This window comes from Dama dama, chromosome 15 (genome assembly GCF_033118175.1).
Source record: "Dama dama isolate Ldn47 chromosome 15, ASM3311817v1, whole genome shotgun sequence".
Classification (NCBI taxonomy): Eukaryota; Metazoa; Chordata; class Mammalia; order Artiodactyla; family Cervidae; genus Dama; species Dama dama.
In genome coordinates this window covers 29151505-29413107 of record NC_083695.1, presented here as the reverse complement: position 1 = coordinate 29413107, position 261603 = coordinate 29151505, and the positions used below count along the sequence as shown (strand labels likewise).

At 49.7% G+C, this 261603-nt stretch overlaps 1 protein-coding gene and 1 long non-coding RNA gene across 5 annotated transcripts; both read right to left on the bottom strand.

The window, feature by feature from the left end:
* Nucleotides 1-43195: 43195 nt before the first annotated feature.
* COL13A1 (collagen type XIII alpha 1 chain) lies at nt 43196-193690 on the bottom strand. Of its 3 annotated transcripts, none has more exons than XM_061161702.1 (37): nt 192856-193690; nt 174036-174105; nt 126280-126306; nt 123633-123668; nt 118073-118194; nt 110737-110772; nt 109916-109942; nt 109287-109313; nt 105784-105810; nt 104975-105001; nt 103074-103130; nt 98098-98205; nt 95479-95505; nt 94719-94754; nt 85697-85741; nt 84759-84791; nt 84127-84153; nt 80977-81030; nt 79907-79993; nt 79080-79133; nt 77909-77953; nt 77465-77533; nt 76599-76622; nt 75065-75127; nt 73925-73969; nt 73453-73605; nt 72817-72915; nt 71420-71464; nt 67163-67204; nt 66163-66189; nt 65158-65238; nt 59041-59094; nt 57676-57729; nt 55701-55736; nt 50018-50104; nt 45976-46014; nt 43196-44301 (listed from the first exon to the last, which is right to left on the bottom strand). In XM_061161702.1, the coding sequence occupies exons 1-37, from the start codon at nt 193147-193149 to the stop codon at nt 44299-44301; spliced, it is 2187 nt and encodes a 728-aa protein (XP_061017685.1). In that variant the 5' UTR covers nt 193150-193690; the 3' UTR covers nt 43196-44298. The 3 variants fall into 3 exon arrangements, with proteins under 3 accessions (XP_061017685.1, XP_061017686.1, XP_061017687.1); XM_061161703.1 differs by lacking the exons at nt 50018-50104; nt 103074-103130 and adding exons at nt 49004-49081; nt 101906-101971; XM_061161704.1 differs by lacking the exon at nt 103074-103130.
* Nucleotides 193691-227126: 33436 nt separating this feature from the next.
* On the bottom strand, nt 227127-231632 carry LOC133070624 (uncharacterized). 2 transcript variants are annotated; one of them, XR_009696190.1, is made up of 4 exons: nt 231586-231632; nt 231046-231123; nt 230671-230933; nt 227127-230482 (listed from the first exon to the last, which is right to left on the bottom strand). It is a non-coding gene; the product is annotated as an uncharacterized LOC133070624 (long non-coding RNA). The 2 variants fall into 2 exon arrangements; XR_009696191.1 differs by having other exon boundaries at nt 227127-230933.
* Nucleotides 231633-261603: the final 29971 nt, after the last annotated feature.

Sequence of the window (261603 nt, the reverse complement as noted above, 5' to 3'; positions counted from 1 at the left end):
TAGCTGGCGGATCCGCTGGATGCGCTGAGGGCCACTTGATAAGATGAGGCTTCCCCCAGAGCTGGGGACTGAGGCGCTATGGTCTCGATCCAGAGTCTCCTGTTAGCGGGATCCACCTTTGGTGGAAGAAGGTGGCGTGGGCGTTCATCTGGTAGTCCTGGGGAGAGCCTTAGAACGTGAAAGGGAAAAATGCCATTTTCCAATGTCTCATGTCCTTAAAGAATAATAAATACATTAACGATTGTGTCCATCACTGGGACGATAGCATTGGGTGGCCGCTGCCACGAGAACTAAGACTTTATATCCATGCCTGCCTTTTAGCTTTTTATAAATTAAGACAGAATCCAGTGTTGCATATTCTTTGGAGTAGCAGATGTATGTTTTCATGGGTAAGACTGTGTTCATGGATATAATTTTTAGTTCAGTTGCTTTTACTGGCTGTTAATTTGTATTCTTGGTAGGTATTAAGACTAGCAGGAGGCTGTAGTCTTAAAGACCAATTTCTATTAGTTTCTGGAAAAAAATATATTTATGGGGGTGTGGTGGACAATATCAGGTGTGAAATGGAATTTATTGTAGTTCTGTTCTACTGGAAGCTGGTTCTGTCCTTTGTATTATGTTAGCTAGGGCTCTGTGGCTAGGGGGGTTGAGTCAAAGGAATTTGTTTATTTCAAGTGGGAAAAGCTAACTTGCTATGGGCCATCCTTGTTTCCTCTGATCTCCCGCTCTTGGTAAGTCAAAGGATTGACAAAAGGAGTGGCAAATTTTTGATGTCTTCACAAAAGAGAAACCCACAGGAAAACACAATTTTCCAACACTGGCCAAATGGATGCATTTCAAAGCCTCTTCCATTTGGCAATGTTATATGTATTTGATCCTATAAATGTATAAATGTTTAGGCAATCTTTCGGTGTAAAAGCCTCCAATAGACTTAAGTGGGAAGACCCCAAAAGTCCATTACCCTCTGAATTTATACTAATTAATCCGGGCTGTTGATGGATTAGCACATTAGACCAAATGTGCTTCACAGAGTTTTTTGAGCAATTGGTTTATTTCCCAAAAGATTATGATTATAAAGGTATAAATAAACCTCTCTGTTTAAATCTCACATGGCTTCTCAAAGTCTCCTGGACCCAAATGGTCTCTTTTCATTGGAACTTCCTTCCTTCACCTTCGTACTCTTTTACACTCCCTGTATACGACCTCACTGTTCTTTGTCTTTGAAGGCACTTTCCAGGTTAGAAATCTAGTGAGGACAAAGTTCTCTTTTCCCAAGACATATGTTTAAAGAGTTTAAAAATGATCCCCTGGGGCATCTCATAATGGTTTCGATCTCCTCTTCCTACAGGAAGCCCCTACCTCCCTTACTTTATAGATTTCTGATGCCTATACTTGATCAGAAATAACCTCCAGGCCAACATTCAAGACAGCTCAAGAGCCTTCTGGGAGTGCTTGAAAAATCCTCCTATCCTGTGACGCAGGCAGCCAGGCTGACTGAGATAGAGCTGAATAATTCATCAATATATATTAGATTCACATTCTCCCCATAACTTTCCAATAAAAATGTACTCATGGTCATTTTTATGTGTAGTTTATATAATTCGTTTCATCGTAGCATTTTGTTATATGCTCTTCTGATAAAGGCTGAGTCTAAGAAATTTACTAGACAGGACTTTCCCCTTTCATACTAGTTGGTTCCTTCAAATAGATGATGTAGTTGAAATTCAGAGAATCAAGGGAATGTCAGTTTCATAATAGTCTGGTTCTCAGAAGAGATCCCAGAGTTCACTTGGTCAAACCCTTTATGTGATAGGAAAAATCTAGTATTCAGAATGTAGAGGGGACAAAAATGTAACCTAATGTGCAGATCTAGTTAAATTGTCTGTATTTATTATTGAGCATTTAGAACATGAACAGGAATTTAGCACTGAGATAATATTGTATAGTTAAAATACATTTGAAATAGTCAACAGGATTATGAGTTCATCAATAATCTTGAGTTCTGCAATGGCCTCCCACACAGGGAGCCTCTGACAAGGTGAATAATAAATAATGATAGTAAGACCTTACACTTATTGAATGCTTATTGTGTGCACTGAGCTTTTCCATTACTAACTCATGTAATCTTGACAACAACTCTATGGGGTGGGTGTTGTTTTCTCCTTTTTTACAGGTTTTGAAACTGAGGCAGTGAATGGGAGAGAAACTTGCCCGCAATTACAATTGGGAAGTGGCAGCCTCATACTCTTTGTTGTGTTTTTGTTGTTTAGTTGCTAAGTAGCCCGCCAGGCTTATCTCTCCATGGGATTTCCCAGGCAAGAATCGTGGAGTGGGTTGCCATTTCCTTATAAAGAGAGTCTTCCCGACCCAGGGACTGAACCCAGGTCTCCTGCACTGCAGGCATATTCTTTACCTCTGAGCCACCAGGGAAGCATTTGCTTTAAGCAGAGCAATTTTGTGATTGGTCACAAGGTCGAAAGTCTCTTGGACCATTCCCAATCCATATCCTCAAGGAGTCAGTGAAAAGCATGATTATAGTACATTTGGTTGATTACTGTTGCAATGAAAATATTTTCTTAACCCTTGACCTGTATGTGTGCATGATTTTATGAATAAATGTATTGATTGTGAGTTGACTCCATTAGCGACGAGGGTCTCTCGTAAACATTTTATTGAGATGCAGGATGAACTGTTTCTTCACTTAGAGACAGGCATGTCACATGATTTAGAGATGAAAGAAATGAATTATCCATGCTACCAGATTCATATTCTGTTGGGTCTGTTAGTTATTCATCCACAAAATCATCAATTTTAAAAATAACTTCAATTTGCCCACCCTTCAAGCCATTTTACTTTTTCCGTGATCCAAATGTTTGATGTTGTGTGAATTTAGTGGGTTTTTATTTTCCACAATTAGTTCTAATCTGGTTTATGACAGCTATTATAATTTGTGATTGTCTTATCCTTCCAAGATCTTGGGATGCAATTACCTTATTAATTTCCTGATCCTCACCTCTTCTAGAAGACTATATCATGTAGGTGTATGTTTTTATCTGACATATCTAAGTACATGAGTATGAAATTTCTATGTCCAGATTAATTTCATTTGAGAATTCTGATCTCCTTTGAAGTAACCTGAGATTCCCTGGGAGTGTCATAAAAACAGATGGAAATAATTGGTTTAAGCTCTTCTTTGAATGTAAGTTAGGCAGTTCTAGATGGTATATTAATTCTATCAAGGCACCAACTGGCCTAACTCTAAATAGCAACTTGGAAGCCTGAGGTTATGAATGCCCACAAAACATCAAGCTAAACAGTTCCCCACTATGCTAAGAAGCAAACACAGCTTCTAAATGTACCTTATAGCCTGGAAAATATTAGGCAATCTGATGTTAAAGTTTTTTATTAGAGAAATGCAGAGTCTTTCCTATTGTTATATTTTGAATTGTAAACATGATTAATGTTAAACATTTATTTCCTTCATCAGAACTGGTGGCTTTAAAATCTTAATCATTTTGGGTAGTGAATAATATCCTTAAAGAGAGAACACATAGGCAATTATTGTGCCAGCAAAGTGCATTCTTGGTGTCTCTGGCTAAAATGAACATTGTCCCCTAACAAAAGAAACATTTTACTGGTGCTGGTTCTTAAGAACAACAATAGACTATGTCCTTTTAGATACTATGTCCTGACCTTTTGGGCTTCCCAGATGGCGCTAGTGGTAAAGAACTTGCCTGCCAAAGCAGGAGATGCAAGAGATGCGGCTTCCATCCCTGGGTGGGAAAGATTCCCTGGAGGTGGTAACCCACTCTGGTATTCTTGCCTGGCGAATCCCATGGACAGAGGAGCTTGGCAGGCTATGGTCCATAGGGTCGCAAAGAGTCAGACACAACTGAAGCGAGTTAGACAACTCTGAGGCCAGTTAGAATGCACGCAGGACATTTTGGTTTGGAAGGGGGATTTACATGAGTGGGTGTGATGCATATCTATGTCTATACATCCACATATGAACAAATAAATATTTGGTGTGTATGTTACATACGTGGACGTTATAAGATGGGTAGTGACTGAGACTGCTGTGGGTTCAGAGTTAAGCCCAATTTGGGACTTGTCTGGTGGTGCAGTGGATAGAAGTCCGCCTGCCGATGCAGGGGACACGAGTTCAATCCCTGGTCTGGGAAGATTCCACATGCTGCGGAGCAATGCTGTGTGCCAGAGTTACTGAGCCAGTGCTTTAGGGCCTCTGAGCCACAACTACTGAGCCTGTGAGCCCACAGATACTGAAGCCCACACGCCTAGAGCCTGTGCTCCATAGGAGAAGCCACCACAGTGAGGAGCCCACACGTGGCAAAGAAGAGTGTGCCCCTGCTCACCAAAGCGAGAGAAAGCCAAGGCAAAAAAAAAAAAAAAAAAAAGGCCTGATTTGGATTTTAAAGAAATCTACCAAATGTTTAGCATTTAACCAATGAGCTATGTTGTAAAGGAAAATGAAACGTTTCATGTTTCTAAGGGAAATACATTGTCAGCCCCAATTATGCAGAGTTGTAGTTAGGGAAATAAGGCACGTGATGTCATTAAATTGAAAGGAAACAGAACCTGGAGCTTACGGGAGTGTGCCAGTTGGTATCTTGCTCGGTTTGGTGCCGGAGCTCCCTGGGAGATCATCCCAGTACCCCCAGGCAGAACTCTTTGTGACAGTTGTGATGGGAAGTGGCAGCGTGCATCTAGAGACTTCGGACTTTCGCATCTGTGTTGGGAGATTGTGTGATGTGGCCTCACACCTCAATGAAATGGCTCTTTACAGTTCAGACCCATTCTAGAGAATGGGGGCATTGATTTTCCAAATGCACACAAGCAGAATCCCATAGTAAAACTATAATTTATTTATACAAATGGTGTGTTTTTACAAAGGCCATCTGTCAGTTGACTCTCTGATCTAAAACAAATCTGTTTGTTCCCCAGAAGAAATAACATGTCTGTTGAAAAAGGATTTATGGACGACAGGCTGCCCAATCCACCAGCCATTGGTATAACAGTAACTATTTATGATATATTTACTTCTAAGGGAGTGCTGTGAGTAGAAACTATTACTTGTAAAGTATGGTAATTAATTTTTCATTACCTCAAAGCCAAGAAATGGAGCCCAATCGCATTTGTTAAGATTGCTGCATGAGAAACGTGTTTTTTTCTAGAAAAGTAAAAGCATTCAGAGAGCTATGGCCTCATGCTAGTGCACTGCTCTGATGGATGGGGTAGGACTATGGGCTTGAACTCAAGCCCTGGATTTGGTTTTGGAGGCCAAGAAGGCAAATCACTATTGAATGATCCTGGCCTCTTGATTTTTAGGCACCAACTGGTAGCCCTTATTGAAAATTAGTACTGAAAGAAAAGAGGACTCTAGGTGAGGGAAACAAATGGAAGAGAAGGGAAGACCCCCTGTCCCCATCCCTCTACGCAAAACAGATACTCCACCAACTATTCATATTTTAACAATTATTTTGGAATGGAATCTAATATTTCTTAACATGTGCCCTTTTAAAGAAACTGGATTAGGTCACAGGAGAGGTACAAAAAGGTATGTTTTCTTCTCTTAGGAAGCTTGCCATCTACCTGATAACTCAGAACATGGTGATAGATACAGAGATCACCTTGACGTTATCAATAAAAAATGGTTTACCAGAGTCAGTGGTTATCTTATTTCTGAACCCTTTCCTTAAGTCAACACCAGTTCTTATAGTTTGGTTTTCCAAAGTATTCTTAAAATTAGCCCTACCAAGTTTTTCCCCCAAATATTTAATTTTATTTTTATTTTTCAGACATTAAGATACATATGACACCTGAATATGACACACAGATCGAAAAGTGCGAAGGTAGATGGTCCAGGGGTCCTTCCCCTGTGTTCCCCAGGCAGCCGGGTGCATTCCCCAAAGTTAAGTTACTTCTCTGTCCTTCCAAGCCCCACTTTCTCCCTGGGTTTCTCTTTGTGGACAAAAGTGTTATTTGTCTTCTCCAAGGGACTCTGGAAGAGTCTTTATAGTCACACCTCAAAGGGGACAGATTCTATGACAGCACATTAACTCCTCTTGGTTAAGATCTCAGGCAGAAGTATGGACACAGAGACTTGGAGGTGAGATGTTGGTGACTGTAACCATGAGGCTCTCCTGCTGGTGCAGCCAAATGAAAATTCCTACTCCCCCCATCCCCCACCACTCTGGATCTAGAAAAATCCTCACGTGATGTATGTCAAACCCCAGAGACAAGGCTGGCACTGAAATACATTATGTCTATCAGGCTGACAGTCCAGAGTCCCAGCTCTGAAGGTAGGAGGACCCTCCCTCACCTCTTGATGACTCCTTGATGATGCCTGGATGCCATTCCATTTTATTTCCCATAAATACCTCCCAGGAGTGGGGCTAGAGATGAAATGGGCACTGCTGCAGACCCCCATTATGTAGATAAGTCTCCCAGGGCAGTGGGACTGAACCCATTTACCCCCAAGCTCCCCACTTCAAAGGGCATCAGAATCGATGAAATGTCTGTTGACCCAGATCACATCCAAGGTCATGTCTGCTTGGGATCTCTGCAGCCTGGGGCCCCTGAGCAGGTTCACCTTCAGCTGGCCCTGCTGCTCCCTGGTTTGGGCTGCCAACCTTCCCGCCTGGAGGCTGGTTCCAGCTCAGCCTTTCGGGGAACTGAAGGCAGTGGACCAGGGCGCAGTGTATCCCTGGAGCCTCCATGAGCAGGAGGCTGATTTAGCAAAGGCACTAGAGAAATGAGCTCTGGAAACTGTGGGAATGGGGCAGCTCATGGCTTCCTCCAACCTTTCAGCTGTGGCCTCCTTAGGTCTGGTTCTCAACAGCCCTTGTGTTGCTCCCTCCCGTATTCTTACAGAGGAATATATATATATATATATATATATATATATATATAGAGAGAGAGAGAGAGAGAGAGAGAGAGAGAGAGAGAGAGAAGAATTTCTGTTGAAGCTTGGGCTTCAACAGAAGACTTCCTGCCTCACCTAAGTATTCCTTCTATTTGATTTGAGTTGGAGAAGAGTATCAGAGTGAATGGGAAGAGAGTTTATGTCAAAGGAGACTCAGTCACTCACACCTTCGCTGTCCATAGAGGTTTCAACCTGTTTCTTCTTTTTTCCCCTCCCTCCCTGTCTCCACCACCCTCGCCCCCCCGACCTTTTCCCTTCCTCCTTCCCTTCCTTCCCTCTTTCCCTCCTTCCTTTTTCCTCCTTGAAAATTCTTAGCTTGGGTCTTTGGGCACAGAAAGGTCCACTGAGAGCTGTTGAGCTCCTGGGAGATCTAAGGCTCTGGGACAATGTGTGCGTGTGCGTTTCTGTTGCGCTCCCATCTTACGTTGTTGGCAGCTTCTCACAGGGTTTCCCCCACAAGAGAGAGCTGCCCACTCGGTCTTCTCATCTCACCCCAGGCTCCTCGCCTCACCAGCTAGCTCTGCGTACTCTGTTACGTACTCCCAGGAACCCTCCTTCATAGCAGATTGAAGACATTTTTCTGGAAAGGGACAGATAGTCAATATTTTGGACTTGTGGAGGATATTATGTAGGTATTTATATAGCAAGGGAAAAAACAAATTTCCCTAATTTTTTGTTAATACAATTCTAAATATAGTAATAATAGTGGAATATGATTTTTGTTTTTATTTATTTAAAAAATTAGTTCATTTTAACTGGAGGATAATTACTTTACAGTATTGTGATGGCTTTTGCCATGCATCAGCGTGAATCGGCCACAGGTATACATGTGTCCCCCCCTCATCTTGAACCCGCCTCCCAACTCCCTCCCCACCCTACCCCTTTGGGTTGTCCCAGAGCACAGGCTTTGTGTGCCCTGCTTCATGCATTGAACTTGCACTGGCCATCTCTTTTGCATATGGTAATGTATGTGTTTCAATGTTATTCTCTCAAATCATCCCACCCTCCCCTTCTCCCACTGAGTCCCAAAGTGTGTTATTTACGTCTGTGTCTCCTTTGCTGCCCTGCATGTAGGATCATTGGTACCATCTTTTTAAATTCCATATATATGCATTAATATACAGTGTTTGTCTTTCTCTTTCTGGCTTACTTCACTCTGTACATTAGGTTCCAGGTTCCTCCACCTCATTAGAACTGACTCAGATGTGTTAAATATTCATTAGAAGGACTGATGCTGAAGCTGAAGCTCCAATACTTTGGCCATCTGATGCGAAGAGCCAGCGCATAAGAAAAGACCCTGATGCTGGAAAAGATTGAAGGCAGAAGGAGAAGGGGACGACAGAGGATGGGATAGTTGGATGACATCGTTGACTCAATGGACATGAGTTTGAGCAAGTTCTGGGAGATCGTGAAGGACAGGGAAGGCTGCAGTCCATGGGGTTGCAAAGAGTTGGACATGATTGAGCGACTGAACAACATCTGTATTTCATTGTGTATATGTACCACAACTTCCTCATCCATTCATCTGTCAAAGGACATCTAGGTTGCTCCCACGTCCTAGCTATTGTAAACAGTGCTGCTGTGAACATTGGGGTACACGTGTCTCTTTCAATTCTGGTTTCTCTGGGTTATATGCCCAGTCGTGGGATTGATGGGTTATATGGCAGTTCTATTCCCAGTTTTTTTTAAGGAATCTCCACACTGTTCTCCTTAACGGCTGTACCACTTTGCATTCCCATCAACAGTGGAAATGTTGAGGGTTCCCTTTTCTCCACACCCTCTCCAGCATTTATTGTTTGTAGACTTTTTGATAATAGCCATTCTGACTGGTGTGAGATGATACTTCATTGTGGTTTTAATTTGCATTTCTCTAATAGTGAGTGATGTTGAACATCTTTTCATGTGTTTATTAGCCATCTTCATGTCTTTGGAGAAATGTCTGTTTAGGTCTTAGGCCACTTTTTGATTGGGTTTTGTTTTTCTGGTATTGAACTGCATGAGCTGCTTGTATATTTTGGAGATTAATTCTTTGAAATACAGGTCTACTAATGAGAAGAATGGGATTCTATTTTAGGGGTGATAACATTTCTCCTCCTCCTTTCTCTCCTTCTTCTCCTTCCCTTCCATCTCCTTTCTCTTCCCCCTCTCTTCTTCCTCTTCTCTTAGACATTCCTGTTGGATCTCTCCTTTGCATACTCCAGGCTGTGCTGCTTGCTTTCTAAGACTGCTGTCTAATTATTTGAGGGACTTATCTCTCCCACCCCTTTAACAATTTCCTTCTCCCCTTTTGTGTGTTGGATCTACTGTCTTTCTTATTTTTGGTTGACTTCCTTGTTTTGGTGGGGAACATTTTCCAGGTCCTTCCTGAGAAAGGGTGCATAGAGGTAAAACTATTTGCATATCTGAAAGCAGCTTTATTCTGTTAATACTCTCACATTTGATACTTTCATCTGTGGTCATTTCTCTTACACTTTTTCTCCCTAAGGGTTTATGTCTGTGACTTCCTTTATTAATATTTTAGTGGAGTTTCAGAAGGAACTGAAAATAAACATAGGTAACAGAGTTAAAATTCCACATGCTAGTCAATGTATTTTTCCTTTTTTAAAAGAACCCCCTCCCCTAAATTTTAGTGAGATAGCCAGAATAACGACTGTTTTTCCTTGTTTCCCTTGGAGCTAGATGTGGCTGTTATTAAGTTCTGGCTAGTTCTGCATATGATATGTGTGTAGCTTCCAGGTCAAACTCTAAAGGGAAGAGGCTGGTCTTTTCCTTCTCTACCCTTTTGCCTGGAACATGGTTATGGTGGTGAACCATCCTCAGCCTTGCAAAAGAAGGTAACACTTGGGGAAGGCTGAGCAACAAGAGAGAAGGAATCTGGGTCCCCAACATAGTGGGGCACCTTATCAGCTCTGGGCTTCTAATGATCCCTGGCATGTGGGAGAGAATTACACCTCTGTCTTGTTTAAGTCATTGTGAGTAGACTAATTCACTGCATGTTCAATCTGTCACTCTCAACTGGAGGAGGTTCTTCATTACATGTCAAATAAATTTCTCACCTTTTTCACATGAGGGAATTAAAAAGCTCAGAGGTGGTAAGTAGTGGAGGAGATAACACATCTCTCAGTTGGGTGATAAGTGAACTATTGTCACATGACCACACTCCTAACTTATTTTATTTTTCTTCATATGGGTTCATGAAGCTCAGAAATGAAAGATTTGGTTCTAGTCCTAGTTCCTCCACTGTGTGACTTTGGAGGTGATAGAATCTCTTTGAACCTTAATTTCTTCATCTATAAAATGATAAAAATGGTTAAGAATGGGGTGGGGGGTATACCATATTCTGCTTTTGTAATTAAGTCTTTAAATGTTTGCTCTAAAATGAATCTTTAAAATGAATTTTATTTAACATGTAAACTTACTGTACTTCTCTGTCCATGGACTTCTCCAGGCAAGAATACTGGAGTGTGTAGCTGTTCCCTTCTCCAGGGGTTCTTCCCAACCCAGGGATCAAACCCGGTTCTCCTGCATTACAGGCAGATTCTTTACTTCTGAGTTGCCAGAGAAGCCCCCATAATATCAATAGCTATTATTTGTTGAACATTTTCCATGTGCCTGGGACTGCAAAGCACTTTTAGAACAGTATTGATGTTAATAATAATAATAAACTCTATTGCATGCTTATGATGCGCTGTGTATTCTGTTTGTATGTATTGTCTCATATACTCCTTACAATAATTGCGTGTGACCCAGCAATCCCACTACTGGGCATATACCCTGAGAAAACCATAATTGAAAAAGACACACGTACCCCAGTGTTCATTGCAGCACTATTTACAATAGCTTGGACATGGAAGCACCTAGATGTCCATTGACAGATGAATGGATAAAATAGTTGTGGTATGTATATATATATACAATGGAATACTACTCAGCAATAAAAAGGGATGTATTTGAGTCAGTTCTAGTGAGGTGGATGAACCTAGAGCCTGTTATACAGAGTGAAGTGAGTCAGAAAGAGAAAAACAAATATTGTATGTTAAGGCATATATATGGAATCTAGAAAAATGGTACTGATAAATCTATTTGCAGGGCAGAAATGGACTGGCAGACATAGAGAACAGACTTTGTACACAGTGAGGGAAAGAGAGGGTGGGACAATTGAGAGGGTAGCACTGAAACGTATACATTACCATATGTAAAATAGATAGCTAATGGGAAGCTGCTGAGTAGCACAGGGTGTTCAGTGTGGTACTGTGACAGCCTAGAGGGGGTGGGGGGTGGGGGGTGGTGGTTCAAGAGGGAGGGGACATATGTATACTTAAGACTGATTCATGGGTTTGATCCGTGGTCAGGGATATTAAGATCCTGCATGCTGCTTGGCATGGCCAAAACCATCCCCTCCCCCCAAAAATAAAGATGTATATTAAAACAAGCATTTTGGATAAGATGAAAAACAGTCTTTTGCAACAAATCATTGAGATGTACCTAGGGCACGTTTTCCTTTCCTCTTCTAGGCTTCTCTGGCAAGAGGCACAGTTACATCACAGTCTCAGAGAGAAGTTGTCTTCTAACTTTGTCTTATGGGCCCAAAGTCACACAGCTAGTGGCCCAACAGGCATCAGAACTGGGACCTTCTGATGGAGATTCCAAGGTTCTCTCCATTCCACCTAACTGCCTCTGTTAATCTCACTACCCATCATTGTGTGTGTCTCATATCAAAGGTTAGAAGAGACTCCAAAATAATTCAACACAGGAAGATTTTGCAGTTGGATTTTATGTGGACAAATGAAAACAACCCCATTTCTTTATTGACACACATTCATTTTCATAAAAAGATACTTTTCATGGAAGCAAATTAAGTAGATGTACCCAGAATCTTCTGGTGTATTCATAGATTTATGACCAAAGGACTGTGTAGTCACCATTTACTGATGAAATCATTTTCTTATCTGAACAAGGTCACAGCTGCCTTGTCCTTTGAGTCTGCTGTCAAGAGGCCCAGTTCTCTTTCTAGTGCCCTGGGCTACCTCTATCTCTGGTTGCCACATTCATCTAGCTCGTTAGGTGAAGGTAGTCACCACTTGGTTCTGTGTCAATGATCATGAAATTGAGTGCTTCCAAACAGTGTAATAAGTGAGCAAGAAGAACCTTACTGAGAGCCAGAGGTGGAGGTGGTTTAGTTGCTAAGTGGTGTCCGACTCTTGCGACCCCATGGACTGTAGCCCACCAGGCTCCTCTGCCCATAGGATATTCCAGGCAAGAATATTGGAGTGGGTTGCCATTTCCTTCTCCAGGGGATCTTCCTGACCCAGGGATCAAACCCGGGTCTCCTGAACTGCAGGCAGATTCTTTACCTACTGAGCTACCAGGGAAGCCTGTCAGAGCCAGAGGGGATGGTCACAATTAAGATCTTTAAGAACTTTCAAAACGACATTCCTGCAGAGTGGCTGTGACTGCTGCTCGTTGAGATGAGAAACCATTGGCTCAGAAGCAGCCAGTTCTCAACAGCAGGGCTTCATGCGCTACTCCAAAGTGTTTCTTTCCATGGTGGTTGCTGAAATGCAGGCTCTAGGAATCCTGCTTTAAATGTGCCGCTGGAGACTCTGGGCTATTAAGGGTTATTGCTAGTGGTCCTCCGTCTAGGAAATGATTCCAGTTCTGTATTATCCATCTTTGACTTGGCTTTAAGGACTGCCTGTATTACTGCAGAATGTTGTGGTGATTTTTGTGTTTGCTTTGGTAACCCATATAGTCATTTGTAATGAAAATTATGTTGAGGATATTATGGTACATAACCCAAAGAAGCACATGCTCACCCATCAGATACTCTCAATTCTTTTTAGAATAAATTCTGTAAACTAAGCTTCACATGAACATGTTTTTATTTTCCAAGCAGAATGTGTGTTCAGATTACCTTTAGCTCACATTTGTATATCCTTAAAATGGTTATGTGTATGAATGATTCAGTTGAGTTAATAGCCCCAGTTAAATAGTTCTCTTGGAACTATTTAAAATTTTCTTATATTGCTTCAAGGTTAGATAAAATCCCTAATTTTGAATCTCTTTGTCATGAAAAAAACCTACATTATCCTTAGTGAGAGCTCATGACATCCCATGTGCCACCACACTCCTTTTCACATTTAAAAAAAAATCAGTAATCAAACTGGACATTCCTTTTTTTTTTTTTTTTTAAGTACGTTGTAGTCCCTTTGCTAATCTTTTGAGTGTATAAAGTGTTTTCTTACAAATGCTATAGGGCTGACATTCTTTTGTGGCTAATCTTACTTGACCCAGCCCTAGTCATTCACAAACAACAGATGTTCATGGGCTATTTTTCACTTTCCTGCTTGCTCTGTGAGCAATTAAGTTGGTAGTAGGCTGTGTCTTTGTCAGGTCCTCAGATTTCCAGTCAAACCTGGTATTTTCCTTGAGCTGATTTTTCCTCCCTTGGGACATGGACTTTTGGTGCGGCTGGAGGTTTGTGGCAGGCTTCATTTACGTTTGTTCTGGTTTGGGGTATGGCTAATTCAGGCATAAGGTTTCTGTGAGAGGATATTTAGAGGCGCTCTGTATTTCTGTTTGGAATACTGAACTATGGCTCTTTCTACAGAATTCGAGAGTGCAATACCTTAGTCTCCTTGTTTACAAAACAATCACAAGACCTTCTAGACAAGGCCAGAGCCTCCCAGGGTCTCTGACTATTAACTCTAGCTTTGGGATAACTGTTCCTGATTCCCTGTCTCTCAGTGAAATATTATTAAGCTAGAGCAACAGATTGACAAAAATGGGCTTTTAGTTGCCTTTAATTCAGTTCTGTACAAAAAACTTTTGGATTATCTATTGTTTACTAGATATTGGCTGTTAGCACACACTCCAAACCAATTTGGAGAGAATTGGGCAGGACTGATGTAATCAAAGACGCAAAGATAGTGAAATGAATATGAATTTTTTTCCCTAAAAGACCACATATCCACTTTGTGGATTAAGTGTTTCTGTTTAAAGTATTTATTGGTTCTATTTATTTTTTTCCTGATTGCAAAAGTAAATAATATCCATAGTAGGCATTTTGGGAAAAAATAAGAAAAGTAGTCTTCATCCATACTCTCAACATCCATGAACTAACCACTAACACGTTAATCTCCTTCCTTTTTTATAAGCATGTCTATATGATTCACAAAACTCTTCATATTGTTTTTAAGGACTCTGTCTTGTAAGATAAAACCTCTATCTAGAAAATGACTCAAATGTATAGCTTAATATAAGTTATCACAAGGTGAGCACTCATAATTAATATCTAAATAAAGAAGTGGAACTTTACCAACACCAGAAACCCCTCATTCTGCCCCATCACCATTTCAACCCCCTCACCTTCCATGAAAGTAACCACTATTTTGACTTTTATCATGTATAACATTTTATCATTTATAACTTCTATGTATGCTACAAGCCTCATAATATGTTATTATTATTTTCATTAAACTGCCAATGATCTTTCAAAGATATTTTAACAAATAAGAAAAACACTTTATATTTATGCAAATATTTCTATTTCTGGTGCTCTTATTCTATTGTATAGATTCAGATTTCCATCTAAGTTTCCTTCCATCTGCAGGACTTCCTTTAACATTTCCTAAAGTGCAAGTCTGCTGCTAATAAATTCTTTTAGCTCTTTTATGCTTGAAAAAGTATTTTACTTTTGTTTTTGAAAGGTATTTTTTTCTGAGTATAAAATTATAGGATTATAAGTTTTTGTAGTCATTTAGTTCTTAAAATGTTGCTCTGTGGTCTTCTGACTGGCTCTGTTTCCATTCACTAGTTTTTTTTTTTTTTAATTTTTTTTTCATGTGGATCATTTTTTTTCAAAGTCTTTATTGAATTTGTTACAATATTGTCTATGTTTTGGTTTCTTGGTCATGAGGCATGTGGGATCCTAGCTCCCCAACCAGGGATCAAACCCTCAACCTCTGCATTGGAAGGCAAAAGTCTTAACCACAGGAGTGTCAGGAAAGTCCCTAGTTAGTTGTATTCTTATCAGTTGGCTGCTTATGAGATTTTTATCTTTGCACTGACCTAAGCAGTTTGGCTAAAATCTTGTTGTTGCTCAGTCGCTAAGTCATGTCTGACTCTGCAACCCCATGGTCTATAGTGCGCCAGGCTCCTCTGTCCTTCACTATCTCCCGGAGTTTGCTCAAATTGGTGTCCGTTGAGTCAGTGATGCTCTCTAACCATCTTATCCTCCACCGCCCCTTTCTCTTTTGCTTTCGATCTTTCCCAGCATCTGTGTCTTTTCCAATGAGTTGGCTTTTCGCATCAGATGGCTAAAGTATTGGAGTATGCCTCGGTAAAGTTTTCTTCTTGTATCCTGTGCTTCGGGTTCATTGAACTTCTTGGATATATACATTTGATAATTTTGATAAATTTTGGAAAATTTTCATCCATTATTTATTTCTTCAATTTTGTCCCCACCTCCCTCCTCTTTCCTCTTCTTTGGGGACTCTAACTGTTCTTTTTCAGGCTGCTGGAAGTTACCCCACTGCTCCTGGGTGCTTTGGGGTTTTTCTTTCCCAGACTTTTTTTCTCTGTATGTTTTGTTTTGGATAGTTTCTATTGCTCGGCCTTCAAGTTCAATACTTTTTCTTCTGCAATAATTAATATGCTGGTCCTCCTGCCCAGTGTTTTTTTAAAATCACAGATACTGTAGTTTTCATCTCTGTTCGTTTGGGTCTTTTAAAAATATTTTGTTCAAATTGCTGCATGCTCAACCTTTCTTTTACTTTATTAACTATATGTACTGCAATTACAATTGTTTTATGTCTTTATCTACTATTTGCGTCATTTCTGCCTCTCCTTTTTATGGGTCGCATTTTCCTGTCCCTTTTTATACCAGGTAATTTTTTGCTGGCTCCAGATCTTATAAATTTTAACATGTGGGATACTGGATATTTTATATTTCTGCAAATATTCTTTAGTTCATGTGTGGGATTCAGTGAAGTTACTTGGGAACAGTTTGATCACTTTGAGGTTTGCTTTTAAGCTTTGTTAGGTGCGGTGCAGGTCCTCTGGAGAAGGAAATGACAACCCACTCAAGTATTCTTGCCTGGAAAACCCCACAGACGAGGAGCCTGGGGGTCTGTGAGGTTGCAAAGAATCGGATACAACTTGGTGACCAAAAAACAGCTATAGGTGAAGTCAGAACAATTTTTGTTTTAGGGCTGATTTTGCCCCATTACTTAATGCCTCATGAATTATAAGGTTTTTCCAGGTAATGGGCTTTTCCTGGATTTACGTGAGCTCCGGAAATTGTTCACCTTTCTCTGTTTGATGGTTCTTTCCCCAGATTTGGGTGGTTTTGTTATAGCCACGTGCTGATCAGTTCGCAGAGGTGGTTCTCTGCGGACCTCTGTTGCTCTTGTCATGCATTCCTCTCCTCACCTGTAATTTGCCCCCATGGACTTCAGCCACCTGGCCTCCTGGACTCTCAACTTTGTTTCTTCAGCTCAGGAAGACTGCTGGGTTTCTCCTGTCTGCATTTTGGCTTGGATCTTTTCTCTAGGCAATAAGCTGTGGCAGTTTTAGAGTTTACCTCTGTTGTTTCCCATGTCTTAGGGATCACTGTTCTGTGAAGCCAGAGAGCCGATATCTAAAAATGCCCCCCCCATATATTTTGTCTATATCTTAGTTATTTCAGGTGGGAAGCTCAATCTGGTCCGTGTTACTCCATCTTGATCGGAAACAGAAGTCCATATCTTGACTTCTATAGTGATTGATCCTTTGTTCTGCTTAGTAGTTTTATCACCCAGGGGCACATCTTTAGGAACTTTAGTTTAATCTTGCCCATAAAAAAGTTATTATGCACCTTTTAAATCTCTTAATATATCGACTTCTTCTTCATCCTTTTCTTTTTCTTTCATCTGATCTGTGGAAGAACTGAACTGTTTGACTATGCTTTCACATGCTCTGGCTTTTGCTGATGCATATTTTTGGTGTAAGTTTAACATATTGCCCAAGTCTTTTATATTTCCTGCAAATGGGCAACCAGATCCAGAGGTCTGGTCAGTTTTGGGTTCAATTCCTTTGGCAAGATTTCACCAGGAGGTACCTAATGTCTGGTTGTTTCTCTTTTTGTAATGATAGCATTAATGTTTCATGCCTAAATGTATTCATTCACTGAGGATTGCAAAATAGAGATATTCTAATTCTTTAATTTCTTTTTCATTTATTAGGTGGAGAGCTTTATAAAGAGACACATGTCCTCATTACTATTTGATTATTCATGGTACAGCTTATATGGGAAGGCAGAGTAAATGATTCATTTAAGATAACAAATTGGTTTCATATCATTCTCTCAAGATGACTCATTAGTTTAAAAATTCATTTTCAATGTCATTATTAACTCATTGATTGATCGGTTTTAATCAATTGCAATTATACTTTTTGAAGCTCAAATTGCCCTGTCTCTGGTTGGGGGGAGTCTCTTCAAGTTGGCTCTGAGTTTTTTTTAACTTTTTATTTTGTATTGGGGTATAGCTGATTAGCAAACGATGTGACAGTTTCAGGTGAAAGCAAAGGAAGAACTCTGAGTTTTTTTAGCACCTTAATAGCTTAATAAATTCTTCTGTATTATGTAATATATTCCAGGCTCATCTTGTACATTTCTTGCCCCAAACCAGGAACGGCAACTTGCCCAAGAAGTCTTTTCATAGAAAATGGCATTTTAAACACTCTGCTAGGGATGATCATTGCTCTTAGGTTGGTCAGTGTTAGATCATTGCTGTCGGTCATTGTTTTCAGGCTTCTTTAGTGCACAGAGCTAAGATTTTATGTGTATATGTTTATGTGTGTGTACTTTTTCTTTTAAGAAAGAGACTATCTCATGCATTCATATTGATACTTCTAATTTATAAATGACAGAGTTGTAAAATTCAACTTCTTCTGTATTACATTTATATTTCCTCTCTTCTACACCAAGAATATTGATTCTTAAGGACAGAGAGATGATAGAAATATAATATCCCATAATTACTCATGTACTCTATCCCTCACACAAAACACCCTTAGAATAATAACTGTAATATTACAACCCCCAGTGTTATTACTAAGGGCAGTTAAAATAATTGTTTTTGCATATTGTGCCCCACTTAAACTGTATCTACTTGTTTGTACTTCAGTCATTTCATTCTATAAATCTCTCTCTCTTTTAGACCTCATTTAGTGTTAGTTCTATAAATAGCTACTTGTTTATTACTTATCACCAATTCATATGTTAAATGTTCCTTTAATCATTTTGCTCGACTGAAGCTCATTCGTTGGTATATTTCTCAAGAAGTCCTCATGGGAACAATATTTCGCAAGTTTTTGTGTGTTGGTAACACTTTATACCTTTGTACTTGAATGCTACTTTTACTGTCTATAATCTTAGGCTTGTATTTTCTCTCTTTGAATATCTTAAAAATATTCTCCATTTGCTTCTGGAGAAATGCTAGTGTAGAAATGTTTCATGATAATCTAATTTTCTTTCTTTTATAACTCAACCACTGTTTCTACTAGATATGCAAAGTATTTTTTTTTAAGTTTAGCAATTTCATTAGAATATTTTGTGATATTGGTAATTCTGGGTTGATAATCTTAGATATATATGATATATTCTTTTAAAATGTAGTTTCAAAATCTTTTAATTTAAAGAAAGGTTTTTTTTTTTTTTTAAAGAAAGCTTTTAAAATTATGTGTTTTGATATTTATCCTATTCCTTTGTTTTAATTTTCTTCTTTGGAGACTCCTAGTATTCACACATTGAATTTTCTTATAGACTTTATTCTTAAAAGCACTTTTAAATTCACAGAACAATTATCTGAGATCACTTACTTTTGTCTTGAAGATTCATACTGGATCTTATTTAAAATATTTAATTATTGATTAAAAAAAAGGCACCTTAATTTTTGAAAGATAGTTTTGCTGGCTCCAATATTCTTGGTGGACAGTTCTTTCTTTCAACAATTTGAATATATCATCTCACTGCCTTCTGGCCTCTCATTGCTGAGGAGAAGTCAGCATTTAATCTTATTGGGGTTCCCTCATATGTGATGAATCATTTTTCCCTTGCTGCTGTCAAGATTTTAGTTTTGGGTTTGGGCTTCAGTATTTTTACTATGATGCATCTGGTTGTGGATTTTGTGGTTGTATATTAATATTTATTCTACTTAGAATTTACTTATTGTTGTAGTGAGCCCAGGCTGCTTTAACATAACACATAGTCTGGGAGGCTTAAGCAAAAGAAATTTATATTCTCAGTTATAGAGGCTACAAGCCCAAGATCAAGGTGCCATCATAGTTTCTTTCTGATGAAAGTTACCTTCCTGGCTTGTAGGTGTTTGCCTTCTTGCTGTGCCCTCTCATGGTGGGGAGAGAGACAGAGAAAGAAAAGAGAGAGAGAGAGAAGGAAAGGGAAGGAAAGATGAGAGGAGAGAATTATGATCTTTCTTTCTTTTCTTATAAAGGCACTAATCCCATCATAGGGGTGAAACCTCCCAAAGTCCTTCCTTCCAAATACCATCACTTTGGAGGATAGGGCTTCAACATATGAATTTTGAGTGAAAACAAACATTTAGTCCATCTCATGCCTCCAAATTTAATTGCAAGAAAATGACTCCCAACTTCACATTTCTAACAGAAAAAAAATTATTTACTGCCATCATATTTATTTATTTACTTATGGTACCTACAGATGTGAGAGTTGATCCATAAAGAAGGCTGAGCACCGAAGAACTGATACTTTTGAACTGTGGTGACTCTTCAGGGTCCCTTGGACTGCAAGGAGATCAAACCAGTCAATCCTAAAGGGGATTAACCCTGAATCAACCTCTTAATTTCCCTCTGCACTGTCCTCATTTCTGGCAATCAACTGTTTGTTCTCTGTATGCTTGATTCAGTTTCTGTTTTATTATATTTGTTCATTTACTCTGTTTTTTAGACTCCACAATAAGTGAAATCATACAGTATTTGTCTTTCTCTGCCTGACTTATTTCACTTAACATAATACCCATAAAGTCATCATCTTCTTTTTTTTAAATTGAATTACAGTTGATTTACAATGTTGTGTTGGTTTCTGGTGTACAACAAAGTGATTCAGTTATGCATATATCTATTATTTTTCATATTTTCCACTATGGCTTATCAAAAGGTATTAAATATAGTTCCCTGTGCTATACAGTAGAACCTTGTTGTTCCTCTATTTTATATATAGTAGTTTGTATCTGCTAATCCCAAACTCCTAATTTATCCCTCCTCTACTCCCTTTCCCTTTTGATAACCATAAGTTTGTTTTCTATGTCTGAGTCTATTTCTGTTTCATAAATAAGTTCATTTGTTTCATTTTGTTTTTTATTTTTAAAATTCATTTATTTTTGGCTGTGCTGGATCTTTGTTGCTGTGCGGGCTTTTTCTCTAGTTGTGACGAGCAGGGGTTATTCTCTGCATGGGCTTCTCGTTGTGGTGGCTTTTTTATTGCAGAACATGGGCTCTAGGGCACGTAGGATTCCAGAGCTGGGGCCCGTGGGCTCAGTAGTTGCAGCCCCTGGGCTCTAGAGCACAGGCTCAGTAGTTGTGGCTCACAGGCTAAGTTGCTCCTCAGCATGTAGGATCTTCCTGGACCAGGGATGGAACCTGTGTCCAGGCAGATTCTTTACCACTGAGCCACCAAGGAACTTCCAATGTAAGTGATACCATATGGTTATTTGTCTTTCTCTTTCTGACTTCACTTAGTATGATATTCTGCAGGTTCATACATGTTGCTGCAAATGGCATTAGTTCATTCTTTCTCTATGGCTGAGCAGTATTCCATTGTGCACATACACCACATCTTCTCTAACCGTTCATCTGTCAGTGGACCTTCAGGTTGCTTCCACGTCTTGACTATTGTAAATAGTCTATGAACATCAACTCTTAATACTCATCGGAAGGACTGATGCTGAAGCTGAAGCTCCAATACTCTGGCCACCTGATGCGAAGAGTCGATTCACTGGAAGAGACCCTGAGGCTGGGAAAAATTGAAGGCAGATGGAGAAGAGGGCGACAGAGGATGAGATGGTTGGATTCAATGGACGTGAACTTGGGCAAACTCTGGAAGAGAGTGAGGGACAGGGAGGCCTGGCATGCTGCCGTCCATGGGGCAGCGAAGAGTTGGACACGACTTAGTGACTGAACAGCAACGACAACATGAACATTGGGATGTATATATCTTTTCAAGTTAGAATTATCTCTGCATATATGCCCATGAGTGGGATTGCAGGATCATATGGCAACTCTATTTTTAGTTTTTTAAGGAATCTCCATACTATTTTCCATAGTGGCTGCACCAAATGACATTCCCACCTCCAGTGCCTGAGGGTTCGCTTTTCTCCCTATCCTCAACAACACTGGCTATTTGCTATCTTTTTGAATAGTCATTCTGATAGATGGGCTTCCCTGGTGGCTCAGCTGGTAAAGAATCCACCTGCAATGTGGGAGACCTGGGCTTGATATCCCGGCTGGGAAGATCCCCTGGGGAAGGGAACAGCTACCCACCCCACTATTCTGGCCTGGAGAATTCCATGGACTACATACCGTCCATGGGGTCAAAAAGAGTTGGACACGACTGAGCGACTTTCACTTTCACATTTCTATAGACATGAGGTATCTCTCATTGTGGTTTTAATTTGCATTTCTCTGATGATTAGCAATGTTGAGCATCTTTTCATGTGCCTGTTAGCCATCTGTATGTCTTCTTTGGAAAAGTGTCTATTCAGGTCTTCTGCCCATTTTTAAATTGGGCTGTTTGCTTTTTTTTTTTTATGTTGAGTTGTATGGGTTCTTTAAATCTTTTGGATATTAACTCCTTGTCAGATTACATTGTTTGCAAATAAAAAGAAATTAAAATGTTCCCTCTACTGATGGACACATAGGTTTGTTCCTATTTTTTAAATAACAAACAATGTTACATTGAGTATTCTTGTGCATTTTCTCTCTATATATGTATAATTATATATGTAATACATTGGCATGTATTTTTATCTATATAATATTGATAGATGATATATAAAGTATATTGAAAAATATTTTGAAGTTGTACACAGGGCAGTTTCTAGAACTATTGATCAGAATGTTTCTGTTTTCACTTTTAATAGACAATACTCATGTTGCAATGAAATAATTTCCCATTTATTTTCCACTCATTTTTCTTTTCTTCCCAGTTGTTTTCATCTACTATTAGGACAATTTTAAGAGAATCATTGGGAAAAAATCAACCATAATCCTGTCACTTTACATCAGGAACTTTTTTTGTGTGAGTTACATTTGTTCATTTTGTCCATGTATTATTAGAATCTAACATCTTGTTTCCTGGAAAGGGAAGCCTGGTGTGCTGCAGTCCATGGGGTTGCAAAGAGTCAGACATGACTAAGCGACTGAACTAACTAACTGATCTTGTTTCCTGCTTATTTTCATTCCACTTAAAACTGTCAAAAACGTTTCCCTGTGTAATTACATAGTCTTTCATCATCATCATTATCATTATCATATGGTTTTATGATGGCATGATAAACTGAACAGATAAGATAGTAAATTTATTTAACTGTTTTGATGGAAACCATTCTAAACTGCAATTAAGAAAGATGTTCCTATCCCTTTTGCCCCAAAGATGAATGGATTTTTAGGTCTCAATTTGGAAGGGCTAGGCTACTTTTCGGAAGCTAGTCAGAGAAATACAAGGTGCTCAGGGAGTTTCCTGTCCAGTCCAGAGACACATTTTTAATAAAAGTTTTCATTCCAAAAGCAAGTTTGGAGTTTTGTTGTGGAAATTTTGGAGGGAGAGTGAGAACATTAGCCATTGATACTACCACTGTAGTAGTAATATCTCCTTTCACTTAAAAAGTAATTTACTAATTAATTAATTTTTGGTTGCATTGGCTCTTCATTGCCACACATGGGCTTTCTCTAGTTGCGGTGTGCGGGCTTCTCCCTGCGGTGGCCTCTCTTGTTGCGGGGCACGGACGCTAAAGCAAGTGGGCTTCGGTAGCTGTGGTGCACAGGCTCAGCTGTTGCTCGGCGTGTTGAATCTTCCGCAATCAGTGCTCAAACTCGTGTCCCCTGCATTGGTAGATGGATTCTCAACCATTGGACCACCAGGGAAGTCCCATTTTGTTTTTTGTGTTAATGCATTTCCCCCTCCATTTGGTTTCTTTCCTTTCCTTGTCTTCCGTCTTAAAAAGTACAGAATACACGAATACATTCTTACTGTGTAAAAGATGAAAATAATTATTAAATGGAGAAGAAACAATATACGCTCCTCATTCTAGCACAGGAGCCTGCCTTCCCTCTAGAGGTTCATTACTGTTAAACATTTGGTGAGCACAATTCCAGTTTTATTTCTTTGTAGCTACAAATATATAAGTACATAAACAGTTATTTTCTTTTTACAAGTAACATCTTTTCTCTATTGTTCTGTGACTTGCTTTTTCAATTCGCAACATAATCTCAGAGCTAGTCAAGTTAGCACTACATTGTTATCTTTAACATCCATTTAATATTCTACAGAAGGGATTATGGCAGAATTTTAAAATATTTCCTCTATTGGTAGACATTTAGATTGTTTCTACTTTTTTCTATAAAAATGTTACAGAAACTACTCTTGTGCATATTTTTTTGAAACATATGAAAAGTTCTGTGTGGTAGGTTCAAGTTGAATTTCAAGTTCACTTAGTAGATATGTTCAAAAGTTTGAGAGATGTAGTCAAACTGTCTTGAATTTATGTCCTTTCTAACAGTATATTGGAGTGTCTGTTTCCTTTTACTCTTGTCAAATTTAATGTTGTTGTTCAGTTGCTCAATCATGTCCGACTCTGCTATCCCATGGGCTGCAGCATGCTGGGCTTCCCTGTCCATCACCATCGCCTAGAGTTTGCTCAGACTCATGTCCATTAAGTTGGTGATGCCATCCAACCATCGTGTCTTCTGTTGCCCCTTCTCCTTTTGCCTTCATTCTTTCCCAGCATCAGGGTCCCTTCCAATGAGTTGACTCTTCACATCAGGTGGCCAAAGTATTGGAGTTTCAGCTTCAGCATCAGTCCTTCCAATGAATATTCAGGGTTGATTTCATTTAGGATTGACTAGTTGGATCTCCTTCCTGTCCAAGGGACTCCCATGAGTCTCTCCAACACCACAGTTCAAAAGCATCAATTCGTCAGCTCTCAGCCTTCTTTATGGTTCAATTCTCACATCCGTACATGACTACTGATAAAACCATAGCTTTGATTATATGGACCTTTGACGGCAAAGTAATGTCTCTGCCTTTTAATATGCTGTCTGAGTTTGTCATAGCTTTTCTTCCAAGGAGTAATCGTCTTTTAATTTTGTGGCTGCAATCACCATCTGCAGTGATTTTGGAATCCAGGAAAATAAAATCTGTCACTGTTTCCATTGTTTCCCCAACTATTTGCCATAAAGTGATGAGACTGGATGCAATGATCTTAGTTTTTTGAATATTGAGGTTTTTGCCAGTTTTTTCGTTCTCCTCTTTCACCTTCATCAAGAAGCTCTTTAGTTCCTCCTTGCTTTCTGCCTTAAGGGTGGTGTCATCTGCATATCTGAGATTGTCGATATTTCTCCCAGCAATCTTGATTCCAGCTTTTGCTTCTTGCTGCCCAGCATTTTGGATGATGTACTCTGCATATAAGTTAAATAAGCAGGGTGACAATATACAGCCTTGAGGTACTCCTTTCCCAATTTTGGACCAGTCCATTGTTCCATGTCTGGTTCTAACTGTTGCTTCTTGGCCTGCATACAGGTTTCTTAGGAGGTAGGTAAGGTTGTCTGGTATTCCCATCTCTTTAAGAATTTTTCAATTTGTTGTGATCCACACAGTCAAAAGCTTTAGCATAGTAAATGAAGCAGAAGTAGATGTTTTTCTGGAATTCTCTTACTTTTTTGATGATCCAACAGATATTGGCAATTTGATCTCTGGTTCCTCTGCCTTTTCTAAATTCAGCTTGTACATCTGGAAGTTCTTGGTTCACATACTGTTGAGGTCTAGCTTGAAGAATTTTATTAATATTAAATATTAATATTTTAATATTTAATTAATTCTTAATTAATATTAAGAATTAATATTATAAAACAAAAATGTTTAGTAATTTTGGGGAATGCCTTATTATTTTTTCAACTTTATATTTTTAAAAAAGCATTTGTTTTTAATTGAAGGATAATTCAGTTCAGTTCAGTCGCTCAGTCGTGTCTGACTCTTTTCAACTCCATGAACTACAGCACACCAGGCTTCCCTGTCCATCACCAACTCCTGGAACCTACTCAAACTCATGTCCATCGTGTTGGTGATGTCATCCAATTATCTCATCCTCTATCATCCTCTTCTCCTCCTGCCTTCAACCTTTCCCAGCATCAGAGTCTTTTCTAATGCACCAGTTCATCACATCAGGTGGCCAAAGTATTGGAAGATAATTACTTTACAATAATTGTGTTGGCTTCTGCCATACGCCGACATGAATCAGTCACAGGTATACGTATGTCCCCTCCCTTTTCCTCCCTCCCAGTTCCCACCCCATCCCCCTCCTCTAGGTTGTCACAGAGCACCAAGTTGCGTTCCCTGTGTCACACAGCTTCCCATTAGTTATTTATTTTACATATGGTAATGTATATATTTCTATGCTACTCTCTCAATTTTTATTTTTGTTTTAATTCATATATTTTTTTTTTTTTTTGCATTTTGGTACCTCTGTCTTCTTTCACACAGCACAATGTTTTCAATATTCACTGATGTTGCAGCATGCACCAGTGCTTCATTTGTTTCTTTTTTTCTGACAGAATACTATTCCGTTATGTAGATCCATCACATTCAGTTTATCCATTCATCAGCTGATGGACATTTGGGTTGTTTATACTTTTTTTTGCTTTTATGAGTAATGCTGCTATGAAATTAGTGTACAAGTTTTTGTGTGAACATATGTTTTCAGTTCTTTTAGGTATATTCCTGGGAATGAAAATGCTGGGTCATTTGGTAGCTCTGTGCTTAACTTTTTGAGCAACTGCCAAACTGTTTTCAAAGGGGTTGCACCAATTTGCATTCCCATTAGCAGTTTATTAGGGTTCCACTTTTCCTACAACTTGTTAACACTTACAGTTATCCATCTTTTTTTATTATTGCTGTCTTAGTGGGTGTGAAGTGGTCTCTCATTGAGTGATTTGCATTTCTACACAGGTACCAGAAATGTCTTTTTTCCTTTCTTTTTTTGGTTGAAGTACACTTTCTAGTATTGGGTAAGGTTGGCCATCTTGATTATAATTGCAATGAGAGTTCATGGTCTAAGAAGTATTCTGAGTCTTGCACATCTGAATATGTCTTTATTTTTTCTGATACTAGAATAATAGCTTGATTGGATATAGAATTTAGGTTCAAAATTATTCCGTCTCAGCACAGAAATTATTCCTACATTGTCTTCTTTTTAAATCTATTTTTTGAAACAATTTCAAAGAAAAATTAAAGTAGTATAAAGAGCTCCTGTATACCCTTCACCCAGATTTACCATTTTTGTATTTTCCCACATTTGTTTTATTATTTTATTTTTGTCTTTATCCATTTCTATTTTTTTCTGAACTATTTGAGAATTGTAGTTATCCTTCCCCTTTATTTTTATTTATTTACTCAATGTGCATTTTCTCAAGGCAAGAATATTCACTCATATAACTATAATACCATTGTAGAAACAGAAAATTTACCATAGATACAATACTATTTAAACTTCAGACCAAATTCAAGTGTTTCCAGTTGCCCTATAATAAATTTTATAGCTTTCCTTTTTTCTCATCCAGGATCCACTTCATTCTCATGTCTGTTTAATCTTTATTCTTCATTATTCTGGGTCAGTTCCTTGGTCCGTCTTTGTTTTTCATGACATTAATATTTTTGAAGAGTACAGGCCCGTGTTTTTGTTGAATCCCTCTCCATTTACACTGTATTCTTACACCCGATGTTGCTAGTAAGAATTTGGAGGTAGAAGGACTGAAGGAGAGTGTGTTCAACTCAGCTTGACCCCTTCTCACTCCTGAAGAGCCAGAGAGGTAACAATCTACTTCTGCAATATTTGGTTCCCAAGCCCTTCAAGGCCTGTTCAAGCTCAGAATCCCCAGAGCTGCCCTTTGACAGCTCATTTGGGAGAATTTACTGTTCTCTCGAACGGAGCCTGAGCTGGGAAAGAGATCTCTATGTATTGGTGCTATCCAAGCCGATCTTCCCTCAATTCCCACCTTACAAATCTTGTCTCAGAGGTAATATGCTGACTTTCTTCAGCTACACTTACAGCTGTCAACAACAACTCTAGTCACATCATATAAAAGTACCAATGATCACAATTGATCTTTGGCTATCGCTGGAGGCCATCATAGTATCAGAAGAGATGTTCAAAGATTTCACTTTTTTTGCAAAGTAGAGGCCTCAGGAGATGAAGAGCTAGGGAAGGTCTCATCCCTCGCTAGTGCCACAACCCTGTCTTGAATGAATATTATGATTTATTATCTAACTCGAAATCCAGAAATCCTAAGGAAACCACTGTTCAGCAGTGGCAAGACTAATACAGTGGCCACCTTAGTTAAATTAACACTGGAAAAAAGTGGAGGGATGGGGTGCATAGTTCATGTCTCTAGGACTAAGATGCTGTGAATTTGCCAGCCTGATTAAAAAGGCCAGGTGGGTGATATGCATGAGGCATCATTGGAGGGTGGGGGGCACTTTATGAGTTCGAAAAAGAGAGACCGCAATTCATTATGCTAAGAGCATCTTAACTGTCAGCACATTGAATTAAGGGGCCAGTAGCAAAGAGGGCCTTCTTAGTTAACAGTCAGAAACGTGAAGGGTCAGGGGTCTTTAATTCAGAGGAAAGACTCTGGCTGTATAAACGTAGAGATTTATTGCTTACCCAGTGATGAGTGCTATGAGATCCAGGGTCAACACCCTTCACCACATCTGCTTTTGATAAGCTCTGCTGAGTTAGTTATTTATGTCATGAGTTCTTAGCCCCAAGCGAGGTGGGGGTGGGGGCAGGGAGACAGTGGGAGAGACAGTGAAGAGAGAGAGGGGAAGGGCCCAGAGCTCACAAAGGTCAGAAGGTTAACGCTCAAATACGGGGTTCCATCAATAGCTGTTCAAGGGTTTTCCTGATTATACTTTTACCAGCATAACATACGAGTTGAAAAAGATGATGGGTTTTAATATTGGTGAAATAGGTCTGGGTATTAAATAAAGCAGAGCATGGCTTTACAATTGTGAAATATATTTTTGTGTTTTAATGGAAAACTATGTTCCATCTACAGCAGGGGTCCCCAACCTCCGGGATCTAATGTCTGATGATCTGAGGTGGCACTGATGTAATAATAATAGAAATAAAGCACACAATAAATGCAGTATGCTTGAATCATCCTGAAACCAGCCCCCGCAGCCATGGTCTGCGGAAAAATTGTCTTCCACAAAACCAGCCCCTGGTGCCAAAAAGGTTGGGGATTGCTACTCTACAGCCTATTCTTCTGGGTTACCACTATTCTCCAACCCTTTGTAAGTTGTAAGTAACAGTCAGATATGTAAATTCTATCCCAATGGTAATAATTGGCTTTGTTCCCTTTGCTATTCCTCTCAACATTCCTTTCATCCACACGCACATGTACATTTTAAGCTTTTCCTCTGGACAGGTTAAGACAGTTGTCTGGTTCTCTCATCATACGAGTCAAATAAAATCTTTACCGTGTGTTCATTTTTATATCTGTGAGAGCGTCGTGATTTTACCTTTTTCTGAATGTTATCTTTTAACAGAAAAATACTTCCGTCGCCTGATTGCTTGTGAAAAAGTTAAGCCCCTCTCCTCTTCCATGTCTTTCTGAGATTTTGTTACGCAGATCAGCTTCCTGGAAACTTCTTCACGGGTACTTTTAAATATCAGTCATATAAAAACAAAAACAAACAGTTGAAACCTTCCCCCTCCTCCTTTTCAATGCTATTTTCTGCATTGTGGGGTTTAATCATTCGAAACTACAGGTCTATGTATCTAAAGTACTTGTCTGTTTTACCAATTTTACATTAAGGAGCTGATAGAAGTTTGGGGATTGGGATGGGGGAGGACAGTGGGAAAGAAAATGTCAAGAAACAGAAAACAGAAGAGGTGTTTTATGTGCCTCATGCCAGTGGGAGCATTTCAGATCAGGAAGGGCTCCTGGTCATATTTAATAGCAGAGTCAGATTGGGAACTCATATCTCCTGTTGAGTTCTTGGTCTGCTCTGCTTCAGAAGAGGAGGGGCTAGGGAGAAGTTTTTTCTTTTAGAAGCCCCTCATCAGACCCCTAACTTGTTCGATGCAATGACTGTATTTCTGAAGCTCTATTTTGAAGAGAGAGGGTCACAGGTGACAAGGTGAATGCCCCAAGTTCCCTCCCACCTGCCTCCCACAAGCATCATCTAAATGTGACTTATTTATTTATCTTGGCTGTGTTGGGTCTTCATTCCTTCGTGCGGGCTTTCTCTAGTTGCAGTGAGTAGGGGCGACTCTCTATATGCGGTGTGCAGGCTTCTCATTGCGGTGTCTTCTCTCGTGGAGCATGGACTCTAAGGTGCCTGGGATTCTGTGGTTGGGGTGCACAGGCTTAGTTGCTCTGTGGCATGTGGAATTCTCCTGGACCAGGGATGAAACATGTGTTCCCTGCATTGGCAGGAAGATTCTTAACCACTGGACCACCACGGAAGTCCACAAGTATCACCTAGAACAGTAGGTAGAGAAGGAGAGGCCAGAGCCCCAGAGAAGGGCCTGGGTGGTCCCTTCTTTATCCCTAGCTGTTTTTCTCATGAACTGGAGAGACCATGATGTTGAATCACAAAAATTCTGTTTCTCATATACATGAGGAGGGGACTGGAGATGATCTCAAAGGCTTGTTTCTACTCTGACATGGTAGGTAGCCAAGATCAAGCCTTTTGGTCAATTGAAGTGGGAAGCAACCTGCTATTCATCATGACTTTCTTTTGAATTGTATGGCTTCAGTTTGGTCATCCACAAAGGATAAAATGGCACTTCTCAGCTTTGATGGAGTTACATGCAGGATTTCCTTGGCTCCATCACAGAGTTTGCCTGGGACATTCCTTGGGAATTCCTACCCACTTTCAATGGATCATCAATTCCAGGTTATTTGACTATTATTTCTGCCTTGGTAAAGGTTTTTTTCATGTGATGTTAGACATCTATGAAACAATTTTGGTCAAACCAAGAACATATTCAAAGTTTGAATATTTCATTAAAAATTGTTGAAATTTATTTTTTCCCTAAATGCTCTTAAAGCTAATAAGATAATTCTGGTTATTAATCATGGGTCTTATACATAAGACCCTATTAATCATGTGTCTTATACAATGGAAAAAGTTCATTTCACATTCAATTTCTTTTTGGTTTTGTCCCAAAATAGAATTGAAGCAAAATAAAATACTAAACAGAATCTCCCTTATATAAAATATTCATACTCCAACCAGTTGGCCTAATGAAAATTAAGACTTAGTAATTCCAAGTGCATCTGCTACCTTTCAAATTTTAAGAACAACTGTGGCAGCTGTTTTCATTTTTAGATGGAGCTCCAAGAGGTTAAGTGACTTAGGCAGTCTCATATCCGTTAATGAAAGAGTCAGAACTAAAACCCACTCTCCTGAACCCTAATCCTTTCCTCTTTATATGGTACCATCTTACTTCCATTAGTTAGGAATGAATGCTCCCTTTAATCATGAAGCTCTTTTTCCTTTCTGAAAGATGTTAAAGTAAAGGTATATAATTTCTGCGGAAAAAAAAGAACAAGATGTAGATGATTTGTAATTTATTACTTAGATCAACTTCCATTTTAGAAAAGACAAAAAGAAAATATATAATTCATATTTACAACTTTTGCCATGGAAAGTATTTACACCATAGATATTAAGTACAAAATAGCATATTAAACTCTAAGACGACACAGACAGGAAGGACCACAATTTTGGCAGGGAGTTTTCTCTTTTTCTCCTTACGGGTTTAAGTGCATTAGGCTAACCGTTAGCCTAACATTTTGCTGATTTAGGCAGTTACTGTTTCATCTTTTTAGCTTGATGGGCTCTCCAAAAGAGCCTTTGTTCAGAATAATTAGTAATTGATCTTGCCACATCACTTGCGTGGGTTCACCTTTGAGCCTTAGGATACTGTGGTTCAGGCCACTGGCCTTTGTGGGTTTCCAGTGGGTATGGGTTTCTACTTAAAAGATTAGTTGGACTTATTTGCTGCAATGTTACTCATCTGGGAGCCACAAGGCTACATTTCAAGGAATAGGCTCATTTGCTCAGCCATGTTTTTCAGGAGAGAGAATTCCAATTGCAAAGACTATTCAGCCTTGAACTTTACGGGGCCAGGGACCAGACTAGACTGGTCACTAACTAGACTGTCAGTGCACCCCTGGCAGAACTGGGATTGAAACTGACCCCATCTCAGTGCCCTAACCCTGGTGTCACAGCAGCTGGGCTGGAGTTGCTCAGAATGCCCGCTTGTGGGAGGCAAAAAGTTTTAAACAGATGTGGGTATGGGTCAGCTGGGGGCTCTGCCCTCTGTGTCAAAAACACTGAAGAAGCCACTTGTGAAGGCATCTAGAAACAGGTCCTTAGGCAAGTACCGATCACCTGGGATGTTTTCCCTGTGGTTCACCCGTAGCCTGGAAGTTACTGAAATTGAGCAAAGATCCCACTCCCATGTTGTCTTTGACCTGGTATGATCAGGTTGGCAAACTGAATCACAGGCAATTAAAATCAAAGTTAAAAACGGGAAGGACAGAACAATCCAGCAGAGGAATCAGTTTTGTTGAAATAGCACCTGATAAGAAGAAGAAAACCATATAGGAAACATGTTAAAGGACTGATCTTTTAACGTCAATATCTGTCTATCAAAGAGCTTGCTCACTCCTTAAAAAAAGTGCTTTCCTATGTCTACTATCCCAAATAACTAACATAATTCCAAAATATCAAAGGTCATTAGAAAAATAAATTGACTGCACCAGAAAAAAAATTCAAAATTAAGAATGATAAAAGAATAATAGTGATAGTGATCACAATTAAAAAAAGAGGCAACGCTTAAAATACCAAGATATAACAGAAGATATTTACATGTATGACTGTTAGCAGCAGCACAAAATGTATCAATGGGTGTGTACAATGAAACACAAACTGAAGATTGTGAGAAGCAAAAGAAACTTCCATTATCAAGCTCATCATGAAAATAAAATACTGTGCATTTAAACACTGTACTCCAAATGCACCAAATAACAAGAAAAAAAGCTTAAATGAAAATGTAAAATTAACAAATGCATAAAACCCAACTGCTTCAATAAACAGGCTGGAAAGATCAGCCTGGGATTGCAGTGGAAGTTTGCAAAGTCCAGCTGGGCAGAAAGCAAATGCTGGGAATAAGGGAATCAGGCATTTTTGCACTTTGTGCTTTTTTTCCCTGGTAAAATGGCATTTTTTTTTCCCTGAATCGCTAGAATATAATATGAGATTCTATACCATTTCTTTCAAAGAAAATTCTCAAACTTAAAATAGATTAATTAAAATTCTTTGAAGGCCTTTTTAGAATATGATTTGAAGAGGTCATGGTGCTTAGTGGAGTCTGGCTATTGAAGCAAAGTAGGGTCTGAGGCACAGGGATTCTGCCCTGAAGCGGTCACTGTGGTCAGTAGAGAGAAGCTGAGGTTGAAGTTAGGGCCTTGCTCCGACATGCTCTGGGGTTCCCACCATCTGGTGAATGTCTCCGTGTGGCTGGTAGCAGAATCCACGAGGCCCCAGGTCTCCAGGGCCCCAGGAAGGCATCCTGTTCCGTGGTCAGCAGTCTGGGGTAGACCGGCTGGGAAATGTGGGCACTGACATTCAGAACTGGACTTGCTCTGAAAAGCCCAGTGTGAATGCCTCGGGACTAGATGAGGGACGCCCTCACCAATGGCTACTTCAGAAATGAAAACTTTAACTGGAGAAACCAGGCTTCTTTCAGGGTCTCCTTCCGAGTGGGAACCTGCTTGGTTGATGATTAGGTTAACATTTGGACTGGAGGACTGTGTCCCAGTGAAGAACCAGTCAGTTCCTCCAAGTCTGGGTGCCCGGGAAGAGTGTATTTCTTGGCCAGTTGGTACAGTTAAATGTTGCTCTCTTCTGCCCCTACTCCTGCTGGGCAGGGGCTTGGAAGGTGTTTTTACACTGGCCATGTACAAGCCTTTTCCCAGGGACATCACTTCGTCCTGCATGAACTTGCAGTAATGCCTTCTGATAGCACATAAAACACTGTTAATTTTCTCTTACACACAGTTATACATCCTTTTGGCCACAGGACAGCAACAGAGCTACTTAGAGATTGACTTTCTCACATTGATCGTTCAGGAGCACACGTTGAACTTTAATAGCTGTGGTGGCAGGGATCCTGCAGACCCTTGCTCATTCATGGGAAATCCTGAGGGTCTTTTGAGAGGGTCTTGGATGGCCACGGAGTTGGCTTGTTTCATTTTGGCTAAGCTATAAACCAAAGATTCAGTTTTAAAGAAAATGATCAGCTATGTTTTTAGCCACAAGTACTTGGCACTGGGTTTCTCTGAATGTCTTATCGTGTGTTAGAGACTTTATTCCAGATTCCAGCAATTCATGCATGGAAGGAAACCAAGTGAGTTCCCAAAGAAAAAAGAAAGAACCAGCACGGGGAGTTGTCACCCCTCCTTGTCCAAAACAACTTTCTACCCAGGTTCGGTGGAGAGGGGGTGTTTTTCTCAACCCAGGCTTGAGCCAGACCCCCTCTTTAAACTAGAAAACATAGACACCTGGTTAAAACCAAACCAAACCAATCCCTGATAGGCATAAGGAAAAATGCATTTGATCCATTGAAATCAGCAAAAAAGCTACAGATTATAGAAGCACAAAATATTAAATCTAGTCTCAACCTTTTACTTTAAGGATGAGGAAAAGAAAACTCTCTGCCTCTGGGCTTCCTCTGGAGACAGAGCAAGTCACAGGTCTAGACTAAGAAATTTGCTGTGACTTATTGAACTTAAAACCAGTGAAAAAAAAAAAAAAAAAAAAAAACCCTAGAGACTTTACTTATGACCCTGAAGCCAGAAAACAAAGTATTTCTTCACTGGTAGGTCCTAATAACAACGTTTTATCAGATTCAGAATAGTAACCCAAAATAAAATCAAAGAAAACAAAGGCGTGGATTTCTCTTCTTATGAGGGCCATAATAGGATAAATGATACATCTGTCAACAACTCTATGTAATTGAAAGGCACCAGGAGTGTTTGGTAGGAAAACAAAGCTGTCACACATGTTGACCAGATTGCAGATCTTTCTCCCCAGGGGTCTTGTTTTGCAGAGGTGAGCTAAAATGATGCTCAGTGGATTGAGCTGAGAGAAGTGTGGGGGAACTGGGGGTGGGCGGGTGGGGGCTGAGGATGGGGAGAGAGGCAAAAGGAGATGAGGAGAGACAGATGAGGGAGCCAAGTGGTCTGAGGGTGAGAGAGGGGAGGTGGTGGGTGGTCTGAGGGCTGTCTGAATGGCGAGAGAACTGAAAAAATGAAGAAAACAGGTCGTGGGTGGAGGCAAGATAAGGAGGTGAGATCTTCAGGGGGAACCAAAAGGAAAGGCTGAGAAGACCATTCAGGCTGAAGGGCTGGGGTCTTATCTTACCCCTTGGAGGGTCAGAGATTGATAAGAGGCTTTGGGAACCACTTGTGAAAGTGGCAAAGGCAGTAAGAAGGTAGAAAGCGTCCAAGCTCTCATCATCTGCTTGACAGTGGGAGGAGATGCAAGCCCAGGACACTGAGGGACGTAGAAGGGGCGCCATGGAGACCAGTGACTGACCTGGAGCTAGGAGGGGTCCTGCTCACTGAAAATTGATCTTCTTTTGGAAAAAGGCACTAGGATGTGACAGGGGTTCCTGCAGTGGTCAGGATAAGAGAGCCTGTTGTTGTTCAGTAGCTCCATCGTGTCCACTCTTTGTGACCCCATGGACTGCAGCATGCCAGACTCCCACGTCCTTCATCATCTCTCGGAGCTTGTTCAAACCCACGTCCATTGAGTTGATGATGCCATCCAACCATCTTGTCCTCTGTCATCCCCTTCTCCTCCTGCCTTCAATCTTTCCCACTGTCAGGGTTTTTTTTTTGTTTTTGTTTTTCCAATGAGTTGGCTCTTCGCATCAGGTGGCCAAAGCATTGGAGCTTCAGCTTGAGCATCAGTCCTTCCAATGAATATTCAGGGTTGATTTCCTTTAGGATGGACTGGTTCGATCTCCTTGCAGCCCAAGGGACTCTCAAGAGTCTTCTCCAACACCACAGTTTGAAAGCATCAATTCTTTGGTGCTCAGCCTTCTTTAAGGTCCAAATCTCACATCTGTACATGACTACTGGAAAAACCATAGCTTTGACTGACTAGGTGGACCTTTGTTGGCAAAGTAATGTCTCTGCTTTTTAACACACTGTCTAGGTTTGTCATAGTTATTCTTCCAAGGAGCAAGTGTATTTTAATTTCATGGCTGCAGTCACCAACTGTAGTGATTTTGGAGCCCAGAAAAATAAAGCCTGTTGTTGGGGGCACCTAAGGTGGGGAATCCAGTATAGGATGCCTCACTCCAGGAACTTAGCACCAGGTTGCCTTCATGGGAGGCGCTTTTGACCCAAAGGAGAGCTTGGAGGAAATAACTTTTTAAAAGTCATAGGAAAAATACAGTTATTAAAAATAAAAAGAAGACATCTCACCTTAACATCAAAACAGAAATGCTAGAGAAACTTAAAGCCTCAGCAAACTATATGCAGGTAAAATTTTTTTCTTCCATACAAGTGACCCACTGCCTGCAGTATGGATAGGTCCTTACTAAAAATAATTACACAAGGAAAAAAATGTAATTCACCAGTGCTTTTATCATTGAGGAATTACTCTTGAAAATCTTTTATTTTTCCTTACTCTCTAATCTATATAATCAGTCAGATAAGCTGTTGATCTTCATTATGCAATACAGAAAATTAGGTTCTGACTTACTTAAAAAATACACCAAATCTTCAATTAACTGCAGTGAAGTTTCCTGCAAGACGCAGTGCAAGAGAAGTTTTTCTATTGAAATACCGAGGAAATGATTGTTAAACTTAAGACAACAGATTGGCTGCATGGGGAATGTTGGCCTCAATGTCTAAGAGGTCATAGGCGGGGAGCAGAAGTGGGTAGCTGCTGCTAGGGAGACGGTAATAGGCCCAGAATAAATAACACATCGTATTTTTGTTGTTGTTGTTTTGTCTTTAGGACACACCATGAGGCTTATGGGATCTTGGTTCCCTGACCAGGGATTGAACCCACGCCCTCAGCAGTGAAAGTGTAGAGTCCTAACCACTGGACCGCCAGGGAATTCACGATAACACATTTTATATTGGAGCCAAAAGGGAAAAATGTCCTCATTCAACCAGGAATATGGGTAACTGGAATTTTAAAGAAAGATTTAAAAAATTTGCTGATCTTTCTCTTTTTAGAGAAAAAAAAAGTATGAACATTTATGACATTTAGTTTTAAAAAGCAACTTCCCTGGGGTGGGGAAGCCAGTTCACATCTATCCTGAGCCACATCAGGTTGGCCACCATTTCCACATCTCCATTTTTCAGTGTCCATGATGTCTGTCAAGCAGGTCCTCTGTGTGGACACAAGGGGGCCTGCTCTGAACCGAATTTCTCCAGAAATCTTAATAAACAATTTCTCAAGTGACTCCAGTTAATGGAGGTTTGATTACAAAAAGCAAGGTTTTTCCCTGAACTGAATACTAACCATCTCCTTGTCCAACTTTAGACAGCTGTCTCCCATGTTCCAAGTCCTCTCATGGAGATAGTCCTCCCATGGCCTGTGAGGCAAGCAGAACCTTCCCCAGGTCTCAGAGGAGGCAGTGGAGGCTCACAGCATGGCAGGCATTTGCCCAAGGTGGCCCAGCCGGCGCTGCGCAGTCAGGGCCAGCTCACAGACCTCCTTCCTCCCGGGCCAGAGTGCCTCCCACTGGCGGGGGGAGTTGCAGCTGGCTTATTTTGGCAGACTTTTGCAATAAAACACTTTGTCTTTGGAATGAGCAGAGTGCAAGAAAAATGTCTCTTAGCAGGCAATTTCCCTGCTTTTTTTTTTTTAAACAGTAAAATGAACCCGGGCGCTGGCAATTTCCTCTTTAAAAGGTGGCTGTGATGGATCCGTCTTCCTCCAGTGTTGTAAGTTCAGAGCTGGTGGTTTGCCAGCGCATGACACAGACCATTTTATTACTGATATATGCACATGTCCAGGATCCTGTGAGTCAGTGAAAGTCCTCAAACCCCTTCACTCATGTATTAATACCATGTTCTAGAGGGTTGTTTTCTATTTCTCCCGTGGGCCCAGGGATGGAAGGAGCATTGGATGGCTGGTTAATTTGGCTGTAAAAACCCAGGGGCACCCACTGAGCCTCTGCGTATGGTGACCAAGGAAGAAGAAAGGCAGTGGTGGGTACATCCCAGGCACTGTCCCTTCAACCTAAAGGAAGAAGGTTTATTCCAGATCCTCTTGGAAGCAGGTAGCTTGCTGCCTATCTCCATCATCCCAGGACTGCACATGAGATACGTGAGGCCCTTGACTGTGAGGGCCAGGCCAGATGTCCAAGCTTATCACCCAGTCGTGCTCATGGGCTTCTCTCCTCTACGACACTGTTGTGCCCTTCGCTTGAAGACACATGCTCTTTGATTTTGCAGCTTGGTATGTTGATCAGCTTACAACATTTGAAAGAGCCCAGGAAAAAAGGTTAATGGTGGCAGCACCAAAGGAAGTTAAAGGGAATCTGTTGACAAGGAGCTGGGAAAGGTGACCAGTCTCTGGCCACAGCCTCCTGAGGAGGCTTTCAAGGTCAGAGTGTGACCATGCCGGCAGCCACTTGGCAGAGATGGTCGCTCAGAGACCCACAGCTCTCCACTGCCTAAAAGGCATCCCAGCGCCCTTGCAGCGCGGCAACGGCAGAGGGCGCTCGCTGCAAGGCCGCGGCAGAAACCCCAGCAAAGCGCTGTGTGAGGGCGGGTGTCACGGTCTCCTGCGGTCACCCTCCGATCACCCTCAAGCCAGGCCCCCTGGAAGGGTTCGGCCCGCGACCCTCCGTCCAGAGGCAGCTCCCGTCTTCTCCCTCCTCCAGGGTAAAACGCGTTTCCCAAGACTTGGGCTGCCTGGCTTCACTTCTTGGCGACTAACCACGGACTCTGGCCCTTGAGGAGGCAGAGAGAGGCGCGTGTTTGAGGAGGCCCGCTGGTGATGGGCGATGCCTCCGTGAGCCAGGGGTCCCACTGACCTGCGAGCTCGGAAAGGGCCCTCCCAGCTTGGACCCACCCTCTTTATATTCCCTTGCTTCCACCACAATTTCGGTTTGCCCTTCTGTAATTCCAGAAGCTAGCGTGACCCAGGATCCTGCTCACTGGAAGATTCTATGAGGAGGACGAGAGGAAGGGGCCCCCTGTCTGCAGTGGCCAGCTCCTTCTTCTCTGCTGTTAATTCCTTCCTGGCCCCCTGGGTCTTCTCTTCATTCTGACCCCTTGGCGGCCACAGCATCCTCAGACGTACCCTCACTTAGCACTCAGCACAGTCCTTGAGCTGCTGGGCACACTGTTACCTCCCTGAGGGCAGGCTTACGGTCCTTAGTGGCCCCTCTTCCCTCCCACTGCCTGCACACAGTAGGTGCTTAATAAACCATATTGAAAAGTCAGCAGGTCAGAGATGTTTATGAGTCTCAGCCATGGCAGAGAGACCTGAGCTAGGTCCCTGAGGGGCCCAGTGAAAGAGAAAGTCCTTTTCTAAGAGTTCACTGTCTAGTATAGGAGACCAAATTTCCTCCTCTAATAGAAGGTGGAAGGAAAAAAGAACAAGACAGGGTTCTTGGTCATTTCGGAGAGAGAGACTCATCCAACAGAAGAACCCAGAAAGGCCTTCCTAGGGCCCTGGAGTCTGAGCTGGGCCTTAGAAGGAGGTAGGACTTTGACAGGTGAGAAAGCAGGCATTCCAGCCGAGGGCTCCGCACAGGCCAGGGGTGTGTGTGTGTGTGTGTGTGTGTGTGTGTGTGTGTGTGTGTGTGTGTGTGTGTGTGTGTGTGTGGAGGGGGAAGCAAAGGGTGTGTGTGCAGGAGCCGGTGAGTAGACCTGGAAAGGGAGGCCCCACGGTGTGAGGCTTGCATCCCTGGCTCAGCTCTGCCTCCATCTACGTTTTCCTTCAACAGACACCCAGCTGCTTCTCGGAAGCAGGGCTGTTCCAGGAACTGAGGGTCTCTGAGTGTGGAATTCTGCCTAGGCCTGTCAAATCCAGCTCCCTTCCCTGCGTCCTCCTCCCTGGCCCTCCTCCACTACTGCTTCAGGGAAACTTCCCCCTTGAAAACTCCCCTCCTTGGAGCAATGAGCTGCTGGTTTTTCCCTGTCCCTTCCTTCCTTCTCTGCCTTCCGTCTCCGTGTGGATCTCCTCCTCTTTTCTGGGCCCTCTTTTCGGTGGTGCGGATGGGGTCTTAGGTGCTTGACATCTCAAGTTGCCCGAGAGTGTGTCCAGGTGCGGGGCTGGGGCTGGGGCCAGGCTGTAGGTGTGTGGGTGGGGCCCCGGGAAGGGCACAAGAGCCTGGAGTTAGGGAGGCAGCCGTGTCCCTGTACATCCAGGGGGCTTTGGGACTCCAGCTGCATGCCAAGTGGCTAAAGTTGTGATGTTGAGTCCCTGAAGAATGTGGCAGCTTGGACACCACTGGGAGGGACCAGGTCTGCAGCCACCGCTGCCCCAGGAAAGCCGGTCCCGCTCGCCCACTCCCCGGGGCATGTCCAGGAGTCTGGTCACTCAGGGTTACGAAGCACATGCATGCGGCACATGGATTTGCAATGCCAGCTCATGCACAAAACTGTCACAGCTGAAAACGACTCTAAGCTGAGGGGCACAGCATGCTCCAGTGTCCCAGTCCTCCCAGGAGCTGACCAGTCAGTGGAATCAGTGGGTTTCAAGATGTCAGAGGTCACCTGTCATTGATACCTGGGGAAACTGAGCGGTGGAGGAAGGGCTGGGAGCTGAGGCTCCGGACTCCTGGCCAGTGCCGGCCCCCGTCTCGGCTGACGCTGACCCTCCCCACGTCTGTGGCTTTTCATTCTGCCAGGTGAAGCTGGGATCCCGGGAAGGGAGACCAGGTGGGGAGGAAGCACCAAGGGAGGCGGTGATGGGGCCCTGGGGCGTGTGGGAGGTGGTGATGGGGCCATGGGGTGTGTGGGAGGCTGTGATGGGGCCATGGGGCGTGTGGGAGGTGGTGATGGGGCCATGGGGCATGTGGAAGGTGGTGATGGGGCCATGGGGTGTGTGGGAGGCTGTGATGGGGCCATAGGGTGTGTGGGAGGCGCGGATGAAGCCATGGGGTGTGTGGAAGGGGCTGTCTCCTGAGCGAGATGGGGCTTCCTTTGGCCCCGTGACTGCACAGGTACAGTGGCTGACCTTGGTGAGAATTCTTACTTGGACCTAGAGGACCTGTTACCCTGTCGCTCAGGAGGGGGCTGACTCAGTCTTTTGTCTAGCTGGGTGTTTGCAACTCTCCAGGCAGACAGTGCTTGCCAACAGGTGCATTTGGTGCCAGAGCACGGGGAAGGGAGCAAACTAGACAAGGTGCTTCTCCAGAGCAGCTCCCTGCAGGTCACAGAGAAGGTCACCAACAGTACTGCGATCTGCCCCGTTGGTCAGGGCTGGTGCCCCAGTCACTCCTTGAGCAGATGGCTCTCACAAGGGGGGCTGCAAGGCCCCAGGACCAGCGTGAGCGTCTCTAACCTCCCTGAGTCCACCAGCCCCTTGCGTGGCCCTCCCTGGTCCATCTCTCCTGTAACACACCTGTCTCGTTCCTAGAGCTCCTGCCTCATTCCTAGAGCTCCTGCTTGCCAGCGTGAGTGTGGAGGCCCTGCTACTGCTTTTATTTATCTATTTGTGACTGTGCTGGGTCTTCATTGCTGCGAGGGCTTTTTTTCTAGTTGCGGAAGGCAGGGACTACTCTCCAGGAGTTGCGACTCACAGGCTCTCGAGCACAGGATCGGTAGTTGTGGCCGCACGGGCTCAGTTGCTCCGTGGCTTGGGAGGTCTTTCCGGATCAGGGATAGAACCCTTGTCTCCTGCACTGGCTGGTGGATTCTTTTACTACGGATTCACCAGGGAGGCCACCCCCCATCCCCCACCCCACTGCCGCAGCTACTCCTCAACTATTTGCTTCCATGCTTCTGACATGGAGTTGAGTTGGGTTAAGGTCCAAGTAAAGAGGCCCGGTGGAGAAGGCAATGGCACCCCACTCCAGTACTCTTGCCTGGAAAATTCCATGGACGGAGGAGCCTGGTAGGCAACAGTCCATGGGGTCGCAAAGAGTCAGACACGACTGAGCGACTTCACTTCACTTCACAAAGTAAATGAGGGCTTCCCTGGTGGCTCAGTCAGTAAAGAATTTGCCTGCAATGCGGGAGACCTGGGTTTGATCCCTGGGTCGGGAAGATCCCCTGGAGAAGGGCATGGCAACCCACTCCAGACTTCTTGTCTGGAGAATCCCATGGACGGAGGGGCCTGGCAGGCTACAGTCTGCTGCTGCTGCTAAGTCTCTTCAGTCGTGTCTGACTCTGTGCGACCCCACAGATGGCAGCCCACCAGGCTCCTCCGTCCCTAGGATTCTCCTGGCAACACTGGAGTGGGTTGCCATTTCCTTCTCCAAGGCTACAGTCTATGGGGTTGCAAAGATCGCACATGACTGAGCAACTCAGCACAGGAAGAAGTAAATGAACAGAGATGAGGATGGAAGCAAAGTAAGGTTTGGGTTTGCCCAGAGCTTTTCAGGGTGTTCAGCTAACACAGTATTTCAACTTCTGGAACTTTCCAGGGCATGTTTGGCCCTATTTCCAAATCATTAGTGGGTTCTGATTGCTCCAGTGAGACCCTGAAATAGAATGAAGCAGTGAGCCTAGAAAAGCCAGGGTACACTCTGATTCCTTAGGACCTCGGGTGAGGGGGTGAGGAAGCCAAAGAAACGGTGAGGAGGGTGGCATTGCAGGAAGCCCAAGTCAGTAGAGTCAGGGCAAGAGCATGTCTCCAGGAGCAGAGGATGGACAAACCTATGCTGTGGCCTACAGGGACCCTGGGTCCTTTTGACTGTGCAGACGCTTTCCTCCAGAAAAATACAAAAAATGGTCAAGGTGCTACTGCAGAGCCCGGGGACCTGTGTTCAGTGCTCTGTGGCAGCCGGATGGGAGGGGTTTGGGGGAGAGTGGATGTGTGTGTATGTGCGGCTGGGTCCCCTAGCTGTCCACCTGAGACCATCACAGCACTGTTAATCGGCTGTACTCCAATACAAAACAAAATTTTTAAAAAAATATATTTTATGACTGCTCTGGTAGAAAGATAAATATAATCCTGGCTGGATTCATGATTATATACTCAATTTTTTTCTTTTGGATTTAAAAGAAATGAAAATATTAAAATATTGTCTTACCCCCTGAAAGCCCCGCAAAGGCCCAGGCTTGTGTTCACTGTGCCTGGTGGAGCAGCTGGCTCTGGGTGGGGTCTGGGGAGTGGGCTTAGGCATTATCAGGGAAGTGCGGCATCCTGGGACCCCCTCGGTAGGAAAAGTAACTTGTGCCAGCTAGCAGCTGGGGCCTGGGTCCCTCATGCTCTGCCGCCTGGTGAGGGGACAGATGACCACAGAGAGCAGCTCTCATTCAACTGCTTCACTTTTCAAACAAGGAAGCCAAGACCCAGGGGAGGAAGGTGTCTGACTTCCACATTATCTGAGTGGACATTTGCTAAGAACACCAGCGAGGTCCCTGGGGTTTGGGCAGCATGTGGTCCTATGAAGACAAGCGTCTGTGAGTGCAACCTCACCCCACAGTGCGGCAGGGGCCCCGCGAATGTGAAGCTCACCAACTTAGACTTCATGTGACTACATGTGGACAGCGTCTCTGCTTCAGTGTGCTTTTGTACTGTCTGTGATGAAAGGATATGTATTTATATAAAGACAAAGTGTAAACAAAATGGGGAGGGGTATTTAAATTACTCAAGTACTTTGGTATTTTCAAGCCCTTTAGAAGCACCAGTTATGTTGTAATACCTAACAGTACACCTGTGTGCTACCCCATAGGTAATATTCGCCTGGTCATTAAAATAGCTTTGTTTTATTTATAAGCAGTGAGACCTTTATAAATAGTGCACTAAAAACAGTACAGAAAGCAGTAAAATTCTATTTCTTAAAACAAACAAACAAACAAAAAAACAGAATGCCAATATCTTAACCAGATTTGTTTGAGTGTCCTTTGTTGGAACAAAAAGACTATTGGGGCAAACTTTTCAGCTGCTAGTTGTGAGTGGACCTTGCAAATCTATAGCAAATGAATGGCCGTCATCAACAATAGCTGGTATTAATGACTGCAGCTCAAAAGGAAGGAAAACAAACCAAAAATCAAAAGTCCTAGGACTTAGCCCTTTGTAACCCTGGGGGTTTGAAGGGTTTCAGCGAAACTGAACCTTACACTTGTACATGGAGCTGCCATGAACGTGGGGTACATTACAAAAGATGTCGCTTAATACAGTCCTGGCCCTTCCTCTGTTGGACTTAAAATGGCTCAAACCATTATATTTCTTCCCTTTTTTTGGCCACACTGCAAGACATGTAGAACTTTTTGGACCAGGGATCAAACCCTCGTGCCCTGAAGTGGAACTGCAGAGTCTTAACCCCTGGGCCACCAGGGAAGTCCTCAAACCATTATATTTTTGAGGACCCCTGCTTCTGGGACTTGCTGATTTAACAAGAAAAGAATGTAATTAATTTAGTGATGAATCAAGATCAAGAATTTCCATGTTTCACTTTTTTAATAGTGAAAATCCGTAAGAGTTTAAAATATTCTGAGACACACCTAGCTTAGCAAACACCATGGACCTTCTTGTATCTGTGAAGTCACACACAAACCAGCCAGCACCTAAGTGCTGGTTGGCCCCCTTTGGCACTGGAACACAATAATTTATTAAGCTTCAATACTTAATAAGTGTGCACAAATATCATGCAAACATACAGCCGTACTCACAAATGAAAAGTGTATTAGAGTCTTAGACGTATGCAAAACATCTTGTAAACAAAAGGGAAGAGGTTGGTATTTTCTGTACAAAATATGCAGGTTTTCCTTTTTTAAAAAATAATCTGTAAGATGCATCATACTTCGGGCATTTTCAAAAAGTGAAAACTGTATAAAAATAAATATTCTATGTACAAACACACACACAGGCCAATCCCAGGTTAGAGGCATCACTGCAAAACAAAAACAAACACAAAACGACATGGTGTTAGTGTCTGTGAGTGTTTATTTCCCTTGTGGGAAATGAGGTAGGTCTTGTTCTGGGTTGGAGGGGAGGGCTTTGGGTAGGGGACCTGGGGGAGCCAGGAACCCCCTCCTCCAAGACCCTGGTGCTGACTGTCAGCACCCTGAGGGTGGGAAACTACCTTTTCTTTCTAGTCATTCCCCTTATTGGTCACTAGAGGGCACTTTCTCTCTATGCAGCCTTTGGAGGCCAGGCTGTTGAATTACCGAATCTTCCCAGAATAAATTTATGATGTGAATCAACAGACATCAGGCTCTCTAGCAGCTTCTTGCTTCTCCCAGACATTGTACCCCTCGAGAGTGGCTCTTCTTCCCCTGCTAAGCTCAATTATTTCTATCTCCTAACCATCCACAGCAACCCTGAAGAAAAAAGTCTTTTTCTTAGGGGACACACCTCTTTCCTGTTTCTTGGAGCTTTTAACTAGTTCCAGGGGAATTAACCAAGAGGATGAAGTGACAGATAGATTCCTGGGGAGGCATCTCCCTTGAAAGCAGAGCTTTCCCTCTCTCTGGCTAGTGGGTGTTTTAGGTACCTGGGTGAGTAGATGCTCAGCCTACAGCCTAGTGTCTTGGTGATTTCACTGCTTTTACCGAATCTTGTAAGCTAATGAGATGGTGGACACCTAGCCAGAGGAATGATTCATCTCGCTGTAAGTGTGAATCCTTCACTGGGCAGGACTGGATTAGTTAAGCGCAAACTCTTGGACAGGTAAGGATCTCCAGCTCTTTAATGAGAATGAACCAAAATCTTAAGACAGTGGTGGTGGAGAGCTGGTGAAAAGTCTCTGAACAGGAGGAAGGTGAAGGGAGGCCATAGGTGGGACCGCATGGCAGGTGCTGCCTTTTCCAAGACCAAGTTGGGTTTCTGGATTAGGAAACCAATGGCGCTGGTCATGCAAGGGAGCCTTGCACAATGGGGGCCCTGGATGAGTCAGGTGGCTATGTTGAGGGCACAGCCCTGTGGTGTCAGGTGGCTTTAATGATGGCAAATGCCAAAGGCAAGTGTGAACAAAGGAAACCTCCCTGTTGGTAGGAACTATGGGACTCCAAGAGAGGGTGGGCAGGTCTCAATGTGCAGAAGCATGAAACTCTGACTATTTAAGTTCAAGGGGAAGGATTGAGTGATGAGCTGGCAGGTCTCTATGAGGAGGTATAGAATCCATATGACTTTATACTTAAAGTATAGAGATTTCCTACATCTGGATAAACATCATCATATGGCTTAAATGGCCTCTTATGAACACTATGAGACTAGCTAATGATAACTGATTTTCAAACATGGTTTAGAACTCCTTGCAGAAGAAGTATGGTATAAATTAACCTCATGAAGCATAAAGATGTCATCTGTCTGGCTACATGGAAATTCCATACACTGGGTTTGCTGATGCCTTAAAAACTATTTTTAAATGTTCTCAAGTGCATGCAGTGAGTGGAATTGTTTAATGGGCACCCTGCTTTTGGGATTGTTCCTTTTTGGACCCCTGTCCTGCTGCCTCATCTGCAGGAAGGCCTGGAATGGAAATCATGCATGCTTTATCCCACGGCAGAAAATGGAGCCCATGTACAACTCTGCCCTGAGGCCCTGGAACCCTGGGAAAGCTTACCTTGTTCCAGCAGCCCTGGACTGGCAAGCCATCTTCACCCTGCAGTGAGGAAGAAAGGCAGACGGCTCAGACTCACGGGGATGGCCCAACAAAAGCAGCAGGACAAGGGGAACAAGGGCCGCAAACACCGTATCAGCTGATCAGGGTGCAGCCCACCTGATATGCTCTGTCTCTGTTCTCTACCCCAGGGCCTAGCCTCGGAAGGAGGCAGGAAGCAAGCCCGCCTGTCTGCCTGCAGGCCAAGCTCACATGTAGTTACAGTTCAAAGCCGAGATGGGCTGTCCTATTGCCTGTGGGCCCGGTGAGCTGAGGCGACCTGAGCATGGTGGAGAGGACAGCCGGAGGCCTGCTGGTCTCCAGTCTGGCTGTACTGGGTGTGGGGTGCCCGTGGGCGAGTCACTCAGCACCTAGAGGCTTCAGTTTCCTCCTCCATAAAACCCGGGGAAGGTGCGGCTCTATGGAACGAACACCCCCCACTCTCTCATTCTTTGATTTCTCTCTCTTCCTTAGCAGCTGGGGGCGGACATCCAGGCAGCTCCCATCTGGTGATCAATAAGGAGGAGGACGGTTGATTTCGCAGGCTTTCAACGTGGGGCCGAGGTGCCTTAAGCAAGGAGGCGGGGCTCCCGGCACAGCCTTAGTGTCGCTGGGGGCTTGGGGGGATGAGCAGTGGTAGGATAAGAATCCACCAGGTGCCACTTGTCCCCCTGCTGGCGCACTCACTGAGTACCTGAAGCCCCAGGACATCCTGAGTCTCCTCGGCCGGCTGTCCTGGCTGCTCTGGTGCGCCCTGGGGGGAACTAGATACCCCTGACGAGCAGGCAGGGAGGGTGAGGCTGAACCAGGGCAACGATCTGGTTCTCAGTCTGAGTCTGTTAGAACTGCAGCTCAGATTCTAGAACTTCAGGTTCCAGGGCAGAGAAGGAGATGCACACAGGGTTTCAGGAGACCCGAGCAGGTGGTCAGCCCCCGAGGGGCTGGAATGGGAGCCCTCTACGCCTGAACCTACTCATCCACCCACGACAGGCGTGGAAACCGCTCACCTGGAGCCCAGCAGACAGCCGGCCCTGCACGGGGGCTGAAGAAGTCTAATTACTTTGTACTGAAAATCCTGATCAATAGGGCAGCTTCCCCGCCGTGCCCCCCCCACCCCCACCGCCCACTGCCCCACACCCACAGTAACACAATGCAGGAGACGGCAAACAATGCAAAACAAGAAAGGGAAGGTATGTAAACTTCTACAGCAAAATTAATAGACAAATGACACATTATTGGAGATAATGCCAGTTTGCATTAAAGGTCAAATCAAGGTGACTTTCACCGTCCCTTCTGGGTTGGGGAGGTTCTGCAGGGGGGGGCGGTGGTGACCCAGGGTTCAGTGAAGACCTGGGTCCCGTTTCCCAGCCCACCACAGTGCGACACTTCATATGGACTCTGGGAGGGACAGGAGCCTCCGCGGGCCACAGCGGCTTCCCATTGGCACGTGGACAGTGGCAGGGGGAAGAGAGGAGGGCTGGGCAGGCAGGGAGGGGTTGCAGTGGCAGTGTGTGGGTGAAGAGCAGGGTGAGGAGCCAGGGCTGCGGCCGGCAGAACTCAGATTTCGGGATTCTGGAAAGGGCTGTGGCAGAGGGGATGACTGGCTGTTGATCAATGGAGGTGCCGTGGAGGGCATGGGAGATTCCATGGCTGAGAAAGGTGCCTGTGCGATGCATGCTGCATGCTGAGGATTTAGGAGGCTGGGTGGGGGACAGGAAGCAGCCACTCTGTCAGCTTAATCTGCCTCTCCTGGTCCCCGAAAGTCCCTTCAAGGGGCTCTGTGGTCACCGGTCAGGGTCACACAGCATCTTTTCTTACAGCGTTTTCTCCTCTGTCCCAAGATAATTCATCTGTGACCCTGGCGTGGGGATGTGAGGCTGGGAATTCTCATCTGACAATTACTGGTGTGAAAATAGCTCCATGAGCTTCAAACCTCATCGGGAAATTTAGGGAGGCAGGAAGCTTGTAAGCAAACTGCCGTGGAGTGAAGGGCCATCTTCTGCTTCCCCCCATAGTGTGCTGAAAGGATCGCTGTGGAAGCCTAGAAGGTCCCTGCCTGGAGAGGGACTGGGACCTGGGGAACCAGAACTGTAGCCACTTAGGCAGGTCTTATGCTTGGGAGTGTCCTCAATGTCTCCCCTTCCTCCCTGTCTCCTCCCTTCCTTCCTTAAACAACCTTTCCATGTTCTTCTAGACTTCTTGGTGGCAAACCACTGAAAAATGAAAAAAAAAAAAAGAAAAAAGAGAAAACCAAGGGATGGTCTTGCAGCATCCTCTGGGATTCAAGCAAAAAAGGATGAACCCTCTAGGATCTAGAATCCTGATTTTGGACCATCCCTTGGTACTGGGGTGTCACCTGGACAGTGATCCCAGTGTCACCTGGACAGGATCTGTGCTGGAAGGTCAGTCAGAGTACCCCCTCCTCTGCTTTGGTTCTAGAACTCCTCATTCTGCCCTGTGTTTATAAGGGCGTCCATCTGTCCTCTGCTAAATCATGAGATGCTGGAGTGGAGAGGGATGTGGTGCCAACTTGGGCATCTCATTCAAATGTTCATCCAACTAACTGCAGTGTGTGAAGGCAGAGAAGTCACAGTCCTGAGAGCTAATGCAGAGACTCCACTTCCCTGGCTTCCTTTCTGGTGGCAGGTTTGTCTAGAAGCAGTTCTGAAAGGAGGGTCCGATGCAGCTAAAGCTGGCATTGGATGGGCAGGACCAGCTCACATTAAGGTGATGGGCTTTTGAAGCTGCTGCAAGAGGAAGAAAAAAAAAAGCCTCCTGGCAGACTTTGCATGCAAGAGGGGGATGTGCGGGAGCCCCCGAGGGCCAGCCAAGGCAGGGTGACCCTTGGTGCCTACAGAGTGAAGAGGTGGGAAGCAGAGGCCAGATGGATGGAGCAGGAGTGTGGAGGGCAGTTGGAGAGGCACACAGGCACAGACCGCACACGTGGGGAAGCCCATACTGGCCATGCAGGCAAGGGAGGGTGATGCCATACCAATGGGCACGGGGCATCCAGTCCGTCCAGCCCTGGTAACCCCGGCTCCCCTTTCTCTCCTTTAAAACCTCGGTGTCCCTGTTCACAAAACCAACCACGATGGTTATTTCGGTCAAGGCTGGCCAGCTCCGACTGTGGCGTGGAGAGACCCAGTCCTACCCCGGCCAGGATGCAGGACCCTTAGGGCATCTACAAGTAAACCTCAAACCCCAGTTGATTCCTGCCTTCCCAATTCAGCCTTTGTGCGCTCTCTGGCTCCAGAAATGTTGAGCTTGGCGACGTGTCCATCCAGCCCCCTCTCTATTTAGAGATGCACTTGGCTTCAACACACATGAGCTTCAACTTAATGCATCATAATGTTAGGACCCTCCAATGGGTTGAGGGACACTTGAGAAGCCCAGCAGATGTGCCATGAATCGTTCCTCATTGGCTGGTTTGGGAAGGCTTCCTGGGGGTGTCTGTCTACTGACCTTGATCTGTAGTTTTGCAGGTTTTGGCTGGATGGCTGGTGCGCATTGAGAGGCTGTATATAAAAGCCCCTCTCTGGCCTCATTCTGCCCCATTTGGGACAATGACAACCCTCAGGAGATGCTAGCCCTGGTGTCCTGCATCCTGACCAAGTGGGGATTCAGATGACTTGAACTGCTGGCCACAGAGGTGGCCCCAAAACAAAGAAGGCAAATGGGGGTGGTTCACAAATGCTACCCTGGCTACCAAAGCCACCCCGGAGCTAAGAGCCAAGGTCTGCTCCCAAATCCCTTTCCTTGTGGTGTCTCCATTTCCACACATCAATTGTTCAGCATCTTCAAAGGGAAGGGATTTAGTGGGAATTGCTTGCAGCTGTGGTTTCAGGGCAACACCAGCAGCAGGCAGAATTTCATCCACATGAACAGACGGGTTTGGGTAGTCTGTTTGAGTCATTCGGTTTTCATCTTAGTTTATTTGCCTTCTTTGTTTCCAGCTTGCAAACCTCCAGGAAAAATGAGAACAACCAAGTGATAGATGGAAACATACCAATGGACAGGGGGCATCTAATCCAGGCGCTCCTTGGTCTCCCTTATCCCCCTTAGGCCCTCTAGAGCCTTTCTTCCCCCTCTCCCCCTGTAAATAATGGTTTAGTCCAAGAAAAAAAAAAACATCATCAAAACTTTAGGATCATTCATGTGTTAAGGTTAGAGACAGAAAAAAAAAAAAAAAGAGGGGAAAATAGATTCTCTCAATTAGGATAGTCTCTTTAACAGGATTAGGGGTGAGTGTCCACCCCACCCCACAAAGAACCTGAGTATTTGGCTAAGGCAGGTGTGTGTGGGGGTCAGTAGGGCTGAGAGCCAGAGGTGGGAGGAAGTGCAGATGGATGATACTAATTCTGAGCCCAGAATGCATCTATATAATGGACAGGGGAACCCATTTCCTTCTCTTTGAGGGTTCATTTTTTTAAGGGGTCTGGGACTTCCCTGGAGGTCAAGTGGTTAAGACTCCCATCTTTATGCAAGGGGTGTGGGTTTGATTCCTGGTCGGGGAACTGAGATCCAATGTGCCACACAGCCAAAAATAAATAAATGAAAGATCATCATAGATCACTCATATTAGAAAAAAAGGTTCTGTCCTGATGGCTTTTGTCCCAGTTGGGTCCATCCCTTTGATGTCCTCTTAGGAGGCAGGGTGATTTTGTTCAGAGCCCTTATGTGTGTGTGTGCACCGTGTGTGCATGCATGAGTGTGTGTTCTCACGTGTATGTACAAGTGCATGTGTGTATGTTCTGTATCTAGGTTCTCAGCTGAGTCCTCCCATTCTCTGGTCCATCCTGGTCTGAGGTCATGGGCACCTACTTGTATATGGATATGTTGACTCAAGGAATTCATTTGTTTCTGAAAAGCTTCAGCAAACATCATCTTTCTAAATTGAACCCTATTTTACATGTGCCAAGGTCACTCTCCATTTAAAGAAGGGCTGTGGGAAACTCTGTGTAATGAATTTGAGTTGGGGTCTTATATGTTGGATTTCCTTATAAGGGACCAAGCATGCCCCTGGGAAATCTCCCTGGAACTCTCCTCTATTGAAGGCCAGTTGTCTCAGGCTTGGGGGCTTCCACTGTGTGTCTCTGGGTGGGTAGCCTAATGGTCAGAGAGAAGGCTTGCAGCTGAACGGGATTTGCCTCTTACCAGCCACGAGACTCTGGGAGCTTACTTAACCTCTCTGAGCCTCAGTTTCTTCATCTGTAAAGTGTGGATAATAACACCTCCCTCAACGTTGTTGCGAGGTCTTTGTGCACATTTAGTGCTTAATACTGGCATATAGGGATAAAGGGCTTCCCTCATAGCTCAGCTGGTAAAGAATCTGCCTGCAATGCAGGTGACCCAGGTTCGATCCCTGGGTCAGGAAGATTCCCCTGGAGAAGGAAATGGCAACCCACTCCAGTAGTCTAGAGAATCCTATAGACAGAGAAGCCTGGTAGGCTACAGTCCATGGGGTCGCAAGAATCCAAGAGTTGGACACGACTTAGCGACTAAACCACCATAGTGATAAAGAACTCGCCTGCCAATGCAGGAGACGTAAGAGACACAGGTTCAATCCCTGGGTCGGGAAGTTCCCCTGGAGGAGGAAATGGTAACCCGCTCCAGTATTCTTGCCTGGAGAATCCCATGGACAGAGGAGCCTGGCAGACTACAGTCCATGGGGTTGCAAAGAGTTGGACACGACTGAGTGTGTATGACTTAGCACACACACATGCACTGGCCTATAGTATGTGCTCAGTCATGACAGCAGCTTCATAACAAGAGCAGCAGCAATCATCACTTCTCGTCAGCCAGTGTAGGAGCAAAGGCTGCCGTCAGAGGCTGGACCTCCTGTCTACTGCGTTCCAGCAGTGGAAGGCTACAGGGTTCCTTAGAGGGAGGCAGTGGATAAGAATATTTAAGATGTTTCTCCAGGCCTTTGGAAATTACCCACATTTCTTGATTCCAGAGGTTACCTGCAATTGCCAACACATCCTTCTAAGTGAGTTTTCTAAAATGCAAATGCCTACTTAGAAAATAAAGATGTGTTTAAGAGGAAATGTGTCTATGCATCTTAAGTGTCATGGCATTGGCTCTAAGATAGGCCCACCAATGAGGAAATCATGGAACAGTTAACCTGCAGACAGTGGACAAGCGAAACCACTTGCTATTTGGATGAAGAAGCCCCGTGGGAAACTTTCTCAGGAAGGTGTCGTTTATACTCTGGGTGAGGCCAGCACAAAAGTGAGCACAGTTCCTTAAGTTCAGAGGGTGAGCACAGCTCCTGGGAGTGGGGGTCTGCAGGTCTTGATGATGGGCCTGGCGGGGCAGAGGGTTAGCCAAGGTCCCTTCTGGATGGGAAACTTGCACTCTGGGCTGTCAGAGGGCACAGGAAGTGGCCTTATTGGGTGCCCCTTGAAGACATCAGAGTCATAACTTCACCTGCATCCTCTCTGCTCCCGTTCCCCAAAGAGGACACGAAAAGGGCCCTAGTGCAGAGGGGTGTCAAGTTGGTATGGGAGGGGGGCAGGCAGAATCAAGTAGCAGGGCTTTCTTAAAAATGAACAAAACTGCTTTTAGAGGAAATAAACTGAAGCTGGAGGAGTGGAAGGGAAAGGATGAGGCTGTGGGATCATTATAATGGGTGAACCTATCTAGAGGGAGCAAGATTCAGGGAGTAAAGGGGAGAAGCAGGCCCAGGCTGAGAGAGAGCAGATGGGGGAGAGGAAGGAGGCCAGGGGGCCTGGGGAAGCAAGATGCAAAAACGCATGTGCACACACATGCATGCAAGCAAGCATGTACACACACGTACACGCGTGCACTCTCCTCCCCCCCACACACACCTGCACACACACACATTGCAGACGGCACCTCTTGGAGAGTGACAGAAGCTGCACGAATGCTTCCAGACCTTTCAGTTGGCTGGTTTGCAGGAAGCTCCACAGTGAAACCCAGTTTTCCTGATGCCCCGATTGCCAAATTCACACCACCCTTTACCCTGTGATGGATTTTTTCATCCTAAAAGTGGCTCTCAGGCTAAATTCACAGAGCTGTTAAGGGACAAGGAGAATGCTCCTAGTGACAAGGACAGACTCTTTCCCCTAGCATGTGTGGCCCCTTAGAAAACTGCCTGTCTTGGCCTCTGGGCCTTGCCCACCACTATGAGGACCATCCTCCTTCCAGGAGCAGGAAGGAGGCCCCAAGACCATCCTCTGGTGGGACTCGGAGTAGCATGGTCTTAAGGCTGTGTCTTGGGTCACTCGGAGATAGGATAACAGACCTGGGGCACCCATCCGAGCCTCTCTGATGGAGTGCCCCAGGTGTGATGTGAGGCAAAGTTTGGGAGCCCCTTCCATAGCCAGTGGGCATGAAGGGCTTTGAACATCTCCAGCTTCACCTCCACAAGCAACAATGAAACTTCCAACCTGAACATCATCTAAGCACTTCTGGCCTTTTCCCTGGACCAAAGTGCCAGAAAAAACTGTCATGACACAGAGCTGACTCTGCTTGGACCTTTCTTCATTTTGGAGGCTTTTATCACCAAGCCCTCATCTCTCCCCTCAAAAGTTCCATTAGGGCCAGTGGTATAAAGAGGTCTGAAAGAGGGGTGAGCTGTAAGGGGTACTCTTCTAGGACATTTTGGCATCCTGAGAGTTAGATCTCTTGGATGGAAGAATAAGCTGGTCCTTGATTTGGAAACCTGCTCTTTGGAAGAAGTCTACTGGTTTTTTGTGAGGCACTCCAAGGAAGGTTCATGTAACTTGTCTGTTTTCTGGACTTGATTTTTACTAAGTGACATATTGCTAATTTATATGTGGGACAGGGGAGAAGTGTATAAAATCTTAGAATAGGAACTGGAGAAGAAATATTTTCCCACTGATTTATGGGGCCTCAGTGGCTCATTCAATGAGCTCGGTTCTTTAAGCATCAGAGCCACCAGCCTCCCACCTTCTCTCCATCTGTGGCAAGGGCATTGAAAATTTTTATTTATTTATTGGCTGCACTGTGCAGTGTGTGGAATCTTAGCTCCCCGACTCTTGCTCCCTGCCTTGGAAGGGCAGAGTTTTGACCAGTGGACTGCCAGGGAAGTCCTGACAAGGGCATTTTCTTGCCTTGCTTCTGCCTCTAGGGCAACACAGTCACCACCACTGGAAGGATTGGTTTTGTAGCCTTCAAATGGCCCAGTGCTTCAAGCCAACTGAAAAAGTCTTAAGAAAGAGGCTTAACAAGTATTGATTGAACATAACAAAGAAAACCAGAACACTGCAGAAATAAGTTAGAAAGGAGGTTAGTATGCCAACTGAGAGGTGGAATGATCAATTATTTTAGTGGCCTGAACTCTTGGATGCCAGTGTCAGAGGTGGGCTTTCCAGGCCGCCTTAACTGGCTGGCGCATTTCTGGAAGTGGGTCTGTTTATTCCAGTGGTTTATTCCGAGCCTCTCTGATGGGGTGCTCCAGGTGTGATGTGAGGCAAAGTTTAGGAGCCCCCTTCCATAGCCAGTGGGTGTGAGGGGCTTTGAACATCTCCAGCTTCACCTCCACAAGCAACAATGAAGCAACAATGGGCTTTTCATAGGGGTAGCTTTGCCTTTCCTTTCCTGTTCATAGAATATATGGGACAAATGGATTGTTTCTGACCAGCTGACCAGCTGCCAGAAAGGAAATTTTAGGAATATGGAACTGTTCAGTAAATCCATCTTAAATGGAAGGGACTGGCGCTGATGCCAGATACAAATGTACAGATTCTGGCGTGTTCTATTCATGAATGCTCTGTTATCAGTGTTCAAAGATCAGCCAGAAGACCGCGCTTCTGCAAGTCCCCTGCTCTGTCTAACTCTCGTGGGGACTCAGAACATGTTATCATGGTTTGGAGCATTGTTTCTCCTTCTGTTCTTCCCACTCTTCTACCTCTAAGATCCTTGAATATTATTCCCACTAGAAGGTGCTCTTGGCCTTCTTGGGGATGTCCACACCACTGAGAACCTCCATGATGAGGAAGGCAACAAGACGTTCTAGAAAGGAAGCCAAAGGCCAGCCCTTGGTCAGATGTCGTGAATGACTGCTGCTGGGCACCAATGTGCCATGTGGCTATCAGGTGGCCGTGGGTGCCGTGGACACTCAGAACTGTGTCCTGGTGAAGATGGCAGAAACCAAAGGAGGAGCAGGGTCCTCGAAAGCCATGACACATTTCATAGTCCTGCTGACTCTTTCCAAGAGAAACAATGGCTGGGATCCTTTTTAAAGGCTTGGCTGTGTACAACAGTTGTCTGCTTGTTCTTGGAGCTGGGATTTATTTTCTCTCTCACCAGTGACCTGGGATGCCTGGTAAAACTAAGTGTCAGAAGACTAGGACTCGGCAATGATGGATGTAAAAATCTCGTTTAGGGGCCCATTATCAGGGCAACCTAGAGAGAGCTGGGCTCGTGACTCCTGTCACTGGATGGCAATGCTAATCTGATGGCCGCCCTGGGACTCAGCCTCCCCTTTCCTCGTGGAAAAATACGTGCTTCAATTTCAGGATTAGGTCCCTAGGCTCCCTGAGTGCCACGGATTAAGCCCCTCACTAGAAAGTCTTTTAATTTAGAATGATTTATCAGGAAAAACTATATTTCCACGTTGAGTCAGGAATCCCCAGTTGATCATTCCACCTCGCCATGAAGACATTAGTAATCAGAGCCAAAGTGTGAGGACTCAGACTCACCCGGTTTCCTTTGTCCCCGGGTGGTCCGTGTAAACCCTGCAATAAATTCAAGAAACAAAGACACATTAAGGAGAAAACATGGGATGGCCATACAGTCCTTCCTTCCAGGCTCATAAAGCTCTTTACTGGTGCCTAATTCATCAGAGACAGGTTTCATGAGCCCCATTTTACAGAAGGGGGACAAAGGAGAACACCTGCTCAAGGAACTTGACCTAGAGACAGATAATGAGTTATGGGTAAAGTCAAACACAATTTCTGGTTTTCTCACTCTGTAGCCAACACCCTGGCCTGGGGTCAGGTTCTTCTAGATGGCGCATGCCAGGTACATGATCTGGGAGCAAAGACCGCTCCTGGATAGGCAGGTGTTTACATGGCTTTCCCGCCTGCCTCTTTTTTTTTTTTTTTTAATTCGAGGATAATTACTTTACTATAATTGTGTTGGTTCCTGCCATCCATCAGTATGAATCAGCCATGGGTATACATATGTCCCCTCCCTCTTAAACCTCCCTCCCACTTCCCACCCCATCCCATCCCTCTGGGTTGTTAGAGTACCGACCCGATTTGAGTTCCTAGATCCCACCTGCCTCTTGCTAGAAAAATGACTCCAAAGCTCCTGAGCCCCTCTTTTCAAGGTGCAAGCTGCTCTCTTTATTATTTTTTCCTTCAATTTTTTTAATTGTGGTAAACTATGGCGCTACTGTTAAAGAACCTAGGTTTCAATGCAGGAGACAGAAGAGATGTGGGTTCGATCCCTGGGTCGGGAAGATCCCCTGGAGGACGGCATGGCAGCCCACTCCAGTGTTCATGCCTGGAGAATCCCGTGGACAGAGGAGCCTGGCGCACTACAGTCCATGGGGTTGCACAGAATTGGCCGTGACTGAAGTGACTTAGCACACAGCACAATATACACAAAATTTACCTTCTCAACCATTTTTCAGCATTCAGTTCAGTGGTATTAAGTACACTCATATTTTTGTGTAACTATCACTACTTTACATCTTCAAAACTCTTTTTACTTTGCAAAACTAAAGCTCTATTATTAGATAGTAACTACTCATTCCACCTTTCACTTAGTGTTCTACTTTCTGTCACTATGGTTTTGACTACTATAAATACCTCATATAAGGGAAGTCATACAGTATTTGTCTTTCTGTGACCGGCTTATCTCACTTAAATGTCCCCAAGGTTCACTGTAGTGTAGCATGTCAGAGTTTCCTTCCTAAGACTGGAAAACATGCCATTGCACATATATACCACATTTTGATTATTCATTCATGTATCTACAGACACTTTGGTTGCTTCACATTTTTAGTTATTGCAAATGATGCTGCTGTGACTAAGCCTCTCTACAAGACTCTGCTTTCAATTCTTTTCCCCCTTGCCTTCCGCTGGAGAGGGATGTAAAGCAAAGATTGGCTGGAGGTGCTGAAGCACTGCCGAGCATGGAACCCAATCAGTGTACAACCTTCAAGTGGGTGGGAAACCAAAGTCCTGCCTGTCGCAGGCAGCCGACTTTTATAAACCAGCAAAGAGAAGTCCGTTGCAAATGGGAAGCCAGCCCCCTGGGAAGCTGCCTGTCTTGGGAGACATCTCCCTGCCGTCTAGTGATCTGGACATGGCTCTGTCCCTCCGTGAGGGCAGGGGCCACGGCACAGTCACCTGTGAGACCCTCACTGCATCGAACACAGAGGCCTCCAGGGAAGGGGATCAGCCATGTGAGTCAGATGGTCCACACTGCTGAGGACCTGGTTCCCTATTAGGGGCCGTGTGCTCCAGGGTTTGCCTGGAGCAGAGCCCAGCAGGGGAGTTCTAGAGACTGGGTTGGTGGCAGCTGGCTGCTTCGTCTGTCACAGAGATGAGAATTCTCCTCGCTTGGCCCTAGAATTTTTGCTCCTGGCCCTGGATATTCTGTTTTGACAGTGCTTCTGTGGTGGGGGACCCGGGTGGGTGGAGCCTCTGATCCCATGAGACTTACAGGAAGCCCAGCTGCTCCCGTTGGTCCTGTCATCCCAGGGTCGCCTTTGCTGCCCTGAAACCAGAGAAAGAACACATGAACCTTCCCTGACGGGGTAACAACCTTCCAAAAGCCATTTTCTATTTTCATACGAAACCTGGGCAACCTCTCCAGTCTCTTCAAAGAGGCTCCCAGGAAGTAAGGGCTGGGTAGAGGGTGGGATGACTGCATGGACTACGTGCCCTGAGGAGGGGGCTTGGGAGCTCCTCTCAGCCTTCTTCCACAGATCCTGGCCTCCGTGGACAGTGTGTGTTTGTTGGGGTGGGGGTACCGGCTGGCCAGGGGGAGCCACAGGGGAGGAGAACAAGGAGCAGGACATGGGCATGGAACGGGAGACAGGGAGAGAGAAGGAGGGGGGCAACAGGGAGAGAAAGAGAGCTCTGCTTTCTCTCTGAAGCTGCAGGTGTCACCCTCAGAGCAGCCACCCTGGCTCCCCAAATGGCTGCAGAGCCCACATCTCTCTCCTGAAGCTCCCTCCCCGCCGCCCCCCAGTTGTGTGGTCTGAGAGCTAAAGAGACAAAAGCCTCTCCGGTGGGCAGAGTCAGCAGGGTGGGCTAACAGCTCTTACAGGCGGAGAGCCCCGCAGATGCCCACTCAGGGCTCCAGTGCCCATGCCAGCCCTGCAGTGATGCCAGGCCCCGAGAATGTGGAAACCAGGCCTGGCTGGGAGGAGCTGGAATGGGGAGCTTTCCTCCTCCAACCCCTGCACAAGCCCACCACACTGGATGGGGGAGAGTGACCCATGAGAGCCAGTCTGATGCACAGGTCTCCTGGCTTCTTGACGCCTCCAGGATTTCTAACACCATCTGGTACTATGTTCTGTGCTGTTTCCCTAAATCACTGCAGAGGTCAGGTGTGTCCAGTGACAGCAGGGTCTGGGGCCTTGCCAGTTACCTGTGACTGAAGCCAAGTGACCAGAAACTGAAGGGAGGAGGCTCTCCAAGTCTCTGTCCACTTGTAGTTACAAAATGAGCACCCACGGGAATTCCCTGGCAGGGACAGTAGTTAGGACTCAGAGTTTCTACTGTAGAGGGCATGGGTTTGATCCCTGGTTGGGAAACTAAGATGCCACAAGCTGAGTGGCACGGCCAGAAAAAAAATGAGCACCCCAGGCTTGCTGCACCCCCACAGGCTGGGAGGATCATCAAGAGAAGATGTGCATCAGGCGCTGGCAGGGTCTAGGAGGAACAGATGGGGGCTGAGATGGCTGGGCTGACACGGTGGCCCTGTGGGTCGCAGGAACCAGGACTGAGGACCTGAGGCAGAGGAGGGGCAGAGGGGCCCCTGGTCCTGGTGGTCCGGGCTCCCGGCTCGCTTTGCACTCACCCTCTCTCCCTTTGGTCCTGCTGGGCCTGGAACTCCGATTGGTCCTGGAGTACCCTGGGGAGGTGAGAGAACGTGGAGGTGAGGGCCCTGACGCCGAGGGGAGCCCGGGATCCCCGCCCGATGCCTGGAGATGAGCAAGGTCCAGAGGCCCAGTTTTCAGGGTTGGCGAGGCCCGGCTCGTGCAGAGCGGTCACTGGACTGGGCTGCGTTCCTGTTTGGTTTTGGGGGCCTCGGGGAGAAAGCTCTCCCCCCTGCCTCAGAGCCAGATTTGAGGAAGGAAACCCTTTCGCTTCACAACCAAGCTTGCCAAGGCTGAAAACGGCAGGAGAACGGTTGCTTAGTTTGCTCCCAGAAGCACTCGGGAGGGAGTTGACGCCATCCCAGGGGTGAGGAGGCTGGGGCTGGAACCCCTTTGCTGACGCAGCTCCACATGCAGCGGGAGGGTCTTCATGCCACAGAGACCGATGCAGACGCACACACAGAGGCAGGCGTGGGAGGGTCATTCAGCCATCGTCCACCCCCACCCCGCCCCCACTGCAGGCCCTGGCCTTCAGCCTCAGGCTGGGCCTTCTGTCCCCATCCCAGGCCCTGAGGGACAGGCTGGATTGGAGAGATTAGTGGATGTCTGCTGACGCTGGCCTGCCGTGGAGGTGTGCCCTACGTACCCCTGACTCAGGGCTGCAGCCCCACGGGGCAGCTGGAGGGATCAGCGCTGTGTTGCTTAGAAACAGAGTGGGGTTTGCTAGGGCATAATTAGACATCTTCTCTAGGTTCCTAATTTACAGCCCTGCTAGGTGAAACCTATAATTCAGAGCTTCCTATTGCTCAGCCTCAGTGATTGTATTTCTTGCTCAGGACATGAGGACTGGGCCTGGGCCTATGGGCGGTTCCCGGTGGTGCTGGGATGTAGCTGTGACAGGTGGCGGGGGTGGGGGGGAGCAAGTGAGGAAGGGCTGATTTACTTTATGTGGAAAAAAAAGAAAAGAGCCATAAGATGTTCGTGGTGGCCCCTTTGAGGGAGGAGCAGAAGCTGTGGACATTTGTGACGGAGTGTCAGAATAGCACTCTGAAGTCACTGGTCAGCTTCAACTCCTTCCTCGAAGGCCTATAAACTGATATTGGAGAAATTTCTTGGTTTCCCTAAGGATCTGTTTTCCCACCTGTAAAATGGGAATGAGAACAGGAGTGTCTGCCTCCCAGACTGCTGCCAGGTTAGAATGGATGAAAACATGGCATGCATTTGATTCTGGGCCTGACACCTAGGAAGTGCCCAATAAATGTTAGTATTGGCAAGTAAACATTTTCCTTTAACTTTCTGTTATTGATTTGATGAGAAAAAACCTTCAGGTTCAAAGGGGACAGAAAATATAAATGTATACATATGCACTGCTCCCCTCTGTCCAATGTGAATGGAATAAGTAGTTGAGAGGAAATCATGGTTTCTCTGATTTCAGCCACAGATAATCCCTCTAGCTCAGACTGGCCACCTGGGAAAGGTGTGCTAGGTGCAAGGAGGATAAAGAGAAAGGGACTGTGGTGTAAGGCAGATGTGGTGAAAGGTGTGGATGTAAAATGCTCTCCGAACACTAAGCTGGGACTTGCCTATGTGCTCCTCTATGCCACACCCACCCTCACCCATCAGTGCTGGCCTCACCCACATACATACCAGACTGGTGGCTGCACAGGACGAGAAAGCCCTTGTGGGCAGACAGGAGATGGACAGAGCTCACAGTATGAAGACAGCACAGCATGACGGGCACACACAGACACCGTTGTGTTTGGTGGGGGTGAGTCATGGCCCAAACCCCCAGAGCTTGAGTCCCAGGCTGAACTCAGCATTCCTTTAGGAATAGATTCTTAGCTACTGGAGCAGCCTCCCACCCCACATCCAGTGGTCTTGAAACTCAGATTTGAGGACCCTGTGTGCATACTATGAACAGGGAAATGGAGATGAAGGCCTATTGTCTTTGGTCAAGAGGCCTGAATAAGCACTTCTGAAACGAGCACAGATTGCACTTTCTGGTGTCGGTGGTGGGATAAGCCATGATTTACGGAAAAAAACGAGGCCACAGCAGGACAGATGAAAGGGCTTATAGGCCAGGAGTGGGGTGGGGTGGGGTGGGGTGGGTGGAGGGGTAATGGAGAAGTGACACTCACCGGTGGCCCAGGCCTGCCGTCCAAACCTGAAGCTCCCTGGACAAAGGGAACAGTTTGACCAGAAGAAGGGGAAGGGAGGAACGGGAGGGAGAAAAAGGGGCCAGGGAGGGGAGAGGTGAGTGAAGCAGTGACTCTGGACAGACATAAATGCTGGTCATCAAACAAAATGGGAGAAATAAGCTTGGGAGGACAGGTAATGTATTCACATGAAAACCAACAAAAACATGGAGACACTGAGTGCAGTGTGGCCAACTGCTGAGCAAGCTGGATGGAGATAAGTGCCGATGGCCATCCCCATCCTATGTGCCCGCTGCTTCCCTCTCTCCTTTCATCCTCTCTCAGAAACCTCTCTCCAAGGAGGTTGCAGTGCTCCAGGGAAAGAGATACAGAAGGTAAACTCATGGAGAGGTGTCTGAACCAGAGCTAGTGCATCCTTTACGACCAGTCTTACTTGGGGGAAGACGTGGCAGGTGGGGCCCAGGTAAGGATGGTCTTCCCAGCCTCCTCTGCATACCTGTTGATGTGAGTCCACACTGGGGGACCCCAGGAGGCTCAACATTGAATTACAACATCCAGTAGATGCTGGCCTACTTCAGCTTCAGCTAGGTGGGAGGAGTTGGGCCTTGAATGATAATATTCATGTTGCCTGACATTTCTCTGGCACTTTACAGTTGGCAAAGCTTAACACAAACTCAGCCCATTCATGTTATCCCAGACAGGGCCTCTTCTATAGAAAAAGGCTTTAGGAGCAGCTGACTGCTCCTAGGACAGAGGGCTAAGGCCATTTTCTCCTTGGAATAAACTGGCTGGCAGTCAGGATGCTATTAAGACCCACTCACTAGGCAGCATCCAGTGATAGTAGAGTGGGAATTAGAGCTCTTGCTCCTGTGCTGGGCTACGATGCTGCTCCTTCAGCCCACCTAGGAGAGCTGATGATGCTGACACGACAACCAGGGAGAGAGTAGCTAGGACACTCTAGGCTAGTGAAGACTGAGTTCTGGAAAGTGGCTTCCAACTGAGCCTCAGAAATGAGCCTAGGCCTCAGGATTTTAAAGGTGGGGGAATACCCCCAGGAAAGAGGGGGGAAGGGAGCCGTTTCATCCTGGGGAAAGGATATCAGGTAGTAGGATCCTTCAGGGTGTTGCTTCTTAGTCAGGGGGCTTCCCTAGTGGCTCAGATGGTAAAGAATCTGCCTGCAGAGCGGGATACCAGGTTCAATCCCTGGGTCGGGAAGATCCCCTGGAGAAGGGAATGGCTACCCACTCCAGCATTCTTGCCTCAAGTATTCCATGGACAGAGGAGCCTGGTGGGCTACAGTCCATGGGGTCACAAAGAGTCAGACATGACTGAGCAACTAACACTTTCACTTTTTCACAGGGCCTTGCTTCTCAGTCCTAGGACCACATAATCCTGGGACTGATCTTGCTTATGGCCTAGAAAGTTGTGGTTCTCAACCCCAGCTACCATGTCAGAATCTCCTGGGGGTGATGTTAAATAATACAGATGCCTGGGCCCACCCCAGCCCAATTCAAACAGAGTCTCCAAGAGGGAGTCCTGGGAAATAGCACACTTGAAAACTCCAAGTGATTCCAGTGTACAGCCTGCATAGAGAATCTCTTCTTCAGGGTAAATAGGAAGAACTCAATAGGATGTGCCTGGAAACACAGGTTGCTGCTATATGAACTAAAACACTGGGGTGAAGCCTAAAAATAGAACTTGAGCTAAACATCCATATACTTTGTCTATGCAGTATTTTAATATGTGTATATATATATACATAATTTATTTATTTATTATTTTTTGCTGCATGTGGGCTTCCTCTAGGTCTGGTGAGCAGGGGCTATTCTTCATTATGTAGAATGAAGAGTATGGTGCATGGGCTTCTCATTGTGGTGGCTTCTTGTTGAAGAGCCTGGGGTCTAGGCTCACAGGCTTCAGTAGTTGAGGCATGTGGGCTCAGCAGTTGCAGTTCCCAAGCTCCAGAGCACAGGCTCAATAGTTGTGGTGCATGCTCTGAGGCATGTGGAAGCTTCTGAGACCAGGGATTGAACCTGTGTCCCCTGCACTGACTGGCAGGCGGATTCTTATCCACTGTAAGACCAGGGAAATCTGTCTATGGAGTATTAATGCCGAGTTATTTTGAGCGGTCTGGACCAGAGGGCATGAACTGGAGGTTTTGGGACCGTATGTGGACCACTAACATATTTTATATGGATTGTAGTATTGCAAATAATTTTGACTTAATATTAGAAAATGAGATATTCCATCAAATGCCAGATGTCTAGCTTCCTTAGAAAAGTTAGAGTATGCAGAAATACTGGACCCTCACTCCCCTAAGGCAAGTCAGCTGAATTGAGCAGGGAGTGGGCTCTTTAAGAAGAGACACACGGTCTCCAGTGAACCATAGTCCCCACTACTCCTTACTGTCCCTCTGAAGTCCATGTTAGTTGTCTTTTATGAATATTGTTTGCTCTGTTGTTTTCCTAAGCCAGCAAAAGTACTTCTCTGTTCCCTTGTCTCTATCAAAAGCTGAAAAATTAAAGACAGTTGGATATTTTGTCTTTTGTCTGGCGCTTTCTTTGTTTACATTACCTGTTTGGTCTTCATGTCAACCTCTGACTGAATTCCCCAATGTTTACTAGGGTCATGGGGGCCATGAAGGTGAACAAGGAGAGGTTTGTGGTTGAGTGGGGGACTGGAAGGCTCTCTAATGGTAAAAAACACTTAATCATTCTGATACAGCTTAAGACACAGGAAAAGTGTCTGCTAAAGTCATCAGTTACTATAGTCTGTCAGGCAAAATCAGCTCCTTAACTATTCCCACATTTGATGCAGTAATGAGGTGTAATCATACCTTTTGCTCTTGCTGCTTGGTCGCTGTGATTACATTAACCAGACCTTCTAGCCCTGCCAAGCTGGGGCAACTGGGCTTCCTATTGTTCCCCTGCTTTTCTATGGTTTCCTAGAGTGGGAGCTGGCCTTGTGCTCGGGACAGAGGAAGCCCCAGTAGCTGGGAAAAGCTCTCTTTGCAAGGCTGTGGCCTCAGTGGAGGCTCAGCTTCTGGCCCAGCTGGGCCATTGACTTCACCTGTGAATTCAAGTGACTCACTTTTTTCTCCTGACCCGTTAATAAAATGTTTACAGGGAATCCTAAAGTTTCCTTCCATATCTTGAAAAAACAAACAAAGCGAGTCAACCTCACTGGGGTGTGAGGGAGAGTGGAGCCCAGGGCTCTGGGGAGGGTGGTGACATGCGTTTCCCTGGAGACAGGTGAGGCAGTGACCAGCCCAGCGGGGTTCCCACTGGAGCTTGGGGCATAGGAATTCACGAGCCCAGGCCCCACATCTGGAGATGCAGAGGCCTGCCAAGCAGCCCCCACCCTGACCTGGGGCCTTTAGCTGAGATCAGAGATCCAGGGAACCGAGACGTGAGTGGCCTTAGCCTGCTGGGACAGGAAGATCTGACTTTTTGCAAGCTTTTTGCTATGGCCAGTGCTTAAGAGCAGAGAGCAGGGGCTCTCCTGGAGTCTGCCTGGGAAAGTAGGAGAGAGAGAGAGAACACTCCACTGTCCCAGTGCTCTCAAGTCCTCTAAGCTCGGCCCCAGTAAAGGGAGATTTTTATTGCCTCAAATGAGCACAATTAGGACTGAGCACAATAAGGCTGTTCTTGGGCCTCCTCTGGTTCTCCAGCTGGGTACTCCTTGGGGTGGGGGTGGGGACTTATTCAAATCCACATTCCTCCAGAACCTAGGCCAGGGCCAGCCCAGAGGAGGCCCTCAGCAAGAGAGTTCGAGACCACGGTCTAATCCAGGTGGGAAAGCAAAACCCCACGGAGTTCTGGGGTGCTCACAACTTTTGAACCTTGAGTTTTCCAGTGGTCCTTCCTGGGGCCCTGCTCAGCACCTCCTCAGGACCACTAGGCTGGGCTCCTCACACCAGTGTGCAGGGTCCATGATACTTACGGGTAATCCCAGAGGACCTCGGTCTCCTTTTTCTCCCTGGACGCCCTTTTCTCCTTTTGCTCCGTCTAGTCCTGCTTCCCCCTGTAGGGAAGGGAGATGGGTGAGATCACAGAAGAGCATGGCCCAGACAACTCACCCTTGCACTCTTGGGGTCCTGGAGACAGGGGTGGGTGGTGGGGAGGGGGGCAGACAGAGGAGGGAGGAGGAAGAGGTGGCTCATCCAGGGGTGGCTGGCTGGGGACTCCAGGAATCACTGAATTCTTAGCCTGGCTCCGCTCATGTTAGAGTCCCTTGTGTCTCTGTAGTAACTTTGAGGTCCCCAAAGGGAAAGGAGATGGCAAGAGAGGAGACAAACCCCCATGAGTTCCAGGTCAGGCATTGGCATAGACGACTATTTGCATAGCAGAAAAACTGGGACGCTGGGGATCCTGGCTGGCAAATGCTTGAAATGCCGCCACTGGATCTCTGAGTCTCCCAAACTAATCAGGGAAAGAAACTGTCCCCCGGAGAATGTCAGTGCAGGAGACACAGGCTTTCCCATGCCAGTGGCTTGCAGCCTCTTGTATCCATTTGAGATGTTGAGGGAGGGAGTTGGGAGAATCCTAGGCCAGAGTCCAGTGGGCTTGGTCCCCGGAAGGGGTCCCATGCTCGGCCACCCTCTGTCTCCCACCTATACTTCAGGGTGAGTGAAGGGTCTGGGGTAGGTTACATGGAAAAAGGATCTCATCATTTGCTAAGAATCTAACCTGTCACTCTGTAGGGTCAATTGATGGATGGGAAAATTCTAAATCCAAAGCCTGTCCAGCATCAGTGATGGATATTAATGGGACCACAGGACTTTATTCTGTCCTAATTCTACCCCACTGGCTAAAGTGTCACATAATTCCATCTAGGGAAGGGGTCAGCTGGTCTGCCTCTGAAGCACTTTCTCTCTTTTCTGTCCTCACTGACAGGGGTCCTTCCTCCACTCCCTCACCCAGCACCTGCCACGTGACCTCCTCTTACCTTTGGTCCAGGAACGCCTTGGAGCCCCTGCATTTGGAATCAAAACAAGGCACCTCAGAACTGCGTTTCTGGTTAAGTCACTCTCATTGTCCACAAGTTGGACCACAAAAGGGCAAGGGCTTAGGGTGTAGAGCCTGGCCTGGGATCCCCGCCTGGGGTAGATAGAAGGGAATGCTAAAGGTGGTCTGCTGGGGATTTCTGGAGTGAGGCCTGAGCCAGGCTTCCCCAGTCAGGTACTAACTGAGAATCTCTCCGTGGCCCCCACAGTTGACTCATGAGAGAATACTAAGTGTCATGAAAGGAAGATTCAGAGAGAACCCAGCAAAAGTGAAATAAATTGATATGTGCAATGTGCTTAGCATAGTATCAGGCACATAGGAAGTTTAAATAAATGTTGGCGACTGCCATTATTGCTACTGCTACTACTTGTTCCAGTGGCAATGGGGTGACCCATCCTCATGGGGACTGTGAACCCCACAGAGGCAGGGACCAGCATCTATTGGTCCAGGGGGGAGGCTTAGGGATCCTCTAGGTATAATGCAGAGGGGTCCCTTTAAAGGTGCCTTATCACATGTAAATATGGAAGGGCCAACCTAGTGGAGTCAGTTTTAAACGGGTCACTTTCTATTTTAATCCTGCTGGCTGGTTAGTCAGAACAGAAGAAGGAGAAGAACAGAAGTCTGATAGCAAAGGAACAGAGTGACTCTGACTTTTGTGAGGAAGGACCAGACCCCATGACCAGACCTAGGGGCTGTCAAGCTTGTCAACTCTTTCCAGGAAACCAGGCAATGCCCACGCTCCTTGGTGTCACAGAGATGATGCCTGTTTAAGGTGGGAGGGAAGAGGAGCATGGAGGGCGCATGTGGATGTGAAAATCCCTCCGTGGAAATAGATGATAGTTGACCTAAGGCTGAGGCTAAGCCCAGTGACTGCCATGGAGAGGGCACGTTAGGGGCCTAGTCACAGTGGACTGAAACACAGACAAGCCCTCTAAACTTACCGGAGGTCCAGGAGGCCCCTCTGGCCCTGGTGGCCCAGGAACCTAGAAGCCAAAGGGAAATGATTAGCCCACCCCCTGTTATACTCTCAGTGGCCCTGCCTTTTGCCATAGTCTGGGGTCCGGCTGGAGTTGCAAGGGGGAAGACAGAACCGCCAGTATACGGTCTCCCAAACGAAGGCTTAGAACAGGTCAGAAACTCATAAAAACTCATTTCCCTACACAATGTTGAGAAAAAGCCTAATGCCTCAAAATGTCTATTCTTCTAGATGTTTTTGAAAACCCAGAAAATCTGGCAGCCCCAGGCTCTTGTTCTTCAGTTCAGTTCAGTTCAGTCGCTCAGTCATGTCCAATTCTTTGCTACCCCATGACAGCAGCGCACCAGGCCTCCCTGTCTATCACCAACTCCCGAAGTTTACTCAAACTCATTTCCATTGAGTCAGTGATGCCATCCAACCATCTCATCCTCTGCCATCCCTTTCTCCTCCCGCCTTCAATCTTTCCCAGCATCAGGGTCTTTTCAAATGAGTCAGCTCTTTGCATCAGGTGGCCAAAGTATTGGAGTTTCAGCTTCAACATCAGTCCTTCCAATGAACATTCAGGACTGATTTCCTTTAGGATGGACTGGTTGGATCTCCTTGCAATCCAAGGGACTCTCAAGAGTCTTCTCCAACACCACAGTTCAAAAGCACCAATTCTTCAGTGCTCAGCTTTCTTTATAGTCCAACTCTCACATCCATACATGGCTACTGGAAAAACCATAGCCTTGACTAGACGGACCTTTGTTGGCAAAGTAATATCTTTGCTTGTTAATATGCTAGGTTGACCATAACTTTTCTTCCAAGAAGTAAGCGTCTTTTAATTTCATGGCTGCAGTCACCATCTGCAGTTATTTTGGAGCCCAAGAAAATAAAGTCTGCCACTGTTTCCACTGTTTCCCCATCTATTTGCCATGAAGTGATGGGACTGGATGCCATGATCTTAGTTTTCTGAATGTTGAGCTTTAAGCCAACTTTTTCACTCTCCTCTTTCATTTTCATCAAGAGGATCTTTAGTCCTTCATTTTCTGCCATAAGGGTGGCGTCATCTGCATATCTGAGGTTATTGATATTTCTCCCGGCAATCTTGATTCCAGCTTGTGCTTCCTTCAGCCCAGCGTTTCTCATGATGTACTCTGCATATAAGTTTAAGCAGGGTGACAACATATAGCCTTGACGTACTCCTTTCCCTATTTGGAACCAATCTGTTGTTTCATGTCCAGTTCTAACTGTTGCTTCCTGCCCTACATACAGATTTCTCAAGAGGCAGGTCAGGTGGTCTGGTATGCCCATCTCTTTCAGAATTTTCCACAGTTTGTGGTGATCCACACAGTCAAAGGCTTTGGCATAGTCAATAAAGCAGAAATAGATGTTTTTCTGGAACTCTCTTGCTTTTTCAATAATCTAACGGATGTTGGCAATTTGATCTCTGGTTTCTCTGCCTTTTCTAAAACGAGCTTGAACATTTGGAAGTTCACGGTTCACGTACTGTTGAACCTGTTCTTGTTCTTGCCTGGCAACAATTACCTGAAGCTCGAGGAGAGCTTTCCCCGCTTGGTGGGGCTTCAGTTCTTTGGTTTACCCTAGTCCTCACCACTCCCTATTGTTTTTTGCTGTTATTTATTTTTTTTTTGGCTGTGCCACGCAGCATGTGGGATCTTAGCTCCCTGACTAGGAAGTACACCTGTGTCCCCCCAAACTGCAAGTGCAGAGTCTTAACCACTGCAACCCCACAGAAGTCCCTCTCTATTGTTTTGAACCCAGACCTTTTGCATTCATTTGTTGCATGCTTGGTCCTGGCTGGCATTTGGGTTTGAGACCTTTAGCTTAAAGAAACAGATTGGTTATCTGGAATGGAAGGAGACTGAGATGCATCTCAAGACTATTCCTCAAGCTCCCCAGGGTGGTAACAGGAGGGGGAATATGGGTCTCCATTTCCTTTGAAGGTAGGTTAAAGTAGAAGAGATTTGGACTGGACAGTGAAGATGAAGGAACCCTGGGAGGTCTTCCTCTCAGAGGAGGATGCTGTGAAGGGTAGATTCTGTCTCCGGTGAAGATGGACATCCATTTGTCCACAGTCAGTTACCCAAGAGCTGGGAGGAGACCTGTCTGCTCTTTTCTGAGTGGGCCCCCCTACTTCAGCTTCTGGACTCTCCTTGGGCTCTTCACCTTTCTAGGGACAGAATCCCCTGGAGTGAGGCCAACATGGGGACCCTCTGCCAGGTGACCACAAAGGCAGCCGTTGCACTCGGCAGACAGGGAACTCCTATTGTCCTTGGCCACGTGGAGTTTTTAGCTCTGCAATACTGTAGTCACCTTGTAGGGAATGCAATCTTTGCAAACTCTACCTTCTTAAAAAAAATGTTTACTACTTTTTTTCTTAGTATAAACAAGTAAATCATATATCCTGATGGGGGTAGAGGTTATAAAAATCATGAATATATTAAAATTCAGAGACCCTTACACACATCCCTGAAAAGTCACTTTTACTATGTGAGAATTTAAAATATTAAAAATTTTAAAGGAATACAAATTCATTAACATAGCAACTAAAGAGAATGTCTCCCTATGGCTGATTCATGTTGAGGTTTGACAGAAAACAACAAAATTCTGTAAAGCAATTATCCTTCAGTTAAAAAATAAATAAATTTTAAAAATTAATTAATTAAAAAAAGAGAGAATTGAAAGAAGGAAAAAGCCTAAATATCTCTGAGTAATGCTAATATTTTGTTTTATTTCCTTCTATACTTTCTTGATACATAAAATGTATTTGAATGTGTATCTATACTTATGATGATATTATATATATATATGTATATGTATATGTATAAAATTTGGTTCTTTTTTTCACTTAAAACCCATTTTTTCATTTTTGCATGTTCCCCAAAAACCTCCTTTCCATGTTGATGTGCTCTTCACCGAATGGAATAAAAATGAGTTCCTACTAGCCAGGGCTTGGAGCAGGGCTTGGCATAAGAAAAACTCTCCAACATGGGGACTATTATTACCATTAGTATTGTTGCGGTAAGTTATTTAATCATTTCCTCCTTGTTAGAAATGCAGGCTGTTTCCAATTTGTACTTTAAATACATCTGGAAGGAACATTTTTGCATATTATGCGTTTCCTGAATTTCAGAGCATTTCCTTAGGAGGCTATCCAAATAAATAACACACGTGTTCTATAATCAAGTCTGGGTTACTAAATGCTGACGGGGCTTGGGGACACTGAAGGGTGACTGAGGAGACTTCTCCGGGGACTGAGATTCTTTGGGGATCTCTCCCTGCAGTGGTGTTGGGGTGAGATTCTTTGGGGGTCTCTCCCTGCGGTGGTGTTGGGGTGAGATTCTTTGGGGGTCTCTCCCTGCGGTGGTGTTGGGGTGAGATTCTTTGGGGGTCTCTCCCTGCAGTGGTGTTGGGGTGAGATTCTTTGGGGGTCTCTCCCTGCGGTGGTGTTGGGGTGAGATTCTTTGGGGGTCTCTCCCTGCAGTGGTGTTGGGGTGAGATTCTTTGGGGGTCTCTCCCTGCAGTGGTGTTGGGGTGAGATTCTTTGGGGGTCTCTCCCTGCGGTGGTGTTGGGGTGAGATTCTTTGGGGGTCTCTCCCTGCGGTGGTGTTGGGGTGGCGCAGGCTCTCCCAACAAATAGCGTCTCCCTCACGCATCCTTGATTTCTCTTGCTTTCCTGGCTCTTTCCTTGAGCCTGATCCCCTCCTGTCTTATGAGAAGGTGGCTTCCATCCTGACTACCTCTCACTCCACTGTTCTCTCCTTTCCCCTTCACCACCACACCTCTCATAAGAATACTGTCTCTCTCTGGAAACCCTACCTCTGGAGCTTCTGGGCAAACTCCTACAGACCCTGCTCCAATGACCCATCCTCTGGGGTGCTCACCCGACTCCCTGAGCTGTTGCCATTCTAGTGCCCACAAGTGGAGATTGTTTGCTGCCCAGGAGTGGTCTGTTTTTTCCTGTCTGCAGGCTCTAGCACTGGGAATGGAACATGACTGGTGCCATGTGAATGCCACCGAGGGACTTGATCAGTGGAGCGAACTTCACAACAACGGTCCTGAAGTGCTCAGGAAATGTTGTTTCCTGCCCTCTTCCTGTGCGAGGCAGTTGTGAATTTCATTCTGGAGCACGGCAATGCTGTGCCCACTGGCGGCTGTGGTGTGATGAGGTCCCTGTCACAATCCCCATGACACAAGCCGCAGAGCAGGCACAACCTACCTCCATTCCTGGGTCACCCTTCTCCCCTGGTTCTCCTTTCTCTCCCTGTGGACACAAAACAACACGGCGTGGATGCCAACACTCCGGGGAGTCCGGGATAGACACCCTCAAATCTGTGACAAACCAGACCGGGACTAGGCTATGTCTAGATGTCTGCAAGGATCGCCTGGGAAGCTACGGGGGCGTAACTGGCCTGAAGATGAAGACCAGGGCAGGGAGCCTGTGATCACTGGCTTCCTGTATCTGAGGTTCTATTAATAGCACATGGGAGGAGAGGCTGATATTCTGCATGGATCCTGTAGGGTAGAGACCCTAGCATAGACCTGGGACTTGTTTCTAACTAACAGAATATGGCCTGTGGCAAAGGTGATGGTCTGTCTCTCTTGTAATTATGTTATAAGCTTAGGTACAAATTATACAGATGTTATACAACTGATAGGTTAAGACTGTGTTACAAGTATGTCTCTCTCTCTCTCTCACACACACACACACACACACACACACATGCACACACACACCTCTGTCTTTCTTGCGTGCACTGAGATGCTCCTCTTGGCCTTGGCCTTGAAGAAGCAAGCTACTGTAATGTGCTCTGCCTACTATGAGAAAGGCTGTGTGGTCGCGAACTATAGGTGGCCTGTAGGAGCTGAGGGACTCAGTCCTACTATAGAAAGGACTGGATTATGCCAACAGCAGCAAGCTTGGAAGAGGACCCCAGCGCTAAATGGGAATGCAGCTGATGGCAACCTGACTGCAGCCTCGAGAGGCGCTGGGCGGAGGCCCCATGCCGGGACTCCTGACCCATGGAACTGCCATAACACATGTGTGTTGTTTTAAGCCGCTGAATTTGTGATGACTTGCTATGCAGCTACCGAAAGCAGATATGGCTCCAGAAGCAGAGCCAGGCCCACGGGGTGTTGATAGAGGACCCTCACGCCACATAGGGAGCACTCCCTCCAGTTTGGAGGGGACACGGCAGGAGGCCACCAGCTGCCCGTCTGTCCCAGCTGAGTGGGCAGTCAGTGGCCTCCGAGGGCCCCTGCACTGGGTCACAGGTAGGACTGGTTGACCTCTGAGGTTCTTTCTACCTCTAAGAGGGGAATTTCTCCAAGTCCAAGGTTCTGGCACCTGTGAACTCTGTAGGCCCCTGGAGAGGGAGGCCACCATGTTGTGAGCGGAGGGAGCTGGAGCCCCTGTTGACACCCATCTGCCCCTCAGGGAGCAGCTGCTCATCCAGAGGACCCTCCCACCCCCAGGCTGGGACGGCAGATGAGGTCAGGGCAGCCTCATCGCACCAGGCGCCTGCTAGGCAGGTGACCGCAGTCAGGGCACCCGACTTGCTTGCCCTCGTCAGCAGAGGCCCGCTGACTACTGTGATGCTTGTCCTCTCGCCTTACTATAAATCCTGGGAGCCCGATTGGGCCAGGAAGTCCAGTCGCGCCGGGTCTCCCTGGGTCACCTGGTTCTCCTTTCTCCCCAGTTGGGCCGTCTAGACCCTACGGATTGACAAAGATCTCTGTTAACCAAGGGCTCGGTCATCACACTGAGGTCTGCGGACCAGCTGCGGCCTGCATGTGGGACCCCCTTCCCCAAGAGCAGATGTCTAGGGTGCCGTCCATTTCTCAGATGGAAGCCGTGAGGCCCAAAGAAGGTTCCTAGGTCAAACCCAGCTGGCCTGGGCAAGGTCCCTTGTTAGTACCTCTCCTGGGTCTAGGGCTTCTGTATGCTGTCCCAAGAGACAGTTTTACACCCACAACTTTATCTTCCCAACAACCCAGTGAGGTATCCAGGGACGGCATTATCATCCCCATTTTACAGACGAGGAAACTGAGGCTCTGCCAGGCTCAGGGACTTTCCTGTGAATGGGAGATGACAGAGCAGGACCCAGGTCTCTTGAGGCAGGAAACTAGCTTTCATAGAGTAAGGCTGGAGGAGGAAGCAGGTGAGCCCCTGTCCCTGGCTCCCGACCCTGGTTTCCAGCTGCACCGGGCACAGCACACAGCTGTATCACGCTAGGTGGGCCTGGCACTCACCGGTGGTCCTGGCTGCCCCGTCTCCCCTTTCTCCCCCTTCTCTCCTGGGCTCCCCGGGAGGCCATCTTCTCCCTTCATTCCTGCAGGCCCAGGCTTTCCTGGGGGGCCTTGGGGACCAGGAGGGCCCACATCTCCTGGTTTGCCTCGAGGTCCCTTGAGAAAAGATCAGCAACACGTATTAGATACACCCATGGAGGATCGAGGGGAAGAACATGAAAGAATGGGGTGCGGGGGGCCCTAAGGACTTGGCCCTTTGGTGCTTTATTGGACCGGGCAGAGAGCCTGTGCAGCGTGGGTCTGCCTGGCTCCTCCTGGGGCCAGCACTGGGGCTCGGGAGGCTTCTGCAGGTGGGCCCCCCTCCCCTCTTCTCGCTTCCGCACAAGGTATGCACCCGGGCTCCCTCCAGAGCCTTCTGCACCCTCACCCCCGGGGCAAAGACTATCTTTAGAGGTTTGTCTGGGCGTGTGCTTACCTTTTCCCCGTCAAGTCCGGGAGGGCCTGGCAGTCCAATCTCCCCCTGCAGCCAGAACAAGCCAAGGTCACTCTCGGACCAGAGGAGAACGGTAACCATTATTTATATGGCACTTGGTGTGGCAGGTGTCCTCAGCACTCACGCAGAAGGTAGGTACTTTCACTGACTCTGTTTTAGAGGTGAGTGAGAGTCCCCCAGTGCAGAGTTGTGAGCCCAAGGCCTGTGGTTAATGAACGGTGGATCCCGGTTTGATTCCTAGGCAGGGAAGATCCCCTGGAGAAGGGAGAGGCTACCCACTCCAGTATTCTTGGGCTTCCCTCGTGGCTCAGATGGTAAAGAATCCGCCTGCTATGTGGGAGACCTGGGTTCAATCCCTGGGTTGGAAAGATGCCCTGGAAGAGGGCATGGCAACCCACTCCAGGATTCTTGCCTGGAGAATCCCTATGGACAGAGGAGCCTGGAGGGCTACAGTCCGTGGGGTCACAAAGAGTCAGACATGACTGAGTGACTAAACACAGCACAGCAAATAACCAGCTGTACCACCAAAGCAAGCTGAGAGGAAAGAGCAGTGAATTCCTCCTGGTAGATCAGGTAAGGCTTCAGGGAGGAGGTGGCAGCCTTCAAGGTGGGATTGAAACATGAGGACTTTGAAAGGTAGGGGAGACAAGAAGGGACTTTAGGGCAGAAGGTCTCATGAGTGGAGGACAGAAGGACAATGAGCGTGGCTTTCTGAGAAAATCCACAGGGATGAAGGCAGAGGATAAAAGGAAGCAGGAATGGAGGGAGGGGTGAGACTGGGGAGGGGCTTAAGTGCTACTTGCTGTGATGGCGGGTTGAGTCCCTGCTGTGGGTCCAGCTAGGGTGGGAGCTCGTCTAGACCCAGGCCTCACTGTAACAGAGGGGCCTGTGAGTTACAGGAGCCTGAGACCAGACAGTGAGGGAAGAACGGCAGAGTTGAGGGTGTGGGAGGGATGGTGGGCAGGTGGTGCCTTGGAGCTTGGGGAGAATTACAGGCTGGAGTGGGGTGGTGGCCCTGGGAACATGAGAAGGATACAGATGGGGGCAGCCAAGGGTCCCGTGCTCAGAGACACATGCAGGGCTTCTGCAGGGTCTGCATCTGCCTTGTCAAGACAGTGTTACCTTCTCGCCTGGGATCCCTGGAGCTCCGGGTGGGCCGATCTGCCCAGGAAGACCAGGGGGCCCCTAGGAAAGGAAAGAGAGACCTGAGGGAGAACTTTATGACTGAGGACGGATGGCCTGTCTCCAGGGAGGTGTATGTGGAGGCTGATTATTTCCAAACATTTCATCAGCGTTAGGAACACTTTTTGTTTTTTTTTCAAAGAAAATAACAAGAAGACTCCACAGTGTAAGGCAGGTAAGCTCTGAGTGTGTTTAGGCTAAAGACAGGGTTGGGGATCCTAGAGTCACACCTATCAGCCTTTTCCTCCCCTTCCCTCTACACCCTGGGGGCTCCTTGGTTCCTAGAAGTTCCTAGAAGATAAATCTGACCTTCCCTGACAGTGATTTAGAAATGTCTCTGGGAAACAACCCAAATGTCCATCAACAGGTGAATGTCTGGTACATTCACACAGTGGAATACTATACAGCAGTGAAAAAGAGCCAAGCACTGCACAGGACATGCCATAAAAGAAAGAGACTCTGACACGTGATGCAGAGCAAAAGAAGCCAGATGCAGATGCTGACATACTGACTGACTCCATTCTTAAGGAACTCCAGAACTGAAGACAGACCTAAGCTAGGGTGATAGAAAGCAGATCAGTGGGGGTGAGTGTGGGATTGACTCTTGAGTCTCAGGAAGGAATTTTCTGGAGTGATTGAGGTGGTGGATACAAGACTATATACATTTGTCAAAACTCAACAAATTCTACACCTAAAGTGGGAACATTTTGTTGTATGTACAGTTAATTCAAGGTTGATTTTAAAAATTAAGAAATTTTTCCATGAAAGTTTTGTTTCAAATAGCTATTTCAAATAATACATTTTAATGTTTCCAAATGAAGCCCACTGATTTCAGAACCATGTGGTTAATACTAATCTCTGGGATTGAGGCATCATGACTGGTGCTTAATTCTGGATTTGCATCATCTCTAAGTGTGTTCTCTAGCATATGGCCACTAAAAAATATTGAATGACATAAAATGTGAGTAGTTTGAGAACATCTTGATCTCTCCTCTTTTCTCTGACTTGGAAGTTAAAGCAGGTGGTGATCATTTTAACTGCAGATACTCACTGAGGACCTATCACTGCTGGGCACCCATGCAGGATCCAGGCTTAGAATACACTGGTTTTCCAGATGCAAATAATGAAGTTGATTTCCAGGAAAAGTGGAGGATTGCTACTGATTTCTTAGGATTACACTTTATTAGTCAAAGTTTGGGTAAAAGGAGAAACAGAAATATCTTCCTCCATACCACTACTTTCTCGATGCCGTTGCAGAGAGAACCCAGCGTTTATTCTTTGACAGGAGTGCCCTGCTGAGTTGAAGAACCACTCCAGATGACAGCTGTGATCCTGCTCAGGCTCAGGCCAGTTCCTGCCCCAGCACAGCAGGGTCTACCCTAACCTTCTGGTTTGGCTTTCAGCTTGCCCACCCCCAGCCCTCAGTCCAGCACCTGGGGCAGGCCGGGGAGGGAATCAAGGGACGAGGACTCACCATCAAGGCCAGTGTCCGGATCTCCTAAAAATCAACACCACGTGATCAGTTGAAGAGCAAATCAAGAGCCACCTGGAGGGTACCTCAAAACAGTCCTGGAAGTGTGGGCGCTGAGCCCCTTGAAGGAGCACCACAGAGGTAGACCCTCTCGGGGACTCTGTGCCTCCCAGACTCACCCCACCCTCACCTCTCCCAGAGGTTTATAATCACTGGACAGAGAACACCCCACGAGCACCAAATGCTGTCTACAACAGACTCAGACATGCTTAAAGGGACCGCAAACTGTCCCTTTACCAGAGAGGGAAGAAAGAACCATGTCTTCTAATCACTGACCGGGACCCTCCCTTCATCTTCCCCCTCTTCTAAGACTCAGATTTAAGGCTCTGATGTACCTCCCTTTAAACACAGCAGAACAAAACACGGATCTACTTGAAAATAAATTAGAGGGACAATTGTTGGCATTAAAAAAAAAATGTACACCTTGAACATGGATTCACACAGGTACAAGGATTCCCTTAAAGGAGCAGTTCTCAGTCTGGGGTGACTTTGTCCCCCTGGGGACATCCAGCAGTGTGCAGAGACATACTTTGTTTTTTATAGCTGGGAGGCAATGACATAGGTGCCATCTACTGGGATCTAGTGGGTAGAGACCAGGAACGCTGCTGGACATCCTCCGGCACACGGGTCAGTCTTCTCACAACCAAGATGAACCAGCCCCAGATGTCAGTAACACCCCGCTTTTTAAAAAAAAAATTTATAGCATGAGGGATCTTAGTTCCCCAACCAAGAATTGAACCCAGGCTCCCTGCAGTAGAAGCATGGAGTCTTAATCACTGGTCCAACTGTCTCTGGGCGGTCTCACTCACCTGGAGAGCCTCGTTGATGTTCCCGTTGTAGTCCACCATCTCTCCTTTCCCAGGTTCTCCCTTGGAGCCCTAGGAGACAAACGATAGCTGTACCCAGGGCCTGGGTGAGCGGGGACCTCAGGACAGGCACCTCCTGCTCCTACAAATGGGATCAGAGCCAACGCTGGCTCCACAGGTGGGTCCAGTGCAGCTGGCGGTGGCTACCGGGGCTCCAGACACGCTCAGGGGATGCTCAGGGAATCCAGAACCAACGGAGAGCCCTGGACTAGACAGACCTGGGGGACGCTGAGTCTGATTGCGGCTGCAATGTCAGACATCCTAGCCAGACAACCTGTCTGGGGCCAGACTGCTCTTCCTGGAGAGCCCCAGATGAGCCACTTCACGCCGTGACCCCAGGGAGCTGAGATGTGCTGCCCTGATTCTCTGGATGAGAGATGCACGTACCTTGGGGCCAGTAGGTCCCTGATCTCCAGGTGCTCCAGGCTCCCCCTGTTGCAGGACAAAATTAGAGTGAAATAGGCATAAGGCAGGTACAAAGAATCTGATGTCCCCAGATGGTCTGTGTGTTGGGGCCCTGGAGGGGCCAGGAGGCTCAGCTCAGGGCAGGCCAGGAGGGCGCAGGGCTCCATCTCATGCAGGATCCACCCCTCGGGAAGCGCCTCTGCCAGCCCGCATGCCCCTCTCCCTCTGAGCTCCCTCCAGCTTCACACTGGAAGGTCTTCTTTCTGTCCCGCGTGAGCTGTTGGTGATTCTATCCTTGTTTGTCTGTCCACATCTCCTCAGTCCCCTAAGTCAGCCACCTCCTTGGGAGCAGAGATCAGACCCTCTGCCCCTCTGTTCTCATCCTGCTCAAGGAGCAAAGGTTCAGAAACTTTGTGCCAACTGCCTGGGTGGTCGCCAATCACCTTGGAGAGCCCCGGGGGTTCCTATCTGCTGGTGGAAGACCCAAACTGTGGGAGGGAACACGGGGGGCCAGGGTGAGGGATTAGAAACACCCTGCCTCCTGCAGCAGGTTGGGTGAGGGAGGATTTGTACTTGTTGGAAACAGGACAGAACCGTGGGGAATAAACGAAAGGTGGTATAAATTGTGAAAAGCAAAGCAGAGTTCCACACTTGATCTGGGAAAATGTGAACCCTGAACACAGCTTTAAAAATGAAGCCAGAAAGTAAAAATAAAGGGAAAACAAACCCTTTAATATAACTCAACTTCTGCTGACCCTCCCGTGGGTCAGGGACGCTCAGGGAGCGTCACCTCCAGGTAGCAGCCGGCCCCTCCCCGCACCCACAGGCTTGCAGTGCCCACAGCAGCACCAGGCTGACCTGTCCACAGGAGCCGGAGAGAATGGAGCCCCACCTTTACCAGCGGTTGGAAAATAGTAGATGCAGGGCCTCTGGGGCACTGCATTCCCCAGGCGCAGCGTTTCATCCCTGGCCCGTGCCTGGCCACCATCTCAGAGGGAGTTCCCCAAAGCCCAAGGTGACCACGAGAGACGGAGTCGTGACAGTCAGCCCTGTGCCTGGGGGCCCAGTGGCAGGGAACGGCCAAGACTCTCTCTCCCTCTGAGCTCCCAAGCTGACCCTCATCCTGCAGCTCTTAGATCGGGGCCCTCTGTACCTTGTCTCCTTGCTCTCCTGCGGGGCCTGGCGGGCCATCTGCTCCAGCCTCCCCCTAGGCAACAGCAGAGAGATGGGATGAGGATACGCAGGGGGCAAGAGACGGTCCGGCCATTCATGTTGTAGCAAGTGTATCTGGGCTCTATCTCTTGCCCGCTCATATCTACTAACTCCCCCTATTCGACCTGTCTGACTTCCCCACCCTTGGGCCCTGCCCAGGCCCACCTCCTCCAAGCAGCCCTCCTGACCTATTCCTTTCCTCCTCTCACTTCTGTGCTGCCAGGCCCTCCTCAGTTCTTAGTCAACACACACGTGTCCAGCTTGTTGAGGCCCCTAACTATGGACCCTTATCAACTTCTGGCTGTAGGAGGCAGGTCACTTTGGAGCCTGGAACACTCACCAGATCCTGCCTGGGAGACAGAGGGGAGTGGGAAGGGCCTGGGCATGTGGGGAGGGGGCCCCAGGAGGCCTAGGACCAGAGGAGCAGGGAGAGGCAGGAGTCTCTGTGGCTGATTCAGAGTCCAGGCTATGGGCCTTTCTGATTATCCAAAGACCTGGCAGCCACTGGTCCTTGACTCAGTTACATCACAGCCATTTGAGTCAATGGCTCCTACTTCCATCTGCCCCAGAGAGGGCATCTCTTTTGGAGGGTCAAGGTCACTGCTTGGAAGTAGGAGCTCGGACCTTTCTAGAATCCACTGGAAAAACCACACACTTAGAGGAGGAGAGAAGGCAAGGTGCCCAGGATATAGAGTCCCCCAAATGCACTAGGGATAAGGACCACAGGCAAACACATGGCTTGAGCACCAGTCCAAGGGAAAGACTCACCTTTGGCCCTGGGGGTCCAGGAAGCCCTGGGGGTCCAGGCTCCCCTCTGCTTCCTTCAATGGAGTTGCCAGCATCACCTTTTTCTCCCTGGGGGTGGAAGGTAGAGTTACCATCACTAACTTTGAGGCAGGTGGTTGGTCTCTGTCTCTTCTCCCCTCATAGTTCAAAGGACTAAAGACAGCAGACTGCCCCTCGGTCTATGCTGGATGTTGGGGAACGGTGGGCTCCAGCATGGCTGGGGACCAGAGGCTTTCAGAAGCCTGGCCATGGGATTTGAGGAGAGAATGGAACTGGTTACTAAAGTGGAACAGGTGTAAGCTAGAACAAGATCTCCATCAGAACCAGGATCAAGGTTTCTCAAAGTGTGTTTTAGGAAACACTCCTTCAGCAGGTTGGGAATATTCAGAATGTGACAAAAAGGGGTCTGGTGGCCAAACAATGTCGGAAAGGCAAAATGAAATGAAGCTATCCAGGCTCCTTCACCACAGGGTGTCAGGAGCCTCTTGGACAGGCCAAGGTGCTTATGACTCTCTGAGGAGCCTGCTTTATTTATTAAAAAAATTTTTATTGGTGTATGGCTGACTTGTGTTAGTTTCAGGCATACAGTAAAGTGAGTCAGTTATACATACATATATTATATATATATATATATATATATATCTCCACTCTTTTTCAGATTCTTTTCCCATATAGGCCATTACAGAGTATTGAGTAGAATTCTGAGGGGGCTATTGTATAGAGCCAAACTTCTTTGACTTCTTTTTTTTTTAATGGAATATCTGTGGAGCTCATGTACTATAGACTATGCTTTCAGACTGGGTGCAGAGAAATCAGACCAAGTCATAGCTAATAAATTCTTTGAATTTGGGGCTTTTTGGGGACAGTCAGGACCTCCCATGTGGTACCCCATGCTTCTGTCCCCCAAAACAGAATCTGGCTGCTTTCCCCTAATCTGGGAGGGACCCCTGTAATGCTGGGGCCTGTGTGAATGTGCAGGGTGGGAAATGTGGGTGGGGATGGATGCTGAACTTCTACACAGAGCCCACCATTCAGAGCTGGTTGCTACCCACCTTCTGCCCCAAGAGGCCGAGTGGCCCGGGGGACCCTGCAGCCCCCTTCTCACCCTGTGGAGGGAATGCAGACAGTTTGGGTTAGGAACTGTTTCTCTAGTATGTTGGCGAAGGCACCAGCCCTCCATGTAGGGTCTTGACTTTCTTTTCTCCTGCCTCCCTGCCCTTACCTGGGCTGTTCTCTCAAGGACTCATTTCCTGCTGGACCCTATCAGGGACCTGACTCCTTCCTTGGGACACTTCCCACTGGTATCATTGTCCTCCCAGTCCTGTGTGGGTGGGGCCCTTGGCACTTATGTAGGGAGAGGAGCCAAGAGCATTGAGTCCCTTAGGGGGGTCTCCTAGGAAGACGTGAGCCATTCAGAATGCCAATATTTGGCATTCTTTTTAAAAAACTGCTTTGCTGTTTTTCACGTTTGTAATGTCTAGCAATTAGATGTTCCTGGTCTTTAGGGAGAGCTTTCTGCCCACCTCCTTCCTGCCTCTAGGGATGACAAAAACCATCACACTAGAACTTTTCCTTTGGGGGAATATTTTGAGAAGTGTGCCTCAGGTTGAATTGTGTCCCATGCAAATTCATATGCTGGAGTCCTAACTCCAAATATCTCAGAATGTGACCTTACTTGGCAATTGGACCACTAGAGATGTAATTAGCTAAATTATGAGGTCACCCTGGAGTCGGGTGGGCCCCTAATCCAGTATGATCAGTGTCCTTATAAAGAAAAGGGAACTTTGGACACAGACATGCATTTGGGGAGAATACCACGTGAAGACGAAGGCAGAGACTAGGGCGATACTTCAACAAGCCAAGGAAGACCAAGAATGGCAGCAAGCTACCAGGAACCAGGAGAGAGGCATGGGACACCCTGCAGAAGGGTGTCCAACCCTGCTGACACCTGATCTCAGACTTCCGGCCTCAGAACTGTGGGTCAATCAATGTCTGCTGTTGAAGCCACCCAGTCAGTGGTCCTGTGTTAGGGCAGCCCTAGTAAACAAGCGAAAGTCGCTCAGTCGTGTCCAACTCTTTGTGACCCTGTGGACTATGTAGTCCACGGAATTCTCCAGGCCAGAATACTGGAGTGGGCAGCCGTTCCCTTCTCTGGGGGATCTTCCCAACCTAGGGATCAAACCCAGGTCTCCCACATTGCAGGTGGATTCTTTACCATCTTTCCCATCTGAGCCACCAGGGAAGACCAAGAATACTGGAGTTGGTAGCCTACCCCTTCTCCAGTGGATCTTCCCGACCCAGGGATGGAACCCGGGTACCCTGTATTGCAGGCGGATTCTTTACCAGCTGAGCTACCAGGGAAGCCCAGTAAACAAGTACCCTTTTCTAGTCTACCACCAAAAAAATACTTTTTCTTGCTCATGACTTGGACCCCAGAGCCCCGCTCTCATTGCAGAGATGAAGGGTCTCTGTGACTGTGGATGACCCCTCAGTGCAGCAGTGGCAGAGCTGGATGCAGCACCCAGCTCTCTTGATGCTTCTCCTTCTGTGTCACAAAGACTTCACTTGGATTCACAGCGTCCTGTATCAGGAGGGCCCCTCGAGAGCGCCCCTCCAGGCCAGCATGAGAAGCTCCAATTGCCATAGTCTGATGGTGGTTCTCATATGTAATAATATACACTGAGGGCCCTGGACTCATAATTCACTCGGATATCTCAACGAACTTTTCAGCGGAAGACACAAAGGATGTCGCATCAAGTCTAGCTGTCATCCCCTTGCCACCTGCCCTGGGGTAGAAAATGTGAATGACAAGAGGAGGGCATGGCAACCCACTCCAGTGTTCTTGCCTGGAGAATCCCTATGGACAGAGGAGCCTGGCCAGCTACAATCCATGGGGTTGCAAAGAGCTGGACATAACTGAGCTACTAAGCTCACACACAGGGAAGAGAGGAGGGCCAGGTAAAAGCCGCAGGGGTGAGAGGGACGAGTCCTAAGGCCCCAGCTCGCCTTGCAGGGCCTGCGGCTTTAGCGGGGGCATACCCCTGTCTGGGGCGAGGGGTCTAAGGGGAAGGGTGTAGGGCTGCCCTGCTGAGGTCCTGAGGGATGGGAGCAGGGGAGAGAGGACCTCCCTTCCTTCGGCTGGGCTTTCCTCTTGGGTACCCAGTGGCTTTCAGGGAGAAAGGCTGTGCCTTCGAGTGTGAATTTCTGAAGATTTGCAGGCCATCCTGGCCAGCATTCCCTTCCTCCCGGGAACACATGCACCCACCGCACACTGCAAGCAGCATGGCAGCCATGGGGGCGGGGGTGGGAATGGGGGGACCAGGAGAGGCCGGGGTGAAGGGAGCACACACTCGGAGACACGGTATCCTACCCTCTGCCCCCTCTTTCCCGGCAAACCTGGGGGCCCCGGCTTCCCTGTTGCTCCTGGGTCTCCCTTTGGGGTAAGAAAAGAAAGTCACTGATAAGAGGATGGGGTGGGAGTGGTGAGGGGTACGAGGGGCAGTAATCATAGATGAGTGTTTCCAGAATACCTGCCCCCTAAGACACACCTCTTAAAAAAAGGTTGTCCTTGTCAGAAAGTTTGAAAATGCTGCAGAAGTTACTTTGTTTTTGTTTCGTCGCTCAGTCGTGTCCAACTCTTTGCGACCTCATGGACTGCAGCACGCCAGACTACCCTATCCTTCACTATCTCTTGGAATTTGCTCAAATTCATGTCCATTGAGTCAGAGATGCTATATAACCATCTCATTCTCTGCGGCCCCCAAAAGAGTTTCCCAATGTATATTTAGCACAGTAAAGGCTCTGAGAAGGCCTGTAGGAAAGAAACCTGTGTAATAGTTTGAAACTCCCGTTTTTTCTCAAATGTCTTTGACCACAGAGACTTTTCTCATGTTACACCTCTTGTTGGACTGGATGAGAGACACAGCCCTGCGGGTGCAGGGGACCATGTCACCGCCCACTGCCGCTGGTGTGAATGTAAACCAGACAGTTGCCCGGGCCAGGATCCAGGGAGGGGGAAGCGAGGCATCTGCAGCTCATTCTTGACAAGCAAGCCCCTCCATGGTGGGCTCTCCTCTGCTCCATCAGGTCCCCAGCCCCGGACCAGCCTCAGGGGACTAGGAGCAAAACCACAGCAGCCCCTCCCACCTCCACCCCACGCCTGATGCTCCGGGCTGCCCGGAACATTTCCTCTGTATCAGTACCTTGGCTCCTGGGATCCCAGGTTCACCCTGCGTGGGAGAAAACAAGACTCTGGTAAAGAATGTGAGAGAGCCAGATGAGTGAGGCCAGGAGCAGAGGAGTGAAGGCATTTGGGGGCAGAAGTGTCTGATCAGCTCAGGGCTTTCCTCTGCCTCGGACTCAGGCCCCTCCTGGACTGTTCCTTATTCTTCCCCCAGGGGAGACGGTGGCAGATGAGAGGCAGGCAGCCCAGGAGGAGGGAGAGGAAGGAAGGGGAGTTTGCTTTGGATGCCGTGTCCCTGTAAATGACCTGCCAGGAGATCCACATAGAGAATTTCTGCTTCAGGAGTGTTCCTGCCCACCAGCTGAATTCTGGAGAGCAAAGCAAAGCACTAGACTCCTTTCACGTTGGCAGGCTGGTGGGACCTTCAGCTGAGACTGGTAAACCTTTGCCAGTTACTTGAGCGGCTTAGTTAAACATCTGTTGTTCAAGCTGAGCATCTGGCATACATGCTGCTTTAAGGGCAATGGTTCTGAAGTCTGTCTGCTCCCGCCTTGGTCCAGTGGCCACCCACCGAGCCCCTGAAACCCCAACTCTGTCCTCTCCACCCCTCCCATCATGCCCCTCAGGTCTTGAGTTACAAGGTCCACTGACCTTCATCCCAGCCACAGTGGTTCCAGGAGCCCCCTGGCAGAGAGAAGGAAAGGCATGGGGACTTTCTCACCTGAGGCGGGGTGGGGGCACAGAAGAGGTGGCCAGCCTCCTCTCCCAGCCTCCTCTTGGAGAGACATGAGACCTGGAGACTTTGGGCTGCTGCTCAGGTCCATGGGGAAGGGGGTTGCTGAGCTCGGCTCAGAGAGAGTGGCCTGAGAAAGACCCTCTGTGCTCAGCCAGGCTCCCTGTGCTTCCAGACCCTCCTGGGAGACTCAGAGGGCACCATGGCAGGCAGCTCCTGACTGGGCTAGATGGGGGGCGTCCTTGGGTGGAATGGGGGTGGGGCTACGAAAGGAGGAGGAGGAGATGGGGGAGAAAGGTTGGGGAGGAGACCTGCAGGGAAGTGGACAACAGCAGGTGGCTGAGTTTACTAAGCTCACTGGCCCCTGAGGCTGCCTGTGGGACTCTCCTTAAGGGATCCCTCTAGCTCTAAGACCCAGTGGACTGGGGAGCAGCTGGGAGTGAACCCCACTTTCTTATCAGCTCCAGACCACCAACTTTGAGGCAAATAACTGCCAAGTACAGCACTTATTAAATTTCAAGTGAATGTCACTTTCAGGGGATCCTGACTCCCACAGACAGCTCTGGCTGTCTCAGGAGTTCAGCCAGAGCTGAGGGTACCTGAGAGGTTCTTTTTATGATCCACTGATGCCCAGGAGGAGGCCTGGCCATGCTGGGAGGCTGCTGGTGAGTGATGGTTCATGGGTCAAAAAGGAGCACCCTGCCTGAACAATAGGCCAGGCAGCAAGGGGAGAAGATGAGAAGAAATGTGCAGCCCATCTCTGTTTTTATAGGAGGACAGGATGCAGAAGGAGGAGGTGCTAGGGGAGAGCACTGGGGCTGGGGGAGCTGCTAGGGAGTTGGGGGGAGCTGCATACCTTTGCTCCGTGTTTGCCTGGCATTCCTGGCATGCCCCGTTCTCCCTGCAGGAAGAAACAAGAGAAACAATGAGAAGAGGACCAGACTCAGGGCCCAAGGGCTCGGCCCTGAAGCATGGTCTGTGAGGATGTCAGCGAGAGGGGTTGCTCCAGAAGCTTAGAATAACCATTTAAGTCACATCTGCCAGGGATGGCTTCACCCCATCCTCTTTGGGCCAGGTCTCTAAATTCTGCAAAAGGCCCAAAAATTTTAGCTTCCAATGCAAGAGCCCTCCCTCACCCTGACCCCACCAGGACCCCTGAGCCATAGGCAGGGGTGGTGGAGCTGGACTCAGAAGCAACCGCAACAGATAAGATTGTGCCCCAGGCACTAAATTCTGGAAAATCCCTCTTGTGGGAAAGAGCAGAGAAAGGCACAGTCACTTATTGCATCTGTGTCTGGCACTGAGTGAAGCCGTCACATCCATCCTCTGTTCAATCTCTAGGAATCCCCTCCAGTCAGTGTGGGAGTGGATGTTATTCCTGTCCCACAGGTGAGCTTTGGGAGGCCAGGTATGATAGTCAAGGTCATGCAGAGCAGAGATTTGAACACAGGTCTTTTGTCTGCCAAAGCCCAGGTACCCATTTCTCTCAGCCAACCCCAAGCATCAGATGTTTCTATTGTTTGGCAACCGCAAGCATCCGTTGCTCCCATTAAACACCTTCTGCAGGCCAAAAGCAGGGCAACGCCCTCTATTCTGGAGGGCCCTCAGGTCTGTGCCCCGTAGGGGTGAGGGGTCAGTGCTCAGCCCAAGGGCTGTGTCTTCAAACCCTGGCACCAGAGAAAAACGCTGAGCCCGGCTGGCCTGGGACCACAGTTCTGCTCTATGGCCAGCAGAGGGCGCCACAGGACTTCGTCAGAATTCTGGTAACTAGCTACAGCGCATAAGCTGAAGTCCCCAGTTTCCATTCCAAACAACTCAGCTGGCTTGACTCAGCCCAGAGGGACACCAGAGTCCCCTGGGGCGGTGGTGGTTACAGGCGGGAGGTCAGCTTGGGCAGCGCTGACTACTCAGAGATCTCCTGTTTGAACCCCGTTCTTTCTCTTCCCATCTGTCAGCTTTCCTCCAATGCATCTGCCCTCACATTTCCCACCTCCAGTGAGAGAGCTGAGCTGGGTGTCTGTGTGACCTTGGATAAGTTACTTTCTCTCTCTGGCTTCAGGATCCTGCAAAGTGAGGACTAGACACCTCCTACTCACTCCTGCTCCTGGGAGGACCACGCCGAGGAGCTGACACTGGGTGTGTTGGCAGCCCCAGAACAAGGTTCCGGGGGGGGGGGAGGTGATGTTAGCTCTGGGTAAAACTGTGGTTCCACCAGGGGCTCAGTGGGTCTCCTCCTGACCCAGAGGACAGCCTGGGGTGCCTCAGCAGCGCAGGAGGCTGGGGGCTGCCCACGCTCCAGCTCTGGGTTTCTGTCCCCAATCTCCACACACGCTGTGCAGATCAAAACCTGGAGTGAGGGTGTCTGATGTAATCGGGGTTGTCTTCAGACCCTGAAGGTTTGTCTGTGAAGATACAACCGCACTCTCCAGGGAAATCTGGGCCCCTCGGAGGAGGCAGTCTCCTCGTTAGAATGGCTGACCTTTGCCCCTCCCCTCCCTCTGGGTCAAGTCTCTTAATTCTGCAAGTGACCCAGACTCCCTTGATCCCCATCTCAGGGCCTCCCTCACCCCCACCCCTCTGCTGGGCAGGAAGCCAGGGTGCCCCTGGCTGACCCCACCCGGCGGGCTCATTCCACTCTCATCAGTCTCCTTCTCCAGGGTTTGTCTCCGGGGGCTCACCCCAGCCTGACCTCTGAACCAGGGTCTGGACTCAGCTTGCACCAGAAAACACTGATTCTGGACGATGGGAGAGGTGAGAGCGGGCTGAGTCATTATCAAGGGTGGCTGCGAGCAAGGGCATCTGTTTGCAGGGGTGATGGGGGGCTGCGGAGTGGGGAGTGTTTCCGGGGCCATTGCTAAAGGGAGGACAATGACACATGTGTGTTCACAGAGCTTTTCCTGGTGGCGTGTTTTTGTGAGAGCATACCTAGAGGCTCCTTCGTTCCCATTTTCCTACATGAAAAGTTTTTTGTTTGTTTGTTTAAAAGGTTTAAGTTTGGAATTGTGCTGAAGAATTTAGATCCACTAACTCACTAACATCTTAGTTGGGGAGAGAGCTCTCATAGTTTGCCAAAACCCTAGGGCCCCAATTTATCTCCTGCACCTCTTGTCCTCCGAGCAGGGAGCCTGGAAGCTCCCCGGGGGGCTGAGGAAGTAGGTGCTCCAAGCATTACAAAGGGTCTTGCCCCGGATGCCCGGAGCATGGATGGTGGCTGATGCTGTGGAGCCAGGCCTGTGCAAGGCTGGCTCTTTCAACCTTGGCTTCCAGAACCAAGGATGCTGGATGGCTGGCCTGCAAGGGGTGGATTCCGGTCTCGGTGGCTAAGAAAGTGCTGAGTGAGCTCACATAGGTAGACAGGGGGCTGCCCTGAATGACCCTGAAGGCCGTCCCAGCCACCACTTTTATGATGCCGCTGACTCCTGCTGCCCCTGCCTGGAGTGCCTGCCAGCATCAGTAGGTTCTGTATTCTGGTTCTGTTTCCAGGTGGGAGGACCCATCCTTTGCCCAGATGATGGGATGGAAGCAAGCTCCTTGGAGCACAAACCAGTTGTGTTCTGCTCTCTTAATTGGTGATTTACTGTTTGTTGAACAAATAGGGCAGGGACTTGGCAAAGGAGGCAAGAGGTGGGGGACTTCCGGGTCAGTTCCCCAGGCGAGCAAAGGTCAGGCCAGAGAAGCAGGGGGAGACGAACAGACCTCCCTAATGTGAGGCTCCTGCTGTGGGTTGGTGGGGGGTGGGGAGGCAGCCCTGGAGCAGGTCCACACAGACTCTTTGTTCTCTGCAGGGGAGAAGTGTGGGGAGTGGAGGACTCGGGGGAGGCCAGCAGGTGACTCAGGCCTTAAGTCTGGACCAGGGCCCTTTCCTGGGCTGGAAAATGCCGGGTGAGGAGAGCTAATGTCCTTCTCTCCCCTAAAGAGTTCCCAGGGTTCCCTTCCGGGAGGAGGGCAGCTCTCTCCCTCTTCTCGCCCCAGCCAGCTCCAGACTGGAGAGGCCTGGGGCCACGGAAACGCCAGGTCCTTCAGTAATTAGGGCCGGCAGGAAGTGATCTGGGGAATTACCGGGGTCAGGCGCCCCATCGAAGGCCAGGGCTTTGGAAGGGCGGCTGGGTTGTAATCTCGATTTGAGATCGGTTGATTTTGTAGTTTGTTCCAAAAAGAAAAGTCAGCTCTAATTAATCTGGGGACTTGGGAGTGCAGGAGAAACGGCGCAGAGAGCACAGGCTGGGGGCTGGAGGCAGGCAGAGCAGTCCTGTCGGCCCCCATGAGGCCTCAGAGGTGGGGCCCGTGTCTCAGCTCCCTGATCTGCTTTAATTGAAATGGTCTGGATGCCCTCCTGCCCCCAAGGAATTCCTGGTTTTGAAACCAAGTGCTGTCCCAACTCTGCATCGACAATCTCCATCTTCAGGGCATGCTCTGCTGCCTGTCAGCATGGCATGGAGCCTAGGGTTGCCGGGGTCCTCTGGGAGTCAGGGGGTGCAGGGAAGTTTTAGGAGGTTTCTCCGCTGGGGTGCACAGCTCAGACAGCCTTCTCCTGGCTTTATTGGAGGTCACAGGACCAGGTCAGCCCCCTGGGGAAGAATTCGGGTACAATCAGCACCAATGGGCAAAGCACTCCCCTTCTTTGGTTCTTTGAATAAAATACACCAAGTACCCCCAAGTTCTCTGCCTTAGATGTCACAGAGAGCCTGGGAGACATGGAGGAGGGCCTGAATCCAGCCACAACCTTCTCACAAGAAGGAAAACAGGCCAGCTCCCTCCTTCTTTCCTTCTAGTGGAGGAGTTGGGAGCGGGAGCAGGCGGTAGTGGTGGGGTATTGGAAATCATAGGTCCCCTGGGCTCATAAAACCCAGGTAGTAAAGTCATCCAGAAGAAGACTTTGGGGCCAGACAGACCTGCTTCACTGCTTTGTAGCTGTGGCCCTAGGGGGATTCACCTCTGTGAATTTATAGATGTTGCCCATCTATAAATTGGGGATAAGAATAAAACGTACCTGACAGGGTGGTTATGAGGATCTGATGAGATGATGCAAGCAAAGTGCTCCTACACAGCCTGGCATGAAGAGGCCCAGAAAGGTAGATATAATAATTCTAGTTACGTTCTTCAGAAGTGTGTCCACCCACATGATGCTGTGCTGACTGGCAGGTCAGAACGATCCTGCCCTCTGGTAGAAGAATTGAGGTACCCGGGTGGGTGGCCTTCTGCTCCTCACACCCTCACTCCAGCGCCCTAGCCAGCCGACCACAGGGCCCATCGGATCTCCTTCCCTGGGAGTCCCTCTTTCTGGGGAGCCCCACCGCCTCCAGGAGGTGTGACCTCAGTTACAAGCTGAGTAAACACAAGGCTGTCACATCCTGCCTGCACTGGTCTGAAGATGCACAGCCCAGAGCCGGCAGGATGGGAATGTGTGCTCAGCTCTGGTCCTTCATGCAAACCCCAAGGCTTAACACCCAGACCGCCACATGTGTCAAAGGCACCCCCCTACTGCCAAGATGGACGGGCCAGTTCTGACGTGCTTGGAGATAAGCTCTCACCAGGTTTTGTGATCCATACACAGTCTGACAATACTCATCAATCCTCTTGAAAGAGAGCCAAGGTTGTGATGCTTTAAACACACATTTTGTGTCTTGCAACACATTTAAAGTAGATCGGTGCCATAAATTTGGATCAAATAGGTACCACATGGGCGCACAACAATGCTCACAGTGTCTAGGCCGCGGGGCTGGGTGTGAGTGGGGCTGCGGCAGCACAGGGCCCGCTGGCTACACCGGGCTGTGATCTCGAGGAGCTGGTGGAGACGCTGCCCTGCCGGCCTTGGCTGGCCTTTGAGAGCATGCCAGGCTGGGACCGGCTGCTGGGGTGGGTGGTGGTGGTAGTGGTGGTGGATGGAACTAATCAACAGCAAACTTCACAGGACCAGAAGCATCTTTGCTGAGAGTTAAATACCACCCCTTACTGAAAGAAAAGCCTCCCTGCAAGTGTGTCAAGTTGCCGGGACAGATGTGGAAGGGCCACTGGTCACCCCGTGGGGCCCCCTCACACCCTGAACACACGGGGTGTCCCCACTGGGTGGCACGGGGTGCTGGGTGGGAGCAAACTCTCATCTTCCCAGCATCTGTGACCAAGCTGCCCTTCGTGTGGGTCCCCCCTTCCAGGCCTCTTTCTAGGCAGAGAGCAGAGATGGGAAGAGAGAAAAGAGATTTGGTGGACAAAGGAAAAGAGCCAGAGGGTTACCCCTCCACATCCCAGAGAAACCACAGGGGAGGGTGGTCTGTGCACAGTTAGCTTAGCCTGGGGTGACACCCCTCCTCCCCCGAGCAGACATTTCCTTCTGCACTAGGGCGGGAAGACTGGCTCCTGGGTTCAGACTCATGAGACCTAGCTTCTAATCCCAGCATGATTATCACTAGCTGTGCAGTGTTGGGGCTTCCCTGATGGCTCAGACGGTAAAGAATCTGCCTGCAATGCAGAGACCTGGGTTCAATCCTTGGGTCGGGAAGATCCCCCTGGAGAAGGGAATGGTAACCCACTCCAGTAATTCTTGCCTGGAGAATTCCATGGACAGAGGAGCCTGGCAGACTACAGTCCATGGGGTCGCAAAAGGTCGGACACGACTGAGTGACTAACACTTGACTTGTACAACGCTGGGCAGAGTATTAACTTCTCTGAGCTTCTTGTCTCTTGACAGTGGGGATAATGCATCAAATTACTGGGCCAAGGTGAGATGAGATGAGTGAGAGACAGAGTGAAAGGACTTTGGCTGAACCAGGGACGTGAAGTACTGTTGCCCTTGCCCTTGGGCAAGATTCTTCATTTAAGAATTGAAAAATGGGATGAAACACTTTAAGGAGAAAAGTAATATCTCATGGAAAAAGGACTCTTCATCTAAGAATTCTGATGGGAAGAATACTTCTGCCTGGATATGGTGATCACTGGGGCTCAGGCAGTGGGAACAGGCACTTGTAGCCTCCTGAGTATCACCTGACCTTGAGGAATGACCCCCAGGTTCTTGTGGGTGGACTCTGCTGCTGGCCATCGGCCTCCAGTGCACCCTAGCCTCCGTTGGACTGGGACGCTGCGGCTTCAGTGATGACAGGACAAGGGTCCCAGCAGAGTGAGGGCTAGCACAGAGAGGAGAGTTCTGAGACCACCTGGTGGCTCCAGAGCTCCTACTGAGAAGTCTCAAGGACAGGCTGGGAGAAAAGAAGCTGGCAGGAGCCTTCCAGAAATGCAGAGAAGCCGGCAGCCTCACAGCTCCCCCTGGATTCCATGAGAAGAGGCTGTTGTGGAAGGGCAGGAGCAGGTCAACAGAGAAAGAAAGTGTGGGGAACATGAGCTGAGCATGAAGAAGGGCCTTCTCAGAACCCCAGGAGACCTAAGAGCGGTGATGCTTCTGACAAGCACTGGATGTGGATGAAGAGAGGCCTGGACATAGACTCGAGGGGTCTGACTCATAAAGCCAGGGTCGGGTGGGAGGCTGCTCCTCTCCAGAGGGTATGGAGCCAGCTCTGTTCTTAGGAAGCTGTAGCTTCCCTGAGCAGGAAGGGATTTCAATCCAGTCTCCCATCGGATATAGAAGCTTCTCTTAACACATGACAGACCCATAGTTTTCCAGCCTCTCCTTAAATGCCTCTGGTGACGGGGAGCCCCGTCCTTCTCAAGGTACCCACCGGCACTTGCTTTATCCTTAGTCAGGCAAAAGAAGTACATCTGTGCTTTCTCCAGCAGCCCTGGGCCTCCTCTAGCAGCCCTGAGCCTTCTCTCTCCAGAACAGGCTTCCCCGGGATCAGAGGCTGCCCCTCTGTCAGTAGGACCACGCTAGTTTCCTCTGCAAATTCCACACAGTCAGGGCTGAACGATTCCTCCCACAAACTTCACCCAGAATGGCCACAATCATGGAACCAGGCCCTGTACCATCATGACACCTTAGCCCCAAGCTGACGCCTCTCTATCCTCAGGGCAACAGACTCCCCCCGCCCCTCAACCTCCTTTCTGAATGAACCAGACTTCCAGTTGGCAGGGGAATGCAGATGCCTGCCATGGTAGGGATGCCAGCCGTGAGCATCCCCGTGACTCCCTGGGGAAACCGCTGCCCTGAAGTTTCTTCACAGCTTGAAAGAGCTGGTCTGGCTGCTAATGGGAAAGCCGACCCTGTGCTCCACTGGGAGGCAGTAAATTTTGTGAGTCTGCGTGAGTGGATGTAAGCAACCTCGGGGGCTGTAATTTCCACTTCCTGACACAGTACAAACTTCGCAGTTTATGCAGAACTAATGAAAGATCTCTCGGGTCTTGCCATTTCACCCACCAAGCACCCATAAAACAATGCGGTGAAGGCCCCTGTCGGATTACAGAGCTACAGAGCCTGTGGAATGTGCTCCTCCAGAGCTGATTCTTCCCTTTCCAGAATCCCTCCCCTTCCTCGTCCTGCCTTTCTTTCCTGTCTCTCTTCTTCCCCTGGAAGGCGCCAGGGCCTCCCAGCTGGGGCCTGGAGGGTGGGATGGGCTCCTTATGACACATGGCATCATGGGAAGGGCCGTGACTTGAACTTGAATTCCTGCTTTGCCACTTATGAGCCACTTAGGTTGTACCTCAGTTTCCTCATCTGTTAAATAGGAGAAGAAGAGTACCAGCCTCCTAGGATTAGATATGATGCAGGTCCCATTGAAGGCCAGCCTGGCACACAGGACACATTCAGTAAGTGGTGTATAGTGTTAAAATTATTTTTATATTATTAAAGTTATTGTAATGACCATCTCTGGGCCTTGGCTCAATTGTTTCCCTGTCTAAAATGCCATTTCCCTTGAAATCTGCTGCTTGCAGGAGCACAGTGGTAGATTAAAGATGGTCACAAAGGCTTTGCCACCCTCCCACAAGAAGAACAAGGAGCTGAGTCCTCTCGCCCCACTGACTTGAATGCTTTGGCAGTGTTACTTGCTTTGACCAATAGGACCTCAGAAAATGTGATGCAAGAGATGCTTTCGAAAAGCACTTGTGCACTGGGACTTGCCTGTTTCGAAAGCTGACCTGGGCCTGCCATGCTGTGAGGAGATCCATCTGCCCTACCCTAGGGGCTGAGAGGCCACGTGGAGTAGAACAGAGGAACCCAGGCCACAGTTAGCGCCAGCCCCAGGCATGTGGACGAGGCCGTCTTGGCCCCCCGGCCGTTCCAGCCATCATCCCATGTGACTGCATGAGTGAGCCCCGAGGAGACAGCTGGCCAAGCCACAGAATCCTGAGAAAGAATTGTTTTAAGACAGTAAGTTTGGGATGGTTCGTTACACGGCAATAGATAACTGATACACTTAGCCATTCACCGGGATTGAACTCAGAGGCTGTCCTCTCTCAGACGACGTCCCCCAGATCCTCCCAACCTAGAATGAATCGCCCTGAACCCCCTACCCCAATACTGACACAGCGCTTGGGATGGTAGCGGTTAGTGCGGTTGCCTTCACTACGGTTATTTGCGTAGGAATCCTGTCTCTTTGGCCTGTGAGCAGCCAGACAGCAGAGTTGGGACCTTCCATATCCCCTACCACACTCAGAAGCTCTGCCTGGTCCCCACTTACTAGGTCCTCAGTGGGCAGGCGAGAACCTGTGCCTCTGTGTGGACACGGCCACTCGGGTTGGCAGGGGACACATTCCTGGGTCTGAGGTCCAGTGGGGCCACTGACTTGCCCAAGGCCCTTCCCCCTCTGAGCCTCCTCCTTCCTCAATGGAGACACAAACTTAAATTCACTTAAATTCAAGACTTTTGAGGCCCTTGCTGATGTGTGTGCAAAAGTGTGTAGGGACCAAGTCCAGACCCCGTGTGCACTGTGGTGAAGCCCCATTTGGATTGTCACTTGGTGGGGGACGGGTCCTCCCTTCCCCCTCCTTCTTACCTTCCGGCCGTGGTAGCCCTGGATCCCTGGGTCTCCCTGAGGGGAACCAAGAGAAGGCCATTAGAGGGGTTTTCTTGCTGCACCCCCCTCCTCCACGTTACCATCCCCCTTCTTCCCAGTGACTCCAAATCCTCTGACCTCCACCTCCAGCCAACCTTGGAACAATAGCAGGGACTGTTTGACTTCCCAGAACCAGTCCCTGTCTTGCAGAGGCTGAGGGAGGAGGGACGGGTCGACTCGGCGGGGGCACAGGAGCCCTGAGGGTCAGTTTTGGTTCCACCATGGGCTCTCTCTGGTACCTGGACAAGTCACTTCCCCCCGGACTCCAGCTTCTGCATCTGTGAAACGGCTGGCTGGATCAGTGCTTTGCAACTTCTCTGTTCTAGAGCCACAGGGACTCCAGCTTCAAAGGGAGACTCGATATTGTGGGCTTCCAGATAAGGTTTCGAAAGAAACTGGATGACCCCAAAGGTCCTTTCCAGTTCTGGCCCCTTAGGAGCCACTGTTTTACTGGGATGTTGTGACAATGTCCTGGGCATCTGAGTTCCCAGCTAGACCATGATCTGTTTGGAGAGCAGGGCTGCATCTTCCATACCAGCCACAGCACTTGCTTGGCCTGAGCCCATGAAAGTGCAATCCTTGTGAAGCCAATCAATTCCCTCTCAGCCCCTTACTCAGTACCAGTCAGTGCGCCACCCACTCCCCACCAGGGAACTTCCCCACCCACTTGATGCATCACCCATCACTGAAGGGCCCTCACCTTTGGTCCAGGAGGCCCCGGTAAGCCCTGCAGAAGCAAGAAGAAAGGTGAGTGGAGATGGATTCCACTGGCAAATGGTGAGGGCTAAACACACTTAGATGGTGCAGTTGGTAAAGAATCTGCCTGCCAGTGTCGGAGATGTAAGAGACATGGGTTCCATCCCTGGGTCGGGAAGATCCCCTGGAGCAGGAAATGGCAACCATTCCAGTATTCCTGCCTGGGAAATCCCATGGACTGAGGAATCTGGCAGCTACAGTCCATGGGGTTGCAAAGAGTCGGACACGACTGAGTACGCACACACACAAACACGTTTACAGTGGAGGCTGCAGTGGGTTCTGGATGCACTGGAGAACCCATCAAGAGTGCCCTCAAAGGGTATCTGAAGCCTGCTGAAGGCACGTGGGGACAACAGGCTCAGTCCCTCTTTGCAGCCACATGGGTGCCTCGGGCACCCCTGCTGTGCTGGCCCGCTGCAAAATAGGTCAATGGCATCATGTGAAATTGATAGTGTGTTTGGTCCAGGGCCCCACCCACCCACCTCCTAACTAGAGCCGCTCCCTGGAAAGCTGACCTTGCCCAGCAGAGCTTGGGTTTTGCCTTTGGCCCTGCCAGCTTGCAGGGGAGCCCTCTGTCTCCATTCCCCACCCCTGGGGCGCTGTGACCACAGGAGCCAGCTTGGGGGAAGTGGTGTGAGCCCTGCGGGAGCCCGAGGGAGAGGAAAGGGAAGGCGGGCTTCAGTGTGGTCTCGGGCGTGGGTCTGGATGGCAAACACTGGCTGGAGAAAACCATGATGCCTGAGTCTGGCCTGTTTCAATTGGTTTAAAAACATGCGTTCTGGTTTTTTTCTTTATAAACAACCTAACAAAGAAAACTGCCTGGCTTGGGTTCAGGGATCGGGAGCCCAGTGTGTTCGGGTGAGGGCTGTCAGGAAAGAAGTGGATTTTGAGCACTTTTAAAAATCTTGGTTTATATTCTTGGCTTGGTTTGTTTGGTTCAGTTCTCTAAATTCCACTTCCTTTTAGGTTTTCTGCTTTTCCATCCATCAATCCATGAAAGTGAGACTATCTTCCCTCCCCAGAGTTCTGGGGAGAAATCATGGAAATATTTAAAATCCGTTATGGGGATCAAGCTGAGCAGGAGAGCTAGCTCTCCCAGAAAGGTAGGTTTTCACTCTGCTGTGCTGCCTTCTGGTCAAGCTGGCTGCTCTGGTTGACCAGAGCTGTCACCCAGCCTAGGGGGACTCTACACAGAACCTTAGCCTTGGAAGCTGGGGTAGCCGAGGGCCCAGGTGTGAAGCTGAGTGACCTGGAATATGGCCATACTCATCGTGGGCTCCTTGACAGAAGCACCCCTGACTCAGCAATTCCACTTTTGGGAATCTATTGCCATGAAAGCATCGGAGATGTGCACACACATTTATGTTTAAGGATGTATATTACAGAACGGAACCCATTAACTACCTTGTAAAGAGACCCAGCAGTCCTAAAATCCATATCATGGGAGACTCCTGACATAAGAAAGGGCATGGTATATGAGATTAAGTGAAAAGAGTAACGGGATACAAAGTGTTATGTTATTCAGAACATCACCAACCTGGAAAACGTTTATGTGCAGAGAAGTCTAAGGAGAGAAACGGAAAGGACTCTCCCCAGTGTTAATGAAGGGGAACCCTGGATATGGGAAAGCAGACAGTTTAAAACTTTTTCTTCATCTCTGTTCAAAATTTTTCACATTGGATATATGATGCTTTTGTCATAAGAAAGAAAAACAAAACAAAAAAAAAAGCCACGTGGAAAAAAACATTATCAAACAGACTGTCCTTAACCCCTCTGCCTCCAATAACTGCTGACATTGGTCTTAGCTCTGGGTAGAAATGCATTTTCTCTAAAGAAGAAGTCCAGGGTTTTCTGAGTTACTCTGCCCTGGTGCTTTCTTGAACACAATAGAGCTGAGAAAGAGTTGGGGCTTGGCTAGAGCTTGCAAGCAGATGACCTGGTGGACACTGGGACTGACCTATCGCCTGAGTGTGGTCTTGTCCAGAGGAGTGTCTGTCAGCTCCCCTGGGTCCCTCCTGACAGTGGTCCAATCCACAGGCTCAATGCAGGGCCCTCTTGGCCGACCGGGTGTGTAACTTGGTTGGAAGGTGGCCCAGGAGTGGGAAATCCACACACACCAGCAAAGGCGTGTCTGTTAGGGATGCTAGGCCACCAGATGCCCCCTTGCTACCTCCTTTAGGACACATCATCCCAACTCAAGTTTTCCTAAGCCCAGGGGGCAGGGGACATCCATCAGAGTGGTCCTGGGAACTTTCTCTCCAAGCTCCTCTCTCCTGAGGCTGGGAGAGGCAGGCCTGCTCATAGTTTCCCCCCTGGGAGGCAGTGGCTGAAGCAGAGCACATGGTCCCAGGACGTGTTTTCAGAACCGGAGAGCAACCGGTGAACGTGACTGGGATGGGCAGCTCCCACAGGGGCCAGTCACGTCTGGCAGCCTTGCCAATGCTTTTCTGCCCTTTCGACGGGGGCCCAGAGTCCCATCGTTACCCAGTTCCCAAACTTGCAGAGAATTCAGGGGATGAATCTTGAAGGAGAGGAGGTGGTGGAGAGCAGGAGGGGTACTTACGGGCGGCCCCATGGGCCCTGGCAGTCCTGGGTGCCCCAGAGGTCCACTCGGTCCGGGAGGGCCTGGTGGCCCTGGCGGGCCTTGGATGCCAGCCTGGCCCTGTTCACCCTGAGGTTGGTGGAGACAAGTGTCAGAGGGAGAGCCCGAGGCTGCAGAGCCGTCCCGCCCCAGTGCCATGCACCCGGTGAGGCCCCGCCGTGGGCTCTGGGGGAGGCGGCAGGGGCGTGACGTGATGGTGCGGTGGTGGTGACCGCATGCAGAGGCCGGGGGCAGTGAGGAGGTGGCCAAGACATTAGGCCTCCAGAGGAGAGGCTTCCAGACAGGATTTGCTGCGTGAGCTGTTGGTCCCCTGGGCAGAGCCCTGCTGCAGTGGCAGAGGCGGAGGAGCGGGTGAGTGCCCCCCAGCCCAGCTGAAGTCCTGTTCCCAGGTGGGTCAGATGAGCAGGGTCCCGCCGAGGTGGTGGTGGTCTCAGTCTGCCTTGACCCCTCCCTGTGATCTCCGCGCCCTGGCCTCCCAGCCGTCAAATGAGAACAGCCGTTCCTTGTTTCCTGTCACATTTTGCCGTCTTTGATTATCTGGCCCAGAGGATCAACTGAGTCTTTAGGTCAGAGGCCACAGAATTTTGTTTAGCTCAGCAAACAATTGGGCAAGAGATTTTATGTAAAATATATATATATATATGGCTTGGTAGCTTCTGTTGAAAAAAATGGAGCCTGGGTGAGCTAGACCCACGTTCCTGGGGGGCTGCCATCAGCTGGGCTCTCCGGGTCCCTCAGGCCCCAACCTTCCAAACCATTCTGAGTGCAGCCTGCTTTGTCACTTGTGTGATCTGTGTCTGATCTCAGTGGACAGTTGAGTTTGCAACCCTTTGCTTGGTTGAGTTTTGAAGGTATACAGTGCTTCATGCCTTTCTGGAGTCACTATTATTATTCTTTTTCCTTATCCTGAAGCCTTTGTCACCCCACCCCGTGCAGGTGCCCAGGGTGGACCCAGAGTCCAGGGAGGTAGGGGTGGGATCGTGTTCCCTCAGGAGGAGGAGAGAGCCTGGTCCATGTGACCCAGATCTCGGGGCTGGGGGCCAGCCCGTGTCAACCTCGATCTATGCAGACCAGTGTCATTAGGTTGCTTTCTCCATGACCTCTCCGGGGAGCTTCTGGGGTCAGCTCTTGCTGAGGGCTTCAGCCCTGCAGACTCAAGTGGAACAGCCTGGCAGGTGTGAGTACTCCAGGCTGGGATGCAGGAGACCCAGGTGGCCAGACTCCAGGCCAGCCCACCTTTCTCAGTGTGATCTCAGTAATCCTTTATGACACTGTACATAGAAACGGGGCCTGATGATGCTTGCTGCAAACCCCATACAGGAAAATGATGATTATAAATAGGAGTGCATGACCTCGGAATGGGAACTCAGATTTTCGCAGCATCCGCTTGAACCATCTCACCAGTGGGATATCCTAGGACAGAGGCCACCAGCAGTGCCACTCTTGGCCTGAGCTACATCCTGCCACACCCTCTAAGAAACCACTTAAGGACTCCGAGAGTCCATGGTGGAGAAGGCAGGTGCAGAGATGGTCCCATTTTACAGAAGAGAAAACGGAGGCTCAGAGAACTTGAGCACTCTGACCAAGGTCACATGGAGAATTTGGGGGGAACTGGAATCAAAACCCAGAATTCTAGACTTTGCTATTCATTCCAAATAAGCCCACAGCAAAAACTGCTCACATCCAGCTTTCTGCACTTTGGCACTGACCTTGAACGCCATCTGCTAAACATAACATTTTTTCAACTAATGTTAAACTCAATGTTTGAGCATCTTACAGAGCCTGTGAAATCAATATTGGCTTATTGATTGGAAATGGACAAGCCTTTTTGTGTCCCACGGTGGCCAACAGCATAAAAACCTTATTCTCTAGGCAGAATCTGCAGCAGGAAAGACAGGGGCCCCTATTCTCTCTCTCAAAGCTCTGGCTTCTCCTCCTCCTGCTCTTGAAAAGGGCGGCAGCAACATGGCTCGGCCTCTGTCAGTTTGTTCTTCTGTAAGATGGCAATGATGATGCCAGTTCCACTGCCTGCTGGCCCGTGTGGGATTGCATGGGATAATCCGGGTAGAATTCTTACAACAGAGCTTGGAACCTAGCAAGGGCTCAACACATAGCAGTCAATGCAACTAGGGCCAGGAGGTAGGTGATGGGAGTCGAGGCAAATGGCTACTCTGAGAGCAAGGACTTAGCTCTCCTGAAACGGGGTCTGACATGGGTAGGAGTGGCTGAGAGTTGGGTGGGCCTGGTGCTTCTCTGAGTTGCCAGTGGGTCCCCTGAATAACCAGGCGTTGGGTAAGCGCTCGGAGCACATGGAGGCTCTCGAGGATTTGGCTGGTGTAACGGGATATGGAGGCTTGGGTAGCACACGTGTCACGTGTCCCTCTGTATTTTTAGCCATTAATTGGAGTGATCTTTCAGCCTTGTTCAATCAGATGCCTGAACATTCAGGCCCCTGGGCTCCTGAGTCAGGCCAGTTGTTGGCTCCAGGCCCTGCTGTCAGGCTTTCAGAGAGCATCTCAGAGCCCTGCCACTTCCAGCACTCCTGAGACCTTGGGGGTAACCTCTGACCCCCAGTGTGAGCAAGGCTAGGGGTGCGGGTGGCAGCCATGGAATTCCTGGCCTGGCATCAAGCCTCAATGCCTTTGCCTAGATCCCTGGGTCTGTGGTCTCTTGCTCTTTGTTCTTTGTGATCTGGTCCTGTCCCAGCCTCCTTGGCTTAGTAAGGCAGGAAGAAGGAAGCAGTTGCTCACAATGATTACACCTGTTGGTTGTGGGCTACATTTCCTCTGCAAATTCCCTTGCTTCTCAAACTCAGGTTACAAGTGATTGGATGCTAAGCAATCTGCATTTCTAAATATAAAGGGTGTAGGTCCAACTGAGAGAGCCCTGGTGTGGAGTCTGAAGACCCGACTGCCAGTTCCCACTCTGTCTCTTGCTGCTTCTGCCACCTTGGGTACAAATTCACCTCTCTGAGCCTCAACTTAATTTCAGCACTTAAACTCTGCCAGGAAGTATTCCCAGTGTTCTGCATACACAATAACCCTATACAGTAGGAACCATTATTATTCTCATTTTACAAATGAGAAAACAGAGGCACAGAGAGGTTAAGTAACTTGCCCCAAATTGCATAACTAGTAACCGTCGGAAAATGTGGGTGCTCTGCAGTTTACCAGCTGTGTGACCTCAGGCTACTTACTTAACGTCTCTGAGCCTGATTTGCTCATCTGTGAAACAAGGATGATCATGCCTAACTCATACAACCGTTGTGAGAATTAAATGAAAGCAGGCTGTAAAACACATGGCCTGGCGACTGGCACACAGTGGAGGCTGCTGTTACTGGCTCTTGTGAGCAGCAACAGTGAGACAGTAGTTGAGGCTTCTGGGCCCGGGTGTTGTGTATTTCCACGTGTATGGCATTTGTAGGCCCGTCTTTGGCTAATTTAATGTAATGGGAGTGCAGTGAGATTCTGCTTTTGCCAACAGCCCTGGTAGCTCAGATGGTAAAGAATCTGCCTGTAATGCAGGAGACCCAGGTTTGATCCCTGGGGCAGGAAGATCCCTGGAGAAGGGAATGGCAACCCACTCCAGTGTTCTTGCCTGGGAAATCCCATGGTCAGAGGAGCCTGGTGGGCTATAGTCCATGGGGTCGCAAAGAGTCAGACACGACTGAGCAACTTTCACTGTCACAGCCCCAGCTGGTTCGTCAGGGTCCAGACACTCGCCAGCCCCTTGGGAAGCCCCTTGTGGTCTGGCCAAGGGAGGTGTCTACCTGGAAGGTCCGCCTTTTAATGACGGGGGGTGGAGCCAGCCGCACTGAATTGAGGAGAGGCAGCAGCTGAGGAGAAGGATGAGTTGGAAGGCCAGAGGGCAGAGGCCAAAGATCGCAGGTGTTCAGGAGGGTCGAAAGTCCGCGAGGAAGGCAGGGTGGCCGAGAGGGAGGGAGGAGAGGAAGAGAGAAGAGAGATTAGCGGGCATGAGGCATCGGAGGGAGGGCGTGGACGGGCCGCTCGAGGCTTGTGAGTGCAGTGCTGAGCTTGCCCTTGGAAGGCACCCCATCCCTGGAAGGAGGCAAGCCCTCGGGGTGTTGGCAGCAGCACTCCCCAGTGGGGAGGGGGGCCCTCTGGCCGGGCCTCCACGGCCAAGCCAGGCCGCGGAGGCCTCCTGACACACGGCCCAACGTTGCACTGCCAGGCCCACGGGTCCTGGTCGTGGACAGAGGCTCCAGGGCTGAGGGGAGGAGACTCTGAGGCTCTGACTTTGGAGCCACAGAGTCAGCCTAAATTGGTACTTGAAGCCAGGCTGGTAGGCGGCCACCCCTGGGTTCTTTTTTCGGCTGGACTAGAAGGGCCAGTGTCAGCGAATCTGGGGAAGGTGGTCAGTCCCAGCTCCCGGGGGCGGAACAGGAGGAGGGTGTGACCAGTGCGGGCACCAGCTAAGTGCTACTGAGGCCTCACCCTGGGGCTTGGAACATCGAGGCTGGACAAAGACGTTTTTGGCATGTTCAACCGCGTTTTTGGGGGAGTGGGGCAGGGAGAGGCAATCATGTTAGCTAATGCAATTTTCATTTCTGGAAGTTCTGGCTGCTTCCAGTCTCTCTATCCAGTGGAGTTGAGCGCCCCACAGCTTTAGGAAGAGGTTAGAACCCAGGTGAAAACAGAGATGACATATAATCCACCTCTTGTTTCTGAAAGCATTGTAACTCACACGAGGTGGCTGGGAGGAGCATTAGGAAGCAAGGGCTGCTTGGGCTGAGGATCCACCCAGCCAAGGACCTGGGAGCCCAGTCATGGCCTTTCTGGGTCATTGCCACCTTCATGGGCAGCTGTCTCTCGGGGAGCCCCAGCCTTCCCACTGGGCCTGGGGACGTGCAACATTGTGCTCTGTGTCCATGGAGCCTCTCACCAGAGGGGCCCAAAGATCTTCCAGAACCTACAAACCTTCAGAATAATTATCTGGTTGGAGTGCAGAGCTGCTAGAGAGCCACTTAGGTGCTCCTGGGGTGGGATAGGGGGTAGGGGGTAGGGGTGGGGGGCGGAGACAGGGCAACGGCTGTGAGTGAGTGCCAGGCTCAGATACCAGATCCCACTCCCAGGGCACCCCAGACACCCACTGCCCACTTGGCCTCCCCCCCTCTCTCCCTGGGGATGCTGCAGGTTGGAACAGAGGCTCAGACCACCTGGATCATGTATCTCGTGGGCTGGGAGGCCTGCCACCCCCTTCAGGCCTGCAGACCCCTCAGAAAGGCAACAGACCCCCTGCCCGAGAAACACCCTGCTGTCCTACCCACTTCCAGATGAATGGAAGGTGCCAGCTGCCTCGCCCTGCCCAGCAGCTGGATCCCCACCTCCACTCTCACCCAGCCTGACTTGTTACCCACCCTGGCGCAGTCATAACCCTGGGTTTCTCTGCCACCTGTGGCCAAGGTGTGCTGGAGCCTTCCATCCCTGCCAGCTCCCTCTTCCTGGGTTGGACTCGAGGGCAGAGCCTTTCCCTTCCCCCTGCCCCCATGCTCAGAGCTAACGACACACTGCCAAAGCGGCTACAGTCGTGTTGTCTTTGCTGCTGGGGGATGCTGTCTTTCTTTCGGGTAACATAACAATCCTGTGAGCCCATCGTTTCAAATAAACACAGCTGACCTTCTATTATTGTATCGGGATCAGGCTGGCCGGAACACCAGGGCCCCTGATTCCTTGGAGCACATGCCGCCGCCAGGCTGGCTCTGTCTGCCCTGCTGCCGGCCTGCCTGCGCCCCCTACCCAGCCTTGGTCTCAACCCTACCCCAGCCGCTCACATTCAAGGCTGCACCCTGCCCCCGGCCTCTCTCTGGCCTGGGAACCAGAGGTCAGCACCTAGCAAGGCCCTCCCGGGGCCTTTTGGAGCCAAGCTGGTAGACTCCGAGTCTGGCTAGTCTTTCTCTCCACTCCCTCAAGCCCCCTGCCTGGCAGGGGTGGATGGCCAGGCTGGCCACACTGAGTGTGTTGCGGGCAAAAGGAAGCCCACGACAGGGCGATGGACACCTAAAGATGCCTGTCATCCCCATCCCCGCTGCTGGAGGGCGATCCACAAAATGAGGGGTGTCCCGGCTCACTGGGGCTCCTGTACCTTCACTGCCCTCTGCTCCACCCCCAAGAATGGCTCTCAACGTTAGTGCACACATCTCAGGGCGCTCAGTAGGACTACAGCAGGCTTTGGGCTCCGTATCCTGTGGTGCAGCAAGGGAATGGAGGAACTGGATCGGGGGTGGGGAAGAGCAGGACACCAGCCCTGAAATCCCCACCCCACTTGGAGGGGCTTCCTTGACTCAGAGGCAAAACAAAGACTTTACTCTTGCACTGATAGTCAGCTTCCAACTATCTCCCAGCACGCAGGTCTGGGTCATCTGAAACAATGACTAACCCAAAAGTCCCTGATTTGGCCAGGGCAGGCAGCCAGCCAGCCAGCCGGCCAGACAGACAGACAGACACACAGACACACAGAAATGCCGGGTAGGGAGCCAGACCCAGACTCACACAAGTTGCACAGCGTTATGTTGAAGGCCACTTGCAGAGGAGCGCACAGCCAGGCACTCGGAGCTCCAGATACACACGTGCTGGGGGCTCCCAGGCCCAGCCAGCACAGGGGTAGATACACAGAGACACATAGCTCTGCACAAACACACACACGCTGATCACCAGGCACAACCCTGGGGGCCGGCCAGACGCACTGCCCCCATCACGGCGCTGCTCTGTCTGCTGAATGCAGAGGGTCTGTGTGCGCCCGGCCCCAAGCTCTGTAGGGAAGAGGAGGCTAAGCTGGGGGCTGTGCCCCAGGGATGGATCAGTTTTCGGGGCTCACTTACCCGGTGTGGGTACTCTCCACACTGACCCTGGGGAAGAGAGGGAAGGAGAGGAGGTGTCAGACACTTGTTGGGAGGTGGACCCTGGGGGCAACCTCAGGACCAGGGGACACACCACACACAGGCACACACGCCACCCGCCTCTGGGCTCTGTCTGACTCCCTCCCTCATGCCCGCTTGGCAGCGGGGAAGAAACCCCTCTGTGGCCCCACAGAGCCAAGGGCAGGACTCTGCCACCATACATCATGTGCCATGACGGTGGAGTCAGGGGTTATTCTCCACGCCTGGCGGGGGTATCTTCCAGAAAGGTCCATCCTCTGGGTGGGCCCTAAAAAGGAGTCCCTAGATAAGAATAGTGGACATCGAGGCAAGGGCAACGGAGCCCTCGGACAAGACTTCTTTGAGCTGGGGTGCCAGGTCCCTGCACCATTCATTTGGGGGCAAGCCCAGCAGAGCCCCCATCAGAAACTCAAGGAGACAGAGCACATAGGAGACTGGGAAGAGGGCCAAGCCAGTAGTTTACAAAACGGACCCCCTGAAATCCTAGAGCCTCATGGGAGGTGGTCAGGAAATACCATGGGGGTGGCAGGTGGGATGCGTAGAGAAAGAGGCTAAGGGCCAGGCTCCAGACTGTCCCCTTCCCTCAAGAAAAGAACCCCACCCAGGGCAGCCTCCCTTCTCTCTCATATACTGAGTGCCACAGTGGGTTCCCTGCTTCTGTCGATAAGAACTGAAGTTTGAAAATAACCCTTTCTACCTGTTGGAAGACTGCTTCTTGAGATGAAAACTCTAGAAAACCCCCATCAGCTTACCTTTTCTCCCTTTTGTCCTTGAGGTCCCTACAAAGAGATGAAAATGAGACAGTCAGAAACCGAGGCTCAAGACTCAGGGTCCGAAGCCTCTTTGCTGGAAAGCCCTGGGGTTATACACCAACCGGCTGTCCCCAGGGACCCGCCAGACCCTGAGGGAAGGAAATGCGCACAGTGAGTGGAATAAAGAAGACGGGCAGAATCAGACATGCAGGCCTGCATGGGATTGTGCAAGAAACTTTTTGGAAGGCCTGAGTCCCGAAGGCCGGGCTTAGCCACCCATGCCTGGGCTTCCTGTGCCTGAAACAGTCCAGCTGTTGGGGCCCAGCTTCTTCATCCACCAGCGGACATGACTAGGTGTGCCCTGCTCCCCGCACTTGACTACGATGAAGAATAGGTGTCATCTTTTACTTATTCCTGTACCTGCCAGGGTCTTGTGGGCTGGCCACAGAGGAGGCTGCATGGACGGGCGGGACAGGGCTCTGCTACTGCCAGACGCCCTGCACTCCCAGGCCATCTCCTCTCGGAACCGAAAGCACATTCTAACTCCTACCCTCCGCAGCCTCAGCATCAAACCCACTGAGCCAGAAGGGCTTCTGGGGACACGGGGGCTGGGGCAGCATTCCAGACATCAGGAACTTTGGAGGAAATTTTGGCCAAAGAGATGAAGCAGGAATTTCATCTCTGTGTTCTGGGTTTCTTGGAGGAATGTAAGGGCCTCAGAGCTCCCCTCCAGGGAGTCTGATCAAAAGCTTGCAGGGCTGAGAAAGGAGCCTGGATTCAGGGTGGACCCTGGTTCTCTGAGGGGGATGCAGCATCCGGCTGGCTCTCTCAGGGGCCTGACCTGAGACCGGGGCTGAGGAGGCCTCAGGTGTGGCTGGTGTGGAGAGGGAGAGGGAAGGTGCCCCTTGTTTTGAGGACCCCCTCGGGGGCAGGCTTTGGGACACGCTGAGCTCACGCCCACGCTGGCCCGAGAGGAAGGCGCTGGCGTTGCTCCTTCTCCTGGAAGAGGTGATGGAGACGAGGTCCTGTGGCTCAGTGAGCAGAGGCAGCGCTGGGACCGGGAAGGTCCAGCTGTGTCCACTCTGCCACGTGCTCTGAACAGAGCTGGGCCCCGGGGGGCAGGGCTTCTGAACTTGGCTGCAGTTACAGGCGGTGCCCCACCCCCTGGGGCTCTGAGGTCCCTTCCAGCCGCCATTCTGAGGGCTTGTGAGGGCCCGTCTGCCAGGCCAGTCTCTGTAGGGCTTGGAGACCTCAGGATCCTCGTGGACAGATCCATCTGGGTGGGTGAAAGCCTCCTTTTGTCCCTGACTTGCTAACTGGGCCAATTACCAAACCGGGAGTTTCCCAGGAGGTTTATGGGAAGGGACAAGTGGTCTCTGGGACAAACCATGTGGCATCCCAGCCCATGCAGTTGACCAAGTGTTTAGTATCAAATTCAACAGACTATGATGCATCTGCAGGGGAGTGAACTACAGGGGACCAGGCCACCTTCCCTGGGGACAGAGAGAGGAGTGTGATGAGAGAGGGAGGTCCAGGGGCCCAGCAAAATAACCCAAAGGTTTGGGACTGCAGAGACAAGGAGGACGGAGTCTGGACACTGCAAGTGGTGGTCCATGGGACAATCACAGTCTCTGGGGATATTCTGATGAGCCCACACACTTTTATTTCAATTAACTGCCAATACTGAAGCTCACAGAGAGTACAACAAAAATCTGAATTTCGAGTTTAAGTATTTCAAGGTCCAGCAAAACTTGGCACCAACGAGCTCTTGAGGCTGCCCCTTTAGGCAGGTTGGGGTCAGGGCAGTGTGCTACCCGTGGTGTTTCTGCTGGGCCAGGCACTGTTTGAAACACTTGATGTGAATTAGCTCTTCCCACCTTACGACAGCCCTGTGAGTGGTGGGATAAGAAGTGAATTCAGAGTCCTGGTTCTCCTTTACATGACTGGTGGGACCCTGATCCTGTCTACACCTTACATCAGCTGCTCCGGGCTACTGGGAGATGGGTGGGGCAGAGGTGACCCCCTTTTGACAGGTGAGGACACAGATTAAGCAGGTGAGGGTAAGCCCCAGCCCTCAAGTTGGAAGCCCGACAGACGGTAAACCATCCCGAAGGGAGGAGAGTGGGAGATGGACGGCTGATAAGCAGGCCAAGACAATGACACTAGACAGCATGTGGGATTAATAGCTCAGGGTCCCTGTGCCAAGTCAAACAGGAGCCTAATGGCTCCGTGGCCTGTTGGATTTTGATGGATGACTGTGAGGCAGACACCGATGTGGGTTTGTGGTAGAAGGGGTGGCCTCACCTTCCCCCCCCCACCCCTTATATTTGTTCTAACTCCAGAACAGACTGGGAAGATTCATGGGTAGTTAACTGGGGTGGGGCAGAAGGATGGCGGGAGGAGGAGCCCCTTAGAAGGGTCCTTTTCTTTCTAAACAAAGGGCCCTGGCAGCAAAAGGAGGCATGGTGGAAGGTAAGATCCTACCATGTGGGTCTCAATCCCTTTCTGTTACTTACGAGCTGTGTAGCCTTGAGCACTATACTCAACCACTCTGAGCCTCTATCGCCCCTTCTTTAGAGTGGAGGATGAAAAGCTGTTATTATGAGGATTAGGGAGCAGAGCCTGGCTGATGACCATCATTATTACTTCTGGGGTTGCATGGACTGTGTTAAGGCTCTGCAGAAGGTGGGAAGGAGCAGGAGGAAGGTGGGGACAGTTGTGTGTCTCTCCAGGTCAGCTCTCTGCCTAGCTGGGGCAGCAGCGCCTGGAGCCCTGGGCAGCCCAGAGCAGGGAATGCTAAAAAGTCAGGCTCAGGGCTTCGCTGGTGGCTCAGTGGTAAGGAATCTGCCTGCCCATGCAGGAGACATGGGTTTGATCCCTGATCCTGGAGGAGCTCAAGTGCTGTGGAGCAACTAAGCCCATGTGCTACAACTATTAAGCCTGTGCTCTAGAGCCCAGGAGCTGCAACTACTGTGCTCACAGGCAGCAACTGCAGAAGCCCGTGAGCCCTAGAGCCCACACTCGGCAACAAGAGAAGCCTCACTGAGAAGCCCTCACACCGCAACTAGAGAGTAGTCCCAGCTCGCCACAGTTAGAGAAAAGCCTGTTCAGCAACGAAGACTCAGCAGAGCCAAAAATAAATAAATAAAATTATTTTTTAAAAAAGAAAATGAGGCTCAGGATGTAGTGCTGGATGGACACCCCTTGCTCCCAGTGTGAGTGCTGAGCATGAGTGATGGTTTGGTGACGCTAGCTGCCAGTTCTGTGTGACACTGGCCAAGCAAGGACGCTCTCTGGACCTCTCTCTCCTAATTCTTCAGGTGGAGAAGCCCCCTGCTCATCTCTCCTTCCTGTGCCCAATAAGTAGGATGCGTGGCACCCAGCTGGGGAGTGACCCTGGGGTAGACACTCCCTCGGCTGGGTAGGGTTTGTTAGCCCAGGAGGGCCAGTCTGACCACCCTGCCCTTGAGAGAAGGCTTAGGGTTAGGGTGAGCTGGTCTTACCATCTCCCCCTTTGGTCCTGGCCGGCCCTGGAAGGAGAAGAGCAAGTGAGTTGTTTGCAATCAGGACCCCCTCCCCCACAGCTGCCCCTCTCATGACCATCTGAGTCTGCAGCCACGTCAAAGCGGTTGAAATGAACAGAGACAGGCTCTGGACGGGCAGTGGTCTCCCCATGGACTTGGGCGTGTGCGGGGGCTCAACCAGGACAGGAGACCCTCAGGAGAACACAAGAGGCACCCTGAGGTGCTGGGGTGGGGTTTCAGGGGGCGAGGGAGTGAGCTGGAGCCTGGGCTCCTTTCAGAATAGCAGGTCAGGCTCTCCAGCCCTCTTCTCTCCCCGCCTCACTCCCTTCCAGCTCCGTCAGGAGGCCCAGAATCAGCAAATTCTAGGATGGATGTTGCTCCAGATGCTGAGGGCACAGCTTGGCCATGGACTTGTGCCCACGGGGGTTGGGGCAACTCATTCTAATGGCCCCTCCTCCCCTTCCTTGACTTTATACCCCAAGAAGATTCATTTTTATTTAAAGCGCCTTCTAAGGAGTCAGGGTCTCACAGAAGGACTAAAAGACCCCAGGCTAGTTATCTGGACTAAGCAAGGGGGAGGCACTCACAGTGTGAAAGGGGCCACTCACCGGTTTTCCGTCGAGCCCAATGGGACCCTGAAAGATAAACAGGCCAGATGTGAAGACTGTGCATCACAGGTGTTCTGGTAGACAGGCAGCCTGGGGGTGGTTAAGGACACAGGCTCTGGACTCTAACAAGGTACGGTTCATGTCTCTGCTTCACCACTGGCTGTTATGAGACCATGGGTAAGCCTTGGCTTCCCATTCTAAAATGGGGAATAAAATAATCTCCGACATGGAGTCTTTGTGAAGAGTAACTGAAATGCCACCTGCCCCATGCCCAGCACCTGATGGGTGGCAGTCACCTTGGTACCAAAGTCCTTCTCACCCTAGAGGAGAGTGGATGGCATGCTCCTGGATAGCAGGGCCGGCCAGTACTGAGGCCTGCAGGAAAGGCCTGCCTCCTATCCTGCTCTCAGAATCTGTCTTAGGGCTTAGGAGGGGCTCCCCGGACATCCAGATGGCCAGCTGACTGCCCCACACCCCAGGCGGACTGACCCTCAAAGCGAGGTTGGAGGTGGCTTCCCTGAGATGCATCATCTTCCCCAGAGTCCATGGGCCAGCCGGGCTTCCTAGCCTGTGACCTCGCAGCCTGTCTGGTCTGACACGCCGCTAGTTCCATGTTGATGTCCCTGTACTTCTCTGCACTATGAGTCGAGCACCAGGCTACTCTCCTTGGTGGCTTTCCGTGAAAGCCAGCGGGAGGGGGTCCTTGCTGATGGGGGTTTAATAGTGCACATTCAGCTTGAGTGTCAGCCCTGCCTGAAGTTTATCACCCAGCCAGGACCAGGGGTCTCCGCAGACACAACTCACCAGTCCTCTCCACTTACCGGAAATCCTGGAAAACCTCGGGTGCCTGGCTGACCCTGAAAAGAGTGGGAGAGGAGTGAGGATGGGCGAGGAGGTGAGGAAGCCAAACCTTAGTCCCTGGTTCACCTGGGCTCCCAGAGGGTCCATGGTTTCCCTCCCGTTCCACTGTGATCATCTCTGGGAGACACAGCCTGGGAGGCAGGATGGGGAAAGATGGACATGGACCATCATAGGAAATCTCCTCCAGGGACTAAGGGTGGGAAAGGGGAAAGCAGGTGGTCAGCCTCCTCAGGTCTTTCTGGGAAGTAGCTCCCTGAGCTCCTCACTGCCTGCCTAGATGCTCTGAATCCCTGTGTGGGAATGGGAGGGGGAACAAGGACATTGGGGACTCAGTCTACAGCACACTGAACTCCTTGACTGTGATTGTCCAAGTCCTCTTCATTTACAGTTAGTGCTCATGGCCACCTATCTAAGGATGGTTTGGATATCAGAACTGACCTTCAGGATGTGTTTTCAGGCTAGAACAGGTCAGATTATCCACTGTTCAGCATCCCTTCACCCTGGCTAATGGGGCTCTCCTGGTTGGACAACCTCTGGATCCCCCCCGCCCCCAGTCTTTGTGGGATGCCAAGCCATCATGCCTGTTTCTCCAGGGGTGCAGAGTATGTAGATTGGTATTCAGGTTGGAAATTTGAGGCCGGTTCATTGGCCACAGTCCAGAGGTTTATGACCCAGATTCAGGACAAAGGAGAAGAGTGGAGGTGATGAGAAATCCGAGGCTGTGCAGATCCAGGGCGGGGGTGGGGTGACCAGGAGGTCCAAGGTGATAGAGAGTTGAGAAACCTGGATCCCATCACTCCCCTTCTGAAGAATTAGCCAGGGTTCTCTTTTGCTCACATATCTTTTCAAGGTCAGCCTCAATCTCATTCCGATGCACCATTTTAGCTCCTTTCCTGCCTCACCTTCCCACCTACTGTCTACCCAGGCGCCCTGGCTGACCTGCCTGTCCCTGGACACACCACATCCTTCACATGACTAACTCTAAGCTTGGAGTCTCCCCTTGGCTGAGATGGCCTCAGTCCCTTCCCAAGTCTGGGGTTTTGAGTCAGGCAGACTGAGTTCTAATCCTGTCTCCTCCACCACCGAGGGCGGTGTGACTCGGAGCAAGTCGCTTATCTTCCCTGTGCCTCCGTTTCCTCATCTATAGAATAGCTATATAGAATAGCTATATAAATAGCTTTTATAGAGTTTCCTCATCTATAGAATAGCTATATAAACTCACAGGGTCATTCAACTATATCTTCAGAGCCTATTGAGATAGTAGCTGCCACCATCACGGTAAACTGAACTGAAATTTGTTAAACTGCACTGAACCTAGGGGCACCAGACACAGTAAGGTTGTTTTTGATCTGATATGTCTCAGGGTCAATGGAGGGTTGTCCTTGCCAAGCAGTAGTTTCAAATCAGACCCTGTATCTTGAGGAGGATTTCTTTGGGTCCATCTGCTATAAACATGAAACCTCTCCGGGTTGCTTGGGTCCTCCTTGAATCTGTGGACTTGAGTGTCCAGAGGCCTCTGCTCAGGGGACATGCTCAGGGGACAAGGCTGGGTGGGACCGGGTCCCTGCAGGCAGAGTCCATGCACTGGTCAGGCCGGTAGCACACTGGATGGAGCATGCTGCAGGCCTGGGATGGGCTTGTGGAAAGCATCCAAAAGGGCAAGAGGGTGGAGATACCACTCATGTAGCAAAAGGGCCCAGGCTTCTCTCCTCTCAAGGGTAAGTGATGCTAAGAATAGCACAAAGGAGAAAACCCGGAAACCTCCCAGTGTAAACTTTCAGTTATGCTGAACACTGACAGGCCCGAAGAAAAGGTCAGGAGGAAAGGATTCCAAGAAACATCTTCAGTCCCACTCTGGATAATATTTACATGGTGGGGATAATCACATGGTTTGCTAATTACAGAGCCGTCCCTGGTAGCCGGGTGCGTCTCTTCAACCCAGAGCCAAGTCTGGGGCTAACCAAGGCTTTTTCAGGAGATCTTGGGAAGGATGTTGTCATTGACCAACTGGAAACTGGGTCTCCACTTCCTTGAGAGGTTGGGTATTGGTGAGGCACATGGAGAGGCTTGAAACTGGATTTTAATTTCTCTCTCTTCACATCCATGCCGAAGGTGGACATCTCTTCCAATGGTCATTGACTGACTGTATTTATTTGGGAACTGCCTGTGTACATTATTTACCAGTAACTCCTACTGCACTGTTTATCTTTTTCCTACTGATTTGAGTAAAGCTCTTTGACAACAATAGTAACTGAGAGTTATATGCGTTGCAAATATTCTTTCCAATTTGGCATTTGTCTTTTTTATGGTATACTTTCTGTCATATGGAAACTCTACATTTATGTCAACAAATGTATCAATATTTTCCTATGGCTTCTGGGTTTTAGGTCATGTTTTGAAAGACATTCCTCAGTTCAGAAATATAAATGTTTGCTCATGCTTTGTTCTCTAATTTTATGGCTGCATATTTTATATCTAAGTATTTGTTCATTTGAAATTTATTCTGATTTCTAAACTGTTTGTAGTTGTCTCAGCATCATTTTCTGAACAATCTATCTTCTTTTTCTATTGGGAAGTGAAGTCTTTATCATGGACCAAATTTCAAGATGCATTTAGCTTTATTTCTGTTCTGTTTGTTCTTTTAATTGCTCTGTTTCTACAATATGTTTTACTATCTAGTAGAAGAACTACACCTCTCCTTCCTATGCCCCTTTCTCTATTTTTCAAAAAGTTTCTGAAACCCTTACAAGATTTTTTTCCAAACGAAACTGAAGATTGTTTCGTTGAACTCCTAACTGCCCACCCCCCAATTCACTGGTATTAGAATCATGTTAAAATTATGGATGATAGATTTATTTGTAGATTAATTTGCTGATTAATATTATGTCCTTCTATACAGGAACAAGGGCTTCCCTGGTGGATCAGATAGTAAAGAATCTGCCTGCAATGCTGGAGACCTGGGTTCGATCCTTGGGTCAGGAAGATCCCCTGGAATGGGGAATTACAACCCGCTCTAGTATTCTTGCCTGGGAAATCCCATGGACAGAGAAGCCTTGCAAGCTACAGTTCTTGAGGTTGCAAAAGAGCTGGACACAACTTAGGGGCTAAACAACAATATAATAAAAAGGGAAACAAACTTTACGTTGCTTTCTAAAATCTCTTCCCTTAATTCAAGGCCAGGGAAGAGAGGGAGCCAGGTGGATCCCTATGTCTTCTTCTCCCTTCCTTTCTCCTGCCTGTATGTGTGTAGGGTAAAGCAACATGCACAAACCAAAGTTTCTGGCTGGAGAAAAACTTCCCTCTTGGCTGACCTCTCAAAGAGGGTCAGTCATGGATCTGTCCAGAGCCTGCCTCAATCCACCTCCCCCACCCAAGTCAGAGCTGACTATCTTTTCAACAGGACTCGGTGCTAGTAAACACTTACTCACGCTGGGGAGAGGAGGGAAGAGAGCCTTGCTTTGTGCAGCATTTGCCGATTTCTGGAAATCTGTGATTCTGTAAATACTCCCATCACAGCCCATTTTAAGCCTTCCAGCCAGCCCCGCACCTGCAGCCTCTTCTAAACATGCTCAGTGCTGGAGCAGGAAGGATCAGGGGAGCTCTGTAAGCCACAAGTCTGGTCATGTCCCCCCTTAGCAGAACATAACCCAACGGATAAAGTCCCAACTCCTGGACATCATGTCCTTCACAATTGGGTCCTTGCCCAACCCGACAACCTCCTTCTCACCATCCTTGCTCTTGTTTTGTTGTAGAAGAAACTTTCCTGGGACATCCCTGGTGGTTAAGAATCCACCTTACAATGCAGGGGACTTGGTTTCAATGCTTTGTTGGGGAACTAAGAATCCATATGCCACGGAGCAACTAATCCTGCGTGCTGCAACTACTGAGCCCACGGGCCCCAGTTAGAGCCTGTGTGCTGCAATGAAAGACTCTGCGTGGCACAGCTAAGACTCGACACAGCCAAATAAATAAATAATTTTTTAAAAAGAACTTTGCCCATTTCTCCAGTAGTTTACAGAAATTGTACCTGCCTTGGAAGTTCTACTCCTCCTTGATCACAGTTTAGTTACCTCTTCCTCCTGGAAGTCCTCCCTGCCTGCCTTCACCCCAGGTCAGGTGCCTCTCTCCATGTCCCTAATTGTCCCCAGCTAAGCACTGACCATCTGGACTATAATCACTATAGGGTGATTTCTCTCTGCAAAAGGGTAAGTGGGCTGCAGTCAGGTTTTCATCGTCTACACGGGATCTAGGATGCAGTAGGTGCCTGACAAATATTAATGGAATGAATAAATGAAGACACATCCAGCAAGTATATCAACCTGGTTGTAGGGTGTCTCCTTGTGAGTGAGGGCTGGAACTTTAGAGGGCTCTTCCTTGCCTCTGAAGAAAAGCTAGGGGCTCTGGGAAGGAACAAGCTCCCTTTGAGATGGTGGGCTTTCCTAACCTGGCTAATGACCTTTCCAGTACCTGCAGGGCCAGCCAGCATCTCAGGGTCCCAGCCTCCAGCTCAGCTTAATGCGGCCCGCTGTTCCGGCATCTTGAACCATCCTTCACCAAAGTGCGTGGAGGTCCCCTCTTTGCAAAGACCATTTCTAAAGCTCCAAGAGAGGAGGCAGGTGAACCCTAGAGCAGCAAGGCTGGTTCTCATTAGCAGTGTATATTTGAGACCCTTCCTGGCTGAGTGGAAAGCCATATGTTCCCCATCATCCCCGGTCACAGAGGGCTTGCCCACTTGACCTCTGCCCCTTAACTGCATTGGTCCCTTGGTCTTCTGGGGTCCCGTACTCTCTCTAGTTCCAGGGGGCTTGCTGGGAGGAGATGCAGGGGTTGCCCTGATGTCTAGTGAGGACTCAGTGGGGGTGGGCCCCGCCATCTCTATGATGGTCACACACACAGGCCAAAGTCAGAGGGCCCTGGGCTTGGTCAAGCCTTCTGGTGCCATAAAGCCTCTCTTAACACCAACCCAGCACTCACAGGGAGGGCTTTTTCCGCAAGGTAAATATCCTTTCTTAAACAGTTGAACTTAAAACATGAAAGGGGGTGTTGGGGAAACGATGTTGGCATTGGAATGAGACCGCCTGGGCCCAAACCAAGCTCCAGCACTGAGGAGCCAGGTGACCACAGGCCAGCGAAGCACCTTTCTTTCCCTCTCTGGGAAATGGGCTGGCAGGGCCTGCCTCACAGTTTTCCTGGGGGCTGAAGGAGACCAGCACATACATGGTCTTTCAGTTTAGGACCCAGCATGTCTCCAGGTGTCTATGAGAGGGAAGCAGTCACTATTACCAGAAATAGAAAGTACTTCTCACCCCTGGAACCAAGTCCAGCGTGGTGGTTATATTTATGCACGCTGAGCCAGAAGCAGGGCGGAAGGTTGGGGGGGTGCTGTGGCTAAAGCAGACCCTGCCCTCTGACTGTATTCTCTGGATGTAGGGTCTTTTCAACCACCTCTACGTAGCCTGCTGAAAGCTGCAGCTAAGAGGGTGTGAGAGGACCAGCCTGATCCACACAAACGGAACGTCGTGTCAGATGGGGAGGCAGGCAGAGATGGTGGCCAAGGGGTAAGGCCCGTATTCTGCGTTACTCCCCTGTCCTCCCAACAGGCCCGCCCCAGGCTTGGTCCTTGCCTTTGGAACCTAGGGCACTGTCTTTCTCTGTGACTTTCCCATCTCCTGACTTGCCCTCCAGCTGTATACCACCTTTGTTGGGAATACCCAATACATGAGGGGGCTTATAGTCCATTGTGAGAGTGGCCACATGAGCCCAGAAGCACAGGTGATGGGAACTCTGTGGCCGGGTGGTCTGCTTCAGCAGCAGAGCTCAGAGGGCAGACTCTGAGCACACAGCCCAGCTGAGTGTCATATCCTAGCAAGGCCCCACTCATGTGTATGAGTGCAAGTCACTCAATTTCTCTGGGCCTCAATTTTCTCATCTATAAAATGGGTGTGCTTATAGTACCTCCCTGTGAGGTTCTCATAAGGGTTAAGCGAACTGCTATGTGTAAAGGTCTCAGGATCCTGCCTGCCATAGAATAAGTGCAAAGTGTCAATCTTTAGCCCTATTGTGTGTGTACACACACACAATGGTCTGAGCCATGGAAACCTGTTGAAAGGCCTGTCTGTGCAGCCCAGGACCCTTCAATCCCTGCCTCCAGCCCAGGCTCCTGACCGGCCAGCCCTGCCATCCCCACTCTATCCTTTGGCTCCCCCTGTTAAAATTCCTGGGCTCTCCCCCTCTGCTCCCCGCTCTTACCATAGCCCCTCCCTGACTGCACAGCCACAAGGGTCCCCTCACTTGGACAGAGTTTAGCAATTTGCTCTCTGACCCCTCTCCTTAGTCGGTGGGTAGGAGACTCCTGCTTGCCATTGAACGCAGGGGGATAAGTTAGAGGGCTTCATCCACCCACTGGGTGAGGCTCTGGGGAATCTGAGGCTAGGCCTCCACATCCCTTCCCCCCTCCCATGCATGGTCAGTCAGCAAAAGAGCCCAGCGGAGTGTAGAGACCGCAGCCCATTGCTATGGGGCAAGCCCTGGGGCCAGGGGTCCTGGGTTCTAATCCTTCCCTATCTGCGGGACCCCGGCCAAGCCCCTTCCCCTCCCCGTGCCTCAGTTTCCCCTTCTGAGAGGTCCCTTCTGCTCTGACAATTGGAGATTTGATTGAAGCCCCATGTTTTTTTCTCTGAGAAAAACAGTCAGTCCTCCTTCCCACAGTCACGGTATCTTCCCGCAGCATCACCCGAGCCCCCCTTTTGGTCCCTAAGGAACTGTCCTGGAGGGGAAGCCTCTCTCAATTTTCCCAAGCCCCTGGCCACTGGGCAGAGGGTACTGGGACCCAGCACCGAGCACATAAAAGAGCTTTTGTGGGCGAGTGATGGGCAGGCTTTGCTAAGACCAGGAGTGGAAGCTTGGGTCAGGAAACCAGGCCTCGGGTAGCTGCTCCCTGGGCTTCTGGAAACAAGTCTTGTCCCCTGGAAAGCTGGAGCACCAGGCCTCCCCACCCCAAGCAGAGCCAGCACTTCCTCCCTCTGCCTATAAACAGCAGGGCCGCCTCACAGCTGTTGTCATTTCGTGGCTAGAGGGTCGGCTTTCAACCTTCCCAAGAGGGTGTAACTGAGGCAGATTTAGGCTACTTTCTTTAACATTGACAGCAGCTCTGAGGCCTGGCCGGGCTGACCGCATCCCATATGGTGGGCATCACACCCAGATGCACAGCCAGGACTTGCGTACCCCGCTCCCCACTCAGCCCTTCTCATTAACTCACCCATCCATCCATCCCAAAGAAGGGCAAAAACCACTTACAGGGGGGCCACGGGGACCAATGATGGACATGCCGGCATCTCCTGGGGCGCCCTGTGGGGGAGAGAAAGAGGGAGGAGGGGGAGAGGGAGGGGAGGGGAGGAGAGAGGAGCAGAAGGGAGAAGCTGGCAGGTGGGGAAGGCAGAGAGGGCGAGGGGGGACCCCAAGACCCAGAGACCGCAGGACAAGGGGCAGAAAATGTGGAGGAAGATGAAGGACTCACAGGAGAGGGGATGAGAAGAGGATGAACGGAACATTCCAGAAGGATCAAGAAGGGCAGTGGGGAAGCAGGAGGAAACGAGAGAAGAGATACAAGTGAGAGCACATGATCAGGGACCAGAGAAAGAGGGCGGTGGGCCCCCAGGCCGGGAAGCAGGGAGAAGAGGATGCCGAGCGGGGATGGGGGAGAGGGAGGTGCCGGGGGTGGGGGAGAGAGGGAAGAAGGGAGACTCAGCTCAGCCACAGCCGCTCAGGCCCTAGAGGCGTCCCCGCAGGGCCCGGCCCGGGAGGCTCCCCAGCCAGATCTCACACCCCCGAGTCTCCTTCCCCAGGCCCCAGTGCCCACGCGGCTGCACCCCCTGTGACTGCCAGACAGCAGCCCCCTGGATGGAGCTGCTGTAAACAGAGGTGGGGACGAGACACACACTTGCTATGTGGGCCCCGCAGGCCTGAGCCCAGAGGTCAGGGCTGCCTTGGCCTCCTAGTCCCGGTGTGGAGTGACACAGCGGGGTCAAGCCTGCGGCAGAGTTTTCAGCCTGGAGAGTACGGTGGATGCTGGGCTGGGGGCTTGAAATGCCATGTGGTCCAGCTGCCTTGATAAGCTTGTGTGTGTGTGTGTGCGTGTGTGTGCTGGAGCTTGGGGAAGTGTGACAGAAGGAGGGTGAAGGCTGTATGGACACAGGTGGGGGTAAGAGGTGATGGTCTGGCAGAAGGATCCTGACGGTGCCCCGCTGGAGGACAGCAGGATGCTGCTTCCCTCCACAAGTCCAGGAAATGCCCAGGCCTCAACTGCAGGTCTTTCTCTGCCTCACAGAACCTGTCTGAGCCCACATATCTCCTCTGTGAACAGGATGCTAAGAGAAACTCTGCTGCCCTTACAGGGCAAGGGATGGAAATGCATTTGTAAAATGTCATGCCTCACATGCAGGTGAAGAGTGAATTTAAATTAGTAGCTGTTTATTTCATTGCAATTATATAATAATTTTTATACAAGGCAACACAGTGTGATGGGTAGGAGCCAGAATGCTTGGGTTTGAAGCCCAGCTCTGCTCCGTGCTGGCTGACCTTGGGCTACTTAAGTTCTCTCTGCCTCAGTTTCCTTACCTGTAATGCAGAGATAATAGCGCCTGTCTCATAGGGTGGATGTGAAAATCTCATGAGATAATGGTGTAAAATGCTTAAAAGAATGCCTTGTCTCCGAAGGGGCTAACAAGTGTCTGCTATTGTCCTTATACTGTGATCGTGTCCCCCATCTTTCTCCTGGGTGGTTTAACCACCTGTGAGGGTGAGACCCAGTCTTCGTTATACTTGGAGGACAGCATAGGACAGTGGTTAGGGACCCGCGTCCGACTCGGAGTCAGGCACCCCGGGAATCCTCTCCCGCTCTGTCACTTTTAAAATATTTTTTAAATTTTTTAATTGTTTGGCCATGCCATGAGGCCTGTGGGATCTTAGTTCCCAGACTAGGGATTGAACCTGTGCCTCCTGCAGTGGAAGCGCCAAGTCTTAACCCCTGGACGGCCAGGGAAGCCCCCAGCTCTGTCACTTTCTGCTCTGTGACTCTGGGTCTGTGACTCTGCCTCTCTGTGCTCCAGTTCCCTCTCACGTAAATGAGACCACCAAGCCTTCCTGGGAGGGCCACATCACTGTTACCTGGGATGTTACTGTTACAGAGTAAACCGCTTAAAACAGTGCCTGACAGTTTGTGCGTAATACACAGTTGTTGCTGTCATTACAGTTGTCATTTTTATTTTGGAGATAGGGAGACTGGCAGAGATACACACTGCAGTGTCCACGCGAGGAAGTGTGGAGCTGGGACCAGGAGTCTGCTTCTAGCCCTCTGGTCATCTCTAATCCTGTGGGACCTTGGGCAAGCCCCACACCCACTCGGGGCCTCATCTCGAGAGCCAGCTGGTTAGCTGCACTGCTCTATAATCCCTCAGAGCCCACCCAGTTCCGGGACAGGACTGTCTCTTCGGCGTCTCGCTTCCTGGGAGACTCCTCTCTATCACCACCGGAGTCTGTCTGGGTGTTTGCTGGGGGACTCTCTCGGGGGCAGCACAAAGAGAGTGTCCAGGTCTGAGGGGGCAGTGGTGGGCTGCAGGTGGGGGTAGAACCAGCCACATACAATGGCAGCTGGTGCTCTCCTCACCTCTGGGAAGGGTGACTGTCTAAGGCCAAAATCAGAGCCAGGAGGCCACGTGCAGCCCCCACGGACTGCAGAGACCCCTCAGCCAGGGAAGTGGGACCTCAGCCAGGGAAGTGGGACCTCAGTCAGGGAAGTGGGACCTCAGTCAGGGAAGTGGGACCTCAGCCCACGACTCCTGCCTGATGGGGTGGAGGCTGTTAGGAGACCCAGCCATGACAGGCTGCGAGGGCAGAGCAGGCCAGGCTGGCATCCTCCACTGGGGCCTGTGCACCAGGAGTGGGGCTGGAATGGGGGGCTTCCGAAAGCCCCCACGAGTCCAGGGGGTGGAGGCGCCAGTGCAGAGGGGAAAGTGTGGACTCACCTTCTCGCCTGGTTGGCCCTTTCCTCCCTGGGGCGATCACATGCAACATGGGGTGCAGGGAAGAGAGAGGGAGGGAGGGAGAGAAAAAAGAAAGGATGAGAGGGAGACACACACACAAGAAGTCGTGTTAATGGCATGATGACCAAACACAAGAAATCACCGTGAAATAAGAAACAAAACAAAACACAGATGCTGACACTCGACAGGTCGCGAGTCTGGCAAGCATAGCTCGTGGCCGGCTGTTGTCTCAGCCCAAAAGCTGGCCCCAGCCAGATAACGAAGAAGGAAATAGTGGCAGGGGCCTTAAGTGGCCCTCTAGACATCTGTGTGTGTGTGTGTGTGTGTGTGTGTGTGTGTGTGTGTGTGACAGAGAGAGACAGAAAGACGGAGAGCCCACCCAGGCCAGAAACATGTCTGAGGAGCTGTGGCCCCAGCAGCCTGGGGCATCTGAGGAGGGAGTGGGCATGGGAGAGACTTTCTCAAGGACTGTGAGGTGAGGTGGAGTCTAGTCCTTTTGAAGGTCTAGCTGAACACCAAGCACAAAATTGCCAAGCTAGACGCGACAGGAGTCATTAGGGGTGGCCAGGCAAGATGCGAAGAGGAGCACAGACAGAAGGACACACATCTGGGAAGACGGAGGATGCATCCGGGATGCAGAGGGAAGTGGGTCATGGCCAAGTACCCCTGGACCCAGGGTGACCAATCCACCCTCATTCATAGCAGCCAGAGGCGCCACCTTTGGTGAATCACGAGAACATCTCAGGCATATCGCACCCACTGGCCACCCCAGTACTTATCAGGTGGCCCATGCCAGGATGCCTACTGAGCAGCCAAATGGGTCCATTGTCACATTTAAAACAGCACAAGCAGCATAAAAGCACCAGGGCGGTTTGAAAATAGCTTTGTGTAGAAGGAAATGGGGAGACCTCCTGTCGTTCTCTCTCCTGCTGCACCGCCCCCCCTGCACTGTGGTCAGAACAAGGCTTGGATGGACATTTCCTGGGGGGACACATCCATAGGGCCCAAGAAGGAGGGCATGAAGGGGCAGGCCTGGAGGGGCTGCTTTGCACTCTGCAGGCTTCCCTGCTGGCTGGTGGCTGCCTGCAGGGTAGAGACTCCTGAAGCTTACCTGTCAGGAGCAAGGACTTGGGTGTCTTGGGTACCAGACCCAACTCCACCCCAATCTTGGGTAAACTGAGCCTCAACGTGCTCATAGACAAACAGGCTCTCAGAGGGCTGCGGTGGAGAACGAACCTGGCCCAGGCTTTCCCAAAGTGAGCCCCTGAGAAAGGCTGGCTGAATGTCATCCCCCTACTCTACACAGGACCCACTGAAAGCCTGGGGGACTCAGGGTTTGGAGTTAGAGAGCTGACGCCTAGAGAAAGGGTCAGGCAGGAATGCCACAGTGCTGTGATCTGGGGAGTGGTGGGAGAACCACACAACGGGGAGGCCCAGGGCTCCCAGTCTCCCTGTCTTGATGGTTCTTGGGTGGCCCAAGGGAGCTCAAAGCTCTGCGACATTGTCCTGAAGCTCTGGAATGTCCCAGAACCTAGGCCTAGAACTTGGCTTCACCCTAAGGATCAGACCCTCCTTAGAGCTGTGATGCCCATGGAGGGGATTTGGGAGCTGGGAGGCAGGATTCCATTATTAGGGTCAAGAGCACAGATCTAGAGTCAGGTTGCCTGGATTAAAGTCACTGATAAGCCACTTCCTGAACCTGTGGCCTTGGGACAGACACTTAACATCTGAGCCTCGGTTTTCTCATCTGAACGATGGCGGTGGACAGCGTGCCTGCCTCATGTAGTTCTTGGGAAGACCGAATGAGCTCATGCGTGGAAGGCCCTGAGCACAAGAGGCAGCACTTTCAAGTGTTAGCTGTGATCTGGTGGCTTTGTGCACTGGGCTCACACCAGGCCAGCCTATGCACACAGGATGCCTGACCCAGGCTTAAGGCCAACCCCAGGCCAAGTGGTGATGTGAACAAGGTAAAAGCATGTGCATGACATGGAAAGATGGCACGGGGTTGATCAGGGGCACTGGAAACCAGGGTGAAGGTTGAGGCTGGCTGTTGGTGGGGAGTCAGAGGTCAGTCGGGGAGAGTAGCTCGGGCCATGTCCTAGACTTGGGGGGCGGGGGTGTGGTTATCACTGCCTTAGGTGGCCACCAGGTGCTTCCTTTCCAAGCCCTAGGAAAAACCCTGGTGCTGGGCCCTCAAAGCCTAGCGCTAATCTTCCCATTTGTGACACAAGCTCCCTATCAAATCTTCCGTTTCACCATCTTATTTTTTCAGCAGGAAACGAAGGTTTTAACCCCCACCTTTCTGGTGAGGATTGGAGGCACTGCCTGGAAGGAAGCCCTGTCTTCATCACTAGCCTCTGTCTAGGGAAGATGCCTCCAGATGCTGGTTACACTGTAGTTTCTGTAGGACACTGTCTGTTTGTGTTTCCTGCCATCTTTCACTGTTCTTGCTGGAGGATGGTTGCAGGAACAGCTATAAATCTGAGGGTGTCTGCCAGTCTCAGGGGGCGGGGTGGGGGTTGGGGAGTAGAGTGGATGGGAATCCTCGGTAGTGATTGGCAAAGAGCCAATTCGTGCCATTTTTGGATTTTTCCTTTGCCGTGGCAGTTCTCTGGAGAGTTAAAGCCATTTTGCAAGATCTGAAGGATTGGAATAAACCATTCCCCTCCTCCTTGAGTGTCCTTTCTGCAGCAGCCTTGGGTGGGGAGAAGCGAGAGGTCCAACTGCCTCCTAGCGGGGTGGGGTGGTCTGCAGGCCAGGCCAGCACAGGGAAGCAAGCAACAGCTGCCCGAGCAGGCAGAGATGCTCCAACTCACCATACGTCCAGGCATCCCAATGGCACCTTTGTCCCCCTGATGAAGGAGGCAGAAACAATTAGAGGTGGCCAGAGCCGGGCCAGCATGTGAGGGGCCCCATGGCTAGCTACACCCAAGATCTGGTTTGCCTGGGCACTTGGGACGATTCCCAGGCATTGTGGGTGAACTTGCCCCTTGAGCCCCACAGACTGTTCGGTCGCATCCTTGTCATGCTCAGCCTCAAGGCAGGGAGAGTGAATGGCAGCTCCCATCTGACAGAAGGGTGAATCACTATCCTTGCTCTGTCTCTGCCAGAGCTGGGGAACAGCGCCCATGGTCCCCAGGTCCTCTCCAAGCCCTGTGTCTGCAAAGACTACCAACAGAGTCCTGCCCCTCCTCGCCACCAACCCGGCACCCACAGCGTGCCCTGTGGCTTCAGCCGCATCACGAGTTTCAGCTGCTCAGAGCAAACTGCTTTGTTTTGCAGCCAGGGGTTATATCTCCTCATTCTGGAAATCTGCTTATTAAGTTTTATTCCTCACTGTTTTGGTAGAGAATATTTTTTTGCAATCATATATGTGCAGACTCATAAAATCTGGGGTAGGGCTTGGGGTTTGCTGGGAGCCTGGAAGGATGGAAAGTCACAGGAGCTGAAAATCAGACGGTGTTTGTCCCTGTAGGAAAGAGCTGGGTTTGTGGCTTCATCTGAAGGGTGGGCATTTCTGTAGTGATTTTTGTGTCTGCTGACGCCACTTAGGCAAAATGCCCTGAGGGATAATTAGCATCCTAAGATGTACATGGACACATCAGGGAGTAGCAACCAGCTCTGAATTAGGGTCCTGTTACACGTACACTGTCAAGACTGAAGGTGTCTTCAGTAAAGTATTCAGACTTTGGGAAAGAGTGGCAGGGTTGCAGTGAGGATTATGAGCATGGATCATAACCATGATCCATGAGCTCCCTGAAGCTCCCTGAGCATCCGGGCCTCCTCCTGGGGCTGCTGAGAGGATGCCAAGAAACGATGGCTCTGGGAATCTAACTCTGGATGCCTTCACCTGGTGAGTGCCGTGTAAACTGCGCCTACAGGTACCGAGCCCAGCAAGGTTCTGAGGAAGCGATTGTTATAAACATGTGTGTACCTCACACTTTTGGATTTCACAACAAGGGACCAGCATCAGCAGATCTTTTTGTGGGTCACTCCCAGGCCCCTTCATGGGGAAGCCTGAGTAGGGCCATGACCCTTCCCACTGAGGACGCCAGCCCACTGGTCGTCGGTTGTGACATCCCAATGGCCCACTTGCTCTTGTGCTTTTGAATGATCTTGCAGGATGTGTGTTTTGGTTTCATTTCTTTTTTTAAAAACTAATGGTCTTTGCAGTCCTGGCCATAAAACGCTTGGGTTAGGGATGGGCATGGAGTGGCCGGAGACTGGAATTTCTTGTGTGGCGGCCCCTGCTCTGCAAATTGCCCCCAAATGCTTTTTAAAGGTGGACGTTGTCAGAAAAAAACGAAGTCTGCCCACGTTCCCCCAGTCATCTGATATTCCCCCCTCCTTGGATTTCATGGGACAGATTGCCCTGTCCTTCTTTGCTCCAGGGTTTGTACTTGCTGGGACAGTTTTCATTTTTCAAAGCTAAACATTCTCCCACATGTATTTCATTAAGAGTCCTTGCTAGATTTGAATTCTAGAAGTTACTGGTTTAGTCAAGAGGTTATAGCACAATTCACATTGAAAAGAGGAGTAACTGGGATAGAAAGATGGACAAGGAGGCTCTGCAATCCAACTGAGGTGGCCTTTGGGGCAGGGAGAGAGGGCAGCTTGGTGCCAGCCCTGGCTCCCCCTAAACGCCCACCTTGGCCCTCTGGCTGGCTAGAGCATCTCGCCTGAGCCAACAGCTATCCGAGGACCCATGGTATCCAGTACTCCATGCATCAATGCCCCAGGCCACACTCCACAGGGCAATGTCTTTGAAGACTTTAAAGATGGGTCTCAGATGCCCAGTATGGATCACAGAAAACAGCAGTATGAGATGCTATGAGATAACACAGGGCCTTCAACAGGTCTACATCTGAGGCTTGGACAATCAGACCAGCTATTTGCCCTCTCTATTTCCTCATCTATAAAATGGGTGTAATAGTACCCATTTTATTGAGTTGGTGAACAAATCAAATGTATAAAGAGCTGCCTGGTGTGTATTAAGGTCTCAGTGAGAGAAGGCTATGAGTACTATTTCTTTTGTCCCAAAGCCCCCATGGTTACTGGACCCAGCTTCTCTAGCACTCAGAAATTGTAACTCGGGGGGAAAATAAAGCTTTTGAGTCTACTCTTACCAGGGGACAAAGCAGGGACAGTGGCCTTCAATGAAGCTGGTATGCAGGAGGATAACCAGCAAGCCAGAGGGCTGCCTTCCCATCCAGCCCCCCATTATGGGGCCACCAGTCTGAAGTCAGGTGCAGCCCTGCAGGGGCCTACATGCTGTCATTTGCCTGCCTGGGGCCCCAGGAAAGGTACCCAGGTGTACCCTTAGCCATAGGTTAGAGATGCTGAAAAGAGGCCTCCCATCCAGACACACCTGGTGGAAAGCGGCCACCCACCCTCTCTTGTCCTTGGATTGAGGAAGAGCCTGTGAGAGAAAGGCAAAGTGAAAAAGAAATGAAAGGTACTTACCGGGAGGCCGGGTCTTCCAGCAGGACCCTGAAATTAAGGAGGAAAAGTGAAGTTTAGGAAGGTCAGGGTATTGCAATATCTGATAGTTCCAACTAGCCGTATGACCTTGGAGTCCCTTGTGCTCTATGAGCCTCTGTTATTTTATAAACAAAATGAAGACAAGGCCTTAATCACTAAACTTCCTTTCAGTTGTAGCATGCATTCAGTCACTCATTCATTCATTCAGGAAAGCAGTTAGCAGAGGTCTTCTCTGTGCCAGGCCCAGGGTCTATGCAGGGAACAGAAGACAAAAATGCCTCTTCATAACTATCCCTCAAGGAGCATCAGAGCTCTGGGCCTCACCAGCATGTCCCCTCTCTCTGAGCCTCTGTGCCTCAGGGTCCCTACTCACGTGTTCTGGCCCGGGCCTGGGAAAGGGCCTGAGGGCCTGGGGCTTGGCCCTCCCTGTCCTACCACACAGGAGAAGCCAGAATTCATCTCTGGTGCAGCCGGTCTGCCTGGGACACTTCTGGTGGACCTGCCCCATCTGCGCCAATGGACCGTGACCAGGGAGCAGAGGGTGGGAAAGGGTGGGAGCCTCCCTGGGGGGACCCCTTCCCCTCTGTTGGGATGGTGAGGGGAGCAGTGGGACCTCCTTCCTTTGATGCCTCTAACTGGCTTCAGGCCCCTCTCTCTATAGGGAATAGGCCCTGAGAGTGAGGAGGAGGCTGGACCCCACCCCATGTGGCTCCAGGAGCCTGTCCTCACTGACCACAGCCATGTCTGTCTCAAACCCTTTATATGAATAACTCTAGGACTCTTGCCTAGCGCAATTCTGGGTGTAGACTAAAGACTCCCTATGATGGATCTAAAATCCCATTGAAAAGAGGAAAACATTCAACAAAGCATTGATCATAATAGTTATTCTCAGAGTCATATGCACAGGAGGGGGCGCAGGAACGCAGGAGCTTATGAGAAACTCATTTGTTTTTCCTTCTGGCCTCCAACCTCCAGAGAGATCTGATACAAGAGAGTGGTGGAGAAACTGTTCTAGGAGCTGCCTGGTGGGATGTCGCGGGGCACCCTGCAGAGGGTGGGAGGACTACTTGGAGAGAGCTTTTGGAGCCAAGCCCCACCCTGGCATGGCCAAGGCCTGGGGTCAGGAGAGACAGGGTCTTGGTAAGGGAGAAGCAGGCTTCAATTAACAGCAGGGCTCTGGGGTCAGCCAGCCTGGCTGTCACTTACTAGTCAGTGACCTCAGGCAAGTCACTTGGCCTCCCTGTATCTCAGTTTCCTCATCCTGTAAATGGGAGAACAATCTCTACCTCTTGGAGTCGAATGAGATAATGTATGTAGAGCATATGGCGCAGGGCCGGCAGGGAGCAAGCACTGAGGACCATGGCCCTTGGAAGAGAAGAGGACTGGCTGGGAGGTGTGTGCAGCTAGGCCCACTCTCTCCTTTCATGGGCACAGCCATCAGCTGTGTTTCTCTCCTTCCAGCCATCCCGCTATTCCCAGAAACCCACGGCAACACCAGGAGTAGGTCTCAGGGTGCCCACCTGGAGACAGGTCCCTTAGTTCCGGGCTGCTGAGCAAATGCAGGCAGTACCAGGAATAAGGCCCCCTTCCTGGGGCCTTGTTTCTGAGGATGTCTGGGAGGCGGGGTGGAGAGTGGTGACGCCCCCACAGAGAACCGGGCTCAGGGGATGCTGGTTAGCGGCCCCACAGGTAGAGGGTGAGTGTCCACCCCTCTCTGCTGAGTTTTACCCCCAGGGCACTAAAAGGTAAGCTCCCAGGGCCAGCAGCACACTTTCTATTTTGCTCATGGTTGTGTCCCCAGTGCCGAGGAGTGCTGAGCTTTTAGTAGGTCCTTAATTCATGTTTGTGAACAAATGAACCTGGGAATGCAGCCGCCTTCTTTCCCAGCCCCACAGAGACAGCCTGGGGGCCCCCTGGTGTCCTCCTTGATCCAGAGCTGCAGCGCTGAGCCAGTCCCTCTTCTAAATGCCATCAGGGAGTGCGCCAACGAGGGGCGGCCACCTCCCTCCGCCCCAAGAGGCAGGCACGCCTGTGGAGGGTTCCCAACCTCACGCAGGGGCTCTGACCTGGAGACGGACAGAGGGGCACTTTACTGACCGCTCTGTGTGCTGACCACCGACATCACCTACACGCGGGGGACGTTCTCTAGGGTCTTGGCAGCAGGTAAAGGAGTGCTTCACCTAACCCTCCCTGCTCCTGGACTCTTGCAACAGCTCTGCTTTCCTGTTTGCTCTGTCCACCAGGAAGCTCAAGGCTGAACCCGTGGCTTGTCTGCACAGGATGTTGTGGGATCATCAGCTTGGATGCCCCTTGTTTTCTTGCCTCTGCTCTCCACACACCCACCCACTGTTTCCTTATCTAGTTTATGAGTCACTCCCAAATGTTTCTTGGAATAATGTAGGATAGAAATAAAATGAAGTAGTAAATTAATGAATAAAAATACAAAGAATAATAATTTCCTCCTGAAAATCTTTGGGGATCATCTAGGGAAGTCTTCTGTTTCTAGAGTTTAAATGAGTTAACATATTTTACATGGAAAAGTATATACATAATTATACACACATAGAGGTATGTATAATATGTATACATATACACACATAACCATACATATAAGAAAGAAAGAAAGACAGCACTAAGCCATGTCCAACTCTTGTGACCCTATGGATTGTAGCCTGCCAGGCACCTCTGTCCATGGGATTCTCCAGGCAACAATATTGGAGTGGGTTGCCATTTCCTTCTCCAGGCCATACATATAATTACGTATATATTCCTTACAACATCTGGATGAGCCAGGTACTATTACCATTCTCATCTTATAGATGAGGAAACTGAGGCACAGAGAGGTAAAGTAATTTGCCCAAGGTCACACAGCTAGAAGTGGCAGAAGCAGGATTCGGACCCAGGTGGATTGGCTCCAGAGCCCATGCTTGTAATCACTTTATTACACTGCTTCCATAAAAATACAACAGTGTCTAACACATAGTAAGTGTTGGCTAGTATTTCGGCAACCAAGGCTAGCAGCTGAACATCCTATATTTCCTCATATTCCTTCAGAGTAAGAGACACGTATACTTCCCTTGGTCACCTGTTTCAGTCTCACAGCTGGCATCATTAAGACACTCTCTTAAATCTAGAGCCAGAATGGCCAACAACTGTCAGCTACTGTGGACTCCAGTAGACTGGTAGTGACTGAGTAAAGCTCTCTGTTAAGATGCCTCCTAATCGATTAGCAATGTCTGTCATGGGCAGTGGGGATGCAGCAGTGGTGGGCACCAATTTTCTACCACTCAGATGATTCCCGCTGCTACTTAAATCCATTCTCCACGGTTGTGTTCTCTAGGTGCTGACTCTCCACAGGAACTGGAGTCACCCCAGGAGGCGCCCCTGAAAAACACCCCAAGGGCGGCAGACCAGCCTTGTGATCAACTGCCATCTCCCTCTCCTTGACTCTGGCCGGTGGCATTCTTCCATTGTGGGAAGCAGAGAGAACAGGCAAGGGGCTGATTTCCACCCTGGTTGGCTTCCAATTTCCTCCTCATCTTGTGGTTTCAGCCAGGGTTGGGTGAAGACTCAGGCCTCTTCTGTGTCAGGTTGAGAATTCAGGAGAGCTACCTGGGCCCCTGTCCCTCACTCCGTGGGGCTGGGGGCTGGGTGGGCAGACATTAGGAGAGAATCATACCCACCCATGCATGCATCCGAGCTAAGTCACTTCAGTTGTGTCTGACTCTTTGTGATCCCATGGACTGTAGCCCACTAGGCTCCTCTGTGCATGGAATTCTCCAGGCAATAATACTGGAGTGGGTTGCCATGCCCTCCTCCAGGGGATCTTCCTGGCCCAGGGATTGAACCCATGTTTCTTATGTCTCCTGCACTGGCAGGCAGGTTCTTTACCACTAGTGCCACCTGGGAAGCCCACTCAACCACCTCCCAATTTGCTCCCACCTTGCAGAGCCCTCCACAGTGACAGCACGTCCCTGGCTGGGAACCACTGTGGGATGAGGCCTGTAGAAGTTCTCAGGACACTGCGTTCCTGGGGAGCACAACCCCCAAGTCAGGCAGGGACCCAGCGCTGACTCGGGTTAGCCAGGAAGCCTGGCTGTGGGGACCAGGTATTTGGGGGGAGGTCCCTGGAGTGGGGGAGGTGGGGACTCTTTCTGGCTTTGTCTGAAAAGAAAGGGAAAAGCAGCCCATTTCCAGCAGGTGGTCTGTCAAAGTTTCCTATGCAGAGTTTATTTTGGAAGATTGATGACAGGAATTGAGGTCTGACATCCAAAACATGCATGATAAATCAACCCTCCTCCTCTCAGGGAATGACAAGATTTTCCTCTCTCTCTAAGTGAGCAACCAGCAAGCTGGGCGGTATCGTCAGGCTGGGTTCAATGTGCCTTTCAGAACACGGATGGAATGGAACATCATGGTCTCGTTACAAACAGGGTAGCTGCTCTCCACGGTTCAGATCAAGACAACGGCTATGGAAATGACTTCTCTGAGGAAGGGCTGGTGATATAGGCTTTCAGGATCCTTGAGAAAGATCTGATGCGTAGGGCTCGGCCCTTTCAACTCCAATCCCCAGCTCCCCGGGGGGTGACCTCTGGGCCTTTTGTTGGGGTATCAAATGCTGTCCTCAGAAGACATGCTCCTGTTCTCTGGATCCATTACTTCAGGGAGACAGTCTCCTCGGGCTCTTCTCAGGTTCTCTGGAAATGGCTCGGCTCCCCCGCCCTGCCCTGGACTCTAGGGCGACACCAGGGGAAGGAGACCAACTGGCTGCCTTGACATTGTGTTGCTTCCCAATCTAACCCACTGACACCACTCTCTTACATAAAAACACCACCACCAACAGCCACCACCTGCCTGAAGTGACTTGGCCAGGTGGAGCTGCCCACACAGAGGGGCGAAGACCACATTCTAGGAGCGGTCCACACTTAGAGCCACTCACCGACCTGTTTCCTGAAAGAGCAGGAGATCTTTCAAGGACCCAGACCTGAGTAGAGATGACCTCTTTCTTCTAACACCTGGGGCTCCTTTGACTCCACTTGCCTCTTCGGAGGACAAAGGAACAGGCTAACAAGGGGGCAAGCCAGCCTTTCAGATTATATTCGGGGACAGGCTCCCCCAGTCACAACCTCTGTTTGGCCCTGGGGGCTGCAGAGGTGGATGGGAAGCAAAGTGATGGCCATGTCCACCTTCTGGGGGAACCTGCAGACTTCAGTGCAGAGCATAAGGAGCTCAGACCCCCCCACCCCGGGCCCGGTTACCAGCATAGAGCAAGGCCTTTTGGACATTGGAGACCAGACTTCACAGGAGTACTTACAGGAGGCCCTGAAAGAGAGAGAGAAAATGCCAGGGTCAGTGTCACCGCCATAAGGGCTGCCTTAGAAGGAGCGTCCAAGAATTTTTCAGCTGTGGGGTTTCCAGCTGGTCTCCGAAGTTTGCATTTTCCTGGCCCACTTTCACCAATCTAATCTCTTCCCCCTTTATTTCACCTCTGTATTTTGATCACTGGATGAGAAATCCAGAGGTCTGGGCCCCAGGTGGAGCTGGGTTGGGGCCCTAACTTCCAGTCCATACCTCAGCTGCCCACCCTAGAAAACAGGCTCTGAGGGACCTGCTCCAGTCTGGGCTCTTGGTGGCATTGCTAAAGGTGGGGTGCTGGGCACCAAGGCACTTTGACAACGGTCAGAGTGTTACAGAACCTGGACACCGCGCTCATCAGCACGCCCGCTGTCTCATCAGCATGCTCGCACGGAACGCAACGGAAAACAGGCAGGAGCGGCAGGAGCCAAAGGAGGTTTTTCCCTGAGTTCCCCGCCTGATGGCTATCAGGCCTGTCCTGGTTTCTGGTAAGCTCTGAGTCAGGCTTTCTGCCCTCCTGGGTCCACTGCCCACTCCCTCTTTCTCACCGCCCACCTCTGTGCCCCGGCCCCACCCTCCCTTCAGCCTCCCTCCTTTCTTTCCTCCTCCTTGTGGCCACCTCCCCCCTCCTCCCTCCCACAGGCCTCAGCAAGAGCCCTATCTCATTACCGACAAGAGCCGAGAATTACAAATTCAAATGTTCCGCAAACGGGGCAGGAGGATGGGTAGGGAGGTAAGGGAGAGAAAAAAGCAGCAGCCGAGAGATAGCGAACTGAAAGGCATCTCTGCAAACATGATTCACCAGAGCCCAGGGCCCGTGGGATTCCCGGCTGGGCCCTGTGAGTCCGCCTAGCCCCTGGTGACCTGGCCACGTTAACACAGCTGCGACTCCTGTCGCTTCTTTTATGCCTGGCCAATAAAGACTCCTTATATTTCCCCTGGCTCCTCGTGTTCCCAAAGCCAGCTTCCTTCTCTCTGCCTTCATCTGCCTGCTTCTCCATCCTGGTTCCCTTCCAGGAGGAAACAGCCTCTTTCATACTGGCCTCTGTCAAGCCATCACATTAAAGGGAACAGAATTTTTTTTTTTTTTAGAAAAAAAAAAAAGAGTCAAGAGAGGTAGTTCCCGGGTGAGGAGGCCCCAGGCAGGCCGGCAGTGAGGCTTTAGAAGAGCAAGAAGGAGGGAGGTCGAGGGAAGAGGGGACATCTGGGACCTATTAGATGGAGGGGCAGGGGAACGTCACCCAGAATCTGAAAATATCCCCTGAGTGCACTAGCAAAAGGGGCCCAGCCCAGCTGGAAAGTCTGTGCCTCTTGGCCCGGGGAAGTGTCCTCGTGAGAAACAGGCGGGTGACAAAGTTCAGTCCACGGCAATCTGGGGATGGTTTGAGCCACATGGAGAGCAGATGCCCTGCACCCGCCAGGCTCCCAAGGCGCAGGCTTTGGGGGCGGCGTCCCTGGTGACACAGCAGGGCCCCGGCGATGGCGCTGTCTGCTCTTAGTGGCCTTAGCCATGCAACTGTCACCAGATGCAGTCGGTAAGCCAACCTGAGACTTGGCACTTAGGTCCCACCCAGAGGAGAGGTTTGCTGGGTCCTGCCGAGTAATACAAATTCTACTGCTGATTTCAAGGGTTTTTACATTACCGCCACCACCACCACCGCTGCACCTACCGCTATGGTCCTTACGACATGCTGGGCACAATTCTAAGTGTTTCCCACTACAGAGTAGATTCTGTTATACCCATCTTGTAGATAAGGAAACTGAGGCACAGCACAAAACCCCCAAGATCAAGCTGATAGTAACCGGTGGAGCTCCTGTCTCCTCATTCACGCCTTTTACTCAAAAAGCAATCCATATATACCTATGGCCCATTCGGGTTGATGTATGGCAGAAACCAACACAATATTGTAAAGCAATTACTCTTCAATTAAAAATAAAGTAAAAAGAAAAAAGCAATCCACCTCACGCCCAAATTGCCCACAGACCGCTTCCGTCCTCTCCCCGGATGCCCACTGTGTTCAGCCTCTGGCTCCTCTCTCTGGTCCCCACCCTCTCATCTTTCTTTTATGGGTCGCTTTTCTGATGCAAGGGAATGTGGTTCTGTCAAGCTCTTCCAGGCTAGCGTTCCCCCATGTGCCACTCACACAGACTTCAGAATGGAAAAAGCCTGTGTTTGTCAGTTGATTCTGTGCCTTAGGAAGGGGAAGAGGGATAGAGGACTTACCAAAAAAGACTCTATCATTAACAGTTTTTCCCTTGTTAAGGATAATCCTCGAGGGTCTCCTTGGAAAATCTGTAGGCCCCTTGGAAAATCTAACTGCAGCCCTACCCCTGCCAGCTTCCATCAGAGCTCTGGATTTCAGAGAGCACGCTTCACCTAGCACCATGCTCAATGCCCTGCAGCTCCCAAGCAGCCTGGGAGCCGAGGGCTTTGTGAAATCAGCCATGCCTTGATGGCACTGGTGGGTCTCCCATGTGGGTCACTTGGCCATGCTCAGGCATAGTTGACCGGTCACCCTGGCCAAGCACCATAAGAATCACCCCAAGGCATGGCCAAGTCCCCATTGTACAAATGAAGAAGCAGAACCCGGGGAGGGGGGAGTGGCCATGCAGGGTCACCACGTGGATGGGTGTCAGGGATGGGTCCAGAACCCAGGTCTCCTGACCCCCCATCCAGGAGGTTTCCTACCAGGCCACACTGCCTCTCATGGCCTGTGTAGTCGATTTTCTCACTCACCACCTCAGTGAGGCCACACTTGCCCTTCCTAGGGATTGACTGATCTCCTCCAACCAAGACAGTCATGTTCCTCCTGAAGGGGCACGTAGGGATGGACTCCAGTAAAGAATCCCGGGTAGTGCTCTATGTCACACCTTTTTTTCAACCATTTTTAGCATGCTCATTTATTCACTCAGCAAACATTTAACAAAAGCCTACAGTATATTGTAAGCTGTGCTTGGCTATGGCTCTATAAAGATGAATAAGGCACAGTCGTTGCCTGTGAGGAAGGAAAACTTCATTTTTTAATTACCTAATATCTACCAGGCCTGATGCGCTAGTGACACAGATATGAATAGCTCATTTCCTCCTGTTGAGAAATCAAGAGTTTCCTATGTCAGAGAGCTGGAGAGATTCCAGAGAAGAGAACTAAAACGAACAAAAGGATTTCGGAGAGGTAGGTTTGCTGTAGGAGGATTCACTCACTCACTCAATCAACATTTACTGAGTGGCTATGATGTTGCAGACACAATGCTAAGCACAGTCCTTATAACAGCACGTTCAATCCTTAGAACAACCACATGAGGTTGGCATTATCCTCATTTCACAGATGAAGAACCTGAGGCTTCGAGGTTAAGCAACCTGCCTAAGGTGGTCTCCCTGTCTTAAATGGCAGCATCTGTTATTTTTTAGGCTTAATTTCCATGTAGCAGAGCCTGGATTTGAACCTGGTCTCTCTTTCCTGGAAGACTGTGCTTTCCAGACTGGAGGTCATGAAGGTCACCAGGGCTGGAAGGGGCAGCCTTCTAATTTGGGCAGGTAAGGCCCCTCCTCCTCCCTTCCTCACTAGCCCTCCCCTTCTACTAACCCTCCTCCTCAACACCCCCCCCACCCCAAAACATAGAAGGCTCTGCCCCATCCAGACCTTGGATCCAGTCCTGATCCTGAATAGAGAAGAAAAGGGCCGCAGAGTGTGCCCGAGTTCAACGTCATATGAGCTGTGATCTGACCCTGTTTGACTGCTGGGCTCCTAGCAGCTGGGGTCCTAGCCCCAACCCATGCCGCCTGGTGCTTGCTGCCAGGCTGCCTGCAGCTGACCACCTGCCACTTGTCTCTGCCACGTGCCGGCCCACCCATCCTGCCAGGACAGATGCTCTGCATCCCAGGCTCTCCTAGGACCTGGGTGACTAACTACAGAGCCGGTCTCGCTCTGTCTGCTAGAACAGGGATTCTTAATCGGGGTGGATCTTATCCCTCACGGAATAGTTGGCAATATCTTAAGACATTTTTGACTGTTACTACTGGGAGGCTGCTTCTGGTTTCTAGTGGATAGAGGTCAGGGGTACCATTAAACACCCTACAAGGCACAGGGAAGTTGCCTATAATAAACCATTATCTGACTCCGAATGTCAAAAGTGTCAAAAGTGAGGAATCCAGCATGGACTAACAGAAGAAGTCCTGTCTCCAGGTTTCCCACGTGCCTGTAGTCCTGCCTGTGCTCCTAGGTTGAGGCCCTGGTCCTCACTCTACCTGTGGTTTGCCAACTTTGAGGATCTTCTATATGTTAGCCCATTCTCCCTCCACTCAAGACCTTGCTAGGACAAATGACAATTCATTTATTGAGCAATTATTCTGTGCCTGACACTATGCAAACAATTTTATATACCTCCCAATGAATGAGGAAAGTAGCTACTATTTTTTTTTTGTTTTGTTTTAAGTAGCTACTATTATTATTATTCCCATTCCACAGGTAGAAAAGCTGAGGCCCCAAGAGTATGTATTTATGGTCACAGAGTCATGCATTCCTGAGCTGGTCCTCAACATGCAGGCATGCAGAACCCTACTGTGGGATGAACACAGCGTGGCACAGCCTCTTAGGACCATGAGGCTCCCAAGCTTGAAGAGGACACACACATGGAGCGGAAATGACGAAGCAACCTCCGCATTAAGGAGTGCTGGCAAATGGAAACACGAGTAGCTCAAAAACTACTGAGAGAACTTGGTCAGTGACAGGTGTGATGGCCTATTAAGGGAGACTGAAATGAGGCAGCCTCTGCCCTTGGAGACTGACATCAGAGAAAACAGGAAGCCCTTCTCCTGTGCAACCCCACAGTGGGGATACTGGCTTTTCAGGGATGGTCGCTGCAAATTTCTGAGCAGAGCATCTGGATTTGGTGCCCTGGAAGCATGTCTGACGAACCATGCTTAGTGAACTGATGCTAAGAACCCTGTGTCTTAGCTCACTGAGCTTCACCACAACCCAGGCCTCATTTTATAGATCTGGAAACTGAGGCTTAGAAAGGATGTAAGTCACCTATGGTTCACGGCTGTTAAGGGATCCTGAGTTCTAGTCTAGTGCCCTTCCTGGAGCAGCCCACCACTGGCAGAGCTTTGAGAGGTGGCAGGCTTTACAGTTTTTAGAAAAAATATGTAAGTACTCAGATGGTATCTTGTGAGGGCTGGCCATGCTCATCTCTTCCCAACTCTGCATTCAGTGACTTCACATTGGCAGCTAGAAATCAACCACAGTAGGAGTATTCACACCACAGAAATTGGCAAAAACTACAAAGCAGCCTCACCCTGACCCAAGAGCCAACTGTTAACCATGTTCCAGCACACTGCGGCTCTGATCTGTCCCATGATGATGTCAGCCACAAGGCATCTCCAGACCTTTCCAGCTCGGGCTGATGAAGAGCAACAGGTCCTGAGAGGAGTGAGCTAAAATCACACGTACCACACTCTCTATTTCTGCACTCATGGCAGACATTGCTAATCAATCACAGCTAGTCTTCCCCCAGTGAGCCTTGACAAGGCTTCATAATTTTTTCCAACATGGCTACTATCAATCAGCAGAAGCTGGCACGTGAGATGAAATCCATTAGTCATCTTGGAACTAGAGCCATCTGGCGGATGAGACACAGGAAATCAAGTAGGGAAGCATGGGGATTATTTTCTGACTAATCAGGGAGGGCTGGGCTAGCCTTGAGGGGCAGCAGAGTAGTGAGGCCGGGTACCCTGGACTCCCCAGCCATACCTCATGCCAGGGGTAGGAACTAACATCAATTGCAGCCCTCTCTCCATCCAATTATCAAGACTGGCAGAGGGACTGGGAGGGGTGAGCAGAAAAGGGACAGGAGCCAGTAAGATCCCCTCCAGTTTGATTCATGTCCTGGTCCCAGGAGGTCCCCGGACGACCTACTGCTGCTACATCTGGAGCCACTGGAGGGCAACTTGAGTGGCCATCTTCCTGCAGACACATGATGGGGCCTGGGGCCAGCTCTGATGGCTCCTGGACCCCTCTGCCCTTGGCAACATCCCCCCCTTCACCATGGACGTTGTCCCCCTTCCTTGACCTTGCTCCCCATCTTCTTTGGGAAGGGCCTGGGGACAGGCAGAGGTGGTGGGATGGGGGAGGCTCAGGTGCCCTGCCCTGTACTTCTGGATGTGTGTGGGAGGGGTGCCTGGGTAGCAGAGTCTCTCCTTGTCTCCCTAGCATTCGTTCGCCCTTCCTCCTTCCTACAGAACCCTGATTTTATTCTAGTCTCTACCCACTCTTCACATAGCCCTGTGTCTCCAGGGAAGCCAATCCCAGGACTGACTGGGAACGGGTGAGGGTAAATGTCTGGGGTTAAGAACTCTCAAGAAGATGGCTCTGGTTGCGGGTTGGTCAGTCTGTACAGTCAAAGAGGAAGCCCACAGCCAAGGACACTGAGGGGTTGGACATCCTCTTCCACTACTGCAGCTCCCACCACCCCAGACCCCCACATGCCTCATGATGGGGAAGCAGCTCTGGGGCTCCAAGAAGTGGCCCCAAGGGCTGCAGGCTGGCAGGAGGCCACAGACAAGGAAGAGGAGGCTGGGTGTGGCGACCTGGCTTCAGGGGCTTTACCCAGGGGACAGAGGGCAGCACCAGCCCCTGCAGAATGGACAGTGGCTCTGATCAAAGATGTCCACAGGCCACACCTGCGTCCCCTCCCCAGCACCATGACAGCTGTAACCCTGGGAGGATGAGAGAGCAGGACTGGTGTCCTGAACTGACCAAGCGATGAGCCTAAAGGGCTAAGTATTAGGCAGGATGTGGCTGAGTTTCTCTGGGTTATTTCTCTCACCCTCAGCAGAGGAAGGGGCTTGAGAGCAAAACTGAGCGCAGTATGAGGAGGGGGAAGACAACCGCATCTTTGTACACGTGAGGGGTGTCCCCTGCATGCTCACCGCATGAGGGAGCATAAACACCTGCTCAGCACCGGCTGCCTGTGGGCTGCTGTGCTGGACACGGTGAAAGTCAGACACCGTCCCTGTTCCCGGGGGCTCCTCTAGATCAGGAGGCGCCACCCCCGCCAAGTGACACCTGGACACTCTGTCCCTCTGCTTGAGCATCTGCCAACTTCTTCCTGCAGACAGAAACCAGGGACCCCCCCAGAGTCAGACTGCAGCTGTCCCCCTGATTTCAGGTGCTGGACCCTGACTTTCATCCAGATTAGAACCAGGTTTGCTTCGGGTCTTGGAGGGATGCTGTCCTCTCTCCCTTGGGGCCCCCACCTACCTGGGTGCCCACTCCCCAGTGAGCTCCTGCCTGGGGTGCCATGTGCCTGGACTTGGCTGGTCCGTGGACACATAGCCCTCTGCCCTCTCAAGGCTCCTGTTTTACCTTTCCTCATTTGACCCACAAAACAGCCCTGAAAGGTTGCAGCAGGTATCAGTAGCCCCATTTAATGGGCGGGGGTCTGGGGTTCAGGCAGGAGAAGTGTTGCCCAGTGAACTCCGGTCTCCCCCTCTGGCTCCAGCCCCTGGGCAGCCCTCTCACCTGTAGACTTGAGCCAATGACCAGTGACTGCCCGGGGAAGGGCAGTGGTCTTAACAAGACCCTTGACTGCCTCTCTCTTCCTATCCCCCTGCACTTGAGCCCTGAACTGGGGCTTTCTTTGTCCCTTCGCTTGTCATGTTGGTCCTGCAGGAGGATAAGCCTCCGATGCATCACCCCTCTGACCCCAGACCTTCTTCCTGTCACCAGATCTGGCCACTGTGTCCGATGTTCCTGTGACAGGCCCTGCCCTGGGCAGCTCAAACGTCACAGCTCTGCTGGCTGGGCCCCACCAGGCAACTGCTGGAGGTGGGGAGGCTCGGGTCGGTGAGGGTTTGAGACTCTGGTCAGACCCACAATGGGATATTACCCGCCCCGCTCCCCGGAGGCCCAGGAGAGTCCATAGGTTTCTTAGGTTTTGCCTTTACAACAAGGCCTGTAGCTTCCAAGGATGAACTTTTTTTATATTAGAGTCACAGTTATTGACAACCCTTTGTGGGGCTGGTATCCTGAGTTTTGTCTCATCATGGTTATAAATACTAATATTTTAGTAAGGACTCAGCAACCTCCATCAAGAGCCAAGCATGTTTTACATCATCTCATCTACTCTTCACGACAGCCCTGCAAAGTGACACTACTATTATCCACACCCATCAGAGGAGGAAACTGAGGCAGAAGTCACATCAGTGACTTTGGTCATAGAGCCGGAGCCCAGGCAATTCTGCCATGTCCTTAGTGGCAGAGCTGTGCATTACATCACTGATTAGTCTCCACAACCCTGACAAGCAGTTTCAGCTCTCATTGTTCCATTTTACAGATGGGTCTCTTGAGGCACAGAGAAGTTAAGTAATTTATCCGAGGTCACACAGCTGTGAAGAGCCTGGCATTTGGAATCAGTTATACCCTAAAGCTCTCCTTTTCAATACCTATATTTATTGCTTCAGTGAAAGCAAATAAAAGTCAATAAGACTTAGGTGATGGGGCAAGAAAGCTAGACTGCTGAGAATGAAAATCTGCAATAAGTCCTTTCTAGTCCCTTTGATGGAGAAGGAAATGGCTACCCACTCCAGTATTCTTGGCTGGGAAATCCCATGGACAGAGAAATCTGGCTGGCTACAGTACATGGGGTCTCAAAAGAGTTGGACACGACCAAGAGGCTAAACAACAGTCCCTCTAAGGATTGCATGGTCATTCAGACCACTCTCATCTCTCTTAAAGTTGGGCCCTCAAGCACCCCCACTCAAGGCTGATTGTTAACCCCACCGAGACACTGCCTGTCTGAGCAGGAACTACAGGCAGCCCCCCATACACTCAGTCTCATAACTTCATTGTCACTTTATTTAGAAGCAGAGGGACAGAAAGTTGACTACTTGCACTTTCCACTTATCCAACTGGGCTCCTGCCCAGAATCATGGGTAAGAGCATGGGCTTTGCAGCCAAATGGTCACAGGTTCAAATTTCAACTTTGCTACTTGCTGGCTGTGTGACCTTCAGCAAGTTGCTTAACCTCTCTGAGTTTCAGTGTCTTTTCCTACAAAATGGGGGTAATGATACTATCTGTGTGCCCAGTTGCTCAGTCGTGTCTGACTCTGTGACTCCATAGACTATAGCTTGCCAGGCTCCTCTGTCCACAGGATTCTCCATGCAAGGGTATTGGAATGGGTAGCCATTCCATTCTCCAGGGGATCTTCCTGACCCAGAGATCGAACTCAGGTCTCCTGCATTGGCAGGTGGATTCTTTACCGTCTGAGCCACCAGGGAAGCCCAATCATATTATCTACATTGTTGGATTTCAAGGAGTAAATGAAAGAATACAGATAAAAAGTTTAACACTATTCCAGGCTTAGGGTAAGCATATATAGTAAATGATAGCTATGATAATTACTATGGTTATGAACTTGGAAAAAATGACCTCCTGTCCCAGAAGGGTATGATGCCTTCCTCCATTCCAACCACAAGTATGGCTAACACAGAGAACTCTTCCCATGCTTCAGGCACTGTTCTTGGTGTTTTATGGACATGACCGTATTCAGCTCTTAAAAACATTATAAGATGGATAACTTTGTGACCCTCATTTTACAGATGAGAAAACTGAGGCACAGAGAGGTAGTATGTCCTGTGTGGGGTCACAGCTGGTGACCCAGGAGCCAGGCTGTTAGTTTCCATGCTGCCCTGCCACCCGGATGAGTCCCTGAAACCCTGGAAACCGCAAAGAACAAACAGGCAGGGGTCAGGGTAAGCTGAGATGAGGAGAGCAGGATGGATGGGGCTGGGCCACCATGTGAATGAAATAGTATGAAGTCACCAGCATTGAACCCTCAGGGTGAATTACGCATTTTCTTGCTTCCTTGGACACTTCCAGGTTGGGGTCAGAAGCAGAAGTCCTGAGTGAGGAAATCTCGGGACAGGTCTTGCTGACGGAGATTGCAGGCCCAGCTCTGCAGACGGAGGCCAAGGGCAGGCATTGTTCTCTGGCCGCCAGTTTCCTGAGTGGCCTCCCGCACAGGGCAGAGGGGCTGGGCTGCTGGAGCACAGATGGGGGCAGTGAGGCCAGGGAATGGGGAGAGGTTTTCTATCAAGACATTCCCTGCAGTGTCAGGGTGACAATCAGTCAGGGCTGGGGTGTCCATCAGATGCTGCTGGCTCTGACCTGTATTTTGATAAGGATCGAGAGTCCCACTTGAACTTGTCACCCTTGTCTGACTCTGGCAAGAAGCCATGAGATCCTCCCACAAGCTCTGGACAGCTCTCCCAAGGAGAGTTACTTCCTGCCCCACCCCCATCCCTCACCTTGGGTCTTTCCCAAGAAGTCAGCAGTTGTGCAAGCGATGTTCCTTTGTCACATCCAAAAGGCACACGGAGTTCTCCAGCAGAGGTCACAGCATGTACACCGCAGTGCCACAGCACCTCCTCCAGGCAGTTGGCTTTGATTTACTACAACCCCAGAGTACTACGCACATTTCTCTCAAAGTTCTTAAAATATTTAGTTAGCTATTGTTCTCATTTCTATGTGAGGATGCCAATTCCATGTTTTTACTTTTTGTCTTTTCTGTTAGACTCTAAGATTTCTGACGGGTGCAACCGTTCATTCATTAGTCACTATTCTAAGAGAAGTTGAGGAAGATTAGATGCTGCCAACTCCAGAGCCTATAAGAAGCACGACAGGCAATGAATGAATGAAGAAAGCCAGGTGTAGCACAAAAGGGAGTGGTAGAGACTGTGGCAAAGTGCCAAAGGCTTGCTTGTGCGCCTAAGATAGAGTTGCTGCCTATCAGTTCCAGCCAAGTACTGCCAGGAGGGGATGCAGACACACTAGTGTCAGATCTTGGAAATAAGCAAGAAAAACTCAAATTGGATATTTCATGTAAAATCTTCTGATTTCTAAATGCTGATACTAATTAAAAAAAAAAAAAAAAAAAAACAACTACTACTCTGCAAGCTAAACAAACTGCATTTGGTCTTCAAGCTGCTAATTCACAATTCGTAACCTCTGGAAACCTTCCAGACCTGATATGTTCCAATTCCACAGCCCAGAATATGTACTCATATTGCTGAGGACATGAATGGGTGGCTGGGTGAGTCGATTGGCTGTCATTGAGCTAGGAGTCTGTGAAGAAACAGTGTCCTAATAGTATTTGCAAACTGAGCTTATGTTTGAGAGTTAGCTTTAGTTAAGTGTGGAATTGTTTAGCTATGCCCACTTCAGGCATGTTTACACTCACCCACTTTTGCCTTCCTTCTCTTGCTGGATATGGAAGCCCAGAACTGAAGACTAGCACTGAACAAGTCCTAAGCCTCAGAGTGGCAGGTGACTTAGAAAGCTGAGTTTTACTCAGGCTTGGAGGTAAAGCAGGGTTGTATTGAACAGTGGTTGAGATTAATTAACAATTAGTGAGATGCTTAATTGCCCTGGGTATCTACTTTTCTTAAATCTTACTTTAAATTGAGCACAACTAAAAATATGCACTGTGATGAACAATTAATAAATGTTAATGTTTGGTCAAAATTCAGAGTGTTTAACTTATAGAAATAGCATAACCAAGTGAAAAATCTGCTTGTCTCTATCTCTCAAATAACTATGTCTCAAGCACCTGTGCTATCTGCCTACAAGGTCATGGTTAAGGTGAGCATATTTAATTGTGGGTCATTTGTTGTTGTTAGTTGGTAAGTAGTGTCCAACTCTTTGCGACCCAAGGACTGTAGCTCACCAGGCTCCTCTCTCCATGAGATTTTCCAGGCAAGAACACTGGAGTGGGTTGCCATTTCCTCCTCCAGGGGATCTCCCCGACCCAGGGATTGAAGCCTTGTCTCTTACATCTCCTGCATTGGCAGCAGATTCTTTACCACTGAACCACCACAGGACGTCCCTGTGGGCCATTTGGCCATAATGAAATTTATAGTCTCAGGGGCAGCAGACTGGCATTCCGGCATGGGCCTTCTTCCATGCCACCTGCCCGGACAGTACCATCAAACCCTGCAAACAGGATAACAGCTAGTGTGTGCCAGGTAGTAGACTGGGCATTTCCTACTCACTATCTCTAATCCCCATAACAACAGTATATCTGCATACATTCTAATTTACCAGATGAAAATTCCAGGGCTCAGTAAGGTGAAATAGATTTTCCAAGGTCAAATAGCTAATAAATGATGGAGGTAGGATTCTCTCCTGGGCCCATCAGACTGTAGAGGCCATTCTCTTTCCACACCAGCACCCTCCCTAAGGAACTGGGCACACCCACTCTCCCTTATATATGGAACAAAGTTGTTTGGTACCCAAGATTCTACAGGGATGCACTGGCAGGGTTGAGGTCAAAGTCCAGATGTCAAACTCCTATTTGTAGTACCAGACTACTCTGGGATAGAAAATACCTGGGATACATACCACTACTCATCTATCCAGGGCCCAGGGCAGACATAACTAATCTATCTCTATGCTGCTTCTCATACTTTTGGCAGCCACAACCAGTCAATCACAGCTGGCCCCCATGAACAAACATATTTGCCATCCTTGGCCAGGAAAGAACTCTCATAAATGGAGGATGTAGAAGCTCTAACCAGAGTCTGGTGGCAAACAGAGATAGATGAAAACCACTAACTTTTGAACTGAAAGAGCCTTAAACATGTGATAGGAGAAGAGACAGAAGGAAGGAGAAAGGATGAAGTTGGGCTCTGTCTGTGGTCTTATATCCCAACCCAGACAGGCTTGGGGGCCAGCCTGGTTTGCACAGCAAGCTGGGTGATCTCACGGGTCTGTGTTGGGGCCGCGGGGTGGTTGTGGTGAAGAGGGGCCGAGGAACTGGAAACATCTGAGCTGAGAAGAGTGAAAACACTTTGGATCCCTCATTTGGCTTTGCTTTCTAAAAAGAGTTTGGTTTGTTTTTCTGGCATTTATTTATTGTTAAAGCAGCTCTTCAGAAACATTAAAGGACATTTTGTGAAAGAAAAGCATCACCCCCCGAGCCCCCTGTTCACACACAACTGTTTCCATTTTCCCTTCTTCCCTCTGATCCACATGTATACCTAGGCAGGGCTGAAACCAGCCAGCACGCAATAGGGATTGCCTGCTTCTTTCACTCAACACGACAAGGTAATCACATTCCCACATTTGTGCTGCCTTCCAAATGACATCTTTTAAATGACTACACAATATACCGTGATTGGCCTAGAGTTGCTGGCTACTAGGTCTGGAAGTCTCTATGTTTTTTATATTTTATGCTACAACGAATATCTTTGTGCATTTAGCATTTTTGATAACTTTTCTTAGGCTAAGGAAGCAAGACTATTGGGTTGATATGAAACCTTGTGTGAATACCACTCTGACTTTCTGCCCTTGCTTTTGACCTCACATGTGTATAAACTCTTGAGAGTTTTCAAAATGCTGTCCCTCAGCTGGGAGGTGGGGAAGCCCACTCCAGGCCACCCAGTGGAAAAGAGGCCTTGATGGAGTCTACGCTTGCTTTTCACGCTCCTCTTGCAAGGTTCCTGCATGTCCATAATCCCTGCCTGCAGGGGTGGGGGTTGCACGTGGAGAGGGGGTGGGATGCGGAGCCCACAGGAAATGGGGACATGGCATCAAGGGGAGGGTGAAGCCTCTCTGGTGGTCACCAGTGTCCCCTCCTTATGGAATGTCGCTTCCTGACAGGAGGCCCTGCCTGACTTTTTAATTAAGAGAAGATGCTGTTTAGAGGGGGCGGCGGCGGGGGAGCCTGGGAGCCCAGGCCATCTTATCAGGTGCTGATTCCCAGGAAAAAACAGCAGAGAAGCCTCTACCCACCATACACAGCCCCCTCCACCCCGCCCCTGCAGCTGGGCAGCCTGAGGCCAGGGTTTCCATGGGGCGGGATGGGGGGGGCAGGCTGGCGTGAGAGCTCTCTTGGAAGGAAAGGCTGGGTGGTCTCCAAAGCTCTGATCCCCTTCTGCCTGAGGCACCAGGAAAGCACAATAAACACAGGCTAAGCAGCTTCAGCCCCAGCTCAGCCCCATTCCCTGGCCCAGCCCCAGCCTGGCCCCAGCCCGGCCCCGTCCAGCCTCAGTTGCTAAGAGTCCACATTGGCTGAGAGCATCACTTCACTGCCCGGGAGAAGTCTGCCAGTTTCACCCATCTAGTCCCCACTCCTCTCCCACTCAGCCCACTGGGGGCTCCAGGATTGGGTGGGTATGACTGTAGGCCACACCCATGACCTCACCTCCAGCCCACTGTTTCAGCCTGTGGTTCCACAGAGCTGCAGGGCTGTTGCCCCACACCCAGGGCTGGAGACCATCCTGGGCTCACACCAGCCCAGGAGAGTCCTAGCCAGCCCATAGTCGATGGTTACTTATGGAGCCCTCGCTTTCTGTGTCAGGCACTGTCCTGAGCTGATGCTGGGGCTACAGAGCTGAACAAGACAGAGTCCTGGTATGAGACCTTGGGCAAGTCAACTTCTGACTTCAGAGTCCTCATGGATACATGGGGGCACTGTGAGAATTAAGTGATATCATATATGTGAAGTGCTTAAACCAGTACCCAATATACAGCAAGTGGTATGTAAATGTTAGATTTTTACATTGTTATTATTTTTTCTAGTTGTAAGCGATAAGCAAACAAAAATCAGAAATAAACGAGAAAAATCCAGGCATTGGTAACTGCTGTGAAGAAGTTAAAATATGGTAACGTAATGAAGAGAGGCTGGAATTTGAGAAAATGTGAAAATGCTTTAGCTTAGGTGGTGGAGGAAGGCCTTTCTGAGGAGATAATACTGAAGCTGGAACTTTAAAAATGAGAAGGAGCCAGTGTGAGAGGGTCCAAATGATGATTATTCTATATAAGCCATGTAGCAAGTGCAAAGGCCCTAAGGTAGGGACAAACTTGGGTGTCTAGGAAACAGAAAAAAGGCCTTTGTAGCTAGGGCCGCCATGTCTAATTCGGTAGCCTTTAGTCACCTGTGGCCATTAAAATTAAATTAAATAATTCAGTTCTCAGTCTCACCAACCATATTTCAAGTATTCTATAGCCACATGTAGCTAATATCTATTGTATTGGATAGCTGTTGCTGCTGCTGCTAAGTCACTTCAGTTGTGTCCGACCCTGTGCAACCCCATAGACAGCAGCCAACAGGCTCCCCCGTCCCTGGGATTCTCCAGGCAAGAACACTGGAGTGGGTTGCCATTTCCTTCTCCAATGCATGAAAGTGAAAAGTGAAAGTGAAGTCATTCAGTCATGTCTGACTCCTAGCGACCCCATAAGACTGCAGCCTACCAGGCTCCTCCGTCCATGGGATTGTCCAGGCAAGAGTACTGGAGTGGGTTGCCATTGCCTTCTGTGGTATTGGATAGCATAGGTGTAAAATATTTTCATCATTGTGGAAAATTCTATTAAGCATCTCTGCCCTACAGCTTTGGGAGGAAAAAAAAAAAAAAAGAGAGATGTTGACATGAGATGAGTCAGGAAAGGCAAGCAGGGGCCAGACCCCAAAGGACCTTGGAGGTCAGAGTAAGGTGCCTGGTGTTTGTCCTAAGTGCACTGGGAAATCTTTAAGGTGTCCAGATTTCAGATTAGGGGTAGGGAGGCCCACCTGCTGATTCTCCCACTTCTGTGAACCTGAGGAATCCTCCAAGTCAGAGTTGAAGGGGAACAGACATGCTTGCTGAATCTGCCCAACCTCCAAGTTCTACACAGGAACAGTGCAGAAACTCCCCGGGAACTGGCCTTTCCTGGGGGGACGCGTGGCTCCCTCAGTGAAGGCAGAGGTGCTGCCGGTGCACAGCCCTCACCGTCAGTGCTTTTCATGAACTGCCTTGGCCGAATGTCCAAGGCCCCTCACGGCGGGCCAGCCCCCGAGCCCAACTTGGGGCATTCCTGAAGGGCCATCCCAGCGCCAGAGCTCCCTGGGGTGGGCCGGGCCTTCCTTGAGACTACACTGCAGCTCAACTTCTCCCTTTGCCCACTCCTGCTTCCTCCCTTTCCCTTCCCCTGTTTCAAAGTCAGCTTCCCAGGGCACCCATCGGCCTCAGACACTCAGCATCTTAGGAGCACAACTGGTCCTTCCGCCCGTTGGTGGGAGACAGTGGAGGAGTCAGCGTACAGTCACTATGACGACAGCACTAAGCAAGCACAGCCTTGATCAGCAGGCAGCCGCCTCCGAGGGAGGGTGGCCACCAGAGGGTCCCCAGATGGGACAAGTCCTGAAGGGTGAGGGGTCATATTCACCGAGTGCCCTCCTGGGCCATGCGGTTCCCACACGTGGCCCTGGGGCCCCTCCCCAGGCCTCTAAGAGCAGCGCTGTGGCACTCATCCTTCTGGGGGCAAAGCTCAGCCTTGTGAGACCCCATGGTGAGACAGGTTCCCACGGCGCCCAGATGCTGGGACCGGGATGGGAACCCCGAGCTTGCTGATTCTGGAACCTACTCTTTTTGCCGTACTGCGCCACGCAGTGCAAACTTACAAAGTCCTGAACTCAAGGATGTCATGAGTCGAAGCACAAATTCATGTTAGGGAATGTGGACACTTGGGACTCATCTCGCCTTTGCTGTAGTCAAGAACCAAAGTGACCCTCTTCCCTCCTCCGCCACTTCACCCAGAGAGACTTCACGGTATAGCTGCAGCTGCCATCTAATGTCTGTTTTGTCACCACTTTCCCAGACTACAAACACTGCTTTGATGTGCTAACAGACCCTAATCGAGACGGTGTTTAATGAAGTATTCAGTGGAACCCGGGATGGTCAACCCAGCTACTCTCCTGACCTCTGAGCTCCCTTGGGAGCTGGCTGGGGGACGAAGGCCTATCCCAGGCACTGGGGCGGAACAATTTGGGGAAGCTGAAATCCCCGAGGGCAGTGCACAGTGGGCAAGGCCTGGAAAGAGTCCAGGAACATTGTGACTTCAGCAGATGGAAAAAAAAAAATAACCACCCATAAAAGAGTCACTTGGGGATGAGAGTGGTGACTGACCCTAGGGACAGGTTGAGGCAGCCTGGGAAGACGTCAGGAGGCACCATCCTTATCACCAGGCCCTGGACATGACATCAGACTACACAGTTGGCTTCTGAAGAAATAGGCCTCCCATGGTATTACGGTCAGAAAGTCTGCAGGATTGGGGCCAGGATTTGTGGGGGGTGGGGGAGTAGGGCTAAGTCAGGATCAAAAGGAGATGTGAAAAAAAGAGAAACAATATCCTCTGTCTTATAAAAAAAAATCAGAATAGAAACCTGCCATCCCACAACCCTTCCAAAGATGGGGCAGAAGGGCTACCTAGCTCAGTTCCTACTCGTGGTCTCCATGGGAGGGATGGAGGGAAATGATGAGTTAGCATTGTGACCCCAGTCCTCTTGAGCACCTGGTCAGGCGACCAGTGCATCTCTGCCAGCCCCCAGCTGCCCTCCCGGAGAAAGCAAGAAAGAGATTCAAGGGGAGCGAATGCCCATATGCAGTGCTAAAGCCTGCATATGACTTTCTGCAGGTTTAGGGTCAGGAAACTGTTCCTTGTAGGCACTGCGATTTACGAACCTTTTAACATTCTAAGACATTTAAAAATTGGTGTGGGGACTTCCCTGATGGTACAGTATTTAAAAATCTGTGCTCCCAATGCAGAGGGCATGGGTTCGCTCCCTGGTTGGGGAATTAAGATCCCATATGCCGCATGGCACAACTAAAAGAAAAAATAATAATAAAAATTGGTTTTAACATTTCTCTCTCTTTTTTTTTTTTTTTTTGGAATCTTAATTCCCCAACCTGAGATTGAACCTAGGCTGTTGAAGTGAAACACAGAATCCTAACCACTGGACTGCCAGCCAGGGAACTTCTCTTTGTTTTTGGTAAAGTTGTTGAAGCAGTTTGAGTCCATCTGAGCTGGAGGAGAATAAGGAGACAATCTGTCGGCATAGCTCAGGCAGAGGAGGGTAAAGGGACCTTGGGCAGCTGGGGGCAAAGGCAATACAGGGTACCCCTTGGGGACGGTGTTGCAGGAGCAAATGCTGTCTGGATGCGGTAGCCCTTGACTGGACAAACGTCAGCACTGCCCATGACATGTAGGGACAAGGTGAGCTGTCAGAGGATATTGGAGGTGATAGAGGAGCCTTTCTTGCCTTAAGCTCTCTACTGGTGCAGGTTGTTTCTTCTGAGGGAGGTGCTTCATTTGGTTTTTATTAAGAAGAGGAGGATTCCCTTCTGCTCCAATGAAACATCCTTGTCCATCTGCCTCCAGAAAGATACAATGGAAGTTTGGGGCAGGGAAGACAGGTGAGTCAGATGCCAGCCAAGCGAGACAGAAAATCAGCTCACAACTGGTGGGCTTTTCCCTCTCTCACTGAGGGGTTTTGCTTACACTCCTAGCTTTTTTTTTTTTTTTTGCTGCACTGCGTTCTTGTTGCTGTGCAAAGGCTTTCTCTAGTTGTGGAGCATGGGCTCTAGAGCACACAAGCCTCTCTAGTTGTGACTGGCATGTGTGATCTTAGTTCCCTAACTAGGAACTGAATCAGCATCCTCTGCATTGGAAGGCAGAGTCTCAACCACTGGACCACCAGAGAAGTCCCTCCAGCATTTCTTATAACACTGGGAGCCATTGTATATGAGATTTGGTAAAACAGACCAGGGTTCAAATGTCAGTGACTCTCAGTAGCTATGGAGCCCCCCACAAGTTTCTTTTAATTTCTCAGGGCCTCAGTCTGCTTATTTACAAGTGGAGCTGATAGTAGCAACTTGCAAGAGTTGTGAAGGCAGGACATATGGATGCAAGTGTCTCGCTGAATCCGCATTCGGCAAACGGCAGCTTTGTTTCTTGTTACTGGGCCATCACATGCATTCACGATGTTTGTTACAGGGTGGTTTTAATTCAGTTCAGGCCACAGTTCGCTCACATTTTGTCAGCAACCTCAGCCGTACAGCTTTGGGATACTCTTTTGCCATCTATCCATCTTCTTGGCAACCTCTGCCTTTGTCCTGCCCCCTCCCCCAGAGCCCCTTGCTTCAGCTGTTCCCAAGGGCTCCCTCACCTCCTGATTTACAGAATTTGAGCAAATGATCCTAGAATCCATTGGGCCTAGACAACCCCACTCTTAGAACCCAGACAGGCTCAGAAGGGGAAAGAGGGTGGAGCCAGGGGGCTAGAAGGGCTGTGCTTCCCATCTGAGTTCCAAACACACTGGTGCTCAGAAGGCGCTCCCATTCCTGCGGGTCAGGATGCAGCCCCTGCAGGGGGAGGACCCCCTCCCCAGAAACAACCCCCACTCCCACTCCCACTGAGGACTTTGAACTTTCTTAAGTTCTTGGATAGTTTTGTGGGGCCTGCCTGGTCGCTTTTACCGGTCACAGACTGGGAGGGTGAAGAGTGATTCGGGGCCTCTCCCCCGCCTTGGCTGGAGCACCCATCCCTCCCTCCCAGGGCTCCTAATCCCCTGCCTGCAAACGCCTGTCCTCCAGAGCTGAGACGCTGCAGAGCCAGAGGCTTATACACAGACCCATTATTTATTGGGAGGCTTAGGGCCAGGATGAGGTCGGAGCCACATTCTCTGCTGTCCTGGCTCTTCTCACCTGGGTTGTAAGCAGGGAGAGAAGGAGAGAGAGGGAGGCACGGGCACAGGATGGAGGAAGGGGCACTTGTGTGTTGGGGACCTACTGTGTGCCTGGTCCTGGGCGACTTCCTTGAGTAGATCATAGTAGGTCACTTTTACCTGAAGCGTGTGCACGTGTGAGCAACGCAGATGTTGTGTGTTTGGAGATAGGATAGTCAACAGCACAGCTCTCGAGTCAGGCCTGGGTCCAGTCTCTAGCCCTGACTCTCATGGGATAATTTCATATGCACACATTCCTCTACCTCTCTGAGTCTTAGTTTTCTCATCTGTGAAACGGGGATAAGACCATCTACTTCCTGGGGTTCTAGAGGAGCTGTAGTCAAGCCCCAAGCACGGGTCATTGTACACTGTTGGGCATACAGGAGTTGGTAGCTGTTAGGAGGAGGAGGGAGAGGCTAGGACAGAGGGTCGAGAGAGAGTGAAGAAAACAGGAGCGGAGTGAGGAGTGTCTGAGCAAGAGAATTCATCTGCTCGCCTGGGATTTGCCTGGCTTCAGTCTTCTAGTAGCTCCCTGCGGGTGAGCCCCTAAGGAGACCAGCAGCTTCCACTGAGAAGCCCCAGCGAAGACTGATGGAGAGGGAATCAGGGTTCCAGGCAGCAGAGTTGCAGCCACTGCCCCCACCTCAAATGACTGCACACCGGCTCTTACCAGCAGCCACTACACAGAGGAGGGACATCTGGGGGTGGGGGTGGGGAATTTGGTCCCTCCTGGGGCTCCTTGCTGAGATTCAAAAAAGCACCCTGTGTCTTTAAGGAGGCGCCTGTTGGGAGCGCAGGAGGGAGGAAGGTTAAGATGATTAGCTGGTGCTAACAAATTTAGGATGTGGAAGAAGTCTTTTTTTGGCTGTCCATCAAAGGAAGGATTGAATGTCCCTGAGGTTGGAGAGAGCAGAAGGAGGGAAGAGAGGGCTGGGGGAGGGGAGCAGGAGGGTGTTGTGCTGACCGGCTGAGCCTTCTCCCTGGACAGGCTTTTCCCCGGCAACTGGGGGTGTGCGGGAGTTGGGCAGGCTTGCAGGGCCATGCGCTGTCTGTCCAGACGCTGGCCATCAGCCTGTCTGTCTGTCCTTTCCCCTCCCCCACAGCCCCAACCCCAGCTCAGGTTATGTCCAAGCAGCTGGGCTGAAAAGTGATCCTGGAGGAAGAAGGCCCTTCCTGTTGATTAGGAACCAGGACACTCTTCCCCAACCCCCCTCGAACATGACCAGACCCCCGCCTCATCGAGGCTCCTTGTCCCGGGGCCACCCCCAGCCCCTTGTCATCAAGGGCTGGACCACCCTTCATCTCAGTTCCCCTGTAACCAAAGGAAACCTGCACGGCCTCCCAGAGAGATCACAAGCCACTCACAAAAGCCTTCATAAAAGGTTATTTCCGGCACGAGCTGGAAGGAGGAGGGTATGGGAAGCATGCCATGTCCAGGAATGGTTCATTCAGAACCGACTGGGCATGGGCTCCAGGCCAGATCCTGTGGCGGGGACTGGGGAAACAAATAGCAAGGCTCCATTCCTGTCCCTGGCTTAACTCCTGTCCCCAGGAACGTGCAGTCCAGCAGGGGAAAGAGAAGAGAACAAAAGAGTGCGCCAAAGGACACGTACAGACCCACAGTCCCCAACACTTTTGGTACCAGGGACCGATTTCATGGAAGAAAATTCTTCCAGAGACTGAAAGCAGGAAGATTGTTTGGGGATGATTCAGGCACATTACATTTATTGTGCACTTTATTTCTAATCTAATGCTGCCGCTGACCTGACAGCAGGTATTGGTCCATGGCCCAGAGGTTGGGGACCCCTGGTATAGAGAGCAGTGGTGTTCAGAAGTCAGTGGACAGAAGGATGACCTGGAATGCTTATCTAAACCCTCAGAGATCCTGATGCTGTAGGTCTGGTGTGGGCTCTGGGCACCTATCTGCATACTGAAGCAGAGTGGGTGATAATCGTGCAGGTGGATGTCAGAGTCAACATGGACAAAGGCTGAAATGGAAGGAGAAGGGATAACACTGAGAAAGGAAGTGGGTGCAGGAAGCAGAAAAAGTTTTCCAGACTAAGTGGCCTGAAGCTGATTCCTGCTGGGGAGGGTGGGCAAGGCTGAGGGAGAGGAAGGGGTGAAGGAGGCTTGCAGGTTGGGGAATGCCTTGGTTAGTGTGGCTGGAACATAGAAAAAGACCAGGCTGAGCAAGAAGCAAAATCTTGGGAGCATCCCAGGGAGGTTTAATGTCTTCAGCAATGGAGGTGCTGATTGGGTTTGCAGTTTTGAGAAACTGCTGCGAGGTGGAGAGGAGGTGGAAGGGACCAGAATGGAGGAGAGGCAACTGGTAGCAGGCTTCAGCAAGGGTCTGGAGGAGGACTAATGGGGAGGGTAAGTCCTCCCCCCATGGGGGAATGTCAAGGAGGCTGAGTCCCAGGTGTAGGTCATGATGCCTGGTGGCCTGGGGGCCAGGAAGTGTGGGGGTGGGTGAGGGACAGAGTGGAAGCAGTGATGATGATCAAGTTTCTGGTCTTGGTAGTCAGCGGTGAGATTTGCTTCTCCCTGAGGCTTGAGGACACAAGAGAAATTAGGTGGTTCAAGAGGAAAATGGGGAACGTCATTCCGGACCCAGTAACTCCAGGTAAAGAAGGAGGTGTACTTGAAACAGAAGTGAGGTCCAGGCAGGCAGGACACAGTTACGAGCTTCCCTCAGATCACCGACCCCACAACTCCAGAGTCTCTGGCATTTGAGCACAAGGCCTGTGACCCATAGCCTCGGCACCAGCCATGCAACTCAGTCCATCATTTCCATTGCACACACAACTTTTCATACCCCACGTGTTAGCATGTGCTGCTCCCAGCCTGGACTGTCCTCTTCCCCTCCCAAAATCAAGCCCTACAGCTCCTTCAAGACTGAGATCCAACAACACCCTCAGGGCTTGCTAGCCCCCCTTTTTCGCTTCTGAATCTCCTTGGGTGCATCTTACATTCTACACTTTATTCGTGGGCATCTCTCCTGGAGGATGGGGCTTACCTAGTGTCTCATACAGTAAAAACCCTGCCTGCAATGCAGGAGACTCAGGTTCAACCCATGGGTCGGGAAGATCCCCTTGAGAAGGGAATGGCTACCCACTCCAGTGTTCTTGCCTAGAAAATCGCATGGACAGAGGAGCCTGGCAGGCTACACGGGGTCACAAAAAGTCAGACATGACTGAGTGACTAACACACAACAACAACAACTCCTGGAGGATGAGGACCATTTCTTGCTCCAGTCTGTGACCTACTGAAAACCAGTCACAGAGCCTGGCCCAGAGCAAAGGATCAGCACCCCTTTACTGATAAATAAACCCAGGTTTATTGATGCTAATGGATGGCAGCTCCTCTCTGGAGGATGCAGAAGGATGGTGAGAAAGTACATGGAAACGAACAGACTGTCACCAAGCCTGTCTCCACCTTCACCATCACAGGAAACACTGGTTGACATTTACTCTGCTGTGTCAGATTGCTCGACATTCATTATTTCATTTAATCCTCGTCAAAATCCACAGGATCAGTCTCCTCATCATCCTCATTTTATAGATCAAAGCTGTCTAACAGGGCATTCCGCAATGATGAAAATGATCTATATCTGTGCTGTGCAACACAGTCACCACATAAGCACTTGAAATAAGGTTGGACCTAGGAGATGGATTTTAAACTTATTTCATTTTAATTAATTGAAGTGTGATTGGAAGAAAAGTTATGACAAACCTAGACAGCATATTAAAAAGCAGAGACATTACTTTGCTGACAAAGGTCCATATAGTCAAAGCCATGGTTTTTCCAGAAGTCATGTACAGATGTGAGAGTTGGACGGTAAACAAGGCTGAGTGCCAAAGAACTGATGCTTTCCAACTATGGTGTTGCAGAAGACTCCTGAGAGTCCCTTGGGCTGCAAGGAGATCAAACCAGTCAATCCTAAAGGAAATCAGTCCGGAATATTCATTAGAAGGACTGATGCTGAAGCTGAAACTCCAATACTTTGGCCACATGATGTGAAGAGCTGACTCATTAGAAAAGACCCTGATGCTGGGAAAGACTGAGGACAGGAGGAGAAGGAGGCGACAGAGGATGAGGTGGTTGGATGGCATCACTGACTCAATGGAATTAAGTTTGAGCAAACTCAGGGAGACAGTGGAAGACAGGGAAGTCTGGCAGAATGTGGGGTCGCAGCGAGTCAGACACAACTGATCGACTGAACAACAAATCACATGTGGCTACTGGCAGTCATAATCGACGTTTCAGTGTAAATGAAGACAGACTGAAGGGGTTATGAAACTTGCCCAAGTGACAAAGGCAAGACTTGCAACTGGGGTTGTCTGGTCCCAAACCCATGCTTTGAGCCACCAGGTTTTAACTCCATTTCCTTTTCTCACCCCCAGATTGTGGGTGTGATGGGGAGGAGTTTAGCATCATCACACGAGCCCCAGTGCAGGCTGGTGACCTCTGTGACCACCAGTTGAATCCCCTGACGGTCTGTGCAGCGTGACTGCCCTGTGTGAGACCCAGGGTTTCCCCGGGGCCCTCCTCTCCTGCGGTGACAGTGAGTGCTGGAGGAGATGATCCCACATCCTCCCACATCCTACGAGCCACGATTTCTTTGCAGGAGGCCTTTGGTCCCAGGCTCTGCAGCTGGAGAATATAAACAGTTTACTCTCACTGCGTTTCTGCAGCCCAGGCAACGGGGAAGATTTAACCTAGATTGTATCTGGCACTGACTTCCAACGTTTGCAGACCTGGGGCCTGTGAGGGCCACTGCTCTGGTGTAGATGCTGCTGGCCAATCAGTGTGAGCTTTGTCTGAACACCCCCCCCCCCGCCCCCCCAGCATCTGGGTGACCTCTGCCTGCTGTGGCTGCTGAAGACAAGGGTGTAGAGACTGTGGGGCCAGCATTTGGCATGGGGATAATGCTAGTGCCCAAAGGAGCATGGGCAGATGAATGCTCAGGAGGTGGGGGAGAGGGAGAGAATCCTCAGAGACGCAGTGACCTCAGGGGGCAGGTGTACAGAATACGGATGTCATGTGGGGGCTGGGTGTGAGACCACCAGGTTCTTGTCCCTGCTCTGTACAGAAGTCAGTCTGAACTTTTCAAAGTACCAGTATGATTGGGTCACAGCTCTGCTCAATATCCTTCTGTGGCTCCCCATTGCTCTCAAGATGAAGGCAAAAACTTTAATATGAACCTCATCTCATGTCACTCTCTCCCCACAAGCTCCCTGCTCTAGCCACATGGCTCCTCCTGTTCCTCATTCCTGGCCCCTTCCTTCCCATCTCAGGATCCTTGCACATGCTGGTGCCCTTGCCTGGAGTGAACATTCTCCCTCCCCTCTTTGCTTGGTTAATTTCTACTCCTTTAGGGTCACTTCTTCAGGGGAACCTTCCTGGAGCTTCTGACCCTGAGAACTCTTTCCACTCTGTCATGGAAGCCTGTACTCTGTTTGGTAGGAGCGGTCACCCCTGCAATGGTACATCTGCCAGTGGGATTGATGGAGGTGCCTCCCTCACTAGACTGTAAGTTCTGGGACTTGCTTTGCCAGCCCTGGGGTCCCCAGCACCTTGCTTGGTCCTAACATGGAACAGGTGCCCTGTGACACGAGTTGAATGCACGCATGAATGAATGAACGAAAGGATGCTACTGTGATTGTGTGCAAGGCAATTCCGTTCTCCGGGCTTGACACCTTAAATGATGGTTTGTAGAGTATGTACTCCATGCCAGGTGCTGGGAAGGGCACAGAGCTGGCTGTGCAGAGGGGAGACAGACATTTAAAAAGGCCATGATAACACAGTGGGATAAGGGTAGGCTTGGAAGACCAGCAGGCTGTGAGGAAGCTTTTAGCAGAGGCATTTGGTGGGAGAAGGGCTGGGAACCAGGGAGGACTCCCTGGATCAGAATTACAACTCAGGTCCAATCCGAAGGGTAAGAGAGAGTTAACAGGCAAAGATGAAGAAGAGTGTTCTCAGCAGAGGGCAGAGGAAGGGATGGGGGGAGAGCCCCCATGAGACTGCAAGGTGGGCAGGGGGGCAGTGGGGAGAGATGGAACCAGATGGGGCCAGGTTGGACTCTGACATGAAGGCACTGGTACCATTGTGGGGTTTCTGGCAGGGACAACAGAGGACTGTCCTCTTGGGTAAACGGAGAAGACTGGGTACGGCAGTGTGTGGGGTCCCTCCAGCTCTGGGCCCGGGGGTTCGGAGCTAGATTGGGAAGGTTCCTGACTGCATTGCCAGCACAAGCCTCGTGGGACTGGTTTCCTCTGTGACGTCAACTTAAAGGTCACTCAGATCCCAGGTTTCCTCTCCAGAGCCATTTAGGTCTCTGTATTTTGTCCTTTCCCCTGGATCCCTTTGGGATCCTGTGACATTCCCAGCCTGGAGCACCTCGAGGGGTAACCAGTCCCTGAGCTCCCGAGTGACTGTGAGAGCAGGACTTCCTGAATTTGTCCTAAATTTACCTCGCTCAAGTTTCAAAGGGAGCCCCTCATCCTAGCCTGGCAGGAGTCAGTGGAGAAGGAAGTGCGCCGGGAGCCATGTGGTGGGAAGGGGAACTCAGGACATCTTCACTCTGGGGGCCCTTTGCATCACACCAGCCAACAAGCTGTGTTCCACAACTGTACAGACAGGCCCATCTCTCCCTCCTCCCAAACCCAGGCCCCTCTCTGTACCTGATAAACCCGGGCATGAACTGATGAACTGGAAGTGAAACCAGGCCATTCAACCAACTCCTCACTCCAGTCAACAGACGCCACAGCTGGGGGTGTGTAAATGATAAGATCCTTAAGTAGCCGGCGCCTTCGACGCCACTGACTGTCCCTCCAGTCTCTTCTTCCAGGTCTGCTGCCGTGCCTCCAGGGACCCGGCACTTAGGGCTTTCGCCATGCTCCAGCCCCACGCCTTGCACAACCCAATGTTCCCGCTGAAAAGCTCTGAGTCCTGCATCGCTTCTCTGTCTCCCCTCACTGCAGACAGCCCAGCAGCAAGGCCTGCCAATGTCACCTCCAAAACACAGCCCAGGCCTCTCCTCTTCTCCTATATCCTCTGTCACCACCGCCTCTCACCTGGACACCCACAGTAGGCTCGTCTCTCCCTGTCTCTGCTCCCCGCCTCTGTAATCCATTCTCTCCAGAGCCAAGAGGAATGTGAATTGTACATCAAGTGTGTGGCTCCCCTTTTAAAACTTTCGGTTCACCAATGATGACATTTACAAACCCCACAGGCCAGAGTTGTGCCCTTCTGGAGGCATGACCTCTCTCCTTTTCACTCACTCCACCAGCTTTTCACTCACTCCACCCACTTCTCTTCTTCAGATACACTGAGCTCATTTTTTACCTCAGGGCCTTTGCACATGCTACTCCTACTGACTGGAATGCTCACACCCCATCCTCTGAGCTAATTAATCAATCAATTGGGGATCTTCCTGATCCAGGGTTCTAACCTGGCTCTCCTACATTGCAGGCAGATTTTTCACCATATGAGCCACCAGGAAAGCCCAATTAATTTAATAGACACTTTTATGGTGCTCTGTTCTATGCCAAGTTTAGTCTAAGCAGTTCTCAAGTTCTGAATCATGTTAACTCTTCACAAGACTGGGTCCCTCTTGTCAGTTCATATGTCACCTTCTCATGGAAGCCTTCCCTGGCCATCATCAAACACCCACCACTGCTCCACCACTGCCAGGCTCCATAGAATATATGCTTTTGATTCATTTTCATCATAATGATCAATGGATTCTTTTTCTTATTTATTTCTTTTAAAAAAAATTAAAAGATTTTCTTAGGCTATATCTCAAGGCATGTGGGATCTTAGTTCCCCAATCAGGGATCAAACCTGTACTCCCTACATTGGAAGTGCGGAGTCTCAACCACTGGACCAGCAGGGGAGCGCTCTCATTTACTTCTTTATATGCTTACATTCTCTACTAGACTGGAAGTCCTAGGAAGGCAAGGCTGATCAGTTAATTTGACCTTTAGACCCCTAGAGTCTAGCACAGTACCTGCCCCTGAAAATGAATGAGTGAAGGGGTCACCTGCCTGGGAGAGGCTTCTAAGCCCACCACACTCTCTAAATGCTGCAGCTGGTATGTACACACCACAGCATATAAATAGTGAAATGCTTCCTATGGATACTGCTCAGGTCCCGGTCAGGAGAGGAGCTTCTAGAGGGCAGGGATAAGGAAGGTCGTCTTCATCTTTGTGTAGATTACAAAATAACAACTGGTACGTTTGCCGCAAATGGCAATACGATTTAGAGCTTTCAAAGGAGCTGCACACAGAACTCACTGAGAGATGCAGTGAGACTGCTGTAGCTCCAATTCACAGACACAGGAACTGAGAACCAGAGAGCCAGGGCCACATCATCGCACAGAAGCTAGGACTCAGTGCAGATTTGAAGCTTTTATGAAGGCTGTATCTACCTAAGTGCCTGGTGCTCTGCATATAGCAGGGCATCAGTGGAGATTTCTGTATTTGCTGCAGCTAACAGACAGATGTTCAAAATATTCCTTTGGAAGGTATATGGTCTCAGATATATGCCCTAACAGACAGATGCGGCTAACAGACAGATGTTCAAACATATTCCTTTGGAAGGTATATGGTCTCAGGTACATGCCCTGGTCTCAGGGCAGTGGTGTTTCAGAAACTCAGGAGGAGATGCAATGTGGGCAGTCAAAAGCGTCCCAGGTGGGGCTTCGGGAGAGCTGAAGAGCAGCATGTAGTAGGCACCTCTCTGTGCCAGGCACTGTGCTAAGAGATTTACCTACATCTCCTTAGTGCCCACAGCAGTACAATGAGATAGATGCTGTCGTCATCCCCATTTTACAGATGAGAAAGCTGAGGCTCAGAGAAGTAAAGTCACCTGCCCATTGTAACACAGTCAAATCCTGGAACTCAGCCAGCACACAAGCCTGCCACTCCTTAGTCCAGATGCCTCCACACACGGCTGAAGAAGCCTCCTGCTCTGTGTTTTAGACTCTGTCTATAAAGCCAAAGTTCAAACTAAAACCTGTCTTGGCCTGTCCAGCTCTGACACAAGTCCTGGAGGGACACGAGGCCCTTGCAGCATGAGGAAGGGGCTGATCGGATGCCCTGGAAGAGGAACACACTCTGCCTGCCCAGGACTTAGTGGGTGGAGTGCCTAGGAGTAGCCAGTTCACAGGGCCCTGGTTTCCTGTGCTTGTAGATAGCAAAGACCAGATCGTGTGGGAATAGAGAAGGGCTGGGGGACCTTGGAGCTTCCCAAGACTAAGAGACTGACTTATATCACAGGGGATGTTGTGGTGGGCAAATACTGTGAGTAGCAGCTAGCCCTACTACAGCTGTTAGAATGAACATCAGAAATGGGCCCCAAGCCTGAGCTTCCTTTGGACAACAAAAATAACATTCCTTCCCTGTATCTTCCTTCTTTCTTTCTTCAGAATCTTTGAGTCTGTTGTTCTACAGAAACATAATCCTACTGCCTTAGGTGTCCACCCTACAGGGGGCTGGGCAGACAGGATGGAGAAGTGAGAGTCAAGGTAGATGTCTAACTCTCAAAGGACTTACCACCCACCACAGAAGCAAGGAAGGTGAGTGAGACATGCCCAGAGGAGGAGTTGAGAAGACTGGACCTGACTTCATCCCTGGAAATAGTCGTGCGGGGGGTGGTGGCTTCAGGGGCCAATCAGCTTTAGGGACATGACATCATCATTTATTCTGGCAGGAAGGACAGGCTGTCAAACGGACAGATGAATCCGGAACTAGATGCCCATCTTTGTGGGAGCTCCTGGCCTCAGGATGCATCACAGTGTTGGCCAACACTGGCCACTGGGCTAGTTTACATTCTTCTGCCTTGCCTTGGTTTCCGTAAAAGTCCACCCTTCCTGTGGCCCCAGGAGTGCTTCTGGGGACTCATTTGGAGCACAAGACACTGAGAACCTGGCCATGCCCATCTAACTGTGCAGGTTGAGGCAAGTTCCTTTTTCCCTCTTATGGCTTCATTTTTCCCAATTATAAAAAATAAGCAGATTGGAGGACAGTGGTGTATTCTGTATCCTGCTTCTAGAGCATCCAGGTATCTGAAGGGGTCACCAGTGGGACACCCCAATCCCACCTGCAGGGCTCTGCTGCTATGTTTATGTGACAGGTAAAGTCTGGATTTGGGCTTCCCAGGTGGCTCAGTGGTAAAGGACCTGCCTACCAATGCAGGAGCTACAAGAGACGCAGGTTCGACCCTTGGGTCAGAAAGATCCCCTGGAGGAGGGCATGGCAACCCATTCCAGTATTCTTGCTGAGATAATCCCATGGACAGAGGAACTTGCTGGGCTGGAGTCCATGGGGTTGCACGGAGTGCTCATGACTGAGTTGCACACAGTTTGGATTGCTGGGAAGCTTCCCTTCAAAGAATGGGTTGGCCCCTACCTCCCCCTCAAGGTGGCCTCTGATGTCCATTTGGTGTTGTGGTCTGGATCTGGCCACTGTAAGGAGGAGATGTGCCCTCTTCCACCCCTCTTCACCTGGTCAGGATCCAGGGTTAAGGCTGATCTCTCCCCACGCCTTAAAGGCTCCTCACATTCCTCTCCGAATGCACAGCTTGCCTTCCTGCTCCTTCCTCAGCTAAGCTGGGGAGCACTTGGCAGAAGCCAGGATTATAATTGTAAGAGTTGGGATCCAGATTCTTCTAGAGTTGAACAGACTCTCCGGAGCAAGAGCACATGACTTCAAAAGAATGACATGATATAGGTTTTTAAAAAATATCTCTGTGAACTGCCAGTGTTGTTTCCCAGAGTCAGTGTACATTCAGTCCAGTGAGTCATCTGCCCCTTCCTCATCCCCACTCCCTGAAGTAAAAACAGAACATCATGCTCCTGTCAACACCTCCAAGTTCCAATCAGCAAAGAGCAGAGCAGGGGGTGATGCAGTCAGGTACTGGGAACTAGAGCCATATGGAGACCCGCCAATCAGAGCCAACGCTGGTGCGCTGAATGGGCGAAGCCATAGGAATGTCCCTGCGGCCACGGTGTGAAGACTCATGAGCACCTGAGGGAGAGGAAAGTCTCATTCCAGGAGGGCTGACACCAGCTTTTAAGTCTGAAGGGCGATGAAGGGGACATTCTGGGCCCCAAAGCCCTGGGGTCCTAGGTGTCCAGGAGGGAGTCTGGAGATATGACCAGGGGAGCCCCCTCCAGGCCAACATGCCTGGAGCCCACTCCCCCTGCCCTGTCCACGCTGCCCCTGGAGGCCCAGGCCTCCCTGACCACGTGCCCGGCTACCCTGTGGCAGCCCCTATAGCTACATGGGGAGCTGGCATCCACTCAGCCACCCGCACCTGCTGGGTGCGCGCCTGCGTCCACTCCAGGGTTCACGCATTTCCTCCCCGACTTGGGCTGGCTGCAGTGACAGACCCCTCTGCTGGAGCCCCCAGCTGGTGCTTGACCCCCACGAACCCCCCGCCCAGGGTCTCCACTGGGCAGAGGTGTCCACATGCCAAGGAATGCGGTGACACGGGCACTGGACCAGCCATCCCCAGCTCCTCTCACTGCACCTCTGCCCACTGGGGACACTCCTCTTTGCCTGCCGTGTCTGCCATACACATGCGGATGGCAAAGGCCGGTGGGGGGGGGACGGGAAGAAGCGCTAGGCTGCAAGGAGTTGGTGAAGTGAGCTGGAAAGAATGAGCAGGCAGGCCCAGGGCAGTCTTGCTGCCACTCAGCTACCGGAGGGTCAGACTCTGGGGATCCTTTTCTCCTTCCCTCCTCTGCCTGCCCTGCCCCCACCAACCTCTGCCTCACCCCCTCAGGCGGATCTGGGGGCCTCTCCTTCTCCTCACCAAGGAGCCCAGTGCAGCTGGGCTACCGGCTCTCTTCTAACCCCTGGGGCTAGTGACTTAGGACAAATGCCAGCTATGCAGGCCATCGTCAGCAGTGTTGGTCCCTGCCTTGCTTGTGGCCTGCCTCACAGAGGTGACCCCAGGACTGCAGCTGGACTGCCCCATGCAGGGGACCCATCTGCCACTATCCACCACCATCTCCAGCAGGCCCACCCCACGGGAGCCCTTGGACTCTGCAGCAGCCGCTGCTTTACCTGTTCTTCCTTTTACCTGGACTCCCTTCACCTGAGCTCCTCTGAGTCTCCCGAGCACAGGCCACGGCATCAGTTTGTTGAGTGCTGAGTGAAAGTGACAGAGATGGAGAGACAGCAAGTCTGCCTTCTGACACTGCGCTGGTTTTTTTGGAGTCAGACTTTTTAAGATTTTTTTTTTTTATGTGGACCATTTTAAAAGTCTTGATTGAATTTGCTATAACACTGCTTCTGTTTTTTGTTTTTGACCATGAGGCTTGCAGTATCTTTGAGCCCCACCAGGGATCGAAGCTGCAACCCTGCATTGGAAGGTGGATTATTAACCACTGGGCCACTCGGGAAGATCCTAGACTTCTTAGCTTAAAATAATTCTGGCGCCAGCACATGCTAGTTCTGTGACCTTGGCCACATGACACAACCTCGTTGGGCCTCAGTCTTCTCATTTGTAAAGCGGAGATAATAGGAACTGCCAGGTAAAGTAATTACGAGGATTAAATGAGATAATGTGATAAAGAGCTTATACCAGTGCCTGGCACAGAGTAAGCCCTTGATACACGTTGTTGCTATCATTATTAATTTCTGTCCTCCAGCCTTACCCAATACTACTTCCCCGGACAAGAATTATGGCCACTGCCAAGTCCTCAGTTTGCTCTCAGGAAGTACTCACTCCCGTGGCTGGAGGAAGTCCATCAGGACAGAACTTCTGACAGTTTGTTTCAGGTCCCCACCCTGCCACTTCCTAGCCCTGTATCCTTGAGAGATGTGCTCTGAGCTTCAGAGTCCTCATCTGGAAACGTGGTCATGTGAAAGTCAACCCCAGAGAGAGGCTGGGAGGATGGAGTGAGGTGTGCAAGGTACAAAGCAGGTAGTCAGACCAGCTGCTGTCAGAGACCATCCAAGCGGCCTTGATGGTGGACAGGAATCTGCTGGGGAGTAGCTGAGAGGCTGGCGGGGCTGAGAAGGAGTGGGGGCACCAGGCAGGGAGTGGGCGGCTGGGTGGCTCTAGGAAGAGCTGAGGGCTGCGTCCACGTGTCAAGGGTGTCTGACCTTCTAGTCTCTTATGCGGGCCACGGCCCTTCCCATTTACTTCTTTCTGGCAAAGCAACCCCAGCATTCCTTTAGCACCACTGCATTGGAAGCTTCACCCAGGGTCTTCCAGGACAGAGTGGGCAGAGGAGGACCCTCTACTGAGTGGGGGACAGGGAACCCCTGTGTCCCTGGCACACGTGGGGCCAGAGCTCACCCTGGGAGAGGCGACAACTCCCAGGGCACAGAGTCTCCAGCAAGGCGCACCCCTGCCCTCTCTGCCCTGAGCAGTGGCCTTAGCTGCCAGATGGCTGCCGGTACAGGTAAGGTCACAGAATCAGAGCTTCCTTCTCCCACCCCCGGGAAGGAGCCCTCCCAGGACTTCAGCACTTCCACAGAAACACCTTGCATCCTCAACCCCCCACCCCTGCCAGCTTGTCCAGAATAGAGCCCTGGACTTCCCTGGCAGTGGTTGAAACTCTGTGCTTCCACTGCTGAGGGTATGGGTTCAATCCCTGGTCAGGGAATTAAGATTCCATGGAGTGGCGAAAAAATAAAAAACCGAAAAGCAAAATAGAGCCCTACCTCTTTCCTCTCCATCCTACTCCCTTCTGTTCTGCCTTGTCTCTGAGGGCAAATGGGCCGGCATTGGAAGCCTTGGACTCTGTCTTCTAGCTGTAGACCTTGGACAGTCTCTGAACATCTCTGAGCCTGTCTCCCCATCATTTAACTAGGGATAACCACAGCCCTACAGCCCAAAATGGTTGGTGGGAACATAAGTAATACTGTCCTAAGTTTGAGGTATAATGCCATCTGTTAACAGAAATACATGCCAGGATCGTCATTGGTTACCCGGGCTCACGAGTTCAGCATGGCCTCGACCCCTGCTTTGCCCACACCTAACCAGTAGCCTACACTTGCCATTTTATCTCTGCAATCTCACCACCTCTCAGCCTGTACCACCTGATGTTCCATGTCTTCTCTTAGGATTGGTGTTGCCTCTTCCTGGCTCCTCAACACCAACTCTCCTCCACTGCAGCTGCGCTCAGCTGGCTCACGTCACACCCTTTCTGAGAAACCTACCATGCATCTTCAGCATGTCATCCAACTCCCTCCATAGTCCATCTCCCCCACCCCGCCTTCCCATCCTTTTCTCTTCCTCCATCCCTCCACATGAGCTTGCTATAGTCATTCTAGATTATTCCTCCCTTTCCACAGTGGGAAACACTATCTCTACACTTTTATTACACTGTTTCTGTCACTCACGATGTTCTTATAAAGGTTTTCATTTACTGACATCTCACTGGTCTTGTGAGGCCTGCCTCACATTCCACTTCTTCCAGGAAGCCTTTCCTGATTCCTCTCTTCAAAGGCATCACTCCTACTCTCTCACTTCCCAAACGTGATGCTTATGCCTCTGTTGGGCACTTACCTAACCCTGGACAAAATGAGGCCCCTGTTTACCCTCAGCGGGCCAGTGTCCCCTTGCTGCTGTGGTGCACAGGCAGCCTGTCCACTTGATGCCAGCCCCTGTATGCCAGCTATTGTATGGCACTACTGTACTTTTCAAGGTACTGTACTGGAAAAATTTTAAATGTTTTATTGTTTCTGTTTGTTTTTCATGTATCATTTGTGTGAAAAGTATTACAAACCTATAGTACAGTACTGTTTAGCCGATTGTGTCAGTTGGGTACCTAAGCTAACTTTGTTGCGCTTACGAACAAACTGGACTTAGGAACGTGCTCTTGGGACATAACTCATTCGTACGTAGGGGACTTAACTGTACCACTATTCAATACCCCACAACGAGTCTCCACTCTGCTACTGACAAATATTTAGGTTTTCTTTCCCTATGGTCAGTAGCACACACAGAGCCGAGGTGGACCTTTTCCTCTCGTATGCAAGTGTGAGTGTTTCTCTAGGGTGTGGCAAGAGGGGGGCGGCTTGCTACACTTGACCAGATATGGTTAAATTGTTCTTCACAGGTGTCCACCTCTCTTCACAAGTGAGGAAACTGAGGCCCAGAGACAGGGCAGTGGCCTGCTCAAAGTCCTCAGGGTCTGGGACCTGTTCCCGGTCCAGGGCCCTTCCGGGCGCAGCACACTGCCTGCCCGGAACCCCCATTTCCTTATTTTTATTTCTCTACAAATCTCCGCGACCACCCGGGTGGGCGTTATCAGAGCCCATCTAGAAGAAACACATTATCAGCATCCTCCAGGCGGCCTGGGGGTCTGGGAGTGCTTTTGAGAGGAAATGGGGAAGAAATTAACTTTAGAGAATTCCCCGGGCAGCTCTAAAACTCCCGCGGATGGCCTTGAGAGGGGAGGCGCTTCCAGGGGGCTGGGGCGGGTGGGGGGGGCAGTGTTTTCTTAGAGGGCAGCACCTGGATCCCCGGCTGTGTGGCCCTTCCCAAGCCTGTTCCCTGACCCGCCCCTTCCCGTGAGGGCCGGGGGCTTCCTTGAGGCCAGGGGCCCTTTCCAAGGCCTCAGCCAGCCCTCTTCTGGGACAAGCTGGAGCTGAAAGGGGCCACAAAGTCTCCAGGATGTGCCTTCGTCTGAAGCCCAGCGTCCAGGCTTTATTGAACCAGTTGTCTAATCGCCAAAGCACAGCATCCCTGCTCTGACTTGACTGCAGCTCCCTTCATCTACAGCCTCTCCATCCAAATGCCATCAGAGGAGAGGCAGCTGGGTATCCCAAGGGAGCCTGCTGGGCCTGCAGAAGGGAGACCAGCAGGAGGGGAGACTTGGGGAGTTAGCAGGTCACATTAGGGGTTCGGGCCTTTATACTGGAGGGGACAGAAAGCACCGAAGGTTAAAGCATAGCTAAAGCCTTGTTGTTTCGTCACTAAGCTGTGCCCAGCTCTTTTGCGGCCCCATGGACTGTAGCCCACTAGGCTCCTCTGTCCGTGGGATTCTCCAGGCAAGAACACTGGAGTGGGTTGCCACTTCCTTCTCCAGGGGATCTTCCTGACCTCCAGGGGTTCAGGTATTGAACCCGAGCTACCAGCGAAGCCGTAGGGTGACGCGTTAAGTTTAAAAAAGACCACGCTGACTTCAGGCTTTCCTGGTGGCTCAGGTGATAAAGAATCCACCTGCAATGTGGGAGACCTGGGTTCGATCCCTGGGTTGGGAAGATCCCCTGGAGGAGGGCATGGCAACCCACTCCAGTATTCTTGCCTGGAGAGTCCCCAGGACAGAGGAGCCGGAGCCTGGCGGGCTGCCGCCCTTCGGGTGACAAAGAGTCGGACACGACTGAGTGACTACACATAGCGAGCAGAGCACGTGCTGACTTCTGACTTCTGGGTGAAAGGGTATTGGCGGAGGCCTGCTGGGGCTCCTGCGGCAAGTCAGCTGAGAGACAGCGGCAGACTGATGATGACTGCAGTGGAGGTGGAGGGATTGGCAGGGTGGGAACCTGAGACTCAGTGATCTAGGGGATGGGAAGGAAAAGGTTCAGGTCGGCGCCCAGGTTCTGGCCTAGGTGTGCTGACGGCGCCATTCCCCAGGATCAGGAATACTGGGAAAGGGCCGGGTGTGGGGAAAAGACATTGGCTTCAGCTGTGTGCCTTTTGAGGCTGGGTGGCCTGAAACACATCCAGAGGGAGATATCAAGGAGGCTGCCTGGTGGTGTTCATAGGCAGGGAAGGTTCTCCCTGGCTAGAAACCCACAAAGGCTCCTCACACTGTGTAAGTGCCTCACACTGAGGATTGCACCTGTAGAATCTAAATCAAATCACTGACACTCATGGCCAAGGAGAAACCTTCACAGGTGTACACATCTTGGTCTGTTTTCACTTCTCATTGGAAGACAAATGACTTCTCCCAGTAGGTGGTTTTGCCTGGATTATACATTGAGCACACACCAGGCAATATGTTAACATAGTAACTTAATAGCAGAACTAGGGTGGGAGAGAAAGATGGAAGGAACTGTGGGGATACTGTAGCAGGTCTGGAGGGGTGAAGAGTTCATCAGGTAGAAACGGAGAACAAAGTTATCGAGGCAGCATGAGCAGATACAGGCGCGTGAGACACTGGTATACAGGCGGGGCAGGTAAACAGCCCAATTTATTGAACAAAAAGAGTACCGCATGAAGGGATGTTGATCAGAGACTAGGCTGGAGAGATAATGTGGGCTTACCATTGGAGTGGGGGCTTTTATAAGCACTAGGGAGCCATGGATACTTTCTGAGCAGAGGAGTGGAACTGACAGAATCCAGCCAGGGATGGAGTGCAGTGGGCGCGGGAAAGGGAGCATTGATGTTGCCACAAGGGGTTGGAGCCTGAGTGGGAGGTCAAACCTGCAAAGTCAGGAGGAGGAGGTGGGACGGGGGTGGGGAGAACGAAGCTGACACAGCATGTGAAAGCAGAACAAGGGAGAGCCTGAATTGAATAGGGGGGTCTCTTCCCAGACTGGTCCTTAGGGATGTGTTTTAAAGAATAGTCAAAATGACTCAGAATTAACCATCAGTGATTAAAGCAGGGTTTTTGACAATAGTATTTCTTTAGTTTAAATGTTCTCCCTAAAATAATCATCAGCTCTTTAATCCTCTTCTTCACCATTCGCAGCAAGGGATATTTTGGTCTGAATTCTCCGTTTGCTGGGTTAGCCAAGTCTGAACTAAGGAGAACTGCAAAGAAATGAGCAGGAGGTGATGGATCTGCTCCTCTGCAGTCCAGTTTGGGATAGAAGCCCTGGTCATAGGTTCTGATCTTGTAAACACCATGAGGCTCTGGGAGGTGAAATCTGGTGCCAGGACAGACAGGGCCGGCTAGACAAAGGAAAGACTTCAGGACATGCGGATGCCAGCTCTCAGCACCTATGGAAAATAGCCAAGCCCGAGAGGCAGTTTCAACCGCAACACAAATGGCAGCACATGAGAAAATAAAGTTCTGTCCACAGAATCACAGGCTGTGTTGCTGGAAGGGGTTTCTCTGCCCTCCACATCCTTGCTAGTTTGGGCTCCAGAATATGAATTGGATCAGGTCACATCACCACGTCCCCAAGCCTTCTCTGACACTACATCTTACTCTCTGCGGGTAACACAGCCAGGACACAGGCCTCACTACCTACCACTCCTATACCCACGGCAGACATCATTAAATGACCACCACACTTTCTGATGGGCCTGGATGCAGCCTCAGGATCTAACTTAGCACAGCCTTGCAGGCAGACATTACCAATCAACTACCACCCTCAGGATGACAATCGTTTGCCTCCCATTGAACAGAGAGAGCCAGAATGCCTCAGCCTGTCTCTCTGCTGTCTTTTTCCACCTGTGTTTCCCATCACTACTTCTATGCTCTGGCTTCCCTCAACTGCTTGCCATTTCTAAACAGATAAGTCTTTTTCTCACTCCTTGAGCCTTCGTCCATGTCGTGACTCAGCCTGGAATGCCCTCTGTGCAGACTATTAGTGCTTCCCCAGGATATGCTCTCCCATAACAATAAAGCTGTGTCTAGGTACAGAGCCGCCCAGCATAAAACACTGCCCAGCCTCCCCTGCACCAGAAGGTAACCATGTACTAAATGTTGGCCAATGAGATATGAGGGGAAGTGATGCATTTTTAATTATTTCCCCAAGTCTTGCCTTTAAGGGTTTGGGCGTATACTCCCCTGGGCCCCTTCCCTTTCACAAAGGCCATTTGATGGTGAGAACAAAGCAGTGCCAGGGTGCCAGAGACAGAAGCCACATGATGAAGACGGCAGGGCCAGCCTTCCAGCCTGGACCACCATCCCCTGGCCTGCCAGGGAAGAGTCATCCTCCTCTACCTCGTTGAAGTCTCTGTATTTGGTGGGGGAGTGCGGGGAGGGTGTCCTTGGTTGTGGTGGCAGCTGAGTTTGTATTCTAACTGTGTGCCTTCCCACCTGCTTCTTGTTCTTTACAACCACCTTCTAGCGCCACCTCCTCAGTGAAGTCTTCCCAGAGCCCCAGGCTCCTCTGGGATCCCCCACACTTCGTGCACACCTCCTGTTGGCAGTCCTGAACCACAGGATGGCTGTGGCCCCTCCCACCATCCTGGCTGAAGGCAACTTCTCTCTCCTCCATCCATCCCCTGGACCAGTGCTGGTGATGGTGTCAATGCCCAAACCTGATCATATCACCCACTTGCCCCTGCTCTTAAAGTGCAGACCTCTCAGTCTGGTGGTCAGCACGTGACTCTGACATACTCTGAGCCTTAGAGATGAGGCCCAGCCTGTGAAGTGATCTGATCCAGAGGCTCAGCTGGTCACAGCTCCCTCTGTGTGTGTGTGACTGCGGACTGTCCCACCCGCTGCCCACCCCGCCCAGCCCCAGCGTGGCGGGTCTCAAGTAGCTGCTTCCTTGCTGACTGGAGCCTACATTGTCCTGCTCCTGGTTTGTTACTGAGAACAGGGACATTGACTGGGGAGTTTGCCTGAGCTGTGTATTCTTCTCAAGTGGCCTAGGAAGTCCCACGGCCTTTATATCTGTTCCTGAGACCCTCCTCCTGTCCCACCGGGCAATATGCTTTGCAAATGGCCCACACCTATTCCTCTGAACTTCTGGCCACTGTGACCTTTCTAACAAGGCTCGACCTCTGGCATCCCATCCCAGGCTGCAGGCCCATCACTCCCCGGGCAAACAGTACACACAGCCCAGAAGCAGGATGCGGCCAGATCTCAGCCAGTAGATGGCTCTTTTGAGACAGGGAGGATCCTGGGAGGATGCTGGCGAGGTCAGAGTAGGAAGGGAAAGAGGTGGATTTTCTGCCCATGATTGTGTGTCCCAAGCCCTCTCTGGATGCCGCCCAGAGGCCCGAGGCTGCCACAAGGAAGAACACACCCACCACAGGGCTCAAACCTCGGTCTGGCTGGCCACAGAGGCAAACTGAGGGCAGGCACAGGTCTGGGGGTCCAAATCCTGTGGCCAGAGTGGGCAGAAGGAGTGTGTGCTTTTTTGTTGCGTCCTAACAGCAAGTGACTTCAGCATCAGGCAAGACACCGAGTAGTTTCGGAGCACAGAAGGTGTCAGAAACCAACCCGAGGTCAGATGGAGAACACCAGAGAGAATCTAATCATCCAGGAATGATAACTGATAATGATTTATTGAATATTCATTGAGCATCTACTACATGTAGAGCACAATATTAGACACTGGCAAAAAAAAAAGTGAATAATGTTTTGCCTTGTATGTGACACTTGACAATTTTGTAAGTCCTCTTCTGCAAGTATCAGGAGACTAAAAGTGGTTCATAAAGTGGTTTATAAACTCTAACCCTAAGGAAATAGTCGGAGATGCATGATTCAGGTACAAAGATGAGAGCGGTATTCCACTGACTATGGGAATCGCAGACATTTCAGAATGCCAGAACTCCATTGTGCCAGCTTCCAGTGTTCTGGGGAAGGTCATCTGTCAAAGTTAAGTGTTCAATACTGTGCCAGGCACAGCCTGGCTGCCCAGTGAGGGGCAGGGGCAGTAACGAGTATTACTCAGCACAGGTTGGCCACATGGCCCAGGCTTGCGTGCAGAGGAGATATCTTTACCATGGGGCAAGAAGCCTCAGGTGGGGCAGAGGGGACAGGTCTAGGGACCGAGTGGGACCCAGCCTGTCCTAGGAGATGCGTTGTATTCTGCAGTTCTGCTGTCTGAGACACCTCTAAGCAGCCCTCATATCCTTCTCTACTGACTCTCCAAAAAGCTGGGAACACATCTTATTCTCCTTCTGATTTTGCCTCAGTTTGGGGCCTTTAAATGCCCCTGGTGTTGCCCACCTGGATCTGATCTGTACTTTGGGCCAAACTGCCCTCTAGGGACTTTTCTGACACCCCTTGCAGGTGTCCCTGCTCACTCTCCTCCCATCTCCTGGCCAAATCAGTCCCTGCTGGGGACCCTTCCCACAAGGGCCTGCATAAGCCCGTCCTCATCCCCAGAATCCCCGAGCCACTCATGCTGCTTCACGGCTTTCTCCTCACCAGCCAAGAGCTGAAGCAGCGCTCTTCTAGATTCTTCCTCCCTCCCGTGGCATCCCTTCCTAGCTCCCAGCTTCCCGGGACCACCTGAGCTGGATTCTCCCAAGCACATAATGGATCCCTCTTGGTTAGGTCCCCACTTTGATGGTAGGCAGGGAAAGGATACAGCTGAGCCTCTTTCTGCCTGCAAATGTGCCTCTGACACCAGGACACAGTGTTTGATAAGGATTTCAGTGATCTTTAAAGTATGAGAGGAATTGAGCAGAAAAAAATACTAGTAGTGCTAACTAGGAATCAGGAAAGTGCTAAGTACTCTCCATGGAACTCTCTGAACTTCTGCTACATGACTGCAAGGTGAGTATTACCCACATTTCTCAGAGAAGACCATCGGGGCAGAGAGAGGTTAATAACTCCCTTGAAGATCACACAGCTGGTAAATGTCAGAGCTGGAATCCAAACCTCTATGTTCCCTGGCTCCAAATCTCCTGCCTGTCATCAGCTTTATGTACTTCAAGCAAGAACATTTGCAACTGACCAGGAATTATGAGGACGACAGACACCGTGATGAAACCTGGGCTGCCTCAGAAACCCCAATGCACACAGTTGCTCTGCCCAGGCTCCGTCAACACAGCCTCACCTTCATCTCATCTCATTAATCTTGGCATTCTCTTCCCAAAAGCTAACCCAGATCCCAGGGCTCAATCTCCGGGGCCCCAAGGGAGGGAAGGAGCTTCCCAGGGCTCCTGGACACCCTTTTAATTAACCCAGATGACCCTCTTCTGACTGAGGCCAGCTGAAGCCCATCACGGTCTCACCAGCTCCCGTGCCACCTGAACTATAACTCCCAGCTGTGACTCAGCCCACTCACCTGCCAATAAATGTGGTCCCTCCATTTCCCACAAGCTCAGCATCTGCTGGCCGCTTCTCCCTGGCTTGGGGACCCTGAGTGCTGGCTCCTCAGCCCCTGTGTCCAGCAGAGAGCCCGCCAGAAGCACCCAGGGAGTGTCCTGCTACAGCGGGCATCCAGGGGCCTGACTCTGAGCCAGCAGAGACCTGCAGCAGGGTGAACCCTCTGCAGTTCCTTGAAAGTGTTACCTGCCTCACACACCCTTGTTTGGAGCTTCCTCCCTCACCCCCAAAGGGGTGCTGCCCATTCCAGCTACTCATGGGGATAATGAAACTTGCCCATCTGTCATTCTCGTAGCTTAACAACAATGGTGAGCAGCCTGGAAAAGTCTTCATGGAGCACGACCCGGAATCCACATTAGATTGGTTAGCTTGATCATGCCACATCACCCAGCAACCTCAACCTTGTTGGTGAGTGTGTGTGTGTGTGTGTGTGTGTAGCCTAGACACCAGATAGTGAACACACAGCCCCCTAAGCAATCTAGGTGGGACAGGCAAAGTTTTTCAATCATGGAGTAATTCATTCATTTGGGAATAAGTACTTTTGAACCGATTCTATCGGGCGCAGGCAACACAGTGATAAATCAGAGGAGCCAGATCCCTGTCTCAGGGGCTTCTTTCAACTCTGTGTGACATTGCACAATTTGCCATTTGCAGATATGATCTCACAGCCTGGTGTGCACAGTATCTGGCCCATAGAAGAGTTGAGGAACAAATGAAAGCTTGAATAAGTAAATGAATGATGGATGGGGAGCGGGAGCCAATCAATGGGAACATGGAAGGCAAACATCACAGACTGTCATTCCCATCTTCCAAATGAAAAGCGGTGCTCTGAACAGAGTGTGGCCTGGCCACTGAGACGGCCTCTGGTGTGTGTCCCTGTCCTTGTCACCCCTGCATGGGGCTCCTTACCTGGCGGGCAGTGGCATCCTGGGGACGTCTTCGGGGTCTCCCGGCGCCTCCGTGAGTGGAGCTTCCATTTCTGCACAAGGAGACAGAGAAGAGGGGTCACTGGGGGTCGTAAATGCCAAGCCCTGGAAAGCAACTAGGGATTGAGGGCAGGGTTGGGGGCTAGTGAGGGGGATGGGAGGCAGGGTCTGACGGGGCACTGATCCTGGATCAAACCCTGGCCACCAGCCGTCTGGGTAATAAGAAGCAGATGGAGGAGTCCCATCTCAGTCACCTCGGGGTCTGATGTCTTTGGAGAGCTCTGAAGAAAATTAACTTGAGCACAAGACCCTATAAAGCAGTTTGGCCTTCCTGCACCCGATACTCATGAGCGCAACGACCTGCTCTTCTCGGCTCTCTGCTAATTGTTTCCTGTCTAGTTCTGAGTGTCTATGCATCCCGGGGGCAGGGACAGTGACCTCTGCTCTTCTGGTGTTACTCACAGAGCCAGACACAGGCAGGACCACTGTCCCTCCATCAGACCCCTCCCTCACCAGCTTCCCTACCCTGCAGCTAATCTGGAAGGCACCAAAGATGCGGCAAGAAGCAGACTGAGATGCCTGCCCAAGGAGCTGCCGTTTCCGTGGAGATGAATGGACGACACACACACAGCTGCCAGTACAGACACCTGGAAAGGGCAGGGGCTGAGCACCCCCGTCCTCGCCACCGCCAACGGAGGGAGTTGGAGGGGAAGCCAGAGGTTAACAGGTATGCTCTGGGGCCAGACTGCTGGGCTCCTGGCTTTTCTCAGACCCTGAGCTGTTAACGGTTCCAACCTCTTAGGTTACTGACAGGTCAAAGAGGTTGGTGCATAGAAAGAAAGGTGCCTGATTCCCAAGAGGCATCAATAAGTATTAGCTGTGATTACACTTTCATGGCAAATAGAAGGGGAAGAAGTGGAGGCAGTGACAGATTTTATTTTCTTGGGCTCCAGAATCGCTGTGGATGGTGACTGCAGCCATGAAATTAAAAGACACTTGCTCCTTGGAAGCAATGCTATGACAAACCTAGACAGCATATTAAAAAGCAGAGAAATCATTTTGCTGACAAAGGTCTGTATAGTCAAAGCTATGGTTTTTCCAGTAGTCATGTGAGAGTTGGACCATAAAGAAGGCTGTGTGCTGAAAAATTGGTGCTTTTGAACTGTGGTGTTAGAGAAGACTCTTGAGAGTCCCTTGGACAGCAAGGAGATCAAACCAGTCAATCCTAAAGAAAACCAACCCTGAATATTCATTGGAAGGACTGATGCTGAAGCTGGAGCTCCGATACTTTGGCCACCTGATGTGAAGTTCCAACTCACTAGAAAAGACCCTGTTGCTGGGAAAGACTGAAGGCAAAAGGAGAAGGGGGTGGCAGAGGATGAGATGTTTAGATATCATCACCAACTCAATGGACATGAATTTGAGCAAACTCAGGGTAATAGTATGGGACAGAGGAGCCTGGAGGGCTACAATCCACAGGGTCGCAAAGAGTCATACACGACTTAGCAACTGAACAGAAACAATAATTACATTCCTTTTATAGGTAAGGGACCTGGGCTCAGAAAGGAGGCTAACCTGGTCAAAACCATGGTGGAGGAAGGCTGAGATCTGGACTCCTTTCTCTGAAGTTAGGACTGCAGTTAGAAGCCAGTAGCCCCAGAGTCAAATTGGCCCCTAGATATATTTTACTTGGCTCCAAAGTGATTTTTTTCCCCAGTGAATTTGTCACCAATCTCTTGAAGGGGCTGATTTCACAGGAAAGTCTGTGTGTCTAACTTCTTTTGAACATACTGAAAGGTCTAGCCACACGGGGCCTGTATCGCACGGTTGGCTGTGACTGACTGTCCTGTGCACTCTGGTCCCCACTCCAATGTGCTGACCAGCCACGATGCCAGCTGGCTCCTCACAAGCGTTTCCCCAGCACTTGCCTCCTCACTGTTGTGTAGTCCTGCCACTCAGGGTGAGGGCAAAGGAAGCCACCTGCAAGGTGTCGTAGGATTTGGTGTCACCGCTAGTTTGGCAGTAGAGACAGAAGGGCAGGACATCTTCCCGAGGATTCCCGTCAAACTAATGTCGGCTGAGCCCCCGCTGTGTACTGGCGCTGAGCTGGGTGCTTTCACACAGGGAATCACACCCAGTTTTCATAATCAAACTCGGCGTGCATGCTAAGTGGCTCCAGTCGTGTCAGACTTTGCCACACTATGGAATGTAGCCTGCCAGGCTCCTCTGTCCATGGGATTCTCCAGGCAGGAACACTGGCCTGGGTTGCCATGCCCTTCTCCAGGGGATCTTCCCAACCCAGGGATCAAACCCAGGTCTTCTGAGCCACCAGGGAAGCCAAATAGTGACCGCATTTCTTGATGAAGGAAAGTAGGTTCAGAGAGACTGAGTGACTTGAACTTTGACCTGTATGTGGTGGATATGGGATGAGAACTCAGGCCTTTTGATGCAAAGTCTACCCCATGCTGATGTATACAAATTCCCCTGGCAGAGGGAGCTCAGCCACCGTGTGTGTGTGTGTGTGTGTGTGTGTGTGTGTGTGTGTGTGTGTCTGTGTGTGTGTGTCTGTGTGTGTGTGTCTGTGTGTGTGTCTGTGTGTGTGTGTGTGTGTGTGCGTGCGCGCACGTGCTGGGGTAGGGACAGATATGCCGTGTTGAAGGGGAGGGCAGAAGAGGACAGGAGGTCAAAGCACATAGGAGGAGGAAGGGAGGAACAACCCTAAGCGGAGCCCCTCACTCAGAAAGGGAGGCTGGCACACAGATACTGGGTAGATGAACACTGAGGTGGGCACAGGGTGGCCCCTGGGCAAATCGAGGACATCCCAGAATGAGGTCTGGCAGAAGGCCCTTTGATGCACAGCTCTGAACCCAGCTCACTAGTGCCACTTTCCAGGAAGGGACTGTGCATACCCACTTCCACATCCCTTCCCACCAACAGCCTGTAGGCTCTCCAAGGGGCTTATCTGTGGCTGTGAGTGGCAACAGTGGGTGTGTGACCCAAGTCTGTTAAATGAAGGAGCTGGTCAAGTCAACAGCTAACAAGCCATTGACCGAGTGGGCAGCATTTTGGCTGTAGGTTGCAACCATTAGGGCTGTCACTCATTCAATAACTGCAAGATGCCAAGCACAGGTTGGACCCTGGAGATGGAGCGTGCAGCCCAAGGTGGACAGGAGCTCTGCCCTCCTGGGTTCACCTTCCAGTGAAGGAGACGATGAGCAGAGAAACAGATGAATATATAACCCAGGCGGTGATAAGTGCTATAGAGAAAAGTAAACCAGGGTAAGGAGACAGAGAGTGACAGAAGTTGGTAATGTAAACTCAGGGGTCAGAGAAGTTCTCCGTGTGCAGGGCATGTTTGAGCAGAGAGAACTGACTGAAGTAAAGAAATGAGTCATGGAGAGATCTGGAGGAAGTGTGTTCCAGGCAGAAGGAACAGCAGAAGCCAAGGCTCAGAGATAGGGCTGCATGTGGAGTTTTCAAGGAAGAGGAGAAGGGACAGTGTGGCAGGAGTGACTCGGTCAAGGAAGGAAGGATAAAAACGTGGTGGGAAAAGCAGATCATTGGGGTGCTGGCAAAGGCATTGAAATTTAGAAGGGCACAGATTCGTGACTTTTCCATAGCTTCTTGACAGCCATAACACTCCAGAGCTAGTACAGACGCTGTGGTCAGCCATCCGGCTCTCACGGTCAGGCTCATCCTTAGCTGTGGGGTATGGTGGCTGCTGACAGCTCAGCCCCTCGCTAGGAACCGCTCTCAGCTGAAGGAGCTGCCTTGACCAGGGTCATATCCACGCCCCGCAGCAAGGCAGGCCACAAACAGCCCCATTTAATAATAAAGGAAACTGAGACTCAGAGAGGAAAGGGGAATTGTTTTGAACAGGTAAGCCACAGAGGGATTAAATTCCAGGTCCTCTGCCTTCAAGGTCAATGTTGTAGTGTTGTGGCTGTTTAGTCACAAAGTCATGTTGGACTCTTTGCGACCCCATGGACTGTAGCCCACCAGCCTCCTCGGTCTATGGGATTCCCAGGCAAGAATACTGGAGTGGGTTGCTATTTCCTTCTCCAGAGGGTCTTCCTGACCCAGGGATCAAATCTGTGTCTCTTACGTTTACCTGCATTGGCAGGAGGATTCTTTACTGCTGAGCTAACCAGGGAAGCCAGCGTCAATACTTTGGTTCAGTTCATCCTGTATATGTGGCTACTGCTCCTTAGTCGCTTCAGTCATGTCTGACTCTGTGTGACCCTATGGAATGCAGCCCGCCAGGCTCCTCTGTCCATGGGATTCTCCAGGCAAGAGTACTGGAGTGTGCTGCCATGCCCTCCTTCAGGGGATCTTCCCAAACCAGGGATTGAACCCGGGTCTCCTTCATTGCAGGCAGACTCTTTACCACTGAGCCACCAGGGAAGCCCAGGCTCAATACTTTGGTTCAATTCACCCCGTATATATGGAGCTCCTCCTAATTGTGAGACTACAAAACAGAGAATAAGACAGTCCCCATCAACGAAGGAGTTTGAACTTTATGTGGGAGACACGTGTTGAGGAGCGTCCAGCTGGTTGCAGACTTTGAGAGCTGAGTAGGTGATGGGGGTTCTGTGCCCAGGTAAGGGTTCGGCCCAAAGCAGCCAACCAAGGGTCTGAAGCAGAGGAAGCACGTGGTCGAATCTGGCTGGTCCGAGGGCCCTCCAGCAGCATGTTGAGAAAGACCAGGACAGTGAGAAGGTTGGAGGCTGAGGTTCCTCTCTGGAGGCTGTCAGTCACGCATCCAACAGAGAGACACCAGGGGTCCCGTTTATGGCCTGGCAGCTTGATAGACAGTGGCGGATGAAAGGAAGGGGGTACACAGGGGAAAGAATGGACAGGGCACAGGATGAACTTGGTGTGGGGTAGGGTCTGGGCTCAGCAATCGTTTTCTGTGAAGGGCCAGTTAGTAAATATCTGAGGCTGTGTAAGCCATACAACCTCTGTCACAACCACTCAGCTCTACTGTGTAGGTGCAAAGCAACATAAGCATGTCCATGTTCCCATAAAAGCGGATTTACTGAAACAGCCTTCCAGTGGGATCCAGGGCTTGTTTGCTTACCCCTGATACAATCTTTATGCAAGCATGCTGTTCTTCCTCCCACCATAAAAAAAGAAAAGAAATGAAAAATCCTCATGGACTCTACTTAGCTCTTTTCCTAGGAAAAACTCCCTGATGGAAGGTATCTTCCCTGCTCTCCCCTGGACCACTCCTACCAGGCTCTTAGCCTCTTTCCTGGCTTGATCTCCATGAGGCCTTTCTGTAATAGGTTTGCTAGCCTTCCTCCTTGTTTTATTTTCTCCTTCCAATTTTGTTGTCGTTGTCATTGTCTTATTTAGCTTACTTATTGCTTCCCCTTTCCTTAGAAGGCAAGCTATACAAGGACACGAATATTTTGATCTGCTTCATTCATTGTTATTAATATATTCTCAGTGCCTACAACATGGCCCGGCACATGGTAGGTGCTCAGTAAATACGTGTTGCTCAGGAGATCTCGTGCAGTTCTAGATTTCTGGTCTGTCTTGTAAATGGGAGGATGGCTGCCCCTTTGAGGTGGGCATGTGCTATCCAGACCACCACAGGACCCTACCCCTGGCTAGTCTCACTGCCTTAGGCCACTAGCCTGGCCCCCCTAGGCATCTGAGTTTGAGACCCTTGGTTTGAAATCCCCACACTGAGGCTCTGGGGCAGGTGTAAACCTTTCGGAGTCCCTGGGGTGGACCCCCAGCTGCCCTGGACAGAGAAGCCTTCCTGCTTCACCCCTGTTGGCAGCCAGGGCCTCCTGGAATGCCCCACATGGCCAGAGCTGAAATACCACCTGCCTGATCATTGCAGCTATTAAAATGCCTGTATCAGTATCAAAGGGAAAATGCCAAGTGGCCACTCACTCTCCCCAGAGAATGCAGCTCCGGTCTGGCCTGGGGTTTAGGGCCCGTTCCCTCCCTGAGCCCAGCCCCAGCGCTCTTAAAGGGCTCAGGCTCAGCTGGGCCTCTGTAATATATGGGTGGGTCCAAGTCGTGGTGTGAGGGAGGGAGCCCAGGACAGAGGCCAGGTGAGCTCCGACTTCCATAATAGTCGTGACCTTGAGCCTGGCACCTCCCCTCCCAGAGAATCTGCAAAATGGGGATATTAGCCGCAGGCCAGGAGACCCAGGTTCGATCCCTGGATCAGGGAGATCTCTTGGAGAAGGGAATGCCAACCTACTCCAGTACTCTTGCCTGGAAAATCCCACGGACAGAGGAGCCTGGTGGGCTACAGTCCACAGGGTCGCAAAGAGTTGGACATGACCGAGCAACAGTAACCTCTCAAGTGTTGCTGTGGGAAGTGCCTTGGAAACCAAAAAGTACTTACCAGGTGGACTTATTAAATAGGAGTAATATTAATAGTAATAGTTATCCGTATTGAGCTATATATACCAGGCACTGTGCTAAGTGCTTTAGCATTTAATAATTAATTTTTGATATTAGTGTATGACTCCTATGAAAACCCATCTGCCCTTGGAGGTTGCAGTGGTATTCTATTTGGTGTTAGTGCATGCCCCGCTGCCCCCCCTTCCAATGAAACATCACTGTCTGTGGGGCATGTGGTGTTGATACAGGCTGGAGCTACCTTTGGGAGTGTTAGGACCTTGGGGTCTAGTCCCAGCATTCCCACTAACTGTGAAGCAAGAGGTGTTACCCCTCTGGGCTTTGGTTTCCTCGTCCATAGAACAGGAATACTATTAGGTATCACTGGACCACACAGGACAGCTGGAGGGATAAGATGAGATGAGACTAGAAAATCGAAAGAGGGCTTCAGATGTGCAGAAGGGTGAGCACCTGCTATGCCAGCCTGTTTTTCTCAGTGACCAGATGAAGGCCACTTCTCTCTTGAGCTGATGCCAGGCCTGCCTCCTCCCACCTGCCACAGTGAGGCTGGCCTGGCCTCATGCACTGCTGCCGACACGTGGTCCTACCCCTCCACCTCCCGGGAAACTCAGACCCCTTCTTCCTACAAGGTGGAGGGTGAGTGAGGGACCTGTCTGCTGCCCTGCCTTTTGACCACAAGAACAAGAAGTTGAAAGAAAGATTTGCCCACTGAAATGACCAAGCTGGGCAAAGCTCTGTGCCAGCATCTGATTACAATGCCTGGCACAGAGTGTGTGCCCCAGCCCAGCTGCTGGAGTGTTCTCCTTACCCCAGGCCATAGCTGCTACGGGGCTGGTGTCCTGCTGGAGACTTGGGGTGGCCCTTTGAGGGCAGGGCCTGGTCCAGTGTCACTGATCCACACTTGAACCAAATTACTTACTTTTAGGCCTGCACCCCCCACCCCAGATCCATCCCTGTGGCCCCATGTGGGCTCTGGCCTTGGCATGGGGGGGGGGAGGGGCGGGATTCAGATAGAAAAGAGGGCAGGGGAGGGCAATCCAAGGAGAAGCAAAGGCTGGATCCCAGAAAAGGCAGGAGATGGACAGAGGGATTTGTTAAGGGGACGGGCCCGCGTGTGGCTGCCTGCCCCTGAGCGCAGGCAGCTCAGTGGGATGAAATCAAAGTAGAGGAAACCGAGACACTCAGCCCACACCCACACAAACTGGACTCGCCCTGTCTGCTCTGGGAGACTGTGTGCTGGGGGCCAGAAGCGGGTGCCCTGGGGCAGTCTGAAAAACTGTCTTCTTCCTTCCTCCCCCATTCTCTTTGTGCAAGGGACTTGGCGTCTGATCACAGACTCCCAGGGCCACGAAACAGGAGACTCTCTAGATGCCATGAGCTGCTGCTGCCTCCCCATTTCACCAGAATCACAGAGGGACATTGCTTTAGGCTCTGCAGGCCAGAAAACTTGGGGATAGAGGTGCACGCCCCGGTGTGAACTTTCCAGCCTTCGTATAAGAAAGTTCTTCCAGCTCAGCTAAGACTCTGCTGCAGCCTCAGGAGACAGGAAACAGGATGGGCGCTGGGTTAGCACGAGGCCTAGGACCTCCAGTTTCGGCGGGCCTGAGGTCATCCCTACATCCAGTGCAGGATGAAGCAGGGTCCCCCACAGTAGAGTGGGGAGGGGCTGGAGGCAAGAGTGCTGGGATGGAGATCAGAGCCTCTCCCCCACTTTCCCTCTCACGAGTGGGTATCGAGCATCTCTGTTTGCAGAGCCATGCAAAGTGCTGGGGCCCCACGTGTGAGCAGGGCAGACATGGAGGCTGCCCTCATGGGGCTTACTCTCCAGGGAGGGGAACCACACATCAGCGTGAAGCAGCCCGTGTCATCAGAGCTCTGGCAGGAGGGGTGAGGTGTCGCGAGCCCGTCCGGGGGCACTGACTCGGCTGGTGCATCAAGGGAAAGTGGCAGCTGAGCTGACATCTGAGGGTGCCCAGCCACCTGCCAGGGGAGGGGCCCAGGTATGGGGGAAACGGCAAAGATCTGATATAATAAGGTGCTTCTCAGAAACCAGGCAGCAGTCTTACGCATATTAACTCACTCAGCACTCACAGAAACCCACCCACGAACGAGGAAACTGAGACAGAGACAGGTGAATTAACTAGCACACAGCCAAGAACAGCAGAGGCAACATCTGAACATGGCTCTGTGCCCCTGACCCTCTCCTTGTGCCTGTCCTAAGTGGGTGGGCGAGTGGGGAGATTGACTTTTTTCAGGAGACTGCAACATCTATTCCTGGAGTGCCAGGCACTGCTCAAAGCACTTGTTTTAACTTTCTTTAATCCTAAAAACAACACACGTAAGAGGGCGATACTCTTACTATCCTTAACCCCATTTTATAGAGATACAAGCCAAAGCACAGAGAAGTTAACCCACTTGCCCAAGGTCACACAGTCAGTAATTAGCAGAGCTGGGCTTGAATCCAGCAATCTGGGTCCAGAATCTGTGCTCTTAGCCATGACCACATACAGCCATTTGGCTGGACCCTAAGAGAAGGTGAACCATGAGGCTACAGAGGGTGGCAAGGGCCTCCCCTCAAGAATCACAGTAAGAAGCAATATGAAGTCACTGAAGGGCTGTAATCAGAGAACTGGGGTGATCATACTTAGAATTTTTGAAAGACTATCCTGGCTGCCATGCAGATGATGAAGGGGGCGGGGCAGATGAGTGGGGTCTCCTGCCATGGCCTGGGAGAGCCAAGGGCGGCTTGGGTGGCTCGAGGCAGGCATGACACACAGAAGAGGATGACTCTGTGGAAGGCTGAGAAAGTTCAGTCCGTCCTGGAGTCAGGACGTGCAGTGCTGGGTGTGCAGGGGCGGACGTCCTGCTAGCTTAGAGACACTGAATTTGAGGTGCTTTCAAGACATGCTGGAGGAGTGGGATGGCAGTGTAGGATGGATCTAGAGCTCTGAGGAGATGAAGAACACATACAACGTTACAGCCCGAGCTGTCTAATCCTGGAGCAGCCAGCTGCATAAGGTAGTGATCTCCTCGTTACTGAGGGTGTGCAAGTCTGAGAACCAGGGACGTTTTGGGAACTCATTCTAGCACATGACTCCTTTCCTTCTAACACTGATTCCATGAGTAGGGAGATGCTGGAGGTGGCAGGACCACCCTCACTTCCCATGTCACTTCCCAAGTCTCCTCCTCTCCAGCTCCCAGGGAAGTCACTTAGGCTGTTTCTGGGAGAACCCCAGCTGATGCCCCTTTAACCAGCCCCCTTTCTTCACCCCTGTTCCCAGAGGTCACGCTTCCTGTCCTGCCTCACAGGCCACCTTGTCAGAACAGGATCTGATGCAGAAAACCTCCAAGTGGTGGCTGAAGAGGCACCTTCACGGGGCCTCTGTAGTGTACAGGAGACTGCAGGTGTAAAGTCCCGAGGATGGCAGAGCCCCACGTCCTGTGACAGCCTTTGTGGGGAAGATGTGTCCTCCGGGGGCAGTAGGGCCTCCCTGGCTGAACTTAAAAAACAGGTAGGAATGAGCAGCCTGGCAGGGGGCAGGGTGGACCAGAGCTGCCCGTGGCAGCTTAGGAGCTGAGTTAAGGAAAGACAGAGACTTCGCTTTGGACCGTGGGCATCGGGAAGGCCAGGGAAGGTGGGGATGAGGGAAAGGTGAAGAAAGGGGGCTGAGGAGGCCCAGTCCATGTAGATTCCAGCCATGTTGGGGTTTTGGGAAAATCCACAATAGCCTCCAGGAGGGGAGACAGGGGTCCAGTGTCTCCCGGAAAGGCTGTGCCCAGCCTCTTAGGCGGGCAGTTCTGCCCCTTTGTACTTCGTTTGCCCTCCCCCTTTGAAGGATTGGAGGAGTCCTTGCTGCCAACAGCCACATCCCCGCCCTTTGGGGCACAAAGAGATTTTGCAGGGAGGCCAGCACCCCAGGGGGAGGTCTGTAGACAGGAGACGGGAGTGCCCATTTGAGGCTGCTGCTGGAGCCTGCCCGCCAAGCAGACAAGACGTGGAACAGCCAGGACCCCAGCCTCCTCTGGCCCTCCCAGCCCCTCTCTGCACCCGGGCCTCAGTTTCCCTTGGAGGAGCTCACTGACTTTCTTTCCAATTTACTGAGGACTCAATAAGACTGCTTCTGGGAGGGGAAGAATCCAACCAAAAGAGGTGGGAGAAGCATTCCTAAGGCTTCTCCTGTAACCACCTTCCTTCTGGATGGATGACAAACTCTCAGCTGATTTTATTCTTTGAAAAACTAAGACCAGGGAGCTTCCCTGGTGGTTTGGTGGCTGAGAACACACTTCTCAGTGCCGGGGACATAGGTTCCATTCCTGATCGGGAGCTAAGATCCCACTGCTAAGATGCTGCAGGACAACTAAGCCTGTGTGCCTCAATACAGAGCCTCTGCAGCCAAAGGGGGGGGGGGAATATATATATATATATAAAAACCAAGGATGCTAGTGGTAAAGAACCTGCCTGCCAATGCAGGAGATTTAAGCGACACTGGTTTGCTCCCTGGGTGGGGACGACCCCCTGGAGGAAGACACGGCAACCCACTCCAGTATTCTTGCCTGGAGGATCCCATGGACAGAGGAGCCTGGTGGGCTACAGTCCATGGGGTCGCAAGGAGTCAGACACGACTGAAGTGACTTAGCATGGACACACAAGACCAAAACCAAAACCCAACACCCTGCTCCAAAAACAATTAACCCCAATGCTTCCCCTTCTTTAACCCTCCCATACTTTCAAACCATGCAGTGTGTGGTAGGAGTGTTACTGAATCTCACTGTGACCCTCATGACTGCCACCATCAGCCCCTGAAGCACTGCTCTGGACTCAGGCAAGGGGCCCTGGGTAAACTGCACAGGGTGATCCTGGCTCAGGGGAACAGATACAGTTTCTGTCTCTGTCTCTTTTGATAAAAATGAAGTACAATTTTGAACACACCAAAATGGTTAGTTAAAAGAAATATTTATAAAAATAAGAGCAATGTTTGCTGCAGAGCAACTTGGGAGGGACTGTCAACTGTGGAGCTTGTTAGACAACCCACTGCCAGATCCTGCCCACAGGGATCCACATCAGGGTTGAGGGAAGAGGGGTCAGCCCTGGTATATTTTAAAGTCCTGCAGGTACCATTATGCAGCTGACTCATCACCAGTCCAGGGGTAGGCCTTGGAGGGTGTGCAGACATGAGAGGAAGGGAGAGTCACTTTTAAAAGTTACGTTTCTAGAGGACTTTTATCCTTATTTTGCCCCAAAAGAAAACACTCAAGAAACTACAGAGGCAGTCAGATAGATGCACATTATACAGGAAGGCAGCAGGGCAGAGGAGGGAGAAAAAAAGCGAGGGCAGGGTGATACAGCAGGGCTGAGATAGGGACTTGTGCAGAATCTTCTTCCTGAACAACTCTGCTCTGCCTGGGGATGACTCCCAGATTTGGGGCTAAGCTTCCTTAGAGGACAGTTCAGTGTCCAAAGGACAAGACCCAGCCCCTCCCTCCTGGAAGCCCAAACATTCTGGAAGCCAAGGCTGGACTGGGACTTTCCTGAGGGTCCTCATCACCAAGACTTGATGTAAGCCTCGGTGCTATTCTTAAAACAAAGATGGTAATGTGAGCTGACATCAGGTCAGCTCGGTCAATGCCACCTCTGTGACAAACCAAACTGAACAGTCCCTGAGCCTGGCCTCTGTGACCTGCCTCAGCTGACTTAGTGGTGCTTTATACAGATCGTCTATACGTGTGGCTCTGAATGCCAGCTCTGGGGCCACACTACCTGGGTTTCAGGCTCTGCTACTTACTAGCAGCAATGTGACCTTGGGAAAGTAAAGCAACTTCTCTGGGCCTCCACATTCTTCTCTGTAAGAAGCAAATAGTAAAAATATAACCACTTCATAGGATTGTTGTGAGAATTAATTAATAGATGTGGTCTTTTCCAAAGAGTTGGCTCTCTGCATAGAACAAGTTGCTCTGCCGCAAACATTACACTTATTTTTATCAAGTTTAACTAATCATTTTGGTGTGTTCAAAATTGTACTTCATTTTTATCAAAAATTCTATTTACACTTAAAAAAAGTTGTGGACATGAGGCAGCCTCATTTTGTCTCCACCAGTGATGAGTGAGGCTGTAATGGTTCCAGTTGTTATTATCTGAATCCTGCAACAACACTATTAAGAGGATGTTGTGCCCATTTTTCAGGTTGGGGCACTGAGACTCAGGTCATACAACTAGGTAATGGCAGAGGAGGGATGCTCCCAGCTGCTCTGTCCAGGTGAGGACACATCACACTGAGCCATCCCCACTCTCAGCTGGGACCTGGGGTGCAGCTCTGACTCAGGAGGAGTTCCTCAATTCAGTCTCTACTGACTGCTGCAAAACACCAGCTCCAGGGCACAGCCCCTGAGCAAATGCTGGGCAGATAGCTGGGTCTGGGTTGGGGGAGTGGGCAGAAGATAGCTGACTTCTGAGATGGCTTCACTGGCCTCTGGCAGTGGGACCTTAAATCAGCAGCTAATTGGTGAGGGCTGCCTACTCTGTGCAAAGCCTCAGGCTAGCCTCAGTGAAGGACTGGAGACCAGCGAGCTCTTGCCCCTGCCCATTGGGTTGTATGTGATCAAATGGAGAGATAAGATGTCGAAAGGCAGTGGAGAGGAGGGCTCACTGCACAATGTGTCTGAATCTAAGCCATGGTTGGCAACAGATTTTATCTTGTGCATTGACTCCAGTAGACTGGGAGTGGCCACCTGGAGAGCTGTGTTGAGAAGGATTCTGAAACCTAGGTAGGCTCAATGGGCATGTGTTGAGTGATTAGTAATGCCTGCTATGGTTCTGGGGTAAGAGAAGTCAGCAGGTGCCCTATTTTCCTTCTCTGAGTTAGATACTTGGCCCGGCCAGGCAGTTCTTCAGGAAGTCAGCGGGGGAAGGGCCATTTTGGGTCAGGGTGTTTTGGGAAGACTTTCCAGAGGCATGGGGGCAAGTCTGGAATAAGGGGAAAAGGCATCTCTCTGAGAGTGTCAAGTTGTGAGACTACGCATAAGGCAGACGGCCTTTTGTTTCAGATGCTTTGACTTTTTCCCACCCTCTTCCTATGAGGGCTGGGAGTCCTCAGTGTGGTTTGGAGCTATTTGCTAGTTTTAAGGCTTTCAGAGAAGCTATGAAACTTTAACAACTCTCCCTAGTTTTATCTCCAGTAAATATTGCTCTGTATTTTTTAAAAACTAGAGTCAGGAAATAGTTCTTTGGCTTTTTTTCCTTAAGCTATGCTGCACAGCTTGCAGGATCTTAGTTTCCCAACCAGGGATTGAACCCAGGTCCTTGGCAGTAAAAGCACTGAGTCCTAACCACTGGACTGCCAGGGAATTCCCCAATAGCTCTTTGTCTTGAATGTCAGCTCTTGCTAGTGGGGTAGTGGTTTCCTGTGTTGAAGAGGATTCTAAGGCTGTATGTAAGCTCAGTGAGAAAATGTGTGGCAAGTGATTAATAATGTCTGCTGAGGGCCAAGAAGTGGAGACTGAAGCACACATTTGCCTTGTCTTGGCCACCACCTGGCCAGACAAATACTATTGTCCAGAAAGGAGAAGGTGTGGTGTGGAAGAGAGATGCCTGCTGGAGACAGAGGTCCTAACTCCAGGTTCATCTGAGGCCTGGTGTGAAGCTTTGGACCTGTTTTCTCATCAGTAGAGTGAGGGGACTAGACTTCAGGGTCTCTAAGGGTCTTTCCTCTATTAAAACTAGTCATTTAAGACTAGTCATTTACTCACAGCATGAAAAGAGGGGTAGTTTTAAGACTGACTCAGGGGAGCGCTGGCTGCATCTGAGGACACCTGGATCTAAGGTCTGTCCATTAACTGAGGTCCAGGCACCTGGGATGCTCACAGGACACTACACAGGTCTTGCCACACACATTCTCTGTTTAAGAGCCTGCTCCTGCCCCATCTCAGTGCTTCATTCCCAAAGGACCCCATCCAGAGCCCCAATCTCTCAGCCACTGCTTTGATCTCTCCTCCAAATGTCCCTGGAAAGAGTTCAGTAAGGGGCTCCTGTACACACTCTATAAATGTGAGGCTTTCCTCTTGTAAGGGTTGTTATTATTATTTTTAGGGATGAAAGAGTCTGCCTGGGGTTCCTTGACATTTTAACCTGGAAATTTCAACCACTTCCTCTCCCAGGGGATTCTTGGAGTGGAAAATGCCATCAATACCCAAAGGACTGAATCAGAGACAGTGGGATGGAGGTACAGTGATATCAGTCTTCTTATCTGTAAAATGGGGGTAATGAGCATGTCAATCCTTAGGGAAGTCATGAGGATTGAAAGAGATAATGTGCATGGCACTGGCCATTGTACATACCCTACAAACACAAGGCCCTCCTATCAGAGTTGTTGTTACTCTTATGGTTGGGGAAGGGGAATCAGCCTGGCCTCCCTCAGCAATCACCTTGAAGGTGGCTGACACCCCCTTGCTCCCCCTCAGCCTGTAAAATGGATTTGGCAAGTTTGAATTCCACCCTCTTCTCTGTCATCGCACACTGTCTGCCCAGCCCTAGGTGACATCTGATTTCCTCCATTTGGGACATTCCATTTTTTTTTTTCTCACAGCAAGCAAATCAACTAACGGGCAGCTGGAGCGCTCATTAAGGGTCCCAGACCGGGAGAGAGGCGCTGATGGGGGAAGAGCTGGAGCTGCGGTCTGGAAGCCACACTCCCAACTCCCCTGAGCGGGCGCCCGCCCCCACACTCCTCTCCTGGCCGCGACCCACCCCCCTCCCAGTAGCTCAGATCGCAGCCTCTGCTCACATCTGCCCTTGCCTCCCCTCACTCCAGGCTTCTCTCCTGTGGAGTCGCCTCAGCCTGGCCTTCCCTCTTCCTCCTGTCTCCCAGACGCGCCTCCACCCCCAGCATGCTAATTTCCCCACTGGGATGGGTGGTGAGCATGTGCCCCTGGACCTCTGCCTCCCGGCCATTGCCCAGGCTGTGTGCTTCCCCATGGCCCTTCCTCCATCCTCCAGGGAGTGACCCAGTCTCACGGCTCTAGAATGGATTGCCTTTGTCTGCCCCGCGCTCCAGGGAGCTCTCCAGAAGCACTTGTGACCTGATGTGGTGATACCTTTTAGTGCAATGTTCCATCTGCCATCTCCTGAGAGCCCCACAGCAGCCCCAAGAGGAAGGCAGGGCCAGGGCTTCACAGAGAAGGGATATGAGGTGAGGGCGTGTGTCGTGGCTTGCCTGAGGCCACATGACTGGCAAGGCCCAGCTGGAATCCTGGCACACGGGGTGCCTTTGGGCCCTCGTGGGCAGGAGTCCTCTGCATACCCATTTCACAGACTCATTCCACAGCAAAACCATCCCCCTGTCCTCACCTGGGAGTTTCCACTGGACCCAGTTCTCACCTTTCTCCTCACTCTGCTCTTTGTTCTGACCTGGGAGAACAGACCACGGAGAGGAAAGGGTGGAGGAGAGGAAAGCGTGGAGTTGCTCCTGAACACCTTTGCTGCCCAGACGCTGCCTGCTTCGGGCACAGCATCATCCCACGGATCTTTATGCGGTAACGCCCATGTTCTAAGGCTGCACTGTCCTGCCTTCTGGCCATTCAGGTATCTATTGAGCAGTTATATGAAAGGTGGCTTACTGTGACTGGGGAACTACATTTTAGAGTTTTAATTAACTTAAGTCTAATGAGTCACATGTGACTAGTGCTTACTATACGGGACAGTGCAGCCTTGAGAGAGTCCCTTCCAGAGCCACTGGCCTGCAGGCCCCTCCAGGAGAGGGCTCCTGAGGTCATCGCCATATAGACCAGGTCACCTGCCCCCTCCCCCACAGGACCGCTCCCTCCCTCTGTCCCAACGCCCTCTGCCACTGACCTCAGGTCCCACCACTGACGCTGCCATTTCCATTCATTCCTCTCTGTCTCCACAAGTGCCCCGGGCCAGGTCACTGTCCTCTTTGGTCCATACTAACCTCCTATTTGGCGTCCCTGCTCTACCTGGCTCTTCATCTCATTCTGTGTACATCACTGCCTTCCTCAAGATCCCTCCATGGCTCCCCATTGCTCTTACAAAGATCAAAGTGTCCCTAAGGCCCCTCTTGACCTCGGCTACCTGTCTCTCTCTCTGGTTTTCAGCTTCCAGAAGCTGTTCCTTTTGCCCCATCCTCATCCCCATTTGCCTGGAAACCTCCTAGTCACCCTGTAAGTCTTCACTTGAAAAATCACTTTCCCAGGGAGCCACTGCCATCAGGAGCCCTAGACCTTCTCTGCTTCCATTCTCATATAATTTTCCACATGATGTGGTCACTGTCCACTCCCTTCTCTGTGTCCTATTTGCCTGTAAGCTTGAGAGGGCAGAAATGTGCCCCCTGCCCCACAACGCTTGACTCACAGCTGGCTCTCAGGTTCACTTTCGGAATAAGTGCATGAGGGTGGACAATGGAAGGTGGCAGACAGCCTGGGGAGAGCACTGGGGCAGAGTCCCTGGAAGCTTCCTCTAGTTTAGGATCTTGCCACGTGACCCTGGGAAATCTACTGCCCCACTCTGAGCCTTGGTTCCCCCATCTGTAACATGGGGGTTTGACAGCCAGTAGGAGTTTAGACAGGAAGGCTCAGCCTGGCAGATAATAACACTGTCAGCCCCAAGGTCCTGAGAGCTTGAGACTTGGCCTAGCTAAGTCTTAAGCAGAGGAAGCCAGGATTGAGGAAAGGGCAGGGGCACGCCCTGGCCAGCAGGAGGGGCCAGGAAGGGGAGACGATGGAGAGAGGAACTGAGCAGCACACTCAGGGTCAGATGTTTGTCCCTCAGCAGCCAGGACCCCGGGGATACCTGAGGCAGCCTTCACGTCCCAACACCCTCCCTACCATGCAGCAGTTCCCTCTGCACTGCCAACCAGCCACCACAGGCCGTCTGCCGGCACTGCAGAGTCCACCAGCTTCCCCCCAGAGTCCCAGAGGACCGTGGGTGGCTTGATGGAGTCCTCTGGCTTCCCTGGGGCCCGGCAGGGCGTGGGAATGAGCTGACGGCAGCAGTCACGGGTGCACCTCTGGCATCAGTAAACGTGCTCTGCTCTGGCCCTCTGACCTCACTCTCCGTGATTGCCCCGGACGGCTGGTTCGGCAAGTGCCAGCCTTTGCCTGGTAGAGGCACTGAGAAGAGCCTGGCTGTAGGGTACTGGGGCATCGGCCAGTATGGCCGTGGCACCGCTGCAGTTAGAGCTGGGCTCTCCCGTTTACCGTCAGCACTACCACTGTGATGGCAGAGTGGGGCTCAGACGGGTTAGGGTGTGTGCCTCAGGTGGCACAGCTTCTAAGTAGCAGAGTGGGGATGAAAGCCAGGCCTGCTGGGCTCGACCTCCTGCTCTTCATTGTTTCACACACCACCTCCTACTAAGGAAGAGATGCACCCCCAGTTCTTCCCCTCGGAAACTGTCTATGGTCAGCCTGTTCCAGGAGTTGTTCCCAGACGGCTGTGGCCTTTATCTGTGGATCCTCCCCTCATACAAGGCCCTGGGTCCCCTGAGCTGTCCACATCCTCAGAAGTCACCTGGCCTCATGGTCTCCTGGCCAGTCGCTAGTCGGGTGGCACCCCTGAGACTGTGTGTCCCTACTTTCTGTGGACTGTGGGTCTCTTCATGACTCTCGGGATTGTCCTGGCTAAGAGACACTAGGGGCTTCTACCACACTGAGGTTCAAGGATATTTTGGGAATGGGAGAAAGCTCGGCATCCTTTTCCCGGAAAGACACACAGACACAAAATGTTGGGGACCATTCCAGGGGACCAGGGACAACAAATACAGCTTCAGAACAAGACCGTAAGGGCTTATTTGTGCCCAAGGACAGCAGAACCGAAACAACCAACACCTGGGCCCTAGCGGTCTGGGCAGAGACCAGCCCACCACCTCCTGCAAGGACTGCTCCCTGTCCCCCTCAGCCCCTGGGATAACTCACTCCTCTCTCTTCCCAACAGAATATGGCAATAAAAGGCAGCACTGATTGTCGAGGGATGGATGGGGAGGGCTGCGGGGGCCCAGCAAGCCTCGGCCCGGGGCCACCGGGCTCAAGTCCCGCCGCGTGGGCGCTGGGCGGCTCTCACACCGCCCTGGCGAGGAGCCGGGAGGGAGAAATGGACCTGGCCGCCTTTGCGCGCCTCCGCGCCTAGCCTTCCTCCACCTGCCCCGCGCGCTCAGGGCGCTCCCGGCGCGGAACGTGGAGGACGCCTGCTCTAGGCGGGAGCGGAGGGGTCCGACGCTAGCCGCCCAGGTCCTCCTGCCCACTGGTAGGGCAGCGTCCGTCCCTGGCCCCATCCCTCCCGCAAACAACTGGGGCGAGGCCAGGGCGCACCGTGCGGCGGAGAGAGCCCACGGGCACTGGCTGGTCCAAAGTTGGAGGCTGCGCGAGGGGGCGCCGCGGGGAGGGAATAAAAGGCAGCAACAAAGAGCACAGACCTCATCCAGCAGTTGGTTGACTCGTCCCAAAATAGCCGGCTCCATTTGCTGCTCCCCACGCTCCGCTTCCAGGCGCAGCACCCGGGCCTGCAGCTCGACCGTCCGAAAGTGGGCGAGCAGGCTGAGCGCTAGCGAGCAGAGAGCCAGCGCCAGCAGCCCGCACGACCCAGGGCTCGGCAGCCGAGCGCAGCGCTCCGCCGGCGCCACCGCCAGCGCCACTGTCCCGGGCGCGCCCAGCTCCCCAGGGCCGCGGGCACCGGCGGCTGTCGCTTTGCCGGAGCGCTCCGGTACCATCCCCTCGCGTCTTGAGAACCAATAAATAAATAAATAGAATAAATAAAGGCGAGAGCCGCTGCCCCAAAGCGCGATCTCAAGCTCCGGGGCAGTGGGGGAAAAGGCTTGTGTCGCTGGATAAACGTCCCTTTCCTTTGCTCTCGGCAAAGAGGATGGAAAAAATAGCAGCTGGGGGTGGGGTGGGGGGCCGGGGGGAGCAAAAAAAAAAAAAAAATACAACCAGCAGTAATCGGGGGGTACACCCAGGTGAAAAAAAAATGTTGCTTCGAAGAACGTTCCAAGTCCAGGAAAGTTAGGGAAATCTGGCCGGCTCTCCTTTCTGCCCCGTCTTTCCCTTCAAGTATCTGCAGTCCGGAGTTGATTCAGCACTGTCTGTCCTTCTTGGTGTTTCCCGTCGCCCGGGCGAGCCAGTTTCAGTCCCGGGGCGAAGGGGTGCACATGGAGGGCCCCATGGGCAGAGGTGGGTCGTGGCCGCTGCCGAGGAGCGCTGGGGCCGATTCCGGCGCCTCTGTAACTTGACACACGAGCTGCGGCTGCACGGATCGGATGAGCAATCCGTGCTACTTCCCAAACTAATCTCTCCCGCCCCACTCCCTTCTCCTCCTCCCCTCTCCTCCTCCACCTCCTGCGGGGCCGACCGCTTGGATTTGTTTATTTATGCAAACTCGCCCGGGGTGGGGGGCGTGGTGTGCAGGACCCGCTGCCCCAACCCACCGGCCACGGGAGCCCCTCTCCGGCGCTCCCGGTCCCCTTTGAAGTGACACTTGGAATTATTTATAGGCAGGAAAGGGGTGTGGAGTGGAGCTGGGGCTTGCTTCTCCTCCTTTCTCCCAATCCACACGGAGGGTCCTCTTTGCCTTCCTGCTAAGTCAAGGGTCCAGGCATCACTCTGCTTTCTGACAAGTCAGCACAGCCAGTCTTTGTGATCCTCCAAGGAACCCAGTTGAGTTACTGTCAGGGATCTAGATGGATGTCTATCTCCTGAGCGGGACTGTCTGATTCCCTTCAGCTGCTGCTGAGCACCCCCTGTCATGTCTCATCCCCTCTCTTCCTCCCCAGACTCCCTCAGCACCTCCAGCTGCCCCACAGCCTTTGGTGGGGCTCACTTCACCAATCACAGCTTTACTCTGGGGTGAAAGGTCAACCCTCTGGGGTGGGGGGTGGGGCAGCAGAACTGGTGCCCTTGTCTCTCTTTCAGGACCAGGTACAGGTGAATGCAAACTGAGCAGACGGTTATTTCAGGGTATCCAATAGACCAGTCAATCGTCCCACCTGCTGGTCCTGACCCCTCCTCTTCTTGTCTGCTGTGGGTCTGAGACTCATTCCAGCCCTCCGCTGTCAGACCAGCCTGCCCCAACCATTGCAGCCATTAAAGGTGAGCCATTCTCTCCTTGGCTCCCTTCCGCTATCATTTCCTGTGGTCCAGTAGAGAAAGCTGCCTGAAGGCCATTTTGTAGTTTCCTTTCTTCTCTTGTCACCTCTCCCATTTTAAGTAACATTTGTATCCCAAAGAGACTTTATCTCCTTGCACCTCTTGACATTCCTGCGAATGAGGAGGTGGCGGGATTGAGTTTATGGAGAAAGCTTACTTCCCAGGAACATCGAGAAGGGATGGGGGGATAAAAGACTGGTTCCTGAAATGTAAAACAGAAGTGGGTAGTGGGTATGGTGACAGGAGCATTTCTGTGATTCAATTTTAGAATAACAGGGTTGCCAACTGTACATTTTATATATTGACCTGATCAATACTAACATATAATCCAGTATCATGGCACACCTCAAAGTGTGGCAGGTGTATTTAATAGAGCAACACAGTAATAAAGTACTTACATCATAAATAATAAATATTATAACATTGCCTGCCAGGTCAGTTAGCCACTAGGGAGGACTACAGAGATAGAAAGTGATGCCGCAGATAGAAAGTGATGCTGAAGAAAGGGCTGGTGGCCAGGAGCTCTGGGTCCGTCCCAGCTCTAGCATTTCCTTAATATGGGATATGGGGTAAGTGTGCCTGTTTCCTTACCCCATGATGGATGTCTCAATTGGGCTGTTCAGAATAAACCCCGAGAGAACACAGTAGTGTTAGTGACCACCAGGGGGCGCTAGAGAATTTCTGCACTAAGAGGTACATGCCAGGGGAAATGGCAACCCACTCCAGTGTTCTTGCCTGGAGAATCCCAGGGACGGGGGAGCCTGGTAGGCTGCCGCCTATGGCGTCGCACAGAGTCGGACACGACTGAAGCGACTTAGCAGCAGCAGCAGCAGCCAGGGATGTAGATTTGGTTCCCCTTCCACATCCCCAGCCTCCCAACCCCCTGCAAGGGTAAGGAACATGGAGGAAGGGAACTAGGAGAGTAGTTTCTTCCCTTTCTAGCTGATGTTTTCCCTTTCAAGACTTTAAGGGCCCTCAGGAATGCCAAGGCAATGAAATCTAAAAGATTTGGGGGCTGGGGCAGCCTCTGTGATTGGGAACTGAAGGGGGAGGGTGCAGCAGTCCTAGCCTGACCCCTGCATTCAGAAATGACCTGTGTGAACCCTGAGGCATCCAGGGGGACTCTGGTGTCAGGGAAACTTGGGAATTCTCTGTCAACATTGGATCAATGTTCTGTCAATGTTGGAGTTAATCAACCTCTCTAGAAAACAGGATTTCTTGTTTGGAGCAAGAAGATAGACTTTCAGTGCTAGTGCAAAGAGTTTGAATTTAATCTGTGGTCATGATTACACTCTGAGATAAAAACAGATACTGTGGGTACCAGAATGGAGAGCTAAGAAAAAATGTCCCTGTGCATACAAGCTTCACTGTTCCTAAAGTATCTTCTGTGTTTTTCTGCTTCTACATATTAGCTCTTGCAGTTCTCTCTGGCAGGAGGTCCATCCTTCACCCGTTTTCTGTACCTTAAAACCCTGCCAGTGATGCCAAGCTGAGTCTCTGTGGCTCTGGCAGGGTTGACCCCATTCCTGTCTCTAGGGTTTGTGAGCTAATCTAACCAATTAGCATCTCCATCTCCCTTGGCTACAGTGGTTGGGCCTGAGATGGGCTTGTGGCCAAGTTCAGACTAAGGAGAATCAGGCTGGAATGATTGGGAAAGGAATGCTATTTCTTTGTGAAGGGCTTTCTGAAAGAGTATCAGCTACCACAGGGGGCTGACCAACCTAGACAGCAACCTAGACAGCATATTAAAAAGCAGAGACATTACTTTACCAAGAAAGGTCCATCTGGTCAAAGATATGGTTTTTCCAGTAGTCATGTATGGATGTGAAAATTGGACCATAAAGAAAGATGAGCACTGAAGAATTGATGCTTCTGGACTATGGTGTTGGAGAAGAACCTTGAGAGTCCTTTGGACTGCAAGCAGATCAAACCAGTCCATCCTAAAGGAAATCAGCCCTGAATATTCATTGGAAGAACTGATGCTGAAGCTGAAACTCCAATACTTTGGCCACTTGATGTGGAGAACTGACTCATTGGAAAAGATCCTGATGCTGGGAAAGATTGAAGGCAGGATGAGAAGGTGATGACAGAGGATGAGATGGTTGGATGGCATCACCGACTTGATGGACATGTGTTTGAGCAAGCTCTGGGAGTTGGTGATGGACAGGGAAGCCTGGTGTGCTGCAGTCCATGGGGTCGCAAAGAGCCGGACATGACTGAGCAACTGAACTGAACTGAACCACAGGGGATATCTTGCCTCTGTTACTTAAAAATCTTGCCTGAGAATGAAACCAACACAGGAGGCAAGCAGAGGTGAAAAGAGTCTGATTCCTGAAGGCGTTATTTAAACTCTGTGATCAAACTGTGCTTAAGCTCAACCGTGCCTGCACTCTTCAGTTACAGGACTCATTTTTGTTCAAACCTGTTTGAGCTGGGTTTCTTCTCTTGCAAGTAAAAGAACCTAGAGCCACAGAGAGGGGTTCACTCCATTTTACCGAGTCAGAATCTCCTTGTGGTGGGAGTAGGGGCACAGGTAAGGTTCCCATCCAGTTTATAGAAGCTCCCCAAGGGATGGGGATATATATTCAAAGTGACTGCACTACCCACAGGGCAGTTGGGGGAACTTGTCCTCCGAAGCTTGTTTCTGTCTCTGGTGATGACTTTCCTATGAAATCCCACAGCCCACACCCCCCAGCATCTCTCACCCATGCCCAGCTGCTTTGGCAGCTCCATTTGGCACTCCCCCACCACCTCACCTCACAGCCAGCTCCCCTAGCACTACCTGGCTTTCATTCCCTTGGTGGAGGGCACAGGCATTGTCCTGCAGCTCAGGCTGATGTGTGTCTCCTTCCTCTCCCTTGCCCCCTGCATCCAGCTGGGATCAGGTCCTGTAGATTGCACCTGCTTAGTTTCTTTCCGATCTGTTCTTCCTTCTGGATTTTTTGCTCCACTACCTAGTCCTTTAAACAGGTCCAACTATCCCACACAGTAGCCCCAACTGGGAAACCTCACCCAAGGAAGCCAGGTCTGGGGGCCTACCAGAATCTCCTCCAGGCATCACAGACTCTTACTTATTTCTCTGCCATGCTTTATGGTCACTGGCATCACAGTCCTGTTTCTCAGCTCCGCTTCCAACTCCTGCATGTAGTGAGCAACGAGACAGAAGGAATCTGGGCCCCTTGTGACTCTGTGGAGTTGAGATGTCAGAGAAGCCTAGACTCTCACATGAGTGAAGTGACTTACCTCATTTGAGCCACTGGCCTGTCTTGTGTAGCTTAAACTATGTCCTAACTGTGACCCGTGTCCGTCTGTTCCCTCCCCCAGGCTGTGAGTTTCTAGAAAGCGGATGACTGTATTCATCTCTGTATGCTCTGCCCTAAGCAGTGTAGATGCCCAAGAAATGGTGTCTGAATGAATGAATGGGTGAATGGAAGAATGGATGGATGGATGGATGGATTCTACTTCTGGCTCTCTCCCAGCTATATTAACCTGTACGTCTTCCTCTTATGTAAGATTTAGAAATTGATGGGCAGAGAAGGGAAGGGAAAACTGGGATGTATAAGGGCCTTCCTAACTCAAACATTCATCCATTCAGTAAAAATGTATGGGGCACTTTCTAGTGCCAGGCCCTGCTGGTGTTGAGGACACAGTGGTGAGCACAGCAGACCAGTGATGGAGGCCAAGAGGGATACGTACTACCAAGCAGGACAGAGAGGATGCTTGGGGGATGAGACCTGAAGGATGAACATAGTCAGATAAAGGGGTGTAGGGAGGGCGTGCCAAACAGACGGAGCTGCCTGTGCAAAAGCCTGGAGTGGAAAAAGAGCATGGTGGAGAAATTGGGGAATCGGGGCAGTTGTCAGTGGTTCACTGGGGCTGAAATGTGGAGTGTAAAGGGGAAGAGTAGGGGTTTCTGCTGAAGAGATGTGCAGGGGCTGAGCAGGATAGTCCCCTGAAGGCAAAGGGGAGCCAGGGTGTACCTGGGTGTACCTGGGGAGAAAGGGCTGTACCCCTGTGCAGGGTGTTGGGAGGTACTGACCTGCACCAGATAGTGACCCCAAAGAGAATGAACCAAGGCCAGGCCCAGAGTAGACTAAGGTGAGAAATGCAGGCATTCTCTTGGGCTCAAGTCCTCAATCTTGACCTTCTACAGGCTCTGAGATTAAATTAGCTTGCCCCAGGTTAGAGGACAGTAGCATCCCATGTCTCTGGGGAGAGTGTTTTGGGATTCAGTCTGAAGCCCTTGCTTGGAGCTACAGATCGAACATTTGGAAATGCGTTTTCCTGAGTCCCCACTTCCTTCCCACGCAACCACGCCAATCAGCTCCCTGGCTGTGACTCTGCAGAGCTGGGGATGGGGGTCGAGGAGCAGGGGCTGCAGATGTGCGGAGGAGGGCCAGTCTGCCCAGGAGGCCCTGGGAGCCTTGTTAACTGGGGCCAAAACAAACTCTCTCATTAAGAAGAGAGCAGAGCCAAGTGTGGAGGCTACACTGATGAAAACGCTGGGGGACCCTGTTCATCAGGCTGCAGGTTCTTAGAGGAGTTCAGATACTTACAGTTTCAGGCCATGAGTGATTGTGTGCATGTGTGTGTGGGTGTGGCCCCCACCGCTGCAGCTCCCTCAACCTAGGGTCTCACTGTGTGTATCTACTCTTGTGTTTTGGTACATAGATCATGCACCTTTCTGCACACACGTATAAACATGGGCATGCAGAGGAGTGCAAATGTGGATGAATGGAGCTGCCCACAGTACAGCTGGGCTGTCTCTAAGGCACCACCCGTGAGTGTGTTGATGAGGATATGCACTCATACTTCTGCCAAGAATGGATGTATGCTAAATTTCCCATAAGCAATCTGCTTTGATCAAGATGTGTATATGAGATCAGGTGCAGGCTTCTAAAAGTGTGTCTAGGAGTCATAGGGCAGTAACCAGGGGTAGAATTTCAGGCATCTGTAACAGTATCACAGATGGACCCAACTCTTAGTTTCTTAACAGAATGATTTATTATTTCTCATAATACTGTGAGTTGACAGGGCTCAGTGGAATGGTTCTTCTGTTCCAAGTAAGATGGCTGAGGTCACACGTGAGGCTGCACTGGGGAAACTTGGCTGGGGGCTCAGCTGAGATCAGAACATTCAAGATGGCCTCTTGTTCCCCTATCCTCCACCTAGAGTGGCCTCTCAACATCCCATGATATATCTTGAGTTTTTTTCAGCATGGTGGCCGGCTTTCAAAGGGAAATTCCAAGATACAAGTCCTGGTGGCAAGTGCTTATGACACCTCCCCTTGTGTGACAGTTGCTAATGTCTTACTGGCCAAAACAAGTCACATGGGGAAGCCCAGATTTTTGTGGGGGAGGGAGCTACCTATGAACCTGGTTCCAGATGGAACCCACAGATGTAGCTATCTACCCCAGCCTGAGAAGAATGCCTGGTACGGTAGGCTAGTGGACCTGTTCATAGGATCACTTGACTCTAAAAAGTCAGATTTGGGGAATATTGTGGTTAGCAAGGGCCATGACCAACTGTCCACTCTACTGTGTAGATCCTTCCCAGCTTTCTCCTGATGACCTCTTGCAGGAACATCTGGAGACTCCAAACAGCCCACATCCCTCTGGTCTCAGGAGGATCGAGAATAATTCAGCAGAACTCTACCTGGCCTCATTTCAAGGTCAGGCATGGACTGCTCTGGGACTCATTTCCTGTCACTTGGAGGCTGTTCTGAGTGATGTTAAGTGCTGGCTCCACTGTTAACTGGCTGTGTGATCTTGGGCAAATTGTGTAGCCTCTCTGCACCTGCTTTTAAAATCTGAACTATGGGGAGAACAATTCCTATCTCCTGTTGTGAGGATTGGATGAGATGGTACATGTTGAGTGCCGTGTCAGGACTCAACACAGCCCATCGATGCCATGAGAATAGCTACAGAGAGTGGGGACATATGACAAAGATCAAACAAGAGCTCACACCTCCTCCCAAGCCCTGGGTTCCTGCAGCTGAGAGGAGGGATGGTGTAGGTCATTGATTCATCAGTAGTCCACATCTACTATTGAGCTCCTGGTAAAAACAGGACCCTGGGTCAGGTGCTCACAGAGCATGCAGTCCTGTGGGGCCTTTGTAGGCAGCTACATACATAGGAAAGAGAACAGCAGTGCCCAGCAGAATGAACTGAAGACCAAACAAACAGGAAGATGCGTAATGACTCAGGACTTGGAGAAGGAAAGAAAGGTGGGGAGTTAGAGTTGGGTGAGGGTGCAGGAAGCCTTCCTGGAAGAGGTGAGTACTGAACAGGTACCTCACAGATGGTAAGATCCAGACGGAGGAGAGGGCTGGGATAACAGAGCACACGTTCCAAACTTTTGTGGTAAGCCCTTGCCAGGGATACATCATGTGACCACCGGACCCCCAACAACCCTAATCATCTGTCCCTTCCATTCCTTTCTTCTCAGGTGGCATGGTCTGGTCATGTTTGCACACACACCAACATTCCCATTCCCACATCACTGGAAGACATGACTAATCAACTACAGAACACCACTCCTAACACACACACACACACACACACACACACACACACACACACACACACAATCACTCTGCTTATGCTTCTCAAAGCAGAAAGCTATTATCAGTCTAATGAGGTTAATGCATGGGGGGAGGGGCGGGTGGTGAAACCAATTTGCTGACTCAGGTTTGAGCTGAAACAAAGCACAATCTTTGAAATCCAGAAATGCTGTGTCCTGGCTTCTCCATCTGCAAACTGTACGCCTTTCAGTAAGTATCTTCACTGCTCTGGATCTCAGCCTTCTGCCTGGGGTAAGAGAATATTAATTCCTACTCAGAGGAGCACCGAGAGACTCAAATGAGATCACGTGTGCAAAACTCTAATAAAGTACAAAATCCAAAAGAGATGATGGTGAATGATCACACTGCAGCCAGACGTCAGAAGGCTTGAGCAAATGCATCCATTAGGGCCCTATTTGCTGCTTTTTGGAGGAAGAACAATCAGTTGAGGGGTGAGAGTGAGATGCAGCCCCTCTGAGCTGTCAGCCCGTGGAAACAGGGCTTGGAATCGGCCTCAGCATGGGGATGGTGGAAGGGCGCCCCAAGCATATGCTCGGAGAAGAAGCCTGGGACTTGAGCTCTCCCTGATGGGGTGGGGGGTGGGGAAGCTGTCAGAAAGGCAGGCAACTGTGGGTTAAGAGACAGATGTTTTTGGTTGATGACAGACGGGTAATGAAGAGCACAGTTAGTTTACTGAAGCAGATCCCTGTTTACCAGCATCTGGGAACTGCGAGTTAGGGTGTTGTGTCTCTGCGTCTCTCATGTCCCCAGCTCGCTGCCCACCCCCACTGCTGTGGAACTCTTTGCCTTGACCACGGAGCTCTGTCTCTGAGCCTCATCTTAGGAGCGGCTCTCCTGGTTGGAAGTGGAGAGTATCGCCATCCCTAGACCAGAAGAACCTTCATAACTCCCCCAAGGCTCCACTGAGCACAGAGAGGTCAAATGTGGTTCAAGGTCACACAGCAGACAGTGGTGGTGCTGGATCTGGGCCAGATCTCTTCCCTGCCAGGTATAGCACAGCCCCCAGGTTCAAGTTTGGCCCAGAGTCTGGACCGCAGTCAATGGCCGGTAAATCCAGAGGAGGTTTTGCCCTCCCCACAGAGCTTCACTCCCTCTTGTTCCTTGTCCAGCAATAGCTGCGAAAGCAGAACCACCTGGAACATTTGTTCCTGTAAACTTCCTTACAAAGATCTTCTTTTTCTTTCTCCTATTCCTTAAGCCTGTTGCTTTGTTAAGGTCATTTCTAAACATTGAGGGGAAATGCCCTGTTTGTCTTTCCTATATGTCCCACCAGAAAATGAGGGCTCTTGCTTTCCTTGAGTGATCCGTTCCCGACACTAGCTCGCCGCTGACAGTCGGGTCTGCTGTAGATATATTAACTTGAGTCTTCCTTTGGCTTTATATGGCTCGGGGACAACATCTGGAAACAGATGTTTGCTTGGAGATGGAGCAGGAGCAGGAGGCCTGGATCCAAAAGCAAGCCCCATCCCCCAAAACAAGGGGGGCAGACGTGCTGAGAACTCCTGCAAGCACAGTTTCTGACTGGGGTGGGAATTTTGTGCATTTGAAGGGATGGTGCCCTCTCTGGGTTAGACACACGCTCCTGCTATGCTGGGCCTGCCCAGGGATTAGCGCCAGTGCTGTGGAGGTGCTGGACTTTGTCCCCACAACTCTCCTCTTTGCTCCATCCCATGGCCAAGGACTGGGAGTCCAGCTCCTAGTTGAACATGTCAACTTTCTTGTTTTCCAGAGATGGAAAATTCCTGAAGGGCTGGAGACTTCATCAAATCCAAATTTGTTGAGATTCCAAATTCAGGAATTTGAAGTTTAGGACTTGCACATTATAATTCTCAGGACAAGGGTGATTTGGTAGGAATGGTAGTGATGGTGGTGGTGGAGGTTGTGGTAGAGACGACAGGGGTGCTGGTGGCAGGTGGGGCAGGTGAATGTGGATGCAGACTAAGTTATCCACCTGCTCACCACATTTCTCCCAGTTGCCATACCTGTGTTTGGCATGTGACCAATCTGGGCTAATCATAAAAACACACAGTTCTAGCCATTGTAATTGGCCCAAAAGGTAACCAAACTGAACCAATCAGAGACCTTCCATGGGAATTTTCAATCTGAGCTTAAGCAATGAAAATTATTTTGCTTCAGGGTCACTGAGAATCCAGTATGCAAATCCCTGGGTCACATGGACAGAGGTCTGTCTCCAGAAGAAAATTAAATGAATAGCAGGAAGAAGTGGAGATAAGAGATGGAGCACCCTTCGGTGTTTGAGTCCCTTGGGAATAGTCACACATAAGAAGGCTTTGTTCAAAAAAAAAGAAAGAAAGAAGGCTTTGCTCTTTCCAGTTAAGTTAGCTGACTTGAGTTTCTGCTACGAAAGGGTTCTGACTGCCCCTGAGCAGAAGGTGATCATGGAAGGGTAAAGATGATCACGTGAGAAGAAGCCTGGCAGTGATGAGATGAAAATGAAGATTGTAAAGACAGCAGCAGTGATGGAGGTGGTTAAGGTGATGCAATGGTGCTGTGAAAAATGGAGGTGGTGGTGATGATGGTTCAGATTTGATGGTGACTCAAATGGGAACAACACAGGTGATAATGGCAGTATCCATCATGGTGCTGCTGCTGAAGATGCTGTGCTGAATGCTAAGTCACTCAAGATGCTAAGGTGTTAGCAACCTAATCTGGGTACATACCTTAGAGGCACAGACCCAAAAGACTCAAGAAAGGATTAGGGTGGGAGGAAGAACAAATTCTTCCAGAATGTCAGATGGTTTTTCTTAGCTAAATAAATCTTAGTTGAACCTGAATAGAAGAGTCCCAGATAGTACCATGTTGGACTTCAGAAGTGCATTAGAACCTCCTGGAACAGAAATCCCAGGGTCTCCAACCCCATCTGGTCCTTTGGAGAATTCCAAGTGTCTCCAGAGTTCAGGCAAGATGAACTTGAGGTGGGACAACGAACAGAAAAGGACTTTATCTCCTGTCTTATATGTGACTATTTATTCATTGCGATCTACTTGGTGAAAGTGAGTTACTTTTGGAGAATAATAGCAGCTAATTTTTGTTAAGCACTGACTGTGTGTCAGAGACCATTTAAAGTGTTTTCCATACATCATCTCATGTGATGAAATCACTGCAACCATAGGCATTTCTGTGCTGTGCTGTTCTTAGTCATTCAGTCGTGTCTAACTCTTTGTGACCTCATGGACTGTAGCCCACCAGGCTTCTCTGTCCATGAGGATTCTCCAGGCAAGAATACTGGAGTGGGTTGCATGCCCTCCTCCAGGCAATCTTTCCAACCCAGGGATTGAACCCATGTCTCCCACATTGCAGGCGGATTCTCTGCCATCTGAGCCATCAGGAAAGCCCAAGAATACTGAAGTGGGTAGCAGCCCATCCCTTCTCCGGGGGATCTTCCTGACCCAGGAATTGAACTGGGGTCTCTTGCATTGTAGGAGTATTCTTTACCAGCTGAGCTACAAGGGAAGCCCAGGTATTTCTATTCTCCATTAAACAAAGGAGAAAACTCAGAGAGAAAATGTTATATGACTGACCCAAAGTTGCACCGTTACAAAGGCAGGGTGGAGGAATTATCTGGCAGTCAAGTAGTTAAGACTGCCTGCACTCACTGCCAAGGGCTTGAGTTCAATTCCTGGCTGAGGAACCAAAATCCCATAAGCCTCAAGTGCAGCCAAAAAACCTCCCACGATAGTCAGGGTGGGAAGCCAGGCAGCCTGGCACCAGGTCCCACCCTCTGACTTATCATACCACAATGGGAAGTGTAATCAGGGTGAACTCCATCCTCAGCGATGCTTCTGATCCCGTCCCTTCCCTGAAGTCCTCCTCTTCCATCCCCTTCTACCCATGAAAGCGTTTTCCAGAAGGAGAGCCTGGGGCCAGCTGGAGAGGCAGTGAACTTCTGTGGGTCCCATGGAAGAAGCCACCTGTTTTAGGGAGCTGCTTTGTCCTGCCACCCCCCATTGGGGGAGGAGCCCTGATTGAGGTGAACTGGCTTATTTGGAAGTGCCTGCCTCTTCCTTGGGGTTCAACTCCTTTTCCCCAACAGAGAGCCCTTGCCTGTAGTAGTGAGCATGCAGCCCTCTGCTTTTGTTCAGAGTAGTGTTCAGAGTAGCGTTGGGGTCAGACAACCCTGTGTGTGATTCTTACTTCACCACTCTGGGCTGGTTACTACTTCTCTGAGACTAGATTTTTCTCCCATGTAAAGTACAGGTAATAATTCCTATTTCCCAGTGTTATGGGTAGTGAATTACTCAAGGTATGAAGCACATAGCCCAGTGCCTGGCATACAGTAAGCGTTCAATGAATGTCAGCCAGTTTTCATGACGCTATCGCTATTATAATCCCTGAACTTCAATCTTTTGTCATTCTCTTTCTTGTCTATGAGCAAGATTCCTGCTCTGCTGACAAAACCAAAGAGGCCTAGGAGGGAGGAACCCAGGGTCTAAAGAAGCTCAGACCCACTTTTAATACAGGAGGGTCAGCATTGGCCCCTGAGCCGCCTCCTTCCCACAGAAGTTATAGATCCCAGTGGCTGGATTTCTAAAAATAAGCACGTGCCATTTCCATAATGGAAATTTTTCCTTAAAAAAAAAGAAAGTAAAACATTCTCCTGTCGTCTCCCTGGGCCAAAGAGAACTAAGAAAGATAAACGAAGCCTTTTACAGAACCAGAAGTTTTCAGCTCCGGGCTCCACCCTGATGTGGGGGCTTTCGTTTTGTTGGAGGCTCCCAAGGCTTCAGGAGCATCCATTCCAGTGCCCCTGTGAGCCTAAGGGGGATGGGGGATGGGGGTGTTCAACAAAGGGAATGTGGGCTTTGGGAAGGGTGTCCCACCACTCCTGTTTTTTTTTTTTTTTTTTCCCCTCGGTGGTGCCCCCTGCAGGCTGCCAGCACCACTGCACCTGCTAACCAGTATCTATAGTAGGCTGCACGTTGGTAGGGCTTCCCAAATGGTTCAGTGCGGGCAGGAGACATGGGATTGACCCCTGGGTTGGGAACATCCCCTGGAGAAGGAAAGGGCAATAGAGTCAGACTCAGAATCTGAAGAAGCACGTTGGTGACCCCATACTGAGGATGTGCCAGGTAAAAATACTGGCCCAAGGCCACTCAGAAAGTAAACGGCAGAGCCAGGATTAGAGGGAAGTCTTCTGTTTCCTGGCCTAGGGACTTCCTTCCATACCAGCCATTCTGCCCCATCCAGGCATGTGCTCCAGAATCTCTGACATGAATTCGTTGGTCTGGGACACAGTGAGGAAGGCTGTGAATCTGAAGTCAGAAGCCATGAGTGCTATCTACCTGCTCTTTGCCCAATAAGTCACTACACAGCTCCAAGGCTCCCTTGCCTGTTCTGCAGAAAGGAGGTCTGAGGCTACCACATGGGGTCTTGGAGGGCACGAACTACCTAGTACATAGAAAGGACTCAAAGCCTATTTCTAAACTCAAATCACAAGAAACCATCACTGCTTCCCTAACAAGAAAATTCATTCTTCGTTTAAATAAAACCCAAACAGTTGTCTGTGCTTTTCACCTCCACTTCCTTTTCAGCACTATTAACATATACTCAGGAAAAGAAGTAATTGGGATCAGGCTTCTAATATCCTGTCATGTAGAGAGCTACCTATCTCCATTAGTATCATTTGTTGGGTGGGATCCCCAAGAAGACAGGCTTTGAGAAAGAGATTTGCAAGCAGGGGGTATACCAGAGACCCAGGGCAGAGGGACAGAGGCAGCAGTTTAAGTGCTGTAGTAAGAGGTCTCTGTCAACTCCATGGAGAGCTGGGAGTGGGAATGCCCTGCAGAGCTGCCCTGGATTGAGGGGGGATTAGTCTCTCCCTCCACTCCTGCTCTAGTCCTGGGATTTGCACTATCCCAGGACTGTACCCCAGGGAGGGAGAGTGATTTGGGGTGGGACTCTTCCCTTTAGCCATGTGTGAGCCATCATCAGCAACACTGCTGTGACTGGGGAACCCGGACCTCTGTCCTGGAGGGGATCAGGGTGGTGCGTCCCAGCATTCACTACACAAGGTTAGAAGCTGTATAGTAGAAGGCAGACTCTTGATGAAAAGACCTAAGTCCCTCTCTGGACTCTTAACTTAGCACACACCTGACTCCTTGCCATCATCCACGTGGCCACCAAGACAGGGAAATTCAAGACGGGCACTTCAGTGGTTGCATCTAAGCTCCTCTCTTCCCTCTCCACCCTGCTCTGACTCCAGAGCTCCATCCACAGGGTGCCTGGGGGTGCGGGCACACAGCTGCGCAGTGATGGAATTCTAGCCCTCTTGCCAGGCCACAGAACTCTGAAATAGCCCTGTATGTTGAGCATCCTCCCAGATACCCAGGAGCACTGGATCTCTGAAGGGAAGTCTGCCAGGCACCCTGAGGGGAGCTGCCCTCCACCTTTTCTCGTGACACTCAGGGTAGACGCGCCTGTATACAGCCACTTCCACAGACTGCCCAGACCTGGACGCAGCTCAAAAATGTTTAGAATGTTCTGGATGGCAAGTCATAGAAAGTCTGATTTAAACTGGCTGGAATAATAAAGTAAAGATATTAACTCACATGAGTGAAAAATCCATAGGCAGGCCTGGCTTCAGGTGATGTTTGATATAGAGTTTCAGCGTCACTGAGACTCAGTTTTTTCTTCCTTCCTTCCCCCCTCCTTCCCTTATCTTCCTCTCTTTATTTCACTATCTATTCCTCCCTCCCTCCCTCCATCCTCCCCGCTTCAGCTTCTCTTCCCTGTGGCCCCAAGATGGCTGCCCACAGCTCACAGCTCTACATGCTTACTCATTCATATCCCGCGAAAGAGAAAGAGCATCTTATCTTAGCATTGCCAGCAAAAGTCCTGGTAATAAGATTCATTCTAATTGGACTGGCTCGGGTCACATGCTCACTGTGGACCAATCCTGGAGGGCAGGAGGAGGGAATGTGCTAACTGGTTTCACCCCTGATATGGAATAAGGGTAGGGTCCACACTCCTGAATATTATCTTCACACAGAAAACAGGGCTCCTGGGAGGTGCAACTGGAGCCTGAGATGTAACCAATAAATACCCACATGGTTCATGGTGCTGTGGACCCCACAATGCTTTTATCAGTAAAAACACATTTAAATATTTTATTAGCACAAAAAGTTTAGTGATTCCTCACACAGTAAAGAATCTGTCTGTAATACAGGAGCTGCAGGAAATGCAGGTTTGATCCCTGGGTTGGGAAGATCCCCAGGAGGAGGGCATGTCAACCCACTCCAGTATTCTTGCCTAGAGAATTCCATGGACTGAGGAGCCTGGTGGGCTACAGCCCATATCATCACAGAGTTGGACACAACAGAAGCGACTGAGCACACACATGTAGATGTAGGTATTCCTAGGACCCCAACTATGCATTCATGTAGCATGGATTATGGACTGCTAATAATGTGGTTCCCTCTTTAGTTGTGCAGTGGATATTTGCTTTTATTATAGCTTAGGACCATATTATTAGCAGCCCATAATCCATGCTACATGGATGCACCTTACCTTCCTCATGGAACTAGCACCCCAGATTTTCTTTGGGGAATAATTTGTCCTTATTACTCCCTGTCCATGTGATTTGAATGGGACCATGCAACCTAGGTTGACCTGATGGTACCATGTCACCCAGGATCAGCCAGTCAGGCGCAGTTCCACCCAGAGATAGACACATGCTTGGATCTGGGCCAATGACGGCCAGATCCAAGCACTTGTTTATCTTAATTAGAGAAGGAAAAAAAATCTCTTCTTTTTTTTTACTGAGCTTGAATCTGGGAGGGAAAAGCCTGGAGCTGCTGATGGCCATCTAACCACAAGTTGGAGCCCAATTATGATAACTACCAGAAAAGAATAGGATGGAGAAATGAATCAAGATTGCTTCTTAAGTGACAGTTTGAAACCCTGGAATATGCTGCACCTAAAGCCAGACCTATGCTGGATTTTTCAGTAAAATGTCCTAATAATTCTTTTTTGTTGTTGTTGTTCAAGCCCAGTGAGTTGGGTTTTCTGTCACTGGCACCCCAGTGTGTCCTAACTGAGAGAGTGCATGTTTAACTCAGCCCCATCCCCACTCACCCTGGGATAAAAGCACCTGATTCATCTTGGGCAGAATCCAGGCTTTCCATGAGGACACTGTTTCCCTGTTAGCTGCTTCTGCTTGGGGGTATCAAAACATGGAGCCTATTAAGAAGATAAAGCATTTGTCTATAATGGGTCAAAGCTACAGTGTCAGGCCATCATTAGTGAGATCATTACCAAGAAATGTTGGAGAAAGAGGTGCTCCAAAGGGAGAAGAGAAAGGCACCCCCACAGAGACATCATGGGGCTGAGGGGGTGGGGTGGGTATGGGTCACTCCCCAGGGAAATGAAGGCTGGCTGGTGGGAATGTTTCTGAGAGAATGCGCATGGCTTTGCTACAAATTCCTACTCAAGCCCTTCCTCAAATGGCTAAGTAATTTGAAGAGCTTTGCTGTGTATTTTTCATTCCACATACTATTTGCTCAGCCTGTCTGTCCCAGGCAGCTAAGTTTAACCCAAATGAGACGTTCTTGTGGAATTCAAATCAACAGAATCCCATAACTCGTGGGACCACGTGTTCACTGTCCTACTGTGTAGCTTTGATCATGTCCAGTTCAGTAGATATCACTGACTGTCTGCTCCGGCCAGGCGCAGGTTCAGCTGGGTGCTCAATAAGCACTGATGTGCATGAGATGCAACCCTGCTCTTCAGAGACTTCAGCTGGGGGAGGTAGGATGTGAGAAGGCAGGCTATTCTACAGGCTGAAGGAAATAAGGCAAATGAGAGGTGGAGTGGGAACTGTGTGTTTGGAGAATATGGGGGAGAAGAGGCATAAGCAGGTATGGCAGGACTCCCTGGGCCAGCCTTGGCACTTACCCCTCAGCAGAAGGAGAACCTGATTTTAGAGAGAGGGGGAGGCTTTCTGGGTCCAGGGAAGAGTAGGGCAGAGACGCAGAACTATAAAAGGCCACATCTTCATCTTTGCTGCCATCTTCCTTAATCTGTGTCTCTTCACCCAAAACTCAGTGGGGGTTATGAAAGCATCATATTATATTCAAGGGGTTAACCGTTAGGAACTGAGCCTTCATGGATGGTCACACTTCGACTTCACCCTTATTGAACGTCTTGCTTTTTTAGCCAGGGCTTTCCTTTCTTTGAACCAATCTGACAAGCCCAAGGCAAAGCCAAGAATTACATCTTGCAGCATTACAGTGGTTTCTAAACTACCTACTACTACTACATGAGAACCTACTGGCAAATATAGCTGCAAACTTCATCTGTCACAAATTGACTGCATTAGATCATGAGCTGCTGGTTGTTGCCATTTCCACATTGTAACGGTTTGGTGTTTTGAGTACAAAGGATTTGAGAAGAGTGGAGGAATGGGTCGGTTTTTAAAAGAGGTGATCATGGGTGGGGAATGGGAGCATGGGCTAAACAAAGAGATGGCCCAGGAAAGACAGGCATGGCTCAGAGGACTGGAGCAGATACATGAGCTCTGTCTGGGAGCATAGACACTAAATACTGGAATCACGGTAACTCTGTGGTTTGGAATCGTCATTCAACCTATCTGTGCTTCATTCAGGAGAGAGAAAAATATTGGAACCTCTTAGAGCAGATGACATGCTCCTGTGCGCAGGGGAGAGGAGCGCAAAGGAGAGTGGGGAGAGTGGAGCACATGAAGCAGTGAGTATGAATTCGAGGACCAGGTGTGACAGAGAAAGAACTGTCCCTAGTCTTTGCTTGTACGTAGTCGCTCAGTTGTGTTTGACTCTTTGCGACCCCGTGGATTGTAACCCACCAGGCTTCTCTGTCCATGGGGATTCTCCAGGGAAGAATACTTGAGTGGGTTGCCATGCTCTCCTCCAAGGGATCTTCCCAACCCAGGGATTGAACCCTGGACTCCCGCATTGCAGGTGGATTCTTTACCATCTGAGCCACCAGGGAAGCCCAAGAATACTGGAGTAAGTAGCCTATCCTTCTCCAGCGGATCTTTCCAACCTAGGAATCAAAGTGGGGTCTCCTGCATTGCAGGTGGATTCTTTACCAGCTGAGCTACTAGGGAAGCCCGTAGTCTTTACTACGGCATTTCTATTTCAAAGCCTTATTAAGCTACAGTAGTAGCTATGTCGGGACTTCCCTGGTGGCTCAGCAGTGAAGAACCTGCCTGCAAAGCAGGAGATGCAGGTTTGATTCCTGAGTCAGGCAGATCCCCTGGAGAAGGGAATGGCAACCCACTTCAGTATTCTTGCTTGGGAAAACCCTTGGACAGAGGAGCCTGGCAAGGCTGCAGTCCATGGGGTGGCAGAGTTGGACACAACTGAGCGACTGAGCACACACACACGGTAGCTGTGTCATCCCAGTCAAGTTGGAGTCCTCACCTTTCTAATTTCCTGGAAGTCTAAGTGGTATCCAGGCATCCAGGGCTTCACTGTCATTTGTGAAGCCCATCACTATGCCTGTCCTTGCTCATTGGTCCCTGCAAGTTGCCATGGAGATGGCCTTTGTCCCCTCCCAAGACCACTGCCAGTCTCTCTCATCTAGGTCCCTGCCACTCTTGGGTCATTCCGGTTCTGTGGGGCCATCCTGGTGTGCAGAAATTTCTGCAGATCTGAGGAGTGGAATCATGGCTTGAGTTTTCTTCCACATTATGCCGGTGTGAGCCCTTTCTGTGGTCTTATGGGCCAAGCATCTGCAACTCGAAACAGGAGACTCCTTCCCCTGCCTCCTGAGGCTGCAGTCCTCCCATGAGACAAGAGCGCAGGACAGAAGTTGGATGGGGACGAGAGGAGAGGAGCCAAGTGTGGAAGGGGGAAATACCAGAGAAATGAAACATTACTTAATATTTCAAAACACTAACCTGAGGTGTTGCCAAGGCTCCCCTGAAACTCAGAGAGATTTAAGTGATCTATAAATATAAAGCCATACCAGCCATAGATCCAAAAGGAAAATCTGGAACCTCTTTCTGCAGGCCAAATGAAGGATTCAATCATGCTTAGCCACGGTGAGAAAGCCGTAAGACCACCATCCTGGGAGAGCAAGCACTGAAGAAGTTTCCATCACCCACAAGCACTGGGTGGTTGTGAGTTGCCTGACATTCATCTAAGCACTTTGGGCACTCAGAAGAAAGCTGCAGGGCCAGGTCATAGCTGAATCTTGAGAACGGTTGTTTTTGTTGAAGGAAATCTGGAGGAGAGGGTGGCTCTGAGGAGAGGGTCAGAAAACCCTGCCATATAAGGGAGGGTGAAGAAACAGCGGAGATTTATTCTAGAGGAGAAATATCACTGAAGGCTGTCAAGTGGGAGACAGGCTTGATTTGGGACTTCCTATAGGACCTGAGGGACACTGGGAGTCAGACTTCAGCCCTGCTGAAGGACAAGACCTAAGGATTCATCTGAAAATGGAAAGACTCTCCCTAGAGGTAGTGAGTTCCCTGTCGGTGGGATGATCAAGCAGAAGGTGGACAAATGCTTGATGATAAGACAGACCTTTGTGTGGAACGTTCAATGAGACCTTGGAGGTTCCTGCCCCACTGAGATGTCATGATTTTGCACACTCACTGAGTGGAAGTATTTCCTACCCTCACACATTTCAACCCTGTTAATCCACACCTTGTGGTAACTAAGACAGGTGTTGTCTGAAGACATCACCAACTATGAAAAATGAGTTTGCTGAGAGATAGAAAGAGAAATTAGATTACAAGGGAAGGGCTTGCCCTGCCTATGAGAACAGACTGTTTCCGAGGCTTTCTTCATATGTAAGCAATCATCATGGTAATTGACATCATTGTTCACTCTCTGCTCACTGTGACCTTGCCTCCTACTCTTCCTGAGAAAATTGAGGCCATCAGGTACGAGTTCTCAATTCCCAGGCATCCGCGCCCTCAGGTCTTGCCCTAGCCAGACATCCTGCCTTCCTCACTGCAGCCTCAGAGGATGAGGTGTCTCTCTGTTCAAAGTCAAGCATCCCACCTGTGTCTTTGACCTCTTAATTCTCCTGCCTCCTCCGAGAGGCTACCCCATCCATCATCCTTCCCTCTCCTGGATCTTCACCTCTTTCAGTCCACTGGCTGTTTCTTCTAGCGTAAAAATCTTCTCAGGCCCTTTACATCCCCCGAAACAAAATTCTCCACGTCCTCTTCTGACTTCTGCCCACATCTCCCTTCTCTCCTTTTCATCCAACCTTCTCAAAACAGTAGGCCACATCGTCTGTTTTCCAATAGCTCACCACCTATTTAAACTTCAGTCCACTGCAAACTGGTTAACTGAAGCTGCTCTTAATTGCTCTTAATGTTCTTAACGACTGACAACTTCAGTGGACATTTAATTCTTAGCTACTGGTTCTCACTGTTGGAAAACCATTAAACATTTCTCTTCTGGAACTCTCTCCCTTGGCCTTTGTGATATTGCCCCATCTCTCTTGATGTCTTCTTCTCTGACTCCTTAAAGGGCTTTGTGGTGGCCAGATTCCCACCTCCTGGAGTTTATGTTGCATAATCATTTCCCACACTGTACTAGGGTTGGACAGTGTGGCTAATACAGTATGGCCAAAGTGATGGAATATCACTTCTGAGATTAGGTTATCAGACAGTGTGGCTTCTGTATTGGTCTTCCTCTCTTTCTCTTGGATCACTTACTTTGGGAGAAACTGTTTAAAGTTCACGTCTGCTAATTCCATCACATCTATTATGTCTCAGTTTCTATTGATTGATTTTTTCCTCTTAATTATGAGTGTCATTACTTTGCTTCTCATATCCAGCAATTTTTGACTGAAAGACAGTCATTTTGAATATTATCTTATTGAGCTCTGAATTTTGTTATCATTCTTTTTTTGTTTGCTTTGTTATCATTCTTTAAAGAGTGTCAACTTTTGTCCTGGCAAATTACTTGGAGATCAGCTAGATCATCTCAAGCCTTGTCTTTATGCTTTATTATGATGAGTCTATAATAGCTTTCACCCCAGGGCTAGCTAAACTAGTTGAGCAAGTAGTTGGTAGACTAGTTAATAGACTAGCTTAGCTCTACTCCTAAGGTGTGGCCTTTCTGAAGTTTCCACTAAGTATGCTGGGAGCTCAGTGAGGTCTCTCCACCTTGGTTGTCCTGAACCTGAACATTTCCCAACTGTTTGAGCTCAGAGTCATTCAGTTTACAACTCCCAGTAGTTATTCTTTCTCCACTACTTGTTCTTTGGCCAACCTCATGGAGCCCACTATACACATGCACAGTTTACTATTTAGCCAAAAGAGCTCACAAGGACTTCTATGTGATTTTCTGAAGCTCTTTTTCTGCATAACTCCCTCTTCTCCAGTATCATTCTTTGCCAATTCCAGCTGCCTCAGTTCTCTGAATTCTGATCTCTGTCTCCTCAAAACAGTGAGACTTCTGTGGGGCTTGGGTCCCCCTTTCCCAGGCTATGGTCTGGTAAATGCGTCTAGGCAAAAAGTCAGGTTGATCATAGAATTCATCTCATTTGTTTTCCTTCTCTCGGGGAACGCAATCTTGTTCTGCTGGTTATCCAATGTCTGAAAACAGATGTTTCATATAATTTCCCCACTTTTCTCTTTGTTTATGGCAGGTGGGGGTTTGTTCAATATCTGTTACTCCACCATAGCCCAAAGCAGAAATCCATATAGGGTAAGTTTTCATCAGCCTTTCTCACTCAAAGTATTTTTCTATTTAACCTTTTACTATTTAGGGTTAAGAAGCAGTTGTCTCTTCCAGCCCCACAAGTACTCATGAGTAGACATCTAATTCCTTCTTATTCCTGCTCATCAACCAGCCAGTTCTTCCCTGGGCCTATCCCTTTCCTGTCTCTTTCCAAACACAGCAAAAGGCAGGTGTCACATTTGTTCATCAAGTGTTTTCTACCCTCTTTCCCTTGGGTTCCAAGTCCTTTGGGAACCTCATCCATCTTCACGTTACTGTGGGACACACGGTTATGTATGGACAAAGTTGGCAGAGCTAAAATATCAAAGTTCTGGATCCTTGAGGACATATTGAGAAGAAGCCCAAGACCGACCTCCTAAACTTATTAAGTGAAATAACTAAATTAACTGAAATGCCCTTGTTTGTTGTAGCCACTTGTAAGTGCATGTTCTGTTCCTTGAAGCCTAGAGTGTCCTGATGAGTGCACGAATGATCTCACCCCTCCTCTGTGGTTTATAACGTGCTTGCCTGTCAGATCTTTGCCTCCAGCCTGGATCTTCCTCCACAGGGGCAAGCTGCCTGCTATCTCTCCACTGGTGTCCCACCCACACGTTCCTCAAACTCCACATCAAACATTGATCCTGTTTTTTCTCCTTCTAAACTGCTTTCCCTCAGAATTCTCAATTTCAGTTGAAGGGACCACCATAGTCCTTCGTAACCCAAGCTGTAAATCTAACTGTGATTCTGCCATTTCCCTTCTCCCTCTTTTCTTTTATATCCATAAATCACCAGGTCCTACTAATTCTGTCCCTAAGCATTTCTCAGAAACATCTCCTCCCCTCCATTCCTCCTCCTGCTACCAGGGAGAGGCCCTGCCACTTCTTTCCCAGTCTGTCCCCGCCAATCCTACTGCTTCCAGCACAACCTCCATGCTGTCTGTTTTGCTCTGAAACACAGATTTATTTGTATCATTTCCATGCTCAGAACTTTTGAATGTCCCCCAACCCTTGTTTGTATGATGAAGTTCAAACCCTTACCAAGGATTTTGGGCTTCCAGGATCTGGCTTCTGCTGACGACTCTAGACCCAGCTCTTACTACCTCCCCCGCAATGTCATGCTACATCCCAGGAACAGCAATTTGTGGTCAATTTCTCTAGTCATCCCACTTTTTCTCCCTTGTGAGACTCTGTACATGCTGTGCCCCACCTGAGAAGCCCCTGACAGCTCTATCTCACCCCCGCCCCGGCTTTACCACCACAAGCATCTATTCATCCTACCCAAGTAGGAAGTCCACTTTTCCTCCCTCTAGAAACCTTCCCTAGTAACCCCAACCTCCACCCTTGTACAGTTGCCCTGCTCTGTGCTCCAGCAGTCTCCATACACATCAGTCTCATCTCACCTTTGCTGTTCAGTCGCTCAGTCATGTCTGTGACTCCCCCGTCCCTCACTATCTCCCAGAGTTTGCTCAGATTCATGTCCTTTGAGTCGGTGATGCTATCTAACCATCTCATCCTCTGCCGCCCTTTGCCTTCAGTCTTCCACAGCATCAGGGTCTTTTCCAATCCACTCCACTTTAAAATCATGGTTATGTGTCTGTCTCCCACTCCAGACTGAGCTCCTAGGGGACTGGGGACTTACTCAGCTTTGAATCCCCAGCCCTTGGCCCGTGGTGGTTGTGCAATAAATGTTTAATAACTAATGGATCATCCAATAAATCCATCACAGCAGGTCCCCTACAGACCAGCTCTGAGGAATGCTTAGTGGTTAGTTCACTTAAGTGGATTAACTTAATAATAATAAAGCTATGTTTCCTTAAAATCATTTTTCCACCAGCGTCTTCCTTTAGTTGGGTACAACCAGGGATGGGAGTGTATTTGTGGTGAGGTTTCCATAGTACTTCTCTCGGAAGGGGTATTATATTTCTAGAAGCAAAGAATCATGGCTTAGCAAGAGAAAATGTGAAAAGAGCATGGCATGGATCTGAGAAACTGCTGGAAAACTTTTCTAGGCCATGATAATCAGGATGGGACTTGAGCATCCATGAAGAGAGTGACTACAGATGCGGATGTCTGATAGTCCCTTCTCCCCTAGTGTCTATGCTTAACAAAATTCCACTATTAGATGGTCACTCCTTCGGACTATCCATTACCCTCTCCTGTGGAATTCTTACAAGCCAAATTTCCTGTGGAAGGAAGACCCTGGGTTGGGAAGATCCGCTGGAGGACAGCATGGCAACCCACTCCAGTATTCTTGCCTGGAGAATCCCATGGACAGAGGAGGCTGGTGGGCTATGGTCCACGGGGTCATGGAGAGTCAGACACAGCTCAAGTGAGTTAGCACACATGCACACAGCAAGGGCTTAATCTCAATTCAATCCTTAGATGCAGAAGGGAAAGGAAATATTTGTATTCAGTCTGTGCGATAGAGAAAGTTGGGTAAATAATTTAACCTCCCTATAAAAGAAGCTGAATCACTCCTTTTATGCTGAATTGGCTGATAGGTTCCCTTGGCAGCCAAGCCTTGGCATGGGCTCACCCCAGTAGAGCTTTTCTCTCTGCCTCATTACTCTGGGTGAGGTCGTGTGACTTATTTTGGCCAATGCACTGACTTCTTAAGAAGTTTCATGTGTTTCCGCTTCCCTCATACACCTCTGCCACTTCCATGGGAGGAACAGTGCCCTGCCCAATCCCCCCACCTCTGCCGGATGAGGGACAGAAGGAGCAGATTCAGCCTCACAAACCTGTAGCAAGAAGTAGTGTAAGGCAAGCCCAGCTGAGACCATCTGAACCTCTGTCAACCTCCCTGAGAATAAATGATCAGTGTGGTAAGCCAATGAGCTTAGGTCTCTTTTGTTATGCAGCATTATTGTGGCAAAGGCTAACCAATATACCATCCTTCCAAAAGGTCAGGGTAAAGTACTGAGCACTTAGTGGCTGCATAGTACAGGATGGATGCTTAGTTTCTTATTCTCCATTGAGCCTTGCTGGCAGGCACCATGAAAGAACACGAGAATATCAGGCCTGGAAGAGCCTTTAGAGGAGCTGTGGGCACAGGAACCACCCAGTGTGTTGTTGTGACCTAACAAAAGGTCATTCGGGAAACTGTGGCCAGACTTGGACTGGTCCTCAGGGCTGATGGTTCCCCAATGAAGTGAGCTGAGCTCTTCACTGCCTACAGGCCAGCCTGCTGATAACCACGGCTTCCTTCTGCTGTGCCCTTAGTCACAGGTGTGAGCTCCATGTCACCAGGCTAGAATTTTGACGAATGTGAAGTGGTAGCAAGGGAGGAGAGGCAGGAAGGCAAGGCAGGTGGAAGATTCAGCCAGAGACAGGATTCCAGGTCCAAGCAGGGATGTTCCATCTGTACTCCTACTTCCCCCTGGGGCCAAATGCCCTGTGATGGGACCCCTAGACCAGACCCCAGACTGTGGGCCAGCTTCCACAGCCTGATCTTGGGGAGGGAGCTCATTGTCTGGTGCTGGAGGCCCAGTGAATGCTTCACCTGTCATCATTAACCTCTGGCTTCCCCAGATCCCCACAAACCCAGCACAGACAGCCATGGGGATGGGCCTGAGGGAGGGAAGCTACGGGAACCAGGTTCAAGTGGGGAGCCTGCTTCTCTTTGATGTTTGTGTCTCACAGATGTTGTTCCAGCCAATGGCCTGGGGAGGTCCCCCTGCACACTCCAGGCCCCATGACTCAGAGTGAAATCAGCTTCTGATGCTGTCTTGGGGACAGGAGCTGGAGGAGAAGGGAGGCCTAGGACAGGGATTTAAGGGGCTTTGTTGAGTCCACTCCACCAGAAAAGCTGGGCAAAAGAGAATGGGAAGGGTGCCGGTCTTGGAGTCAGCAGGCTGGGGTTTGGTGCCAACTTTGCACATTATTCAGTAACCTATATGACCTTAGGTGGGGCTTCCCAGATGGCACTAGAGGTAAAGAACCCGCCTGCCAATGCTGGAGACAAAAGAGACGTGTGTTCGATCCCTGGGTCAGGAGGATTCCCTGGAGGAGGTACATGGCAACCCACTTGAGTATTCTTTCCTGGAGAATTCCATGGACAGAGGAGCTTGGTGGGCTACAGTCCAAAGGGTCACAAAGAGCCAGACATGACTGAAGCAACTCGGCACACATGAGTGTGTGCCGTTAGGCAAATCACTTCCCATAAATGGACCTTAGTCTTCTATTCTGTCACGGGGGGGGATGGCCATGCTGGGGGATCTGCTTTAGAGGCTGCCTCCAGCCCTGACATCCTGATGTCCTGTGATAGTGTTTGGGCTGGATATTTGTTCCCGCCCTATGGAATAATAATAATAATGATAACAGTGCATATTTTATCCTGCCCTCAATATGTGCAAGACACTGAACCAAGCATTTGCACGTGTGCTGGTGTTTCTCTGAATGATATTTGTCAGATCACCTCCCATCTCTAGCCTTAGATCCTTGAGCTCTGAGCCTTGGAATCGACACACTTGTGCCAAAAACAGCCAGGAGCACACCACAGGTGGCTGCATGCTGTGGTAGCAAAGGCTGGCCTTCTGAAAGCTGCAGATGTGAGTCCACAACCACTGCAGCTCTGCCTCTTGCTCCAACTTGTTCTCTGCCTCTTCATTCCCTCTTTGGTCACATGGGGTGAGTAGTCTTGGCCTTACAAAGGCACTGTGAGGGTTGCATGAAATGCCACAAGTGCAGCACTTGATATATACCTAGCACCAGGACTTGTTACCTCTGCCTTTCTGAACACACACTGTTCATGAGAAGGTAGACTTTTTGATCTTTGATTTAGCCCGACCTTGCAAAGCCTTAATTTTATTCGAGGAAGTGTTGGCCCCATCCTAAAGTATGATGTCTGAGAACACTCTCTCCTGCCGTTCCTCTGCCTTTTCTGGGTCATTCCCCCTCAGGTGATCCGTATTGGAGACCCAGCATTCTCATGCTCTTTCACTTCCTTGTATCCAAACCCTGCCCCTAGAAAAGGGTCAGATGACCCATTTATATTTAAGTGTAAGTGACTGATGTGGCTGGGGCTTTGCCTCTTGTTAGGGGTTTCATTTCAGAAGAAAACAAAGCCATGAGTGGGCAGAATGTTTGGAGAGGCCTTTGTGCATCGATGTACATGTGATGGAGTCATCTGCAGGTCAGAGGGACCTTCCCAGAAGAGGATGAGGACTCTGCAGACAGCAAGGCTCATCCTGCTCTTTGAGACCCATTTTTGAGCAAATCAGCTCCCAGGGCACCCTGGCTCTAGGTGACCTCAGTGGACCCTTCTGGCTTCTCTTGGACCTTCCTTCAGGTAGCACATCTGGACTTAAGTGGCAGCTATTTCAGAGGCTCCATAGGAAGCCCACAGACCAATTCTGACTCTGCACCCTGCTCACATCCCTGTCCAAGCCACTGGCCCCAGCTGGCCATGCAGACCTCTCAGATCCCAGCTTCCAGGAAAACATGTTCTTCCTGGGGTTTGGGAACAAGGCAGCCTGATTTGTGCTAGGAGATTCTTTGTTTACATTCCCTGGGTCTTTCTACTCAAGAAAAAAAAAAAGAGAAAGAAGAAAAGAAATAAAGAAGGAAGGAGGGAGGGGAAGGTGGTAGGAAGGGAGGAGGCTTGTGCTTTGATCAAGAGTTTATAGTGGAATTTCCTCTTTCTTCCTTTTTCTTCCTTTCTTCCCCTGGCAGTAAACTACCAGACTCTGAACTGAAAGCGTAGGGATTCCGTGGCTGTCAGAAGAGACAGGGATGCCAGCTCTGCCTTGGGAGAGTGGGGCACTGGGATTCCAGGACCAAGACCTTGACCGCCTGCCCCACATGCATGGATGATGTGTCCAGAAGCGCTGAGCTAGCCCCGGGGTCTTACACACCCCTTGCCCACCACGCTTGAGCGTTCTCTGAACTTCCTAGCTCTCACACCTCACTTTCATTTCCTGGTACCCCCAAAACATCAGAGAGGAGAGGGGGGTAAGGACAGCCTGCACCTGCTCCCATCACAGCGGCTCCCCGCCCCCACTGTTGTTTGAGCTCTTTGTTCTCTGAGGTCATTTTGTTGGTGTTCATGGTGTTGCTGTCACAGAAGGGGAGTTCCCAGAAGGAAGAGAGGGGAGAGATCAGCAGCTCACTCTGGACCCTTGGCTCCAGACCCCTCCCCACCCACGCACACACGCTCAGGCACACACATGCACACACAAGTACACACATGCACACACACACACATGGGCACGTGCCCATGTTGGGAGGGGCTCTTTTCTTCTAAGATGGGTGGGTGGGTGGAGAATAGCAGGTTTCTCAGCACCTTGGGAATGACCCTGAGGCCAGGGCCCTGTGCTGGGGGCCTTGCCTGAAGAAGAGTTCTTCTTTGACTCAGTTCTGTCCCCTGAGGGGCTCCTTGGCTCAAGGACAAAGGCGCAGAGCCACCTGAGCTGCCGCGTCCCTCTTCCCAGAGGCCCAGGAAGCAGGAGGATGTGTAATTCCATCACTACCTCATAGCTGGTGAAACCTTTGGGTAGGGAGACCGCGGGATTCCCCCAAACCTGAAGGGCAGGGCAGGGAGACAGGAAGTCTCTCTGGCACTGTCAGCTCCCTGGCCCGCCTCTCACTGCCCTTGGCTGGGAGAAGGACATTGTTAGGAGGAGAAAGCGGGGGTTGGGGGGGTGGGGGCGGCTCTGCCAAAGTCTGTCTAGCTTGAGTTAGGCTGGGTTTGGGCCCCCTGGAGCCCCTGGTCAAGAGGTATCTGGGCAGATGCCAGCTTCTACCAGGAGGGCGCTGGAGGGACTGGAGAGGTCCCACCGCCTGCTCCCTGCCCTCTTGCCAGCTAACCTCTGCTGGGGTCAAGTTTCCCTCCCCAGGCTGAGCTTGCCGCATCCCCCACTATCCTTTGTTCAGTGGCTTCACCATAGATCTTGGCTTGCTGCACCGTACCTATCAGCGGTTTATTCCAAGTCTCTCCAGGTTTAAGTGCTGAATATGGGCTGTTTTACAGATAGGGAAACAGGCTTAGATATGTTGTCATGTGTCCAGGGTTGCAAAGCTAGTGGAGGCTGAAGCTGGAAGTCACACCTAAATTGGTAATACCCCCTAGGTCCACTCGCCTCCCCTTGCACAAGTGCCGGCCCCTGCCCCCCACTCCAAGAGAGATTTCCCACCCTGCTTTGTGCCCCAAGCACAAGTTGAGAAGCGAGTGTGGGAGAAGCATCCACCCCTTCGTGCCCCATCCCAGCCACACTGGGCCCAGAAGGTGGCCATGCCCCTCGGGGCCCAGCACACATCTCTATGCCTTTCTCTCATCCAGCATACCCCCAGGTCCTGAAAGAAAATCTTTCCTCCTATGTCTGCAAAACATCTTCAGAAGTTTCTGGGCCCCGGGGAAAAAAAAAAGTGCTGTTAAAGCAAACAGATTTCTGACATAGCCATACCCACCATTCCAGTCTCACTTCTGTGGGATGCTACTAACATCACCTCTTAAGGATGAACAGACAGGCCCATGGAAAGTGATGAAGACTAGGGTCTGGTCCACAAATGCTCAGAAGTCGTGTGTCTCGTCATCGTCATCTTCAAATTGACAAGGTGGTACAGTATGAAGAAGGCCAGCTTCCAACCCCAGCTTGCTTGATCACTGGCTGGACCTCAGTTTCCCTACTTGTAAAGCAAGGCTGGTTCACTGGATGCCTCTGATATTCAGTTCTCTGCTTCAGCATGCTCTGAGATGGCCAAGGCTTGACCCCTCTAGATAACATGTGTTCCAGCCCCCGGGAGCATCTGTTTTCCCACATCAGTGTTTTCCAGACACGCTTTCCTCATCTCCACAAAGTGGTGGGGAAGGTGGGGACCAGGACTTCCTGCTGACAATCCAAGCAGACGGCTGCCCAAAGAGGTTAGGTGACCTGCTCAAAGTCACAGAGTGGACTCGACACCAGAACCAAGCTTTCCTTTCATTGCCTTCCAGGGGCTGTCGTGGCTCATTTCACACTGAGCGGCAGGAGAAGGAACCGTGGGGAGAAGGGGGAAACACATCTAGACAAAGGAAGCGATGCTGAGGGCCTGAGTGACATCCTGCCCCCTCCCCCCACGAGGCTCACAGGCTATTAAGGGGAGCGAGAGAAAGGCGGGCGGCAGGATAGGGCCTGGGTCCGAATCCAGGCTTTTGCCAGGGTCAGGGAGCAGACAGTGCTTAATGAGTCCAATCTGTCCGGGAATGTTCCCTCGGCCGGGGAGCTGCCTCGGAGTCTGGTTGCTTTGCACGGCAGCTGTGCGAAGCACTTGCCGGCAGCAGCCCGGCCACCAGGGACCACCAGCGACCACAGCTATGGGGCCACTGGCAGGAGGGGCCAGGGGAGGGCAGCTCCGTCTTTCTTCAGCACTGATCTCCAGAGCAAGGACCAGCACTGTGAGGACAAAACAGGTCAGGCCCCGGTTCCACTTCCCTTCTCTTCCTGCAAATTGACAGAATGGGCCAGCCTGGGGTCAGAGGGCACTTCGGGCACCTCTCCCGTCCCCACTAGTCCTCTGGACCCACACTGAGACTCCTATCTTCCCTCCCATCAGCAGCTAAATGCTTACATGTTCCACTGAGACTTAGGTAACTGTGGGTCAGGCCTTTGCTGGGTGGTTTGTGTGACAAGTGCAAGGCCGTCAGAATGTCTTGGCAGGACTGGTCCTCTGCAGTGACCTTGGAAGCCTCCCTTTCCTCTGTGAAAGTGGAACTCCAGGCTCAGGCAAGGCCCTCTTTTATAGTCTAAGGACATAAATGATGTCTAATGAACGATGATGGTAACATTGAATGCACTTCATGACGTTTTAAAAAGCAGAGATATCACTTTGCCAACAAAGGTCCATATAGTCAAAGCTATGGTCTTTCTAGTAGTCATGTATGGATATGAGAGTTGGACTATAAAGAGGGTTGAGCACCGAAGAACTGATGCTTTCAAACTGTGGTGCTGGAGAAGACTCTTGAGAGTCTTTTGGACTGCAAGGATATCAAACCAGTCAATCTTAAAGGAAATCAACCCTGAATATTCATTGGAAGGACTGATGCTGAAGTTGAGGTTCCAATACAGGCCACCTGATATGAAGAGCTGACTCACTGGAAAAAAGCCTGATGCTGGGAAAGATTTAGGGCAAGCGGAGAAGGGAGTGACAAAAGATGAGATGGTTGGATGCCATCACCGACTCAATGGATATGAGTTTGAGCAAACTCAGGGAGATAGTGAAGGAGACGGAAATTTGCTTTGCTGCAGTCCAGGGGGGTTGCAAAAAGTCGGACATGATTGAGTGACTGAACAACAAATGACGAGCCTTGCACTGAGTGTTTTGTATGCATTAATTTTAACAAACTCAAAATCATTCCAGGATGTTTCTACTTCTATAATTTCTATCTTATAAGGATGAGGAACCTGAGCTCCATAGAGAACTAAATAACTGGCTCGAAACTAGTGGCAGACTTGGGATTCTGATCCTGGCCATCTGACTTCAGACCTGGGAACTTCTCTCTCCTTTATGCTGTTATCTGTTCTGTGGTGGTGGTTTAGTTGCTAAGTCAAATCTGGCTCTTGCAACCCCAAGGACTATAGCCTGCCAGGCTCCTCTGTCCTCTGTCTAAGGGATTTCCCAGGCAAGAATGCTAGAGTGGGTTGCCACTTCCTTCTCCAGGGGATCTTCCTGACCTAGGGATCAAAGCCGGGTCTGCTGCATTGCAGCCGAATTCTTTACCGACTGAGCCACCAGGGACGCCCCATCTGCTCCGTAGTTTTTCATTATTATCTGTCTCCAAGAGGGTTATGAGTTGCTTGTTTGTAGAGACCTGGTCTACCTCCTTCACTGATGTGTTATCAGGAGCCAGGTGCCTGCAGGTACTTGTGGCAGCTGCTCTGGGTGCCCCGTCAACAGCTCCCATGCCCGCCACCACCTGTATCTCTGCCTGGGATTTCTCTCTGGCCACTGGAGCCAGCTCTGCCTGGCAGTAGCTCTCCACCAGTGACTGACAGAGTTGTAGTTAAATATCCAGGTCCCTCACCCTTGCAGGGAGGTAACTCTATGTCATGGGTCCTACCTGGTTCCCTGAATTCTCCAGCAAGATGCAACCCCAGTTGCCCATAATGGTCACCTGCTGGAAACACCCCTCTTCTGGCTGTCTTCCACTCCCTGTATCACATCCCAGCTTAACTACTGATAATCCATTCCCACATAAACCTCACAAATAAATCACAACCTTATCTCCGAGTCGACTTCTATGGGAGCCCAAACTAAGATAGTGCTTCACGTCTGTGAAATGATTGGTCCTACTTTATACTGTAGGGTTACAGAAAGGTTAACCACTAGCCTAATAGTTCTCTACAGTTTTCATTGCTAAAAAAAAAAACAGGTATTTCTTTTTACCATTAAATTAAAATGTATTTATTTAGAAAATGGCAAATCCCACTTTTTTTTTTTTTTATTAGTTGGAGGCCAATCACTTGACAACATTTCAGTGGGTTTTGTCATACATTGATATGAATCAGCCATGGATTTACACGTGTTCCCCATCCCGATCCCCGCTCCCACCTCCCTCTCCACCCGATTCCCCCGGGTCCTCCCAGTGCACCAGGCTGGAGCACTTGTCTCATGCATCCCACCTGGGCTGGTGATCTGTTTCACCATAGATAGTATACATGCTGTTCTTTTGAAATATCCCACCCTCACCTTCTCCCACAGAGTTCAAAAGTCTGTTCTGTATTTCTGTGTCTCTTTTTCTGTTTTGCATATAAGGTTATCGTTACCATCTTTCTAAATTCCATATATATGTGTTAGTATGCTGTAATGTTCTTTATCTTTCTGGCTTACTTCACTCTGTATAAGGGGCTCCAGCTTCATCCATCTCATTAGGACTGGTTCAAATGAATTCTTTTTAATGGCTGAGTAATATTCCATGGTGTATATGTACCACAGCTTCCTTATCCATTCGTCTGCTGATGGGCATCTAGGTTGCTTCCATGTCCTGGCTATTATAAACAGTGCTGCGATGAACATTAGGGTGCACGTGTCTCTTTCAGATCTGGTTTCCTCAGTGTGTATGCCCAGAAGTGGGATTGCTGGGTCATATGGCAGTTCTATTTCCAGTTTTTTAAGAAATTTCCACACTGTTTTCCATAGCGGCTGTACTAGTTTGCATTCCCACCAACAGTGTAAGAGGGTTCCCTTTTCTCCACACCCTCTCCAGCATTTATTGCTTGTAGACTTTTGGATAGCAGCCATCCTGACTGGTGTGTAATGGTACCTCATTGTGGTTTTGATTTGCATTTCTCTAATAATGAGTGATGTTGAGCATCTTTTCATGTGTTTGTTAGCCATCTGTATGTCTTCTTTGGAGAAATGTCTGTTTAGTTCTTTGGCCCATTTTTTGATTGGGTCATTTATTTTTCTGGAATTGAGCTGCAGGAGTTGCTTGTATATTTTTGAGATTAATCCTTTGTCTGTTTCTTCATTTGCTATTATTTTCTCCCAATCTGAGGGCTGTCTTTTCACCTTGCTTATAGTTTCCTTTGTAGTGTAAAAGCTTTTAAGTTTCATTAGGTCCCATTTGTTTATTTTTGCTTTTATTTCCAATATTCTGGGAGGTGGGTCATAGAGGATCTTGCTGTGATTTATGTCGGAGAGTGTTTTGCCTATGTTCTCCTCTAGGAGTTTTATAGTTTCTGGTCTTACATTTAGATCTTTAATCCATTTTGAGTTTATTTTTGTGTATGGTGTTAGAAAGTGTTCTAGTTTCATTCTTTTACAAGTGGTTGACCAGTTTTCCCAGCACCACTTGTTAAAGAGGTTGTCTTTTTTCCATTGTATATCCTTGCCTCCTTTGTCAAAGATAATAACAATGAAAAAACAGAAAGAGAAATTAAGGAAACAATACCATTCACCATTGCAACAAAAAGAATAAAATACTTAGGAGTATATCTACCTAAAGAAACAAAAGACCTATACATAGAAAACTATAAAACACTGATGAAAGAAATCAAAGAGGACACAAACAGATGGAGAAACATACCGTGTTCATGGATTGGAAGAATCAATATTGTCAAAATGGCTATTCTACCCAAAGCAGTCTATAGATTCAATGCAATCCCTATCAAGCTACCAACGGTATTTTTCACAGAACTAGACCAAAGAATTTCACAATTTGTATGGAAATACAAAAAACCTCAAATAGCCAAAATAATCTTGAGAAAGAAGAATGGAACTGGAGGAATCAACCTGCCTGACTTCAGACTCTACTACAAAGCCACAGTCATCAAGACAGTATGGTACTGGCACAAAGACAGAAATATAGATCAATGGAACAGAATAGAAAGCCCAGAGATAAATCCACGAACCTATGGACACCTTATCTTTGACAAAGGAGGCAAGGATATACAATGGAAAAAAGGCAAATCCCACTTTATGATGACAAGTTCCAGCTGGAGAGGAGGAGAATCCCTTTTCTACCCAATGGAGCATGATTAAGAGCACCAAGAAGACACAGATGGGAAGCTTAAATGTGTGTGCAGGGGAAAGAGAAAAGGACGAATGCCGGGGAGTGGCAGGAACGGTCAGCGAGGGCTTCCTGGAGGAGACAGCAAGGGAACAGGACCTTGAGAATGGTTTAGAGTAAAATAGATGGTAAGTGAAGCTCTCAGATGTCAGTGAAGGTGTGAGCTCCCTCTCTGGGAAGCAGCAAAGGAGAGGTGAGGTCTGCTTGTAGGGCCTTGGGAAGCTTAGCTCTGCTGCTCACCAGCTACATGACCTTGGGCAAAAACTCAACCTCTCTGAGTCCCACTACTCATCTGTACAGTGGGCATCATGACTGCACCTACCTTTTGTGGCTGTGAGGATTAGACAAGGTGATGTGGGCAAAGAACCTGACACGGTGGGTGTGACCAGAGTCAGATGTCTTTTGCTGGTGGTGTGTGTGGGGACACTGAGTGGTTCAGCCCGTCCCACTGTCTGCACCTTGGATGGCTCAGTTGGGATCTGGAGAGGCAAGATGCCAGCCTCCTATAAGTGGTTTCGTCTTAGTGAGCCCCAGGTAATCTTGTGTAGAATGAGATCTGAATTTCTGCTCCACCTGCATCCAAAGCTATATAGGGCAGAAGTAGATGAAGAAACAGATGTGAACATAGTTTATAAACTGTTAAGTGCTGGCACTTTGGAGAGATTAGAGTGACGGCCACAGTGACTCAAATTCAAGATGAGACTGGTCATAGCAGGGATTTTATTACAGGGCAGAAATTCCTGGAAGTTTCAAGCTGGAAATGATTCTAGATAATCAAGTTCAGCACCCCCCACATAAGCCATTTTAAGATGCTCAAACCACAGTCCAGAAAAGGAGCAAGATTTACCTAAGGCCAAGCTGCCAAGAGGTGGGTTTGGAATTGAACTGAGGACTGTGCTGGCAACTAGCCCAGGGCACCTTCCTCTCACAGTGGGTGCCGGGAGCACAGCCACCTTCTGGGTAACCCTTGCACCCCACTTCTGTCCTCTGCTTCACCTTTCCACACTGTCCATCTATCTGGCTGCACTCTCCCCCACTGCCTCCTGCCCCCACCTACAACCCACACGCACTCCACATCTCCGCCTGCTCCCACCTGGGGACTTGGCTCCGATGTGTTTTCTCGGAGAAGCTGCACTGGCACAGGTCTGTGTTTGTAAGACCCCCCTCCTCTGTTTAGTGGTGTTTATCCAGGTGTGTCCGTCTGCCCTCCTAGCCAGGAGGCCAGCAGGCCAGGAGGCCAGAACTGCTCATCCTGCCTGCTGGGTGCTATCCCCCACTCCCCATGGGCTCTGACCTCCGCACGCCACAGGCATGGGCCAGCAGCCAGCCGACACTGTGCCCGCCCTGGGGCAGGGCCAAGTGGCTGACACAGGTAGTGATATGAGGACACCCTAGAGGAAAGAGGGCTGTGTTTTGGGTAACAGAACCCAGATCTTAGCAATCAGAGTCATGGTATAAAGTGCCAGGTTCCATTCATTGCCATTTACTCTATGTAGGGACTGTACTAAGTGCTTTACATGTATGTATCATCTGGCTTAAGATTTAGGCCATCTGTCAATATGATTAGTTATTGTTACTCTTATTCTTCACCTGAAAAGCTTCAGAGAGTTATATATGCCAGATATCACAACGCTCATGGATGATGGAGCCCGGACTCAAACTCAGGTCTTAATGGCTCCAAATCCCCTGCTTGTAATCACGCTATTGTACTGGTTACCCTCCTATGACCCTGGCACAGCTAGAGTCCACCTTCCCATACTGCTGCCAGAGAACTTCTCCAGAGGGGAAATGAACCATCTCAGAGCCACCTGCCAGGGAGTCAGCTTGGAGGACTGCTGTCTCTGACTCCGAAATGGGATTTTGTTGTTGTTCAGTCGCTAAGTTGTGTCCAACTCTTTGTCCACAGGGGTGACAGCAGCATGCAGGCCTCCTTGTCTCTCACCATCTCCTGGAGTTCGCCCAAGTTCATGTTCATTGAATCGGTGATGCCATTCAACCATCTCATCCTCTCATGCACTCTTCTCCTCCTGCCCTCAATCTTTCCCAGCATCAGCGTCCTTTCCAATAAGTCAATCGGTTGTTCACATTAGGTGGCCAAAGTATTGGAGCTTCAGCTTCAGCATCAGTCCTTCCAATGAGTATTCAGGGGTGATTTCCCTTAGGATTGACTGGTGTGATCTCTTGCTGCCCAGGGGATTAGTGAGATGCTAAATTGATTCAGCCATTTAGAGGGCAATTTGGCAGAAGCTAGCAAAAATAAAAACTATCACACTCTTGAACGCAGCAATTCCTCTTACAGAAAGTAATCACCCAGGGGTACAACAATACTACATGATGTTCACTGCAAAAGACCTATGTGTTCATCAGCGGAGGAGTGGTTATGTAAGCCCTTGGACATCCATGGGATAGCTATGAGGCAACAGTTAAAATGAATGAGGCAGACTTATATGACCTGACATGGGAAGATCTTTAAAACATATGGTAAGCAGAAAAAAAAGCGAAGTACAGAACACTATGTGAGATGTGTATATAAAATGCCCCAAACAAGTCCAAATGATAAATATGTGCAAATAAACACCAAGAAGATGGACAGCAATGATACATACCGAACTGTAAACAGTAGTTACCCTGGGGAGAGAATAGGTTTAAGAGGGCGGAGGTAAAGTAGAACTGTTATTGTTTACTCTGTGCACTTGTATATTTTTTTTCCAATGAGAATATGTTCATGATCCACTTGTGTAATGTGAAAACAAAGTGAAAACCCAGGCCCGGACTACTCCCAGTGGAGCTGGATCTACAGAGAAAGGAGACAGTGAGGGTAGATTTCTCTGGCCACTGAGGGCAGCTGGGGGCAGCTGCGTAGATGGTCCAGAGGCGAGATGTCCCCAGGGAGATCTTGGCCTGATGCTCCCCAGGGCAGGTGGTCTGTAGCGCCTTATGCCTAAGCAGTCCGTTGACTTTGGACCTTGTTCAGCCTGTTCTGTCACTCCAAGGTGAGCTGTCTGGAACTTCTGGCGTCTGTTTGTGGGATGAGAAGATGGAGAACCACGGCCGGCAGGACAGGGCCAAGGAGAATCTGGGAGCTTATATCCTCCCAGCTGAGGAAAGAGAAGACATGGCCTCGGGGCCGATTAGAGGTGGCAGTCCCTGCTGGAGAAGGGAAAGAGCCAGGTTCACATGGGAAAGACATGTAGGTCTGGACTTAGGAAGAATGTGCCTCAGCTAGAGGGCGGAGCTGAGTATCCCTCACCCTCTCCAGAACCTTGTCCCTGCATGTCACCCTTCCCAAGATAGCCCCTTCCTCTCTCCACCATTTCATGGTACCCGGAGGAACTTACTCTGGAGTTGGTCAGACCAGGTTAGAATCTGCATCTTATCAGCCTGGGCTTCCGAGGTGACTCAGTGGTAAAGAATCTGCCTGCCAAGGGGAGAGATGTGGGTTCAGCCTCTGGGCCAGGAAGATCCCCTGGAGAAGGAAATGGCAAACCACTCCAGTATTCTTGCCTGGAAAATCCCATGGACACAGGAGCCTGGAGGGCTTCAATCCATGAGGTCACAAAGAGTGGGACACAACTTATCAGCAACAACTTATCAGCTTTGCCTGTAAGAGCAAGTCACCCACCTTCTGAGCCCCCATTTCTTCATCTGTAAAACGTGAAAATCACAGAAATGTTTCACGGGCCTGTTGGGAGGTTACAATAGATAATACTTACAAAATACTGTATGTACGGTGCCTGGTAGTACGTGCTTGATAGAATCCTGATTAATTATTCTTGGGTCACAGCTAACACCTGGAAAATGTGGTCGGAGGGGGGAGTTTTTGAAAAAAGACCTAAAATCCAGCACAACTCTAGACGTTTTTAAAAAAATCTCCTAAAACCACAAATGAATTTCCCTTTCATTGCCAAAAACAGGTTGACAAACCCCTGACCAAACCCTTGTGCCTGGATGTGTTCCAACCTTCAGAACTTTTGGGGTTTGAAGTGTCTATTTAAACACGTGAAACTCCTAGCAGGGATTGGGGCAGCACCTCAAGATCAAACATAATAATATTTGAGAGGCAAAATACTCACACCAATATTCACACCAATGAGAACACATAATTTCAATGAGTGGTCTCACATCAGTTTAGCTCAAGTTTGCCGCCAAATGGGTTACACAAGGTTTTGGTTCTCAAAGCTTTGTTGGGGGCAGGGGGTCTGCTTTGTCAGTCAATTGCACACTCTTAGACAATTGTCCACTCTCCAAAGTACCTTGGCTGCACTGCAACAACTCTGATAAAAGGACATTTTATCATCATTTGGGCTTTCCTGGTGGCTCAGATGGTAAAGGATTTACCTGCAATACAGGAGACCTGGGTTAAATTCCTGGGTCGGGAAGATCCCCAGGAGAAGGGAATGGCAACCCACTCCAGTATTCTTGCCTGGAGAATCCCATGGACAGAGGAGACTGGTGGGTTACAGTCCATGGGGTTGCAAAGAGTCAGACACGACTGAGCACTAACACTTTCACTTACCATCATTTTACAGATGAGGAAACTCAGGCTCAGAGGGGTGTTGTGACTTGCCCACCATCACACAGTCGGTGAGTATCAGAGTCAGAACTATGATCTAGGATCTTGAGTCTCTTGGAAAGGCAGAGAGAAACAGGGCTCAGAGCGGGTGGGCAGAGGGCCTTCTGTTCCTTTCCCCATTCCCCCTCCAGCCCCCAAGCAGCCTGCATGGATTCTTCTCCGAGACTGCAGGGCACATGTGTGCCGCCCTCCCTCACATGGAGTGCCAGACGCTGGCCTCGGAGGTCTCCCCCTCCATCTGTGAGTTTCCGGGGAAGATACTAATGAAACTGTGACAGAAGAGTTTTCATCAGACCCATATGTTTTCACTTTAGCCGTACAACCAAGATATTTCCTGGCATCTGGGTTCAATTGCAGGCGGACTGGGGTGCTGGTGGTGGTGGTGGAAGAGGAGGAGGGGGCAGAGGGAAGGCGAGGCTGAGGCTTCCCATTCCCATGCGGGTGCCCCAGGAGCTATGGGGGCCATGGCGTGCTCTCTCCTTGTCTGCGGCTGCCGCCAAGACCAGCCAGGTGATGTGGATAACCGGGGTGGCGGGAGGCGGGGGGAGATACATAATGAGAACAGAGACACCTGCCGCATTCAGTGGCCCTGCTGATCCACATGGATGCTTGTCTCATGGGGAGGGGTGATTTCTCAGTTGAGGCAGCCAGATCCTGACCCCCAGTCTTTGGATAGATGGAGTTTCCAGGGATGAACCCACCGTGTGACCTCTGAGCCTCAGGACATTATCTGGGTCTCTGGGAACTGGGCAGCTTGGCTCAACCAAACCTACACTGCCGGGAGGCCCAGACACCCAGTTTGGAGTAAAAGCACTGGTCTTTCCCCGAGGGCAGCTCAGCCTGGGTCGTGCGGACCCTGCCCAGCAGAGGAAAGGGCAACAGCCCTGGCTGCCCTGTGATGCCACAGGCTCTGGGGCTTAAGCCCAGCTCGCCTGGGAGGATGCACCTGTCGTGCTTTACCCTGAACTCCAAGCTGGCGACCCTGCGCCGAAGTCTTTGCTAGCCCAAGTACAGCATGCCTGCTCTGCCCTGCTGTGTCCTCTGCCGGGGCCACTGACATGCACTCTGGCAGTCAGCAGCAGACGGTATGACATGGTAACCAAATACACAAGCTCTGAAGTTATACAGACCTAAGTGCAAGTCCTGATCGTGTCATGCCCTGCTGTGTGGCCTTGAAGGTACCTAACCTCTCTAAGTTTCCTGGTCTCTAAAATGAGGATGGAAATAGCACCCACTCATAGGCTCATGGGAATTAAATCAGCTCATTTGCAGTAAGTTCTCTATAAATAGAAGCTGTTACAGAGAAACAAAAACTGAAAGAGTTTCTGGAAATCAATGGGACAATTCCCTCGCTTTGCAGATGTGTCTCCTTGAGACCCAGACGGAGGAAGGAGACCTTGTTAGTGATTAGGGACAAGGGCCGGGCTTTCCATCCAGGTCTGTATGGGCTCCATCTTTCTCACTCTTGGACTTGAATTTGTCCCCATGACTCCTTGTAAGGCTATGTATTTCATCTTCCCATGAAGCAGTGGTCACCTGCCATTAAATGAAAGCAAACAAGGCTTTCGCTGAAAAGTGGTACCAACTTTGAAAAAATATATAGATGTATATCATGTCTGCATATATTTAGTAAGAAATCTAGAAGGAAATACCCAATTCCACATGGAGTGAATACTCATGTTTATTCTTTTGTCATGGTAAGCCTTTCCCCATGATTGTGCCAACTTTGTAAGGTGGATGCATGGATAGATGGTTGGGTGGATAGGTGGATGACGTAGACAGGAGCAAGAATCGCTGCTTGTCTATTTCACCTGGGTTGCTGGAACCTAAAGTCATTAAGAAATCGTTAAAAGCAAAACATATGATGACAATGATGGTGATAACAGTGACAAAGATGATTCAGAATGGCTAGACGTGAAGGCTTTATCCATTCTCAACATTCAGGGGGAATGACTCTTTCAAATTAGCTTAGTCTGGTGTTCATTGGAAGGACTGATGCTGAAGCTGAAACTCCAATACTTTGGCCATCTCATGCAAAGAGCTGACTCATTGGAAAAGACCCTGATGATGGGAGGGATTGGGGGCAGGAGGAGAAGGGGACGACAGAGGGTGAGATGGCTGGATGGCATCACCGACTCAATGTACGTGTGTTTAAGTAAACTCCGGGAATTTGTGATGGATAGGGAGGCCTGGCGTGCTGCGATTCATGGGGTCACAAAGAGTTGGACACGACTGAGCGACTGAACTGAACTGAACTGAACTGAGTGACCCAAAAGAACACCAGGGGTTACACAGATTGAGAGGGTCTACATGGAGGAGAACCCTGTGAACAAAATCTTGACTGATACAGAAAGTTCTGAAGAGTCAGGGCAAGAAGGCCCGGAGCAGAGGACCTGGAGTGGGGGAGAAGCCCCACCTTGAATATTCGGGTGGGGAGAGTCGAGGCCAGCTCACATGAACCTGGGAGGAGTGAGAGACTAATTAGACAGCTCTCTCACCCTTCAAAGGCCTCACACAAGCTGCCTGATGGACAGGCCTGCCCCGCTTCTCTCACCAGCCTCTGAACTATGACTGGTTCATTTAGGCTTTACTACACTATATCACAGGATATTTTTATGGAAGCCGGGCTCTCCCACCAGCCCAAGAACTTCCAGAGGGCAGGAAGCATAAAGCCTGGCATACAGTAGGTATTTAATAAATGTGTGATGAGTGGAAAATAAAAAAAAAAAGAATGAATAACTGTGTTTAAGCCACATGCATGGGGGCTCTGCTGAGTTGAGCTTACTTGACCTCAGAACTATCCATCCTGGATCTGAGAGGTTTGTTTCTTCCTTGACACATGAACCATTTCAAACTTTCTCCCCTGAGACGTCCATGGCACTGCCCTCCCCAAACCTCCTTTCTTCTCAAGCCATGGTATCCACCCTACCCTGAACACTCTCTCCTGGAACCACTCTCTCTCCCTTGCTCAGGCCCCGCCCCTTCATCCTTCCCTGCGCCCTTCTCCAGGAGCTTTTCGGCTCTCCAGTCTCTTCTCCCTCCTTCCAGAGTTGCTCCAAATTCACCCACTTAGTAGTTACCTTTATGCTTAGCTGTGGGTTTGGCCAAAAGCCACATCCTTCTGCTTCCCTTTGTGGGGGTTGTCATCTGCTCACTGACCTTTCCATTTCAGGGGGAAGAAAGCCTAAAAATCCCCACCCGAACCCTGCTCTTGCAAAACGGAGACACTAGAGCTCTTTGCAGTACACTGTGTCTGGAAAAATCTGAGCGGCCCCCACACGAGGCCAGCGTTCCAAACTGGGGAAAACAATTTCCATCCTCTGAGCCACAAACCACCCCCGGTGCACCCACCACACACGGCACACAGAGGCCAGAGCCAAGGGCATGGCCCGGCCCAGGATACAGCCCGCCTCGGCCTCGTGGAAGCAGAGAAGAGCGAAGTGGAGGAAAGGCGGAAATTGAGGATGACGGAGCCAGGTAGGGTGGAGCAAGAGGGAAACAGAGAAACACAATGGGAGCCAGACTTGCAAATATCAGAAAACTGGGCCACAGCTGCCGGTCTCTCCCTCTGCCTCCCACTCCCACTCCTGTGCTAGACTGGCTCCATAATACAGACTACCCCACATTATAATAAGTCCTGGAGGAGTTCCCGTCTTCGCTAGGAGGTGGGTCACTCCATATGTGTCTGCTAGGTGCTGCAAATCTATTTTCCAGGGTATCTCTGATGGGCCAAAGCTTCCCGTTTTAGGCTTCCTGCTTATAGATGGACCCCCAAAGGAAGAAACACAATGCACAAAAATGTGTTCTTGTTCTATTATTAGTCTAGAGGCTAATTCTAAATACAAAGACTCGAGTTCTACCTTCTAGAATATTCCGTGGGGTCCTCCTCCCTGACGTGTCCCTGCCACCACTCGTTCCATCCATTACGTTGCAGTTTGCCCCTCCCCCACCTGATCATCTGTGCCACCTTTGGAACACTGCTCAACTTTATGTCAACTCCTCCACCTGCTTTTGCTTACAGGAAACTGGATCATATCTACGAATTCAGCAGCTCCAGTGTGCCCTGAAACGCAACCCAGGCAGCCAAGAAGCACAGTGCTGTCTGCTGCTGTAGGAAATTGGGGAAAGGTTTATGAGCCTTGTGTTCTGCTCAATTAAGCTGTCACTGGGTGTTTTGAAACTCTGGGCCAAATGCAAACACATACTTATAATCATTTTGCATTTAAGCTTGGCAACTTACTTTCAATATTGCCATTATTACACTGGAAAATATTTTCCCTTTAAATATGCAATTTACCTTTTTTTAAAAAAAAAAAAAAAAAAAAAAAGTCATTTCATTACATCCTGGAATCAAAATTTTCCCTCCAGAGGAATCCATCTCCAATTTAACAATTAAAGTAAATGAAAAACTTGGGTACAACATGCGGAAACTAATTTTGAACTTGATTCCCTTCCTGCTAATGTCTGTTGCAATTGTCCCTCCTCTGCTTTTATCCTCCAGGCCCTTTGGCATTTAGGGCCACCTGCAGTGGACTTCTGCAGTTCTAATGTGAAACCATGAAGTCCTGAGCTTAACCCCTGAGATCTGGGGAGGAGATCAGAGTTCACAGTACTTTAAACACAGCCAGATCCTCAAAACACAGATTCACAAGGGCCTGCAGTTAATGACTCAGAGCAGGGACAGTACTGGAAGCTCATCCACCTCCAAGCAGACGATGATGCGTTTTCCAGAATGACCATCTCTCTTCATCTTCTCTGAAGTTCTCCAGAGGTAGCAACGGCCACCTGTTGCAGAGTTTTGGGTCAGGGAATCCTTCTCCGACCCACTGTAACCTCGCCACATAGCTAGGGTTGTCAGATTTATTCAAAACAAAAAATAAAGAACACCTAGATAAATGTTAGCTTCAGATAATCAACAGAAAAGTTTTAATGAGTTTCTCAAGCATTATTTTGGATATACTTATGTTGCTGTTGTTCGGTTGTGAAGTTGTATCCGACTCTTTGTGATCTTGCGGACGGCAAGCGCACCAGTCTCCTTTATCCTTCACTGTCTCCCAGAGTTTGCTCAGATACATGTCCATTGAGTCGGTGATGCTATTCAACCATCCCATCCTCTGTAGCCCCCTTCTCCTCTTGCCCTCAGTCTTTCCCATCATCGGGGACTTTTTCCAATGAGTTGGCTCTTTGCATCACGTAGCCAAAGTATTAGAGCTTCAGCTTCAGCATCAGTCCTTCCAGTGAATATTCAGGACTAATTTCCTTTAGGATTTGATCTCTTTGCTGTCCAAGGACTCTCAAGAGTCTTCTCCAGCACCAAAGTGTGAAGGCATCAATTCTTCGGTGCTCAGCCCTTTTTATTGTCCAACTCTCACATCGTACATGACTACTGGAAAAACCATAGCACATAATACACTGTCTCGGTTTGTCATAGCTTTCCTTCTAAAGAACAAATGTCTTTTAATTTCATGGCTGCAGTCACTGTCCACAGTGATTCTGGAGCCCAAGAAAATAAAATCTGTCACTGCTTCCACTTTTCCCCCTTCTATTTGCCATGAAGTGATGGAACTGGTTGCCATGATCTTAGTTTTTTTTTTTTTAATGTTGAGTTTCAGGTCAGCTTTCTTACTCTTCTCTTTCACCTTCATCAAGAGGTTCTTTAGTTCCTCTTCATTTTCTGCCATTAGAGTGGTATCATCTGCATATCTGGGGCTGTTGATAACTTCTCCCAGCAGACTCAATTCCAGCTTGTGATTCATCCAGCCCAGCATTTTGCATGATGTTCAGTTCAGTTCAGTCGCTCAGTCATGTCCGACTCTTTGCGACCCCATGAATCGCAGCGCGCCAGGTCTCCCTGTCCATCACCAACTCCCGGAGTCCACCCAAACCCATGTCCATTGAGTTGGTGATGCCATCCAACCATCTCATCCTCTGTCATCCCCTTCTCCTCTTGCCCTCAATCTTTCCCAGCATCAGGGTCTTTTCAAATGAGTCAGCTCTTCGCATCAGGTGGCCAAAGTATTGGAGTTGCAGCTTCAACATCAGTCCTTCCAATGAACACCCAGGACTAATCTCCTTTAGGATGGACTGGTTGGATCTCCTTGCAGTCCAAGGGACTCTCAAGAGCCTTCTCCAACATCACAGTTCAAAAGCATCAATTCTTCAGTGCTCAGCTTTCTTCACAGTCCAACTCTTGCATCCATACATGACCACTGGAAAAACCATAGCCTTGACTAGATGGACCTTTGTGGACAAAGTAATGTCTCTGCTTTTTAATATGCTATCTAGGTTGGTCATAACTTTCCTTCCAAGGAGTAAGCGTCTTTTAATTTCATGGCTGCAATCACCATCTGCAGTGATTTTGGAGCCCCCCAAAATAAAGTCAGCCACTGTTTCCACTATTTCCCCATCTATTTGCCATGCAGTGATGGGACCAGATGCCATGATCTTAGTTTTCTGAATGTTGAGCTTTAAGCCAACTTTTTCACTCTCTTCTTTCACTTTCATCAAGGGGCTCTTTAGTTCTTCTTCACTTTCTGCCACAAGGGTGGTGTCATCTGCATATCTGAGGTTATTGGTATTTCTCCCGGCAATCTTGATTCCAGCTTGTGCTTCTTCCAGCCCAGCGTTTCTCATGATGTACTCTGCATAGAAGTTAAATAAGCAGGGTGACAATATACAGCCTTGACATACTCCTTTTCCTATTTGGAACCAGTCTGTTGTTCCATGTCCAGTTCTAACTGTTGCCTCCTGACCTGCATACAGGTTTCTCAAGAGGCAGGTCAGGTGGTCTGGTATTCCTCTCTTTAAGAATTTTCCACAGTTTGTTGTGATTCACATAGTCAAAGGTTTTAGCCTAGTCCATGAAGCAAAGTAGATGTTTTCCTGGAACTCCCTTGCTTTCTCCATGATCCAACAAATATTGGCAATTTGATCCCTGGTTCCTCTGTCTCTTTGAAACCCAGCTTGTACATCTAGAAGTTCTCAGTTCACATACTGTTGAAGCCTAACTTGAAGGATGTTGAGCATAACTTTGCTAGAATGTGAAATGAGAGCAACTGTTTTGTAGTTTGCACATTCTTTGGCATTGCCCTTCTTTGGGATTGGTATGAAAACTGACCTTTTCCAGTCCTGTGGCCACTGCTGAGTTTTCCAAATTTGTTGACATATTGAGTGCAGCACTTTAACAGCATCATCTTTTATCAAGATTTTAAAAAGCTCAGCTGGAATTCTATTCCCTCCACTAGTTTGTTCATAGTAATGCTTCCCAAGGCCCACTTGACTTCATACTCCAGAAGTTCATCTCTAGGTGAGTGACCACATCATCATGGTTATCTGGGTCATTAAGACCTTTTTTTGTGTAGTTCTGTATATTCTTGCCCCCTGCTCTTAATCTCTTCTGCTTATGTAGGTCCTTGCCATTTCTGTCCTTTATCATGCCCATCCTTGCATGAAATGCTCCAATTTTCTTGAAGAGATCTCTTGTCTTTCCCATTCTATTGTTTTCCTCCATTTCTTTGCATTGTTCATTTAGGAAGCTCTTCTTATCTCTACTTGCTATTCTCTGGAGCTCTGCATTCAGTTGGGTATATCTTTCCCTTTCTCCCTTGCCTTTCTCTTCTCTTCTTTCTTCAGCTGTTTGTAAGGCCTCCTCAGACAACCACTTAGCCTTCTCGCATTTCTTTTTCTTTGGGATGGTTTTGGTCACTGCCTCCTGTACAATGTTACAAACCTTTATCCACAGTTCTTCAGGAACTTGGTCTACCAGATTTAATCCTTTAAATCTATTTGTCACCTCCACTGTATAATCATAAGGGATTTGATTGAGGTCATACCTACATGGCCTAGTGGTTTTCCTTACTGTCTTCAAATGACGGCGGCTTGGATCATGTGCTTTGTATAACAAAATTCAAGATATACTTATGCTAATAATAACTTGTTGTTTATCTGAAATTCAAGTGTAACTGGGTGTCCTACATTTCATCTGGCACCCCTTGGCAGGACCATATCTCAAGCTGATGTTGACCCCAGATGGTAAGTGCATCTCACGGCCCGTTAGAGACTGGCCTTGAAGCACTGGCTTCCCCCTGCAACTTGAGAGGCCCTGCCATATTGCACAGGAGAGGAGGTGCTTCAGATCCCACCTCCCAGGCTGTACAGTAGTCCACGCTGGGGTCAGGAGGTTGAATTCAGTGTGAAAGGCCATAATGGCTGATGACTGATGGCCATCACCTGTCAGGAGGGATGAACGAGAGGGCCCCCATCATCTGGGCAGGTCCTGGCACCCAGAGTGGGACATGTGGCATGGCCCTTCTTATCTGCACTGGTGAGGAGATGCCACTCACAGTGCACTGACAGCCCGGGGAGAGCCAGAGCAGAGGCTGCCAAGAAGGGGCCAGGCAGGAAGCAGTAGCCAAGGGACAGATCCCATATATGGAAGAGGGAAAGGGTTGGGAGGAGTGGTGGGGAGGAGGGGGCAGAACCAGAGCAGAGCTCAGACTCAGACAGCTTGGCGAGTGGGAGGAATTTCCCAAGCAGAGATGAGATGCTGCACGGTTGAAATGGTCCAAGTGGGCTGCAGACCTGGAAGGCTTCCTGGAGGAGGAGTGGGATCCACTGGGGCAGAACTGAGTGAATTGGAGCCTTGTGCTAAAGAAATCAATGTCTGAACCAAATGTGGTCAGTTAATGGTCCTCTTTCCTGTCCAGGATGGGTTCACAGGAGAGGTGAGGTTGGCCCTTCCCCAGCCAGCAAGAATAGGGGGTCTCAGGAGGCACTGAGCATGCAGGATGCTGCCAGGAAAGGCAGGGAGCCTGCTGACGGGAGCGGGAAAGGCAGAAGGAGGAGGGGCCCTCTGAAGTCCCAGAGAGAGAAAAGGTGCTTTTTTTTTTTTTTTAACACTTTATATGTTTTGGCTACTGAATTAGTCAGTATTCTCAACTTTCATGGAGTGAAAGAAACTCAAGTCAAGTTGGTTTAAACCACAAGGAGAATTCACTGGCTTGAAGAGGATGGAAGTGGAGTTTGCCTTACGTATATCTGGGCTGAGAAACCCAAGCAGTGTCAGCAGGCTGCCCCTCACTCTCTAGTCTCCCGGATCTCTTTCTCAGTGTGCTGGCTCATCACATACTGACTCCCTGTGGCTCTGGGCTCTTCTATCAGCTCAGAAGCCCTAGCAGTGGTGCAGACAACAGCCCTCTTTCTCCATCCCTTGGTCTGGCTTGCTTCCCGTTTTCATGCATTCATGCCTGAACCATCACTAGGCCAGGAAGAGAGAGAATCCTGACTTGACAGGTGTGCGTCAAGGATGAGAGTACAGGGGCGAACTGGGGGTCAGCCACACCCATCTCTGGGGCCCACTGTGAGAGATGTGGTCCCTCAAAAGAAAATTGGATACACTTAGCAGAAAGAGTGAGGGGTAAGGAACAGATGCTAGTCAGGTAAAAATCACCCATGTCCAAGCCAGTGGGCTTATCTATCAACGCTGATTTCATCTGATCATCACTGTGAGGGTGGGGATTATTGGCTTATTTTACAGAGAAGGAAACTGAGACTCAGAGATCTTGTGACTTGTGCAATAGTGTGCAGCAAGGTGGAGGCACCACAGGATTGGAACTCAGGTTTCTTGGTCCTGATGTGGCCACGCCAAGCGAGCCAACCCAGCCAAATGCCCTCCCAGCAGAAACATGGGGCCCGGTCCTTCCTACCCTTTAAGGGCCTCATCCACAGTAACCCAGACCATACCCAGTCGCTGCGAGATGATCGCTTCCAGATTCCACATAAAGGAACAAGAACTTCTTCAAGCTAGAGGCCTCAGAGAGAAACAGGGTGAATACAGCTGGGTATTTACAACAGCAGGAATGTTTAGCAGGAATAGCAAAGGAATGGGTCCCTCTAGCTGGGGACCCATGGAGCAGGGCTGGGTAAACAAGCAGCCCAAATGTAGCAGCAGCCAGAAAGAGCTTCCTGTAATGTTTGCAGCTCTGGGAGGACCCACAAGATCTGGAGCACCAGGGAAGCGGCTTGAGCTGCATCTTGCCATGGAGCCCTGAGGCTCTGTCCCATCCCTGCCCACTGTACGACCCTAACAAGTCACACCCTCTCCTGAGCCTCAGCTTTCTTGTCTGTAAAATGAAGCATACAGACCAAATCACTCGGGGGGGGGGGGGCTCTTTTTTTTCTTTCTTTCTTTCTTCCTTGCTTTTCTTCTATCTGAGATCCAAAGGAGGAAACACCATTGCCACCAACTCAAAAACACCCACAGACAAACTTCAAAAAACAATATTGACCCTTACCTCAAGCAATACACTGATCTTTTCTAGTTAATGTACTTCATTTTTTTTAAGTTGGATTTTTATGTGCTCACTCTTAGAAAACCACACTGGACTAGGTGATCTCCAAGGACCTTCTTAGAGACCAAGTCTTTCCGGCAGGGTTTCTGGGGCTATAATAAAGTTTAGGCTCTTCAAGGCACGGGAGGAAGCAGAGGTGGGCATTGGAGGAGCTGGTGCTTAAGAACCACACCCTTCCATCATCACCCCCCAGACCCATCCCAGTTCTCTCCTTTGCCTTTCCAGCTTTCCAGGGAAACTGTGGGTCAGAGGCGAGGCTGAGACCCTCTGTTCCCGGTTAGGCTCCGGTAGCTCCTTTCCCTGGAACCCCATTTCTAGACCAGTGAAATGTGCTAGTGGTGCTTAGTCGCTCAGTCAAGTCCAACTCTTTGCAAACCTATGGACTGTAGCCTGCCAGGCTCCTCTGTCCATGGAATTCTCCAGGCAAGAATACTGGAGTGGGTTGCCAGTACTCCAGGAGTATTTCCTGACTCAGGGATTGAACCCATGTCTCCTGCATGGCAGGCAGATTGTTTACTTGCTGAGACATCGGTAAAATGTGCTAGTAGAACATATAAGGCCAGGTCGTGGCCATGAGCACAGACGGCTCTGCACTCTGGCAACACAGATCTGTGACATCCCAGTGGTGGACACAGTGAGTCTGCCCCTCCCAACCCCCTCCCAACCCTCCCCGCTGAGCGTATCCAGCCAACATTCCCATCCATCCTGCCTCCTGTGCCCCGAGCCTCTTGTAAGTGGTTTTAAGGACAGCAGCTGCACTGCCGGTATTTGACAGGCGGTTTAATCAGACTGCAGTTTCTGTTTGAAGAATGAGGAAGGACTCCAGAGGGAAGCCCTGTGAATTTGCAAGGAAATACTGAGGGGTTGACTTTCTGTCTATCAAAGACAGCCCTGCTGAAAGGGCTGCAAAGCCTTAAGTGATCAGTTCCCAACTTTTTTCTTGGAGCCAAGAGTCACTCAGGCAATTTCCTCCGTCTTCTCCCAGGGGACCCCGAGTTGAACATTTTGGAGTAACAGGCCAGGTGTCTGCTTTTGTTTCTGCAGTGTTGGATTGGGTTGGGATTGGGCCAGATTTAGGGGTGTCAAAGCTGAACACTGATAGTATTTTAAAAAACTAACTTTCAATTACATAAGTGATACATGAATACAGTCTTTTTTTTCAGCCTCCCTTTTAAAAATTGCAGATGAAACCCAAGGCCCCTTTGAGTGTCACACCCAAATCCATTTCTTATTCCCACCCCACCCCCATAACCCTTGTGTTTGGTATGAAAATAGAAACATGAGTGTGTTTTATTTTCCATATAAATTTTAACTGTAGCCAACACTGTCCACTGTCCACCCAGCAGGCACCCCTTTCCTCCCTGCTAATAGAATCTGATGTAGTCAAGGGATGCGAAGAAACCTGCTGAAATGAGGGAGAATGGGTGAGAATAAATCATGATAGGCTCCCTAACTTCAGACTATACTACAAAGCTACAGTCATCAAAACAGTATGGTAATGGCACAAAAACAGAAATACAGATCAATGGAACAGGACAGAAAGTTGATAAATAAACCCACACACACATGGTCAATTAATCCACAACAAAGGAGGCAAGACTATACAATGGAGGAAAGATAGTCTCTTCATTAGATGGTGCTGGGAAAACTGGACAGCTACATGTGAAAAAAAAAAAGAAAGAAAAGAAAGAAATTGGAACATTCTTTAACGCCATACACTAAAATAAACTCAAAATGGATTGAAGACCTAAATGTAAGACCACATACAATAAGACTCTTAGAGGAAAACATAAGCAGAACACTCTGACATAAATTGCAGCAATATCTTTTTCTAGAGTAACAGAAATTAAAAAAAAAAAAAAAAAAACAACAACCAATGGGACCTAATTAGACTCAAAATCTTTTGATAGCAAAGAAAGCCATAGACAAAACAAAAAGACAATCCAAAGAAGGGGAGAAAATATTTGCAAACAATGTGACCCGACTGACAGGGGATTAGTCTTCAAAATTTACAAACAGCTCATCTGACTCAATATAAAAAAATGCAAGCAACACAATCAAAAAGTGGGCAGAAGACCTAAATAGACGTTTCTCCAAAGAGAACATAGAGATGGCCAAGATGCACAGGAAAAGATGCTCAATATTGCTAATTATTAGAGAAAATCAAAACTACAATGAGATATCACCTCACACCAGTCAGAGTAGACATCATCAAAAAATCTACTCTAAATGATTTTTTATAACCTCATCCTTTTAAACATAAAGGTCTAAAGGTTGGTGGATGATCCAGTTCTTCATAATGAGATATCAGGGGAATGCTACCAAGGAGGGCTTCCCCTACCAAAGAAAAAGCCAAGGTTTTGCAAAGAAAAAACCCTTTTCCTTTTCCTTTCTTCCTGCCTTGAATATAAATGTGATGTCTGGAACTACAGTAGCCATTTTATAACCATGAGGCAATGAGCAGAAAGGAAAGGCCAAGGAGATTCCTGAGAATTATTGAACAGCTGACCCACCTCTCACAATTACTGCTTCTAGACTCCTTGTTATTTGAGAAAAAATAAACTCCTCTTCCTTTAAACTAGAGTAGGTTAGGTACTTGGTTATTTAGAACAAAAAGGAACCTGGATTTAGGGTTACCTGTCTATGTCAGTCTATGACTTGCTTTTTTTCCCATTCAACAATGATTCTGAGATTTAGCCACATAAATATATAGGGATCATCTTTTAACTAATAAATTGTGTTCTGTTGTGAAATAAACCACACTTCAGTGATATCTTACTGATTGGAAATATTTAGTTGGCTTCACATTGTAATTTCACCATTAATACTGAAATGAACATCCTATACATGTGCTAATGTTTCTTCAATGGGTTCCTAGAAGAAAAATTTCTGTGCACATTTTCAGATTTACTATATTACTACAGACAAATTGCTGTGGACAGTGGTTGTACCAATTTACACTTCTGCCCTGGTGGGGATAAGACCCTGTCTCACATCCTTGTCTACCTTTCTTTGACTATAAAAAGGCTGAAGTTGTACCAATATGATGATAAAATCATTACTGTGTTGTAAATTCCCTGATTACTAATGAGGGTGAGCATGCTTGAATTTATTGGTCACTTGTGTTCCTTTTGTGAACTGTCTGTTCAAAATAGCTCACTTTTCCATTGTGTCATTTGTAAGCAGTCTGTTTGTAACATATTGTAACAAACATTTGTGTATAAACAAAACATTACTGATTTGTAACCATTCCTGATATGTTATGGATGCAGATGCCTTCTGGGCTGTGTCTGTTTCAAGTATTCTCCCAGTGAGTTCCCTGTCTCAGTGCCAGTCCTGGAGCAGTATTCCTCAGCCCAGCCAGGGGCACAGAGCAGGCAGTGGTGGAGCAAGGACTTGAAGCCAGGTTACCTGACACGAAGAGTCCCCTTCTCATACTCCTGCTGCCTCTGCTGACAGTGCTCAGTAATAAGGAACTGCTCCTCCCAGACCTCCCTTAGGGGCTCCTCCCCACTCCTTAGTCTAAAGATTCCACCATTTGGGTCATTGTTCTGGCTTAGGCATCAAAGAAGAGGCGTCATTTCCAGAGATGACCTTGAGTTTCCCAGGAGAGGAGGAAACAGCCTGTGAAAGCCTCATTCTGGGGGTAGGGGGAGCTCATTTCTCTCTATGGTCACAAGGATTTAGAGGGGTAGCTTCATCATGCACGTCCCATGGTGCAGTGAAGTTGGCTGCCCCATTTGTTTCTGGGGTCTTTGGCTGCAGCTCTCAGGACCACAATCCACTCCAAGTATTCTTGCCTGGGATATCCCACGGACAGAGGAGCCTGGCGGGCTACCATCCATAGGGTTGCAAAGAGCCGGACACGACTGAAACAACTTAGCACCTGGGACCAAAGTCCCTAATGTTCACTCCCCCTGCCTCCCAGGGTCTCCCCATCAGCGATCCTTAAGGGTCTCTCAGAGGCCTGCATGGGAGTGGGCCCTGGTCTTTATAGCCTCCCAGGCGTTCTTCTTTTCCCAGTCTGGGGGAGGGGGTGTCTCTGTAAACCTCTGTCTCAGCATGCACTCCCACCTGTCCCTGAGTTATCCTCTGTTTTTCCCCCTTGTCACACCTACGCAGGGCAATCGGCACAAGGACACTATAAGGGCCTGGGTTTTGCAAACCAAAGATTCCAAGTGGGCTTCCAGCCAGTGTTGTCCCCTGAATGGCTTTTCTTCCTCTGTTCTACTCTCCGTCTTCCCCTACACGATTAGAGGCAAATAAGGCCCCAGCATTTCCAGCTCTGGAAACCCTCCCTTCAGTCTCTCCTTGGCCCTAGATCTGCTGTGTGCCCCTGGGTGACCTGGTCGATTTCTCTGCATTTCTAGGTTTCTGCTTTGGAAAGTGAAGTTCCTTACTGCCCAAGAACCTCCTTTCCTGGGGTGACCAAATGCCTGGGGATAGAAACCAAGGAACAAGAGCACCCCTAGTAGACTGTTTTCCTGCTTCCATCAAGCTTTTCCTGTGGAGAATTAGTTTTCCAGGTCAGCATGAGGCTTGGGGGCATCAGTGCCCTGGGATATCTGCTCCTGGTTTGGCTTTTGGATCAGGTCCTAGCTCTTTGTTCTTTATTGCTCCCCCTCGCCCCTTCCTGCCCCAAGGATGCAGGTGTCTGCAGCAGCCCCTGGCCTGGATCTCAGTTCCAGAAGCAGCAGCCCAAGTCAGAGGCCTCATACTTCTGCCCAGCAGAAAATCCTTCCATCATTCCCCATCTGCTGTGCAGTCTACCTGGCTGCAAAATGAACACTCTGACCCAACAACCTCTTCAGGTCACCTTTGCAGTGAACCACATGCGCCAGTCAAACCAGCGATCCTGTTGTCCAGACCTGCCATATTCTTTCAAACCCCCAAGTCTTTCCAAGACTGTCCCCTCTTCCCCAAATACCCTTCCAACTCATTGTGTCCACCTCGCAAACTCCTACTCATCCTTCAATACCTTGATCCCAATCTTCCCCATCTCAACAATTAATACTCCTTTCCTCAGCATCTCCAGACCAGTGTGTGGAATCTTGGCCCTAACCACACTGTATTTTATTATTTGTTGACCTCTTTGCTTAGGTTAAGCTGAAGGGCAGAGACGGGCAACTTTTCCATCTTTGTAACTCAGTGCATTCAAGAGTACAGCACAAAATAAATCTCAATTCATGTTTGGAGAGAGAGAGAGAGAGAAAGACAATTCTTTAAAACTCTCATGAGATGGATAAAATTTCCCCCAGTTTTCAAATGAGGAAGTGAGTCTTAGGAAGGTTATGTCATTTGCCCAGGGTCCCCTGGCTTGAGGGTGGGGGGGCAAGGTTTGGCTCCAGACTGCTTAACTCCAGGGCTTAGGTGCTTGCTCTGAGTGTTCTATCACTCCTATGGGCAGCCTTTTGTGGACGCTGGAGCCCCAGCATCTCTAGGCTTCTCTAAAGGTGGCAGAAATAATGATGTGGAGCCAGTCTTGTGAGGCTGTGTGTCCTGGAGTGACCCACTTAAACTCTCTGGTCCAGCTCCCCTCAGGCAGAGCAGCAGTAACAATCCTGCCCCGCCATTTTCCCAGGGCCTTATTGGGTTCATATCAGATGCCGGATGAGAGAGGGGCCTTAAAGGGTCTGCAGGGCCAGACTCCTGTTCGTAAACACACAGAGTGGAGCCCGCCAAGCCCAAACTCCATTTCCCCTCAGGGGAGTCCACCTCCCCACTCCTCACCTGCCTGCTTTGGAAACAAGTAGGTGGTGAAGCCCAGCCGGCAGGGCCCCTGCCAGCAGCCTCCCTCCCCAGGCTCCTCTCCTTCTCATTAACACACAAGTGTTGTCATATTCTGGGAGCAGACTCAGGCCCCAGACACCCCAGAGGTTTCCACAATCAGCCTGAACACTGGGTTAGCTAGCTGATGAGTGGGAAGGGAGACAGTGCCAAACAGACACGCCCCGCCTCACTGAGGACAACCTGACCCAGGAGGCTCTGGCCAAAAAAGGAAGACACTTGGACACTGGGAGGGGCGTTTGACTGCAGTTCTCTGTATCAGGGGCCTTAGGTCTGCCTTCTGAAGAGTTGTTTGTCCTGAGTTAAGCCTCCCTGGCGCCCTCAGTTCTGGGCTAACTTATTCCAGAAAGCAGGAATAAGGAAGCAAGGCCCCCTTCCCAGGTAGGTGAAGGGGGCTGGGCAAAGACAGGGAGATGTGTTCACTTATGCAACAGGCATTTATGGAACAGGCCATGTGTGCTAGGCCATGTGCTAGGCCATGGGGTGCTGAGGTACAGGCCTGGTCTCTGTACACATGCTGCTTTGCCTCCTTGGTTTCACTGTCAAGAATATTTAGGAAGGGAGCCCCTCCTACCCTATCAGTAGTTCTGCATGCTTGCACAAGTTTAGAAGCAGACTCTGCACTTGGATTTGCTTTGAGAGCACATTCCCTTCACCTATCTACCATCTTGCTTTATTCCCTGAATGACCCTGTGAGAAAGACTGGGCAGGGGATAATCCCCACCTGGTACCAGTTGACTGGAAACTGGAATGCTGGGTTCCAAGAGATCCTGAGGTTGCATCAGGGCTCAGTGTTATAGAGTGCAGTTATTGATTAGTAATGCCTGCAGTGAGTGCCGGAAGGGAGAGGAATAGCACTGATGCAAAGGAGAGTGGTCATTCCTGTACCAACGTGTACCCTCCTCAAGGGCGTGGGTCGTGTCTTGTTCACTAATGTTGCATGGTGCCTACCACAAGGCTGATGATCAATAACTAGACGTTATAGTAAAAGAATCTAGAACAGTGAAAATGCTGAGTGAGAGGTGGGACTTGTCCAAGGACCCAAGGTGAGTCTGGGTCTGCTGACTAGCCATCCTCTGCTATCTTGCTTCCCAGGTGGTGCTAGTGATGAAGAACCCACCTACCAATGCAGGAGACATAAGAGACCCAGATTCAATTCCTGGGTGGGGAAGATCCCCTGGAGAAGGGCATGGCAACCCACTCCAGTATTTTTGCCTGGAGAATCCCATGGACAGAGAAGCCTGGCGGGCTGTGGTCCATAGGGTCGCAAAGAGTTGGACACAACTGAAGTGACTTTGCACACATGCACGTGATCTTGTCAAACAAACCTCACACTCTCCTCATCCCCAAGCTGTGTATCTGTATTTCCATCTAAGGGCAAGGATTCAAAACCTCCAAAGCTGCAGGTAGCCTCAGCTGGAGGACAACCTGGCTGGAAGACAGGGTCACTATGCCCTCTGCTTTCAGGATGGGGGTACCAGGATCCCACATTGGGTCTGCTCTGAGCCAGAAAGAGACCAGAAACCATAGCATGGTCACTGCTGCCACCGGGCTCTGCATCTGGGACGCCTTCAGAAAGGGTCGGCCATCCTCTAGGATGTGTGTTGGGCAAATCTGTCCCAAGACTGCACAGGCCCCTGAGCAAGAAGGCAGGCGGTCTTCTCATTGCACAGATCACCAAAAAATATTTCAGGGGGCATCTAGGCCCAGATCTGACCAAAATAACCCTAAACTGAAAATTCTGGAATTTTTTAAAGAGTCCTTTAAGGGGTGGCCCCCTATCCTCCAACAATACGCAATGTGTATCTCTTGATGGGGTTCTTTATTCTTCTCAAAGTGCCTTCATAACCACTCTCTTAGATAGAAGGGAATCACAGGATGTTAATGCTGAAAGGATCCTTAGGGATCTTCAGAAGCTAAGAAGGGAAAGTGACTTGCCCAAGGTCACACAGACGTGGGTAGAGCTGGGCCAATTCCCGGCAGGGGCTTCCAGGAGTTCTTCATGGTTGTGACCAGGTGACAGTGCTGAGGAGTCAGACCTCCCTGGGAAGGTGACAAAGACTGGTAGATGTGCCTAGAAAGAGGGTGGCTGGAAAGAGCTTGGGGTCAGGCCCCAACTGAATGCAAGCATTTAATCCTCAGGGTAATGTGCTGTGGCCGCCCCTGGCCCTGTCCATGCCACCCACAAACAATTTCTCATTCATTCATTTATTTTTAAACATTTTTTTTGGTTTTGTTTTCCATCCTTTGTGTTTATAAGGAAAGCTACATAAACAATCTCAGAAAGAGGCCACCAGCTCCAACCAGCTGCTTGGGTTCAGGGTCGAAGTCATTATTTTTGGGAAATGGGTCTTTCCTCTACCCTGCCTCCATCCAGAGTAGAGGCCCTGCTATTTAGCATAACTCGGGGGCACGCGTGCATGGCTGTGGCTCTGTCTACTCACTGTGCCCCTGTGTCCCCAGAACCACCCAACACCCATTTTGCCACTGGGAAACTCACTTGCCCAAGACCACATGACTGGCCAGTAGTTGGCAGATCTGAGATTCAGATCTGCGCTGTATAGAGTTTAAATCCTTGCCACTATGCTCAGGGGATCTCTTAAAATGAAGATGGGCTGCAGTGAGAGGGAGGTGGTGGGGGATATGGAGAGACCAGTGGGGACAGCAGGGCTGTGACTTCCTTCTAAAGAAGCGCCCCCAGGATGGAAACCTACCCCCATTCACATCCTGGGAATACTGTGCAGTGTGTATACACATTCCTGCAAATTCACACACATGCACGTGAGCACACTCACAACCCCCTCAGAAGCACCCACACACGCCCACTCACACAGAAATCCCCACTGCAGCAGTGCAGGGGCTGCTGGACCAGGCCACCTCCTAGGACACATTCTTCCCCATCAGACCTCAAAAATACAGACCCAGGGACCTGCTCTCCCACAGGCAGCATGTAGAGGCCAGGAAGCTGCTTGTTTGCCCTTCACTTTAGCAGTTCCTCCCTTCTCCTTCTCGTGCTACTGCCCTCTGACCATGTGCAAGTCAGAGAACAGAGGCCAAGCTGGGAAAGTGACTTACCTGGGTCTGCGGTAGGCCCCTGCCCACTTGAATGCTTTCTGTAGTCATTTTTCAAAACTTTCTAGCTTGGGAGTCCTCCTTAGCCTAGTTGACAAGGATTAAGAGATTTCCTGGCAGTAGGGAGAAGTCAGGGCCCCTAAATGTTTGCTGAAGGAGTGAGTAAATGAATGGATGAATGAATTAAAAAATAGATGAATGGATATCTGAATGAATGGATGGATAGGTGGATTGATAAATGGATGAAGTGAGTGAATATGGAGGGAAGGAAGAAAGAAATAAATGGATGAATGAATGAATGGATGGATGGATAGATGAAAGGATAAATGGATGGGTAAATGAATGAATGGATTGATGGATGGGTGAACAAATGGAGTGAATGAATAGAGGAAGGAAGAAGGAGAAGAGTGAATAAGTAAGTAACACAGCCGGGTCATCCAGGGCTTACAATTCATTCAACTGGAAATAGCAGACACAAGACTATACTTTATCCTCATAGAGTCTGCATTTTCATGGGGAAATCTAAAAATTTTTGGAAAATGTACATAAGGTAAATGTTAATTGCTCAGTTGTGTCCAACTCTTTGCAACCCCATGGACTATAGCTCACCAGGCTCCTCTGTCCATGGGATTTCCCAGGCAAGAAACCCACTGGAGTGGGTTGCCATTTCCTTCTCTAGGGGATATTCCCGACCCAGGGATCGAACCCAGGTCCCCTGCCTTGCAGGCAGATTCTTTACCAACTGAGCTGCCAGGGAAACCCTTAGGTTCTGTGAAGTGTGACCTTTCGTGGGCCCCAAAGGCCACACTTCACAGCACCATGAGAGTCACCCTTTTGGGAAGATCTCCAGGTAATCTCCCCTACCACCATTATGCTGACTTGAAGTGAGGGTGTGGGGGGTAGCTCCCACTTTGCATCTGATCCTGGGGGCAGACTCACTATTCTCCTTTCATTTCCTGTCACAGTGAGGGGAAGCTCTTTTAAATGAGATTTTACTAAAGGTTTGAGGATAACAATAGGGGAACAAACCCAGAGGCCCATCCCCTGGCATTCATATCCCCTTTCCCTGTTGCCTATGCAGACATCACTAGTTGATCTCGACACTTCCTCCCTGAGCACAGGCTCCTTCCCTGAGCTGTGCCCCAGGCAGCCATGAACAGCCAGTGGGTGCTGACGTGTGAAATGGTGCCTAGTCACTCTCCCTGGGCTACAGAATCTGGCCATGGGGATGTTGCTGACATGTCTTCCTCTCAGGGAGTCCTTGGAGAGGCCTCCCTGTCCACTATTTCCCTGCTCAGCACAGAGGATCCTACATGAACCATGCACCAGGCAGAGCTTGCTCAGTGGATGAAGCAGGAGTCCTGCTATTGGAACCAGAGTGCCAAGGACAGAGGGGGACAGAAACCTGGCCAAGCTCCTGACAGGGACCCTCCACCAGCCCAAGGACAGCAGTGGGGCCAGAGCCTGGGGAGGTCAGATGTCATCACCTCACACTGTCATTTTACCAAAGAGGCCCAGAGAGGCCAGGTGATTTGCCCAAGACCACATGGTTAGTGACAGAGCTGGGTCTAAACCCAGAACCCCTGACTGCCACGGTCCAGTGCCCAAGCTCACCCACGGGGGCAGGGCCAAGAGCGGAACGCAGGCCCCTGATCCTCGCCTATGACCCTTTCATTACTCCACTCTGCTTTCCTTTCTTTGGAACTTAGATAAAGAGTTCTGTTGGGAACTTCCCTGGTGGTCCAGTGGCTAAGACTCTGTGCTCCCAATGCAGGGGACCCAAATTCAATCCCTAGTTGGTGAACTAGATCCCACATGCTGCAACTAAGAGTTTGAATGCTGCAACTAAAAGACCCTGCACACCACAACGAAAATGGAGGATCCCACGTGCTGCAGCTAAGACCCAGCACAGGCAAATAAATAATTTTTTTTAAGAGTTTTTTCCATCTATCTGGGGCCTCTTGAATTTCATTTGCTGGTGACCCTCTTAGCTCTCTCCTAGTTTTTGAAACTTACTGTCTTTCCAATGAGATTTTTGCAACAGAGGGTGTGGAAAGCCATCTCATGCTCTTCCAGCAGGGCAGTACTTGAATTGTAACGGAGGAAGAAACTTTTTTCAAGAGCCCCAGCCCTACATGCCCCGCTCCTTTGAGACCTGAGCAGAAAATCTCTCTCTGTCCAAGATGAGGCCTCTAATACGATTCTTGGACAGTTCCAGAAGAGCTGGAGAACCACATTTATTAGAGCCTGGAGGGAGTTGGGTCTGGAAACAGTGGCTGATTTATGAAGTGCGGGCTGCACATTGGGTAAGCGGGCAGGCGGTTGGTTGATTTTTGTGGATGGGCAGCCAGGGGCCATGGGGGCAGATGGAGTGGTCTGGAGGAGGTGGGTGGTGATGGTGTGGAGTGGGCTGCCCAGCAGTGGGGTCATAGGCTGGGTGACAGAAATCAACAGATCTGGTGGAAGATGAGTGGATACAGGCCAAAGATGACCTAGGTAGGGTGCGGACTTGGTGCAGGTCTGCTGGGAGGCATGCATCCTGGGCTAAGGTGGGTAGGATGAGCACTGTGGGTCCAGGTGGGGGTGGGGAGTGTGTATTCCGAATGTTAGGCGGCCTGGGTCCAAGCTGGCTGGCTCAGTAGTGGTCTGAGAGGTAAGGGGTGGGCTTGTTGGGTGGGTGGGTAGGTCAGCTGTCGGGAGGAGGTTGGGTCTAAAGACAAAGACGGGGCTTGGGAAGGCAGTTTTAGCCTGAAGATTCGTATGCTCCATTCCATCTTCTCTTGGCATTTGCTATTTGGCAGCTACCGAACCAAATGCCTGGCTCCCCTGTTGCCTCTTTCAGCTGCAAACCAGTGTCCAGCCCTCCACAGCTCCCCACCCACCAATTAGCCCCCTCTGGAGCTGAGGGAGCAGCCCCAGGCGGGACAGTGGCTATTCAGAGCAGTGGTCAGGGCCCAGCCTACTTAAGCCAGCCCACAGTGACCTCTGGATGCTTTCCAGAAACCTCTGGCAAGGAGCCGCCCCTCTCACATTGCATGGGCTCAGCTGTTTGGGGAGAGCACAGAGAAGGAGGAGGACGCAGCGGGCGCTTTTCCGCAGGGAGGGTGTAATCACTGGTCCCGCGGAGCCGGGCTGGCCTCGGGGGCCACAATCCCCACAAAGGGGTGGCAGGGCTGGGAGCCTGGGGATGCCAGCGAGGGGTGAGGAGCAGGGGGCAGCCACGGGGGAAACCAACAAGGGCCTAAAAGACCCACTAGAGTAAATCCTTTACAAAGGAGTGTGGATGTCAATCAGGCCAGCATGGGCATTCCTATCATCCAGGAAGGAGTATGTGGAGCTCAATTAGGACCAACAGGATGGCAGAGAGACCACCAAACCACCGAAGAATCCAGAGGCGGTCTGCATGAATGCTCAAGTGTACGAGCTGTACCCCTTACCTGCAGATATCCAAACCCCACCTCGGCGACCTCCTGGCTGTGTGACCCAGGCAAGGCACTTAACTTCTCTGTTCCTCATTTTCCCCATCCACGAAATGGGGATAATATGACAATACCTTCCCCATAGGGTTGTGAAGATTAAATGAGTTAGCACATGAGAGGTGCTAAAAAAGAGTGGCAGGCAAACGGTATGTGGTATATGAATTAGCTATTATGGTTGTTGTTTTATTCTTAATATTCTGAAGACAGACTTGCCAACTCATAACCCAGCTGCTACCTGGGCTTGTCTCCAGAGTCTCTCATCCTTTCATTAAAGGGACAGGACCCAGGAACAGCCATGGCAGCTTTGTTAGTATTGAGTCTGCCACTGCAGAACTTGGCAGAGCAATGAAAGTGCATTTATTAATTCAGATATTTCAGGTAGAGCATCTCTCATTGAGCCCTCCTCAGCCTTAGGAAAGACCCCTTCATTCCCAGCATGTGTGTCAGTCGCTCAGTTGTGTCCGACTCTGCGATCCCATGGACTTTAGCCTGCCAGGCTGCTCTGTCCACGGAATTCTCCAGGCAAGAATACTGGAATGGATTGCCATTCCTTTCTCCAGGGGGGTCTTCTTGACCCAGGGATCAAACTCAGATCTCTTGCATTGAGGGCAGATTCTTTACCGTCTTTGCCACAAGGGAAGCCCCTCATTCCCAGTATCTATCCCAAATCAAGGAGTTCAGGGGGAGAGGACCAAACGGGAATGAATGGTGCTTAGTGGAGGAGGCCCTTCCTAGTTTAGGGGAGGCTAAGGAGGACAGCAGGCTCCTGCCGGGCCCCCGCCCCCAGGCAGGCCAGGGGACAGGTGTGGAGACACCAGGCTGTTGTGGACTGACCATGGGGGGAAGTGAGAGGGCAGTGGAGGGCCTTATTGCCAGGCCTCTCACCCTCCAAGGCCTGGGCATCAGCTGTCCCACTCGGAGTGGCTTCGGTGGAAGGGGCTGGCCACCGGGAGGAAGCCCAGAGGGTGCCAGGTTCCCCAAGGTCCAGGTCGGGGCCAAGGCGGCTCTCAGGCCACAGCCGCTCCACTGGCTCAGTAGCCCCACCCTGGGAGCTGGCAAGTGCTCAGTCACCCCAGCTAGGAGCCAGTTGCTCAGTCGGGAGTCCTGCTCTGCTTCCCACCATTTCCTGCTTCTGGTCTTGGCCCCTCTTCTGTCCCTTGCTGGGTCTCAGACACGGGGCAGACCCTGGGTCCCAATGACCTGACTCCCAAGACTTTTCACAGGCTTGGGGAACAGGAGCATGTGTGGTGGAGGGTGGTGGGGAGGAAGGGAAGCTGAGTGGAGGAGGGGCAGAGGGCGGCACTGTCCACTCCTCAACGACCAAAGTGGGACCCTGCACAAGTGAATTTATCTCTCCAGGCCGCCTTGGCCTGAGCTCTAAAGTTATATATGAGCTTCTTACATTGGGATGGTGGGCCAGGAGGAGATATGAGTAATGTCTCAAAAAACTGAAATCGGGACTTGAAAAGGACCTGATTATGGAGCCACAAAACCACAGCTTCTATTCCTTTTATTATCATCACACACTTAGCCCTTTCCACAACTAACACAAGCACACCACTGCCTCGGGTGTGCCCAGCTCCTCTGGTAACTTGGGGCCTCTTCTTGGGCCTCAGGTATGGAAAAATCTAACTGTGTTGGCAAAACTGGAGGAGTTAAAGGGAATGCAGACTGGTGTGTGTGTGTGTGTTTAACGTGTGTGTGATGGATCTCAAAGCCACACCAGAGGGCTCTGGATTGGTCTCTCTGTCCTGTACCATCTGCAGCCCCTGATATCTGCCTCACACAGTTGACTGTGACTCCCATCATTTCTCTTCCCCTTAGAAGTTGGAAAGTGAAGAGAAGAAAAACCAACAACAGGAATTTTTCTTGTAATTTTCCCGAGAAGAAACTTGGGCCCAGACAGGTTAAGTGACTTGTGTAAGGTCACCCAGTGAATCAGAACTAAATCTAGACCTAGAAGCCAAATGTCTGAGTCCTTTGGCTGGGCAGTTCCCAACAAGAGGTGGGGTCAAAGGCAGCTGTTGGCCCACCTCCTTTGGCTCCTGCTTCTGGGGCATCTTAGGGGGCGTCTTCCTCTCTTCTCCTTGGGGGCCCCCCAGGAGGAGGGGCATTGGCCAGCGGGCTCCACGTCCTGCTCAATGGGCCCATCCTGTGGGGCTTCGCAAAACAGGAACACTCAGGGCCCTGCCCTTCCTGAGCAGACCAGAAGTAAAGCCATGAAGTAGACCCACACAGCCCCTGCCCTCACAGAGCTTGTGATCAGTTTCTCGAGGAGTCTTGCTTGACTTTCCAGAGCAGGGCAAACGAAGGGGCAAGGTGAGGGCTAGGATAGCCCCCAAGCCCTCAGAGGGGTACCCAGCAGTCGGAGGGACGCAGGAGGCAGTGACTCAGCTGGTGGCAGGCTGGGCTCTGTGGATGGAGAGCGGGGGCCAGTGGACCCCTGTGGTCACTATTGGCCAAAACTGAAACATCTACCTTCCTCCAAGCCCCAGGGGTGTGTCCCAGGCAGGCCAGACCCTGCAGTCACAAGTTCACAAGCTATAGAACAAAGGGGGCCCTAGAGGTTGTCTTGTACCATTCACCGTTCAGAGGAGGACAGGGGACTCAGGTGTTGGGGAGGCTGTCCCCAGATCACCCAGTGGGTTATGGGAAAGCCAGGCTTCCCCCCCGCACCCCCCACTCCCAGTGCTCTTTCTACCTCAGCACCCAGCTTAGGTCTGATAGTGACCCAGTCACTGGAGGGGACAGCTGGTATCCCTGGAAGCTGGCCTCAGCCCCCTGAGCACCCAGGGGATCTGGTCCTCTTCTTTCTGTAACAGATGAGACCCCAAGGCCCAGTATGCTTTGGAGGACAGAGCCTGAAGCCTGTAGATCTGGGCCACTCTAGGGTGCAGGACGTCAGTCCAAGAGATGACGTGCACGTCCATCTGCCATCTTCCTTGGCTGCAGCAGCCAAGGCCGGCTGACTCCTCCAAGATGAAGGCCACATAGTACCAAAGAAGGAGGGAGGCTTCCAGCACTGCCAGGCAGAGAAGCACAATCTCAAAGTCAAACCAGTCCCAGCTCTTTCATCCCTCTGCTGCCCTGCGCATCCTGGCCAGGGGAGGCCAGGGGAGGTGAGTGAAGGCTGCAGCCTTGGCCAAGGCAGACATGTGGACAGCCTCACTGGAGGCCCCTCCAGAGGCAGGAAAATTGCCAGCGCCTGCATAGGTGTGGACCTGTCTGGGAAGGGGCTCACTGCTGGCCTGACTCGGTTCCGGACTACCCTGGAACCTTCTTAACCACAGGAAGCTGAGGTGGGTGGGGCCTGCAGGGGTCCCATGGAGGGTTAGTGGGAGAATGTAGGCAGAACCAGGCCTCCCGGTCCTCAGCCCCTTCTGCCATCTAGCCCCTCTGCCAAGAAACAGCATCCACAAGGAGGAAAGAACCCCAGGCACAAGGAAAGACAGAACTCAGAGAGCTATAGAGTTCGCCTTCTCTCAAGGCCCTTCCGTGCCTCAGTTCTCTCTCTGGAAATAGAGCCAATTTTTCTCGACCTTCCCCTGGCTGAGAGGCTGTGTGTTCTGGAACTGATTCATCACAGAGCCCTGGAGATCTCTGCCCTGCCTGCGACACCCCAGTCACGCCATCTTCGCTTAGTCCCTCCAACCTGCCAAGCTTCCGCCACCGCAGAGCCTGCCCATGCTGTCCCTCTGTCTGCAACATGCCACCCTCTTCTCCCAGGTGTCCCTGATGGACGTATGTAGCAGGCAGACAGGCTCAGGACGAGCCCTGGGTGCCAACATCAGATGGGAGAGATGGGGAACGGGCAGCAAAGGAGAGCAAGAAGGGCGGGAAATGGAGAGAGGGTCCTGGGAGCCGGGAGAAGAGAGCCATGGGTCAAACAGCAGCTGGATGCCCTGGTTTAAGGCCAGCATCCTGTCATTAATATCCTCAGGCTGCAAGATGATGCTGGTGAAGGGGCTCAAGAAGAAATAAGGATATGGACTCTCGCTGTGCCCATCGCCTTTGTTCAGCCAGTTTCTCCCTGGAATGCCCTCCCCACCCTTTATCTACTTGTAAATCTAGCCCATCACTCAGAGCCAAACATGAGTGCCTCCCCTGCTTTGGCCACGAGGCTGTCCTGCTCACCCACCCAATGGGACCTTTCCCTCCTCCAAGCCAACATCCTCCCTCCAGGTCCTCTGACCCCCTCCTCTGCAGGATCCAGAGAAAGGAGGACCCTGAAGCTCTATTTTCCCTGGCTCTATCCACATTCCCTTCCTAAGTTCCTTCTGGAATGAGATAAATGTGGTCCGTGAATGTCTGTCCAGTCTATCTGCCTGCCCACACCTCTGCCCACACCTTAGATAAGGTCTGGTCACCTTGTCTTGCTCGTGGGCCACACAGGGTCTTCCTACCTCTTGTCTCGCCCCTCTGGATTTCTCTCTCAGTCAGCACTGTGATGTTTTCACTCCTTCGCTCCAAACTCTCGATGACTCCCCACTGCCTGTGATTCTGAGGGGACACCCAAGGCCCCTGCTGCCCTAGCTCCAACCCACCTTTCCAGCCTCACCCTCCCAGTCAGTGCCCTGAGTGCTCTGTCTGCTTGTTCTCATGTCGGCCCTGAGTTTTGGACACCTGACTCTTGCACACACCAGAATTCCTGCTCTCCAGCTAGGGAAACCACTCTTGTTTCTAGAGCCACTTGAAGTGTGACCTCCTCTGCAAGGCTCCCCGGGATGCTGCCCATCTTTCCTACCACACCTGGGGACAGCAGCTGCGGAGGACATCCACAGATTGCTCCTCGTGCTTCCAGCTCCCCTGCCCCTTGAGATCAGTAACCTCTTCTCCTTGTGTATGCACTGCCCCAGAGAGTGGCTGTCCTAGATCCTGAGACATGTTTACGGGATGAAGGAGCCAGAGCAGCCTGCAGAAGCAGAGCCTGCCTCTCCCAGGACCACAGAGCCCAGGAAGCCCCCCCCCCACACACTCCATTCCTGGCCTGTCACCCCTTCCCCTGATGCTGTCTTAAGAGAGGACACAATATTTTGTGCCACAAGGAGCCATTTGTGGTGAATGGCTGATATCCAGCTGCTCTTGAGAACCTGTCAGGTCCTACAAGCCTGAGGACTCTACCGGGGCTGAAGGAAGGGTGGAGGGAGCATGCAGTCCGTGGCTCAGGGCCGGTCAGAATCCTGGTCAGAGCCCTGAGTGCAATGTCCCCCAGTGGCCCTATGATTCTGGCTCCAGAGCTTCCTCCACTGAACCTTGGGGGTCCTTCACTCAGCCTACAATGCCCAGGTTGTGGGGAAGGGAGGGTGCTGGGCAGGGACACGGAGCCCAGCTCCTTTCCTCTCTGTGTAAACAGATGACTTAAAGGCTTAGGAGCAGAAAAATAAATAGCCCTGCCGGCCACAGCTGGCCTTGGCCCCAGGGAGCTCACTTTTCCTTGGAAGCCCCGGGACACTTGGCACCCACCCCCACCAGCCACCCACAAGCCTAGGAGGAGGGCCTGGCTTGGCTCTCTACTACCTCCCCTCCCCAAGATTCAACCCCAAAAAAAAGGGGCACCTCCCAATCTCCCATCCTCTCTATGAAAAAAATCCCTCATATGAAATGGTGTTGGGGAAAGGAAGGGCATGCTGGGACTGGCCCCTAGAAACCATAGGGTGCACATGAGATGGTGTAGGGGTTCAGGGGTGGCCTGCATCGGCTTCCATGTGAACCCAGCACTGCCTCTGGGCCAGTGATATGACCTCCTTGCCTCTAGGCTACATAGAGCAGGGGTCTCCCACCTCTGGGATCTCATGCCTGATGATCTGAGGTGGAGCTGATATAATAATAATAGAAATAAAGTGTACAGTAAATGCAACACCCTTAAATCATCCCCAAACCATCCTCCTCCCCTGGTCCATGGAAAAATTGTCTCCCACAAAACTGATCCCTTGTGCCAGAAAGGTTGGGGACTGCCAGCCTAGAGAATGGGAAGAGTAATAGTACCTGCTCCACAAGGTTGTTGCCAGTGTAAAATGAGATAGTATGTGTAAAGCACAGAACAGGGCCTGGCACATAGTGAGTGTTCCACAAATGGTAGCTATTATTGTGAGTTTATGATTGCTGACCCCACCTGGCTGCTGTCCCTGGGATCTGAATCCTACCCAAAGAGGCCAGGTCTGGCCCACTCCACACACCGGGGTGGGAGGCTGAAGACCCCAGGCTCACTCCCATGACCAGCTTTGTGCGAAGACTACCTTGCATCTATGATCAAAATCCACTCTCTCCCCTCCAACATAAGCATAACCTCCACCCAGATGTCTGCTTTCTGCTGACACCCAGCACTGAGCTTTGAAAACATCTGGATGGTGTGTTTTGGCTCCCTCTGCAAAGTCCAGATGTTTGGGCAGCGTGTGGATGCGCCTTTCCGGCCTCCCCCAGGAGCAGGATCGGGGCTCAGCATGCAGTGGCAAACATCTGTGATTGCAGGGAGCCCAGCCCTCTGTGCCCTAAGCCAGGCCTCCCTCACGTGGGAAGGGGAGATGGAGACAGTCTGCTTGCTGTGGGCCCCCCGCCCCTGCACAGCGTCAGAGCCAGATGGCTGCTTGCTAGGAGGCAGGAGAAGAGGGGCTGGTGGGGGGCAGGAAAGGGCACAGGGTCTCTGCAGACCTGAAGCCTGGACACTGGGAGTGAGGAGACCTGGGTTCTCATGCTGGCTTTCCTATGAGACTGCTGGGGGACCTGGGGCAGGTCAGTCTCCCTCTCTCAGCCTTGGTTCCTGCGTTGAACAGTGAGGGGACTGGGCTGCAACAGGTTACTAAGTCCGTCTGGCACTGGAACCGCAGAAAACCTGTGAGATCCCAGCCCTCCTACCCTGGTCACCAGGCCCCACCCACCATAGAGATTGTGGTTCGCCAGTTCTCAGGTGGGAACGGGGCCTGGGAATTGTTAACAAAGGCCCCTAACATGTGCCCCCAGTGTAGTGTGGGAGGCACTGGCCCAGGTGGTGTGTAAGAACCTGCTGGCCTTCTG

Excerpts from the sequence above, each read along its gene's own strand:
- COL13A1 (XM_061161702.1), bottom strand. The coding sequence starts at position 193,149 with ATGGTACCGGAGCGCTCCGGCAAAGCGACAGCCGCCGGTGCCCGCGGC. Across the intron at positions 118,195-123,632 it reads TTGGGATGCCTGGACGTATG|CTTCTCCCTTCTGCTCCTCT; the intron begins GTGAGTTGGAGC and ends CCCACCTGCCAG. Across the intron at positions 67,205-71,419 it reads AGGGTGACCCAGGAATGGAG|GTTCCTGGGCCACCAGGGCC; the intron begins GTAGGTTGTGCC and ends TTTGGCTTCTAG.